This window comes from Pelodiscus sinensis, chromosome 27, assembly GCF_052426305.1.
Source record: "Pelodiscus sinensis isolate ZL-2025 chromosome 27, ASM5242630v1, whole genome shotgun sequence".
Taxonomy (NCBI): domain Eukaryota; kingdom Metazoa; phylum Chordata; order Testudines; family Trionychidae; genus Pelodiscus; species Pelodiscus sinensis.
Window position 1 is genome coordinate 17,092,813 of NC_143078.1, and position 288,358 is coordinate 17,381,170.

The 288,358-nt window shown below is 45.8% G+C and overlaps 6 protein-coding genes and 1 long non-coding RNA gene across 14 annotated transcripts; 2 read left to right on the forward strand and 5 right to left on the reverse strand.

Moving 5' to 3' along the window:
- Positions 1-2,118: 2,118 nt before the first annotated feature.
- KDM5B (lysine demethylase 5B) lies at positions 2,119-147,285 on the reverse strand. Of its 7 annotated transcripts, none has more exons than XM_075909913.2 (28): positions 147,014-147,284; positions 126,280-126,357; positions 119,701-119,823; positions 115,210-115,380; positions 113,595-113,651; positions 97,105-97,239; positions 88,632-88,719; positions 82,942-83,048; positions 81,421-81,579; positions 79,771-79,890; positions 78,978-79,136; positions 72,002-72,183; positions 63,276-63,438; positions 60,130-60,249; positions 58,830-59,024; positions 58,325-58,506; positions 54,855-54,979; positions 54,309-54,459; positions 41,512-41,626; positions 40,540-40,895; positions 33,778-33,916; positions 24,465-24,644; positions 23,055-23,213; positions 21,713-22,198; positions 12,852-12,963; positions 7,496-7,650; positions 6,643-6,969; positions 2,119-2,987 (listed from the first exon to the last, which is right to left on the reverse strand). In XM_075909913.2, exons 1-28 carry the CDS (start codon positions 147,134-147,136, stop codon positions 2,856-2,858), a joined length of 4,599 nt encoding a protein of 1,532 aa, XP_075766028.1. In that variant the 5' UTR covers positions 147,137-147,284; the 3' UTR covers positions 2,119-2,855. The 7 variants fall into 7 exon arrangements, with proteins under 7 accessions (XP_075766028.1, XP_075766027.1, XP_075766032.1 ...); XM_075909912.2 differs by having other exon boundaries at positions 146,999-147,239; XM_075909917.2 differs by lacking the exon at positions 147,014-147,284 and adding an exon at positions 146,469-146,609.
- A 6,997-nt stretch (positions 147,286-154,282) lies between these two features.
- Positions 154,283-170,689, reverse strand: LOC102450295 (tubulin alpha-1C chain). Its single transcript, XM_075910544.2, has 5 exons — positions 170,535-170,689; positions 163,396-163,618; positions 157,785-157,933; positions 154,926-155,606; positions 154,283-154,716 (listed from the first exon to the last, which is right to left on the reverse strand). Exons 1-5 carry the CDS (start codon positions 170,535-170,537, stop codon positions 154,423-154,425), a joined length of 1,350 nt encoding a protein of 449 aa, XP_075766659.1. The 5' UTR covers positions 170,538-170,689; the 3' UTR covers positions 154,283-154,422.
- Positions 170,690-175,445: 4,756 nt separating this feature from the next.
- RABIF (RAB interacting factor) lies at positions 175,446-181,641 on the reverse strand. The gene is made up of 2 exons (XM_075910545.2): positions 181,453-181,641; positions 175,446-177,362 (listed from the first exon to the last, which is right to left on the reverse strand). Exons 1-2 carry the CDS (start codon positions 181,603-181,605, stop codon positions 177,117-177,119), a joined length of 399 nt encoding a protein of 132 aa, XP_075766660.1. The 5' UTR covers positions 181,606-181,641; the 3' UTR covers positions 175,446-177,116.
- A 262-nt stretch (positions 181,642-181,903) lies between these two features.
- On the forward strand, positions 181,904-194,918 carry LOC142820884 (uncharacterized). The gene is made up of 3 exons (XR_012897840.2): positions 181,904-182,635; positions 185,135-185,224; positions 193,786-194,918. It is a non-coding gene; the product is annotated as an uncharacterized LOC142820884 (long non-coding RNA).
- Positions 194,919-199,626: 4,708 nt separating this feature from the next.
- On the reverse strand, positions 199,627-240,495 carry KLHL12 (kelch like family member 12). Of its 2 annotated transcripts, XM_006135730.3 has the most exons (12): positions 240,179-240,495; positions 234,465-234,618; positions 233,010-233,227; positions 226,681-226,743; positions 225,255-225,404; positions 224,584-224,698; positions 217,720-217,826; positions 209,653-209,848; positions 207,952-208,110; positions 204,096-204,194; positions 201,554-201,740; positions 199,627-201,009 (listed from the first exon to the last, which is right to left on the reverse strand). In XM_006135730.3, the coding sequence occupies exons 1-12, from the start codon at positions 240,359-240,361 to the stop codon at positions 200,883-200,885; spliced, it is 1,758 nt and encodes a 585-aa protein (XP_006135792.3). In that variant the 5' UTR covers positions 240,362-240,495; the 3' UTR covers positions 199,627-200,882. The 2 variants fall into 2 exon arrangements, with proteins under 2 accessions (XP_006135792.3, XP_006135793.3); XM_006135731.3 differs by lacking the exon at positions 226,681-226,743.
- An 850-nt stretch (positions 240,496-241,345) lies between these two features.
- On the forward strand, positions 241,346-257,837 carry ADIPOR1 (adiponectin receptor 1). Its single transcript, XM_075910301.2, has 8 exons — positions 241,346-241,501; positions 249,118-249,307; positions 250,254-250,373; positions 252,486-252,657; positions 253,824-254,010; positions 254,569-254,756; positions 255,459-255,652; positions 257,015-257,837. The coding sequence occupies exons 2-8, from the start codon at positions 249,122-249,124 to the stop codon at positions 257,141-257,143; spliced, it is 1,176 nt and encodes a 391-aa protein (XP_075766416.1). The 5' UTR covers positions 241,346-241,501; positions 249,118-249,121; the 3' UTR covers positions 257,144-257,837.
- Positions 257,838-264,971: 7,134 nt separating this feature from the next.
- On the reverse strand, positions 264,972-283,577 carry TIMM17A (translocase of inner mitochondrial membrane 17A). The gene is made up of 6 exons (XM_075910302.2): positions 283,422-283,577; positions 281,497-281,596; positions 274,669-274,732; positions 271,031-271,159; positions 267,576-267,686; positions 264,972-266,397 (listed from the first exon to the last, which is right to left on the reverse strand). Exons 1-6 carry the CDS (start codon positions 283,517-283,519, stop codon positions 266,327-266,329), a joined length of 573 nt encoding a protein of 190 aa, XP_075766417.1. The 5' UTR covers positions 283,520-283,577; the 3' UTR covers positions 264,972-266,326.
- Positions 283,578-288,358: the final 4,781 nt, after the last annotated feature.

The window sequence follows — 288,358 nt, forward strand, 5'->3', positions numbered from 1 at the left end:
TTGGCTTTTATAGCCGGGACTGTGGACAGCGAGGGGTGTCAGCTCATCGAGGTACTGGTGGCATACTACACTACACATCAACATTCCGGTGTTCAATGGAGTCATAACAGAGCTCCAGTGTTGGGGCAAGAGCCAACTCCATAAGGATAGCTCGCAGATTAACATCTTGCTCCTTTGATCCGCGGTTTAAAAAATTTGCAAATTTTGCACTTTTCACTGATGTGGTCATCGCCCAGACAATGTAAACAGCTCCTCAGAGGGTTGCTTAGGCTGTCTGGAACTCTCAATTCTTGAAGCACAAGGAATGAAACATGCTCTTATCCAGGACAGAATTTCTGGAGGGAAACAGATTGTCTGTTCTTCAATGTTATTACTTCTAGGGTGTGTCTAAACTACTTGGTTCCGTCGATGGAGCCATGTAGATTAGGCTGATCGGCAGAGGGAAATGAAGCCGTGATTTAAATAATCGCGGCTTCATTTAAACTTAAATGGCTGTCGCGCTCTGCCGACCAGCTGATGATCAGCTGTTTGTCAGCAGATCGGGGCAGTCTGGACGCGCCGCTGTCGACAAGGAAGCCGTTGTCGACTGGCACAGGTAAACCTCGTTTAAATGAAGCTGCGATTATTTAAATCGCGGCTTCATTTCCCTCTGCCCATCAGCCTAATTTACATGGCTCCATCGATGGAGCCATGTAGTTTAGACACACCCCTAATGGGGAAACTATCTGAAAATGAAAAGTTCTGAAGGAACCGCATATAGCATTTCAGCAGCATCACTGATGGCAAGAAGGAACTGACGCTGGGTGGGGACTGGAGTGTGCAGCTCCCCTTATACTGTGCCGTGGAGGGGATACTCAAGGTCACTAGAGGCACTTCTCTCTGGATACTGCTAAAGGAAATCTTTTGGCATTGGTGCATGTGGTGAGCCTACTGTTGGGAATAGACATGAGCAAGCATTCAAAGAAGGACATAGTTGGCCAGCCTTTAAACTGGCACAACAGAAAGTGCCATGAGTGAATGACATGTGAATGTATCCTGCATGCTAGCTAGCACCACTGATCGCTCAGTTCAGTTAATATTCCTTATGCAGATGGAATATATGAACAAAATCATGTGTGCAGCTGATACAAAATGTGTTGACACGCTAGATGTGGGCCTCAGAAGGCCTGTTCTATAGCTAATAATGTAGCTAATAATAATCCTTCATAGCTATATATGTAATTGGCTTCGTTGTTAATACAGTACAGTATGAGTATTCCTGGCAGCAGGAGAATTTTGTATAGTGTAAGTACTGCAAACCACATTATTGCAGCGAAAAAAGCTGCCATGTGCTATAGAACCACACAGCTGAACACTCACTGCCATTCTAAAATGCTACATAGATGCCTTCTTTGAAAAGTATACCGATGTGTCTGGAATCATTTGCCAATGAGTACAGGACTCATCAAACCAGTTTTACACAACATACGTTCTGTTCTCAATGACCTATTGCACATGATGGAGAGTTCATAGAACAGATCAAGCAATTTGACAAGGCTGAATCTGCAACAAAATCAACTTTCACACTGCTGCAGTGATATATGATGGTTGAGAGTCTTTGCTGGTCTTTATTATGTCTGTCAGGTCTGCAATGTACAGCTTGCAGCACTGGAAGATCATATTTTTTACTTTACATTAACCCAATTCTGTGATGACTTACTGGTACCTTGCTCAAATAAGTGGAGTAGAATACTCTGACCCTAACATGGGAGAAATTTTGAAAAGAAAATTGGGCTGTTAAAAATGCTGCCAGTTTCCCTCTGCAGACAAGGTACATACAGCTGAAGGCCTACCACATGAAAACACAGCAATGAACGTCATTGAAGGGACAGCATCCGAATGCTCTTTCCCAGAATGCCATCAAATTCTGAATTAAACATTAAGTATGGTTGGGATAACTTCTCCAAGAGCAACCAAGCACATCTAGATATTAGGTGCTATAAAATGACAAGAAGGGAGGATTTTAAAGCTACAGGATGAACTTATGCACACTGTGGACCAGTGCTCATTAATATCATGATGAAAATAGTACAAGATAGCTACACAAAATACCTAAGTGACAGTCAAATGGACACGAGCTCTCTAAAAACACCACCATTTAATTTTATAACATAACCAGGGGTTTATTCCACAATAGAAACAGCAACATTTGATACACGCTACCCAAAAAAAGGAGAGAGCCAAAATACAGCAGTGGCAATTGCTTTACAGAGCTCGTTTGGTCTTCTACATGGCTAGTCCATCAGTGACACTAGGACCTAAACATTTGCTTTCTGTACATCAACCAATGCTAAAAGCACCAACACGTTGTTCAGAATTGTAATTCCAGTCACTGCAATCAGAATTTATTGCTCAGATAAATAAACCTAGTCTACAAAAAAAAATACAAAGTGAAAAAAACTATAAAGTTTCAAAAGAGTTAAACAGAGTAAACAGCTATATCCTCAAAAGAGGATTTATTAGAATTCATGGTGCAGGTTTTTTGCACCTAAACCAAGTTGAATTACATATGCTGGTATATCCTAGAGAGAGGTAATTTAATGCTGTACAATAAAAGGTGCATGTTTCAAATGCTTTCCAAATTGGAGGAAACCCCTACTAAACAGTCAGCATTTCAAACCTCAACAACCAAGAACAGCTCAAGGGAAAAATACAAAAAAGTGTCAAAAATTGTTTGAGTTCTGAAAAATGATCCCATGAGGATAGAATTAGCACCATTTGGAGTCTGGCTGTTAAACCAGCCCCTGTGACTTTATGGAAAAACTCTGATAACCTTCCTTAAAGGAGTCCTGACTGATTTCTGGCAAGTTGTCCTTTCAATATTGAGAGTCCTTTCCAGTACAGCTGATGCAGATGTAATCTTCCTTCTCTGCCATCTCTGGAGAGATGCCCACACACACCTGATGGAACCACTGGTTGCAGCTGCCATCACACTGGACCCAATCCACCTAATTGCAAAGAGCAGAGAGATTAATGTTCAAAGAAAGGCAGCAGAAAGTGCAAACCTCCTCTGCTAAGTTATTTTCAAGCTCTTAGCAATCTATTTGCACCAGCTAATACGCTACTCCAAAGGACTGGCTTTGTGACTGCTAGGGGCTCAGTCAGCTTGCACTGGGATCAGTTTCACAAGTACACCTAATTGAAGATGTTTGGTAACAAGCAGTGTCCTCCTACCCTACCACTCAGACACAAGTTAACACTTTTAGGAGAGGGCTTGAATTTGGGGAAGGGGGTGTTTTTTGAAGTTTTTCTCCTGTTACTGTGCACAACCCTCACAAACAGCAGGGGAGCTAACACACATGCACCAGGGGGCATGAATATACAACTCAAGTCCCTACTGTGCATCTACAATCCCGGGACAGCGCATGTAATTTGCCTGTTACCATATGGTGTGTCTGTGCTCAATGAATGTGATAGCAAAATTCATTTTCCCTTGGGTTCCTGGTACTCTCCCAGACAGTGAGAAGGCAGTGGGGGTGGAATACTATTTACCGTTAAATTCAGGGATTGCAGCCCATGCCCAGTGTTGGAATAGTGCCAAATTGGTGTAACCATACCAAATAAAGCAAATGTGGCCTTAACTTAAATATGGCCAAATATTTGGGAGCAGATCTTCTTTAAGCAGAAGTAAACTGAAGTAAACTTGAGTCCAATTAGCAAGGATTGCAAACTAAACTGCGTGTACCATCAATACTGGAATAACTGATCAGTAAATCTGGGCAGATGCAAAAGTAAATATCATATGAGTAAAGTTCCAGCGTGGAGCACAAGCTAACTTGGTCATCATAACCTAACAGCAAAAGGCCACACATAAGTCAAAGTAAATAGCTGGTAATTATATAAAAGTAGGGTGAGTTTGGGTACCACACCTCATAGTCCCTACCTAATATACTAATAAGGTAAAAATTAGTAATAATACGACCACTGGGCAGGGTTTTAAAACATGTGACTCCTTTGGGGAAAAAGTATAAAAATCAAGGCATCTAAATTACTGAAAGTTGCAGTTCCATTAATTTGAGCCCCTAAAAAAGTTGCTCTGCTGTGAGAATTATGGGATTTTCAAGGCAACCAAGGCCTTGCTTCAGAGGAACAGAAACCCAGGTGAGAAGGGAACAAATGAAAAAAGGAGCTGTCTAGAGGTTGGTAACCACTTTCCCTGCTGGCAAACAGGCATTGTGTGGGGCCAGCACAAGAACTGCCTGTGTATGTTTGTAAAAAAGAGGCTCATTAAAGGAAAGGTCCAGTTTTTCATGTATTACTATGTCTAACATAAAAGTTAAACTCTTAATGGAACCTGCCTACTGCTGGTAGGATTCCTTCTCAACAAATCTGCCACGCAGGCATGGGTACATTCTCTGGTTTGACCTTTATTGCGGACAGCAAAGAGTAACCTGCTCTGCTCGGAGCCATTACAAATCCAGAAGGAACACGTGAGGAGGATAAAGAAAGGGGCAGGAACAGGCCGCAAGCCCCCACACTGTCCAACAGTTAGTAGCAGAAAATGGTTCTGTTGGGTACTGGCATTGGAACGAGGGTTTGGTAGGAAATTTGGTAACTGGAGCCAGGGTGGTTGTCCACTCACTAGTTTGGGCTCATTTTTACTGGTTGATCATGTAGGGCCACCATGAGACACAATATGAATGAGAGGGACATATGCTGATGATCAGGATTGTACTGGCCTCTCTCAGAGTCAATGATGTTTCACAAATGCAGGCAGGGAAGGGTTATAGAACGGGACAAAGAGGGAAACCCCAAAGTTCCCGGGTATAGCTGCGGAATGTCTGTTAAGATGCACTTTTTAAAACCCTTTTTTTGATCCATGTCTGGCTAATGCAGTCACTACTATGGATGTTAAAATGCATTTATTTAGGTAAATGTGTAACTGAAGAATTCAGTGATTACACATTTACACATGGGGGGAGGCAGCTCCCCATGTATGCCAGCTCCTGCCTGTTCCCCTTCCCTGTGCTGCTGCCTTTGTATCAGGGTGGGGGGGGGGGGGGGAAGGGGCTGGAGGAAGGCAGCTCCTTGGGAGCCCGTGTTAGCAGGGAGTCAGTTTAAAAGCCAGCTTCCTGCAAGCAATGGCTCCCACCTGCTCCCCCATGCCACCACTGATACTTCTATCTGGCTCAGTGGAGACTCTCCTGGAATCTCCTCCACTCTCCTGCCAAGTTCTGTGCAGGAGTTTGAAAAAACAGGAAGATATGATTCCAGTGACTGCTTAACTCTCTGCTCTGACTGTGGGAAGAGGGAACATCTTGGTTCCAAAGGCACTGTGGGGAAGCTGTACTGGTAATGCCCCGAGAGTGACTGAGAATGGGTGCATACTCCAGAAAAGCAAGAGACAGGGATGATGTCATTCAGGGAGTTAGGCAGTAGCTTCTGCATCTTTATGCCCTTGAACACTTTTAAAAATCTGGCCTAAATTACCAGAAGGAGGAGTTCTCTATCACGGTTAGTATCAGAAGCTGATGATGTCTTAGGTTGTAGCTAGTCAGTGTGGCCTCCTGCTGACTCAGAGAGGGAATCGCTCCATAAGACTCCTTGGTGAGCGGGGCCAGAGCCACCCAGCCCCACCCACAGGAAACCCCAAAGGTGTGGCCTTTGTAAAGTGCTGCTCCAGCTGCAGTCAGGTCTGAGCTCGATTGGTGCTACTGGGCACCTGACACCAGCCACATGCCCTGAATAAGGGTCTGGGCCTATAGACAGCACTTATACTGCAAACAGGCCTGGGCCTTAGAAGTGAAACCATTTCTAGACTACTTGCTGCTCTGCCCTGGTCAAGAGCTTAGCATCTCAGACTGTGGCTCAACCTGCCACCTGAGCCTCTGAACAGTTAGGGGCCTAGTGTAGTAAATCAATGTGGCTTCCCACTGACCCGGATGTTTACATGGCTGCTCATAGAATCATACCAATGTAACTAAATTGGGTTAGAAACTGATGCCCATTTCAAATCCCTTCATGAAAATAGCAGAATCCCTAGAAAATAAAGTGATCCAAGGCTCTGAGGGGGCAGTACCCAAGAAATTGGTATGACTTGCGTTTTTGGACTCTGTACCTTGGAAAAGGGATTTTTTTCGCTATGCCTGAACCATCCACCCAGTGGGGAAAGTGAGTCATGGGCCCGACTTGACAATGGGCAGGCCAGCTACACTCATAATATGATTAATATCGATTTACAAGCCAAACTGTATTAAATTGGCAAATATTTTTAAACTAATTATTCCTAGAGGCAGAATATGCCAGCTCAGAGAGGAGAGAACTCACCAGCTAATGGGAAAGAGATGCAGCAACAATCAGGTATCAAATGGCCTGCTTTAGATCTGCTCTTGTCTAGCTGAAAGAAGAGCTGTTGGAGACACTGGGAGAAGATCTAAAGAGTTCCAATAGTTGCCAGATACTTAAAAAAAATGCTTGTAAGGAAAAGACTAAAGCAAGGCATCTCTCTGAATGACTTCCTCAGGTTTTCCAGCTGCTCCGTGTCTGAAACAGCTCTTGTTGTCTTTGTCAGTAATGTTGGTCTAATATAAGCAGTAAGGAGCAGTTGTAAAGTCACCTGATCCCTGCATTCAGTGCCCCACAGCAGGCTTCCCATTCACTGACCTCATCTCCTTCAGGCTGAAGACAGTTCACAGCAGGACAGATTGCATCTTCATCGTCTGAATCCTCCTGCTCAGAGAATGACATATCCAAAGGAAGCAAGTAGCTTTCACTGGAGCGCTGTGTCTCAAAGAGCCGCTCTCGCTCTCTCTCCAGTTTGCTATTGGTGAGATCTTTGGAGGAATTCAGTTTCAATTTCTTCTTTTTGGGTGTTCTCAGTTTTTTTACTCTTGCTCTCTTCTCACCACAGAAACCCTCTCTTTCAAAGCGCCTTTTTAATTTTCTTTCCACATAACTAACTCCATCTCTCTTCCCCCGGCAGGACTCGTTCTAATGGAAAGGACATAAAGCAAAATCTTAAGGATGCTAATCCATTATTCATTGACCTGTCTTCCCCTCCAATGTATCACCCATCCCTTTCAACACTAAAAGGATGTGCACCGCCTATGGCACACAAAACACACTCAACCTGCAGCTATTCTTGAGGGTTTAAAATGGGTCAAATCAAGAATTGGGATGAACCAGTGACTCTCTCCATTCTCTCTCTCCTCTAAAGCATCTTTATAAGTTTCCACTTTCCAAGGAAAAGCCTCCTCTTCCCCACTGGACTCATTAGTATCTTGTTAATATTAGAATCAAAATGGTCATAATTAGGCCAAATGACCAGCAAATGCAGTTTCAGGATACAGAAGTGCATCTCAAATAATACTGACAAACTCCTGCAGAGAGTTGCACAAAGTTCCCAAATCCTCTTGAGGATACATGCACCCTTGTGAAGTTTACGGAGTCCAACCGGAACCTCTCTGCTTGGAAAGCAGCCCAAACAGAGGGATCTGTGTTGTTGCCAGATACCTGCCTTTTCACTTGTTGGTCCTATTGCTGACCTCTGTTCTGAATGCAGAACAGGGCTCTGCTTTGTGAATAAGATCTGGTAGAGCTCTTGTATTTCAGGCAGTGAAACCTGTAGCAAATGGGCTTCCATCATCAGCTCATCCAGCTCTGTGCTAATGACTACAACAACAAAACAAAGATTGTAATTTTCTATCATCAAGACTTTTGATTCAGAGATTTACAACATTCTTTCCCAGTAATACATACAAATCAATAAAATGGATTTTTTTCTACTTCATTATCTCTGAGAAAATCTGGTCAGATATTCCACATTTCATCTCTAATTAGAATATGACTAAAGGAGATGAAGGCCTGTGCAGTAATTTGTGGGCAGCTATATGGTGGCAGAGTCTTGTATTGGAATAGCGCCTGGGTCACCATCATAAAAACGACGGAGTGTCTGGGTTGTGATTCTATCTGTACGTTTTTATCAGATGACAGGCTTAGACACAAGCATCTCCTCACCAATTTGAAGCAACTGAGGGAGAGAGTTAAATAATGGTCCCTTGAATTAAGGGAGAAAGATTTTTCAGACTGACAAAGGGAAAAGGTGAATCAGATTTAAAAAAAAAAAAAAAAAAAAAACACGGAGCACATCCTCAGTAAAGCCAAGGATAGGAGAGGGAAGTTAGTAATACTTTTGTAAATCTATAAATGAAACTAAAGGCTGATACCTGAAACTGTTTCTCACTGAACAGTTGTGGTTAAACTTTAACACCAGTCTTTTGCATTGAGCTTTTAAGGCAGTATTGGAGCATAACTCAAAATGTTTAAACATATTAACATTTTTGTACAGAGAGTCCGTGCATACCCATACTATCCATACCCCACTGGAGTTTTAGAGAGTTACCTTGTTTAAATTTATACCATAACATTCTCAAGATACTGGTCTGCCTTGGACTTGAGAAATACACTTACAATCATCACTACAGTCAAGTTCCATATTAACAGCACTAAAAAGTAAAGACCAACTGTAAGACCAGACCTTGGCATCCAAGGCAGTAGATGTCTGGAGAGAAAGGCAAAAAGCAAGAAAAGTGGCTTTTGAGGAAGGTAGAAAGATGCCATTGCTACTAGGCCCTATGCTGACTGGTCTACATTAGGCCATCTATGCTAGGAAACAAATCTGTAAAATAATGGGGAAGTATCATCCAGTATGTAAAAATCTACAGAATCTTAACTTCAATTATACCACTCTCTGCAGAATGGCATGGAGCACTCACTGTCCAGCCCTCCAATTGGGGGAATTTTTGATAATATACCACTGTGGTTGGAAATGGGTTTAATAGGGTATCATTTGAAAGACCTTTCTTCCTTCAATTGTTCTAGGCTTCTTCCATGGATCACTGGTATCAAACATGAAAAGCCCAGAACAATTATGTAGATACATATTTGAGAAAATGTTTAGAAATCAACTTTTTAAAAGTATACTTTAAAACGGGGATGCATTGCTTTACACAATGAGAGAAAACAGATATTTTTGGTAAACCTAGGGAAGTCAACCTGGTCATACAAGACTAAAAACATTTACTTAAAGTCATCATCACTATTGCCTGTGACTAAGGAATCACTGCTAATCATGTAATCACATTCATCCATGCTTCTCTTGCATATCTCCATACAAGGCAGGTTGCTGGCCTAACATTTGCAGTGTAGTTATCATCTGGTCTTTACACAAGATTCTGATTAGCTGAAGGACAGATTCAGAAGCACATTATATTCACATGTAACATATATGATTAGTTCATCTCCAAGACCCTGTTGGAAAGGTAGTTTTGGATGCACTAAATCATCGCAGAGCCATTCCAATGCTTGATAATTGTCCCTCTTGATAATACGTACAACAGCACCCTGTGTTAGTGGCAATTTTTGGAAAACATTCCCCCACATATTTCTGCAGGTGGCATAATGATGGTCTTCAAATGGTATACCAGGCATATGAATAGCTCGAATGCATTTATTTCCTCACAAGTGGCTCTCAGCATTCCAAGAACTTTCAGAGAAAGGAGAATATCTCTGGCAGCTGAATCAAATGCTGTCCAGGATAATTTGATCTATCCAATCAACCTTCCAGTAATGTCACACCCTGAGAGGTCACGGAAACCTGGCACAGCAGCAACTTTTAATAGTCCAAGTAATAGGAACACATCTAAGAGACATACAGCAATTCTGTTCCCCATCAACAAGCACAAGAACAGAATCTTGTGGAAGTCTTGAATAATGCCTTGCAAAGAGCACTAGAACACGTGTGTCTTGGGCAAAAGGATGGAGTTAAAGAGGACCTCTCTCTGCAATACTGATGCCATGCAACATCATTTTAATGTCAGCCTCCTGATAGAAGCTCTGAAGAAACGTCACTGAATAGTGAGAGAAACATGCTTAGTAACATTATGCAATGATGCATTTTTCCTGTAAAGTATACAGGAACTTGTTAACTTGTCCTTCACAAGAGAATGTGACAATAGCTTCTTCATTGTGACACTGAAGATGTTAGTGGAGGATATGATTTTGCATTGGACAAGGGCAATATCATGAAGCCTTTTCTTTCTGGTCATATTTTTAATTAATTTTGTCATAAGTTTAGAATTTTCTCTTTATCCTCATAATAAAGCATTCAGTCAACTCTTGGCAGGTATTAACAGTTTCTGATTTCCTGAGAGCTTGTACCTCAGCCATGCCATCTGATTGCTATGCTGAGAGGCCTCTGCTGCTATAAGGTACAAGTTACATTGTCAGGAAGTGCTGGCTTAGAAAGACCATGTAAGAAATGCATTTGCTTCTACTTTTGATACTGCCACCTTTTGGAGCTTTTAAGGATAAGCCATGTGCTTCATTTTTACAGATAGGATTACTAAAATCCTGTCCACATCCCATAATTCATCTTCAATAAATGCTTTAAAAGCCTTTCTACTAAGCATTTTTCTTCAATCCTATTTAAAGCACATATCAATTTATCAATTCCAGTTGACTCCCACAGTTTGCTGTAAAAAATAAGTATTACTTTCTATTTTTTAAACATACCATATTACACACATTCTTGGTGTAACATTCCATGTGAAAAGCAATGTCATATGAAGGGGCTGTCTTGTGTAAATTTGCCCAGTTATTTTCCATGCAAAAGTGACTTTCAGTTTCTCACTCATCTCATGTGTTGAAACTATGCTTAATGGATGCCTTCCAGATTCCCACAGAAGTAAGGGTATGTCTACACTACCCCGCTAGTTCGAACTAGCGGGGTAATGTAGGCATACCGCACTTGCAAATGAAGCCCGGGATTTGAATTTCCCGGGCTTCATTTGCATAAGCGGGGCACCGCCATTTTTAAAACACCGCTGGTTCGAACCCCGTGCAGCGCGGCTACACGGGGCACGAACTAGGTAGTTTGAACTAGGCTTCCTAGTTCGAACTAGGAAGACTACTTCGAACTACCTACTTCGTGCCCCGTGTAGCCGCGCTGCACGGGGTTCGAACCAGCGGGGTTTTAAAAATGGCGGCGCCCCGCTTATGCAAATGAAGCCCGGGAAATTCAAATCTCTGGCTTCATTTGCAAGTGCGGTATGCCTACATTACCCTCCTAGTTCGAACTAGTGGGGTAGTGTAGACATACCCTAAATGTTTTTGAAACACATGCCTTGGGGCCTGGTATAAGGTGAACCTTGGCCAGAGACAGTGCTTTGTCCCAATATCTTCAACTTCAACTCTAACCTTATCACAGGTAAGATGCCACCAAATATTGTTTTAACCAGATCCTCCATTGTGGTATTCTCCAAAGATTCAGCTACTAGTTGGTATGCTTCATCTTCCCTTTGATGTCTAAAACTATCAAGACCAAACTAAAAACAAGGATTTTATAATAAATTATATTGGGATTGCAACTAATTATGTAATGTAATGTAATGATGTGCGTAACATTTGCATATGGATTCCAGTAGCATTTGGAGGGATGCTGATGTTTTAACTAGTGCCCAACTATGATTCTTTTTATTTAAAAGTTGATAATGAATACCACTCAATCTTCTGTTCTGCTGACTATGGCAAAAGATGACACGTCTGAAGAAGTGGGCTGTGCCCACGAGAGCTCATGATACCATTTACATATTTTGTTAGTCTTAAGTGCTACCAGACTATTTGTCGTTTTTAAATATTGGGCAGGTATGTTCTGGACATTAACTAGCAGCACAGTGCTGTCAGTAGAGAGCCACAACTTAAGTTTGTGAGGACCCTGTGTTAAAACAGAATGAAAAAAATGGATTTTTAAAATTGTAATGAATATATATCTCCTTCAATTCATCTAGGTTTGTCATATCTGGTACCATTGAATTCATGCGAGAAAGTGCTCTCCAACTCCAGCCATTTCTGAAAACTTTGCACAATCAAAATTTCAGTCAACAGAAGGATGTGGCTGTTAGAGCGAGGGGACAACACTGAGACATCCCTTATCCCACTTCCCCCCACCATGCCACAGAAGATGGCACCACTGAAATTATGATTCTGTAGATATTTACCAATAAAATGACACATCCCTTACCTTTCTATTATTAACTTGCCCATGGAATTACTAGGGATGATATCAGTTATTTTAGTAATTGTGTTGCTGCAAGAATCTTTAGTGGTTACATGGTTACTAAAATGCTCCTGCCCCTCATCCCAGGCAGGCACCTGCTACCCTGTGCTGCTGGCTCTGATATAGAGGCAGCAGCCCCTGTCTGGGGGGACCTACAGGTTTCTGGGTCAGAGACTGCTCCAGAGGCCTGAGCTCCTAGTGGACAGAGGTTGCTCTAGCTTCCCACCTGTTCCTGCCCACCCCACCTCCCATGCTGCTGCCTCTAGGTTGGGGGTAGGCAGTTCTGTGAACTGGTGCTTGTGGGGAGCCAGCTTTTAAGCCTTCTGGGAGGCAACAAGAGAGGAGCAGGCTGCTCTGTGGGAACTGGCATGCATGGGGACCCGACTTAAAAGCCAGCTCTCCAAGGACACCAGCTCACACCTCCCTGCCTCCCTTGCTGCCTCTGATACAGAGGCAGTTGGGGTATGTGTGTGTACATGTAATCATCTGGATTAACTAGTAAGCCAGGCTTATCGGTTAATCGTTTAAATGACTATACACTAACATCCCTAGAATTACTCATGCTCCTAGCTTATAAAGTCTGCCTTGGAAAGATGAAGCTCATTGATCTGGCTTCCAGTCCAAACTGGACTTTATGAACAAATCCCTCTGCTCTCCGTGACTTAAAAGCAAAAACTGGAGAATAAGGCAGGATTTTGATTTCTACACTTCAGATATCTCAGTCACACACTGAAAAATTCAAGTGACGCATACAAACCATGAAAGGGAATGCAGTTCTGTCCTGAAGAAAATGGAGAATGTAAATACATGATTCTGTTATCCCAGTCATGAGGCAGAGAAAAAGACTTTGCACCAACTGTCTGAGATACCTAAGGGAAGGGAAAACATTTCATAAACACACCTTTTTGGATGATAAATTGTTAGTTAAATGTCAGACATTGCAACAAAAGTTTCTATTTGAACAAGCATTTTGGCATTTTAATATTGCAACTCATTAATTTGAATCAAATTTCTTGCATCCTCCTGCACCTTAAATGTGGAACTTTATCAAAAGCAATGTTACGGCCGTAGATTTATATGAACAGTATGAATTATGGATTCTCAAGAGACCATATAATGTGGCCTCACTGCATTGAATTAGCTTTTTCTATCACTTTATATATAATCTGTAATGAAACAATGAAAGCAGGTACACTGGAGCCAAGTTATGGTTACCTGGGAATAAAAGACTTCCTTGACTTTGGTGTCTATAAAAATCTGAGTGACGATGTAGCTAATTTCTTTTGCTTCTTAAAAATTAGAAGGGAATTCTTGCGCTGAGATTCTGTACTAGTCATGGGATTAATGGCAAGCAAGGACAGTTGAAAGTGTTACGTTACCATGCACCAAGTGCACAGATTAGGGAAGTAAAAGGGAGTTACTCACCTCATGCAGTAACGAGTGTTCTTCGAGATGTGTGTCCCCGTGGGTGCTCCACTCTAGGTGAAGGGTCACCCTGAGCCACAAATCGGAGCCTTGCAAAACAGTTTCCCCCGTTGAGCCGAGCATGCACAGGAGGCATCTCGAGCCTTTCCCGCCTCCTCCAGTGCGAGGCTCTACCCCCTCCCTTTCAGTTCCTCGTCTCCGCCCAAGTAACTAAGACTTTGAGCAGAGGGAGGAAGGGAGGGTAGTGGAGCACCCACGGGGACACACATCTCGAAGAACACTCGTTACTGCACGAGGTGAGTAACTCCCTTTTCTTCTTCGACTAGTGTCCCCGTGGGTGCTCCACTCTAGGTAACTACAAAGCAGTATTCAATATATGGCTGGAGTCAGTGTTTAGCAGTGGTGGAGAGCACCACTGTAGCAACTGCTGAGTCATCTTTAAGTTGTGGCAGGATAGCATAGTGTTTGGCAAATGTATGGTCTGAAGATCATGTTGCTGCCCGGTAAATGTCTCTTAAGGGCACATTGTTCAAGAAGGCTGTACAAGCACTGTAGCTCGAGTGGAATGTGCTTGTGGTGGGCATTGTAGTAGTTTATTGCCCAAAATGTGACACTGGATTATGCATGTCGATATCCACTTCGAGATTCGTTGTGATGATATGGGTGGTCCTTTGGATTGTTCGGCAATGGAGATAAAAAGATTTACGGATTTACGAAATGTCCAGAGTATGCAAAGCTGGCATCCTTCTGTGAAGTGTGTGGTCTTGGGAAAAAGGTAGGCAGTTCATTGACATGAAATTCTGTACAGACCTTCGGCAAGAATGTCGGGTGGGATCTAAGTATGACCCTGTCCTTCATGAAAACTATGTAAGGGGGTTCTGCCATTAATGCCCCAAGCTCACTCACCCTCCTGACCGAGGTGATAGCTAACAGAAAACAGACTTTCATAAAAAGAAAGGGGAGTGGTACGGTAGCCAGTGGTTCGAAAGGAGGTCTGGTGAGGTGGTCCAAAACAAGATTTAGGTCCCATAAGGAAGGTGGGACTTTGTATGGTGGGTACACATTGTGGAGTCCCTTAAGGAATCTCTTCGTGATAGGTGGTTGAATATGGAGAAGCCATCCACAGAGCTGTGGAATGCTGCAATGGCAGAGAGTAGACTCTTAAAGAAGATGCTGACAATTCTGATGTTTTAAGGTCTAGAATGTAGTCCAGGATGGTATTGAGCGGGGACGCACAGGGTTCTACTTCAGCCCGTTGGCACCAGTGAGAGAATCGCGTCCATTTCTGCAAGTAAGTTTTGCGAGTGGATTGTCTTCTACTATGGAGAAGCCATGCTTGAAGATGCAGGGTGTGGAGCTGTGGGTGCAGTATTCTGCCGTTTTCCTGAGATAGCAGTTCTGCTCTGTGTGGTAGCAGGTGGGTAGGCTGAACCGCTAGTCTGTAGAGGTATGGGTACCAAGTCTGGCAGGACCATGATGGAGCAATCAGGATGACTTAAGGCTTCGTTCTTGCAGATTCTGCGTAGGACTCTTGGGATGAGGGGTATGGGGGGAAGGCGTAGTATAGGGGGGCTGTCCATTTGATTAGGAAGGCATCCCCCAGAGAATGTTTGCCAAGGCGCGCCCGTGAGCAGAATTGGGGGCACTTGGTATTGTGGGTAGAAGCAAAGAGATCTATAGATGGCCATCCCCATTGGTGGAAAATTGAATTCGTGACCTCTGTGTGTAGTTCCCACTCATGGTCCAAAGTGAAGTTGCGACTGAGGGAATCCGCTCTGGTGTTGTTCACCCCGGGCAGGTAGGACTTGGTTGCGAATGCATGAGTTCCACAGGCAGATAGCTTCCGCGCAGAAGGAGTGGGAGTGGGCTCTGCCCTGTCTGTTTATGTAGAACATTGTGCAGATGTTGTCCGTTAGGATGCAGACTGTATGATTGGCGATGTCGGAGTGCACAGGCATTCCTTACTGCCCTTAACTCAAGGAGGTTGATGTGTAGTAGCGTCTATCTTGGGGACCACCTGCCCTGCACTTCGTGACCGTCCATACATGCCCCCCAGCTGAGCAGGGAAGCGTCCGTGGTAATCTGAATAGTGGGTTCGGTTTGTTGGAATGGAGCACCCACCAGGAGATTGTTCGGTATTGTCTACCATCATAGGATGTCAGAACGTTTGGTGGAATGGTAACCCTCTTGTTTCAAAGATGTCGTGACGGGATATAAACGGTTGCTAACCAGAGTTGAAAGCACTGAAAGTGTAGGTGAGCATGATGAACTACATATGTGGTGGAAGCCATGTGTCCTCTTAGTTGGAGACAGGTAAGTACCTGTAGTGGTGGGAGTTGTGAGCATCACACTATACTTTCTTGTATAGTTATGAAATGTTGTTGAGGCAGGTATGCTCGAGCTGTAATTTGAGTCCAGGCGTGCGCCAATAAACTCTATATCTTGAACTAGGTGCAACATTGATTTGTGTTTGTTGATTAGAAGGCTTAGACGATTGAGGAGGACTGTGGTCGTATTTATCATAGCGGTGGTTTCGTCCCATGATGACCCCTTTATCAGGCAGTCGTCTAGGTAGGGAAATATGATGACATTCTGTCGTCTGAGGTATGCGGCTACAACTGCTAGTACCTTCGAAAATACCCTTGGAGCTGATGAAAGACCGAAAGGGAGAACTTTGTACTGAAAGTGTTCTGAGCCGAGCGTAAAGAGTAGATAGTGTGGGCTGAGGTGGATGGTTACATGAAAGTAGGCATCTTGCAGGTCAAGGGCTGCGAACCAGTTCCCTTGATCTAGCGCAGGAATGATCGTTTTGAGCGTGACCATCTTAAAACGTTGTCTCTTGAGAAACTTGTTCAGTTTGCGGAGGTCTGATATAGGCCTCCAATCCCGTTTTTTTCTCGGTTAAGAAATATTTGGAGTAAAACCCTTTCTATGACTCCAATTGCGAGGAGTCGATCGATCTCTTGTTTTAGTAGGGTTTCGTGAGAGTGGTCCCTGAAGAGGGACGGGGTAAGGGAAAGGGTAGGTGGGATACAAGTAAAAGGGATGGTATTAGCCTACTCGAATTATCTCTAGAACCCAACGGTCCAATGTTATAGATTCCCATTGTGGGAGGAAAGGCCGTAAACGGTGGGTAAAAAGATGGCCATGTTGTGCTGGTGGCAGATCGTAGGGGAGGTCTTGCAGACCCTCGACCACATCTTCAAATCTGCTGCTTGGAGGATTGAGTAGTTGGTGGGTGGCCCTAGTTGGGGCGTCTTCTCTGAGATCATTGTCTTGGCCTGGTATCCTCGTAGGGTCTCTGTGGCCGATTGTATTGCCTGTATCAGTATCAGTTGTATGTGTTACATGGAGTGTACCGTCTTCATTTGTAAGGCGGCGTGTAAATGCCCAATATGCGAAGTGTGGTTTTTGAATTTTTTCTGTTATAGAGCATTTCCTCTGTAGTAGCTGCAAATCATTTTTGTTTGTTGAATGGCAAGTCTTCTACCTTGGAATGGAGTTCCTGAGTATCCCCAGGCAACTGTAGCCAAAAAGTTCTTCGCATCACTACCACCATGCTGTCACTCTGGCTGCGGTTTCAGCAACATCCATTGCAGTCTGAAGAGAGGTGTGAGCGATCATATGTCCTTCATGGACTATTGCTTTTAAGACAGATATTTTGGAGTTAGGGAGGTGTGGTATCAGTTCTCTTAATTTTGAATAATTGTCGAAATCATGATTTGCTAGTAGAGTGGAATAGTTTGATACTCTGAGTTGTTGGGTGGACGAAGAGTAAATTCTCTTGCCAAACAAGTCTAGTTTTTTGTGCTCTTTGTCCACGCTGCCCACCCTGTATTGCAGCAGCTTCGCTCGTTGTTATGCTGAGTCCACAACTAATGAGTTTGGTTGTGGATGTGTAAACAGAAAATCGTTATCTTTTGATGAATCATAGAATCATAGAGCTGGAAGAGACCTCAGAAGGTCATCAAGTCCAGCCCCCTGCTCTAGGCAGGACCAATCCCAACTAAATCAACCCGGCCAGGGCTTTGTCAAGCCGAGACTTAAACACCTCTAGGGATGGAGACTTGACTACTTCCCTAGGTAACCCATTCCTGTGCTTCACCACCCTCCTAGTGAAATAGTTTTTCCTAATATCCAACCTGGACCTCTCCCACCACAACTTGAGACCATTGCTCCTTGTTCTGCCATCTGTCACTACTGAGAACAGCCTGTCTCCATTCTCTTTGGAACCTCCCTTCCTTCAGGAAGTTGCAGGCTGCTACAAAATCTCCCCTCACTCTTTGCTTCTTCAGATTAAACAGACCCAACTCCCTCAGCCTCTCCTCATAGGTCATATGCTCCAGCCCCCTAATCATTTTGGTTGCCTTCCGCTGGACCCTCTCCAATGCGTCCACATCCTTTTTGTAGTGGGGGGCTCAGAACTAGACACAATACTCCAGATGTGGCCTCACCAAAGCCGAATAAAGGGGAATAATGACATCTCTGGATCTGCTGGCAATGTTCCTCTTAATGCAACCTATATACCATTAGCCTTCTTGGCTACAATGGCACACTATTGACTTATATCCAGCTTTTCATCCACTGTAACCCCCAGGTCCTTTTCTGCAGAACTACTACTTAACTGGTTGGCCCCCAGCTTGTAACTATACTTGGGATTCTTCCGTCCCAAGTGCACGACTCTGCACTTGTCCTTGTTGAACCTCATCAGATTTCTTGTGGCCCAATCCTCCAATTTGTCTAAGTCACTCTGGACCATATCCCTGCCCTCCAGCTTATCTACCTCTCCCCCTAGCTTAGTGTCATCCGCAAACTTGCTGAGGGTGCAATCCATCCCCTCATCCAGGTCATTAATAAAGATATTGAACAAAACCGGTCCTAGAACCGAACCTTGGGGCACTCTGCTCGAAAACTACCGCCATCCTGATATCGAGCTGTTGATCACTACCCGTTGGACCCGGCCCTCTAGCCATCTTTCTATCCACCTTACCGTCCATTTATCCAATCCACATTCCCTTAACTTGCTGGCAAGAATATTGTGGGAGACCGTATCAAAAGCCTTGCTAAAGTCAAGGTATATACATCCACTGACTTTCCCACGTCCACAGAGCCAGAAACAAAGTACTTCCTGTCATTTTTTTTGTTAGTTGGTTGAATGGATGCAGGTGTCTTCCACAACTCCTCCCAAGTTTCCATGATTGCCTCGTCTATTGGTAGGGCAATCTTGCTGTGTAATGTAGGGTGTAGGTTCTTTAGCAGTTGGTATTGTTTCTTTTGCACTTCTTGCAGGGAGGCGTGTTGGCTGGTCACTACTCTTTTAAATAATTCTTGAAACTGTTTAAGGTCATCAATCGCTACCGTGTCTGATGGTACAACTGTGTCATCTGGTTGCACACTGAGGTTATCAGAGTGTTTGATGTCAATTGAGTGGATATCAGATTCATTGTCCAAAATTCGTTCCTTCTCCTCCTCTGGATGTCTTGCAGGAGGTGGGGGCTGTGGCTGAGACAAGCTTCTTTGTGATGGCGTGGAGTGGACTGAGAACTGTCATCTGTATGGGTCCCAGTGATCCCAGGGCCCACACTGTGGTGGATAAGGCCAGTACGGGTGCCATGGACTTGGCTGTGGTCCAGCTCTGTAGTGGTAAGTGTGGGACCTCCTGGGTGATGAGTGCCGCGAGGAGTATATCATGTGCCGGTCACCATCGGGCAGGGGAGCATCCTGAAGAGACATTGGTGAAATAGACCTGGGAGGGGACTGCCTTGATGGAGACCTCCCTGGTGAGTAATCAGCAGAAGACAGGCATGGGAGCTGCTGCCTGCTGTGTATGAGATGGTTCCTGGGGCTGCTCTATTGCAGCCTCGTTTGGCTGTTTATCCGTGCCTGCTGCTGGTGTCAGTGCCGCATTTGGGTGGATGGCTGTAGCCAGTGCCGGCTTGGAGGTTTTTTTCTGGTGGGGTGCAGGTTTAAGTGGTACAGTGGCTCCCCTAAGAGATGTCTCTGTCCGATTCATGTGCTCCTCTGCACCTGTTGGCTTTCCACTAGCCCCTAGTTTAAAAATTGCTCTACAACCTTTTTAACTTTAAGTGACAGCTGATTGGTTCCATTTGATTTAGGTGGAGCCCATTCTTCCTGTAAAGTTTCCCCAGTTCCTAATAAATCTAAACCCCTTCTCCAGATTAGTCGTAACCCCTCCCAGCTTGGTATCATCTGCAAATGTAATAAGTGTACTTTCTATGCCAATATCTAAATCATTGATGAAGGTATTGAAGCGAGCCGGTCCCAAACCAGACCCCTGCGGAACCCCACTTGTTATACCTGTCCAGCAGGATTGTGAACCATTAATAACTACTGAGTATGATTATCCAACCGGTTATGCACCCACCTTATAGTAGCCCAATCTAAGTTGTATTTCCATAGTTTATTGATAAGAATATCATGCGAGACCATATCAAATGCCTTACTAAAGTCTAAGTATACCACATCCATGGCTTCTCCCTTATCCACAAGACTCGTTATCCTATCAAAGAAAGCTGTCAGATTGGTTTGACACGATTTGTTCTTTACAAACCCATGCTGGCCATCTTTTTCATGAAAGGCAGTACCTAAAACATTCATACTTGGGCAGTTAAAGTTACATATTTAAATACTTTTGTTATGGGCTTGACAAACCACGGCAAAAACTGCTCGCCAATCCCATACTGCGCATGCGCAAGACCCTCACTGTGAATATGCACTGCCAGGGAACGGGGCGCGCAGCTGAAATCTACTTGCCATGGGCAAGTAGATTCTATAGTTTGTCGAGCCCTGCATATGTTATCTGATTAACTTCAATGGGAGATGTGGTTGTTCAATGAGAGTAAACAATTTAGTCAATTTAATTTATGCACCTAAATCAGGACTTGGGTGCTTAATTTTAGGTTCCCTATTTTTAAATTTTAATCTAGATTTACCAAGTATGGCAATCTGAGTTACACAATTAATCAAAAGAGTTGGAATATTTTTTTAATCATGATCAGGGAGGTCAAGAGAAACCAAATAGACAAGGTTAGGCAAACAGGAGTAACAAGTTTCAGCCAGTAGAGAGATTTATTTTAAGTTATAGGTACCTTAAAAGTGATCTACAAAGGAAGTTTTTGGTTTGTCTGTTTCTTGATGCACAAAGACCTGATACTTATCTTTTAAAGAATTTGGGGGGTTTGTTTTGTTGTCTTAGAAAAATTAGAAAAATCAAATCTAGTTTTGCCAAAGGAATTCTTACTGCTAGGGGTCCCAGAACATGTTACAGGCAGTCCCCGGGTTACATGGATCCGACTTACATCGGATCCCTACTTACAAACGGGGTGAGGCAACCCGGCACTAGCTGCGCCCCCCCCCCCCCCCAGCAGACCGCCGAGACGCACCGCGGTCCCGCCGCCTGCGTCCTCCGCGGCGAGAAAAGCCGCTCCGCGTCTCCCTGGTCTGCAGGACTGAGGGAAGTGAGGTGTGGGAAAATAAAACTGAGCTCTGGAGAAATGTTTGGCTAAAGCTTCCCCTACAATATGTACCAGTTCCAACTTACATACAAATTCAACTTAAGAACAAACCTACAGTCCCTATCTTGTACGTAACCCAGGGACTTCCTGTACTGTGATTGCTGACACCCAAATACAGCAATTCTGCACTTCTGAAAACTGACTACCCCTCCTTTGGGAAAATGAAACCCAACACAGGCCTTGCCAGCTCCACGCAGTATTCTCAAAAGCCATATGCATCTTAGCATGTGCATTTCCTACACCCCTTCAACTCGTCATCCACCCTCCCCCATGCATTCACACATATATGAAATGGTTCTTCAGGTTAGGCAGGAGTACTGACTCTTCAACAGAGACTTATTCCAAAAGGACAGTCATGGAGAAGGATACAGCTTTCTCACTTCCAGGGGAGGAATGAAGCATTCCAGGTTGCTAGACAACATGGTGAATAATGCACTCAAACTTTCCAACTAAAAAGGTAAACTTGCACTTGCTCAAAGTTGTAAAGGAATCAAGATTTGAGAACTAGCCAGCAATTCAATAATAATCTGACATGGTAATCCTTGTTTGAAGACGCTGGATGAATATATAATTAACCCATCACAAGCAGAATCCATAAAATGCAGAGGAATTTAACTCACATCACCCCCTCTACTTTTAGAAGAAAATTCAATCTCACCTTGTTCGTCTCTGACGACTGGCGTGATGTGGCTTGCCATCTATTGTACAATAATCCTGAGCCAATTTTGTCTTGTATAAGTTTTAGATTCCCTGAATATAATATTTGTTGTGCTCTGTGTTGCCAGTTCACAGTTCTCTCTATCATGTACCGTAACGCATCTCCCTCAGGAAGCCTCACACGGATACGCTGCAGGGAAGCCAGTAAAGGGAGGATTTTTTCTAAGGGTGGCTTTTCTGATCTATAGCAGTGAGGACAGAGCCAAACACGAGGTCTCTGCAAAACACTGGGCATTGAAACACAGCTGGTATGAAAGACCTCTCTGCAGAGTTCACATTGTATCATTGGTGCTGCTGGCTCTTTCTGGCAAAGGCAAACTTTCATCTCTACATCATCTTCATTAGACAGCACCTTCCCTTCATTTGCTGCTCTCAAAGAACGCAGAGCCTCCATCTCCTTTAAACGGGCTTCTCCGAGTGTGGCCATCTGCAAGGAAGTTAAAACAAATGCATTTAATTCCAGGATCAGCAGAAAGAGAATTCTGTCTCTAACTGTAGGCTAGTCACTGGAGTTCTTGGAGTGACTTCTGAATAGTCACTCTTGAGATGTGCCAATGATGCCGATTATACCTTCCAGTAATACGGTCAGGTGGAATACACACCAATTCCTCTTCCAAACCTGAAACAAAGCTTCACAAAAGACACATCCTTGAGTTCAGAGAGCACCTCTGTAGATGTGAAATAATATGGGAATCCTTTCTGGACGAAACTTGACTGAGCTTTTCCATGGTGGAAGGAGGTATCATAAGTCATGTTGCTCTGTCTCAGACCTTCATACCCTGGCAAAGGGAAGGTCACCTGGCTAGAAGTAGCTAGAGCAGAAATTGCCCTCACAAGCTTCTGAAAGGTAACCTCCCAAAACTAGCACCTCTTGGACTTTGCTAGGAATATGCAAAGCAACTCTGCATAAGTATGTGCTGGGTGAGGGAAGAGAGGGAAGACAAGGCTCAGTAGAGAAATGTTGCCCCAGTAGGCTGGAGTCTAAGTACTCTCAAATCACCAGTCCCAGGCTCAAAAGAGGACACACAGGTGAGATTGTATTCCTTTATCTTGGCAATAGCAATCTAAAAACACATAAAAACAAACTGGTGAAAAATAGCCAAACTAAGAACTTTCATTGCCACAGGCAGAACTGAAGAGAGAGGCAAGACTTAGCAACACCAAAGGACTCTTCAGAATTCTTCCTCTGGACAGTTGGGAGAGAAGCTGGACAGCAGAGAGACACAAGGGATTGAAGTGTGATAAGCCTGAAAGGAGCCGACATTTCAAAACTCAATACATACCGCAGAGGCAGTCTCCTTACTCTCACACAAAGCTCTTTCCAGATCACAAAGGCTCTCTAGCCTGGTCCCTCTCTTCTTTCCATTGGGCACAGGCTCTTTTAATTTCTTCTGTTTCCTTTTAAGACCCACTGTTCCAATATCACATCGGGGAGACAATATCTATGAAACAACCGAAGCACAACTGTCTGCAGCATTTTTCAATCCATTTATCCTAGCATAATGCACTGTCATATACTAACTAGACCATTTAGAACAGAGGTAACTAAACCTTTATTAATTAGGTTATTTTGGGAAGGAGGAGAGAATGAGAACCAGCAGACTGAATCACAAACGAAATGGAGAGACTGCATCCAAATTCATCTCTAATATGAAGCCAAGACCAATGGGATACTAGGGATGTTAAAATGTGGTTATTTGTGGAAACATGTAACCACTGAATTTTTCAGCAGTTACACATTTACATGCGTGGGGAAAGGCAGTATCAGAAACAGCAGTGCAGGGGGCAAATGACTTGGCAAGCCAGCTTCCCGCATGTACTAGTTCCTACCTGTATGGGGAGGGAGGCAGGCATCCATCTTGGCAGGAGCTGGTACAAATGTGGAGCTGGCTTGAAACCCAGCTTCCTGCATGTACCAGTTTCTGCCCCTTGCCCCCGTGTTCCTGCCTCTGTATCAGAGGCAGCAGCATGTGGGGGCAGGGGAAAGTTGGCTTGGCAGGAGGTGGTTTGCACAGGGAGCTGGCTTGAAACCCAACTCTGGACATGTACTGGCTCCCACTTGCCCCCCTCCTCCATGCTGCTGCCTCTGTGTTAGGCAGCAATGGAGGGGGAAGGGAGAGAGGCAGGAGTCTGCACGCAGCAGGAACCAACTCTCCACATGCACCAGCATAGCTGGCACCACCAGCTCGCCTCTCCCCCACCGCTACTGCCTTTGATACAGAGGCAGCTGTAGGCGGATGTCACCAAGAGGGTTAATCGATGACCCCAGGCTCATCTGTTAACCATGTACTTAGATACAAGTTCGCATCTCTAATGGACACTGCAGGCAGCTCCTGACCACACTATGAGACTAAGCCTTCTCTCGAGACACCTCCAGGTTATAAACTAGGTTCTGGAGAAATATTTAGCCCAAGTTTGGAATGGTTCCAGTTGCTATCACAATTTAGATGCATGTCCAGGCTAACGAGCAGTATCACAAGCTCCTCTCTGTTCAACTGTACCAAAGAATTTGATGTGGGAAGTTTGTCTTAGTCTTTGTTTTCAGTTTGCTTAAACAGTTAATGAAAATATAAAACAAGACACCTCCAGGCTGAAATGCAGCATGTAATAAACTAACAACATGCACAATGCTTCTAATGCCTTTTGCAACAACACATAACAAAATATAAATGATAATTTCAGTATGTTCTCACCTCTAGAAGAGAGTAAGGGGAGTTCTCTGTCAGAAACGTATTGGCTGCACACTTTTTCCAAGCTTGAACATCTGCCACTAAAGACTCTAGCCGTGGCAGGTAGTCCAAATGTACTGGGATAGATCGACCTCTTGTCACAAATTCCATAAGTGTGTCTAGAATGGGCACACGTCCTCCAACCTAATGATTAGAAAATAAGAGATGCTTGATTTGTACAAGAAAAATAAAAGACCTATGAATAAACTGGAGTAAGATTCTGTAAAACAGAATCTATCTTCTAGACACTTTATTCAGCTACTGAAAACTGTGTCTAGTTCTATTTATGATTTTGGCAGCAGTTAGTTATCTGGGTTCTTTAAATGCCCTGATAATTAAGTACATGTGCAAACTGAAAGCATTAAAAAAGGAGAATAACAAAATGACTCCAGGCCAAAAATGTTGCCCCAGCTAAAACCTCCCAGCGCCCATCTCTGGTGGAAAGCAAATTAATTGTATAGGGTGCCCTGAAGGTGACTCAAATCCAGTCAAATAGAACAGTAAATGAATGCTGCTTAGAAGGGAAACACAGCTTTCACCTGTTACTCTGCTTTAATAAGACATCTATAGATCAAGTGGCTTCATTAATTAGAGGCATTGCACCTTTTATTTATTTGAAAACAAAAGGTTACTCACTTTTTTAATCGTTGTTCACGATGTGTTGCTCACATCTATTCCATTTAGCTGTGCCCCTGCCACATGCATGATTGTTCAAAATCTTTTTACACTAGGGTTAGCTGTGGAGCCCCCCCGGAGCAGCACTGATGTAGCACTCTATGACCCGACCACCCCTCTATTCCTTCTTGCCAGCTATTCCAACAGGAAGAGGAAGGTGGGTATGGACAAAGAGTTACAAAAGGTAAGTGACCATTTTTATTACTTTGAATGCTTACTCATATCAATTCCATTCAAATTATTTACAAGCCTTACCCAGATGGAATGCTTGGCATCAACAAGTTGCCAACTGGGGTGCTGCCGTGCCAAATGTTGCATCCTGTCTTGACTGGTGCCTGACAGCATAGTTTCAGGAGAGGGTATGGACAGAAAACCATGTTGCTGCCCTGCAGATCTCCTGGAGAGGGAAATCTGCCAAAAGAGCAGTCGAGGAGACTTGAACCTACACTGAGTTCGCTGTGAGAGGCAGCAGAGGACGCTTGGCCATGTCATACCAAGAAGAAACGTGCTGTGATGACACAGATAAGCCCTTTCATTGACTCCATCACTGCCCCGAAGAACTGTGAAGACTTCCAAAAGGGCTTGGTGCAAATCACTGTAGAAAGTGAGGGGCCTTCTGACTTCAAGGGAGTGTGAGTCTTGCTCCTGAAAACTCTTATGAGGTTCTGGATGGAAGACCGGTAGGAAAATATCCTCATTGGTATGGAAGCTGGATGCTATCTTTGGGAGAAAGGCAAGGTGGGATCTGAGCTGGATCTTGTCTTTTTGAAATACAATGTATGGAGGTTCAGACATCAGGGCCTGGAGCTCTGAAACAAGCCAGGATATGCAGCAGAAAGGCCATCTTCCAGGAGAGATACAGGAGGGAGCAGTTGGCCAACAGCTTAAAGAGTGGTCACATCAGGACTGACAGGATCAAGTTGAGGTCCCACATTGGAAACATCACTAGTAGTAAGAAGGAACTGAGGAGTCAGCAGAGTCATCTCTCCAGGGAGCACCATAGCTGACCCAATGGGTAGCAGCTAAGGTAAAAAGCTTTCTGATTATCATGCAGGTGGTGTACACATATCTAAATGGAATTGATATGAAAAAGCACTCGAAGAATACGCAGAAATCTGACCACTTAGGATCTACAGGTTACAAGCACGTTAAATTTCAAGCAGACGTCAATTGACGAAAGATTGCATAGTAAAGACACTATGTTCTCTATATAAGAGCACAATATTTGTTGTACAGGTTGAACTTCTCTAGTCCAGCACCCTCGGGTCCAGACCGGTGCCAAACCAGAGAAGGTCAGTATTGTCTAGAAGCATTGCCAACACTTCCATTGCTTCCTGGGCCCTTAGAAGATGTTTAGGGGTAAGTTAGAGCTAAATAAGAGCACAGAACTCTGAAAACCAGAACTCATGCTGAGAACCAGGATACTGGTGGCTGTAAACAAATTTTATGGGATTGCGGGAAACTTGGCTATACCCATGATAAGTGGACATCTGGCTAACTAAAATAATTCCAGACCACATATGTTGCTGGACCAAAGTGTGCTGGACTAGAGAGGTTCAACCTGTAAGTGAATTCAATCAAATACATTTTTAAAAATGGGCAAGTTGAGTGCTGCCACACAACAGGACTTTCCACACATTTAAGAATATGAAGGGACATCAAAATGCCTAACTTTCCCTAACAGGAAATGGTCAGTTAAGGTCTCCCCACATGAGAGCTCCAAAAGTTTTATGTTATAAGAATAGACAAACCACAGACTTACAAAACCCAGGAAAAACAGAATTTCTTCATAGATAAGGTTGCAACCAAGTTTCTGCTAAGTACATTTTGCAGCCTTGTTAAAATCCCTAAGAAACCTATACTGTACTGAAAATGAGTGGTGAGGTCAGGGTTAAGAAAATCTGAAGTCATCAGAAAAAGAAGTTCCTAACACAAAACATACTAAAAATTTAGTTATTTTGAACAATTGCTAAAGGCCTCTATGACTTTTTTTGCACATGCATACCACTTGCACCATCCTACCACCAAGTTCTAGCATATGGTGCCAAGAAAGTGGTCCATAATTTATAATCATTAAAAGTGGAATGAAGCATCATTCTTATTTTGCTAACAAAATACCACAAAATTCAAAGGTGTATTTGGTCAGGAATCTGAAGTAGTCAACAGTCTGTTATTCCAGTCTGTAATTCTAAAACACGAGTTTTAATCACATTTTATTTCACTCATAAGATGTTTTCAGTATCATGTACTAAGATCAGCAAGGGGTATTCAGTGCTGTAAGTTTCATGTGCTTCCAATATCTGTTTTTATCCTATATGCAAAAGAATATTAGAAATATTTTTTTGGTTTCCTGCATCCTGGATTACTACTTGATCAGATTTGATCAAATTTTCCCCCAACTCAAGCTCTCCTTCCAAGTTTCAAGCTAATGTGACTTTAGATGTAAAATTATATGGACAATGCAAAATTTGGCACTTAGAAGTTTTGCCATAATTTTAATTATGAAATCTAGCTACTGGGTATATATCAAGCCGTCATTACTGTAAATAGAGCTTCTCACAATTGTTAATATAATTATCCTGGCCCTCCCAACCCACACAACACCTTTTGAGGTTGTTTTTTTCCCAAAAGAACTGCATCTAGACTGTGGTTTCACTTTCGAAATACCCTTTTTTGAAACAGTGATCAGACGCGAATATGCAAATGAAGTGCAGGATATTTAAATACGCACTTCATTTTCCCTTTTGATTAGGCTCATTTGCATCCCTCTTTCAACAGAGGGATGTAGTCTGGAGACAGCCTAAGAAACTAAGGCTGAAATATTCAAAGGGAGCTAAGAAAGAGGCTCATCAACTCCCACAGGAAGTCAAGAGGATTTGGGCATCTAGATCTCTTATGCCCTTACAAAAAGTTGCCTTAGAAACCAGAAGGCGATCTCAAACCTATAATTTAATGGGCTAGCATTCCTGCTGTCTGCATTCCACTGCTTGTAGACCTTTACTCCTACTTGGCAGGGCTTTGTCATGGGTAAGGCTGCAAGTCTCAGAGGTCACCTCCATGACTTCTGCACAGGCTGGTGCACCTCACCTAGGGCTCACCTGAGCAACTCAGGCACCCCTGGGTCAGCCACATCAACCACTGTTGGGGAAGTCTCTGGCCACTGTACCCCCTCCCCCAGCACTAGGAGGAAATTGGGGCATGGGAGGAGGTGAAGGCTCTTGGAAACACTTATCTCAAGGGGCTTTCCCCAGAAGTAGCTTTGTATACTGCTCATAGGCACTGCCCCTGCAGATGTCACCATCCAGGATCATGGCTAATGGGAGCTACCGAGCAAGCACTTGGGGTGCTGTACACAGGGCCCCCCTAGCCACAGCTCTGCCTAGGAGATGAAGGAAAGTTCGCTGGGCAGAATCACATAATGATCCTGCCAGCCCTCCTAAAGACACACCTCCGTAGCACTGGCAGGGATCCTGTGCTGCATCCTTCCAAGCACCCAGAGTGCACCCTGCCACAGAGAATCTACCCACAGTGCTCCGGCTGCCTCCTGCACCACAGCACTCAAGACTGAGTCAGGGGTATATAGTACATATCATAAACAGGTCATGGGCAGCCCCTGACCTGTCCGTAACTTTTACTAAAAATACTCTTGACTAAAACAGTCTTAATCATTGATTCTGCGTGACTCTTCATGCTTGCAATCAGAGGCCATAGTGGGGAAATCCAACTCTGTTTGGTGCACCGACGGTAAGGCCTATATGTCCTTCTGGGCTCTAATTGGTTGGTTGGATGTGGAACATTCCTGCTCAGTATTATCTCCAAAAGCATTAGAACAATTTAGCAAGGGTTGTGGAGGATTATCCATCACTGGCAATTTTTAAATCAAAATTGGATTTTTTTTTCCCTACAGGATATGCTCTAATTCAAACAAGAAATAATTCAGGGACGTTCTATGGCTTGTGTCATGTAGAAGGTTAGATGAGATTATCAGAATGGTCCTTTTAGACCACGCAATCTAGGTGTATGCCAGCTGTTTGACACCAAAATGAGGGACCACTCAATACAAACTGTGCAGATATAGGATTCCCCCTCTCTTTTCCAACAAGATTCATACCAAGAATGAATGCAGCTGAATATCCACTTTAAAAGTCCTTCATTGGAGACTACAGCCTCTTTTGATCTATCTTCCAGGGCTCTCCTGACAATAAAGGTGTGCAGCAGTGCCTCTTCTATCTAGATGAAGTGTATGGTGGTAGACTGCCAGGTGAACAGATTGATCCCATGCTCTCATCGCAGAGCCAAGCAACATTTAGAGGATTCCTGACAGGTATTTGTCTGAATCACTCTTAAAAATCTCCAATGATGGAGAATCCATCCTCCCAAGGCAATTTATTCCTGTGTTTAACCACCCTGACAGGAAGTTTTTCCTAACGTCCAACCTAAACCTCCCATGGTGCAATTTAAGCAAATTCATGCTGACAGCAACGTATCATCTAGCTGTTTGCAAACTGATTGCTTAATTATTTGCTCCATTATCTTTCTGTATACAGAAGTTCCCTTTTTATAGTGGGGTACTATATTTGCTCCTTTTCCCACATTCTTGAATGTCTCCTGCCTTCTATGACTTTTCAAAGATAATTGCTAATAACTCAGATATATCCTCAGATTGAATATTAAAGGATGGATTTCATCAGGCCAACATGATGTCGGGGAAGGATGTGAAAACAATATTCCTGTGTACACACTGTGGTGGTCTTTCCACCAATTGAGGGAATGTTTAATGCAGATGGGTATAGAAAAAAGCATGTTTAAACTGTGTCTGTTAAGTGAATAAACAGTTGTGACAAACCCATGTAACAATGCATTCCGAGTCTTACATGGTCTGTGACTACAGATTCTGGATGCCATGTGCCCCACCAACTGAACACAGTTCTGGACCAGAATCTTTGGGCAGAGATTGGGTGTATTCACTATGTTGGAGGGGCCATAAGCTTGTGCTAAGAAAGGTAGACTTTTTCTGTTACTAGATCGAGATGAACACCAACGAAGTATACATTTTCCAAAGACATCAAATTGGATTTTTTAATGTTTAGCTGCAGGTCCAATTTAATGAAGATATGCATAGCTTCAAGTTTCCCATGACATCAGTTCCAAGGAATGAGTTTTCAGCAAGCATTTGTCCAGGTAAGGAAACACTCAAAAGCTTTTCCTGAGAAGCTGAGACATGACTATCAAAACAAACACTCAGGGCAGATGAAAGGGCAAAGGGAAGCACTCCGTACAGAAAGTAGTCCTTGCCAACAATGAAATGTAGAAATTATTGGCGAAATGAGTATATGACAACATGTATCCTGAAGGTCGAGGGCTGAAAATCATTCCCCCCTTCGTGTAGCAACAGAATTATCACTAAAGTGTCACCATTTTGAATTTTTGTGCCTTTATGTAGTTGTTGAATAGCCTCTAATCTAAGATGGATCTCTAATCTCCACTCTGTTTTGGTACCAGGAAAGGTATAAAATAAAACCAGTTTCCTCTGGATGCACTGAGATTTGGTTCTATAGTTCCCATGTATAAGAGAGTCTATTTCTTGATGAAGCAAATTCTCCACAGGAAAGAAGAGTTTCTTGATGGAAATATAGTAAACTGGATGGCATACCCTATGGAGTTGATTTCCAAAGCCCACCTGTCTGTTGTGATAGACTCCCAAGCCTGCCTGAAGTAGTAAAGGTAGTCACTGAAGGAAGGCAGGTGAACCGGTGTAGCTTATAACGATGAAGATGGTATTTTAGGCCCTTGAGCAGCCCATCAAAATTGCTGCTTAGGGATGGGAGGGTGCAAGGTGGAAGACTAAATCAGTTTCATGTCAGTCTGCTTTTCCTAGGGAAGGCGAGACCAGGAGAAATCATGACTGGTCTTTTAAGATGTTTTCCTTGCTACTGCTAATAGGGAACAGCTCCTCCTTTTAATCCATTTAATAAGTCAGGTAAATTTTATAATCAAATCGTCATGCAGTATGAAGTCAAATGCCTTAAGAAGTCCAAGTCCATTACATCAATACTACTACCTTATTAACCGAACTTGTAATCAGAGACTGTAATTGATCTTGATCAGTAAGTACCTGAAAAGGTTAAAGATTTACGATAACAGAGGACTCTTTAATTTAGTAAAAGACCTAGTAAGATCCAATGGTTGGAATCAAAACTAGACAAATTCAGACTAAAAATAAGGCATAGATTTTTAACAGTGATGCTACGTAACCACTGGAGCATTGTGGTAAGTTCCCCATCACTTTAAGTCTTTAGAGCTAGAGTGGATGTTCTTCTAAGATTTGCTCTAAATCCACCAGAATTGTGGGTCTCGTGCAGCAAAATGTGGTGAGGTTCTGTGATTTCAGTTATGTAGGAGGTCATAAAGGTCCCTTATGGACTTTAATTGTTCCAATGCCAGGCAGATTTGAAAATGTAAAGAGACTATTTTCTCTAATCTCAGTTGATTTTAAATGAGAGTAGATATTCTGGAGCAAAAGTTGGCAGTTGAAGTCATGGCAATATTGTGTACTGCAACACTGTGGTTCAGAACAAATGTTTCTCTTGTATGAAGCAATTTTTGCCTATTATGATAAATTATGATACAGTAGGCTACCAGCTAAGGCAAAAAGCCCAAGATGGTGGTCTATCAGAACACTGAATACTTTAAATTGTTTTGGAAATCTCATTATCTAGTATTCTGCAATTCAACTCATAATCAATTCCTTTAAATACAAGACAACATATAAAGAAATGAAAGCCAACAAGTATTCACAAAAAACCCACCGATGTAAAACATTACTTCTTGTAGAACAGAAGCTTCGGCCAATTTCTGTCATGACTCCAACAGTTAATCAAAGTAAAATGTACAAGAGGAAAGCCATTCATCCACCATTTCTACACTAGAGACATTTACAAAAAATGCTCCAGTGCAGGCAAGACTCTTGAAAGCCAAACACATTTCTACAATTGGATCCATCAGACTTGCTTTCAGAATGCTTGTGACAGGGCGGCTGCCCTGCAATGGCCCTTTAAGAGCAAAACCCCAGCCCAGAGTAAGGGCTGAGAGTGAAGTCCCAGCTGAGGCAGCTCTACCAATGAGAGCCCTGCTGGGGACTATATAAAGAGGAACTGACTGCTACTGGGGGGAGAGAGGGCAGTAGGGACCGGATTGCCAGGAAAGCAGGAGGCTTTCTAAGAGGTAGAGCAATGGTGGGGGAAGAAAGGCAGGGCTGGAAGAAGCTCTGGCTAAGCAAGCTCCCAGGTTGCAGGGTCTGGAGCAAGGCCCGAGGCTACTAAGGTGGTAGAGAGGCAGCCCTGGTAGGTAGGGACAGCAGGTCCACACCACTTTGCCAGTGATTAGTGTCCATTACAGTCTGCAATTTGCCCCTGAAGCAGGGGCTAGATGAAGACTGGCAGGGGGTCACTGATGCACAGTGGGTACAGGCGCACTGGGTGTTCCCTGGGGGAAGTGGGGGCCCCTGGGGAGAGGAGGACCCAGGAGGGCAGTGCCTAGAAGAGGATGCCAGAGTCAAAGGGAACAGGGGAGACACCCCCTTGAAGGCGGTGTCCAGCAAAACAACTAGCGAATTTCCAAAGCAGCCAGTTGGAGGCACCCTATAGATGAGTTGGCCCTGTGACAATGCTTAATAAATGTCCAGTCACAGAAGCCTTCTCTATACAAATAGGAATACTGAGTGTGTTAGAAACAGGCAAAGGACGGTAACATTTAACACAAATGGAGTTTTTCTAACCTCATTTTTTATCTAACATGATCAGCTGTTCACAGTAATTCCAAAGTTAGTTCATGTTAGAATTCTGATGTCACTTGTCATACAACACATTATATAATTAGAACTAGGATGTTATCTTAAAAGTGACAGAGCTACTTAGAAAAAAACCCGACAGATACCATATAAATATGCTGTATTAAATAGTCATCAGGCAATCTCTGAAAATAATAGGCAAACCCTAACATTAAAATAATGCCTAGAGTAGAAATAAAATAGTCTTAGCAAGGTAGCTTTTACCAGCAAGGCTTTTTTGTGATACAAGAGTGTTCTAGCAGTGGTAAAGCAGTGTTAAAATATAGCGTCATAACTGTTAACTGGTGGCATTAAGGAATGTTTTGCACTATTTATCTACCAACAGATCATCCCATAAATGCATTGCAGTAAGTCAATTCCAGATTCAAGTAATATACATAAACAGGGCTTGACGAACAGCAGCGAGAACCGCTCGCCAGCCCCATACAGTGCATGTGCAAGAGCCGCATTGCGCATGCGTGCACTGCAAATTAATGGGGCACGCGGCTGAAATCTACTCGCCACAGGACAGTAGATTGTATTATTTGTCGAGCCCTGTACATAAGGTCCACAAAACTGTCTGAGATGAGTAAAAACTAAAGCATTCATCAATCCATAATTCCACCAGCTCTATTTTAAGGCAATAACTGTTACAAAGCCAGCATACTTAATTTGAAAGACTGAAATACATACTTCTAGCATATGCAAAAGTCAGTGAAGTGACACATTGACATAAGTCTATGAATAACCTCAATTAAAAAACATTTTACCTACCTGCAGAGCCTCCACTTCCTGTAACCAATCTTTGGCCTTCTGTACAGCATCTTTCAGAGCAATGCCATTTGGGAGATAGGCAGGAATCTCCTCTATTTCCTTGACTGCTGCCACAAGACTGCTTAATGACTGTCGTGGTCTATGTAAATGATACATACAAGCCTACTCAAATAGTGATACAAAGTAGTGCATTTTAGCTACGATAGTCAAAGGCTGGTGAGAAATTTCAAACCACAAAACAAATACTGAACTGAATTAGGAAAGAATCCGACACACACAATTCTAAGAATAAGACTACAGTACATTCTTATTACTAATAAATTATGCTGTTCCAACACTACAGTTCAATATATGTGTCAGTAATCTGACTAGGATTTTAATAATGATAATATATGGCACAATACCTTACTATTGGCTATCAAGCAAGACATTATTGCAATGACATTTGGGAGTGCTAACATTTTGCTGGTATTTTTGTAATAGTTAACAAAATAGCTAATACAAAACACAATGTAAGAAAAGGACTATTTCTCAATCCTCCCCCTAAATCCATGTTCCCCACCCAAATATTACATACTAATAAGTAAAAACAGGCAATTGCACTTATTCTTCTCATTTAAAAAATAAAGCTTTTTCATGCCTGAAACAAGCAATATGGATCTCAGTCTAGTGAAAGCGGTAAAAGACCACTAGCCAGAGAGTCAAATGCAAGTAAGAGATGAAAGACTCAAAATTACTCAGAGTACTGTAAATTAATTTCTGTCCCAGAGTTGGCTCTTATTTTTTTATTTTTTATTTTTTTTAAAGAACTGAGCAGAGATAGTAGTTCAGTACACCCACTAAACTTGAGAGATGCATCAGGTTTTTGCGCAAAAACACCCATTTTTGAGCAAAAACCTTGTAATGTAGACGTAGCTGCTATGTCTTTCTTCATATTAATTCTCCTATACTGAAGGTGACATGCCCAGCAGCATCTTTTTGAGACTGCTAAGAGGTATTTCATCTCAATTCCTCCTCTCCATTTTTAGGCATTACTGCATGGAAGAGTTTAATTGTATATATCAGTGTTTCTTACACACCAAACCATTTTTTTTATGGGGAACACCAAGAATTTTTGTTGAGCAAATTTTTGTTGTTTAAGGACGGCCATTTGAACTCTGTTCTCTCCGCGTATGGTGACCATATTTTCTGAAGAAGAAGTTACTCACCTTTGTGCAGTAACTATTTTTCTTTGAGATGTGTCCCCATGGGTGCTCCACTCATGGTGTTGGACCCGTCCCAGCGCCATGGATCAGAGACTTGCATAGCCATGCTCTGCCAGACCGCATATGTGCGAGCAGCAGCTCGCACCTATTGCCTTTGATCTGTTGCGCGCGGTCCGGCCCCGCTCAGTTCCTCCATCCGCCCGAGTTTCTGAAACGATAAAAAGTCAATTCCTAAGTGGGGAGCAGGGCGGGTCGTGGAGTACTCACGGGGACACATGTCGAAGAACAATCGTTACTGCACGAAAGTGAACAACTTCTTCTTCGAGTGGTCCCCGTGGGTGCTCCACTTGTGGTGACTTAGGAGCAGTACCCCAGCAAGAAATGCAGTTCGGAATTATGGTTTCTTAACAGAGGGAAGTACTGATGTTGCCACCGATGAGTCTGAAGCCCAGTGATGCAGAATTGTATAATGTCTCATGAAAGTTTCATTGGAGGACCACGTTGCTGCACGGCAAATATCCCAAAACGGTACACCTCTTAAAAAAGCTGTAGACTACTGCTCTCGTGGAGTGGGCTTTAGGTTGAGCCAAGAGTGGTTTATTACATAAAGAATAGCAAGTCACTATTAAATTTGCAATGCGTTGGGATGAGAGTGGTTGCCCCTTGGACTCGGCCGCCAGTGACACAATGAGACAGTCCATCCTGCAGAAATCCTGTGTTCTGTCAATATAAAAGGCTAGTGCCCTACAGACATCCAGAGTATGCAGTATGGCCTCACTTGATGAAGTATGCGGTTTGGGGCAGAAACAGGGAAGCACAATGGGCTCATTGATATGAAAGTCCGAGCATATTTTAGGAAAGAACGCCGGGTGAGATCTTAAGGTGACCAAATCTTTTGTAAATATGGTATAAGGCAGTGATGACATGAGGGCTGCAAGCTCGCTCACTCTATGTGCCGAAGTCAACGCTAGTAAAAAGAGAGATTTAATTGTAAGCAGGTGCAGAGAAGCTGTAGCCATCGGTTCGAATGGTGGGTGCGTCAATGTCTCTAGCACCATATCGAGATTCCAGGAAGGTGGTGGAGGCCTTCATGGTGGGTGGAGATTCGTAAGACCCCTCAGGAACCATTTTGTTATGGGGTGCGAGAACAGGGAAACTCCATCTATCATGTGACGAAAGGCTGTAATCACTGCCCGGTGTACTCATAAGGAGGCTATAGATAAATCCCCTTGTTGCAGGTGTAATATATAGTCGAGTATTTTATGCAACGGTGAAAAATTGTGATCAATATCATTTTTGACACACCAGGCCTCAAACCTAGTCCACTTCGCAGAGTATGCAGCCTGTGTGGAGCTCTTTCTGCTAGACATTAGTGCATGCTTAACTGGGTCGGAGCAGGAGTTCTCAAATGTCATGAACCACTTAGCATCCAAGCTGTCAAATGTAAGATTTCGGGTCTTGGGTGCCAAAGGGAGACATTCCATTGCGTTAGCAGGTTTGGGAAAATGGGAAGACGGTATGGGGTTTTGATCAACAGCTGATGAAGTATCGAATACCATGGTTGGCGAGCCCACACTGGTGCTATGAGGATCACATGAGCCGCATCCATGGTGATTTTCTCTATAATCTTGGGTATGAGTACCGTTTTTCTGGAATGGCATTTCAATACTGTGGCACCTTTGATCTATGTTGCATTGCATCGACCACCAATGAATTAGGTTGAGGGTGGTTAAACAGAAAGTACAAACCCTTGGAAGGGACAAAATACTTCCTATCCGCTTTTTTTTTTTTTTTTTAACTCGTTGGGGGAGCGGATACTGGAGTCTGCCAAATTTCCTCCGCAACCTCCATGATCGCCTCATCAATGGGAAGTGCAATTCTATTGAATTGCTTCAGGCGTAGATTTTCTAAGAGACGGTGTTGTTTCGTAGCAACATCCTCTAACCTCACCTCTTGACTCTCTGCAACGTGTTTGAACAAATCCTGAAATTGTTTCAGGTTATCTGCTGAGGAGACATCAGCTGGGATCACCGCCTCATCCAGAGATGATGATGAGTGGTCAATTGGTGAAGGACCCTGCTGAGGATCCTCTGGGTCCGACAGCTGACCCTCTTGGGGCTCAGAATGTTCCAACTGAATTGTTGGACTCTTCAGAGGAGGAGGTGATGACTGATTGCGTTGAGGCACTGGAGGTAAGTGAGAATCGGTAGATGAACAGCAGCATGTCTCTCTCTTGTAGCATTGGGAGATCCGGTAATGATGAATAGGGTCATAGTATCCCCTGTGGTAATGACTGTAGTACCGCTCTGAGTGTGCTGGTAAAGAATGCCTGGAAGAGAACACACTGCTATATCTTGTATAGTAGTGCCGTTTCAGTGACCAGATGGGCGACCGTGTATAATGTAGTGAGTGTCTTGGAGATGAGGACCCTGAAAGAGAGCCTCCTCTCCCTATATCTTGGCTCTCTGTAGCAGGAATAGCTATTAGAAGAAGCTGGGCTGCCTGCCCTATTGTAATGCTGATGATGTGCTGGCAGGGAAGGGGATGGCACAGGTGAGAAAGCCAGGGAATTAAGCCCTGGATGCTCCATTGTCTGTTCGTAGGCTTCCCCCCGTGCTGCTGTGTTACTAGCCTGAAGTGGTGCCGGGTTATGTGATGCTAAAGGAGCTTGCTCCGGTGCTGACAAGCTCCCTTGTTGAATCAAAGCTGCCGGTGCCGGAGGCATCGCAGCTGCTCTTGATGCCGCTGCCGGCACCGCCGGCTTCACAGCTGTTCCCGCTGCCGGCACCGCAGGTTTCACAGCTGTTCCCGCTGCCGGTGCTGAAGGCCCTGGTGCCAGCGGTGCGGCTGTCAGTTTACATGGCTCTGAGGGAGCCGGTGCAGATTGTGCTCTCGGTGCCAGCTGTGGCGGTATTTTTCCGTTTGTGTCCAGCAGCTGCTGCGATCCCACTCTGGCTGCTCCTGACACGCCCAAGCCCCATTTTAAGCCCCGTCCGGTACTAAACGTCGTAGGCAGAGACCAGGCTGAGGATTTTTTCAGGCAGACGTCTCACTACCCACAATGGGGCACTTGTGCCTCACAGAGGTAGATGGCTCAGCAGGCTGCAACACCTTATCTATAGACAGCATCTTCAAGCGCCTGTCTCGATCCTTGCGGGCTCTGGCTGTCAGTTTACAGCAATGCTGACAGCTCCGAGGTATATGTACCTCTCCCAAACAGCCGATGCAGTCCTCATGCCCATCTGACACCGGCATGGGCTCTCTGCAGACTGCACATTTCTTAAAGCCCAGAGACCCAGGCATCTCTCACAGGGAGAGTTCCCCCGCTGTGAGAAAAACAGGGTTTTTTTTGTTTGAAAGAACACTGAACCAGAACAGAAGCTGTGAAGGGTAAAAGAAACTTGGTTTGGTAAACTAATATACAGATCTGAGGAAAGGAGAACTCTGAGGGAGAGACTGAAGCTCCATCCGTGACCGAGGGCGGCTGGAAGGAACTGAGCGGGGCCAGACCCAAAGACAGATCAAAGACAACTGGCGTGAGCTGCTGCTCGCACATGCGCGGTCCGGCAGAGCACGGCTGTGCAAGTCTCCGATCCATGGCGGCGGGATGAGCCTGACACCATGAGCGGAGCACCCACGGGGACCACTCGAAGAACCACCAAAATTAGGGACACATTATCTACACCACAAATCTCTATTTACTATGCCCCTGACTCTTGGGGTCAAGATGGACACATGACCAGAAGTAAAAGTAACCCCCCTCTAAGAACTTTTCCCATCATCCTCGTATCCATAGGGGATGAGTTTGGTCCCCACCGAACCCTCTCTCCTCTGGTGTCTGCCCTTCTGCTTCAGCCCCAGAATCCCCCGACACCTGCACTTTCCCTTACTCCTGTAACCCTCCTGGTGCTTCCTCCTTCCCTCACTGCCCTGCCCCCTTTCTCTCTTTCTCCTTGATGCCCATCCCCTCACCACCCACTGTCCCAGTTCCTCTTATGCCCCTCTGTGCCCTCACACGACTTACTCCATCCCAGCCCTTCTCATGCCTATCCCTCCTTTCAACTCTTCTCCCAGCACCTCCCTCCTCTTGCTTCCTCTTGCCCCCAATGCCCTTCTCCTCTCCTTTCCCAGCATCACCCTGTCCCCTCCACCCTCTGCCCTCCACCACTGACACCTCCCCTTCCACCTTCTGACCTTTTCCTCATTATCTCCACTTGGCCGTCTGGCATTTGTCTCTCCTCCACCCTGTCCCTTGGTGCCTTCCCCTTTCTTCTTCTGCCCTGCCCCCTCCCCTCTGCACAAGCCCCTTCCTCTCCCACCTTCCTTCCCCCAAGTTCTCTCCGAGCCCTTCCCCCACCTTTTGCCTTCCAGGTTGCAGAGCTGGAGTCTTGTGGTTGGGACTTAGAAGTCCCCACAGCCTTGACCCCAGCTGCTTCCAAGACAGGACCACTTGCCGGGCCTGGAGCTGGGCCGCCCGTGGTGCTAATGTTAGTGCCGCATTCCAGTCCCCGCACCAGCTTTGGCTCCCATTAGGAGGAGCGCAGGGGGGAGGAGCCCCCACCCTCCCAGATCTGGCTTACGGAGCGTGGCAGAGCAAGTGGGTCCATGCAATACCACTCCACCAGCAGAGTGGGAAGGAGTGGAGGGAGAAAGGACCATGCACAGAGCGCATGGGCAGAGTCCGAACATCCCTCCTGCTGCAGAGCGGGGAAAGGGCCACGTGGTGGGGGGAGGGGCTTGCTGGACAGTGGCACATGCTGAATGGGAGCTCAGAGTGCTGGACGCTGCACGCCACTGGCAGTGGCCCTGGCTGCCCGCACAAAGCACCAAGAGAGCCGCTTACGTGCTGGGTGGAGGCGGGGAGTTGCTGCTGCGGCCCGCTAGCACTGGGTGTCTTTAAATCCAGGAATGTCCAGGAAAAAAAGGGACGTATGGTCACCATATCTCCATGGCACACGTCTGACTGCCTCATGGCATACCAGTGTGCCGCGGAACACAGTTTAAGAAATGCTGGTGTATATAGATATAATTACAATTATAATATACTTGGATATGCTTGATAAAAGTATGTGCGCATGGTTTTGGCTCTTTTCTTAAGTTACATAAGCTAAATCAAAAAAGCCTCATTATGATAGAAGGGCTACATGAGGGCTGAAATCAGTAGAACTGCACTGATTTACATTTATATCTTTGCACAATAAAGCTATACCACTAAGGTTTGAAACACTGTTGGAGGAGTAAACAATTGAATTGATCTAAACTTTCAACTCTTTTTACTGGTCCTTTCTATCCTTCCCTGCTTCATCTGTTCAAGTAAGCAAAATGTAAGAGCATGGAACTGTCTGTCCACAGATGATCCAATATTACAAAGTTTCATGCAATACCCAATACAAACTAAGTAGTGATACATTGGTATATTCAGGCACCCATAAAAATGCAGAGCAAAACTAAGGCAAGAATGTCAGAACCACATGTGAACTGCCTGATTTTTGATTTACCAAGTGAACTATGCAACACTAATTGCACCTATTCCCAAAATCTAAGATTCAGCATCTACCTGGCCTTTAACAGATTTCTGGCCTTGTCATCCCAGTGTTCAGACACAGTAAGAAGTTCTTGAAGTTTAGCCATTGCCTTCTCAACTGCTGAATGAGGAGTCAGTCCAACGCCTGAGTCTATGAGTCTTCTCATATCATCCAGAGTAAGGGAACTTTGATCCAGACAAGCCTGCTGTACATCTTCCAGCCAGCGTGCCTGCTCCAGACGGATCCGCAGTTCTACTAGCTGTGGAAGATCAACGTCAAACTCAAAGCTGACATTCAGTAGCTCCTGAAGATCTGCAGCACTGGGCATTTCTTCAGAGAGAAGTGTTTGGCTATGCTGTTGGAAAGCTTCCACACGATTAAGAAGATCCTGAAACACACAACAACAACTATTAAAACAGAAAGAGAAAACTACTGTCAAAGCTCCTATACCAAACAGCATTGCAATACTGGCTGTTCTGTTAGTTAAAGGATTGCTAGTAGAACGTACTGGCAAACATCTCTTAAAAACCAACTATACTTAGGAAGCTGCAGAATTGCAGCACCTGTAGTAAAGACACTATACCAACAGGCACTCTCCAATCAACATAAAAAAAAAATCTACCCCCATGAGCAGAAGCTATATTGGCAACATAGTGCTGTGCATACAGGTGCTTGTGCCAATGTAATTAATTTCAGGGGGTAGTATATTTATACCCCTGAAAACATAAATTATGCTGACAAACTGTAGTCTAGGCATAGGAATACATGAGACAAGTTTACCTTAAAACACAAAACCTGTTCTTAATAGCTTGAGATTTAGAATGCTTTCATAAATAGCATCAGCAACACTAAACAGAACCATCTGCATAGTCATCCCACCTGTGAATTCCTATTCTAGGCTAGCTGTTTGACTGTATTCAATCTTAAGAAAACGTTATTGCTTTGTTTTTATTATCTACAGTGTTTTAAGTTCCTTCTCCTTCTCTTCAGAGGTCTCAAATTACCTTCAGCAATGGAGTCTGACTGAGGACACAGGGTAGAGCATGCAGTTGTCTTACAAACAACCGAAGCTCATTCACACTCAGCTGATTTGGGGATTTTCCTCCACCAGAACGATATCTGCAATTACATATAGGCATTTCCAGATTGTCATGTCATTAAAATAGATCCTAATATTTAAAGCATCTATGTGTAAAACTGACCAGAATAGCTATTGCAGAAAAAACAATCCAGCACGTGGATCTAGTATTCTACTCTTCATGTGGCTATATTATTTCAGAATAAATATGATGTTTTCTCTGTTTTGGAAGCATGCAAATTATTCAGAAATAAAGTGACTTCTATTCTTCAATACAATGTTCACACAAGGAAGTACTACAGACTAGCCATAGAGAAACAACTCACCCCACAATGGCTACTCTGGTTTGTGGTCCTCTGGTCTTGCCTACATCAATTTCCACGAGGAGGACCATAAATCCTTAATAGACCCTATACTCCTAAATCACTTAGTCACTTTTGAAACTTTCAAGACTCCTGTTTTGAAATCTCCACATTTTAATTTACACTTTAAAAGATGACATTCAATCAGCCGTTTGTAGGTATCTTTATACAACATTTCTGACAGCATTTCTGCATTCCAGCAGACATTAACTAGGTCTGATTGTGCTTAAGAGACTATGAAAGAAAGCTTACATGTTGCCAATTTGATGCTACTTCAGAACATGCCAGCTAATATTACTTATGTTCCACTTTCATCAGCATACCCTGCTGAGATTTCCTATTTCTCTGTTATTAAATTATTCATTGGTTTAAATGGGAGACTAATTCCCTAAAAATTGCATAGCAAATGGAGTAAGTTTAAAACTTGACAATGTAAGTGGCTTTTAAGTGGCTTTTAAGTTTGAGTTTAAGGTGCTTTAACCCTCCCCTCCCCCTGCTTAAATCCAATCTACCTCCTCTCTTCTCCGAGCCAGGCACTTCCAGCCCCCACTCCCACCCCCTGCTCTAACCTAATGCCTAGGTCCTGGAGCTGCCGCCACGCCCTTCTCTCTCCAGGACCTTGGGCGTGTGCACAGAGCAGCTGGCTCTGAGCAGTTCAGGAGTGCAGCTCAGAATCAGCAGGAGCCGCATTTCTTTAATCAAAGAGCCGCATGCGGCTCAAGAGCCGCAGGTTGACCACCCCTGTTATAAACAATGTAACCAGGCAGGCCGCACTTAGATAATTTATAAAGATGTAGTCGTGGGCCGCAAAAATATCTGATCGGGCTGCATGCTTGACATGACTGATCTAGATGCTGAAGGAGCACTCAAAGATGATAAGGTTGTTGTGGAGAGACTAAATAAATCCTTTGCTTTGGTCTTCACAGCTGAGGATATTATGGAGATTCCCAAACCTGTGCCATTCTTTTTAGGTGGCAAACTGAGAAATTGTCCCAGATTGAGGTGTCATAAGAGGATCTTTTGGAACTAATTGATGAACTTAATAGTAACAAGCCCTGGGATGCTAACATGAAGGGGAAAAGAGTCCAGGAGAGCTGGCAGCATTTTAAAGAAGACATATTAAAGACATAGGAAGATTTTATCCCGATGCGCATTAAGAAAAGCAAATATGGTAGGCGACCAGATTGTCTTACTGAGGAAATCCTTGGTGAGCTTAAACACAAAAAGGAAGCTTACAAGAAGTGGAAACTTGGACAGATGACAAGGGAGGAGTGTATATATATATATATATATATATATATATATATATCTCGAGAATGCAGAGGAGTTATCAGGAAGGTGAAAGCACAATTGAAATTACAGCTAGCAACGGATGTGAAGGGTAACAAGAAAGGTTTCTACAGGCATGTTAGCAATAAGAGGGTGATCGGAGAGGGTGTGGGGCCCTTAGTGGATGAGGGAAATAACCTAGTGACAGATGATGTGGGAAAAGCTGAAGTACTCAATGCTTTCTTTGCCTCTGTCTTCACAGACAAGGTCAGCTCCCAGACTACTGCACTTGGCAACGCAGTACGGGAAGGAGGTGGACAGCCCTGGGTGGAGACAGAGCAGGTTAGGAACTATTTTGAAAAGCTAAACATACACAAATTCATGGGTCTGGATTTAATGCATCAGAGAGTACTGAGGGAGTTCGCAAATGTGATTACAGAGCCTTTGGCCATTATCTTTGAAAACTCGTGGACATCAGAAGAGATCCCAGATGATTGGAAAAAGGCAAATGTAGTTCCCATCTTTTAAAAGGGGAAGAAGGATCATCCAGGGAACTACAGACCAATCAGCCTTACCTCAGTGCCCGGAAAAATCATGGAAAGGATCCTCAAGGAATCCATTTTGAAGCACTTGGAAGAGGGGAAAGTGATCAGGAACAGTCAACATGCATTCAACAAGGGCAAGTCATGCCTGACCAATCTGATTAGCTTCTATGATGATATTACTAGCTCTGTGGATATGGGAATGTCCGTGGATGTGATATACCTTGACGTTAGCAAAGCTTTTGATATGGTCTCCCACAATATTCTTGCCAGCAAGTTAAGGGAATGTGGATTGGATAAATGGACAGTAAGATGGATAGAAAGATGGCTAGAGGGTCGGGCCCAGCGGCTCGATATCAGGTTGGCAGACGGTTTCTAGTGGAGTACCCCAAGGATCGGTTTTAGGAGCAGTTTTGTTCAACATCTTTGTTAATGACCTGGATGAGGGGATGGATTGAACCCTCAGCAAGTCTGCAGATGACACTAAGCTAGAAGGAGAGGTAGAGAAGCTGGAGGGCAGGGACAGGGTCCAGAGTGACCTAGAAAGATTAGAGAATTGGGCCAAAAGAAATCTGATGAGGTTCAACAAGGACAAGTGCAGAGTCCTGCACTTGGGACAGAAGAATCCCAAGCATTGTTACAGGATGGGGACCGACTGGCTAAGTAGCAGTTCTGCAGAAAAGGACCTGGGGATTACAGTGGACGAGAAGCTGGATATGAGTCAACAGTGTGGCCACGTAGCCATGAAGGCTAATGGCACATTAGGTTGCATTACGAGGAGCATTGCCAGCAGATCTAGAGAAGAGGAGATTACTCACCTCCTGTAACTGATGTTCTTTGAGATGAACATCCCTGGGGGTGCTCCACATCATATTGACTACAAGCAGTATATCTTATGGAGGTAGGGACTTCGGATCCGGTAAGCATGCCGTCTGCCGGACAACCTTAGCTAACTTAGTGTGGCGTAGAAGACCCGAGGCAAGTGAGTAGTGTTTTGCAAAAGTGTGATCCGTGGACCACGTTGCTGCTGCACAGATGTCCTCCAGTGGAACTTGCCTGAGGTATGCGATTGATGTTGCAACTGCCCTGGTACAGTGTGCTTGGATTGGAGCGGGAGAGGTAAGTTATTGAGTAGCAGGTATTAATACACTCCGATATCCAATAGGATAGTTTTTGAGATGATATTTTCTCTCCCATGTTATGGATAGTGATGGAAACAGGTGAGGAGAGGACCTGAATGACTTCGTTCTGTCAACGTAGGAAAAAAAGAGCTCTTTTGACGTCGAGCGTGTGCATCTGTGCTTCAAAGGCTTTGGGGAAAACACAGGTAGGTGTATTGTACGATTGATGTGAAAGGCCGTGCGGGCCTTGGGTAAAAATTCTGGGTGTGGCCGCATGGCCATGCTATCTTTGAGAAAAATAGTAAAAGGTGGACCTGACATGAGAGCGGCCAATTCGCTTACTCTACATGCTGATGTGATAGCCACTAGGAATGTTGTTTTAAGCATTATGTAGAGTAAGGAGCATGTGGCCACAGGTTCAAAGAGCAGTTTTCTTAAGGTTGCCGGAACCAGGTGGAGGTCCCATGGTTCTTGTGAGGGTGAAACGTCAGGGTAAAGAGCTTGCAGGCCCTTCAGAAACCGTTTTGTCGTGGGGTGTGCAAACAAAGTGGTGTCATCCAGTGGTACGTGGAATGTTGTTATAGCTGCTAAGTACACTCTGACTGAGCCTACTGAGAGATTAGATTGCTTCAGGTGTATTAAGTATTCCAATATTGTCGGGAGTGGGGCTGTTTGCAGCGATATATTGCGCTCGCAGGCCCAGTGGCTACGTGTAGACTACATCCCTTTTTCGTAAAAGGGATGTAAATCAGACGTATTGCAATTGCTAATGAAGCGGGGATTTAAATCTCCCCCGCTTCATTAGCATAAAAATGGCTGCCGCTTTTTTTCCGCACGGAGCTTTGACGGAAAAAAGCACCAGTCTAGACGCTGATCTTGCAGAAAATAAAGCCTTTTCCGAAAGATCCCTTTTTCAAAGAGGGATAAGGGATCTTTCGGAAAAAGCTTTATTTTCCGCAAGATCAGCGTCTAGACTGGCGCTTTTTCCGTCAAAGCTCCGTGCCAAAAAACAGCGGCAGCCATTTTTATGCTAATGAAGCAGGGGAGATTTAAATCCCCGCTTCATTAGCAATTGCAATGCGTCTAATTTACATCCCTTTTACGAAAAAGGGATGTAGTCTAGATGTAGCCAGTCTGTAAATCGTGTCCATTTGGTGATATATGTTTTTCTTGTCGCAGGAGCTCTGCTGTGCAGAAGAACTTCCTGGACTTGTTGGGAGCACTGGAGCTTTATGCCAGTGAACCATTGAGGTGCCATGCTTTTAAATGGAGTATTGCGAGTTGAGGGTGAGGCGTGCTGATTTGCGGGTGATAGAGAAGGTAAGGAACTTGTGGTAATGTGATTGGATGGCATTGTGTCATCCAGAGTAACAGAGGGAACCAAGCAAAATGCAGGACAATGTAGCACTTTAAAGACTAACAAGATGGTTTATTAGATGATGAGCTTTCGTGGGCCAGACCCACTTCCTCAGATCAAATAGTGGAAGAAAGTAGTCACAACCATATATACCAAAGGATACAATTAAAAAAAATGAACAAATATGAAAAGGACAAAGAACAGAAGGGGGATGCGGGGGGGGGGGGGGGGGGGGAGAGGGAGGAAGGAAGGTAAGTGTCTGTGAATTGATGATATTAAAGGTAGGGAGAGTGGGATGTTTGTGAGTTAATGGTATTACAGGTGATAATTGGGGAAACTGTCTTGGTAATGGGTGAGATAGTTCAAATTCTTGTTAAGTCCTTGTTGGCAAGTGTCGAATTTTAACATGAATGACAGTTCAGAGGATTCCCTTTCAAGTGCAGATGTAAAAGGTCTTTGTAGCAGAATGCAGGTGGCTAAGTCATTTAGAGAGTGTCCTTTCTGGTTAAAGTGGCAAGAAACTGTTTTCTCTTTGTGATCTTGTCTGATATCTGTTTTGTGGGCATTAATCCTTTGGCGAAGTGTCTGAGATGTTTGTCCAATGTACATAGCAGACGGACACTTTCAGCACATGATAGCATAGATTATATTTCTGGATGCGCAGGAATATGTGTTCTTGATCTTATAACTCACTTGGTTAGGTCCAATAATGGTATCAGCAGAATGAATATGTGGACAAAGCTGGCAACGGGGTTTGTTGCAAGGGAAGGTACCAGGGTTGGTATTAGTGTGGTATGTCCTGTGGTGGTTGGTAAGAATCATCTTGAGGTTAGGTGGTTGTCTATAGGAGACTATGGGTCTGTCTCCCAGAGCCTCTTTGAGTATGGTATCCTGTTCCAATATAGGCTGTAGTTTATTGATAATGTGTTGGACAGGTTTAAGTTGGGGGTTGTAGGTGATGACAAGTGGTGTTCTATTGTTGGTTTTCTTGGGTCTGTCTTGAAGTAGATGGTTTCTAGGTATTCGTCTGGCTCTTTCAATTTGCTTTTTTATTTCTCTGGGTGGGTAGTTGAGATTTATAAATGCTTGGTAGAGATCCTGAAGCTTCTGGTCTCTGTCAGTGGGATTAGAGCAGATGCGGTTGTATCGAAGGGCTTGGCTATAGACGATGGATCGTGTGGTGTGTTCTGGATGGGAGCTGGATGCATGTAGGTAACTGTATGAGTCGGTGGGTTTTCTGTAGAGAGTGGTGTCTAATTTTCCATTGTTGATTTGTACGGTGGTGTCCAGGAAGTGGATCTCTCGTGTAGAATGGTCCAGGCTGAGGTTGATGGTGGGGTGTAGGTTGTTGAAATCTCTGTGGAATATCTCCAGTGTTTCTTGGCCATGCATCCAGATCATAAAGATGTCATCGATGTACCGTAGGTAGAGGAGGGGCGAAAGGGGACGGGAGTTGAGGAAACGTTGTTCTAGGTCAGCCATAAAGATGTTAGCATACTGTGGGGCCATGCGTGTACCCATGGCTGTGCCGCTGATCTGGAGGTATAAGTTGTTCTCAAACTGGAAATAATTGTGGGTGAGAACAAAGTTACATAGGTCTGCTATCAGGTTGGCAGTAGTGTCCTCTGGGATAGTGTTTCTAATTGCTTGTAATCCGTCTTCATGTGGGATGTTGGTATATAGAGCTTCTACATCCATGGTGGCAAGGATGGTATTATTGGGGAGGTTATCGATGTTTTGTAGTTTCCTTAGGAAGTCAGTAGTGTCTCGGAGATAGCTGGGGGTATTGGTTACGAAGGGTTTGAGAAGAGTGTCTACATAGCTGGATAGACCAGTAGTGAGCGAACCAAGGCTCTCGAGGCCAGAACGGGGCTATGAGGATGATCTTCGCTTTGTCCCTCCTTATCTTTATGATGACTCTGTTCAGGAGGGGAAATAGAGGGAATGCGTATAGTAGGTGTGCATTCCATGAGAGTCAGAACATCTCCTAGGGTGTGTTTGCCCATGCCCGCTCTGGAGCAATACATCTTGCATTTTCTGTTGGATCTGGTGGCCTATGCAAGGGTGGCCCCATTGGCTGAATATTTCTCGCAAGATTGTATGGTCCATCCACCATTTGTGCTCCTGGAGAAGGGCGCTGCTTAGCACGTCTGCTCTTGTGTTGAGAGCCCCAGGTATATGGCATGCGGATAACTGGATATCCCGTGCTATTGCCCAGTTCCAAAGTGCTATGGCTTCTCTGCACAGGGGCTGTGACCGTGCTCCGCCTTGACGGTTTACATAAAACATGCACGCCGTGTTGTCCGTGAAGACATGGACATGTATACCTGTCGCCTGAGGGAGCAGCTTTTGACACGCTAGTCGAACAGCCTTGAGCTCCAAGATATTTATGTGCAGGGCACGTTCTGTAGGGGACCACAGTCCTTGAACTGTTCTCCCTTCTATGTGAGCGCCCCAGCCTGTGAGCGAGGTGACCGTGGTGATGATCACTGAGGGCTCCATGGATTGGAAGGGTGTGCCTGTAGTTAGATTGGATACCTCTGTCCACCATTTCAGTGATGCTTTGACTGATGAGGGCATAGTTAGCCTCTTTGTCAGTGAATGAATGTTTGGTCTGTGCTGCATTAGGAGCCAGCCTTGGAGACACCTCATAAATAGCCTCGCATTGGGAACCACAGGGTTGCAGGAAGCCATATGGCCTAACAATCGGAGGCAGTCAAAAGCGGTGACTATAGGCACGTCCTGGAGGGATAATGCCAAGTGCCCAATGTGCGAAGCGCTGTCGGGAGGGAGGGAAGCTCTGGCTGTAACAGAATTGAAGTGTGCCCCAATAAACTGGATGGTCTGTGAGGGAGAAAACATCGATTTGGGGTGGTTCACTATGAGCTCTAAAGAGTGGAAGCAGTCTAGCACCATGTGAGTATGCTGGTGGCACTCCCGTCTGGACCTTGCTTTTACTAGGCAGTCGTCCAGGTAGGGATATATAGTAATCCTTTGTCTCCTTAGGTGGGCAGTGACTGCCACTAGGATCTTGGAGAAAACTCTCAGAGCTATAGAGAGTTCAAAGGGCAGGATTGTGTACTGAAAATGGTGTGCACCTAAAGTAAAACGGAGAAAACATCTATGAGAAGGTGTGACAAACATGAAAAGAGGCATCTTACGAGTCAAGAGAGGAAAACCAATCACCCAGCTCCAGAGCTGGGATGATTGTATTTAGAGTAACCATCTTAAACCGTTGTTTCTTTATGAAGCTATTTTGGTATCTGAGGTCCAGGATAGGTCTCCACCCACCAGACCTCTTTAGGATTAGAAAATAGTGAGAATAGAACCCTGTTCTGTGGAATTGAGATAGGACAGGTTCTATGGCTCCTATATGTAACAGGTGACCTATCTCTTGTCGTATGATGATCTCATGAGATGGGTCCCTAAAGAGGGACGGGGCTGGAGGGTGAGGGGGAAGAAAGGGGATGGTGTATCCCTGGGAGATAGTTTGAAGTATCCATTTATCTGAGGTAATAAATTACAATTAGTGGAGGAAGGGGAGTAAATGAAACTAGAAGAGGGTTTTGATTTGCTAGAAATGGCGATCTGGTTTTCGATCTCTTAACTATATTCTCAAATATGCTTATTGGATTGTCCCTGGAGGTTGGGGATATTGGATTGAGACCATCTCCTCTCCTGCCTGTTCCAACCCCGCTGTTGTTAAGGGTGTTGTTCCTGTCTGTGGTACTGGAAGGGGGGCTGCTGGTATCTTGGCCTGTGGTACGGCTGATACCTATATTGTCTGGATCTCGTTGTAGGGGCCTGAATACCCAAAGATCGATGGATGGCCCTGGAGTCTTTCATGGCCTGAAGAAGCTCATTGGTCTTTGAGGAGAAGAGACTGTTATCCTCAAAAGGCAGATCTTCTACAGCTGTCTGAATTGGCCTCAGGAAGGCCGAGGAGTTGTACCAAGCAGCTCTGTGCATAGTAACCGCTGTAGCCAATGCTCTACTGGCTGTGTATGCTGCATCAAGAGCCGCCTGGAACGCTGTCCACGAAATTGCCTGGCCCTCAGAGACAATGGCCTAAAAGTGCCCTTTTTTACTGTCTGGCAAATCATCAATAAATGAATTCATTTGTATATAATTGTTGTAGTCACATTTACTGAGAAGGGCTGAATAGTTTACCACCCTCAGTTGGATTGTAGCAGACGCATACACTCTCTTGCCAAAGGCATCTAAGCCTTTTGTTCTCCTTAGCGGATGGGGTTGAGCGATTTTGTTGCTTGTTTCTCTGTTGTGCAGCGTCCACCACCAGAGAGTTAGGGGCGGGATGTGTGAAGAGAAACTCTGAGTCTTTGGGTGGCACAAAGTATTTTCGATCCACCTTTCTACTAGTAGGGGGAATTGAGGCAGGTGTTTGCCATAAATTTTTTGCAGGTTGGAGAATGGCTGGATTGATAGGAGAGCAATTTTTGAAAATGAGCTGGACTGTAGGATGTTAGTGAGGTTGTGAGGAGCATCTTATACCTCTTCCACTGGTATGTCGAGGTCTTGCGCTACAAGTTTAAATAAATCTTGGAAAGAGGTTACGTCTTCTGAAGTACTCCCAGTGGGAGGTAGCATCACTTCTCCCATGTCTGCTAATGATGACCTGTGAGCCAGAGACCCTGTGGCCCATCTGGGAGAGTATTGGCTGTCATTATCACTCCTCATGTCTCTGTGAGGAGATTCAATGAAGCGCAGGAGTGGCTTCTGTATGTGTTTAGTTTTACACAATCTCTTTTTGCACTGATGTGGATGATAGTTCCACATTTGCCACTGTGGGGGGTATGCCACTGGAGGGGCCATCCAAACATATGAGCCCACAGGGCCATATGCGCTCTGAGGAGGTCTGATGGCATGTAACTGTGCGTCCCCAGTGCCCCTTGAGGTTGGGGGAAGGGGCGCTCCGGTGAGAACACTTCACATTCCTCCTTCTCTTCTTGTGAGAGGGTGGATTGAGGATCTGAGTCATCAGAGAGAAGTGACTGAATGTATCTATGTTCACTCAACATAGGAGAGTAAAGGGTTGAATTGATGCACAAGCCTTTACTCTCCTCGTAGATGACAAGAGGAGTTTGTGACATGGAGTTCTGCGCTAACTGAGAAGAACCCATATTTACCTCAGAGGTGAGAGGGAAAGCTGTAGCCCCTAACTGTTGAGGACAGGGGCCAGCGTTCAGAGAGTGCTCTATCCCTTCACTGGGTGCCATCGTGAGTGGCTCAGGTACCGGTGTAGCTGTCATTAGGGTCAGCATTACCGGGTTTACTGAGGCTGGCACAGAGAGGCACTTTTCCTCAATTGGTGCACAGTTTGAAGTGCTTTCAGGGAATTTGATAGCAGCGTTCAACTTCCTGAAGGGAGATTCCAAAGAGGATGGAGAGAGGCTGTTCTCAGTAGTGACAGATAGCAGAAAAAGGAGCAATGGTCTCAAGTTACAGTGGGGGAGGTCTAGGTTGGATATTAGGAAAAACTATTTTACTGGGAGGGTGATGAAGCACTGGGATGGATTCCCTAGGGAGGTGGTGGAATCTCCATCCCTAGAGGTTTTTAAGTCTTGGCTTGACAAAGCCCTGGCTCAATTGATTTAGTTGGGATCGGTCTTGCTTTGGGTAGGGGGCTGAACTTGATGACCTCCTACGGTCTCCTAGCTTTGTGATTCTATGTTTCTAACACTAGAATAACTAGAGAGAAAGAACCTCTTTTTCATTTTTAAGCTAACACTAATGGGGGTGGGGGGAAAAACGTGAATAGATTACTTAAATTCTACTGCTAAGAACTAACACTTCTCTAATTCAAACATGGAGCACTGCTGTGTTCTAACCAAGCTGGGAGCGGAGGAATAGGAACTGAGGGGACGGTTGATGGCGCTCATGCATCAGCACACTTGCTGCGTCACAGGCATTGCCATGTGTGTGCACCCGCACTCCGGGGGGAGGGAGGGTACTGCTGCTAAAATGTTCCATTTGTAAGTGCAGGGGCACCTAGACACCTACAGTCTTCCTGGAAGATGCATAGTTTCCTTGAGGTAGGCTGTAAATGCACTGTGATGATATAGGACCTCATGGAGGTATCCAAAATTGGTTGTATCAAGATGGTGGTAATGGGCACTGTTCCCTCTAATTTTTGCCACGCATCTGTAGAATGCATTTTGTTATGTGCGCCAATATGGAGGGGATGTGTGACATATCACCTCTGTATTAGTGCACATATCACAATTCATGTGGCATGTGGGGCTTGGGTTCAGAGTGAGGAGTGGAGGTCAAGGATGGGGCAGGGGTTTGAAGTGCAACGGGTGTTTGGGGTGCAGGTTGTTCCAGGGCTATACCAGGGAGAGAGGACTCCCCCACAGCTCTCTCTTCCTACATCAGCACCAGAACTTGGGGGATGGGATGGAGAGAAGGCATCTTTTCCTGCCACAGCAAGTCTGGGGCTACGAAATAGGTGCCTCTCCTCTGGCTGGGCTGGGGGAGGGGTGCCTCTCCAATGGCCTCAGCCAGTCGAACACTGGGAAAGAGGCATCTCTTCCTGCCACAGCTCTGAGTGCCTGTGCAACACTTAAAAGGCACCTGTGTGGCCACGCAGCTTAAAGGAAAATTAGGTAGTGGGTCCATATGGAGCTTGGGAGGAACATTGTGAAACTTGTGCTGGTTCACTTGACAGTGGAAGGGAATGGTACAATTGTTGGGAAATACCTCATGGTTGGTTCTTGCTTAGCACTGTCAGTGCCAAGAGACAGAGAATCAGGTACCCATAACACATCTAGGTCACAGTTTGGATGGAATTGCTCCAGTACCAAGAATCCAAGCACTGGAGGTGGTACTGGCCAACACATGGACTTCGCCCGTTCCAGTCTCTCCAGTGTTAGATATGCCAATTGCTGGTGGTACTGATGTCGACTCTCATACTGGGAGTAGCTTAGAACATTTGCCCTGATCTCTCAGTAACGAAGATTTAGTGCCTGTGCCCAAAGTGTCTGGTACTACTAACAGTAGTACCAGATATAGACCTCAGTGTTCGTGGTGCCAGGGATCCCAAGCAAGATGGTGATTGCTTTCAATTATCCCTGGACTCACTGAAGAGACCTCCTGCTCTATTCTTCAATTTATCAGAGGAGTCTCCAGACTGTTTCTCTGACCATAGTCTTTCAAAGTTCAAGGTTGAGAGCAAAATTAAGGCCCACTAGTGGACTGGAGTCAGATAGCTGTGTCCGGAGAGATTACTTTCTGACAGAGCTCTCTGACCTTGCAGAATCTTAGTCAGTGCTGTTTGCAGAGGAAACTTGCATCAAAGCAGCAGATGCACTCAGAGTACTTTTCCGTAAGTGGGGTCGCCTCATTGCAAGTGCGACACTTCTGGAAGCTTAGAGAGCTAGGCATACCCTTGTCCAGAGGGCTCCCCCACTTGGGGTCAACACGAGAAAAATCAATGTTTTTCCATTTTCATTCTCTCTTAGGCAGTGGCCAAATAAACAGAAGAAAGCTAAAAAGTTTCCAAAGAAGCTACAATTTAAGAAATGAAAAAGAATTAATGATCCACTAAAGGTCAGCTAAAGTCTGTAACCAATGGTGGTTGAGAAGAAAACAACAGTTAGCTCACGTGCAAGCACAAATTTCAAGGCACAGCATAAAGAATCCCTGTATTTGCAGACCCAACAGACAAAGATACCAAAGGTATCAGATCAGCAGTGCAGGGATGTAGGCACACCTATCATACAGCACTCATAGGGAAACTACACAAAGATTAAACAACTTTCTTCTCAGGAAAATAAAAAACACTTTAAGTCCAATGGATTACCCAAAACAGAAAGGAGAGTACTATTTTATATAACATCTTACTTAATGATGTCTCAAATTGGAACAGGTGGCCTTTAGAAACTAAAAAGTGCAGGGTATTTGATAGATCACAAGCATGGAAATAACAGACCCCAAAAATAGATCATCTTCTTAGGAAACCAAAGGAATTGCTATAATTCGGAAATCCAAAAGAAAACAAGTGCCTTTTCCAAATTTTCCCCTCAATAATTTGAAATAAGTGCAACACATACCTTGTTTGCCTTTTGCCATTAAGAAGTTGCTGTGCAACTGACGCACATTTGTCTGCATCTTGAGTAACTAATCGGAGGTGTCGCAGTAGATCGTTATCTGGAAATTTTTTCATTTCTGATTCTTCTATCAAAGCCTTAAAACTGATGAGGCCTTTTACAAGAGAAAGTGTTCTTTAATTAGTTTTTTTATGATTGATTTTATGTAGTAAAGAATATTGCAATGCAATAATTACATGGAACGATTTCTAATAAAAAGCCCATGAAGTTGGTACAGAATTTTTTAAAAATTGCTCTCAGACATACAACGTTCCCTACCTGCCAAACGGATATAATACAACCTCTGACAAGCTAGCTTCTCTTTGAGGACTCAGTTGTGACATGGGAGTCATGGAAAAATTTATAAATATACAAATATGTCTCTATGATTCATGAACAAGCTTCAAAGACAAAGTTGTTGAGTTTCAGATGTTAGAGGGACACAAAATATACTGGAAATCTGACAATATTTTGCATCTGCAGCAAATAGACAATAAGGAAAATACGTACTTCTTTTATTGTTAATTTTTGCCTCCAAAGCTTCGTTTACTTTAGAAGCCCATTCATTATAGGATTCTGCACGAAACTTCAATGCATTCATCATTGGATAGAGATCATCTAGTTTATATCGATACCTGGAAGGGGGACAGAATTCAAAACCCTTTAGAGTAAGGCACGAATGAACATCAAAATAAGATTGTCTAGTATCCGTGAGCTATTATTGCTTTATCTATCAAAAAACTATGAGCAGTTATGTCTCACCTTAGAGACTAATACATTTATTAGGTCATGAGCTTATGTGGGTAAAATCTACTTCATCAGATGAGTTGGAGTGGAAATTACAGAATCCAGGATTTATATAACAACAAAATAAGTTACCAGTCAATTTTAAAACCAGTGTTAATGGAGCTAATTAAGTCAGGCTGGATGTGTCTCATTCATAGCACGTGATGAGGAAATGCGAATATCAAAGGCAGGAAATTGCCTTTGTAGTGCATTAACTAGTTAAGATCATTATTCAAGCCTAAGTTGATCATTTTGAACTTGTAAATGAACTCTAGTTCAGATGTCTCCCTCTATAATCGGGCGATAAAATTCTTTTGTAGAAGGCTGGTTACTTTTAAATCCATCATTGAATGTTCAGGGAGGTTAAAATGTTCCCCTACAGGTTTGTGTGTGTTACAAACCCAATGTCTGATTTGTGTCCATTTATTCTTTGGCCCAGAGACTGTCCAGTCTGGCCAATATACATGGCAGAGGGGCATTGCTGGCACTTGATGGCATATCACATTAGTGGATGTGCAGGTGGATGAGCCTCTGATGTTGTGGCTTATGTGATTAGGTCCTCTGATGGTGTCACTTGTATGCATATGTGGACAGAGTTGGCAACGGGGTTTGTTGCAGGGGTAATTTCCTGGGAAAATGTATCTATGGTGTGGTGTGTGTCTGTTAGTAAGTATTTGCTTCAGGTAGGCGAGACCTCGTCTGTGAGAGCGAGGGATTGTTTTCCAGGACAGGTAGCAGACTGTCAATGATGGGGTTTAAGATGAGGCTCTAGGTGATAACAGTGGTGTTCTGTTATTTTCCTTGTTGGGCATGTCTTGAAATATGTGACTTCTGGCCCCACAATATGCCAACATTTTTATGGATGACCTAGAACGTTTCCTCAGTGCCCATTCCATGGCTTCTTCTACTTACACTACACTGATAAGATCTTCATCATATGGACCCATGGAAAGGGGGACTTCACCATTTCTACTCCACTATCAATCTCAATCTAGACCAGTACACACAAGAGATCCACTTCCTGGACACGTCAGTATAAATAAATGATGATAACAAACACCCCCCTATATCAGAAACCTACTCATTGCTGTTCTTACCTACATGCCTCTAGCTTCGATCCAGGACACATTACACGACCCAGTGTCCACAGCCAAGCCCTACGATACAAACGGATTTCCTCCAAACCCACCCAGAAATAAAACATCCATAAGTTCTTTATCAAACATTCTTAAAACTTAAATATCCACCTGGAGAAATAAGAAAACAGATTGACAGACCAGATGAGTACCGAGAAATCACCTACTGCAAGACAGGCCCAACAAGGATAACAACAGAAAAACTCCCTGGACATTAGACGATGAATTTAAAAATAGCCTCTCTCCTACAAAAGGTCTTAACTGGTTAATGCACTACAAAGGCAATTTCTCTCATGCTATGAATGAAACACAGCCAGACTTAGCTTCATTAACATTGGTCCTACAATTGACAGGTATCTGCTTTTGCTCTTATATATACCCTGGATTCTGTAATTTCCACTCCACTCATCTGAATAAGTGGGTTTTACCCACAAAAGCCCATGACGTAATACATTTGCTAGTCTCTAAGATGGCACAGGACTGCTCGTCAATTTTATAGTTACATAAAATAGATCTAACATAGATCCGTCTAAGACTTTTTAATCTATCGAAGTTGCACTTACTGTTATTCATGATATTGTTCAGTGCCCACAAGCACCTGACAAGTCTAGACAAGATTCCTACTCTGACGCTCTCAATCCAAATGAACATATACCAATTAGAAGAAAACAAGACAGCTGAGAGAAGCAAAGGGTGAGGAAGGACAACTCAGGAAACCAATCTGATTACTCAGTTACTCGGCAAAGACTAGAATTACTATAGCAAGATGAAATTTTTAGTATAAATAAAAAATGAGTACACTAATTTCTTTTAGCTGTTACATGCAGTTTAGCTGTAAACATGTACTTGTAGCCTTGTCGGTCCTAGGATATTAAAGAGACAAGATGGGTGAGGTTATATTTTTAATGGACCAATTTCAGTTGGTGGGAGAGACAAGCTTTCCAGACAGAGCTCTTCCTCAGGTCTGGAAAAGGTAGCACAAGTATCACAGATAAATGCAAGTTAGAACAGATTATTTAGCATAAAGAGTTAGCACATGTGTATGAAACCACTTACTCCACTCTCAAATGAACTCACACTGGAAAATCATAAAAGAGAAATGCACCTGACACATACAGAATGGGAAGTGACTGTCTAGGAAGGACTAGGGCTGTTAAATATCAGTTAAGTGAATAGTCAAGTAACCTCATGAATTCTTATCAGTCAACTATTCTATAGTCCCTGGGGGTGGGGCCAGCAGCAGCACGGCGTGCCCGACAGGAGTTAGTTCACGAGGGGAGCCAGTTTAAAAACCCGCTCCTCTTACAGACCAGCTGCTTGTTTCCCTGTGCTGCTGCCTCTGATAAAGAGGCAGCAGTGCACAGTGGCAGCAGCCCCTGACTGCGTGGGGGTGGGGTCTGAGCTCCCAGACCTGGCGTGAACCAGAACTGAGCTAGGCTGCCTGCCCGCCTGCCTAGTTCCTAAGACACTTTAAATGCAGTCACAGCGGGTGTAGGTTCCACACCCAGCGTGAACCAGAACTGAGCCGGGTTGCTGGCCAGCCTGATGATAAATTTACTGGTTGTGGGAGAGGGAGGGAAATGCGTGTAGTCTATAGCATTAACCTATAAGCCTTTGTTTATCGGTTAATCAGTCGACTATATTATTACATCCCTAGTAAGGAGTACTGAAGAAAGGGATCTAGGGATCATAGTGGATCACAAGCTAAATAAGAGTGAATTGTGACACTGTTGCAAAAAAAGTAAACATGATTCTGGGATACATTAACAGGAATGCTGTGAGCAAGACACAAGTAGTCATTCTTTCGCTCTGCTCTGCACTTATTTGAAAAAGAAAAGTGAACAGCATTACACTCTCTCCCCAAAAGGACTCTTGGGGCACTATGGACATGAGCTTGAATATGGCAGGGGAGGGGGGCAGGAAGGAATAAATGGCATCATTAGCAAAGCAGAAAACTGACCTGGTCCACAGCAGATTATGCAAAAAAATAAACTGAAAAAAAGCACATTCTAGTCCCCATACACCCCCCAATAATACTTTTTTCTAGCCAAAACATACCCCAATGTATATTTATATGTCGGACAGGAGCAGAGATCTTCTACATGATAGAGGCATACCAGTAAGCCAGGTTTACATGAGCAATAGACAGCTGACATGAAGCATGTGGTTTTACACTTTATGCACTGGCGCTCATCATCTGGCAACATTTCAAAAGAGATCTTCTTGGAATCAGTCACTCCCTACAACAGAATCCACTCAAGTTATTTCACAGTATAACAGAGAACAGATTAGTTCAGAAGTTGAAAAAAGACATGAGTTTGCATTAAGATATTGGACATAGTAAAATAAACACATTTTGGTTAATGAGGACTTTTCTACAAATTTTAAAAAGACATTAGTAGGTTTTTTAAGGGCCAGAGTCTAATAGCCAATTCATATCATGTAGTTCTTCCCTCAAATAATCCCACTGAAATCAAAATGTTAGGACAAAACACCATGGGTAAACTTCAAATCATGACTTTCAGTTACTCCAGTTAGAATAATTTCACTCTCTAAAACTCACCAGTTTAAGCACAGCTTCTCGTAAAGCCTTTTCATCATCAAGCATGAGAGCCATGTCTTTCTGGACAGTAGAAGCTACCACAACATCAAGGACATCTGCTTTGGAAGCCATTTTACATATCATCTCATCATGAGAAAACACACAGTACCGGTTTAACAGGCGATAATGTTCCACACACTGGCGACCCAAAGGAAGCTGTAGGGAGAAGAAGTGGAGGGTGAGGAGTGACAGCAAGATTTAAAAAACAAAAGTTCTGAAATCCTTAGAGGCATAAGTGTGGAGCACAGACCGTCTGTGCTGTTAACTAATTACTATCTATCCAACCACATGAAAGCCAACAACAGCACATTCTAGGAACAACATGCATTCATTTTAATAAAAAAAATACATCGCATGTTAAAGAGTAAACAAAACCATGAGTGAGTTCCTGTAACTTAGGATACTGAATACTACATTTGGACTTTGAAATCTGTTACACTCAGGGCCCGATTAAGAAATTCATAGACTCATAGAATCATAGAATACTAGGACTGGACGGGACCTCAAGAGGTCATCGAGTCCAGTCCCCTGCCCTCATGGCAGGACCAAATACTGTCTAGACCATCCCTGATAGACATTTATCTAACCTACTCTTCAATATCTCCAGAGATGGAGATTCCACAACCTCCCTGGGCAATTTATTCCAGTGTTTGACCACCCTGACAGTTAGGAACTTTTTCCTAATGTCCAACCTAAACCTCCCTTGCTGCAGTTTAAGCCCATTGCTTCTTGTTCTATCTCCAGAGGCCAAGATGAACAAGTTTTCTCCCTCCTCCTTATGACACCCTTTTTAGATATCTGAAATCTGCTATCATGTCCCGGTAGTTCGAATTAGAGATCCTAATTTGAACTACCTACTCCGTGCCGCGTGTAGCCGCGGGCACGGACTTCAGACCAAGGGAGATTTAAAAATGGCAGCGCCCGGGAACATGCAAATGAATCCCGGGATATTTTAATCCCAGGCTTCATTTGCAACCCCGGTTGCCCTCATTTGCCTACCTAGCTCAAACTAACGAGCTAGTGTAGACATACCCTAAGATATGTACATCTAAAGTGTTTTCATTAACTACTTAGAAGTATTGCACAAAGCACCATTATCCACATGGCATTCTCCTGAGCCATTATGCACTAGAAAAATTCTTCTTTATGCCTCACATTCAGTTTATTCAAAGGAGAATGTGCATGCACAATACAATTACCACCACATTATTTAATAAGCATATACATTTACTAAAAATTCATGCATATCCTTAAAACATACCCAATCAACTGTACAGAAGTTCACAGCTTCAGCAAAATTGAAACCTTGGTTAAAGCCACTGTGATAGGCTCTTGGAAATGTAATCACAAATTCTCCAGCACACTGGTTGGTTCGGTAAACCTAATAAAAACAAGAGACAAACCAAGCTAATTTCTAACAATGGATGGGAACTCCACAGATGTAGAGGTTGACATTTTCAAAGCCACCAAGGGATGTAGGTGCTGACTAGGCCATTCAATTAACAACAAATCTCAAACAGTTACAATATGTTTTAAAGCTCCAGGGGATAGCCGAGATAGTCTGTAAAGGATAAACCTAAAAAACAAAAACTGGTGTGGTAGCACTATACAGACTAACAAAACATGTAGATGGCATCATGAGCTTCCGGTCATCTGAAGAAGTGGGCTGTGCCCACAAAAGCTCATGATACCATATATAGGTTTTGTTAGTCTATAAAGTGCTACCAGACCAATTTTTGTTTTTAAGTTTAATATGTTTTAAGTTATTTCTAGAGCACTGTTCTGAAAGCACAGGTACTACCCTTGCACTTCAACAGACTGCAGGTGAACTCCCTGTAACAACAGTTAGGTTGGAAAACACTGACAAAACAATTGGCAATACAATTTCTAGTGCAGAGTGTTACTCAACCTTATTGGCAAATGGACTTACCGCTCAGCCACTATATGTACCATAAGATGGCAGGTATTTCTCTAAAATTGTAAGAGCTCTTAAAAAAAATAAGACACAGCAGCTTTAGTTTTAAAAGAATAAACAAATGGTCCAGTTCTTAGTGGCTGATGGGTATTTTGTTTGGCTCTGAATATACACCTTTTTTTAAAGGTGGCAAACCCGAGAGTCATTTAGGGCTACATCAAGTTTTCTTTCATCTCTTAGTAAAGGGCAGTTTGAAGATGGGCTTCTACAGGAAGAGCAAGTAAGACTGAATTTACATAGCACAGAGGGAAGTATTGCTACACTGACTCAGTACAGCAAATGCTCTCTGCCATGTGTTCAGCCAGTCCTGGTGGGTAGCCTATGAACCCTATCCAATCAACTGGCTTGGAGAAGGGTACTGGGAGTCTCTCTCTCTCTGCTGGTCTACCCAACCATGGACTCAGCTGTAAGTGGGTTCAATGTGGCCAAAGAGCAGAGTTCGCCTAAAAAGCCTCTCCAACCAATGCAGTCCTAAGCACTAAGTCACAGTCTAGCCTTTAAATAGGAAATTTACAACTGTCAACTTAAGCGACCTCACTGATTGTCTTCAATCAGGCAAAGATAAACCCACATATTCCACACATTTCTGTGGACTCTGCATTTGACTTCAGATATCATTGCAATTTAGAGAATATTTAAAATGAGAGGCTTACGTCTAATTTCATGAGTGACATATGAAAGTCACTAGGCTTTAAGAGAAATTAGGTTTAAAAAATTATGCAACCTGCTGAAATATACACAGAGATGGAAATGTTTTAAAATGCGGAGCTGGGAAAAGGAAGAAAGTTGAAAGCTACCCATAATTTGTTTTTTTCTGAAACCATGAGCCCAAGCTAGAATCCCAACGGCTTAACACGTTTGAGTCTCTAAAAATCACTCTTTAGGTCAGGGGTTGGGGAACCTTTTACGGGTCAGAAGCCACTGACCCAAAGAAAAATCAGTCAGGGGCCACACAAAAAGGTGACAAGGAAAAAACCCTCACTGATGTGACCAACTGAGAAGCAAAAAAAAAAAAAAAAAAAAAAACCACTCCCCACATTCCCCTTTCATACCAAAGCGAGGGGGGCCTGGGCTAGTAGATTTAGTGCCCCCCCCCCCAGGCTCTGGGGTGGGGCCAAAAATGAGGAGGGGTTCAGTGTGTGGGAGAGAACAATTAGGAAGTGTGTTTGGAGTGTGGGGTCTGGGCGGGAGGAAGGGAACAGGAGTGGGTTAAGATTGGTGGGTCAGAGAATGATAGGGAGCAGGAAGAGGGGTAGGAGAGTTGGGCAGGAGGAGTTGCAGGAGTGGGGTGGTGATGTGAGGTCTGTGCGATTGGGAGGGGGCACTTACCTGGTGCAACTCCTTCAGGACACAGGACTGGGAATATCAGTGCTGGCTCCCTGATGCTGGGGGGCAGCCCTGGGCCTCAGGGGATGGATCTAGGCAAGCCAGGGGCTGGATCCAGCCCCTGAGCCAGAGATTCCCCACCCCTGCTTTAGGTACCTTAATCTGCCTCATTCCCTCTATAATGCTACTAGGATCCAAGGTCAACTCCTTTCAAAGTCAGTTAAGTATATGGGAAGTTCACCCTTTCAAAGACAGAAAGGGAAGGAGGATTGTGAGTGGTAAACAATGGCCCAGAATTACAGGAAATACGAGAGAGGAAGGATGTAGATGGGCACTGCCAAAGTAATCAGCATTGCTGGGAAGATCTACACAGTAGTCATGGTTCCTCACTTCCCCTGCTGGCAAGTTGTGTTCCAAACACTATGAAAAAGGAAATAAGCTTAGGAGACAGCCAAGAGCTCCAGTGACCAACTAAAGCAGGGGTGGGGAACCTTTTTATGGCCAGGGGCCCAAAGAAACCTTATTCAGGGGCCACACACCAGTGAGAAACAAACAGCAGCACCACCACCACACCCCACTGGCCCCTGCCTGCAGGAAAAACAAAACACAAACAAACCTTACTAGCCTGGACTCTGAGAAACAAAACAAAAACAAGCAAAAAAGAAACAGACACACTCAGGGTGCCAGGACCCCCTTGTACTCCAGCCCTGTGGTGCCAGATCCAGCCCCCACCTTCCCTGGACCCGGCCCGTGACGAGGCTTTGCGCTTCTGTTCCCCCACAGCAGGGCAATCCAGCACTAGAGTTCCAGCCCCACAGGGGTTCACTGGAGAATGGAAATCCACTGAGACAGGTGTCGCCTGGGAAAGGCATGTGAAATAACCATCTTAAGTAATTGTAAAAAACAAGGACTACATTTGTCCATCCTTTCATAACAACACAATATACCAACTCATTTAATTGGTCTAATACGTTATTTGTATAGTGCACAATGCATACATAAACTACTGTGTTAACACAGATGGTTTAAATTGTCAACCTTGCAAAAGAAGCCAACATAAAAGAAAGGAAATAAATGACAATGAACACAGGACTCCAAAGACATACGGGCACTCCGTGAGCCATCAGCGTATTTGGGTTCATAATGGTGACAAGCTGATGCAAAAGATCAGGTTGAGACACAAATAACTCAGGAGCTAGCTTCTTCATTACATCTTCCAGCTGCTCAGCTGCATATCCTGGAGCTCCATACCATGTTTTCGGTTCCCCCCTGCAAGTAAGTTTTTAAAAAGAGCTAAATATATACAAGGTTGTAAGTTCACATTTACAGGCTCTTGCTTCTTAACAACATAAGACACTTAATAAGCACAATTCAGGAGTACACTAAAAGTTCTCTAGATGGTGGGGCAATGTGCTCGGAGTGTGATTTCTACAGCTCACTAACATGCTGTGCATTAATTCATCCACATAGACCTTTAAGGCAGCATTGTTTTAAAACAACACTTTTCAAGTATATTAGGGAACTTGCGTCTACACGCACCAATTTCTACACACCTCGTTAGTGCACGTTAGAAATCACACCCACAGAGAAAGCATTACCTCAACACATAGATAAGCCTTCAATTCAATGCCCTGCCCTAACTCTTAACATTATACAGGCTCTTCCTTCAGAGTTAACTCTTAATTAGCTATATTTCAGAATGTGTAAATTAATATTCTGAAATTCCCTATAAAAATGTATGGTAGAATTCCACTTTTATTGACACTTGGCTCAACAAAAATTTGCTCAGATCACTGCTAATGAAACAAATTCCATCTGGGGTCTGACAGCCTCTGGCTGAGGCATAATCACCATAGAAGCAATCTATAACAAATAGAAAAGGAGAAAATAAATAGCAGGATATCAAGTCTCAGAGCGGTAGCCATGTAAAAACAACGAGCAGTCTTGGGGCACCTTAGAGAAAACAAAAATATATATTGTATGAGCTAAAACCCTAAGCTAAAACCACGAAAGCTTATGATACTATATATATTTTTTGTTAGTCTCTACACAGCAGCATTATTATTCCAAAATAACAAAGAGCGTGTCTACACAGCAAGCCATTATTTTGAAATAATGTTGAGCTGGAAGACTTCTTACTCCGACTACTGTAACCCTCATTTAACAAGGAAAAAGGGAAGTCGAAGAAAAAGTGTTCTTCCTTTGACTTCCTGCTGTGAAAATAGCACCTAAAGCCAAATTAAGCTATTTTGACTTCAGTTACGCAATTGACGTAGCTGAAGTTGTGTAGCTTAATTCGAGTTTTGCCCTGCTGTGTATATTTTTAATGGATATAAAATTACCATTAGGAAAAATCCAGTCCTGGAAGAATTTTCATAAAAAGCCCTATAGGAACAAAAGAAATCCTAGCAAGAATATAGGACCTATACTAGATAGCCATGATAAAATTGTTATTAATGATGCAGAACACGGTCAAGAGTTCAGTAAGTATTCATACTCTGAATTTGGGAAGAAGCAAGATGATGTACTCATATTACATGATGATGATGAATTATTTTCCAGTCCATTAGTAATGAAGACAGATGCTATATGCCATCTACTAGAGACAAACATTTTTAATGTTGGCAGGCCCAAATGACTTGCACCCAAAAATCCTAAGAGTTGATGATGAAAGCTCTGGCTCATTGATGTTAATTTTTAAGAAATTTTGCACAATAGGGGAAAATTCCAGGGAATTGAACTAGTACTCATTCCAATATTCAAAATGTGCAAGGAGGATAATCTGGGGTAACTATAGGCCCATTAGACTGACATCAGTCCTCAGCAAAGAAACTGATAAGTGGAAAATGTCAGTTAGCATGTTTTTCTGGAAAAAAGTGTTAATGAAACAATTAATTTGGGTTTATTGAAGATTACATGTTTGGTCAAGAAAGATACCTACATAAAAATCAAACTTGTGTAAGACCCAAGGCCAGGTTTTCCTGAGAAAACTAATGTCAAGACAGAGAAGTCAAAGTGTGTTTACACTTGCTTAATCTGTTGACAGATTGTGTCCACATCTTTAACTTCCCCATCAACAATGGGAGCAATGCACTGTGAGTACATATCCCACAGTGCCTGGCAACACTGTCTGTCACTAGATGTCATCGGACCTCAGAAAAAAGTGTGGGGCATTTTGGGATCATACAAAATGTCCCATCACACACCGCTTTTTCAGGGGCTTCTGGTGTCCTCTCATGCCTTTTTTCCAACTGCCATTCTCTGCTGTGCAATCTGGCTTCTGCAGCGAGAAAGTATGGATGCCACACTTCTTTCATATGCTCTTGTTAACAGTCGTGAGGAGAACACGCATGGCAGTGGAGACCATCTGGAAAGTACTCACGGAGGAAGAAGACATTTGCAGATGATACAAAGCTGGGAGGGATTGCAACTGCTTTGGAGGATAGGGTCATAATTCAAAATGATCTGGACAAACTTGAGAAATGGTCTGAGGTAAATAGGATGAAGTTTAATAAGGACAAATTCAAAGTGCTCCACTTAGGAAGGAACAATCAGTCTCACACATAGGGTGTGTCTAGACTACATGCCTCCATCGACGGAGTCATGTAGATGAGTTTACTAGACATAGCAAAATGAAGCGGTGATTTAAATAATCGCTGCTTCATTTACATCAAAATGGCCGCCACGCTGTGCCGATCGGTTGATTATCGGCACAGCGCCGTAGTCTAGACGGGGATCAGCCAACCCCAGAACCCTTTGTCGTCAGATTCTGTAAGCCTCGTTTCATGAGGCATAAAGGATCTGACGACAAAGGGTTCTGGGGTCGGCTGATCCCCGTCTAGACTACCGCGCTGTGCCGACAATCAGCTGATCGGCACAGCACGGCGGCCATTTTGATGTGAATGAAGTGGCGATTATTAAAATCGCTGCTTCATTTTGCTATATCTAGTAAACTCATCTACATGGCTCCGTCGATGGAGCCATGTTGTCTAGACACACCCATACAGAATGGGAAGTGACTGTCTAGGAAGGAGTACAGCAGAAAGGGATCTAGGGGTCATAGTGGACCACAAGCTAAATATGAGTCAACAATGTGATGCTGTTGCAAAAAAAGCAAACATGATTCTGGGATGCATTAACAGAAGTCTTGTGAGCAAGACACGAGAAGTCATTCTTCCGCTCTACTCTGCACTGATTAGGACTCAGTTGGAGAATTGTGTCCAGTTCTGGGTACCAGATTTCAAGAAAGATGTGGAGAAATTGGAGAAGGTCCAGAGAAGAGCAACAAGAAAGATTAAAGGTCCAGAGAACATGACCTATGACGGAAGACTGAACGAATTCGGTTTGTTTAGTTTGGAAAGGAGAAGACAGAGGGGACATGATAGTGGTTTTTAGGTATCTAAAAGGGTCATATAAAAGGAGGAGGGAGAAATCCCCTTCACCTCTGAGGATAGGACAAGAAGCAATGGGCTTAAACTGCAGCAAGGGAGGTTTAGATTGGAGATTAGGAAAAACTTCCTAACTGTCAGGGTGCTTAAACACTGGCATAAGTTGCCTAGGGAGATTGTAGAATCTCCATCACTGGGGATATTTAAGAGCAGGTTAGATAGACATCTATCAGGGATGGTCTAGACAGTACTGCGTCCTGCCATGAAGGCAGGGAACTGGACTCAACCTCTTGAAGTCCTTTCCAGTTCTAGTGTTCTATGATTCTATGAAGACTCAGAGGAGCCTGACACTGTGCCTTATATGGACAACGGCAACCTGACATTGTATTTCACAGTCACCAAGTAGCTGTATAGGTGCTTCTGGACTATGGATCACATCATATGCAGGTATGGGATGAAGAACAATGCTTGCAGAACTTTAAGGTGCATAAAGCAACCTTCCTTGAGCTGTGTGTTGAGTTGGCTCCTTGACTCCCACGCAAGGACACCAGAATGACGGCTGCGCTTTTGGTCGACAAGAGTGTGGCAATTGCTATTTGGAAGCTGGTGACTCCCAAATGCAACTAGTCAGTTGCAAATCACTTTGGTGTGGGGACGTCTATCACTGATACTGTACACCTGCAAGTGTGCAGGGCAACAAATTGTATTCTGCTATGAAGGACACTGGAAGTGTGTATAACAGTGGCTGGCTTTGCAAGCATGGGATTTTTCCAACTTGGTGGAAGGGGAAATAGATGGCACACATTTTCCAATTTTAGCGCCCGCCCACTAAGTACATTAAGAGGAAGGCATAGTTCTCAATGGTGCTGCCAGCTCTTGTGGATCAACGTGGGCATTTCACTGATATCAAAGTAAACTGGTCTAGACAGGTACATGGCATCTTCAGGAACACTGGCCTATACAGAAACCTGCAATTGGGGACTTTTTTCTTCTCCAGACACAAGATTACCACAGGAGATGTTGAAATGCCCATTTTGATCCTGGGAGACCAGGCTTAATCCTTACAGCCCTGGCTTGTGCAACCAATACATGGACTACATGGACAGCTATAAGGAGCATTTTAACAACAGTCTGAGAAAACACTGCATGGTGGATGAATGCACTGTTGGGAAAAGATGAGATGGAGGTGTCTCAATGGCAGGATAGACCTAACTGAAACCAATATTCCCATGGTTATCACTGCTTATTGCATTTTGCATAATTTGTATGAAAATAAGAATTGTTTGCACTAGCCCATATACTCCTTCCAGAACAATGTACACATGATAGTCATGGAGATCTTGAGTCTCAGTATAAATAAGAATACCATCTAAGGAGAGCATCACAAATTGATTGAGGATATATCTGAAGAAGTCAGTCATAAAACACTGGAAGGCAGCTAGAATGTTATATAGATCAAGTATTCAAATTGATCACATGTAGTTCAAAATGCCATCTTTATTAATCTTCCCATTCGATGCTGACAAGACTGTATACTCTTCAAAGATCTAGCTCTGTGAAAATCTGTGACAAAAGGAGTCTTTCCAGGAGTTCCTTTATGAATGCAAGAGGGTATTGATTGCATATGGTGATCTTGTTTAGTGAGCAATAATCATCACAATGTTGAAGAGAGCAATCCTTTTTACTCACAAAGAAGATAACTGCCCCAACTAGGTAGGGGAAGTGCAGATTTTCCTCAAAATACACCAAGAGGAGCTGCAGCACAGGCTCAGATACATCATAAATGCATCCAAAAGGAAAAGACAGTTACTTGTTTCTGTAACAGGTGTACTTTGAAATGTGTTGCTCATGTCGATTCAACGTAACTGTGTATGCTCACCACATGCACCAGTTCTGGTAGTACCTGTAGGTCAACCACCGGAGGCACCCCCTGGAGTTGCACACATATGCTGCGCTATATAGGGTACCTCTAACTCCCTCCATCCTCTGTTCCTTCTTGCCGGACAACTCCAAACAGATGGAACGGAGAGCAAGATGTTGAATGGACATGAGCAAGACATCTCAAACAACACCAGTTACAGAAACAAGTAACTGTCTTTTCTTCTTAGAGTGACTGCTCATATCCATTCAACACAGGTGATTACAAGCCGTATATGTGAAGGTGAAAGTCCACTGGCATGCTGAATGCAACACAATTCTTCCAAAGCCTTGGGCTTATTGCAGCAGGGCATAGGGCATGACAAAGGTGTGCACTAACAACCATGTTGCAGCCTTACAAATCTTCAGAATAGGAACACTGGCAAGGAGGCTTGCGCTCTCACGGAACACACCCTGACTAGTCTCTGCTCAAAGCCTCAAAGAAATCTAGCCATTGTGTCATGGGAAAACAGTGACCAGCCCAGCATTGGCAGGTGGAAAGCCAAGATCACTGCCAAGAAGTCTGGACAGGAGTCTCAGTAGGGGAGAGGTCTCACTGCAGAGCTCACACCAAAAACCGAGTTCAACTGGCAATGTAAGTCTGCCTGGTCAACCCAGAAAAAGCTAGCTTTACCATGAGAGTTGCCACCCTGAGATCCACTGTTACATCACTGAGTATTCAATATTCTAGTCCCAACCAGGCCATGCCAGAGCAAGGGGCCTAAGTGACATCCCCACTATCACTGGCTTTGGCTGAATACTGACCACCACCTGTGATGTCAAATGTTGTCCCCTCCACCACACCATTTATGTTCTCCTCTTTCTCCATCCTACTTCTTTTCTCTCCTATTCCTCTCTTTTCCCTCCTTCTAATAAAGAGTCTGGCTTTGCCAGCCAAAACTGTTTATTTTGCAGCAGTGACAAAAACCTGTGACCAAAGAGGCAGTTGAAAGCTATACCCGAAACTACCCAATGCTGGTACTAACTTGCCAGTTATTGGAATGATTGATAAAACTATGCTGAGCCTGTGTTTTTCCAGAAGCAAGGATGCAAATGAAAGTCAACACTAGACATAAAAGCTGCATTTTGTAACTTTGCTATTCTCTTCTTTCCTCTTTTGCATGACTTTGTCTTGCTTTGTCTTCCAGGAAATGGGACAGGACTTTACAGCAGCAGCATTTCTAGCCCATCTAACTTTTTTGCAGTTTCCCAAAAAGAATAGCTGTTACCACTGGTGATACCATTTAAATGGTCAAATGAGGGGGGTTTCCTAAGAAAAGGGAATGGGATTATGGTTAAAATAAAAGCCTTATTTAATACTTTATATCTGAAATACTTCTAACTTTTCCCCTTTTGTATTGTGAATAAAATGTCAAGAGAATGTTTAATTGTGTGTTTGCCATGGAAAATAAATAGGCTAGGTTAAAAAAACAAGAAGAGCTCTATGTAAACTCAAAAGCTCTCTCTCACCAACAGAAGCTAATCCCATAAAAGATATTACCTCACTATGCATGTCTGTCTAACCTTGTTAGCGTTATACCAACCTTAGACCAACCTAGTTATAACGCTACATACATTTCATATCAGGCAGTTTCAGGTCACACTGACACCTTTCTTTGGAACCTATATTCATCAATATTAACACAAGAAATCTCCACCCTCTTAGGTACGGTAGGTGAAATAGATGACATAGGTCAGATGTCTCTCACTGGGTTGATGAGTCCATTACTTAGAGGGGGAGTGATCTTGTCTTTGGGGTGTATATTTCCTCTTTCCAGAAGCAAGGTGCTTCTGAACAGCCCCTGAAACTGCAGAAATTTGTTCAGAAGACAAGCCACCACGAAAGCCTCTATTTTTATCCCACAAAGCAGCTTCAGTGATAATATCTCTGATAGGTATATCCCTTGATCAATGGAGATGAGACTTCAGGGTATGAGGAAAAGACTCATAATGAACTGTGCACAAGGATGAAGGACAAATTCTGGTGCTGGAATTGGGGCTGGGTCATGACATGTAGCAAAGGGATTATCCCCAAGTCTAAATTACTCTAAAATGGACTACACACAGCTATACACATCAATTATTTAAAATAAAAGCTAGAAAAATGTCTACAGGTGCACACAGGGCACAGAGTGGTTCTAATGTTCTCGATGGCAAAGCATAAGGAAGTGAGGTTAGCTGGATACTACATACCTTAATATGATTTCGGGCAGCAAGCACTAATGGCAGGGTGAGGAACTATTATGGAAAACGGAGATTCTCTGAAAAAGGACTTGATGATGATTAATGAAACTAAAATGAACTTATGAAAATCTGTGGCTAGGAAGGGCTGATATGTTTCTTGGACATATCAACAGAGGAATACTGAGTAGAGTTGGGGTATTACCTCTGCATGCAGAACTGTTAAGATCATTACTGGAAATCTATTTCCAGTTCAGTCCACATATTTTTAAAAACTGGAAAGGATTTAGGAAAGAGCCAGGCAAACCAGTTGAGGTGTAGAAAATGTGCCTTAGTAAGAGACTTAAGACATTCATCTATTTTGTGGTTAAGAATAATCAAACAAGTGAGACACTTGCAAAAAAAAAGCAAACATGATTCTGGGGTGCATCAACAGGAGTGTTATGAGCAAGACACAAGAAGTCTTTCTTCTGTTCTACTCTGCACTAATTAGGCCTCCACTGGAGTATTGTGTCCAGTTCTGGGCATCATATTTCAAGAAAGATGTGGAGAAATTAGAGAAGGTCCAGAGAAGAGCAACACAAAAGATTAAAGGTCTAGAAAACATGAGCTATGAGGGAAGACTAAAAGAACTAGGCTTGTTTAGTTTAGGAAAGAGAAGACTGAGAGGGGACAGAATAGCAGTTTTCAAGTACCGAAAGGGTGTTTGTTACAAGGAGGGAGAAAAAAAATGTTCTTCTTGGCCTCTGAGGATAGGACAAGAAGCAATGGGCTTAAACTGCAGCAAGGGAATTTCAGGTTGCACATTAGAAAAAGCTTCATCAGGGGGTTTGAACACTGGAATAAATTGTCTGGGCGGATTGTGGAGATTTCAAGAGCAGGTTTGACAAACACCTGTCAGGGATGATCTAGAGGACGGTGCTTGGTCCTGCCTTGAGGGCAGGGGACTGGACTTGATGACCTCTTCAGGTCCCTTCCAGTTCTAGGATTCTATGATGAATGTTGACAGGAGCTAAAGAGCTGACTTGACCATAATCAACAACTATTTACATGGAGAGAAGATTTCTGATGGCACAAAACCCAAAGAATATCAGGCAAAAGAATACAAGATCCAACGGCTGCAAGTTATAGCTAGACAAATTTAGACTGGAAATTTGTACAAGTTTTAACTTGGAGGATAACTTTTGGAAAACTTAGCAAAGGATGTGATCAATTTTCTATCAATTGAAAACATTACATCAACTTTGGATTGTCTTTTTAAAAATACATGGTTTTATGACTGGAACTCAGTCCCTACAAATCAGTGGAGGCTTTTGATTTATTTCCCGCTCCTCCCCAAAACTCACCAGTGCAGATAGTTAATGGAATAGCTCCAGTGGTCCTCAATATGCCAGCAAAATGAAGAAAAGCACATTCCTACATACAGCCATGGCAATTTCATCCCACATATATCTGCAGTGATGTGAGCAAGTACAGACTGCTCCATCACAGGCATGTTGTTCAAATTCCAGCCACTATCAAGATATTCCTAAAAGTGGAACAGAAAAAAAAGTCACTAGTCTAAACCACATGAAGTAAACAAAAATAGAAGTAACTTACCTGTTCAGTAACTGAAGTTCTTCGAGATGTGTTGTCTATGTGAGTTCCATGTATGACACACATGCACTGGTGATTAGGATAACTTTTTTTAAAATCATGGCTGAAGGGGCCTCCGCCTGAGACTAAAGGCATGGCTCTCTCAGAAAATGCTGAGGCAACTATTTCCAGGAAAAATGGACTTTTTTTGTAACAATTAGCAACTAAGTAGTAAATAACAACTGTGAACTTTAAAACAACTAATTCTAGGAATCGCAGGGAAGGAGAGGAGTCAAGCTCCATTTGCAACCAAGGGCAATAACGAAGGAACTGAGGGCAAATGGGCCAAGTACACAAACTGCAAGGCATGAACAGCACGTGCCCCGTCACACATGTGCGGCCCGGCCAAACACTACTAGAAAAATCCCCAATCTACAGCACTGGGACAAGCCCGACACCCACAGGGACATTACTCGAAGAAGAACAAACAGTTAACTGGTTACTCGGTAAGAATTAGCTTTACTGGCATGCTTACCAGGTAACCGGTTAACCAGAGGTTCTGGCTGGCAGGAACATCACCTCCTCCAACCCCCGCATTAGCAGGTTGGCCAGCAAGACCAGTCCCCACTGCCTGCAGCATAGCTAGGCCGGAGCAGTGTGGAACAGACCAGCCTGAGCAGATCTGGGCCAAAGCAGGCCCCACCCACGGCCGGTGTTTAACCTAACTCTTTTAATGGTTTTTTTCATCCCTACTGAAGATTGGAAGGCTTTGTCTAGGAGTGTTCATTGATTGAATCTGCTCCCTGCACAACCTCAAGATCTCTCATGCTTGAGAATATTAAGCAGGGGTGGGGAACCTTTTCTGGGCCAGAGACCACTGACCCACAGGAAATGTCAGTCAGTCAGTCATCACATGCAAGTGAGAAGCAAAAAACACATCTCACATGGCCTCCAACTGATAAGCAGGGGAAAAAACCCAAAGAGGAACACACCTCACTCCTAGCACCACGGTTCCGCTCTCAGTCTAGCACCATGGTGGGGGGAGGGGGAACAAGGCTTAAGGGCTTCCCCCCAGGGCCAAATGATCTCTTCTCAGGGTTCAAGGACAGTGGCTTTTATGGGATTACCTTAGGTTCTGGGATAGGGCCAAAAATGAGGGGCTCAATGTGTGGGAGGATGCTGCTGAGGAGCAGAGGATGTGGGTCCTGGGTAGGTATTTAGTGAAGGAACAGGGTGAGGGTGAAAGATCTGGCCAGGGAATAGAGAAGCAGACTGACAGTGCAGGGTCTGACTGGTGGGTGGGTACAGGAGGATACAGGGGATTGTGAAGGATACTTGGTGCAGCATGGCAGGGACAATTGCTCGATGTTACCCTGCACTGCTCCAGCTGGCTGGGATTACTAGCTAGTGCAGGGGACAGAGCTTCCCCCTACCAGGTAGAGCTCGCTGGCCAGATGCATGATCCAGGCCACAAGGCTCAAGACTCCCCCACCCCCAGAAGAAGGGAGCCCCAAGCCTCGCAGACCAAATCAAGGCAAACTGTCAGCCAGATCCAGCCAGTGGACCATAGGTTCCCAATCACCAGTATAAAAGTGTGGAGCAACCAACAATCCTTCTCAACTACCCAAGAAAAGTATTAGACTCGGGAATTGTTTGGAAATGAGGGTGTGTTGTGAAATACAGACACACGTGCAAAAGTGTACAATTACTGAACAGGTAGCTGACTTCCATCTCTTCTTTGAATGCCTGTCTGTGTGTGCTCCATGTTTGCTGTCTCCCAAGCAGTATCCATAAAAGTAGGGGGAGGATGGAATACTCTATTGAAGAGGGAGTTTAATACAGCATTGTCAAAATTGAGCATCTAGACATGACACCTCCAAAACAGAGTTATGTTTTGTAAAGGTATGTACATTACCTCAGTCGGCAGTTCAACAAATAGCACTTATAGGAACATCTCTAAACAAGGCTACTTGTGCCTTGGTTGAATGTGGTCTAATAATGTTCCTAGGGAGTCATAAATTGCCCAGATCATAGCTTTATATAATCTTACACCCATCTAGAAATTCCCTGGATTGAAACTCCTCAAGATCCTTAGATCTTTCAATAACAGAAAAAAAACAGCCTTGGAATGATGGAAATAATGTTAGACTTTCAAATGAAACAACAAGGTCTGTAAGGGCATTTGTTAGGCAAAACAAGTCTATCACACTGGTGGCTCATAACCATCCTGTGATTGACACAGGTGTTTCAACTCCTTTCTTCCAACTCATATTTCCCCATCTTAGAGCAACAATTCTTGTTGTTAATCCTCAAGTGTATAACCTTACACCTTGCACCATAAATTTCATCCCGTTTCTATTACTCCCGCTTTCAAGGTCAATCAAAAATCATCTTGTGTGATATTCCAGTTTTCTTCTGCTTTGGCAATATTTCCCTACTTGGTTTTGTTCACAGATTTTATTACCACACTCCTACTTCTTATGCCAATGTCACAAATGAAAATGTGAAAAAGATTGGTCCCAAGACCAAACCTTTAGGAACTCCACTCATAATCATGCTAAAAGTCCATTGTTTGGCATGTCTTTTTACCGTCTCCCCTTTCACTGGTTCCTTATTCACCTTTTAATTCTCCTACTAATGCCCTTTTTATCCAATTTCACTAATAAAACCCTATGTGGAACTCTATCAAATGCTTTGCTGAAATCCTGGTCGATTAGATCTACTTCATTTCCTTTGTCTAGAAAATTCATTACCTATTCAAAGATAGACAAGGCTGGTCTTCAACAATCTACATTTTGCAAAGCCATGTTGCATTTTATCCCAATTACTGCTCTGTGCTTAATGGTGTGCTCTTTCAAAAAATTTTCTAAGACCATATGCACAACTGAGGCTTTTAGCTTCCCAGATCATACATTTCCTTCATTAAATATAGGCATAATATTTGCAACTTAAAGAATCCCGCACAAGTACACATTAATTTATTTATTCAATGCTAAAAATTCCGTGCACCAGCTCTTGGATGAAGATTATCCAGGTTCCCAATTTAATCCCATTAAACTGTTCCAGTTTGGGTTCTACCTCTATATGGTAATTTCTACTTCCAAAACATTGACCCTATTAGGTACCCTGTTGCTGCTCCAAAGCTCTGCATTACCCTTATGGAAAACTGAGGCAAAGTATTTGTTTTGGCATTAGGCTCATACTGAGGATTTTTTTTTAATCTCCACTCTATCTTCACTGTTTGTAACTCCCCCTTCCTCTTTTGTTGTTTTCTTGTTGTTTAGTTGACTAAATAATCTTTTGACTACTGGCTTTAATTTCCAACTGGGCTTGGCCATTGGCCAAATGTGCACATCTAGACCCATTTTTGTTTCTCTTTCCATTTAATTTAAACTGAATTAACTCATGGTCACTCAAAATAAGGCATCTTGTACAATCAGTTTATCAGGATGGGTAAGAAATGGTGTCCCTGGCCTCTGTCTGTCAGAGGGTGGAGATGGATGGCAGGAGAGAGATCATTTGATCAGTACCTTGGTTCACTCCTTCTGGGGCACCTGGCATTGGCCACTGTCGGCAGACGGGATAAAGGGCTGGAGGGATGTTTGGTCTGACCCAGTATGGCCATTCTTATGTTCTATGAGGTACTCACCACCAACCAATACTAAATCTATAAATGAAATCACTTCTTGTTGTTTCAGCAACTATTTAGTGTAAGAAATCTGTCTGCTAATACATACAGAATTATCTGAGCCCTAGCATTATTAATTGTACTTGTCCTCTAATGCACTGGTCCCCAACCTTTTGGGGCTGCCAGACTGCCAGGCGCCTGGGGGCGGGGCTGCACAGGCACCACACACAGGGCCGAATTAAGGGGGGGGACTAGCTGGGCAGCTGTCCAGGGCGCCAACATATAGGGGGCACCTGATGGCAGCTATAAGGGGCACTGCGTGCCCGTACTGCCATCAGGCGCCGCGTGCCTGGGGGCCGCACGGCGCCCCTTACAGCTGCCATCAGGCGCCGCGCGCTGATAGCAGCTGTAAGGTGCACGGTGCGCTGGGGAGCAGGGCTGAGTATGCGCCATGTGTCCGGGGGTGGAGTCGTGCAGGCATCACGCGCCTGCTGTCTGGTGCCCAGGGTGCAAGAATGGCTTGAGCCAGCCCTGGCTACGCTCCCGGGCCTCGGGGCACAAGAATGGCTTGAGCCAGCCCTGGTCACTCAGCGGGCACATAAATGCCCCAGCGGGCGCCATGGTGCCTATGGGCACCACGTTGGGGACCACTGCAATACAGGCATAATCACACAATTACCAGTAATATTTATTTTATTAAAAATATTAACTAGGTCTCTAGCCAATGTCCAAAATGGGGGTCTGTAGCAAACTCCAAGTGCTTTACCACTCTAGCTTGTTACCTTTCTTCCCCTACAGTAATTTTGACCCAAACATATAGGAGCCATCTCCTCCTTGGAAACTATGGGAAAAATATGGGGGCTGCCAGTGGGTGCTCTGCACCCATCAATCAGCTTCCGCCCTCCCCGGTCCCCATGTGCAGGCCAGCCACACAGATCAGCACATCCTTCTTTTTCCCTGCTCCTGGTGCCCACCACGATCAGCTGTTTTTCAGCATTCAGAACGGAAAGAGGGAGAAGCATAGTAGGGATTGGGCCAGGAGTTATACCATAGTATTTGGCAAACATGTGCTCCAGCAACCAAGCTGCTGCCTCTGCAAATGTCAGTAAGTGGAACATTATTGACGAATGTTGTGGTTGATACTACAGCTCTGGTGGAATGAGCTGTAATAGTTGGTGGCGATTGTTTACTGTGAATGCTGTAGAAGGTACGGATGCAAGAGGAGATTCATTTTGATAACTGCTGAGAGGAAACAGGCTTCCTGCAATAAAAATGAAGAGCCTCGTGGACTTCCTCCAGGGTTTCATCCTGTCAAGACAGAAGGCGATAACTCGTCGTACGTCAAGAATGGGCAAGGACATTTGGAGAGCATTTTCATGCAGCTTTGGAAAGAAGGCAGTTAAGTGGATCGGTTCATTAATACAAAAAGGAGTGGAAACCTTGGGAAGAAACTTGGGGTGGGGGTCTTAATGTCACCTTGTTCTTGCTGAAAACTGTGTAGGGAGTGTCTGCCATCAGAGCTGCTATTTCTCCAAAACATCTATTCGATGTGACTGCTACGAGAAAAGCTACCTTCATAAATGTGTAGAAGCATATGGCCAATTGGTCAAAGGGAAGTCTCACGAAGCTTTTTAGGATGTGATTATGATCCCACAAGGAAGGAGGAAATCTAATTGTAGGGAAAGTGTTTTGAAGACCGGTTAGAAAATGTTTGATTAATCTGGTGTGAAAAGATGGAAATCCCATCTAGGGGTTCATGAAACATTGCAATCACAGCTACATGAACTTCTGTTGAACTAAGCCACAATCCTGATTATTTTAGTTCAAGGAAGTAATCCAGTATGACTGATTACTGGAGGGTGAGTTAGTGTGTGTCTGTTGCACCCATAAAGAGAATCTCTTCCACTTACAGATGTAAATCCTCCTGGTGGAAGGTCATCAACTATTTATTAGTATCTGTTACACTTCGTCTGAACAGGAAGTTTCGGCATCATGGAGCCACGAAGGAGCCAAGCCTTGAGGTGGAGAGTTGTTAGATCAGGGTGGAGTGTGCAGCTGTAGTACTGAGAGAGGAGATTGTAGCACTGTGGGAATGTATGAGGGTTGCAGACAAGCTAGTTGGTTGAGGTACGGGTACCAAGTTTGTCTCAACAACGAGGGCACTATCAATCTGACTCATGCTTGGATCACCTGGGAAATGAGGGTAATGGTGGAGAAACATACAGAAGTGGTGCTTTCCATGTCATAAGGAAGGCACTGCTAGGGTAAGGGTGGAGAACCTTTTTTGGGTCAGGGCTGCTGACCCACACAAAAATCAGTCGAGTACAAGGTAGTAGAGACTAGCGTGCCAGCAGGGGGTTCCCCAATGCTGGACGGGGAGTAGCCCTGAGCCTCAGGGACCAGATCCAGGCAAGCCAGGGACCACATCTGGTCCCTGCGCCTTAGGTTCCCCATGTCCTTTTTTGGCCTGCTCTGGAGCAAAAAAGGTGACACTTGCGGTTACGCCGGGTTGCAAAGAGGGGATGACCGCTCTCGCGGAACACCTCACGGAGGGCTTCTGTGTCTAATTCCCTGTTCTGTTCTATAGTTTGATTGCTTCAATACACAGGAAATTGGATCGTGCTTCCCCCAATGACTAATAGAATACATGCAGGTTGTACTGTCCGCTAAAATACATATAGTCTGAGTCAGAGTGGTTCAAAGTGCTGTGTTTGCACTACTGTAAAGTCAACCACGCAAGGTCAAATTTAGCATTACTTCTTGTGAAAAGCAGGAGTACAGAAATAGACTTTAACGGCCCTTAAAGTCAATGGATCGAGTTTGGTGTGTAGACTCACCATTTAGAAAAATCAAACTAAGGCAGCTAAGTTTAACCTAAATTCCCAGTGCAGACTAAGCCTCAAATGCATATGTCATTATAAAATTATATATAACTAGACTTTTATATCTCCAAGACTACAATACCATTTCCTTTAGTCAAAACCAAGCCAGTCATGCATATAGCAGGAATATAGAATTAGATTAAGTCTCTTTAAACTGAAAAATCATTCAACACAAGACTTGTATTTTGGAAAACCATGAAATGCAAGTATGCACTTAGAAAAGATACTGAGACTTACCTCTTCTTCCGGCCTAAGTTTAATTTTCCTATCCCTAACTGGAAAGCCACTGCCAAACTCCTTTGAAGCAATATCAGCTCCATATTCCACTGTGACATCCTCTTCAATTGTGCTCACGAGTCGCCAAAATTCTTTTTCAACCAGCTCCGTGGGAACCATCTGGGTATGAAATGAGACACACAATATCAGACCACACAGAAGGTTGCATTTCCTATGGTACTGTACATCCATAAGCAACAAAATGTAACAAACATGTGATACATGTAGAAGAGGCAAACCGAAGAAGGAAGTTTAGAAAGCTTCAAATATTTTCCTATCATGTCACAAGGACTTTAGCAAGCACCACAAACTTATCTGATCACCAGTGATCACATCGAGTGTGCACTCTCTCTCTAGCCTGCTACCTCACACCCTCAGTTAACAGTTACTTTGTCAGCCTCATACTAAAAGTTATTTATTAGTGCAATTATGTAAAATTAAACCAATACAGCAAAATGTTGGTATTATAATGCTCACAAAACTGCATCAAATGTTCCATCTGGCAATCTGTAATGAGTGTCATTTGGAGCAGGAATTTAAGGAAGAATCTACTTTTGGAAGTGGCGGAAACCAGAAATGTGTGGACAGAAACCAAATACTAACAAAGAATACAAACCTTTAAAAACTAACGTAATATTTAAATAAGAGATTTCTCATCTGGATTTGTTCACATTAAAAACTCAGGATTCTTAATCAACCCAATCACAAAAACCAAAAGCTGTATTGTAACATTACAGTAATCACATGAACGTACATGAACTGGCATATTAAAATAGTCTGACTTGAATGCATCGGCCATTTCTCCAAATGTGCGTAGTGTGTAGTCTCTTGCTGCTTGTTCAAAACCAAATGCTTCCTGTGGTTTATTACACTCCTGAAATTGAAATATAGTTATTTCTACCAATGAGTTAAAAATAGGACGTTTTGCACTTTAATGCTTTGCAAACAGACTTCATAGTACTTTACAAAGATGGATCAGTATTATCTCCATTTAACAAACAGGGGAAAATGTGTTTTCCCCCCTCCCTCCACTCAAACTCATCTGAAGTGGGTTTTGCCCATGAAAGCTCATGATACTATATATAGTTTTGTTAGTCTCTAAGGTGACACTGGATTACTCTTTGCTTTTTTGGGGGGAAACCGTGACAGTTCATTAAAATGACTCACCCAGGATCACGAAAGCGACCAGTGAAAGAGTCAGAAATAGAATCCATAATGCCTATCACTTCAGACCACATTTTTTTTTTTTTTGCAAATCAGAATCAATCACTGATGAGATCTACATAGTTAGACTACAGCAAACAGCAGAAAACACCACAAACAAGGTAACACTGAAAACATCAATGACATAATGGTAAAAGTCCATTATGTAAAAAGTAGGGCTGTCAAGAGATTAAAAAAAAATGCATTGCGATTAATCATGATTTTAAATAATAAGACTCCAGCTGACCCGGGACTCCGTGTTGCGCTGCCCCCTTTGAAATGCCGATGCAGCGTTTCAAAGGGGTAGTGTCGTGGGAGCCCAGCATCAGCTGGAGTCCCCAGCTGACGTGCAGCGCTGCCCCTTTGAAACGCAACAGTAGCTTTCACAGGGGTAGTGCGAGACTCCTCTGCAGACACTGGGCAATGTGCAGCGCTGCTCCTTGAAACGCCACAGCAGCTTTCAAAGGGGCAGCGTGAGCAGAGCCCAGGGTCAGCTATGCAGCGCTGCTGGTGTTTCATAGGGACAGTGCTGCGAGAACCCGGGATCAGCTGGAATCCCCAGCTGACGCCAGGCTCCATGCAGCACTGTCCCCTTTGAAACATCGCTGTGGCATTTCAAAGGGGCAATGCTGAGTGGAGCCCCTTTGCAATGCTGCGGCGGCGTTTCAAAGGGGCAGTGCCACACAGCTAATCCCAGGCTCCATGCAGCGCTGCCCCTTTGAAAAGCGGCAGTGGTATTTCAAAGGGGTAGTGTTGCATGGAGCCAGGGAGAGATGGGGACTCCAGCTGATCCCAGCTCAGCTTTGCACTGCCCCTTTGAAATGCCAGGGCAGCATTTCAACAGGGCAGCACAGCGGAAACACCTGTGATTAACACACATTAAAAAAAATTAACGCGTTAATTCTGCCCTGCATTAATCGCAGGCGTTAACACACGTTAATTGACAGCCCTGGTAAAAAGCTATCTAAAATCCACAGCATTCTTTTTCTGTAGATTTAATACTAAAGTATATCAAATTTGGGACCCAACCTATTTTGCAATATCTAACAATGTGAAATGTACCCAGTCTTTGTTTCAGTGTCATCTTCTACTACCCATTTTACACAATTATTTTCATTATAATAACCTGCTGTTCTGAACTTCTGATCATTAGAAGCCAGATGAGAACAGAAACATTTCAGCCTAATATGTCTCAGTTTACCTGAGCCAAACACTGGGGACACCTCCAGTCCCCTTTGGGAACATCATGAAGGGGTGGAATTAAACAAAAAGTATGGTAACTGTCATCACAGCCATCACACAACAGGAGACGGTCTTCATCATTACCACTGCCACATAAGAGACATACATACAAATCCACCTGTAACAAGAAATGACCAAAGTGGGAATTTAAGTGCTTTAAGCAGTTCATGCCAAGAGATAATTTTGGTAACTAAGTCATTTGTCACATTTACCAGTATTTATTTTTCTGTAAAAGAACAGACAGCGAACATTCACTTTGTTCTCCTTTGCAGTAGAATTTAACTGAAATCCCTTTGAAATTAAGGAAATATCACCAAAAGCGTTGAAGCCTTGCCAATCTGTTTTGCTAAATAAAGGGACACAATTTGATTCTTAATACTGGAGGGATCCCCTGCTCTTTACATTCAGACTACTCTGTTCACTGACATTTCAACATCATGAGGCCAATCGCCTGGAGCACCAGAAAATGGGAACTCTGGTTATGAGAGCATCCGCCTTCTTCCTCAGTTAATGGATTGGACCTGAGCCCTTCACCAAGAAGGTACTAGGTTTGTAAGCATAGCCATTTGTTTTTGATGGGGCAGGACTTCAATGAGTTGCCATGAGAACTCCACCCCATCAGCTAGGAGATCCACAGAAGAAGAAGCAGGTATGCTGAAGATTCACAGGAGCACCTGAAGGAGAATAGGGGGAGAGGTTTTTGGAGGTAAAGGAGAAGGTAAATGGAGTCTGGTGAACAGAAGCAGGAATTTAGCTTGAGGTAGGAGAAAAAAAAGTCACTGGTTAAATAGGATATAACAGCAATACTATTGCACGACAAAAGAGAACAGACTATGACTCCCAGTGCCCTTTATTTTATGCCAATGGGGTCTGATGCAATCCTGCCTCCCAGTACCTGTGCATTCTTCCCCTCCTGCCTAATATGAAGGTACAGGTATGAGAACGATTCTGGCATTGAGGAGGACTCAAAGGGCCGGTATAGTGTCTTCTCCACAGGCAAGTTTCCCTTTCCTTTGCTTTTTAGAAGTATCTGTTACATTGAACCAGGAAGAGGATCCGGGTTATAGTTCAAACAAAGCAATAATGGGACCACTGGAAAGCTGAGTGCCAAAACTCTTATAACACTTTCCTTCTATCTGGTAGGCATACCAAGGGAAAGGATCGGCAGATCAACCAACCCACATCCAAAGGAAGGAAACCCTGAGAAAAACTGTGTTTCTATTGACTGTTCTACCATAGTTGCTATATTAAGGCAGTAGTATAGGGAAGGATAGAAATTATTTCTGATAAAACAGTGAAAGTTACTTAAATATTTTCCTTCTTATGACATGATGTCCTGATGTTCCAACAGGCACAGACACTATTCCTACGACTTGGATGAGTAATTCAGGAAACTCCCATTCCCACTATCTATACTACACCACGAACCCAGGATGATCTGCAATCAGAATGAACTGCCAGAAGGGCAGGGAGTACTCACTGCATTTGTGCTTTTTTTAGAGCGCCTTTTTGACTTCTCTTTCTCAAAGTCTCGTTGTTCTCTTTTCTCAGCAGGCTCTCGTTTCACTGTGCCAGGCATTTCCTTCTCTGATACAGTACAAAAAAATAGACTATTACAAATTGAGTTTAAAAGTATTTTGCAGTCTATGTAGCATGCATCACCATATTGCTATGTGTATTTAGAGGGGCTCTTTTTAGGAGTTCATCTGTTGCTATTGAGATATGGCTATTACAGTGGCTATGCTACTGCCAAGAATGCTGCAGACAAATCCATAAAATTCTATGAGCAACTTTACCATGAAATACAGCAACTCATCTTTAGATGTCTGCACAGAGACTGCCACTGGGGGTCAGGTTTTGTGAAGGTTGTGCAATATGAACTATTAAATAACCTCATGAATTCTTATCAGTTAGTTGACTATTCTATAGTCCCTGGGGGTGGGGCCAGCAGCAGCACGGGGTGCCCGGCAGGAGCTAGTCCGCGAGGGGAGCCAGTTTAAAGATCAGCTCCTCTTGCAGACCAGCTGCTTGTTGCCCTAGGCTGCTGCCCACCTGGCTCATAATATACTTTAAATGCGGTCACAGCAGGGGTAGGTCCCACATCTGGTGTGAGCCAGAACTGAGCCAGCCTGCTGGCCAACCTGCTAAAAAATTTACTAGTTATGGGAGGGGTAGGGAAATGTGTGTAATCTATAGCATTAACCTATAAGCTTTTGCTTATCAGGGAGCTTAGAGATTGCTAAAGGAGATTAGAGAAGCTATCAAAATAAAACACTCAATAATAGTAGGGGGATTTCAGTTATCCCCATATTGACTGGGCACATGTCACCTCAGGACGAAATGCAGACAACATTTCTCTACCTTAAATAACTACTTCTTGGAGCAGCTGGTACAGGAACCCACAAGGGGGGTTTAAATAGAAGATGGTTTAAATAGAAGATGGTTGCCACATTGTCTGACATCTGGCAGCAATGAACTGCAGGGTAGGCAGACTGCCCTTACCTCTTAACTCTCATCTACATCAGGATCTCCTAAGTTGATGTGCCTTGCAATATCTGACTGTCCATATAGGCATCCCCCTCCTATAAGGGATGCATCAGTGATTATACTTGCATAGGGTGTGGACAGAAGGAAAAGATCTATTGAGCATATTTGTTTTTCATACATACTGTAAGAAAGCAGCAGTGACTTTGGTTGGAACTGGTATTATAGTATTAATTTTTTTGTCTAGTGAGTAAACAGCTCAAAGGCAACCCTGTATTCAAAGGGAATGAAGTCTGGAAAATGGTTTACATAGGTACATGAGGTCATGTGGCCTATGAGGGAGAAACAGACCTTCTGTGGTTCAAGATCTTATTTACTGCATGCAAGACAGGGATTTGTGAATGGCAAAAGTCCTTGGTTTATTTATATACCTGTTTTCAGTAAGCCTCATTTTAGTGTATTTACAAGCTTGAGTTGTTAGGATGATAAAATACATGGACTCCAAGTGTACTGTTTAGTTAACATGAAATCAAATAAAAATAAAATTAACATCTTAAACATTGCTCCTTGCTAATGTTTTAATATTTTATTCTTCTTCCATGTCTGTGATCTGTTTAAAATATACATTTATATCTAGGTTTTTTGTTTTTGTTTGCACATCCACATACAACCTCAATATTGGTGTTGCACATAAGAAAATTGTACCTGCACAAGGACTGAAAGTATTCAAGGAACACTGTTTGCAAGAGATCTCTGGTCTTAGGCACATTATCTCTGAAGGAATTCTGTGCCACTGCATAATGCTGAATTTTGCAGAAATTAATGTTCTGTGCACATAATTGCCTTCTTCCTCCACAGAAATGGGCTCAAGAGAAGTTGACTACAGCAGAGGCTACTCAATCGGGCACAACCCAGCTCAAAACACAAGACAAGATCTGAGGAATGGAAGGCGGAGCTGGGGGACTCCCAGCAGCTGCAGTCCCCAGCATGCCTAAAGGAAGAAAAACTCCATCCAAGTCTAAGATCAAGTTGCTTCTCCCTCTGGGTCCTTGGGCTCTAGGGCTGTGTCCAGACTCAGGGGTTTTTTCGGGAAAAGTAGCCTTTTCCCGAAAAAACTTCCCCTGCGTCCAGACTCAAGCCGCGTTCTTTCAAAATTATTTCGAAAGAACGCGGCTTTTCTTTTGATGGCGGTAAACCTCATTTCACGAGGAAGAACGCCTTCTTTCGAAAGTTCCTCTTTTGAAAGAAGGCGTTCTTCAATGTAAATAGGGCTTCCTCGAAAGAGAGCATCCAGACTCGCTGGGTGCTCTCTTTCGAAAAAGCAGATTGCTCTTTCGAAAGATCCGCCTGCAGTCTAGACGCGATCTTTCGAAAGAGCCTCTTTCGAAAGAAGCCTGCAGTCTAGACATAGCCTAAGAGGGTAGAGTATGTGACTATCTGGGTGATGGGATGAAGAGACGCAGCTGGACTTTGAGTTGAAGGGGTGTAAATATCTGGTCTTAAGAGGTGGACATGGCTAGGCTCAGGTGGAAAGGGGATGTAAATGCCTGGCTTCCTGACAGGGCTTTGGGGGGGGGGGGGGGGGGCAGTGGGGAGAGGGAGAAACCAAACTGGGCTGTTCTAGGAAGGCTTTTAACTCTATAATCCTTGGGAAGTTTGTGTATGTCTGTATTGTAACTTGCTGACAAGTGTTTTGAAATAAGTTACCAAAATAATTATTATTATTTTGGTAAATAAAAAAAATGCAGAATTTAAAATAGTGCGTTCCCTGTAAGTAGAGCCCTGCAAATCCACAGATAGCCACTTTCTAGCCACAGATATCTGCATCCGTCATGTAAACATGTGCAGCTCATTTTTGCAAATATGGATGCTGATGCAGATACAAATTGTGTATCTAGAACACTGTAGATTTGGGGTATGGCTACACTGCCTCTTTTTTTTTAATCTTTCTGTTGGAAGAAATTTTTCCAACATTTGGCCCGTTTTGACTAGGCCAAATGTCAGAAAACCCCCCTTCTTTTGGAAGCCCCCTCATTCCTTGTGGAACGAGGAATACAGGGGCTGCCTAAAGAGCGCGTTTGCCAGAAAAACTCCTGCAGTCTAGCTGTACCCTCACTGGGTTGAGACAGGAGGTGCGGGCTCTGGGGTGTCAATGAGGGATTTAGATGTGGGAAAGGGTGAGAGGTGCAACCTCTGGGAGGGAATCTGGATGCAGGAGGATGTGGAGAAGAGGATGCTGGCTCAGGGAGGGGGCTCCAGGCTGGGGAGTGTTGGACTCAGGTGGAGGGTTGGGGTACTGAGCAAGCCACAGGCTTGTGGATATGAGGGTGCAGTAGTTTGGGTTGGGGTGCGTGAGGGGCTCAGGGCAGGGAGGTTGGGTGTATGATGGGCTCACGACACAGATTTGCAGAGCATGAATGGTGGAGGAGTGTTGTGGCAGAAGACTGAGGATGTGGGAGTGCAGGAGTTTGGGGATGTGAGAGGCTCAGGACAGGGGGTCCAGTTCCAGGACATAGGCTCAGATTTGAGGTTGGCGTGGGAAGTACAAGACTGTTATGATGCTGTGGCCAGATGAGAGCTTAGCCCCAACTGGGGACTTGTTGTCCAGGCTTCATTTTTAAATAAAGTATTATGTCAAATACAAAAGATTTCAGTATTGTCTTTATGAGAGGGGCAGGGAACCTGTTTTGAATCAGGGGTCACTGACCCACAGAAAAATCAGTCGTGGCTACAGAAATGAGATACTAAACCACAACCCCTCCAAACCTCACTAATGTGGCCCCAACTGTGCTGCTGGGAGCAGGGGACAGGGTGCTGGGACAGAGTGCCAATGGGGGCAGGGGCAGGGGAAGGGGGGAGGAGAAAGAGAGGAGGAGTCCTAGACCGTGCCAGCCCCAACAGCTCGGGCAGCACACACCTTGCTCCTCCGCTCCCAATGGCAGCACACGCCACCTGAGCAGCTGGAGCCGGCACAGTCCCAGACCCCCAGCCCCTCCCCAGCGTGCAGGAAGGCAGCATGGGAACAAACTCCCCAGTGCACGATGGACTGGTGTTTTAGGTTCCGCGCCAGCTGTTGGGGGGTAGGAGGGAGGGAGGGGAGAGCAGCCCGCACACTTCCGGGACCTGGTGCACAGCTGCAGAATTCCCCCCCTCCCTGCAGGAAGCCTGCGCTACCTCTGTAGTCCCTGGAGGTAGTATCAGTACAGCGTTAATCTTGGGGGTGGGGGGCAGTGATCGACGGGTTGGTGACCACAGGTATACAGAATGAAGAACAGCTCTTCCAAAGCAGGAACTGCGCTGAACTATGGGATACCAAAAACAGAGAAGCATTGCCTGATGAGAAATCTCTGCTCCAGATGCTAATGAACCCAGGCTGCTCATACACAAATTAGTCATTATCAGACTAATTCTAGTAATGGAGCCTATTGCTATCCAAAATACTGAAACTGCCTAGCTGCACTGTGAGCTCTTTCAAGGAACATCACCCATACTCAGTCTCTACTGTCTAGCCTCTGTTTATCCTTAAACAAATCCACTGTTCTCCTTGAACTATTGTCTTCTCCCTACAAAAACGCATGCCTTCTCCACCAAAACAAATAAACACCGTGAAACACTGATGAAGGTAAGAACAGCCATACTGGTTGGACAATTGATCCATCTAGCCCAGCATCCTGTTTTCCGACAGTGGCCGATGCCAGAGATTCTTCAAATGGAATGAACAGAACAAGGTAATTATCAATTGATCCCAATATCCAGTGAGGTGGCAAACTTTGCAGATGGTTTTCCAGATAATTTATGAATAAGTTCAGCAGCAATGGCCCCAGTACACATCTCTGTGGGACCCTGCTATTTACCGCTCTCCATTCTGAAAATTGACTATTTATTCCTATCCTTTCTTTCCAGTCTTTTAACCAGTTACTGATTCACAAGAGAACTTTTCCTCTTAGTTAATGATCACTGATTTGCTCAAGAGTCTTTAGATAAGGACCTTGCCAAAGGCTTTCTGAAAGTCCAAGTAGAGGGTTTAAAAAGTTTTAATTTTTATAAAAAGATTATTTCTAGGAGTCTAAAATAATTATAAAAAAAATCCGTTTTTTACAATGCTGAATTTGGGGGGGGAAAAAATCATTCTGAAAATACTTTCTCCAGCTCCATTTGCAACACTGTTTTACACTTGCTTAACACCTACTACATATCTGAGTCTCTCTGTTTCCTTCCACCCCTCAGGAAGCCCCCCGATTCATATATGGGGACATTGGTTGCTGTTGCCCTTCATCTGGGAGGAAAGGACAGTACAGAGTTTACTGCATTCCTTACTGTGGCTGGGGAGTGCAGGGAAACAGACGAACCTGGAACTGCCCCAGCTGGGGGGCATGCACTCCTCCCCCAGCTGTGCCCACTGGAGCTGCAGTGGCCATGGACAGGCTCTTCTCACCTGGCCCCAAGCTGCTGTAGTGAGAGGGGAATGGGACATTCCTCTGTCCCTGGGCAGAGGGCATCCTGAACCCCTCATCTCCAGCCCACCCCAGAACAATGATTGAAAATGTACAAGCTTCATTTGATTTTATTTCCCAAAAACACAAAAATTGAGTTAAGGACCCAGGCAATGCTGGGTAAATCTTCTAATCTGTCGTAAAAAGCAGCTTCACATTCACAATTTGTTTTAGCCCACATATACACACTTACCATTTGCAGATATACATCCCATCCGGCGCCTCAAATTATGAGTTTTGGCTTCTGTGGTTTCATCTGACTCCATTTTAATATTAGTAGCCTTAAAAAATAAATTGTCACATTCAGTAATTGAACCTCTTACTCAAACCTCAACTCTCTGGTTCTGAATGTTATATCTGTAGCCCAGATACTGTTCATTACAAGTTAAGTTGATCAGAAGAGTTAGTTACCTGTTTAAAAAGATCATAGGACAGACCCACATTTAAAACAAGACCAGAATCTTCTGAAAAGCTGACTCTTGTCGACTATGTTGCCTCTGCCTCAAGCTATGTTATGCTATCACCTGAATCAACAACATATTGGACACACTCACACTATAAGTAATACTCCTTAACCCTGCAGATCTCCACTCTCAGGAGGATCAAGGTGGCTAACATCTGAAAGACTACAGGACTGCTCTACTGAAACAGGCCTCCAACCTCATACCACATGGAGCAAGCAAAGCTGCATGGAAAGATGGACTGAGATTCAAGTAAAAGCTCCTCACGTCTCCATAATGAATGCATATCTATGGCAGGCCTTGGAGGTGGCATTGGACCTGGAAAGAAAGCACTAACAGCCTGGGGAATAATGACACTAATAAATCCAAAACCCGCTTTTGGATAGAAAATCTCAATCCACTTAAATGAACAACAAGAGAACAAGGCTAATGGCATTGGGCTTAGAGGACAAGCTACAGTTTATCTGGGAGGCATTCAGTAACTATGTCCTATTAAGAGAAGAAGTGTTTTAGTAATCTGAAGCTTGTAATCTGACTTCCCTTAGACAAGAAAACGTGGGCTGGGGGAAAAGATATACAAATGTATTGTGTGAATAAGATGATAGACAAGACTCAAGGATAAAAGTTTAACATGGGGGTGCTGTACTTCCAACAGGAGACCAGTCACAACAAGCTATCCAACAGTGTTGCTTTTGCATGCATTTCATGAACACTCTCAGTGCCATGGAGTCCAAAGGCCAGAAGCCTGTACTGATCATTATTGAGCATCACTGTGAATCTGAGGTATTTCCTGCAGGAGGTGGCTACTATAGATATATGGATGTATAAGGCTAGAGACATGAGCAAATCTTAGGCGCAAAGAGAATAATGGAAGCAAGAATCAGAGGAGTAGCCGTGTTAGTCTGAATCTGAAAGAACAATGAGAAAAATGTGGGCTTGGTGGACCTACCATTAGGTGGATACGTAAGTAATTCAACAACTGCAAACAACTAACTTTTAACAGAATGACTTAGAGGGGTAGTCGTGTTAGCCTGTAGCTTTAAAAACAATGAGCAGACTTGCAGTACCTTAGGGTATGTCTACACTTGCAGCCTAATTCGAACTAGGGCTGCAAATGTCGGCATTTGGAATTGCAAATCAAGCCCAGGATTTAAATATTCCGTGCTTGATTTGCATCTTCCCGGTTGGGCGCCATTTTTTGAAATTTACAAGCCCGAAGTAACTGCCCGCGTCTACACGCGGCAGTGAAATGGGCGTTCGAAATAAAGCCCTAGTTCGAACTACCTGTTAAACCTCATTGCAGGAGGAACAAGAGGTAGTTCAAACTAGAGCTTTATTTCGAACGCCCGTTTCACTGCCGCGTATAGACGTGGGCAGTTACTTCAGGCTTGTAAATTTCAAAAAATGGCGCCCAACCGGGAAGATGCAAATCAAGCGCGGAATATTTAAATCCTGGGCTTGATTTGCAATTCCGAATGCTGACATTTGCAGCCCTAGTTCGAATTAGGCTGCAAGTGTAGACATACCCTTAGACCAGTGGTCTCCAACCTTTTTACACCCAAGATCACGTTTTAAGTCTCAGAACAGGCAAAGATCTACCGCCCCGCCCCTTCCTTGAAGCCCCGCCCTCTCTATTCTCCCGTCCATCACTTGCTATCTCCAGCCCTTATACACTCTGTTAAACAGTTTATTTTTAAATTATGCAATATATAAAATTAAAATCACGTTTATAGTTATGAAATAAATGGTCTATTTTTAATTCATGCTATTTAAATGTCAAATGAAGCATTTACAATTATACATTTTGTTCTCTGCTATTTTGTAAATCTAAAATCAAGTATTGATAAGTATATATGTTTTCTTCCAATAACAAAGTCTCAGTGTGACACCTGTGACTGAACAGTATCTGCCAATGTCTTGAAGTCTGGGTTGTAGTCTGAGATTGCTAGTCGTATACAGTCCATCAGAGTGATCCTGCACTCAGCCTGGGAAGCTTGCTCCAGCACAGCTAGAGCTAGACGCAGCCTCCCTGGGCTGAGTGCAGAGCAGCCGGGCTGGAGGGAAGAGAAGTAGCTGCCCGGCCAGCTGGCCATGGCGCTCAGCCAGGGTGCACCAAGCTCCACGTGGGCAGGAGCAGAAGAGAAGCCGCCGATCAGCTGGAGCGCGGGGCAGCCTCTTTCAGCTGAAAGCCACAGTCAGCTGGCTGGGGTGTTTCAGCCCTCCCGACCTCCCAGCTCCCACCATTCCTCGCAGCTACTCACCTGTGTTGTTGCTTGGTGAGTAGCAGCTCCTCAAATGAGGAAATCTAATGTAAATGTACTGCGCAGGCGCGCAGTTCAGAGAGGGCTCAAGAGCTACTCTTAGAGCCCCTGAGATCTACCGGTGTGCAGGGTGTGGGAGGAAAAAGAGGTGGGGACGCTGATGTCAGGGTGTCCCTCCTCCCCCCACTTCTGTACCCTATCTCCATGAGTAAAGGTGATGGAGAGAGCCTGGCAATGCAAATCTGTCTGTCTCACACACTGGGTGTGTATCTCTGTCATTCTCACAAACACACATCATCCTATACTCTCATCTCCTGACCCAACACATACATGGGGGATTGCTGTTACTTCTTTTACTGCTTGCCCCTGCAGCCCCTGAGAGAGGCAGAGCAAATGCTGTCCTTGCCTGCAGACACCACTCTTGCAGCTCTCATTGATCAATAATGGGCAACTGTAGCCAGTAGAAGCTGCAGGGTCAGTGCCTGTAGATGAGGGGCAGCACATGGAGCCATAGTTGTACATGCCAGCTGCTTTCAGGAGTGGACCTGGACCAGGGCCAGGGCAGGAGTAAGCCTGCCTTAACCCTACTACTCCAGCACGTAGAAGCCATCTCAGTTAAATGGTGCCCTGCCAGACCCTGCTTCCTGAACCCGTCCCAGCCCTGAATCTCCTCCTACACCCAACCTCGTGCACCAGACATGAATCCCCCTGCACGCAAACTCCTTCCCAGAGTTAGCCCTCTGCCTTGGGTTAAGTCCAGAGCCCCTCCCACACTCCAAAGCCCTTGGCCCACACCAGAGCCTGCACCCCAACCACCTACCCCAGCCTGGTGAGAGTGAGTGAGACTACATCTACATTACAGGGTTTTTTCAGCAACCACATTTTTGAAAATGATTATACCATTTTTGCACAAACTTAAAAGAAAATCCTGAGACTGATACCAACTACAGGACCTGAGCTGTAGCAGGAAGTTTGAGCAGTTGCAGTTTCTTTTGGTAGTCCACAGTGGGATCAGAGGCAGGAAGCCTGTAGAATGTGATGTTGGTAAGTTCTGACCTATTCATGAGGACTTCAGCACCCCCCCCTTTGTTAGCCTCTTTTATTATAGCATCAGAGTTGTTTTTAAGGCTGCGGATAGCATTGCATTCTGCATGGTTGAGGTTGTCACACGTGATGTTTTTTGTTCACAATGTCAGCCTGTGTACATTTGTGGAAGCAATCAATGTAGAAGTCCAGACTATCATCTCGACCCTCAGGAGGAATCTACAATTCTTCTTGTAGCATTGGTAGGAATTCTACATGGACTCCGCCTTATGGACAAAATAACAAATCTGGAGTTCTACACTGACTGCTCCGACCCCCACCAGTTAACCGTAACCAATCAGCCTCACCCATCAAGGTGAACTATTACCATACCTAGTTAGTATCAGTCTCAGGATTTTCTTTAAGTTTGTGCAAAAATGGTATAGTCATTTTCAAAAATGTGGTTGCTGAAAAAATAGGCATCTCTCCAAAGATTTTTAAAAAGTTGGACATCTAAATTAATTCTCATGTACCCATGGGCAAAAGTCTGGATCTAGATGGTAGTGTCGAAGCAAGATTTAGAGCAATTATAAGAGCCAGGTTCAGTAAGCAAGAGTTGGAGTCAGAATCAGGCCAGGTTCACAGACAGTACCAGCCCAAATCCAGGAGGCAGAAATGAGGGTTAGAGTCAGGCTTAGAATGGAAATCAGAGACTAGGAGACAAGGTGACAAATGGAGTCACAAATATGGAGACCAAACTCTGGAGCCTATGCACTAGTCAATGTCCTGAGCAACCTCCAGAGAAAAACAGGACATCTAGCCAATCAGAGAGCTGCCAGGTACTAGCACTTTGGCTACCTTGGGTGGTATTTCCTGTTGCACCTACTCACCCCAGTGCATTCTGGCTGTAGTTTGTGACTGCCTTCTGATGGCACTGTGGGAACACCAGCATCTCCAGACTCTGCAGACCTAACTCCTAGTTCAGACCCCCACACCCAGAGAACTGGAAAACCCAAATATCAAAGCTTGCCTCTCTCAGCAGCAGAAGTTTGTCCAATAAAAGACATTATTCATCGACTATGTCTCTCTAATTATCAATCAAGATATTTTAAAATATGCCAGACAAAAAAAAGTTTGAGAATAGCCATTCGTCTAGGAAAATGGAAACCTAGGTAATATTTCACTGCTCTAATTTCTAGGGCTTACTCCCTGAGAGTTGTGTTTAAATAACAATTGGTTTCTAATTATTAAAAAAAAAATCTTTTACATCTTATAAGAGCTATTTAGTACAGCCAACTTGCTTTTTTTCTTTATTGGGTCTCCTGACACTGAGATCAAAGATTAGTTAAAGCCAGTAATTCAAACTCTCGACAAGCTTACAATGTAATCAGATAACAGGCTACTATTTTCTCTGCTATTTACTTTATTTTTGCCAGGTGCTTTTGCCCTAGACTAGGGGAAGTAAAAGGCAGGCCATGGGCCAAATTCAGACAGCCAGATGCTTCAAAATGGACTGCAACATCTCTTTATTTTCATTACTGTTATCGTTTTTGTATTATTTTTTCTGGAGTCTGGACCTTGACAATACCTTAACCAAGAAAGTGGGACATTACCAAGAATACAAAGGATGAATATAGGCAAACAACAAAGAAATGCAGGGGCAAGATTAGAAAGGCAAAGGCACAAAATGAGCTCAAACTAGCTACAGGAATAAAGGGAAACAAGAAGACTTTTTATAAATACATTAGAAGCAAGAGGACGACCAAGGACAGGGTAGGCCCACTGCTCAGCGAGGAGGGTGAAACAGTAAAACGAAACTTGGAAATGGCAGAGATGCTTAATGACATCTGTGTTTCGGTCTTCACCAACAAGTCTGAAGGAATGCCTAACATAGCGAATGCTAGTGGGAAGGGGGTAGGTTTAGAACAGTGGTCCCCAAACTGTTGGGGCTGCCGGGCGCCTGGGGATAGGGCCGCGCATGTGCCACACGCCGGGGGGGGAGGGGAAGGGCGGCACCGAGCATGCACCATGCACCCGGGGCCACACATGCACCGGGCACCTGGGGCGCAAGAATAGCTCACATCGCCCCTGGTCACTAGGCGGGCGCACATAAAAGCCCCAGCGGGAGCCATGACTCCCCCGGGCACTGAATTGGGGACCACTGGTTTAGAAGATAAAATTTTAAAAAGTGCATATTAAAAATTACTTAGAAAAGTTAGATGCCTGCAAGTCACCAGGGCCTGATGAAATGCACCTAGAACACTCAAGGAGATGATAGCTAAAGGCTCAGATACCTTCTCTATCATCTTTGGAAAATCATGGAAGACAGGAGAGATTCCAGGAGACTGGAAATGGGCAAATATAGTGCCCATCTATGAAGAGGGAAACAAGAACAACCCAGGAAACTACAGACCAGTTAGTTAGGAAGATAATGGAGCAAGTAATTAAGGAAATCATCTGCAAACACTTGGAAGGTAGTAAGGTGATAGGGAACAGCCAGCATGGATTTGTAAAGAACAAATCATGTCAAACCAATCTGATAGCTTTCTTTGATAGGATAACAAGTTTTGTGGATAAGAGAGAAGCAGTGGATGTGGTATACCTAGACTTCAGTAAGGCATTTGATACAGTCTCGCATGATATTCTTATCAATAAATGAGGCAAATACAAGTTAGATCGGGCTACTATAAGGTGGGTGCATAACTGGCTGGATAACCATACTCAGAGAGTAGTTATTAATGGTTCTCAATTCTGCTGGACAGGTATAACAAGTGGGGTTCCGCAGGGGTCTGTTTTGGGACTGGCTATGTCCAGTATCTTCATCAACAATTTAGATATTGGTTTAGAAAGTATGCTTATTAAGTTTGCCGATGATACCAAGCTGGGAGGGGTTGCGACTGCTCTGGAGGATAGGGTCATCATTCAAAATGACCTGGACAAATTAGAGAAATGGTCTGAGGTAAACAGGATGAAGGGAGGTTTTAAGTTGGACATTAGGAAAAAGTTCTTAACTGTCAGGGTGGTCAAACACCAGAATAAATTGCCCAGGGAGGTTGTGGAATCTCCATCTCTGGAGATATTTAAGAGTAGGTTAGATAAAGTCCATCAGGGATGGTCCAGTCAGTACTTGGTCCTGACACAAGGGCAGGGGACTGGACTCGATGACCTCTCGAGGTCCCTTCCAGTCCTAGTATTCTTTATATCAATGAATAATTAATTACTCTTGTTATAGACATTCAACTCATGTTAATTCCCCTGTAATTAATTCTTCCTACAATCTTTAGGTAGATCTTTTTTCACCCAATTTCCCAATTTGACAGTGTAAAAGGAAGGGCCTAAAGTAGTTACCACAGTTTTCTTAGCTCTTAATTTTTTCTTTCAATATGTTTTATTTACTGAGATTTAGTGCTACATATACTATAATTACATTAAAAAATTACATTCAAACATTACGCTTGCAAAATCAAGCACTCGGAAATTGGAATCCCTGCTTGATTAAATGCATAGGATAGACAGGGTCCAAGGAGAGTGGCACTGGTTTAATGCTCATTTAACTCTTACTGAATTTTTAATGTTAGGAATAATTAAGAAAGGGATAGAGAATAAGACAGACTATCTTACAGTCTCCGTATAAATGCATGGTACACCCACCTCTTGAATACTATGTGCAGATGTGGTCACCTCAACTCAAAAAAAGATCTCTGCATTGGAAAAGGTTCAGAAAAGGGTAATAAAAATTAGAGGAATGATTAACAAGACTTGGGCTTTTCAGTTTGGAAAGAAAGACTAGGGGGGGGACGACACGTTAGAGGTCTATAAAATCATGGTAGGTGTGGAGAAAGTAAATAAGGAAAAATAATTTACTTGATTTCATAACACAAGAACTAGAAGTCACCAAATGAAATGAATAGGCAGCAGGTTTAAAACAAACAAAAAGTATTTCTTCACACAACACAAAGTCGACCTGTGGAACTTCCTGCCAGAAGATGTTGTGAAGACTAGAACTTTAACAGGGTTCAAAAAGGAATTAGATAAATTCATGGAGGTTAGGTCCATCAATGGTCACTACCTATGATGGGCAGGAATGGTGTCCCTAGTTTCTGTAGGTCAGACATGGGAATGGGGGACACAGGATGGACCACTTGATTACCATTTCTGTTCATTCTGTCTGGAGCACCTGGCATTGGCCACTGCCAGAAGACAGGATACTCAGCGAGATGGACACTTCATATGACCCAGTATGGCCATTCTTATGTTGGTTTACCTTTCATTATTTAATTACCAAATTAAGACGCATCAAGGTAAGCAAGAATCAAACCAGTTTAACCAGGCAATGGGCAACCTCGATTAGCGAGTAGACCACAAGACTGTCATAACAAAGACGGTCTCCTGGCATAGGATAGTTTTGTTATCTGCGCTACTGAACTGAGAAATTGCAGGGTATGCCAATCAAATCACAGCAGCACTAGGATTAGATTCAGAGGGTTCTCATAGTCAGCACTGTGTGCAATCAGCATGCACCTCACTTCATGTGCCCTTGCTTTACATGCATATCACTTTAGCAATACTGGCAGAAAAAAACCTACATGGATGGAAACTAGTGCAATCTGGAAATCCTGTGGCATTGGCAATGGTAAACAAAGTATTTCGTGGGCCACACACCTGTTAGGTTGCTCTCCACTGGTTTAACTTAATTCAAAGTAATGCACTGTGATTGTATAATAAGTGTTGAAACTTTGAGTATCAAATAACTCTCCATGAACAGAAGCACTCAACCTGTTATATTACGGTGAATAAAAAGCTAAATTAGATCCCTCAAGTTAATGGTTTATACCATCCTGACTAGTCAACTACAATTAGACTATGGTTTTCAAATCAAGATAATGCCCAAAATGTATCCATTATTTATATATTCTCTCACCTCCGCTCTCATGCGTTTTGCTCGACGTGCAGGGGGACAAGTTTCAGAAGGCTGAACAGACTGTCTCTGAGGAATATCGTGGGGTTTGTATTCCTTGTCCTTTGTATCATTGGTGAGATCTGGCTTCTGCAAACACTAAAACACAGGCACAGTTGTGATTACTTAATTTTCTCCACACCACTAACAGAATTGCACCTCACACAAAATTATGTACAGACTTTTCCAAGCCACAAGTGAAAAGAGTACACTATTTTCACTGTGCTGTAGAAACAAAATGAACAACTGTTAGCAGTTATCACAAGAGTATCTGCTTAAACATGTAAATCACAGTATGATTTGTTATTTTATCCAATACAATGTGGGAAATGGAATTAAGAAAAACTTTCATAATCTTACAAAATGAAATCAGATTAATCTGTTAATGTTCGTATGACCCCAAGTTTACAAATTCATTCAAAATTCTTGCTGTTGAGCTGGCAATTTCATATACCAGTCCATCAAATATTCATGGCTGGAGAATATCCAGGCCCTCCAATCTAATCTCTTTAAGCTGTTGGAGTTTGGCTTTCTCCACAGAAGTGGTAATTTCCACTGTTTTAAGTCAGGGAGCCCCAGGCTTTTCCTTTTGCAGAGAATATTGAAATTTTGGTTTCTTCATTCCAAACTAGAATGACACCAAATTTCAAAGTACTGTCCACAAAACAGAAATACTTTTCCCTGCACAGTTCTAATGTTTTTGAGATCCCTATGGCATTTCCATACTTTGCAATGAGTAAACAACAATAATTATTGAAGTAGACTATGTACATCATATAAAAACTGGCTTCTGTAGTGCAGAGAAATTGGTTGCAGGTTCATAATATAAAAGTGAAAAGTGAGAGAAAAGCAAAAGCAACTTACAACATTTTGTGTGTTCCGGTTAGGATGATTAAAATTTTAATTTGGAGAATGTTTCAAAACATTTGAAAACATTCCACGCCAAGTGTAAGCTGTTCATAGAATTTGAAGAGAAACTACCACAAAATTAACTGAGGGGATATATACAGGGGTAAGGTACCAAGCATGAGCTCTATTGACATTGGATTATTTTATGCAGTCGAACATGTGTTATTGATTACAGAAAAATGTGTATATATTTTGACAGGAAAACTGATGATTGCTGACAGATTCAAAGTCTGTCAGCTAGACAACGCACAATACCACATGACTTTTTCTTGGAAGGGATTGATAACCATGCAGAATCTTGGTTTGGAAATCAAACAGTTGGGGCACTGGAGATCCAAGATCAGTCTCAGTCCTCCTTTCTGTTTCAGCGCTAAGAACCAATTTGAAAAGAACCCTGTACCCTGAAAGGGTAGAGCGGTTGGTGCCATGGCTCCTTTTCACAAGGAGACAACATACTCACATCCTCCAACTAGGAGTGGACATCAATGTGGTCCATACATGTGGGTTATAATGGGGGGAGGGAATAACTGCTGTGAATTCTGTGACACAGCCACTCTGAATAACATCTAAGACTCACTTGTCCATTGTTATAGCTTTCCAGGCAGGTCATAGGATACCACAGCATATCCTATGCAGGAAACTGACAGCTGGTTAGGAGAACTTGCAGGAGGTCTACAATCATCAGAATCCACACTAAGTCTGGACCATGAAAGCTATATGCTAGTCTTAACAAGCTTTTTAAAAAGTTTAACTTGCTTTACTTTCAAAATAATTTTACATGCAACAACAGTGAAATTCACTTTGTAACCCTAGTTCTCTTACACTGGCTCACTGAGACATCTTCAGACAAGCTCCATGGCTCTTTGCTATTAAGCGTAAGATACTGCTGATTAACCAACCAATTTGGCCTTTATGGTTGCAGAAAAAAGACTGACACAAGCAAGGTAAAGCAAAAGAATCCCTTTTCCCCGCCAAGATTTGTGGAGGGAGAGGGGCTGATACATAATTTTGAACAGCTGTGATGATTAGCTATGGTGATGTGTAACCTGAACATTCCTAGTACTGTTCATGTAACCAACGAGCAAATGATTTGGGACAAGTTGGGGAAAATAGGGATGCTACTTTGGTCAATTTTTAGTTTGCATCTCATATCATAGAATACCAGGACTGGAAGGTACCTCGAGAGGTCATCGAGTCCAGCCCCTGCCCCCATGGCAGGACCAAAAACCATCTAGACCATCCCTGATAGACAATTCTCTAACCTACTCAAATATCTCCAGAGATGGAGATTCCACAACCTCCCTGGGCAATTTATTCTACCCAAACAGTTAGGAAAAAGTTCTTAATGTCCAATCTAAACCTCCCTTGCTGCAGTTTAAGCCCACTGCTTCTTGCTCTAACCTCAGAGGCCAAGATAAATAAGTTTTCTCCCGCCTCCTTATGACATCCTTTTACATACCTGAAAACGGCTATCATGTCCCCCCTCAATCTTCTCTTTTCTAAACTAAAACCCAATTCTTATAGCCTTCCTTCATAGGTCATGTTCTCTAGACATTTACTCATTCTTGTTGCTCTTCTCTGGACCCTCTCTAATTACTCCATGTGTTTCTTGAAATGCGGTGCCCAGAACTGGACACAATACTTCAACTGAGGCCTAACCAGCACAGAGTAGAGCGGAAGAATGACTTATCGTGTCTTGTTCACAACACACCTGTTAATGCATCCCAGAATCATGTCTGCTTTTTTTGCAACAGCATCACACTGTTGACTCATTCAGCTTCTGGTCCACTATGACCCCTAGAACCCTTTCTGCTGTACTCCTTCCTAGACAGTCACTTCCCATTCTGTATGTGTGAAACTGATTGTTCCTTCCTAAGTGGAGCACTTTGCATTTGTCTTTATTAAACTTCATCCTGTTTACCTCAGACCATTTCTCCAATGTGTTCCGACATTTTGAATGATGACCCTATCCTCCAGAGCAGTCGCAACCCCTCCCAGCTTGATATCATCTGCAAACTTAATAAGCATACTTTCTATGCCAATATCTAAATGGTTGAAGAAGATATTGAACAGACCCAGTCCCAAAACAGACCCCTGCGGAAGACCACTTGTTATACCTTTCCAGCAGGATTGTGAACCATTAATAACTACTCTGAGTACGGTTATCAAGCCAGCTAGGAACCCACCTTATACAGGAAGTCCCCGACTTACGCGGATCCGACTTATGTCGGATCCGCACTTACGAACGGGGCTCTCTCGCCCCGGAGCTCGCAGGCAGCGATCCGCCACCTCGACCTCCGGGGCGAGAAAAGCTGCTCCCGGTGCCCCTGGTCTGCTGGAGACCGTCTCCAGCAGACCAGGGGCACCGGGAGTGAAGCCACAGCCGCGGCGGGTTCCCGCGCTTCTGAGGCTTTGCCAGAGCAAAACCTCAGAGGTGCGGCACCCCGCTGCTGCTGCGGCTTTGCTCCCCGTGTCCCTGGTCTGCTGGGGGAGGGAGAGGTGCGCAGCTAGTGTGCCCCCCCCCCTCCCCAGCAGACCAGGCTTTTGTTGTGGACCCTGGGGCAGAGCCGCTGGGGTGCTGCCGGTTGGTCCTGCAGCGCCGCTCTGGGCACTACTGGACCAACCCGGCAGCACCCCAGCTGCTCTGCCCCAGGCAGATTCAGCCGCTGCTGGTCAGTTTCAGCAGCAGCTGACTTGGGGACGCTTGGGGTTCTTAAGTTGAATCTGTATGTAAGTCAGAACTGGCGGTCAGTTTCAGCAGCGGCTGAATCTGGACGCCAGTTCCGACTTACATACAGATACAACTTAAGAACAAACCTACAGTCCCTATCTTGTACGTAACCCAGGGACTGCCTGTAGTAGCCCCATCTAACTTGCATTTGCCTCGTTTATTGATAAGAATATCACACGAGACTGTATCAAATGCCTTACTAAAATCTAGGTATACCACATCCACTGCTTCTCTCTTATCCACAAGACTTGTTATCCTATTAAAGAAAGCTATCAGATTGGTTTGACATGATTTATTCTCTAAAAATCCATGATGGCTGTTTCCTATCACCTTGCCACTTTCCAAGTTTTTACAGAAGATTTCCTTAATTACTTGCTCCATTATCTTCCCTAGCACAGAAGTGAAACTAACTGGTCTGTAGTTTCCTGGGTTGTTCTTATTTCCCTTTTTATAGATGGGCACTATATTGCCCTTTTCCAGTGTTCTGGAATCTCTCCTGTCTCCCATGATTTTCCAAAGAAGATAGCTAGAGGCTCAGATATCTCTTCTATCAGCTCCTTGAGTATTCTAGGATGCATTTCATCAGGCCCTGGTGACTTGCAGGCATCTAACTTTTCTAGGTGATTTTTAACTTGTTCTTTTTTTATTTTATCTTCTAAACCTACCCCCTTCCCACTAGCATTCCCTATGTTAGGCATTCCTTCAGACTTCTCGGTGAAGACCGAAACAAAGAGGTCATTGAGCATCTCTGCCATTTCCAAGTTTCCTGTTACTGTTTCTCCCTCCTCACTGACCAGTGGGCCTACCCTGGTCTTTAAGGGTATGGTAAAGATATTCAGTTGAGGATGAACATTCTTTTATGATAATTTGTACAAGCCTGATCTAATTAAATGCATCAAACATATAAGATGTATGGGTGAGTGAGAATTCTCCATCAGGATGGGAAATATCTTTTAAGCTAAAGCGACGAGCAGTCCTGCGGTATCTTATAGACTAACAGATTTATTGGAGCATAAGCTTTCGTGGTCAAAGACCCACTTCATCAGATGCATACATCTGCAAAAGCGACAAAGAGTCCTGTGGCACCTTATAGACTAACACAGCTACCCCTCTGATACTTTTAAGCTAAGTAGTTGAACTGACAAGCAAGTAATTTACCCTTCCATAACATTACAGTTGTTCTGAAATCATCATTCCTGAAGAATAGGTAATTTGAAAGATGTCTCAAAATAAGGAGTATAACGATGAACACTTCCAAGCACTGTGACAGCAGAGAAGAGGCAATTCCTGTTGGTCCATTCCAGTGTCACCCCCAAAACCAAAACAAAATACATGAGGGGCCAGGGCCAAAACTGTATGGCTCATACTTTAGGAACATGCACAGTAAGACAGAGAAAAGAGGTTTCTTCACAAAAGGAGAGAGGAAAGCAATCTTGTAGACAGGAAGTGTCTGACTGAAAGTATTCTGCCGACAGCAGATGCAAGTTTCCTAACCCTGTGAGAACAAAACCTTAAAAAGACAGTTACCTATTTCCCTTATTGGTCTTCTTCAAGATGTGTTGCCCATGTCCATTCAACGTAGGTGTGCACACTCACCACGTGTACTGGTGCCAGAAGATTTTCCCTTAGCAGTATTCGTAGGAACAGGCTCAGTTCTCCCCCCCTCAGAATGGCACACACATGCCACACTATATATGGTGTCACCATACCCCCTTCCCCCTCAGTTCCTTCTTGTGGAAAAAACTCTGACAATGGAGGAGGGTGGGATGCTGAATGGACATGAGCAACATTTCAAACAACAGTTACGGAAACTGGTAACTGTCTTTTCTTTTTCAACTGCTCATGTCCATTAACCATAGGTGACTGTATGCAGTAACCCTGGTGGTGGGAGGAGTTTATGGACGTGCCAACAGCAACACTGCTCTTCCAAAAGGCACATCTTCTCAGGCTTGTTGCATTAGAGCATAGTGAATAGCAAAAGTGTGCACTGAGGACCATGTTGCAACCCTGCAAATATCCTGGATAGGAACACTGGTGAGGAAGACTGCAGGAGGCGGCCTGCAATCTGGTTGAATGGGCCCTGACAGGTGATGATGGCTTTGCACCCACCAACTAGTAACACTGCAAGAATTTATTGAGATCCTGAGAGCAGATCCCAGGAAAATATCTTGACCCATGAGGAAGGCTGAGAACACCTTGAGTAGAAAAGCAGGGTGTGGTCGCAACTGGACCTTGTCTTTAAAGAAGACAGTGTATGGGGGCTCTGAAGTCAAAGCATGCAACTATCCTAGCTATTGTGATCGCCACCAGGAAGGACACCTCCAGGTGTAGAAGGACATCTCCATAGTTCAAAAGGCAGTCCAGTAAGACTGGAGAGGACCATATTAAGGTTCCAATGGGGAAAGTGAAGCTGTACACACGTGAAGAACCTCTCAAGACCCCTTAGCATGACGGTCAGAATCCTATGAGAAAATACAGACTGGCCTTCTACTGGTAGATGGAAAGCAGAAATCACTGCCAGGTACACTCTGAAGAATGCCAGTGCCAGGCCTTCCTCATTCAAATGGAGAAGATAATCAAGGATGGTCTGAATAGGAGTCTCTAACAGGGAGAGAACTCTCTGCTCAGCCAACACCAAGAACCTAATCCACTTGGCCACATATATTTGCCTGGTTGAGGTTTTGTGGTTTCCCAAGAGAACCTGCTGAATTGCCGCAGAGCTTGATTGTTCCATGGCTGAGCATGGAGGATCAACTGTGCCGTGAAGTTAAGCAACAACACATCTGGGTGGAGTAGATGGCTGAGTCCTGAAAGAGCAGGGAAAAGAGGCAAAGGCCATGGAGGAAGCATCGCAATGCTCATTACAGTAGCAAACCACTGCTGGCAGATTCACAGCAGTACGATGAGCATGACCTTGGGTATGTCCTGCTTGAACCATAGAACTGGAAGAGACCTCAGAAGGTCATCAAGTCCAGCCCCTTGCTCTAGGCAGGACCAATCCCAACTAGATCAACCCAGCCAGGGCTTTTTCAAGCTGAGATTTAAACACCTCTAGGGATGGAGACTCCACTACTTCCCTAGGTAACTCATTCCAGGGCTTCACCACTCTCCTAGTGAAATACTTTTTCCTAATATCCAACCTGGACCTCTCCCACCACAACTTGAGACCATTGCTCCTTGCTCTGCCATCTGTCACTACTGAGAACAGCCTCTCTCCATCCTCTTTGGAACCTCCCTTCAGGAAGTTGAAGGCTGCTATCAAATCCCCCCTCACTCTTCGCTTCTGCAGACTAAAAAGACCCAAGTCCCACAGCCTCTCCTCGTAGGTCATATGCTTCAGCCCCCTCATCATTTTGGTTGCCCTCCGCTGGACCCTCTCCAATGTGTCCACATCCTTTTTGAAGTGGGGGGCCCAGAACTGGACACAATACTCCAGATGTGTCCTCACCAAAGCCGAATAAAGGGGAATAATGACATCTCTTGATCTGCTGGCAATGTTCCTCTTAATGCAACCTAATATGCCATTAGCCTTCTTGGCTACAAGGGCACACTGTTGACTCATATCCAGCTTCTCATCCACTGTAACCCCCAGGTCCTTTTCTGCAGAACTACTAAACTGGTTGGTCCCCAGCTTGTAACAATGCTTGGGATTCTTCCGTCCCAAGTGTAGGACTCTACACTTGTCCTTATTGAACCTCGTCAGATTTCTTGTGGCCCAATTTGTCTAAGTCACTCTGGACCCTATCTCTGCCCTCCAGCTTATCTACCTCTCCCCCTAGCTTAGTGTCATCTGCAAACTTGCTGAGGGTGCAATCCATCCCCTCATCCAGGTCATTAATAAAGATATTGAACAAAACCGGTCCTAGAACCGAACTTTGGGGCACTCCGCTAGAAACCAACCACCATCTTGACATCGAGCTGTTGATCACTACCCGCTGGGCCCGGCCTTCTAGCCATCTTTCTATCCACCTTACCGTCCATTTATCCAATCCACATTCCCTTAACTTGCTGGCAAGTATATTGTGGGAGACCTAATCAAAAGCCTTGCTAAAGTCAAGATATATCACATCCACTGACTTTCCCATATCCACCGAGCCAGTTACCTCATCATAGAAGCTAATCAGATTGGTCAGGCACGACTTGCCCTTTGTGAATTCATGTTGACTATTCCTAATCACTTTCCTCTCTTCCAAGTGCCTCAAAATGGATTCCTTAAGGATCCCTTCCATGATTTTTCCAGGAACCAAGGTAAGACTGACCGGCGTATAGTTCCCTGGATCATCCTTCTTCCCTTTTTTGAAGATGGGCACTACATTTGCATTTTTCCAATCATCCGGGATTTCTCCCAATCTCCATGACTTTTCAAAGATAATGGCCAAAGGCTCCTCAATGACATTTGCCAACTCCCTCGATACCCTCGGATGCAGTAAGTCCGGACCCATACATTTGGGTACGTTTAGCTTTTCTAAATAGTTCCTAACCTGGATAGCCTGTTCTTTACCCACCACAGGCTGTCCATCTTCATCCCATCTTGTGTCACTTAGCGCAGAAGTCCAGGAGCCGACCTTATCCGTGAATACAGAGGCAAGAAAGCATTGAGTACTTCAGCTTTCCCCACATCATCTGTCACTAGGTTACCTCCTTCATCCAGTATGTGCCACACACCCTCTCTGATCACCTTCTTCTTGTTAACATGCCTGTAGAAACCTTTCTTGTTATCCTTCACATCCTTAGCCAGTCGCAATTCCATTTGCGCTTTCGCCTTCCTGATAACCCCCCAGAATTCTCGAGCTATACATTTAAGCTCCTCCCTGGTCATTTGTCCAAGTTTCCACTTTTTGTAAGCTTCCTTTTTGAGCTTAAGTTCACCAAGGATTTCCCCTGTAAGCCAATCCGGTCTCCTACCAGGTTTGCCTCTCTTGCTACGCGTCGGGATGGTTTCTTTCTGTGCCTTCAATAGGGCTTCTTTAAACTACTGCCAGCTGTCCTGGACTCCTTTCCCCTTCATGTTAGCATCCCATGGGATTCTGCCCATCAGATCTCTGAGGGAGTCAAAATCTGCTTTTTTGAAGTCCAAGGTGTGTATTTTACTACTCTCTTTTCTTCCTTTGGTCAGGATCCTGAAATCTACCATCTCATGATCACTGCTTCCCAGGTTGTCACCCACCTCCACTTCCCCTATTAGTTCCTCCCTGTTTGTGAGCAGAAGGTCAAGCTGCGCACGGCCCCTGGTCGGATCCTTCAGCACTTGTGTCAAGAAGTTATCCCCAACATTCTCCAAAAACTTCCTGGATTGCCTGTGTACTGCCGTATAGGTTTCCCAACAGATGTCAGGGGGAGAGGAGAGGAGGAAGAGAAACCTTTTCTGGACTTAGGAAGTCAGAAGTCTGGGCCACTAACTCTTGATGTACCTGGAGGTGGCAGCCCTCAAGATGTCTTTACCAAAAGGCATTTAGCAGAGGAGGCCAATGGTGCCATCAATGCACCAGCTACCAAATATGGTACTTGGGATGGCACTGACCTCTGTATTTCCTGGTGTTCAGCAGCATAAGTATCAATGCATTTCACATTCTGGAAAGGCAAAAGACACTGTCAATCAACCTTTAATTTGTGTTTCTGAAGTCCTGGAGAAGTGAATTAGAATATGCTTCTTTAGCTGTATAACCAAACAAAGGACAATGAAATCTGAAGAGCAAAACAACGCAACAGATAGACCCATCTAAGAGAAGCAGGTAACATGCCCTAACAAGGACAACTCCTACAGAAGAGACGGTCTCAGACAGGAGTTCTCGAAGACTAGGTCTTAATATAATCTAATAAAATGTTGATGTTCAAGAAGCTAGGAGGCATGAAGCCAAAGAAGAGCCATGATGTGGCTTTCAGATCACTTTCGAAAGTGCACAAGTTCATTAGGAACCAAGGTGCCATTTTCAAAAGTGACAAATTTAAGTCCATGTCACCCTTAAATGGAACAATGACAACTGTGAGTATATGTCTCCCATTGAGACTGCTGTGGCTGCAAACTCTGCTTCTAATGTACCTTACTAGGATTTATCTTTAGCAAGCTGATGATCTCAAGCAAGCAATGGAACAGTATTGTGAAGGAGAGACACAGCATAGGGGTTAGAACAATTAGGCAGCACCTCCCTCACTGACCACTCTCAGCAAGGTCCTGTTTGGAACATTCAGGTGCTTCAAAGGTATATGAGGAAGGAGTAAGTTCAGTACAGCAGAGCCACCGAGAAAATCTACAGGTATCTCAAAGGACCAAAAATCTGAACAAGAGGAATTTCATGCTGAGGCAGCAGCTAAAAGAACCATGACTGCATTAGTAAATACCAAGTTAGAAGTAAATATATGAGTGTTCAGAAAACATTACAATTCTGATACAAACCCAAGGCAATTTGATGTTAAAGATGACAGCGTCCTTAACTTATACAGGGTCCTAATTCACACTACAAAATTTGTCTAAAGTTTACCACCACAATTTGTTTGCATGTATCCAAACTCAAATATGAATCCTGACAGCAAAACCCAGGCATTCTGTTGCCAAAATAAAATCACCTCCCTGAATGACTAAAGTCCTCACCCAACAAACATCTGCAAGTAGGAATACCAGTGTGGGTACTGCCTGTGGCAGTAAGACCATTCCTGCAATGGCTGTGTCCCTATGACAATGACTGCTTCGCTCACAATTCTGACCTCTGCAGTGGGCGGGGAGGAGGGAGGAGTCCACAGTTATGAGAAACCCACCCCAACCTTTAAGACTTCTTGGCATCTTAGACATTCCACTTTTGCTGTTATTCCCATTTGCAAGAGCATCTAGCGCACTAGATCAGCACAGTTCAGCAGAAAGTGATGTCATGAAGTTAAGAGGGGGAAAACTCAGTAGTAGCCAATAAGGACTTGCTTAGAGGAGTGATTCAAATCCCATAGAAAACTAGCTCTTTGAAACATAGCTGAACCTGATCAAGACAAGCCCAAAGAGGAAGAAGGCAACATAGGGAGGTGTACTGCAGCATGATTAAGTCCATTGTTTTCACAGTGCCCAAAACCTCCCCCACCAGTACACATCCCCGCATTCCAAATGGCATTCATTTATGTAATTAGAGAACAAAGGAATTCACCTTGAAAGTAGCCAGTTTTTAAAATAAACTTGTACTAGTGATAAAATAAGAGTCTAAGTCAGCATGTTTGGCATCATGGTAGAATTTCAGCATTACAAAACACTAACATACTAGAAAAACCAATTATTACAATCTCACCATAACAATGAAGTTCACAGGAAATTAAAAATCTCTTATAAGCAACCCAGTGATTGTCCAACCATAATACCTGATTTTTAAGAATCAGCATGTAATGCAGACACCAAAAAACAGTACTCTGAGTTACAAGTCCATTTTCCCCAGATCAAAAGAAATCCCTCTCATGTGCTGCTTGAACAGAGGTAGAGATTAGGTCACTGGCTCCAGGATTCTTGTCTTTGACTTCTGGTATTATGCATTGGGAAAAAACCTTCACCCTTGAGGAATATTTTACTGAAGTTTATACAATCTTCATAAATCTAGGAGACATACTCAGGTCCTTATCCAGACATTTCTAGGAAGGCTGAGCTTGCATCTCCCTCGATAGGAGACCTTGCTATACTATGAGATGATTCCAATTAGCATGACCACTGAACAGGGCAGGGCAGCCCTGAGTCACATTATTTTGACCTTTGTCACTCCTACGAGTGAGTGGTATCAGCCACAGTCACTTCTTCCTCTAACAATTTTAGCTACTCTTACTACGAGGTTCATATGCCTATGCTAGGACAACCAGTAGCCCCCAACCTTCATGACTATGGACTTACAAAGAGAACCTCATGTTACTCACCATGCCAGGAGCTACAGAGCAGTTGCAAAGAAAACTGAACCAAAACTAATCTGACTACCACATACTTTATAAAGATCTTTTTAGGGCATTTTGAAACTTCTCTCTTCCTTTCTACTCCCATTGTAAGTCTACAATCTCTACGTTTTTGTACATCACACTCCTTGGCTTCAGTGTCCTTGACAGCCACCCACTCACATTTGATAGAAGACTGGCACAGATCAAAAGAAGTGGGAAAGTGAAGATGTGTCTTCAGCAGGGTTGGGCAATAATTTTTGCCCAGGGACCACTTTAAAAATGTTTGAAATAGCCCTGGGCGAGGCCTAAACAGGAAGGGACGGAGCTACTCATCCTCCTCCAAGGGCCGGGGCAGGGCAAAGGAAGATTTACACAGCTCCCCCGCCCCAGGTCCTGATTGGCCTGGGGGCAGGGGAGCATGCAAAGCCTCCTCCACTCTCCCCCCCAAGACCACACACTCCAACATCACCCACACACAAGGTACTAGCACAATCTGCAGGCTTTTCCCAACAATTTTTTGATGGCAGAAAACATGCATACACTGACCTGTGAATAATTCAAGGTCAAGCCAACACCAAGCAGTTTACTTAGTTAACACTAGTAATATAGGTATAAAGTTTAATATGGTTAAAGTTTAATATGTTGCTAATAAGTTTGTTAATTGTTAATTTGCACACAACTGGTTTTCTGGAAAAAATCTTTATTGGGTGTCAAACAAATGTTAAGACCAAGCCATCACTTACTCTCACCAAAAACATAACAGATATTTATAAATAATTTATAATACATATTTAAGGCGAAACACAAAGTAATGCACCATAATAATGATGTACTGTTAAAGCAATCTTTTAAGGCCTGCCTCCGCCACATAGTTCTTTTATGGGCTCTGGTTATTGCCCTGTGTGTCTGTTCAATATCAGCAGCCTTTCTATATCCCATTTACACCATGACAGTAAAGTTCTCCCTTCCCTTTGCTTCATAAATATTATGCAATGCATAACATGTCACAACAAGAATAGCTGCCTCAGTGAGATCCAGCCTTTCCATAAGACATTGCCAGAGACTTTTCAACCTAGCAAAAGCAAATTTAACAGTTATCCTGCACCACATCAGACATTAAATTAACTTTCCTTACTAATGCAGGCATCCACTACAGGCAGTCCCTGGGTTACGTACAAGATAGGGACTGTAGGTTTGTTCTTAAGTTGAATTTGTATATAAGTCGGAACTGGTACATATTGTAGGGGAAACTCTAGCCAAACATTTCTCCAGAGCTCAGTTTTATTCTCCCACACCTCACTTCCCTCAGTCCTTTATTCTCAAGCTGAGGTGTCTGCTGAGAAAAGCCGCTCCGCGTCTCCCTGGTCTGCTGGGGGGGGGGCGCTAGCTTCGTGTCTCCCTGGTCTGCTGGGGGGAAGCAGCTAGAGCGGGGTTACCTCACCCCGTTTGTAAGTAGGGATCCGATGTAAGTCGGATCCATGTAACCCGGGGACTGCCTGTATATGGTTTAATAAACAAGAGAAGCAAAGGATAGGTTTCAATGCCCAGAATCACTACCAGCATTTCAACCCCACCTTATACGACTGTCTGGAAAGTATGTCCATGTTTGTATCTTTTGGAAAAATCCAGTCTACCTAAAATGCATTTGCTACACCTCTCTGTCTATCCAAGAGTGATGTCAGTAAAATGTACCCAATGATACACCAGTATTTGCACAGCTATGGCAAGGCTGCATAGCCCAGAACTAGAATTTGCATCTCCTTTATAGCTTTACACACACAGCCTCTTTCTCAGGACCACCACAACAAATCCTTCTGCTATTTCTTGCACTTTGCCCAGAGTCACAATATTGTGTGACACAAAAGGCTTCAGGGCCATGCACACCAGCATGACAACTGTCCCCACAGTAGATTTTACAAAATCTAAATGGACTGCCCACAGTCTAGTAGTATGTGGCTGAAAGTTTCCAGAGAATGATTGCTAGATGCTTTTCCACCGTCAAAGCAGCTCTCATTCTGGTGTCACTCTACTGGATGGCTTGGATACAATTTTATAGCCACTGCTGACTGGCACAGATGCGTATCACAATGTGATGTGTTCCACTACTCAGCACTTGTTTCTTGGTCCCAGAAATGCTGACCCACTGTGTGGAGCTGATTAACAAATGTCAGAAGCCTCAAAATGCTTCAATGCACCGTCCACATCCATTTGCTCATCCTCCTTAGTATGTCCCGTCTCACCTTCAAAGTGCCACTGGTCGGTTTTACAGTAACTGAAGTTCTGCAAATACAAAATAACCACATCCTGTCTCTACAAGACAAGAACTCCATTTAACTGTCCTGGACGCATGATTCTAATTAGTGAGATGGCAAAGAGAACAAAAGCAGTACAATGAACAGTGGGAATTATTAGAGGCATGAAAATGATCATCTAGAAGAAGCTTTATGGGATGGAAGAAAAGGGATTAGTGGGAACCTGGGTGTTCCACAAAGCACTGCACTGGACAGTGGTGCTGGGACATTGAGATGCCTATCCACAATGCACCATAGCATCTGCCAATACAACCTCTTATGATGAGATGCCAGCAAGAAGAGTCAAGAGTACATGCACTCTTGACACCATATAAGCAACTGTAAACTAGCAAAACGTCTGGTGATAAGAACATAAGAATAGCCATACTGGTCAAAGGTCCATCCAGCCCCAGAAGGAGTGAACCAAACAGGTAACAATCAAGCGATCCTTCTCCTGCCATCCATCTCCACCCTCTGACAAACAGAGGCTAGGGACACCATTCCTTACCCACCCTGGCTTAACCTCCATGAATGTATCTAGCTCTCTTTTAAACCCTGTTATATTCCTAGCCTTCACAACCTCCTCAGGCAAGGAGTTGCACAGGTTGACTGTGCGCTGTGAGAAGAAGAACTTCCTTTTATTAGTTTTAAACCTGCTCCCCATTAATTTCACTTGGTGGCCCCTAGTTCTTATATTATGGGAACAAGTAAATAACTTTTCCTTATTCACTTTCTCCACTCATGATTTTACAGACCCATATCATATTTCCCTCCCCCCCTTAGTCTCCTCTTTTCCAAGCTGAAAAATCATAGCTTCTTTAATCTCTCCTCAAATGGGACCTGTTCCAAACCCCTAAAATCATTTGAGTTGCCCTCCTCTGAACATTTTCTAATGCCGGTATATCTTTTTAGAGATGAGACCATATCCGTATGCAGTATTCGAGATGTGGCCGTACCATGGATTTATACAAGGGCAATAAGATATTCTCCGTCTTATTCTCTATTCTTTTTTAATGATTCCTAACATCTTGTTTGTTTTTTTGACTGCTGCTGCACACGGCATGGACATCTTCAGAGAACTATCCACGATGACTCCAAGATCTTTCCTGATTAGTTGTAGCTAAATTAGTCCCCAATCATATTGTACATATAGTTGGGGTTATTTTTTCAAATGTGCATTACTTTACATTTATCCACATGAAATTTCATTTGCCATTTTGTTGCCTAATCACTTAGTTTGAGAAGATCTTTTTGAAGTTCTTCACAGTCTGCTTTGGTCTTAACTACCTTGAACAGTTTGGTAATCATCTGCAAACTTTGCCACCTCACTGTTTACCCCTTTCTCAATACGTTGAATAGGATGGATCCTAGGATGAATCATTCTAGTGTATAGACAGCCTGAGCTGAGTTTTTAAATAGAAAACAAAAGAACAAGAACTGGTATATTTATAATACTTTGGCTGCTTGAATTAGAAAAATCTTAGGAAAAAGTGTGCAGATTTATTTAAGAGTCTTTAGAGTAAGTTGTAAAGATTTTTCACTACATAAATAGTTTGAAGAATGATAAGCATGCTTCATATCAGCTATCCCTTACATATAAAGCAACTGATACTTATCCATCTACTTATACACAATTATTATGGGCAATACAACTGAGATGCATCTAGCTGTGTTAAACAGGTAAAGATGAACAAATTACTTCTTTGAGGAGCTTCCTTAAGTACCTACTAATTTAAAGATTATAAAGTTAGCTTCACCAGTCTTGATCAGTTTAGATTTTTGGATTTACTGAAACACTGATGCTAATGTTTCAATGAAAAACTATTGGTTAAACATCAAATTTCCTGTTTTACTGCTATATTATGTATTCAGACAGTAAAATGGAAGAAGTTCCTCAAATAGGATACTTTCAGAAAAGACTACTGAAAAAACATATTTAAGGCATAAAACTCATAATAAATTCAAGTTGTGCATATGATTGAACACATTTGAAGCTGAGTGAACAATACTCTTGCTCATCCTGGCTTTCACAACATCAATGCAATATAGAGTAAGTGCCATCTTACAAATTACAAAATTTTACAGACTGCATGTACCACCCTTTTATAGATGATATGATATTGGATGATATGATAAGAGCATCTTTAAAAGATTTATTGAAATATCAAAGGGAAAAACATGTTTGAAACTGACCAATTTAAAATCCAGTAAATGTACCTTCTCTAAGAATGAAATCACAGAGACCTAGATACTCAGGAAAGAATTGAATAGATAATAAAGATGACAGCAGTACAAGCAACACCTGGAAAACTACTGCCTACTGAGAATACATGGCTGAATGTAAAAAAAAGTTACCTTTGGCCAGAGATATCAAATATAAATGCAGTAGAGAAATAATTCATTGTCAAATGAATTCACTAGTTAATAGAATGCATGTCAGCAAAAAATAAAACCTAAGCAAGGTGAAAACTGAGCCCACAGAAACATTTCTATGGATTCTCTCAACTTTTCATACAATTCATAAAAAGTATACATTAATACCATATACAGAACACAGTAACAAATTAAAATCAGCAATAGCTCTCTTTTTCTTGGGGGGGGGGGAGGAAGTTAAAAAATGAAGATAAACATACCTTTTCCAGAACTGCATGATCCACTAAACACATCAGTTTGGAACAAATGTCAGGTGCCTAATGCAAGAGAGAGCTTGGAAAGTTATATTTAAAAAGAAGTGTGACCTCATTAAATGAGATCACAAGCAGCCACCTGCGAATCTTTGCCCTCTTAAAATGGCCCATTACTTAGAAATCATGAGTTTAACACGAGCTCTGAGACACACCATTTCAAAATGATTATCAGAGCATGTATGGTCATTTAGCCAACTCTATTTTAGAAAATTAAATTTTTATTTTTTTTTTGAAGTGGGAATATATAAAAGAGAGAGATAAGAGAACAAGATCAGATGTGACAGAGCAAAATATCTTCTCAAAAGAAAACAAACACACAACTGCTTTAGACTTCAGAGTGAACAAAAAAGGAAAGATTCTAATTACATTTCTTATTGGAATTGTGTTTATTTCCACCATGCCATAAGAATTATTTCAGAAGAAATGTGAAGAGTTGTCGGCAAAAAATTTTTTAGTGTATGGGATGAAAAACCTTAATTCAAGGAAAACTATCTACATCAGCACTTATATCTAAAGCCCGGTGATCAAAATTTCAATTGTTTTTAGAGCCTACAGATTTTTTTTAAACTATTCTTCAATGAGATAATCTCAAACTATGTAAGGATTCCAGCCTCTTGATTTTCTCATGTCAGTCTCCATTCTCATTTTAGCAGTTCCAACACACAGGCACTAATCTTGCTCTTTACTGTAGACTCAGATAATCTTCAAGTTTTTTTTTTTATGATGAAATCCACCTACTTTGAAAATGGGAATGGTAATAAGAGATCAAATGGATTTTTAGCAAGTAATACCTATGTTGGTTTCAAAATAAAGCAACTCTGATCGGACAGAAGGCTTGTATTAGTTTCCACCCCATTCTATCCTTGGTCCCACTTATTAATGGACAAAAACTAAACATGAAGATTTTAAGTTAGAAAACATATAATGTAGACTGCCAGTGTTTTTTATGACTTCTATGGGGTGATCAAAACACCATTCCCATGTTACCCTCACTCTCTCTTCATAGTGAGGTCTTTCACCACATTATGTACTTGAAAAATACAAAAGCAAGTTAACAAATGGCTATAAGGTTACCAATATATTCCATCCATTATCTTTGGACCTCTATTGCTAGAAATATTATTCATTTATTCTTTGTCAGATGGATAGACAAGTAAATGGCATGTGAATATTTTAAAAGTCTGCAATGCACAAAACAGCAACAAAGACGACATTCCAGAAAGCCTAAATAACTGCTCTAAAATGAGCCTTTCAGAAACTGTAGAAAGGAGGAAATACAAACTGGCAGTGTCCAAATAGGTTCTATGTCTTCAGCTAAGAGGCTACCTTGAAGAATCCTTCACAAAATTATAGTACTTTCCTTTTCATTTGAAAAAGTTCTGTCTGTAGATTACTAATGTACTCATCTTACTTAGTATCTAAGTAAAAAGATGAAGCCTATGAAACAAATATAAATGCAATCTTTAGCTCCCCTAAAAGGAAAGAATCTACTAGTTGGTAAATTTATCCAAGTTTTAGCTAGCCAGGAAGGAAAAAACAAAACAAAAAACCACCAACTTACCAATAGACTAGCTCCAGACTGGAATAAGTTGTAGGGATAAAGAATACGTTCATAATGAGCACGGATGTGTGAACCCACTGCCTTGCCTGGAGCAAAACCCATTCTGATGGCTATTTTAGTCCATTTTCTCTCCTTGCAGACTAAGTCAAATCCACCTTCTTCTGCGACTAGCTATGAAGGAAAAATACAATGGTCACATACACAAAAATAAAGACAGTAGTGTATAGAGATCTACTGCTAGTAAAAATAATAGGTTACAAAGGGAAGAGAGTTACTCATCTTGTACAGTAACGGTAGTTCTTCGAGATGTGTGTTCCCATGGGTGCTCCACTCTGGATACTGGTGCTTCCTCACGCTGGCGACCATAGACTTTTCTAGCAGTGTCTGCTGTGCACGCGCTATGGCGCCCCCTCATGCCATTAGTGTCCATTAGGCGCGCGCATGGCGCAGCCCCTCCATTCCTTCTCTACCTGTGCTAGTAGAGCATGGGGCTCCAAAGCAGGGGAAGGAGGGAGGGTAAGGGAGTACCCATGGGGACACGCATCTCAAAGAACCACCGTTACTGCACAAGGTAAATAACTTTCTTTTTCGAGTAGTGTCTTCGTGGGTGCTCTACTATAAAGCATTGTCAGCTCGTGGAGGCAGGTTTGAAGCCCTGTTGTTATCACTGAGAATAATACTGCTTGTCCCACAGCCATGGATGATGTGGTGGAGGATGCCAGAGCGTTATGTTGTGTGAATGTGTGGTCTGATGACCAAGTGGCTGTGGTGCAAATGTCCTGGAGAGGTACATTCTTGAGGAAGGCAGTTGTAGAAGACATGGCCCTGGTGGAATGGGCAGTGATGGTGCCAGGTGGTTCTTTGTTGTGGATGTGTGGGTGCATGAAGAGATCCACTTGGAGATGCTCAAAGAAGAGAGAGCGTGTCCTTTGGATCGTTCCGTGAAGGATAGGAAGAGTCTAGGAGATATTTGCCAGACTCTCATACGATCAATGTAGAACGCAAGCGCTCTACAGACATCGAGGGTGTGCCATGACGCATGTGACGGATCAGTGTGCATTTGGGGGAAAAACGCAGGTAAGTGTATCAGTTTGGTGATGTGGGCGGGATGGATTGTTATGTGTAAATATGCATCTTGAAGGTCTACAGACAAAAGCCAATCTCCTTGATCTAATGCTAGAATTATTGTTGCTAGGGTCACCATCTTGAATTATTGGTAAGCAACATATTTGTTGAGCTTCCTTAAATCCAGAATGGGCCTCCATCCTCCATTTTTTTTCTGTGTTAGAAAATAAGTTGAGTAGAACCCTCGGCCATGGAACTCTGTTAGTACCGGTTCTATGGTGCTTAATCACAGGTGGTGAAGCACCTCTTGCTCAAGGAAGGTCTTGTAAGAGGGGTCCCTGAAGAGGGATGGTGTGGGAGGATGGGTAGGGGAACGAGAAATGAAAGGGATGGAGTAAACCATGGTGCAGGAGCTCTAGGACCCATTTGTTGAAAAGAGGGGCAGAGGCAGTGGCTGAACTGCGGATAATTGGTCAACGGTGTGACCACAAGGAAAGTGTCTTTCTAGCTCCCAATCGAACCTTTAAAGTTGCTGCTTGGATGTGGAAGGTTGGGCTGCTGCTGTTTGATGTTGTTGCTGGCATTGAGGCCTACATTATTGGGGCCTTTGTTTCTGTAGGAAACTGTCTGTATGGCTCTCTGGGTCTCTAGTAGTTGGTGTATCTGTCTCAAGTAGGGGGCGTGTACATCCCCAGGATTCTTAGGGGAGCACAGGAGTCCTTCGTCGAATGAAGTACTTCATCGGTTTTCGCAGCAAAAAGATTGGTTTTATCAAAAGGTAGGTCTTTGACCTTCTGCTGCAAATCCCAGGGAACTCCTGATGCTTGGTGCCAAGATATTCTCCACATCACAACAGTTGAGGCTGTGACACGTACAGCTGTCTGCGCTACACCATTGTGGACTGTCGTGCAGTGTGAGAAATTGTATGGCCCTCCTGCATAACACTGAGGAGGATAGGCCTCTTGTGTTCAGGTAAGTATTGTATAAGCTCTTGAAGCTGGGAGTAATTAGAATAGTCATAATCTGCTAGCATGGCAGTATAATTCGCTGTTCTAAGGAGCAGAGTGGCCAAAGAGTACACTTTACGACCCATAATGTCCTTTTTTTTTTTTGTGGTCCTTGTCCTGTGGTGTTGATCTAATATTGGGTTGTCTGGTTTTGTGTCTAATGGAATCGACTACCAGGGACTTTGATGGAGGGTGAGTGAAAAGGAAGTCCATTCCCTTTGGTGTGATACAGTATTTTCGGTCCATTCTTTTATTGTTTGGAGTGATGGTGCTGGGGTCTTCCAAATGTCTGCTGGGTCCATAAAAGCTTTGTCCGTGGAGAAGGCGATCCTGGAGGAGATAGGAGGTTGCAAGGTTTGAAAGAGGCGATACAGTTTTTCCTGAACCTCCTGTAAATCTCGCTCTTTTGCTAACACTACCCTTTAAAAAGTTCTTGGAACTTCTTTGAGTAATCAGTTGGTGGTGGATATAATCACCTCATCTGGCGAGGACAAAGAATTATGCCAGGGGACCTTATCTTCGTCCTCAGACAAAAAGTCCTCTGAGTCTGGGTTGGGGAGTTAGGCGCTGTTACAGTTGTCATGGGTTGGGGGGAATGAGGTGGTTCTCTAGATGTTGTGAAAGGTGCGGTATGATGGCTCTTCCTATGAGGACGTGACTCCCATGATTGCCATTGCCCGGGGTAAGGGGGAGGCAGATACGTGTAATGATGCGCATACCAGGGTGGTAATGATGGTGGATATGCATATGTAATAGTCCCAGTGTCCCAGGATGGCGCTCTCTGTGCTGGGCTGGAATGCCGAGAAGAAAAGAGGCTGCATGGCTCAGTGCCGGCTTCGCTTGGGGAACGAGACAGGATTAGTGATCTGCATGAGTGCACCGACTGTATGGAGGAACCTGGAGATAACAGTGCCAGTGAAGGATGGCTCCTGATAGGAGACGTATGTCGTCGATGCTCCTGAGATGATACCAGGGTACGCGTGTTACTTGGTGCCGTTGGTGCAGGAAGCATTAATTGGTGAGGAGGTGGCATCTCAGTACAGGTTCTATTACGTGCCAAGGCTGGTGCCAACTGAGTTAGCGGCTTTCGTGTCAAGTAGTACTTATGTTGGCCTGGCGGTGCAGCTTGTTTTTGTTTGGGCTCCAAGTGCGCCCTCTTATGCAATGCTGGCATCTTGAGCAGTGCCATGCCCGATATGCCAGGCCTGTCCGCAATGCTGACCCTTCAAGGTTGTCGGTGCCAAGGGTAAGGATCAGGCTGGAAACAGTCTTGTTTTCAAGAGATATGCCAGGAGAGGTAGAGGGATGTGTTTTGTCCCTACCTTTCGGCTCAGAAGTTGGCTTTGAGGCAGGTGGTGTGCCCTCAGAAGGTGGCTGGAGCGATCTTTCGTAGAGGGAGGTTTTTAAACCTGTTCTGGCCGTCAATTTAGACTTGAGCAATGGGGACACGTATGTCTGGTGAGATTCTCTGAGACACTTTATGCACGCAGAGTGCCCGTCGGAGACGAGCACAGCATCCCAGCACGACTCTCACCTCTTGAAGCCAGGAAATCCCATCATCAGGCACAGCAAAAAGTAGGGGGTCTTAAAACTTGGAAATATGAGGAAACTAAGGGGAAATAACCGTTTTGTTTTGGTTTTTTTGTCGTTTTTCTATAGAAAAAGCAGGAAGGAGAGAAACTCCATCAGCAGCCAAGGATGGTAGAGAAGAAACTGAGGGGCAACACCCTGCGCGCGCCTAACAAACACTAACGGCTCATGGTAAAACTACAGCACATGCGCGTCGCAGCAGACACTGCTAGAAAAATCTCCAGTCGCTGGCGCGAGGACACACGAGCACCCGGAGTGGAGCACCCACGGGGACACTATTCGAAGAAGAAAAAGCGTTCTTGCTGAAGCTGCTACTGTATGCAATACATACATTTCAACAAGAGTTTTCATGTTAAGAGAATTCTGTAGCTTAAATCCTTTACTTAGCTACTGTGAATAATTAGACCTCAAAAAGTTCAAAGATTCCAAGGCCTGAAGGAATCATTGTGATCAGATGAAGTGTTGTGTAACACAGGGCCAAAAACTTCCCCAAAGTAATGCATCACAATATTCATCAGAAGGGAAGATTAGGTGTGGGTTTATACTTCAGTCTACATGGAGGACTGTCTTAGGCTGCATTTCTGTGGTTTTACTACTGAATCAGCTTTCCGACACAACTTTTTAGTGTACTATTAATTGTTCTTGTCTAAAATGCATTTCACAGATTTGGTCACAGGGAGCTTAATCTTGCATTTAAAAAAAAAAAACTCTTCCAAACACAAAATTTCTATTGAAGTAGTTTACCGAAGACGACTTGACTTCAGTGTAGGAACAGAAGTAATACGCTATCTTTTCCAGTAAAACAAACAATTTTTTAAAATAGTCTTACCTTATTAAGTTGAAATAAATCCAAGATCTTCCTCTCTACATGTGGAATTTTCAGGGAACATCCTTGAAGCTCCCAAAACTTTGCGATCTGGTCCAGAAAATTCAGCTTCACACGGGTCTGAGCCTAACAAAAGACAGTCTGCTCTCAATATGCAGGTCAATTTAGCTTCCAACATTTTCATTAGAACAATTTCAAGTTCAGCTCTTTGGTTATGTTCCAAAATCCCTCTTTAAATGCATCTGCACTTAGTGGATAACAAAAAGCTAGATTTGACTGACTTTCTTTCATTTTTGTTTTATTTGGGAAAGACACTAGATTGACTACACTGAAACTGAATCTCTCCAGCTATCCATAAGCTTTATCTATAAAGATATCTATAAGCTATAACTTTGTCATAGTATACCTGAACTCTAACAGGTCAATCACATTTTGATCGGAAAGGAAACTTCTATCTACATTTGGTTTCTGACATCCCTGTTAATACCACCAATTGTAACTGGAAGACGTATGCACCATTTGAAGGCAATGGCTGGAATCAATTATTTTAAAAAGAGATTCACTATTCAATCTTTAGAGTCAGTGTCACCTCCTCTGTATTCCATGTGTTAGGCCTGATCCATTTTCAATAATGATGTTCACTGGCTCTGTTAGGAAACCTACCCATCCAAAATAACTTAGTCACAGAGGCAAGAAGTACAGAGGAAGATCTACAGATTGGCAAACCTTCCCTACTCACAGATGTGCACAGGCAATGCTGAGAGCAACTTTAGTACTTGTGTGTGAACGTTCAGGAGCAGCACCAGCCCCGCCAGTAGCAGTGTGGCATGCCCCTACTGGACAGTCTCCTACCCCCCAAATAAACCCTCAAAATACTGCAGATTCATTTCCCGTGCAGATTTGTAGATTTACCCAAGTGCAAATTAATGAGATTTGCTGCATAGACTAATTTCCTTGTATGGAGGGATTCATCTTTCAATTTACCTTCACAAATTGTTTTTAAAAGTTAATAAATCTCAACACACATGCTTTTGGTGAACATTTGAATGGGTCGAAGAAATAGAATCACTGGCTATCAAAAGTGTTTTCACCCTACCTCATAATGCGTTTACTACCAAAATAGCAATAAAAAAATTGCTTATCTTTTTTAAACCCTTCTTTGTCTGGAATTTTCTCTTTCAAATGTAGAATAAGTTATAATCTATTCCATCCAATAAAAAAAATATTCCAACCTCAAACAGAACTTTACGTTTCTGCAGACTTCAGTGTTTACTCAATACCACCACTAACAAAGAGTCCTGGTACAGAGTTAATTAATTAGTTCAGCAACATAGTAGTAAATGAATCTTGTAGTGTGGGCTTTTCTGGGAATGTAAAAATGGCCAAAGGTCAATTTAGACTAGTATCCTATCTTCTGATAGTGGCCAGTGCCAGATGCCCTAGATGGAATGAATACATAGCTCATTCCCAGCTTCTGTTTTTTGTTGTTGTTTTTTTTAAAAAAAAGGCTAGTACCTATCCTCCATGAACTTATCTAGCACTTTTTTTTAAGCCTAGTCATAGTCTTCGCCTTCACAACATCCTCTGGCAATGGGTTACATAGGTTGACTGTGCATTGGGTGAAGAAATACTTCTTTTTGTTTTAAACCTGCTGCCTTAGTTTCAGTTGGTGACCCCTACCTTCATGTATTATGAAAAGGAATAAATAGCATTTCCTTATCTACTTTGGCTACACCAATCATGATTTTATAGACCTCAATCCTATCTCCTGAAGCTGCCTTTTCCAACCTGAGAAGTCCCAGTCTTATTCATTTCTCCACATACAGAAGCCACTCCTTACACCTAATACTTTTTGTTGCCCTTCTCTAAACCTTTTCCAATTCCAAGATACCTTTTTTGAGATGGGGTGACCTCACCTACATGCAGCATTCAAGATGTGGGAATAACAGATTTATATATTTTCTGTCTAATCCCTTTCTTAATAATCACCAACATTCTGTTTGCTTTTTTGACTGCTGCCACTTACTGCCAATGTTTTCAGAGAACTATTCACAGTGAATTCTAGATCTTTCTTGAGTGGTAACATCTAATTTAGCCTGGATCATTTTATATGTATACATGGGATTATATTTTCCCATCTGCATTACTCTCTCTCCAGATCCAAATTAGATCCTGGTAGTCTATAGCATACCCCAAGCACTATCCCAGGGGTGGATCTAATAGTTTTCTTCCCCAATGTGATTTTTGCCCAGACAGACTGTCTTCTCCATTCCATCACTTTTTATTTCTTTACAATCTACTTCATCATTGATATACAACAACAACATAAGAACAGCCGTACTGGGTCAGACCAAAGGTCCATCTAGCCCAGTAGCCTGTCTGCCGACAGTGGCCACCACCAGGTGCCCCAGAGAGGGTGGACCGAAGACAATGATCAAGCGATTTGTCTCCTGCCATCCCTCTCCAGCCTCTGACAAACAGAGGCAGGGACACCATTTCTATCCCCTGGCTAATAGCCTTTTATGGACCTAACCTCCATGAAATTATCTAGCTTCTCTTTAAACTCTGTTACAGTCCTAGCCTTCACTGCTTCCTCTGGGAAGGTGTTCCACAGGTTGACTACACGCTGTGTGAAGAAGAACTTTCTTTTATTAGTTTTAAACCTACTACCCATTAATTTCATTTGGTGTCCTCTAGTTCTTCTATTTAGGGAACTAATAAGTAACTTTTCTTTATCAGCCTTCTCCACACCACTCGGCTACGTCTACATTGGCCCCTTTTCCGGAAGGGGCATGGTAATTTTTGAAATCGCAATAGGGAAATCCGCGGGGGATTTAAATATCCCCCGCGGCATTTAAATAAAAATGTCCGCCGCTTTTTTCCGGCTTTTCAGAGTGTCTACACTGGCCCCGATCCTCCGGAAAAAGCGCTCTTTTCCGGAGGATCTTATTCCTACTTTGAAGTAGGAATAAGATCCTCCGGAAAAGGGCGCTTTTTCTGGAGGATCGGGGCCAGTGTAGACGCTCTTTTCCGGCTTTTCTAAAAGCCGGAAAAAAGCGGCGGACATTTTTATTTAAATGCCGCGGGGGATATTTAAATCCCCCGCGGATTTCCCTATTGCGATCTCTGAAATTAACATGCCCCTTCCGGAAAAGGGGCCAGTGTAGACGTAGCCCTCATGATTTTATATACCTGTATCATATCCCCCCTCAGTCTCCTCTTTTCTAAACGGAAAAGTCCCAGTAGTTTTAACCTCTCTTCATATGGGACCCATTCCAAACCCCTAATCATTTTATTTGCCCTTTTCTGAACCCTTTCCAAGGCCAAAATAGCTTTTTTGAGGTGAGGAGACCACATCTGTACACGGTATTCAAGATGTGGACGTACCATAGTTTTATACAGGGGCAATAAGATATTATGTGTCTTATTTTCTATCCCTTTCTTAATAATTCATAGCATCCTATTTGCCTTTTTGACCGCCGCTGCACACTGTGTGCAAGTTTTCAGAGAACTATCCACGATAACTCCAAGATCTCTTTCCTGATTTGTCATAGCCAAATTAGCCTCCATCATACTGTACGTATAGTTGGGCTTATTTTTCCCCGATGTGCATTACTTTACACTTATCCACATTAAATTTCATTTGCCATTTTGTTGCCCAATCACTCAGTTTGGTGAGATCTTTTTGGAGTCTGCTTCTGTCTTGACTATCCTGAACAGTTTGGTATCATCCGCAAACTTTACCACCTCACTGCTTACCCCTTTCTCCAGATCATTTATGAATAAGTTCAACAGGATTGGTCCCAGGACTGACCCTTGGGGGACACCACTAGTTACCCCTCTCCATTTTGAAAGTTTACCATTTGTTCCTACCCTTTGTTTCTTGTCTTTTAACCAGTTCTCAATCCAAGAAAGGACCTTCCCTCTTATCCCATGGCCATGCAATTTACACAAGAGCCTTTGGTGAGGGACTTTGTCAAAGGCTTTCTGAAAATCTAAGTATACTATATCTACTGGATCCCCCTTGTCTGCATGTTTGTTAACCCCTTCAAAAAACTCTAATAGATTAGTAAGACAGGATTTCCCTTTACAGAAACCATGCTGACTTTTGTCCAACAAATTATGTTCTTGTACATGCCTCACAATTTTATTCTTTACTATTGTTTCGACTAATTTGCCCGGTACTGAAGTTAGACTTAGCTGTCTGTAATTGCCAGGATCACTTCTAGAGACCTTTTTAAATACTGGTGTCACGTTAGCTACCTTCCAGTCATTAGGTACGGAAGCCGATTTAAAGGATAGGTTACAAACCACGGATAATAGTTCAGCAATTTCCTATTTGAGTTCTTTTAGAACCCTTGGATGAATGCCATCCGGTCCCGGAGATTTGTTAACATTAAATTTTTCTATTTGTTCCAAAACCTCCTCTAATGATACTTCAATCAGGGACAGTTCCTCAGATTCATCACCCACAAAGGACAGTGCAGATTTGGGAATCTCTCTAATGTCCTCAGCCGTGAAGACTGAAGCAAAGAAATTATTTAGTTTATCTGTAATGGCTTTATTGTCCTTTATTGCTCCTTTTATATCTCGATCATTTAGGGGACCCACAGGTTTTTTAGAAGGCTTCCTGCTTCTAATGTACTTAAAAAACATTTTGTTATTTCTTTTTGAGTTTTTGGCTAGCTGTTCCTCAAAATCTTTTTTTGCTTCTCTCATTACATTTTTACACTTGATTTGACAGTGTTTATGTTCCTTTCTATTTATCTCACTAGGATTGGACTTCCACTTCTTAAAAGATGCCTTTTTGTCCCTCACTGCTTCTTTTACATGGTGGTTAAGCCACGTTGACTCTTTTTTAGGTCTCTTGCTATGTTTTTTAATTTGGGGTATACATTTAAGTTGGGTCTCTATTATGGTGTCTTTAAAAAGTTTCCATGCAGCTTGCAGGGATTTGGCTCTAGTCACTGTGCCTTTTAATTTCTGTTTAACTAACCTCCTCATTTTTGTATAATTCCCCTTTTTGAAATTAAATGGCAGAGTGCTGGACTGCTGAGGTGTTCTTCCCACCATAGGAATGTTAAAAGTTATTATATTTTGGTCACTATTCCCAAGCGGTCCTGTAACGGTTATCTCCTGGACCTGATCCTGCGCTCCACTCAGGACTAAATCAAGAATGCTACTCCAGCACCTTTACCTTTATTTCTGTCTTTCCTAAACAGCACATACCCTTTAATACCTGTACTCCAATCATGCCTGGTATTCCACCATGTTTCTGTTATTCCTATAATATCTGGTTTCACTTTCTGGACCAGTAGCTCTAGTTCCTCCATTTTGTTACCCCTGCATCTTGGGGCTTTAAACCATCATTTGAGTACTTCAATATCTGAGATATAGGTGAGAGGATTATTCCAGGAGTGGGTGGGTGAGATTCTGTGGCCTGCATTGTGCATGGGGTCAGACTATGATCATAATGGTCCCTTCTGACCTTGGAGTCTATGAGTCTATATATTTCATGTTACAGTAGTCTCGGAAGATAAGCCAGCACATGTTCATTTTAAGAACACTTTTCCCTGCAGAATTGACAAAAGGCTAAGATGACATTGTAAATAAAAGCAGGGACCATTATCTCCACCAAATGTAAACAAACTTGTTCAGCCAATCACTCAAACAAGAAGCAGGACTGAGCAGATGTGTAGGCTTCAGAGTTTTACATTTTACTTTAGAATGAAGGATTTTGTACATAATTCTACATTTGTTAGTTCAACTTTCATGATAAAAAGATTGCACCACAGTATTTGCATTAAGTGAATTGAAAAATACTATGTCTTTTTTTACTGTGCAACTATTTGGAATAAAAAATAAACAAAAGTAAGCAATATACACTTTGTATTCTATGACATCCATATGATTGAAAATGTAAAGCCTCCAAAAAATTGAAATAAATCTTACTGTAGTATTGCTTAAGCATGATTTTTCAAAAATTATTCCTTCTAATTTTTCCATCCATTTGCAAAATACATGTTGTTATGAACACCAACACATATTGTTGTCAACCACCAGTAGAATCCAAAAAAGCCATGAAGTTACCATATGGATAATTAGTCTAGTCAACAAGGGTTAGGAATTTTAGAACTTGCTACTCAAAAGAATTAAACTTGAGCAAGGAATTTTAGAACTTGCTACTCAAAAGAATTAAACTTGAGCAAGAAAAATAAAAATTATAAAATGCATAGACAGACTAGTAAAAACATAAATATGGCATACTTTGAAAGAATAAAATTTTAGAGAATATATGTACACAGAAGAAAATACCAAGTAGTAACAAACAATAATAGAATTATGTGTAGGGTGGTGAGTGTGAAGGAGAGAGAAAGAGAAAAGGTGTGCATGTGGGTTGCTCCTTTACAGCAGCATATGTGCGCAACTTATAGGGAACACTGCTTAACAGCCTTAATTCATTGTTCTATAAAATGCAGTTTAGAGCAAAAGCAACTTTCTGCTTTACTGCACTACTCTGAACATATTTATATTTACTTCTTCAAGTGGACTAACGTTAATTATGTCAGTTTCTGACACTACCTCCAATTCATTCAGCCTCTGGATCCGTGGAGTAAAATGAAGTTTATCAACATCACATGCAAATGGTGGCTGCCAGTCCTGGTGAAAGAGAAAAGCTTCAGTAAACAGAACAGGAAAATTCAATACATTCTTTGTGTTTACAAGGTACATACACCTAAAAATTAAAACAAAGTCAAACTCAAAGACAGCCTCACTCCTTCTCCATTTTAAAATGTAAAGAAATCTAGTAATTATCCTGAAACTATTTCACAATACCCAAACCCCTCACACACTGAATGTAAGAAAAAACAAAGCACTTTGCAATACTTTCTTCTAGAAATTACAATATTATTATGCAGATTTGACTATTTTTTGTTTTATTAAAAAATTGTTTGTTGAATCTCTAAATAGATCATTTTGACACACTGAAAATAAAGAAATGATTAGCCTTTAATCTCAGAGACAAACACAAATCAGTTGATCTTTATTCTATGTCTCTGTTTGGGAACAGAAGGTGAGAAGATATGTCCCAGAATTAGGATGTCCACTATAACTTCAAGCTCACATTCCAAACCAGCAATCATGTGTCAGCTGGAGATTTTGTCTGTCAAGTAGAGGTAGAAGATGTCCTTAACAGAGTCTAACATGCCATTTCCTTCATATGGTAAAAGGCCCTCGAGTGGAGAGATGAGTTACAACCTGTTCAAATGTTGCATATGCCACTTATTTGTTTTTGCCTGTTAGTAATTTTGGTTCTCAACATATAAAGTTTCATTTCCCACAAAACCAGCTGCAATTCACAGTACTAAGTGTATTCCTAAGAAAGCAATTAGCTTGAATCAGAGACTTTAAATGCTCAGGATGTACACAAATGCATCAGTTAAACGGTTTCTTTGCTTCTCATTCCGCACAGACTTTAAGGTCACAAGGAAACATGACCATCTAGCCTGAGGCTCCTGTACATTGCAGGCCACAGAACCTCACCCACCCGCTCCTGTAATAGACCCCTCATTTCCCATTGAGTTACTGATGTCCTCAAATCATGATTTAAAACAAAAAACAAAACAAAACAAAACAAAACCAACAACCTTCAAGTTACAGGGAATCCACCATTTATACCAATGTAAACCGGCAAGTGCCCCAGAGGAAGGCAAGAAAAAAAAAGAGTTACTCACCTGGTGCAGTAACGTCTGTTCTTCGAGATGTGTGTCCCCGTGGGTGCTCCACTCGAGGTGCTGGGCTCGTCCCGGCGCCGCAAACCGGAGGAATTTTCACTAGCAGTAGCCCCCCTGCCGGACCGCGCATGCGCGAGTCCCCCTTCGCGCCTTTCATCTGAGCGCGGTCCGGTCTCGTCAGTTTCCTCCCAACCGGAAGCATCTGAAAGACATAAATAGAGGCTCCGAAGCAGGGAGGAGGGTGGGACGTGGAGCACCCACGGGGACACACATCTCGAAGAACAGACGTTACTGCACCAGGTGAGTAACTCTCTTTTCTTCATCGAGTAGTGTCCCCGAGGGTGCTCCACTCGAGGTGAGTACACAGCAGTGGTCCAGCGTGACTTGCGTGCTTCGGACCTATCGCTTTCGGGCTGTAGACAAGACAGCCTGAGCTACCCTCGAATCGGAGTTAAGTATGTTCGCAAGGGCATAGTGCTTAGCGAATGTGAGGGTGGACGACCAGGTTGCTGCACGGCATATGTCCTGCAATGGTACTCCACGAAGATAGGCAATGGATGTAGCTATACCCCGGGTGGAATGAGCACGAAGACCGCTCGGAAGAGACTTGTTGCGCAAGGCATAACATTGCGTGATGCAAGCAACGACCAAACGGGAAATGCGCTGTGCAGAAAGCAGTTTGCCTTTGGAGCGTTCGGCTGTAGAAAGGAAAAGCCGTTGAGATTTTCTAAAGACTCGAGTTCTGTCGAGGTAAAAGGCCAGTGCTCGCCTGACATCTAGTGTGTGTAGACGTACTTCTTCCAATGAGGAGTGAGGCTTCGGGTAGAAAGTCGGTAGAATTATAGGCTCATTTATATGGAAAGCAGAGTTGACCTTTGGCAAAAACGCTGGTTGGACACGCAGGACTGCCGCATGACTGAAGAATTGCGTATACGGCGGATCGGAGGAAAGAGCTGCTAATTCGCTTACTCGACGCGCCGACGTAATGGCAAGCAGAAACACAGTTTTCATAGTGAGCATCCGTAGATCACACGTTGCGAGCGGCTCAAAGGGTGTGCGAGTCAGAGCGTCCAATACCAGAGGTAAGTCCCAAGGCTCTGGTGGGATCCTGTGGGCCGGATACAAGTTGCCTAGCCCCTTCAGGAATCTCTTGGTGATAGGGTGGGCGAACACTGAATAGCCGTCCACGGGAAGACGGAAGGCTGAAATTGCCGCTAGATGCACCCTCAGGGACGAAATAGTTAGCCCCGTCGTCTTTAGATGCATTACATAATCCATTATCTGTTGTATAGACAACAAGTGAGGGTTAAGATCCTTAGCCAAACACCACGAGTGGAAACGGCGCCATTTATAGAGGTAGGATTTACGTGTTGTACTGCGTCTACTGTTAACCAATACGCGTCTCACTTCTTGGGAACATAAAAGTTCCGAAGCTTGGAGCCAACTAGGAACCATGCTGTGAGGTGCAAACGGTCGATGGCTGGGTGAAGAACCGTGCCGTGTTTCTGGGATAGCAAGTTGGACAGTTGCGGTAGTCGTCGTGGGTAGGCCGCTGACATTCTTGACAGCTGCGTTAACCAAATCTGTCTGGGCCAGAAAGGTGCTATCAGAATCACTGTTGCACCATCCAGTGCTATCTTCTCCAAAACCCTTGGAATGAGTGGGAGAGGAGGAAAGGCGTACAGTAACTGGTGGTGATCCCAGTCCAGAAGGAAGGCATCGCCGAGGGAGTTCGTGCCGATGCCTGCTCGTGAGCAATACTGAGGACATTTCCTGTTGTGTCGAGTGGCGAACAAGTCCACTTTGGGAAAACCCCATTGCAAAAAGATGTCGCGGAGCACTTCGGGATGCAATTCCCACTCGTGCTGTGAGAGGAAATGCCTGCTCAGAGTATCGGCAATAACATTGTCCTTGCCAGGGAGGTATGCTGCAGTTATGGTGATACCTTGTTGAATAGCCCAATTCCACAGGCGCACAGCCTCCGCACATAGGGAGCGGGAGCGTGACCCCCCCCTGCTTGTTGATATAATACACCGTGCATATGTTGTCGGTGAGAATCTGTATGGAATGTCCTCGGATGATGGGCAGAAAGTGCTTGCAAGCCTCGAAGACTGCTCTTAGTTCGAGAAAATTTATATGCTGAAGCGATTCCTGGGACGTCCATAGACCCTGCGCACGGAGCTCCCGAAGGTGGGCGCCCCAGCCGAGTAGAGAGGCATCTGTAGTGATTTGTAGAGCTGGTTTCTGGGCATGAAAGGGGACCCCTATTAGCATGTTGACGGGGTTGTCCCACCATGCCAGGGAAGATCGCACCTGACTGGGCAGAGAAACCACCCTGTTCGTACTGCGCACCCGGGGCGTGTACACAGTGAACAGCCAATGTTGAAGACTTCGCATATGGAGTCTGGCATGCGGAACCACATACGTGGTGGCCGCCATGTGTCCCAGTAGTTGCAGACAGGTAAGTATTCGGGACTTTGGAGAAATTGATACTGATTGCACCAGGTCCTGTATGAGTTGAAACCTCTGTACCGGCAAGTATGCCCTCGCGGTTAGGGAGTTGAGTCTTGCGCCGATAAACTCCAGGTCGCGAGTAGGTGTTAGGAAGGACTTCTCGACATTGATTATGAGCCCTAGGGCTGTGAACAAAGCAGTAGTTGTAGACACTGCCCTTGTGGCCTCGTCGAGTGTGGGAGCCTTTAGCAGGCAATCGTCCAGGTATGGGAAGATTGTAATATCGAGACGTCGCAGGTAGGCCGCCACTACCGCCAGGGTCTTGGAGAAAACCCGTGGGGCTGCCGATAGTCCGAAAGGCAGCACGCGATATTGATAGTGGTCGGACCCCACTGTGAACCGCAGGAATCTTCTGTGCGCCGGGTGTATAGTTATGTGGAAGTAGGCGTCTTGAAGATCGAGGGACGCGAACCAATCCCCTTTGTCGAGAGCCGGGATAATTGAAGATAACGTGACCATCTTGAATTTTTGCTTTCTCAGATGTCGGTTGAGCCGACGTAGGTCCAGGATAGGCCTCCAACCCCCTGATTTCTTCTGGGTGAGGAAATAGCGAGAGTAGAACCCTCTCCCCAAAAAGGGTGTCGGCACCCTTTCCACTGCCCCTAATATGAGAAGGCGTGACACCTCTTGACGTAGCAGCGTCTCGTGAAAGGGGTCCCTGAAAAGGGACGGGGCAGGAGGGGAGGGAGGGGGAAGAGAGGTGAAGGGGATGACATATCCTGAAGTAATTATGTCGTGAACCCACCGGTCGGTGGATATGACAGCCCAACGATGCTGGTAAGGTCTGAGACGATGATGGAATACGCCTTTTGTGATATCCGGAGTCTCTGTTAACGGGGTGGTCCGAAGTCCCTCGATCAACCCATCAAACCTGCTGTCGGCCCTGCTGCTGGACAGGCGTCTTGTTGGGTTGCTGGCGACGCTTTTGGGGCCGTTGCCTAGGCCTCTGTTGCTCGTATGGCCTGGCGCGTGGTGCCGCATATGAGAATGGTCTTTGTCTATTGTAGGGTATGTATCTCTTACGTCTGTAGGGGGGAGTGTACATCCCCAGCGTCTTCAGAGTCGTACGTGTGTCCTTGCCCGAGTGGAAGACCTGATCTGTCGACTGAGCAAAAAGCGATTTGCGATCAAAGGGCAAATCCTCCACCTTGGCCTGCATCTCCTTCGGGACAGCGGCTTGGTGCAGCCAAAACGCCCGACGCATGACTATGGCCGAAGCTGCGGATCTAGCAGCTACATCAGCCGTGTCAAGGGCGATCTGCAGGGCTGTTCGGGCGACTGTGTAGCCCTCTTGTATCACTGCCTTAAGCAACTGACGTTTGGAATCCGGCAAGTGCTCAAATAGAGGGATCAGCTTCGAATAGTTATCGAAATCGTGGTTTGCCAGCTGTGCCGCAAAATTACACATCCTCAGGGCAGAAGTAGAGGAGGAATATACTTTCCTGCCCAAGATATCCAGTCGTTTGGCCTCCTTGTCATTTGAGGGATTCTTGGTCTGAGATGATCTTGTTCTCTGTCATCCACGACAAGGGAGTTAGGCTGAGGATGTGTAAAGAGAAACTCCATATCTTTCTGAGAGATGAAGTACTTCTTATCCGACCGCTTGTTAGTTGGTAGTGAAGTGGCCGGGGTCTGCCAGATGTCGTTGGCGATCTCAAGTATAGCTTCATCAAAGGGAAAAGCGAGCTTCGACTTTTGTGAAGGTTGTAAATTTTTGAGCAATCGATGTTGTTTCTGTTGCACGTCCGCGGTCTGAACGTCCTGGGATTGCGCAACTCTCTTAAAGAGCCCCTGGAACTGCTTGTGGTCCTCCGTAGTAGACAAGTCCGGAGGGACCACTGCATCATCCTGCGAGGATGAGGAACGCTGCGCCGGGGAATCAGGGCTCTGCTGCCCTTGAAGAGAAGTGTGTTCCTGCTTATCCTCGTGATATTGCGAATCCAGGTCCCCAGCCGAGGATGGTGGCGGTACATAAGGAGCAGACTCGTCCAGACCGTGTGAAGATTGATGCTGAGAAGAATGCGGTGATCGCGATCGCGAATACCTTCTGCGGCGAGATGAATGAGAAGAGTACTCATGATAATAGCGGTCCTCCCTCCGACTGCGACAGGGAGAGCGGCTGTATCTTCTCAATGTGCCATATCGCCGATGGTAGTCTGTACGGCGTGGGGATCTTGGTGAAAGGGACCTCCTATAGTAGTGTGAGGGCGACCCCGAATAGCGATCCCGATAGTATCGACGCGGCGATGAACGACGAGGTGACCTATAGTAGGGCTCCCTGGAGGTCGAGTAGCGGTGACTGTGACGATGGTAATCAGCATTGGACGAGGTAGGTGAGTCAGGTCCAGGTGAGAAGGCGACACTGTCCGGAGTTATTGATGGTGTCCGGACCCTGGCAGTCTTTTGCTGAGCTTTGGTTGGCACCGAGGCATCGCAGGCAGGCTGCAGAGGTGCCTGCGTGAGAACAGCTGACAGAGGAGAAGCCTCTGCCACTTGAACGTCTGCCACATGAACGGCAGAGTAAAGGCTCGGTGCAGCTTGATCCCCCGACAGGGTGAAAGCAGGAGGCTGGGCTGGCAGAGACTCCTGCGTGGGAGGTGCATCCGGTGCCGATATGCCCGGCACCGAGGAGCCCAGGGTGGCACCCAAGGAAGGCGCTGCGGGTGCCGGCATGGCTGGCTGCGGGCGCGCATGCGCCGGAACTCCCGGTGCCGGGGCTTCCCTTGCCGGTTCCGCAATCGCCGTTAGAGCCGTTGCCGGCACCGACTCTGCTCTCGATCCCTTCTTGAGCATCGGATCGGAGCTTTTGGGGCCGGCTGTAGTCAGGGCAGAAGAGCTACGGCCCTTGGCTGCCTTGCCCGCGGGGAGTCTCGGCGCATAGCCAGAGCTCCCCGGCTTGCCTGCATTGGCGCTTGGCGTCCCGTGGGTCCTGGGGGCTTGCCCGGGTTGCTGAGGAGATGCAGAGTGCGGCTCGGAGACCTCCGGAGCTTGGAGAGCCTTATTGAAGAGAAGGACTCTCAACCTAAGCTCCCGATCTTTTCTAGCGCGAGCTGTCATCTTCGCGCAGTGACAGCACTTGGTCGGGACATGAGTGTCCCCGAGACAGCGGACACAGCGGGAGTGTCCATCTGAGATGGGGATAGCCTCCTGGCACTGGAGGCACTTCTTGAAGCCGGGTGATCCTGGCATTCTTGAGTCCTTTCCTTTTCCCTTCTTTTTTTTTTTTTTTTTTTTTGTCAATTTCAGTCAGGGAAACCCTGACCGCCCGCTGAAGAAAAGCGGCTTTTCTTTTCTTCTTTCTCTTGTTTTTTTTTTTTTTTTAATAAAGGGGGAACTACAACTATAACAGATAACTACCTAACACTAACTAACAACAACTAGGATGGTTCTTCCCTCTCCCCTCAGAGAGGAGAAGGGAGCCTACACTAACTCCGTCTGCGGCTGCGGACGGTTGGAGAGAAACTGACGAGACCGGACCGCGCTCAGATGAAAGGCGCGAAGGGGGACTCGCGCATGCGCGGTCCGGCAGGGGGGCTACTGCTAGTGAAAATTCCTCCGGTTTGCGGCGCCGGGACGAGCCCAGCACCTCGAGTGGAGCACCCTCGGGGACACTACTCGATGAAGAACGTAGGTCTCTGCCTGATCTCCTAGCAAAGAAAACACACTCACCACCACTATTCTTACTTTGATAGAGAGCATCTAAAGTTTGCAGGTAGCATTTACGTCCTAAGATTACAAAGCAATACTATCTCCGGGTATGTCTAGACTACATGGCTCCATCGACGGAGCCATGTAGATTAGTTTACTAGACATAGGAAAATGAAGCAGTGATTTAAATAATCGCCGCTTCATTTACATCAAAATGGCTGCCTTGCTGTGCCTATCAGCTTCACTGTCATGGAAAAAACGGGATCGATCATCCTCAGTGCGTAGTATGCCACACAGTTCTCAGCAATGATGTCTTGAGCAACACTTGAAGAACCACCACAGTGCTTTAACAGACAAACCAAGAGAATTTTTTGCTGCTAAACTTCAAAATTTAAAACACATGAAGCTGGACACTACTGGAGCTTTTCATTAAGCATCGGTCAGAGTGGAAGAAGCATCTTATGAACTATCACTGCTCATCGCTAAAGCCAAGAAAGCGCACGTAATAGGAGAAACTCTTGTGAAGCCTTGATTATTGAAAGCAGATGATATTGTGCTTGGTGTCGAAAGCAAGAAAAAATTTTGCTTTCTGACAAGTCCGGGAAATGTCGCATCGACGACCTGGCAAAAGATCTTAAACTTCAAGTTGTGGAGGCAGTGTTGGCTTCTTTTTTCGCAATTCAGTGTGACGATAACACTGATGTACCACAACGCTGTCAGTTGCTCATCTACGTTCAATTCATTTACGATGGAACTGTGAAAAAACACCTGCTTTTTTCAAAAGAATTGATGACCACATCAAAGGCGTCTGATGTTATGAAAACAATTTCTGACTTTTTTGAAGAAAATAGACTTTCATGGGGAAAAACTGGTTGGCGTATGCACAGACGGTGCTCCAGCGATGCTTGGCTCTCGCTCTGGATTTGTGACATTGGTGAAAGAAAAAAAAATCCAGCTGTAACCATGACACACTCTGTCATACACAAACAAGCATAGGCTGCTAAAACCCTTCCAGATAATCTACGTGACTTGTAGAATTTGGCCATCAAAAGTTGTCAATTTTGTGAAGAACAGCGCTTTAAATACGAGACTTGGGAGTGAATCATAAAACTCTTGTTTCACATGGAATTATGATGTCTTTCCAAAGGTAACATGCTTTTGAGATTATTCAAACTGAAAGACGAAGTGGAAATTTCCCTCAAGCAACAGAAGAAAGAAGAAGAGTTATATCGTGCGTTTACGGACCAAATGTTTCAACTTTCACTGGCATACCTCATGGACATTTTTGAATCTCTGAACAACCTCAATTTGTCAAACAAAAGACACGTATGTTCTAAAATAGAAACTGGGTTTACTGAACAAAACTGGGGGGTGAATCTCTGGGGAGACTGGGAAAAGGAGGTGGGAGAGGAGCAGAGAGAGCGTGGGAAAGGGGAGGGGGAAACCTGGGAGGAGGGAGCTGAAAGGGGGAAGCAAGGGGAAGAAGGGGGAGGGGAAGCTCAGGGCCCAGGGTTGGGAGTCTCGCCGGACCAACTTGATTTTCATGCAAACCTACTCCTGGGTTTGCATGTGGCCTTTGGTGGCCAGGTTGGCAGCTATCCTGCCATAGACAGCCACGTTCCTCCATCTAGTGCAGAGATCATGGACTTTGGGGGCATCCCCCCCAAACCTGAATAAGGTCCATGATCTCCACCCTGGACCAGGAAGGCGCCCCCCTTCTCCAGCCCCTGTCAGGCTCCTGGGAGATGACAGACTGCTCCTGGGGAGCTGTGGAGGGCTGGCTGCCAGTGGCTTGCTGGCTCATGTTTTGGGGCCACTGGGTCAGGGGCCCCGGTGGCTACTGCTGGCTCTGGGCTGGCAGGCTTGGAGCTGGCACAGGCACTGTGGCCAGGGTCTATCCCTTTAATGGCTCCGGGGCTGGGGGAGAGGAGAGTAAGTTTTCCTGTTGTGCCCAGAGTGGCCACCAGGGCTCCCTGGGAAGGGCTGGAGGCCCCCTATTTCAAATTAAGTGTCTACACAGCACTTAATTCGAAAAAGCTATTTCGAATTTTGTGATACTCCTCGTAGAATGAGGTTTACCAAATTCAAATTGCAGTTTGCATGTATAGACACTATTAAAGTTAATTCGAAATAACGGCTGTTATTTCGAATTAACTTTACAGTGTAGACATACCCTATAACAATATCTAAATCATTACTGAAGATACTTAACAGAACCAGACCCAAAATAGTCCCCTGCAGAACCCTACTTGTTATGCCCTTCCAGCAGGATTGTGAACCATTAATAATTACTCTCTGAGAATGGTTATCCAGCCAGTTATTCACTCACCTTATAGTAGCCCCATCTAAGTTGAATTTGCCTAATTTATTGATAAGATCATGTTAGACCATATCAGATGTCTTATTAAAGTCTAGGTGTACCATGTCCACCGCTGTCTCCCTTAGCTTTCTTTGATAGTATAACGAATTTTGTGGCTATCAGATTGGTTTGACATGATTTGTTCTTTACAAATGCCTGCTGGCTGTTACCTATCACCCTGTTGTCTTCCAGGTGTCTGCAGATAATTTCTTAATTACTTGCCCCATTATCTTTCGAAGTTAAACTGACTGGTCTGTAGCTTCCTGTGTTGTTCTTATTTCCCTTTTTATAGATGGGCATTATATTTGCCCTTTTCTGGAATCTCTCCCGTCTTCCATGATTTTTCAAAGATGATAGCTAAAGGCGCAGATACCTCCTCTATCAGCTCCTTGAGCATTCTAGGATGCATTTCATCAGGCCCTGAAGTGAGAGAGTATCATTTAGCAGGGAAGCTCATATTTGCCTTTTCTTAATGATTCCCTGTGAACTAGGTAAATTCAAAATCAGTATCACAGGCAGTATGTTTGTTAGTTTAGCAGGAACATCTAACATGAAAACCGTTATAGTCTCAAACCCAGCCTCCATAGATTTTCAAGACTTTTTTGTTATTACAGTGATGTCACACACATTAGAGGTTTTTTGCTATATATCAAGTTCCTTTAATTTGGAACAATCATGCAGTAAGAGAAGAAGATCTTGTCCAATACCACATAGGAAAATTGGAGAGAGTTCAGAGAAGAGAGCCACAAGATGATTCACAATGAGAAAACAAGGAGCAGTCCTGTGGCACTTAGAGACTAACAAATATATTCGATTATGATCTTTCATGGGTAAAAACCACTTCATCAGATAAGTAGGAGTGGAAATTACCAAATCCAGGAATTACAGACTATGTGACAGCAAAAACAGTTACCTATCAACTGTAGAATGAAGCTAATTAAGTATCCTATTCATAGTATCTTATGTAGAAATGTGAATGTCAAAGGTGGAGGAAACTGCCTTTGTAGTGTATTAACCAGTTAATATCTTTATTCAAGTCCAAATTGATAGTGTCAAGTTTGTAAATGAAAGCACACTTATTGCTAGCGATGTAAAAGTGTAGGAAACACTTTTTTCCCTTGCAACTTTTTATTTTTACTGACAATCTCTCTCTATACACTAGTATCTTTATTTATGTATATGTGACCACTGCATTTTCCCTTTACACCTACCTGCAGAAGGTGGTGGAGTTGACAGTCTCTCAGGAGAGAAAATGGACAAAAAATAACTATCAGAATCAGTTTTGCTCCAGGCAAGGTAGTGGGTTCACACATCTGTGCCTATTATGAACGTATTTTTTTTCATTACAACTTCTCATTTCAGTATCAATGCTTGTTTTGATTTTTTGCCCTGTCTTGTGTTTGATCAATAAACTTTCTATAGAATGCTCTTAGCTATTTGGTAAGCAACCAAATAAACCATGACTTCTCTGGGAAAAATAACAAATGTTTTAAAAATAACAAATTAATTATTTAAGTGGACAGTGAAAGAGTTTAACACCTTCAACTCTTTGGCCCTTAAAACCAAGTTCCTCATCCTATAAGCATGATGGACCTTCTTTGTTCCTAGATGTATGGCCTTGCATGTATTCATTCTGAAATGCCTATTGTTTCAGCAAGCAATCCAAATGGCCATGTCCTCACCATTATTTACCATTCCACTTCTCCCTGAAAGTTTTAATCAATATTAAATTTTCTTTCAGACCTTTGATAAAAATATTAGATAATGCCCTGAAACCAGAGAGATTACCATTTTAAAAAAGAATATATGCATGGTTCCTCACTAACAATTACATTAATTTCTTAGCTAGTTTCTCATCCAATGTGCTATAATGATTTCGCATTTATTTTTCATTAAAATATTCTATATTAAGTCAAATGACTTATGTAAGTCAAAACGATTAACCCAATTACCTTTATCAAACTTGTAATCACTTCAAAAAAACATCATCAAGTCCATCTGATAGGCCCATTTTTATTCTATTATGTTTAATAGCTTCACTTACCAGCATTTAGGTCCTTACTGATTGAGAGTCCCTTGCTGGCCATTCCATTATTTTGTCCGAGAGAATGTCAAGCTAAATGGGCACATTAGTATTCTTTCAGTATTCTGAGGCTTTCCCTCCATTGGAAGGTTTATTGAAAGTCTAACACCAGCAATACAGAAAGCTCTAGTTCAAGTTATCTGGGCCAGCTTTAAAATGTTTTATCAGGGTGCAGTTAGGTTGTTTAGGTGCCAAATGTGTATTTCCATACCTTAAACATTTCAGTATTTATTTACTAGTGCTTTAACTACTGAGTTTTACTGCTTGATTTAGGGATGAATTACAAAATCCCTGCAATTTCTAGTCCATTGAGAAAATGGTTTTCAAGTAGGCACTGGAAAATTAATACTTTGGAATGCCAAACTGAACTGCTATACATGTTATTGTTTCTTATTTTTTACTATATATGTAGTGGAAAAAATGGTTCACTGTAGCCACCATATGTCCCCAGCGCAAAAACGGATCAGCAGAAAATATGCAAATGAGATCATGACTCATGTAAATGAGTCCCTCATTAGCATATTTTTGGTCAAGTTCGCAGTGTAGACATAGCCAGAGAGAAACAAATCCTGAGTAGTTCAGGACTATCTTATCTTATTCAATTCACTTCTTGTTTGTTATCCAGAGTGGGCTGAGGAGGAGAGGGCTGAGCTTACGCCGTAGCTGAGAGCAGTGAAGGAGGAACTGAGGGGAAGAGGGCTGCACACACTACCTCAAAGGTGGGAATGCTGCCCACCTGATCACTGCTTAAAGTCTCCAACCCATGATGCCGGAACGAGCCCGACACCAACAGCAGAGCACCCACAGGGACACCTCTCAAAGAAGAACTCTTGCAATATCCATAGTGCAAAAACAGATTGACTGTATCTACAGTGGTAGAATGCTATACAAAATGTGAGGTCCAAGAGGAAAAGCAAAAAGAGATTATCCATGGAGGTGAACTGGCACACAAACAAGGATTCAGACTTGGCCGAAAGAGTATAAAATGTAACTGGTTTCAGAGAGGTAGTCAGGTTAGTCTAGTTCATCAAAAGCAAGTGCCACTGGACTCCTTGTTGTTTTATAAAATACTAGGGGGCTGTGAACCCTGCTCACTACACTTGCCAACCCCACTCTGTCTGCCACAGCCAGATTGTGTCCTCTTCTCCTACCTGTGCCACAACAGGAGAGGCCTGCCGCCAGCCAGTACTTTCTGTGGCCAGATGGGGGCTGGACCATGGGGCCTGCCCCAGGATGGGGGATGGGGACAGGACACAGCAGCCAGATTGGGGGCTGGACCCTTACTGGGTCCTTGCTGACCAGGCTTCATTTCAAATCAAGTAAAATATTATGTCCAACATAAAAAGGTTTCAACATTGTCTTTATTTATGGCAGGGGTGATTAATCTTTTTTGGGTCAGGAGCCATTGACGCACAGAAAAAAATCAGTTAGGGACAACACAAGTGAGAAGGAACAATAAACCCCTCCAAAAACCCCCAACCCTCACTGATGTGGCCCCCAATTGAAACACCTCACTCCCCTGGTGCTCCAGCCCCATGTGGGGGGAGGACTGAGGTTCAAGGCCTTAAAGCAAATTACCTCTTCTGGGATTCCAGGGTTAGTGGATTTTGTGCGCCCCCTAGGCTCTAGGGTGGGGCCAAAAATGAAAGGTTCAGTGTATGGGACAGGGTGCTGGTCAGTGGGATAAAGATGGGGGTGCAGGATCTGGGCAGGAGATGGGGTACAGAAGGGGCTGAGGGTACAAGGTAGCATTCAAGAGCAGGCTGGGGGTAGGGTGTCTCGCTGAGGGGACAGGAGTAGGGTAGGGTACAGGAGTGGGCTGGGAACAGGGTATCTGGCCAAGAGGGAGGGGGCAAGAGCAGACTGGGGGCAGGGTGTCTGGCCAGGGAACAGGGGGCAAGAGCGGGCTGGGGGTGAGTGGTTTCCACAGGAGGTGTGAGTGAGGAAGCTGGGAGTGCAGGGTCTGCACACAAGGTGGTCTTTACTGGTCTTCAGGCCCCAGGCCAGTCTCAGGCTAGGCCTCCCACTGCTCCCATTAGCTGGAATCTGGCCAATGGAAGCAACAGGGAAAGCCTCCAGACAGCACGCTGGTGCTTCTTCCCCATGCAGTGAGGCTCAGGGCTTTCTCTCCTCCACCCCACGCCTCCCCCTGCAGGGGGAAGCAAGCACTGGTGCTCCAACCATGCAGGGGAGGAAGGAGGGAGATGCTGCAGTGCCAGGCAGAGGGGGCCTGGGCTGCTCAGGTCAATGCCGCTGGGCACCTCCTCACCCACCTCACAGAAGCGCCACTCACTGCTGTAGCCCTTGTAAAAAAATATATTGTCCCTACATACATATGTTCTAAGGCCAGAAAGAATCGTTGTGATCATCTAGTCTGATCTCCTACAAAACACAGGTCACAGAACCTCCCAAAAATAATTTCTAAAGATCATTTAGAAAAACATCCAACCTTGATTTTACAATTGCTACTGATGGAGAATCCATCACAACTTTTGGTAAACTATTCTAATGGTTAATTTCTTCTGCTGTTTAAAAACGTACACCATAATTCCAGTCTGAATTTGTCCAGTTTCAAATTCCAGCCACTGTACTGTGTTATACCTTTCATTATCAAATATATGTTCCTAATACAGGTACTTATACAACAATAGTTCTCGACAAGAGGTCCATGGACCTCTGCAAGACTGCAGCTTACACATAGGATTTCCTGATGAGTTCATATTTCCATTTCAAATATTTTAGGGGTTCATAAATGAAAACACACTGAAAACCACTATTCTCTCTTACCCTTCCTTTTCTTTGTTACATTAAATAGACTGAGTTCCTTGAGTCTAGCATGAGGCTTTCCACCTGCCACCCCACTCCCAGGGAGCTGGCTGCTGCCCCACGCTGCTACCTCTGAGGATAGGACAAGAAGCAACGGACTTAAACTGCAGCAAGGGAGGTTTAGGATGGACATAAGGAAAAACTTCCTGCCAGGGTGTTTTAACACTGGAATACATTGCCTAGAGAGGTTGTGGAATCTCCATCTCTGGAGATATTTAAGAGAAGGTTGGACAGACATCTACCAGGGATGATCTAGATCAGCAGTGCACAGCCCGTGGATCGGTCACGGCTGTCTTCTTGGGGGAGAAAGGGGGAGTTCGCAGAAGTCATCCGGCATTTTCTTTTCCTGACTCGGCACCCAACGTACACACAGGGGTGGGAGGGAGTGGCAGTGGAGCAGAATGGTGCTTCAAATTAAAGGGGCCACAACAAAATGTTTGGCGGGTTTTTATTGTTTGGTTTTGGGTTTTTTTTGTTTTTTTGCTTAACAAAAGTTGTCCCGGCTCTGGGGGTCACAAATGAAAAAAGGTTGAGCACCACTGATCTAGATCAGAGTTTCTCAACCAGTGGTACAAGTACCCCTAGGGGTACTCGAGAGAAGTCTTGAGGGTACGTCACCACAACTGAAATTTGGAGAAAACTGAATTTTTGGTTTAAGTTTTACTGCTTTTTATTATTTTTGTACTTTTTACACCCAAAAACTTCATCGTCTGCCCAGCTACGATTAAGTTGTTTAAACAAATGTGTTGCAATGGTTAAAAAATTGGGTCTGAAAACTGTAGGTACTGGTGGTACTAATAATTTGTTTTAAAGGGGGTACTTTCTTATTAAAAAAAAAAAAAAGGTTGAAAAACACTGATCTAGATGGCGCTTGGTCCTTCTGCGAGGGCAGGGGACTGGACTTGATGATCTCTCAAGGTCCCTTCCAGTTCTAGTGTTCTGTGATTCTGTCCCTACCAGAAACACACCACCTTCATGATTTCCCATTTACTGTTACATTTTAAGACCAAACAGCCAGTTTTTACTCCATTTTGTGCATGACAGGTTAATTTCACATTTAAATTTTTTAGTTTTTTTTAAATCAAAACATTGTGTGATACCAGCTCAAATGCCTTTCAAAAGTTTGTAAGTGTATTTCTGTCAATGCTATTAGCTTTATCCACTAAACTTGTAAGCTCATCACAAAAAGATCAAGTTAGTTTGACAGGACCCATTTTCAATAAACAATTTTGATTGCCCTTAATTACATTATTCTCCTTTAATTCTTTATAATCAAGTCCAATATGCACCAGTACATTATCTTGCCCAGGGCTGATGTCAAGCAGACAAACCTACCTGGCTAATACCATTTACCCTAGATAATGGCTAACATTAGCTTTCTTCCAGATCTACTTGGATCAGATCTACTTTCTTCCCTAGTGTGCCAAGCCTTATTGAAAATCAACATTAATGGTCCAGATTGCTCCTCAGCCTGTTTCTTCAAATTTCTTGGATACAAGTTACCTAGACTAGCTGATTTTAAAATGTCTAACTCTAGTAGCTTCTCTTTAACATTCTCCAGAGACACTCCCTTCTCTTGAACATGTTAAAAATGTAACATCAGAGCTCAACTGGTTATATAACAGGTTATACAGTAAAACTCCGATGGTCCGGCATCTGATGGCCCAGCACTCCTGATGGTCTGGGCAGCCGACCATTGGAGCTGCTCTGCCTCCAGCTTCCCCGATTCTGCCGCTGCTAAAACTGACCAGCAGCTGAATCAGGGAAGCTGGGGGCAGAGCAGCTGGAGTGCTGCCGGGTAGGTCCCCTAGCGCTGCCCCTCGGCGCTGCAGGACCAACCCGGCAGCACCCCAGCTGTCCCCGATTCAGCCGCTGCTGAAACTGACCAGCGGCTGACTCCAGGAAGCCAGAGGTAGAGCTGCTCTGCCCCGGCTTCCTGAAGTCAGCCGCTGGTCAGTTTCAGCAGCAGCTGACTTGGGTATATGTGGGACAGAGCAGCTGGGGTGCTGCCGAGTTGGTCCCACAGCGCCGAGGAGCGGCGCTACTGGACCAACCCAGCAGCACCCCAGCTGCTCTGCCCCAGACATCCCCAAGTCAGCCGCTGTTGAAACTGACCAGCGGCTGACTCCAGGAAGCCAGGGGCAGAGCAGCTCTGCCTCGGGCTTGCTGGGGTGCTGCTGGGTTGGTCCAGTAGCGCCGCTCCTCGGCGCTGTGGGACCAACCCGGCGTCCTGATTCAGCCGCTGCTGAAACTGACCAGTGGCTGACTCCAGGAAGCCCGGGGCAGAGCAGCTCTGCCTCGGGCTTCCTGGAGTCAGCCGCTGATCAGTTTCAGCAGTGGCTGACTTGGGGACACCTGGGGCAGAGCAACTGGGGTGCTGCCGGGTTGGTCCAGTAGCGCCGAGGAGCAGCGTTGCCGGACCAACCCAGCAGCACCACAGCTGCTCTGCCCCAGGCGTCCCCAAGAACAGCTGGGGTGCTGCCGGGTTGGTCTCGCCGCATCAAGAGTCGGCGCTACCGGACAAACCCAGCAGCACTCCAGCTGCTCTGCTGCAGGCATCCCGATTCAGCCACTGCTGAAACTGACCAGCAGCGGCTGAATCAGGGACGCCTGGGGCAGAGCCGGACTATCAGAAGGGGGGGCTATGAGGGGTCTGGCCCCAGACTCCTCATAGCCCCCCCTTCCGATAGTCCGGCATATCTGATAATCCGGTACCCCCTGGGTCCTAAAGGTGCCGGATTATTGGAAGTTTATATCCTGGTCTTCCCTTTGCAGCTCATATTTTTGCATCATTTCGTTATGGTTCTACAGGAATCAGACCTTACTCTTATTAATTTAAGATTTTTATTCTTTCATTCAATGACCCATATTTTTTACTCCTCCAACAAAGATTGATCCCTTGTTTGTGTTCCAGTGCACTTCCATAAATCTCTCTGCTTTTCCTCCTCTTGGAACCCACATTTGGTAGAGTATTGCACCACTATAGGTGGTCAATCTGTTCTGCAATGAAACTGTTTTTAAAACAGCAGTACACCATAAAGTACTGTTTCAAAAAAAAAAAAAAATCCATCAATAATATTCAGATAACCACACCACATGAATAAGCTACGCCTTAAATGTATTCACCATGTAAATAAAAAGTATGATAAAGCATACTTCAAATGTATAAAAAAGAAATCTCACCATTTCACAACATGATACCAATTCATATTATATCTGCTATTCTGTAGCCAATTTCCCCACCCTTAGTTTAAGAATATATTGACAACACATTTCTAATGTATGCAGTTCACCAATTACAAAGCTGATGCCAGTTTGCTTCCTCAACATGCCACTAGTCACAGAAGACTTCAACTTTGCTTTTCCATGTTATATAAAAACAGCAGACAAACATAACTGCTAAATTAATCACTGGAGGTCAATCATAGATGAAATAAAACAATTAACAGTCTTGCCAGTGAGTGCAGAGGCCAGGACTGCATGACCCACATGGTTCATTCCAGGCCTAAGTTTATCATCAATACTGGTGGAAGTGGAGAGAAGGAAGATAAGTCCCTTTCAACACTCAGAAAACCCAGAGCTCTGGGGAATTCTTCCTGTTGGTAGACTCAACCCATTGGAAGATGTAGTATAAAATATGCTCCTGAGATAAAATGGCTCTCGACTGCTTAATCCCACAACAATTTCAGACATGCTGGCCATCTTGATCACATTCCCTGCAAAGTAGTATATATTGTCCTCCAAACTTTCACCATGACAGTACATGCTAGGAATTTATCAATGACAAACTGGTGCCTAGAAGACCAGTAACTATCATGAGTGGAAAGTTTCCACCGAAATTAGCACAGGGAGGGAGCTCTCATCCTTATAATTGGCACTGAGTGTGTTAGTCTGCAGAAGACTTTCTAATCCTGCCAATACTGGTCATTCCAGATCACAACTACAACTAGGTTTCACCATTTATGATTTTATAGACTTCTATCATATCCCCCTTAGTCGCTCTTTTCCAAAATAAAGAGTCCCAGTCTTATTAATCTCTCCTGATACAGAAGCAGTTCCATACCCCTAACAGAAGCCGTTCCATACCCCTACTCATTTTAATTGCCCTGCTCTATATATTTTTTTCCATTTCTAATATAACTTTTTGAGATGGAACAACCAAAACTGCATTTAGTATTCAAGGTGTGGGCATACCATGGATGTATATAGAGGCATGATATTATTGTCTTATTATCCATCTCTTTCCTAGTGGTTCCTAACATTTAACTTGCTTTTTTGACTGTTGCTGAATACTGAGTAGATGTTTCCAGAGAACTATCCACAAATAAACTTAAGAAACAACAAATGGTCTGGTAGCACTTTATAGACTAACATGATACTAACATGTAAATGGTATCATGAGCTTTCATGGGCACAGCCCACTTCTTCAGATGACCCGTTTTATCCTTTACAGTTTATCCTGTGCAGACTAACTTGGCTACCCCCTGAAGCTATCCACAAATAGTCAGAGATCTCTTTCTTGAGTGGTAACAGCTAATTTTAGATTCCATCATTTTGTATGTACAGTTGGAATTATATTTTCCAGTATGCATTAAATCTGCATTTATCAATCTTGAACATCGCCTGTCATTTGCGGCCCAATTTTGTGAAATTCCTTTGTAACTCTAACAATCTGCTTACAACTTACTATCTTGAGTAATATTTTTTATCTGCAAATTTTGTTCTTTCAGTTTTCACACTTTTTTCCAGAACATTTATAAATATGTTGAACTCCAGCCACAGTACAGATTCCTGGGAGACCTCTCCTTCTCCTCCCTCCCTCCCTCCCTCCCCAGAAGAACTAAACATGTAACTCCTACCCTTTTTTCTGGACTTTTAACCAGTTGGTGATTCATAAGAGGAAAGACCCTCTCATCCCACAACAGCTTTGTTTGCTTAAAAGTCTTCAGTGAGGAACGTTGTCAAAGCTTTCTGAAAATCCAAGTACACTAGGCACTAAATCACCCTTATCCACCATTGCTTACCTGCTCAAAGAGCTCCCATGAAAAAGACAGCAAAGTATATGGTCATTCAGACAACCAGTTGGCTTTTGCTTTTGGGGGGATTGATTTTTGTTCCTGGTGGGAGGAGGGATTAGATAATTGAAAACATACATTTCCTTGGGAAGGGGGAAAAGATGCATTTGTTTAATTATTATAACCTATAGATGTCCCATCCACTTCTGAGTTCCCCATTAAGGAATAGTAAGAAACTGCACCTTTGAAAAAGGTGTAAAAGTCAGTTCTGCTCACAATTGTCAAGAACAAATAGTTGATCACATCCAGTGCAGAGAGAATTATTTCACATAAAACCTGAGTTCAAAATTGAAGGGATAATAAAGATGGTCTTATAACCTTAATTATAAACTTAAAAGTTAGTCTGTACAGGATAACCTTAAAAAACAACAAGTACTTTAAAGCACTTTAAAGACTAACAAAACATGTAGATGGCTTCATGAGCTTTCATGGGCACAGCCCACTTCTCCAAATGACCTTTAATTATGAAGATAGCACTTAGTATCACAACATACAGGTAATACCCATTTTTATTCTTTTTCACTAATTACCGTGTGCACAGGCACTTAAGTGCATGTTCTGCGACAGCATCCATAGACCTTTTAGCAGGATGTATCCTATGCTCCATCGTTTAGGAATATTTCTAATCTCGGTGTGTACGATACGGCGAGTGAATCAATTCATTGCAATTCAGCGTGTTTCCCTACGAATTCCAAGTGGGCGACCGGGGGGGGTGCGACACGACGGACACTTACAGGAGCAATTCTGAAGCGAGCCCACGAGAGTGACTCTCCCCTCGCTCCTCGAGCCGGGCCCGCGCCCCTCCCCCCGCCGGGCTCGGACCCGCACTTACCGGCCGCCCCCGCGCTCTAAGATGGTGGCCGGCTCTGCCCCGGAGCGCAGCGCGCCCAGCCCAGCCCCTAGGAGGCGCCGCCCAGGGCGCCCGGGCCAACAAAGGCGGCGGCCGCCGCGGCGCTGTCCGAGTCCTCCCCGGGCTCGCCCCACGCGGGGCTCGCCTCGCGCCCGGGCCCGCCCCCCCCAGGAGCCTCGCGCACAAAGGCCGCGGCGGGCCGGCACTCACCGGCGGCGGCCGCACCTTGCAGATGCCGGTCTGCTCGGCGATGGGCCGGATCTTGTGGATGAAGGCGAAGGGGTCGGCGAACTCCTCCCAGCTGGGCTCGAACACCGGGCACTCGGGCGGCGGCAGGAACTCGGCCATGGTCGGCAGCGCCTCAGCCCGGGCCGCCAACTCGCCTCCAACTGACGCTGGGCGCCGCGCGCCGCTGCAACGGCCGTGCGCCTCCGCCGGGCGCGAGAGAAAAGAGTCCGGCCGCCTGAGGGAGCGCGCGGGCCCCCAGGCCCCGGGGGGCGGCCATCAAGGCCCTTCTGTTCCCGGGAGTGGGGGGCTCTGCGGACCGCGTGCGAGTGCAGGTCACTGGGGGGGTGCCAGCTGCGGGGTTTTCAAACAGGCCGTACACACCCCTGCCACTGGGAGAAGGGCCCTACAGAATTACTCCTCTAGAACAGATGATAGAGCTGGGCAGGGAACCGCGGGGCCGGATGTGCCTGGGGCTCAGGCCTCCCCCCAGCACTGGGGAGCTGGCGCTGCCAGCCCCTCCGCAGCACTACGCAGGACTGGAGCACACAAAATCTGCTGTGCAAGGGGACTGTGAGGACTGACTTTCTCCTCAATCAGTGGCCACTCAGTGTGTGTGTAGGGGGGGGGGGGTTATTTTATTTTGTTTCTCACTTGTGTGTGGTCCCCTACAGGTTTTCAGTGGGTCAGTGGCCCCCTAACTCAAGAAACGTTCACCACTCCTGCTTTAGAGCCAGCACAAAGCAAAATGTAGTACTCGAATCACACAAAAAATACACTAAACTTGCAAAGTGTGGTGTCTGGCATGTGGTGTCAGCTCTGGGTAGTAAGTCAGCTCTGGGGAAGCTGTTTATTTGTCCATTGTGTAGTGTGAGACTCGGTCTTGTTCCCCCACTGCCAGATTATGTACAGTTTTTCTTCATATTTCAATAGAACCTCTTCTCCATGCTGATAATTTGAGGGGATTTGTTTTCTTGTTTTTTTGCACTCACTGTAGTCTGCATACCAGTGCCTCTCTGTTTCAAACTCATCCATCACACCGAATGCACACCTCCTCTCTGGGCTTGTACCGTACTTCATATATATTTTCATCCCTGATTCTGGTTTTGGTGTGGCATTTGTTCACTTAGGGCTTGTCTACACTTCCACTTTACAGCACTGTAACTTTCTCCTTCGGGGATATACCACCCAGCTCAGTGCAGCAAATTACAGCACTGTAAAGCACTATTGTAAAGAAGATCCCAGCACTGGGAGTGACTGCTCCTCTCATGAAAGTGGTATGCCTACGGTGCTTGGGAGCCTCTGCTCCCAAGGTTGGTGTCATGACCAAAACAACCTAGTAATGTAGAAAGCCTTAGTTTTAAATTACTATCATTGCAACAGACTGCTCCTAGAAGAGTTTGCAGAGGAAGCTCTACTACTGAGAAACACCCATCACCTTGATTTGTAATAACTGTGACAATTTTCTTCCACTATTTGATCTGAGGAAGTGGGTCTGGCCCACGAAAGCTCATCACCTATTAAACCATCTTGCTAGTCTTTAAAGTGCTACACAGTCCTGTTTTTTGTTTCAGCTACACCAGAGTAACACGGCTACATTTCTACCTGTATTCCTTAACGGCTGCATCTAGACTGGCATGATTTTGCGCAAATACTTATAACGGAAAAGTTTTTCCATTAAAAGTATTTGCGCAAGAGAGCATCTATACTGGCATGTGCCTTTGTGCAAAAGATTTGCTTTTGTGCAAAAGCATCCGTGCCAGTATAGATGCTGTCTTGTGCAAGAAAGCTCCGATGGCCATTTTAGCCATCAAGCTTTCTTGCACAAGAAATTAACGTTGCTGTCTACACTGGCCCTCTTGCGCAAGAATACTTTATCCCTGAGCGGGAGCGTCAGAGTATTTAAGCAAGAACCACTGATTTTGTACATTACAAAGTCAGTGTTCTTGCGCAAATATTCCCCGCCAGTGTAGACAGGCGGCATGATTTTGCACAAAATCATGCCAGTCTAGAAGCAGCCAATGAGTATGCATCTATCCCAGCACTGGTAGCATTTCTATTTGAATGAACAACAGTGGTTGATTTTGTTGGAGACCTTTCTTTTGTTTTGAGAGGCAATTACTTTAGGGACTGTTGCAATTACTGATTCCCTCTACTTCTCCTGCCAGAGGGGATCCCCAGGGGCCTCTTTGGATTAGCTCCATCCAGGCAACTACAGCCACATGGGTCTCCTCTCTCTTTATGATGCATGTTTACATGTGCGGAGAGATCTACCACAGCTGACAGCCAGCCCAGCACCGGCACTTGTTTTTTAAAGAGCCTCTCCGTTGTCTGGGATAGGCTGGGGCCGGGCAGCGTCACAGGGGAGCCCCGGCGGATTCATTGTCCTGTAGAGGCGCGTTTGCCGCACGCGCGCTGCATGGCACAAGGGCAGGCGCAGCGTTGCCGCTAAGCCGGCACCCACCCGCCTCCAGGAGACCCTGGCGCTACGCTGGGACTGTGCGGGCTGCTGCCCAGCTGAGGATGTAAAGCGTGTGAGCGCTCTACCGGGGAGAAGCCTTTGTGCTCTCCGCTGGGACTGGGAATTCAGTTAGGGGCCATGTCCTTGAGACAGAGCAAAGGGATCCCAGCACCCTGCCTCGTGGGCACAGAGCCCGCGCCTTCTCCCAAAGCAAGTGGGGAGTCCGCCCCCCAGCGAACTTTTATCTGCCCTTTGCCCTTCCCACGGCAGAGCCTGGGCTCGAAGGGCAGCACCCAAGTTGTGCACAGACTTCCCGCCCCGCATCGTAATGGCTGCTGGGTTCTGCCTTCCCCCTCTCCCGGCCGCTTCAGACCCAAGCCAGGAGCGGCCTCTGCCGTGCTGGGGGTCGGGGCTCCGGATCAGGGGACATGACCCAGGTCTTCAGGAAAGTCACTGGCGATGGAGCTCAGGCCACGTGCATGATGCCATAGAAAGGGGGGGAAGGCAGGGCCGCAGGGAACATTCCCACAACTCGCCTAGTCCCTTCAGCGGCCCGCGGGGCCCAGAAGCCGCCAGTGGCCGCTGAATCCCGCACGCCCATGGCCCGTTCTGCAGGGTGGGCTCCCCAAGGGCCGCGGAGAGACCCCCGGACAGGCCCAACTCTTGGGAGAAGCAGCAGCCTCCGGTCTCCCTCTAGGACCCCGGGGAGCAGCGGGCGCTGCACGTAGCACACGTGTGCGGCTTGGGTGGGGGGAGGGGCGCGCTCAGTTGGAGGCTACCGCAGGCCCTTCTGGCCCGACCCTCTTCTCGCCTGCTGGCCCGCACCCCCACCGCCCCCCCCATTGCCTGGGAAGAGCCTCGCCCCGCTGGCCCGCACCCCCACCGCCCCCCCCATTGCCTGGGAAGAGCCTCGCCCCGCTGGCCCGCACCCCCACAGCCCCCCCCCATTGCCTGGGAAGAGCCTCGCCCCGCTGGCCCGCACCCCCACCGCCCCCCCCCATTGCCTGGGAAGAGCCTCGCCCCGCTGGCCCGCACCCCCACAGCCCCCCTCCCCATTGCCTGGGAAGAGCCTCGCCCCGCTGGCCCGCACCCCCACAGCCCCCCTCCCCATTGCCTGGGAAGAGCCTCGCCCCGCTGGCCCGCACCCCCACAACCCCCCCCCATTGCCTGGGAAGAGCCTCGCCCCGCTGGCCCGCACCCCCACAACCCCCCCCCATTGCCTGGGAAGAGCCTCGCCCCGCTGGCCCGCACCCCCACAGCCCCCCTCCCCATTGCCTGGGAAGAGCCTCGCCCCGCTGGCCCGCACCCCCACAACCCCCCCCCCTCCCCATTGCCTGGGAAGAGCCTCGCCCCGCTGGCCCGCACCCCCCCTTCCCACCGCCCCCCCCTTGACTTCGCCTCGTCTGCTGGCGCACACCCCACAACCCCCCTTCCCACTGCCTGGCCTCTCCTCGCCTGCTGGCCCGCATCCCTGAGCCCCCGCTTCCCACTGCTCGGCCTCTCCCCTCCCCCCTTCCTTGCCCGCATCTGCCACAGCCTCCCCTCCTGCTGCGTGGCTTCCTTCTCCCCTCCTGACTACCCTGCAGCCCCTCTCTGCCTTCTCCCCCTTCCCAGGCCTGCCTGCCCTGAAAACTAGCCCCCCCCCCCCCTTCTCATTCACTGGACCCATTGTTGTTTCCTGACCCTTTTCTTTCTACCTGCCCCAATTCTGGTGCCTGCCCCCACTCCCCCACATTCCTGTTGCCTGCCCCCAGCCCTCCTTTCCAGTTGCCTGACTTTCCCACCACTTGCTTTCCTTCTCACTGCTGCTCCCCAGCCCTCTGCTTACCCCCTTTCTCCCATACCTGCTGTGAGCTTGCCCACATCCCCCTACTTTCCTGCTTCTTCTTGGGACTGAGATTTCACTATAGCCCTACTTATCTTGCCCAGGGGTATTAATTATGGGCCTGGGCTACATCTAATATTGTCCATTCAGCAACCACAGGAGGATGCTTGGTTGAAGAGTCCGGTCCCAGAATGTTGCTGTACAACATCGCTTTAGGGACACTTCGTTACATGTTCCTCACAGCTGTAGCTGACAAAAGAAATGGTAGGGTTGTGAATGGCTGTGTTAATACCTAGTCCAATCCCTTCAGTGTGCTTCAGACTTTACAAACTGGCCCTCGTGGATTTGCATTAGCCATTTTTGGGGTGGAATTGGGAGGCTGCTATTTAAGGCCTTATCTACTCAAAAGGGAAAAGCAATGTTACACCTAGAGCCACAAATATGGCTCAAGTGTTTTCCATGTGGCAATTGGAAGAAACCATCTACATGCAGTTTATGAATGTTTTGATAGGCTAACAGTGGTTAGTTTGTAATAAAAGAGGTGCTGTGGTTGGAGCCTTTTTTTTTTTTTTAAACTTTCATAACGGACACATCAATCCCAGAGCTGCCAACGCTATGAACTGCCAAGCCCAGTGGGGTCACGGCTCAGCCCAGGCACAAAATAAGTACTGTCCTGGGAGTCTACTTTGCAATTAGATACTCACAGCTGGCCCATGCACATTGACTTGGGCTTAGGAGCTATTTAATTGCAGTGCAAATGTTCAGGGTTAAGAAACCCAAGCTCTAGGATGCTTTCACCATATTGGAACCAGGACCCTAAGTTCTAACTCAACTCCACATATCTCCATTGGTCAGGCACTTAGCCTGAGCCCTGACAGCCTACAGCAGCTGATGCAGGCCAGACTCACATTTTTAACTGCATGGTAGATGTACCTGTGTATCTTTCACACTGCAGCTGCCATTGTGAACATGGGACTAGTTTTCCCTGTTATTTCCATATTGGATTTACATTTCAAGGTCCAATAGTTCACAGAAGCACCCTTGCACACCATCCAAACCACATCGGTTTTTGAAGCATGAACTTCTATGGGAGGAACAGGAGCTAAGCAGCAGATCACACATCAGAGGACATTTTAGAGAGTGGGTAAAGGGATCTAAAAGCTAAGTACTCAAGGGAGAGGGGTGAGAGGAAGGGAAGGCAAAAATCTTGGATTATTTACAATAAAAGACAAAGAATGCTCAAGAGTGGTGAAGAAACAGGTAGGGAGATATACAGATCTAAACAAAACAAAGCATTTGTGTATGTTATTTTCTTATGGATCCTTTGCAGAGTATTATGTGCATGTTCCTGAAGGGATGACCTAAGGCAGCTAGAGCAGGGGTGTCCAAACTTTTTTCAAAGAGGGCCAGATTTGATGAAGTGAGCATGCGTGAGGGCCGACCATTTTGCCTGACATTCTTTGAACCATTAAAATTAAATGCAAATTAACTATTTTATGCAAAGTTTATTGCAAACGGAATACTTTTCATTTCGTCACATGGATGACAAATCTAAACAGGTGTTAAATCACTGCCTTTCTTATCTGAAGGCCAGATGAAAAAAAAATCCAGGAAGCTGAAATATGTGTCAGGAACATTGTAAAGTACATTACATATTATTGGTAATAAAGGTTGTCTGTCAACTTTTAAGTTCAAAAAATATGAATAGGAACATAACACCAAGTATACATGTTGTGTCCAAATATATTTATAACTGATTTAGACCAACTGACATTAACTGAGATTTTACAATGTATTCATATCAATACATATGGATTAGTTGGGGGCCATAAAAGATAGATATTGCCAAATTACCTGGGGGCCGTATTAAACCGGAACACGGGCCGCAATTGGCCCAGGGGCCGGACTTTGGACATGCCTGAGCTAGAGTGTCCAAGGGTGGAGGCCTGAGAAGGGATGTGTTCAAACAAGGGGAGGGTCTGGGAGAAGGGGGTCAGAACTGGTCCCAGGGAGCAAAGGCACTGGACCCTGAGGTCTCATGTTCATAAAGGGGTAGCAATCTGATTGAAGCATGCCAGGGGCTGAAGCCCACAGACTGAAGGAAGCATCAAGTATAATGTTCAATGACTAGGAAACCAAACAAGTGGGAAGAGAAGAGGGGGGGGCATGCTGGAGAACAATGCAGCAAGCGGCAAACGTTCCGCTGCTTTGCAGGGTGGCGGGGGAAGCCCCACGCAGCTGCCGGCAACAGGCTGGCTGGGGAAATAGTGTTATTCCGGGGAAGGTTGTGTAATTCAAAAAACGTTCCCAAAAAAATCATGCTATCGCAAAAATGTGTTAAGTGGGCACGTGTTAAATGAGGCACGTGTATACTACATCCACCTCTTCTCCCTTATCCACAAGACTCATTACCTATCAAAGAAAGCTATAGGCACCTGGTGGCTGTTTCTGAAGCTGCATGGAACCTTGGCAGATAAACTTGCTTTAGCCCTAAACTGCAGGTGCCATGAGGCACTAGGACGGAGGAAGGGAGAGAACAGCTCATCAGCAGGGCAGGCAGACCCTTTGGATTTCCCTAAGGGACCAGTTTGAGAAATAATGGTACTGAGTAAAAGTACAAAAGATCAGATATCACAATCCGAGATGAGTTTCACGGTTGTGACTTTGTAGGGCACTGTTTATACTGTTTCATTAAGAGGCTATTCTATAAGCGATACAGTGCTGTGCTGTAATTTCACAGTGACATTTTATCTTTTATATTTCCATTCATAGATTCTTTAACAGGCAAATATGGAGTGTTTGTGCCTGAACTGGCAATATTTCTAATAAAGGAATAGAATAAAAGCTCTGGTAAATTGTATATAAGCACTTGGACAGTCCTTTTCATAATTAAAATTTGCTGGTCACTAACACAGATATTAGTATGTAGAATTTTTATCTGTTCATTTACGTAGGGTGGAGTGAGTCAAAGAATAGCAAATGGTACCAATTAAAAGGTTTATTCCATGCAGTTTGATATGGGATACTAAAACACAATAGATTTCTATTCATGATAGATTTCCCACTTACATTAGAGAAAAAGTAGTAAAATGGGAAAGACTTAGCATTTTGCTTCAGTAAAATTTAATATTCCTCTCCTTCATCCTCTCCATCAATGGAGTCTGTGCCCACTTCCTCATAATCCTTCTCAAGTGCAGCCAAGTCTTCCCGAGCCTCTGAGAATTCTCCTTCCTCCATCCCTTCTCCCACATACCAGTGAACAAAGGCACGTTTGGCATACATCAAGTCAAACTTGTGGTCCAGACGGGCCCATGCTTCAGCAATGGCTGTGGTGTTGCTGAGCATACAGACTGCACGCTGAACTTTGGCTAGGTCACCTCCAGGTACAACAGTTGGTGGCTGATAATTTATACCAACCTGGAAAAGAAGAGGAGAATACACTTAGTTTTCCTGTAGGGTTTGGTGACGGCTGTAATTAGTTTGTTACTGACCACAACAGTAAAAGCAAGATAAGCCCACTAGACACCTGCACTACAGCTTTAGGAATATATTTCAATAAGCCATTTATATAGAAAGAGGGAATGAAAAGCCATTGTATAATCATTTAGCAGCTGTAAGAGACTTGCCTTAAAACCAGTAGGACACCAGTCAACAAACTGGATCGTGCGCTTGGTTTTGATAGCAGCAATAGCAGCATTGACATCTTTGGGGACAACATCACCACGATACAACATACAACAGGCCATGTACTTGCCATGGCGAGGATCACACTTCACCATCTGATTGGATGGCTCAAAGCAAGCATTGGTGATCTCAGAAACAGAGAGTTGTTCATGGTAGGCTTTCTCTGCTGAAATAATTGGGGAATAGGTTACCAGTGGGAAGTGAATACGGGGGTAAGGCACCAGGTTAGTCTGAAATTCTGTCAGGTCCACATTTAAGGCACCATCAAATCTGAGGGAAGCCGTAATGGAAGACACTATCTGACCAATAAGGCGATTGAGGTTTGTGTAGGTAGGGCGTTCAATGTCCAGATTCCTGCGGCAAATGTCATAGATGGCCTCATTGTCAACCATAAAGGCACAGTCGGAATGCTCCAGAGTGGTGTGGGTAGTTAAAATGGAGTTATATGGCTCAACAACAGCTGTTGAGACCTGCGGTGCAGGGTAGATTGCAAATTCTAACTTGGATTTTTTTCCATAGTCGACAGAGAGGCGCTCCATCAGCAGAGAAGTAAAACCTGAGCCAGTGCCTCCACCAAAACTGTGGAAAATCAGGAAGCCTTGCAAACCAGTGCATTGATCAGCCTGAAAGAAAGAGAACATTTTACAGTGGGCAGGTCTGAACATTTTGAATTAAAAAAACCATCAAGCAAAACCTTCTAAGGCGCTCACATGTCTGCTTAGTTCTTATGAATACAAAAAGTTATTTATCTAGCAGAGGATTAGGCTAGCCCTTCTTCCCAGAAGCCAAAACGAGACATTCTTGGTCATCAATCTGCTATGAGTCTCCTTAGTATAGATCCACTTCAGTGACACCATGTATTTTACAAGACTCATTTATACCCTTTTGATCTCAGAGAGAGAGAGAAAGCTAGAATTGTCAGCTTTATGTCATTTAAGTAATAATTATTCACTCTACGTGGCAGCGTGTAGAATCAGCCAGAAACTTTTATATTTACAACATAAACAAATTGATTTGAGAGTCTAGACAGATCTAGAACTGCCTACTACTAGTCTATGTTCCAGTGTGATAAGTGGTATTTAAACTCTGCATATTCCCAAGGAATATCATGAGGTTGCTAAATTTAGTAAAGTGAATTGCAATATACAGTAAAACTCCAGTTGTCCGGCATCCAGTGGTCTGACACACCTGCTAGTCCGGCACCACCTGCAACCCGGAAGTGCTCCAGGCAGCCGGACAATTGGAGCTGCTCTGCCCTGGGCTTCCCCAAGTCAGCCGCTGGTCAGTTTCAGCAGCAGCTGACTTGGGGACACCCGGGGCAGAGCAGCTGGGGTGCTGCTGGGTTGGTCCTGCAATGCTGCCCCCTCATCCTCGCCACCCCACCCCAGACCCCTCATAGCTCCCCCCTTCCGATAGTCCGGCATATTTGATAATCAGGCACCCCCTGGGTCCTAAAGGTGCCAGATTATCGGAAGTTTACCGTTATTGGACTATTCAAGGAAGCTCTAGTTTGAATCCTGAAGCTGTTAAAAATTAACACTGCATTTTCTCTAGAGTGCAGGGTCACATTCTGGTCAGCAATAACTCCCAGAACCAATTGGCAAGTTGGGACAGTCTGAAAGAGACAAGGGAGCACGTCTACACTGGCATGTTCTCATGCAAAAACTCTTTCGCGGAAGAGTTCCTTCTGCAAAAACTCTTCCAGAAGAAAGCGTCTACACTGGCATGTGTTTTTGCACAAGAGCCTCCATGCCAGTGTAGACGCTCTCTTGTGCAAGAAAGCTCTGATGGCCATTTTAACCATAGGGCTTTCTTGCGCAAGAAATTCATGTTGCCTGTCTACACTGGCCTCTTCTGGAAGAGCTCTTGCACAAGAGGGCTTCTTCCTGAGCGGAAGCGTCAGAGTTCTCACACAATCAGCCCTGATTTTATACATTAGAACGTCAGTGTACTTGCGCAAGAACATGCAGCCAGTGTAGACAAGCAGCAAGTTTTTGCACAAGAGCAGCCACTTTTGTGCGAGATCGCGCCAGTGTAGAGACAGCCAGAATGTATTGTGTTAGTCTTTCTAAACAGGTCTGTGAGTGCATACAAGACTAACACGTACACCCTTAGTGTAAATAGAATGTTTAGTGCTCAAAGCGCATCTGGGAATACTGTTTAGACGACAGATTACCAAACCAGAGGGAAATTCTATACACTGGCTATTCTGTATCCATAATATCAGCTATGCAAAGTACATGCTAACTACCTCTAAAAGGAGCTGCTAAATATACAACAAATATTTGTAACTTGGACTTCACCTCAGCTAGTTCACCACATGGAGCACATGAAGGAGCCACAGACCTCTCCCACTTTGTATCTTTGATCTCAACACATTAAGTTAGAAAGAAATACATTTGAACATGAAGATCAGATTTCAGCTCACAAAAGCAAGTACTCAAGAGCGGAGGTGAAAATCCTGCTATGACTGCACCTAAGGTCTGGTCCCTTCCTATCTGTAACAATGCAAACTACGCTTTTTAGGCAAGCTGAGGAAGTGGTTCAATTACATTCCAAGAGGAGATCACAAGGTGTCTTAGATCTTCCTCTGATTGGAGTCATCCATTGACACAATTGAAGAGAATGGCACAATTTGACATTAGAATGCCACAGCTTTTACATCTATGGATCACCAATCCACTAGAGCTGAATGCTGAGCCCCACACATCTCAGAGCACTAAATTTGGCTCATTTCCAAACTTTACAAACCATGATGTAGAAAACTCTTCAGTGCAAAGGGGGAAAAAAATTGAACTTACCAGTTTCCTGATACGTTCCAGAACAAGGTCAATGATCTCTTTCCCAATAGTGTAATGACCTCGAGCATAATTATTAGCAGCATCCTCCTTGCCAGAGATCAGCTGTTCAGGATGGAAAAGTTGCTTGTATGTCCCATTCCGTACTTCATCTGGAAGTGTATTACACACGTGAGTTTACAGTTAATTTTGGTTTAGACAAAAGTTTAAGAAGCTCACATGCCTGAATCCACCCCTACCTCTAGACAACTCAAAAAGTATCTCAGAGTTGCATGCATAATGTTATGCACATACCACTCTGGCACAGGCCAAAATTAAACTATGAAAACAACTCATTTGATAGTGATAGAAATGTAGCTGTGTTCATTTGATAAACATTTTGATTTAAGCAGCAAAGCCAGAAGGTGTAACAATGCTCCAGGCTGACCTCCTGTATAACAGGTCAGAGATTTGCTCCCACAATTCCTGCAGTGGGGAAAGTCTTCTTTCCCTTTATATACAGTGCATAACTGGTTGGATAACTGTTCCCAAAGAGTCATTATCAGTGGTTCACAGTCATACTGGAAGGGCTCCACAGGGACCAGGTCTGTTCAATACTTTTAACAACAGTTTAGATAATGGCATAGAGTGTGACACTTAGTTGGGAGGAGCTGCAAGTGCTTTGGAGGATAGTATCCAGATCACTTTGAATTATAATAAACTGGAAAAATGATCTGCAGTAAACAGGATGGCATTTAATAAGGACAAATGCAAAGTACCCCAACTTGGAAGGAACAATCAGTTGCATGCATACAAAACGGGAAGTGAAGAAACATGAGCTATGAGGGAAGATTGAAATAATTAGGTTTGTTTAGTGTGCAGAAGACTCAGAGGGGGCATAACAGTTTTCAAATACCTCAAAAGTTGTTACAAGGAAGAAGAAAAATTGGTCTCCTTAACCTCTGAGGATAGGACAAGAAGCAGTGGGCTTAAATTGCAGCAAGGAAGGTTTAGGTTGGATATTAGGAGAGACTACTTGTCAGGGTGGTTAAGCCCTGTAATAAATTGCCTATGGAGGATGTGGAATCTCCATCATTGAAGATTAAGAGCAGGTTAGACAGACATCTGTCAGGGATGATGTAGATGGTGCTTGGTCTTGCCTGAAGGGCAGGGGACTGTACTTTATGACCTCTCGAAGTTCCTTTCAGTGCTATGATAAGGGCTACATCAAACGTGTAATTCAACTAGAAGTTACTGAGCTCTTACGTTAACCTTCCAATTTCTATTTAAGGAATAAACATATTTGTAAAGATTATTTAGGCACCTAAAGATGCAGAAACCACCCCCAAAAGTACCTAAACACACAGGCTACGTCTACATTGGCCCCTTCTCCGGAAGAGGCATGTTAATTTCCAACTTCGGAATAGGGAAATCTGCGTGGGATTTAAATATCCCCCGCAGGATTTAAATAAACATGGCCGCCACTTTTTTTCCGGCTTGGGGAAAAGCCGGAAAAAAGCGTTTAGACTGGCGCGATCCTCCAGAATAAAGCCCTTTTCCGGAGGATCTCTTATTCCTACTTCAAAGTATTCCTTATTCAAAGTAGGAATAAGAGATCCTCTGGAAAAGGGCTTTATTCTGGAAGATCGCGCCAGTCTAGACGCTTTTTTCCGGCTTTTCCCCAAGCCAGAAAAAAAAGTGGCGGCCATGTTTATTTAAATCCCGCGGGGGATATTTAAATCCCCCGCGGATTTCCCTATTCTGAAGTTGGAAATTAACATGCCTCTTCCGGAGAAGGGGCCAATGTAGACATAACCACAGTGAAACCAGAAGAGAATTAAGTATGTCCAGGCACTTTTGAAGATTGCTCCAGGTGCTATAATACCCTTATAATTTGGGGCTAGATTTTTAATTTACCACTTCCTAGGGCAATTCCTTCAGATGGCTGTTTAACAAAATGGCTATAAATCTACATCTTATTCTAATAGTTTTTTTCCTAGATTAACCTCAGCCATTTAATCCCATGCCTTTGTTTGCTAATTTGAATATCCACCAGGAGCAAGTAATTTCAACTGCTTCCCCCAGTGTTTTCTTAGTTCTGAGCTCTTTCCAATTTTTCTACATCATTCTGAAAATAGGAATCCCTAGAACTGGCAACACTATTTCAGTAATGGTTCCATCAATGCTATATTTCAATGTGTAACCACTTCTACTCAATATTCTCAATGTTTGGGATGCATTATTCAGTCTTTTACTAGATCTTGCTTTTGGTAGTGTGAAAAACCATGTCTGATTGCTTGGTAAAATGGGTGCAATTCAGATTGTTGTGTTAAGTCTTATCACACCAGTCTATACTTCACCTGGAAGAGGAGTTAGAAGAGGGCATACTTACCCACAGAGTAACTAGATGTGGAATATTCCACAGTCAGTGAGCACATCTAGTGTGCATAAGCCAGAGAATGTTCTAGTCAAGAGTATCTTTGGGTTGGTGCATGCATTCATCCTTCCTTGTGTACTTCACAAGGGCATGATAGGCAGAATCACCCTGACACCAGTTTTCACCACGAGAGCCAATCATAATTGAACTCCAAAGTAGCAGGGATGGCATGTGGGTCATGGAATATATGTACAGACCAAACATTTCATAGAACACCCTTTACTGTGCAGGTAAGTAAACTCTGCATGCTGAACATGATGTTCCATCATCTCTGGCTTTTTGCACCAACATGTGGACAACCATCTTGCTGCTTTTCAAATTTCTGGATTGGCAAGTTTGCTAGAGAATCTACAGAGGTGGAATGATCCCTGGTGGAGGGGGCATGTACTTAGGCTATCAAAATAGATAGCCCAGTGCAACCCAAGAAGGACCTGTGTAGATATAGCCCATCCTTTGATTCTCTTTGCATAAGCCAAAAACAACTTAAGAAACTTCTAGAAGGATTATGTCCTGTCAAGACAGAATATAGCTCTGTGCATGTTCAGTAGGTACAGCCTATGCACAGGTAGGTGCATGGCCTTCCTGGTGTGGATTCTGACATCTTAGGAAGACACCTAGCATACAGAGATTTTTAAGGCCAGAAAACTCGCAAAAATTTATATTTGGTATAATATTCCAATGATTAGTTACTGTCACGGTTAAAAGTTTATGACTTATTTCCATTCTAGTTTCAACTTCTCATCATTGGATTATAACTGTCTCTGCTGGATTAAAAAGGGCATTATTAAATACCTGTTCCCACTTAGAGATGTATAAGCTAATCAAGTCACCCCACAACCATCTTTGTTCAGCTGAATAGGTTGATCTTGAGTGTCTCACTTTAGTCATGTTTAAATCCTTAGCAGCTGTCAAATGCAGAACTAAAATAACATTTCTAATTCTGCTCCTGGAACACATTAGCTCTTCTTTTGACCACTGCATCACACTAAGAGCTCATGTTCAACTGACTGTCCACAACGACCCCTAAATCCTCTCAGTCAGTGCTTCCCAGAATTAAGTCCCCCCACATCCTGCAAGGATGGACTACATTCTTTGTTCGTAGACAGACAGTACAAAATGTGTGTGTATCAGTTAATTCTGAATGCAAAAAATCCACCTTGATTAAAAAATTGCAATTACTTACAATGTTAACAATAAAAGTATTTTTCAATTCACCTCAATCTCAATGCAATCTCTCATGTCAAAGTGTAACTTACTTCACCTTTTTGTTGGTTACCTAAATTAATTCAAACAAAACAATGCAAAAATGTACAGCCTACAAGTCCATTCAGTCCTACTTCTTGTTCTGCCAGCCACTAAGACAAACAAGTCGTTTAAGTTTGCAGGAGATATTGCTGCTTGCTTCTTTAGTTTTACCAAAATGTGAGAACAGGCATTTACATGGCACTTTTGTAGCTGTAGAGCAAGGTATTTACAAGTCAGATATGCTAAACATTCATATGCCGTACCCCTTCATTCTTCTGTCACCATTCCAGAGGATGTGCTTCTATGCTGATTATGCTTGTTAAAAAATGCAATAATTAAATCTGACTGAACTCGTCTCCTGCTCAGTTTTACCAGAATTCTGCCATATGTTTCATGTTATGACAGCCTTGGATGTTGACCCAGCACATGTTCATTTTAAGAATGATTTCACTGAAATTGGACAAAACTTAAAAAAGTACCAATGTGGTATTTCTAAGCTACAACACTCAATTCAAGGTTTAAGAATCTGAAGTACCATCCAAAATCTGAGACATATAAGGCATGGAGCAAGCTTTCAGAAGTCCTAGGAGCAACACTCATGCTGAAACTACATAACCCAAACCAGCCCCAAAAAAGAAAATTAACCTTCTACTTTGTGGCATGTGACTCAGATGATGAAAATGAACATAAGTCAGTAACCAAAACCCACTATCAGCATGGAAGCAGGTCCTCTGGAATAATGGTTGAAGCATGGGGGGTCATGAATCTTTAGTGCATGTGGCACCTAAAGATCTTGCAATGCCCGTTCTTACTTGCAGTGTCACTAGAAAACACGAAGTAGGCAGTATTATCCCCTGCAAATTGTAACCAAAGTTGAAGTGATTGGCTGAGTAAGAAGTAGGAGGAGGACGACGACCTGTAGGCCCTTAAAGTGATGCATTGTTTTGTTTGCGTGAAGTTTTTTAACCTATTTCTACATGTGTAAGTTCAGCTTTAATAATTGTACGTGTACTGTAGTGTATTGAAAAGTACGTCCTGTGCATTGCAAATATTTGTAATAATAAAGTTGAGTACTGTACACTGTGTTGTAATTGAAATCAATATACAGTATTTGAAAATGTAGAAGACATCCAAAAATCACAATTATTAATTTTTAATTGCTTGACAGCCGTAATACATATTAACACCACACTGTGTGCTTGAACCCACTTTACAAAGTGATCTAGATCATCTGAATGGATGATCTCTATTTACTATGCACCCAATTTCAGGGTTATCTGCAAATTTTGTCAGCAATGATTGTTTTCTCTTTCAGGTTATCTATACAGATGTTAAATAGCTTTCTCCCCCCCAGCTATTAACAGTGTTACAACTGCCAGCAAAGTTGCCACACAAGTCTGAACAAGCACATTTATTCTTGAGCAAAAATAGATTTAAGCACACTCTTTTTTAGCCACCCATCAATGTTAAGGAGCCTTACTTGGCTAGAGCCCTTTTAATCTTTCTGCAGAAAATGGGCCCCTCTTGGACAGAAGGTCCAGCGCTAAAAGGAGGATGCCGACTAGAAAAGGGGATTGAGAAAGAATTGCAGAAGTCAAATTCCAATAAGTATTATAAATAGTTGGCTCAATCCTGTTCATTTACACAAGTGTTTACAGTTAGAAGAAAATATGAAAAGCCCAGAAGTATATGCACAAAAGCAAGGTGGTTAGAGAATTCTCAAGATGTACAACATCCAGTAAATCTGGAAAGGCAGCTGGTGCCTGTCGATATTTTGGTGACATTTCAACACTAGCTGGGAGAGGGGGCAGGAAGCCACAAGGAACTCATCAGGCATTCTGCCAGGAGCCGCTGCAACTAATATTTGTGATTTCGCCATTCATAGTAGTGGCCAGGAACACATTCATTGCCAATGATGAAAGTTCACTGTACAACACTGCGTACTATATTTACCTATCACTGCGGGTTCCAGATCCACAAACACAGCACGGGGGACATGCTTTCCTGCACCAGTCTCACTGAAGAAGGTGTTAAAAGAATCATCACCACCACCAATTGTTTTGTCACTTGGCATAGTGCCGTTGGGCTGAATGCCATGCTCCAGGCAGTAGAGTTCCCAGCATGCATTGCCAATCTGCACACCAGCTTGGCCAACATGGACTGAGATGCACTCACGCTGTACAGAGAAAATAAGAAAATTAACGTTTCTTAGCAGGAACAGTGGCTTTGTCGCCTAGCAAAATAAATAGCACAGACTGCCTGGAACTACCATACTTCACAATTATTAAAACTACACCCAAAACATTGGCCTCATTTTGTAGTAGGGTTAGTGACAACTGGGACAGAGTCCAACTGTCACACAACCTTCCTTCAGTCATCTATTTTCACAGAGGAAAACCTTTTGGACATTGTCAAGTAACATTTTATAGGCTCATATTCTCTCAAACACCTGAAGGCAAAGTTTCACCTACTCCCACTTCTCCAACAGATTGTCCTCTCCCTATTTGAGCAATATTGATTTTTACATTTGGAAAGTATGTAAAGGTTAAAATCCCATTTAAACAGTCAGCACCAGCCCGTGGGTCATTGGTATAAGACAAGACATTCTCTCTCTCCTGGACACCATATCTGTGCCATCCCCAACTCCAGTTTATTTAATTATTAGATGCAGCACAGCCAACAAAGGGAGCACAACATTGGAAACTGAGGTAACTTCATTTTTTCCCCTTTTAAATTAGTACATATAAAGCCAGAAAACAATCCTTCTCTATCCTATTAGTCTTAAAAGTATATAAAATCTGAACCCAACCACCACCTTTTCACCATTTTGTTTAGGTTACACTGAACAAGTTAAGCTGTACATCCTTAGAGCCCTGCGCAGATACAAAATGTGTATCCACATCCATATCTGCAAATTTACAGGGTTCTAGATATAAAATGTTTATCTGCCTCCATGGATATAAAGCAGATATGCAGGGCTCTGTGTATCCTGTAAGGAAAATACTTGTTTGTAAAATGATTCCCCCTACTGTTGAATTTATATCACTATGGAACTTTAGTTTGGAAAAAGCGATTAAATCCTTCTTACACTGAGAAATACACAAAAAGCACAGCATGCATTATTGCTTTGTGTAAGGAATCTAGTCAGCACTGATAAATGTCCTAACACTGTCTGAGCAAAATTTTTCTGCAACCTCACCAGCCAGCTCAACTGCCAAGCTTAGCACAGACGGTCAGAAGACAGTATTGAAGCGTCAACACCAGTTTTAAACTCACAGAACACTGACTCTGCCCCACATTACCACTGAAGAAAAAAACTTCAGTGCCCTTTTTAATATATGAACGTATGGCCTGCCTCTACAAAATGGTCCTCACCACACCCCTGAAAGGTAGGCAGAGATTTAAATTTAATAGATGGGCAGGTTGAGGCAGACCTTAAGCAACCTGATTTCAGCTACACAAGTCAATAAAGCTATGATTGAAACACAAGAGTCTTTGTGTCCCCAGCTCTGTTCTCATTTCTGTAGTCCAGGGTTCAGCAACCTTTCCTAAGTGACATGCCAAAATTTAACCCTCCTGCCCTGGGCCATGCTACTCTTGCGAGAGTGGGAGAAAAGGGGCGAGAGGCTCTCTCCACCGTGCGCCCTGTGAACCATCTGGGTCAATGAAAACCTTTCCATGGACCACCAGTTGCTAATGGAAACTCACCATTAATTACATAATTATGCCCCAGCCATTTTGCTAGTGCTGCAGCTGGGGAGAACAGTTTAATTTAAATTATTAAACATATTAAGCATTTTAACTCATGTTCATTTATTAAACTTTATTTGTAATAAAAGTAAAATGTGTCAAACAACAGGTGTCAATGTGTTCTTTATTTATGGCAGGGGTCTGGAACCTTTTTGAAGTCAGGGGTCACTGACCCAAAGAAAAAAATCATTTGGGGACCATACAAGTGAAAAGCAAAAAAACCTCCTCCCAAAACCCCCAGCGCTCACTGATGTGGCCCCCAACTGAGACCACTCAATCTTTTGGCACTCCAGCCGCCACAGGGTGAGGGGAAAGGACAGGGAGGACTGAGGTTCAGGTCTTTCCATAGACCAGCATTATTTTTCTGGGGTTCCAGAGTTTGTGGATTTTGTGAATCCCCTTAGTCTCTCAGGTGGGAACAAAAATGAAGAGTTCAATGTGTGGGGCAGGGTTGCCAGCGAGTGGGAGAGGAATGTAAAATCTGGGCGGGAGGCGGGGTATAGGACAGGGTGAGGAGGGCAAGGCCCGGAAGGGAGTTTGGCAGCAGGAGAGGGTATGGGATGGGGGTATGAGAGGGAGTCTGGGGAGTAATACAGAAAAGGTGAGAGTAAGAGAATGCAGCCAAATAGCTTGATGGGGAGGGAGGCATAGAAGTGGGGAGTAAAGGAAAGTGCAGCTTCTACAAAGTAAACTTGTATCCCTTCTCCCATCTTCCCACTCCTCCAGCTTCACTCCCCTCAGCCCCATGATCCTCCCCTCATGATCCCCCCCAGCCTGACCCCTTGCATCGCTTCATGCCCCCCCAGTCCAACCTCTGCCCCCACAGCCTGATCCCCTGCATTGCCCCATGTCCCTCAGTGCAACCTCTGTTCCCTCCCATCTTGCCCCTGCGTCCTCCTTCATCCCCGCTCTTGCTCAGCGCATTCACTCCCAGCCCCCCAGGAGCAGCACTGGGGCAAGTAGAGACAGGGGACAGAGTCTCTTCCCTGGCCAGCCCTTTCCCTGCAGCTCCAGGGCTGCCTCCAGCTGTCCAGGGGCTGTGGGGCACTGGGAAAGGTGCCCATAGAGAGCAGTTCAGCGCAACCTGGGCTCCAGCACACGAGGGCTGTGTCTAGACTGGCCTGGTTTTCTGGAAAATCAGCCACTTTTCCGGAAAAACTTGCCAGCTGTCTACACTGGCCTCTTGAATTTCCGCAAAAGCACTGACGATCTCATGTAAGATTGTCAGTGTTCTTGCGGAAACACTATGCTGCTCCCGTTCGAGCAAAAGTCCTTTTGCGCAAAAGGGCCAGTGTAGACAGCTCAGATTTGTTTTCCGCAAAAAAAACCCAATCGCGAAAATGGCAATCAGGGCTTTTTTTCCAGAAAAGCGCATCTAGATTGGCACGGACGCTTTTCCGCATAAAGTGCTTTTGTGGAAAAGCATCCAGGCCAATCTAGACGCTCTGGTCCGAAAAGGCTTTTAACAGAAAACGTTTCCGTTAAAAGCATCTCTGGAAAATCATGCCAGTCTAGATGTAGCCCATGTGTGCTGGCCACCCAGCCCCGCCCCCTTCCAAAGCAGAAGGCAGAGTTAGGGATGCACCCGCACCTCCCCCACACATAGCCCCCAAGAGGAAGTCAGCACTGGTGCTGCACAAGGGGGCGGGGGCAGGGCTGAGTTTGTGCCAGTAAAAATCAGCTCATATGCTGCTTGTGACATGTGTCCCAGGGGTTGCCAACCGTGCTGTACTCTGTTAAAGTGCCTTCCATCCAAGGGCTAAAGCTCAAGAACAGGTGTCTGGATTTATGTTGCCAAGCCATACTTGAGTCTTGTCTACTAACTACTACAGTAGCAGTGTACACAACTACAGCCCAGCTGACATAGGGAGCAAATCTTTGTCTATAGGAAGGAGGCGGCTGTAGAATGCAGAATGTTTCTGTGATTCCTTAATAAGGAATCTCCCTGATACCAGAAACACAGCAGACAGGGCAGGATGGGAGAGAGAGTGGAGATGAGGTGGAACACACTGCTATGCCAGGGAGGGAGGAAGGCAGGGGCAGATATGAGGGTGTTGCCATCCCTCTGACTCAGTATTGGTTGCTTCCAGCTGCTATCTGAACTTAAGATAGCATTCCAAAACACTCACTCCCCCCAACATATACTCCCTTTCCACACTTCCAGAATACGTGGTCTATCTTCTCCTCCCCACACACATCAGTAGAAAAGCATCTGGAAACCTATTAGGACCCCTATTAGGATGGAGTAATGGGATTGAGAAACGTACATAGCGCGGTTCTGTACCACAAGTAAGAGCCTACCAAATTCACAGCCATGAAAAATGCATCATAGATCATGAAATATGGCAGGCATGTTCAAAGTCCGGCCCGCGGGCCAATTGCGGCCCGTGTTCCGATTTAATTCGGCTCCCGCTTCCTCCCCTTCTTCTGGCTCCCCGGCGCTCCCAGCTTCCGGCCGCGCCGCCACCGCCCATGGCCTCCGCGGTCCTAGAGCCTGCCCTGTAGGGCACGTCCGCAGCCCCGCTCCACCGCTTGGCTGCGGGTTCGCCCTGCCCCCAGGCCGCCGTGAGGCCGGCGTGCCCTGCGCTCTCCGCCCACCTCCGACCCTGCGGGCCCTCCGCCTTGGGGCTGAGAGTGTGGGGACGGCCCCCACGCATGTTCACTTCTTCAAATCTGGCCCTCTTTGAAAAAAGTTTGGACACCCCTGAAATATGGCCTTGTGTACTTTTACCTTATACTGGGGGGTTTCAATTTTCTTTCCTGAGGCACCCTGAACATGGTGTAGGAACTCCATGGCCCTGCCAACAATTGTTTATATGGTACATGCACACACTTATTAGAATGCACATGAGCAACCACCCAGAGATGATAAAGTACTATTATATTGAAAATCCACAAGAGGATTCATATTTTTCCATCCACAAAGACACTATAGAAAGGGGTCAGACTCACCCCCATTTTACAGATGGGCAACCATTGGCATAAAGTGAGGTGACTTTCCTAAGGTCACCCAAACTAGAAGCAGAGCTCAGAATAAAAACCAGAGTCTGAGTCCCAATCCAGTGCCCTGTCCACCAGACTACACTGCCACCTGTTGGCTGTGTGGAAAGTATTGCCAGAGGTGGTCCTAAAATCAGAAACTTAAGTGATTCCATGATTAACATTGGCAATTCTTACAACAACTGATACCTTTACTAGGTATGTGACAGCATACATGTTTAAACGGTCAATCGACGACCCTGGGTATGAATTTTCAAAATAGATCAAGTTCACAACAGCTCCCATTTGTGATGTTCATGACTAGAGTCTCGGAAGTGCTTAGTGCCCAAAGTAAAGAGGCCAGATTTTCAGGTGAGCTCATCATTAGGTACCCACATGGGAGGCAAGCATTTCTGAAAGCTCCAACCTAGATAAGTGCCAAGCAGTCCAGGACTCTAATATTTGTATGGGACCTCCTTAATCTGCATTGTCCTCAAACTTCTTGGCCAAATTTGCTTCATCCTTGTCCTTAAAATAGGATAGCAATTTTCCAGGCCCTGCTTCTGGGCATATGCCTTTTATAACCCAGAATATTAAACTGGAAAAGGTTTCTTCTTCCTAGGACTAGTCTAACATACTGACTCCTGAATGTACTAGTTATACTTGGAATGGTCTGCAGAAATACATACAGTGCTTAGACCAAGCAGAGAAAAAGCAGATTCACTGCTGTCCATTGCAATGAAATCAATGTAAAGCAGTGGTCACCAACCGGAAAATTGGGATCAACTTGCAGATCCATGGAACCTCTGGACAGGCAAGCCTGACTGGTTTAGACAGGAAGCTATCAAGTGTGGGCACTTCAACAGCTCCTCTCCTGCCCTCTGCCTTGAAGCTGCTCCCCACCCCCAGGAGCCTTCTGGCTTGCTGTGCAGAGTGGAGGAAAGCTAATGTCAGGGTTCTCCCCTCATCCCACCCTTGTACCTCATCTCCACGAGTGGAGACAGAATAAGCCAGCATGCAACTACTCCAATATCTGAACATGCTCAGCATACTTAAAGGGTCAATGCAAATCTGTAACTTTTACACACAGTGTCTATCGCTTAGTTTTCCCACTCACCTGAGTGTACTAATTAGTTGTACTAATTTTGTTATTTGTTTTACTTCTTTCAAAGTACATTATTTTAGATTTTTGACTGGCCTTTCATAACTGTTATTTCTCTTATGCTTAAAGTTAATTCTTTGAGTAGTAAGAAAGCCTAATCTGTTGTAGCTGGAGAAATTATCCCTACAATATTTTTACAATATATTTTATATCTAAGGATTTGGGGTTTTTTTGTTTTACAGGTGGTGCACAGCTGCACATAAACTCAATATTGATGCACATAACAAAATTCATTTCCTCCACATGTGAAACACTGGCCGGGAGTCTCCTGAAACCAAATCAGGAGATTGGCCAAAGGTCATTAGCCCTGATATCCTGCTGGATAGTTAAGGCACATCCCCCCTGCCCTAACCCTGAACCGTACCCGGAAGCAGCTGGCATGTCCCAGAAGCCCCTGGGTGGGGCCAGCTAGGGGTCTCTACAGGTTAGCCTTGCCTGCTGGCACGGGCCCTGCAGCTCCTATTGGCTGGGAACAGGACACCTCAGCCAAGGAAGTGGAAGGCAGTACCTGCAGAGGTGGGGAGCAGCCCATGAAGCCACCTGCCCCCTTACTTCCTTTCCCACATGCCAGCCACTTCTGGGAGTTGCATAGGGCCGGGAAAGGGATGAGTGAGCTTTGGCCCCAATGCTTCATCACCAAGGAGCCACCTGCAATAAGTGGTGCGGAGCCAGAGCGCACACCCTGAACCCCGCCCCCCGCCGGGCACCTCCCGCACCCGGACTGCGGGCACCCAGCTCAGGCCTCGTCTAGCAGCACCTCACAGCCCAGCAAAACACGTGGAGGGGCCTGAGCGCCGTGGGCACCGCCCGCTTCCTCCGATGCCAAGTGAAGAGGGGATGGGGCGGGGAGCAGGAAGAGGGCGCGCACGTTACCCCCTAGCGTGGCGGGAGGGGCCGGGCGCTGCAAGGAGACGCGACGCGGACGGAAGGAGCCGGGTTCGAGCCGCTGCTGAGGTGAAGAGCCGGGCGCGTGACTCGCACGGGCTGCGTCTTGTGGGACGCGGGCCTGGCGCCTCCGGACCTGCCGCCCCGCCCCCCAGGGAACGCGCTGCGAAGTGCGCCGGGCCCAGGCCGCGCCGCCATGTTCCCCGAGCAGCCACCATTTTGAGCGGCCCCGGGGCGCCGGCTCCGCCCGCCCGCGCGCGCCTCACACAAGCGTTGGGGTCGCGGTGCCTCAGCGCCCCTCGCGCCGCCTCCTCACCATGTCTCCGGCAGACGGGCACGGCCTCGGGTGACGACAGACGCGCGACGGGTCTGAACCGCACCGCTAAAAGCGGCCGTGGGGCGCCAGAGCCACTTTATATACGGCGCCCGCGTCTCCCTCGCTTCCCATTGGGCAGAGCCGGCCCCCACCACTCTCCTTCCGGCTACCCCATTGGACACTGCGGGCGGGGCGGACCCTCCCTCGCCTGCCATTGGCCAGCGAGTATGAATCTGTGCTGCGAGAACCAGCCACTGGGCTGTTCGTACCGGGGGCGGGGCTCCCGCCAAGAGACCTCCAGCCACAGACCGACAGCGCCTGGGACAAGGGGCGCAGCTCGTGGGTCCCTGCTGGGGGAACGCGCCCGGGAGCCCAGTCCCACTGCGGGCCGTGCAGGGTTCAGTTGTGCCCGGCTGGTAGATTGCAGGGGCGTCCCTCTGGCAGCGGCTCAGGGATCATCCCTGTGCTGGGTTTGTCTGTAGCCCCGTGCTCGGCTACACGATTTGTGTTTGCATCAGCTTTGCAACCCCCACCAATGATTCCCGAATATCTGCATCCCGTACGCGACAATAGCCCTGGAGTTGCAGAGCTCTCTAAACAGATTTCACATTCCTCTGGGGTGTAGGGTATGCATTAGGTGGGTATATCCAACCTAATTCATTCCCTGCCACGGGCGGGACCTGGAGCATCAGTGGCACCTTCGTTTCTCCTGGTCTCTACCTGTGATCGCAGTAAATCTGTAGCCTGAAACACTTTAGTCTAAGCCAGGGTTTCCCAAACTATGGGTCGCCATTACATTTCAAAAGGGTCACCAAATGTCTCCCCAGGTGGCTTTGCTCTCCAACCTCCCCCCATTTTTTAATTGCCTTAGGTCACCAAGCCTTCCTGAATTGTCAAAACGGGTCCCCATCTGGAAAAGGTTGGGAACCACTGGTCTAAGGTTAAGACATTGAGCTCAGTAAATGGGCAAAGTCTGAAATACAGGAAGTCAGACTAGATGACCTGGCCCTTTCACTGCTTAAAATCTAAGAACATGTCTTGTGATTTCAGTCTCTTGTGATCTTCTGATCCTTTGGACAGCAAGGGAGCTCCCAGTAGATAATAAATGAATTGCTAATTAATCCCCCCCCCCACACACACACACACACACAAAGTATAACTACCCTCCCATCCACCTGCCATAACTTTCCATCCCTTCCTCACACAAGAGTTAAAAATACCAATAGAGAGGTTAAAACAAAAAACAGAACAATGGAGCACTTTAAAGACTAACAAGATGGTTTAATAGGTGATGAGCTTTCGTGGGCCAGACCCACTTCCTCAGATCAAACAGTGGAAGAAAATTGTCACAACCATATATACCAAAGGATACAATTAAAAAAAATGAACACATATGAAAAGGACAAATCAAATTTCAGAACAGAAGAGGGATGGGGGGGGGGAAGTAAATGTCTGTGAGCTAATGATATTAGAGGTGATAACTGGGGAAGCTATCTTTGTAATGGGTAAGATAATTAGCATCTTTATTCAAACTTAGGTGTAAAGTGTCAAATTAAAGCATGAATGACAGTTCGACACTTTATTCAAACTTAGGTGTAAAGATGCTAATTATCTTACCCATTACAAAGATAGCTTCCCCAATTATCACCTCTAATATCATTAGCTCACAGACATTTACCTCCCACCCCCCTTCTGTTCTGAAATTTGATTTGTCCTTTTCATATGTGTTCGTTTATTTTAATTGTATCCTTTGGTATATATGGTTATGACAATTTTCTTCCACTATTTGATCTGAGGAAGTGGGTCTGGCCCACGAAAGCTCATCACCTAATAAACCATCTTGTTAGTCTTTAAAGTGCTACATAGACCTGTTTTTTGTTTCATGCCTGATATATGTCTGTTTTAACCTCTTAAATATCTCAAGTGATGGAAATTCTACAACCTCCTTTGGTGATTTATTCCTGTGCTTAACCACCTTTCCAAGGCCCCTTTTATCCCTTAGTCAATTCAACAGAGCCACTCTTGCATTGCCACTTGGGCAAAATCACAATGTAAATTCAGGGATGTTCTATGGCAGAAGCTAATCACTGGAGACACGGCAAGAGCTGGAACATGGAGAGAGAGAGAGAGAGAGAGAGATGCAGGGGAAACCACAGCTTGTTTGTTCTCTCTTTTTTTTGTTTTTTTGGGTGCAGTAACTTGCTGAATTCTTGATTTAATTATTAACCAGCCCAACAGGCCAAACGGGGTAGACTGGGAAATTACAGCACTCCCCAGCTCAGCTTAAAGCAGGGTTGTCATGGGGTAATAAGCCACCACCTCTCTCCCCCACAAGGCAGGGCGCAGAGCCTCTTAGGCCCAGTCTGGGTTGCTCCACCCCAAAATTGTTACTGTACCCGGCCAGTACCAGCCCCTGCTGGCGGGGCAACAGGGCTCCATGGCCAAGTCGCTAGCAGCTCCTGCCAGCAGGGCAACAGGGCCCCGTGGCCAAGTCCGTAGTCCAAGTGTAGTGTTCCCCTGGGGGGGAGGGAGACCTGGGCCCTCCCTCTCCACTGGGTCCCAGGTCTCCCTCCCCCCCAGGGCCCTGTCAGTACTGGGCGTGTCCCACCACTAGCTCAGCAGGAAGTCCGCCTGAAATGCACTGAGCTCTTGGGGATTCCAATTCCCCACCCTGAGCTACTTCCTACCCTGTCCAGGATGGACGGCATCTTCCCCACCTTTGTCCTCTGAGCTGGGCACATCCCCAGCTGGTCTCTGCTGTGGTGTCCATCTGCTGCTTCAGAGCTCTGGCCACAGCTCCTTCCCCTGTGGTGGTCAGCCTTGACTGAGCTGCTCTCCTGGTTTTTATACTGGTCCTCCAGTTGGAGCATGCCCAACAGGGCTGTGGGGTCTCGCGGCCATATAGGCCTGGTTAACTCCTCCCGGCTCAGTGGGGGGTTGGTATACCCCATCACAAGGGGACTTCGAACATTTCAGCATATATTAGGTATATATTATTCAGCATATATACCTAATATATATTTCAACAGGAAATACCAAAAAGCAATAACACAACAATAATACAAGTGTGTTGGGGATGAGCGTGTGTGTATTTGGGGAGTGGGAAGCCAGGTCTGCACTAGGGAGCAATGTCGAACTAAGATACAGCGTGGCTTAGTTCGACTTACCACAGTATCCCCATTGTGTGGGGTTGATGACAGAAATTCTCCTGTCGAGTTCCCTTACTCCTTGCAATCTGGTAGAGTACCAGAGTCAACAGGGGTCCTTACTAGATCTGCTAAATCAACTCCTTGAAGATTGATTTCCACAGCACTGATCTCCTCATAAGTAAGACAACGCCTTCGAGAGAGCACAGCATTGAAGAGAGAGCATCCAGACAGCAAGCATAGCACTGAAGGCTTGCTCAGTCCAGCAGAGGCAGCTCCCATGACCAGAGCAGCACAGAATCCTGTCTCTCCACCCCAGCTCAGCAGAAACCGGGTACCGGGGTAGGGGGTAGGATTGGGGACACCCCCATCAGTCCCCCCTCTGTAGAGCAAACAAGAGGATCCCAGGAGCAGCTTGGCCAGGGGCGGTTCTGCTTCAGCCAGAAACTGGAGCCAGGCACCAACGCTTACCCTGACCCCGTTCCACCCAGTACTGCAACCAGAGTGGTGTCAGGGCTTACCCCAGCCTACTCAGCCCAGCACTGCAGCTGGGGAGTGGGGTCAGGGCACTGAGGCTTAACCTGGCCTGCTCTACCCAGCACTGCAGACTAAGAGCAGTGTTAAGACACCAGGGCTTACCCTAGCCTGCTTAGCCAAGTGCTGCAGCCAGGAATCTGGGTCAGGGCGCTGAGAATTAAACCTGCCCCGCATCACTGCCCACCCACATGAAGTTGGGGCCCACGCAAGTGGGCTCTGCTGGCTACGCCACTTCTGTACATCAGACACTATAACATTCTCTCATTCACAAAGGAGGGTGATTCAGCGGGAGCAGCTGGCAGATCCCTTTCCCCAAGGGTGGCAAGGCAGTACAACCCCAGGCAGGGAGCCTATATGAAGGATCGGAAGCTTAAGGATTCACCATGCTAGGGGAAGACTGCACTCAACACAATGCAGTCCTCATTCTCACAGCACACAGCTCCATCAACAGCCGCTCATGCATCTCGAGTCTTAGCCCTTTTGTGAGAACCTGAGAATGGGGGACAGGGGATGGATTACATGATGATTACCTGTTCTGTTTATTCTCTCTGGGGCAACTGGCATTGGCCACTGTCAGCAAACAGGATACTGGGTCAGATCAGGGCTACTCAACATGTGGCCTGCATGTGGTCCATGGCCTGTTTATTTGCGGCCTGTGGTGTGGCTTGAGTTTATGTGGGGGCTCAACACGCAGCCCGTGGGTGGGATCCTTTGAACATGACCTCCACTGGGAACATGCTCCACAATGGCGAGGCATCTCCCAGGTGGGGTGAGCTATGAAAGTCGCAAGCGGACAGGCTGGCTGGAACAGACGGGTACAGAGTGTTGGCATTTCTAGCCCTCCCCTACTCAGGAGGAGGTGCCGGGAGCGCCTGGGCATTGTGTGAAAGAAGCTATTTGCATATATATTTGCATGTATATGCAACCTCACTTAAGTTGCAGCCTTTAACATGTGCTGTGACCATTACTGTGGCCCTCGGGGTTTCCACAGTTGAGCAGCCTTGGGTTAGATGGACCATTGATCTGACCCAGTGTGGCTGTTCTTATAGTACTTTAAAGCCAAATTCAAGGACCATTGAAAGTTATGTAGAACCACATAAGCCTGACACCGGAATATACGTCTCACATCTGGGTTCTTGCTGCCTAATGGAATCATCCTAATAGCAGAAACTACCTTCCCAGAAGGGGAGAGAGCAGACACTAGAGTTTCATTGTGAAGGAGAAGGGACACTGGAAAAATTACTTTTATTAGCAGGAGTAAACAAGGAAAAAACTTGAACAAAAGACTCCGTAAGCCAGAGTCCCTTCTGTACCAAATGATTCACAGTAAGTGTACTTATTTGAGAGGCAGATTTTAGATTAGCACAATCAAGAACTTTACAGCAAGCACCCACTGAATACCATCCATGCTTGCAGGTCAAACCCCTAAACCCATCTGTAGTGGACCTTTTGGAGAAATCACACACACACACCCATTTCCCAAGAGAAAGGGAGAACCAACACTGCCCCTAAAATAAAGATACAAACGGTTACATAACAAAACCAGACAAACAGAAACCCAGATAGCGCCTACAGCACATACCAAACACAGTGTCACCTTGGCAGCACTCACAAGTTCCAGTAAGAAAAACTCTACAGCACTCTTCCAGGATGTGGGAGACGTAGGATTCAGTCCTTCTGATCCAATGTCTCTTTCATTATCCACAGTGGAACAGCTTTAACAAGAGAGACTGAGGGACCCTTATGCTTGAATAGGGTGGACTGATTTAAATCACATTTAAATAAGCACAAAAAAAATCATTTATTTAAATGAGCTAATTTTGTAATTATCCGATCCACAGAGGACCGTATTTGCTGACATTGTTTCCACTTGTTTTCTGTGCAGTACATTAAGAACTTGACTTTTGTATTAAGGCAGAATGTTCTAACTTCAAGAAAGTTTCACAATCACAAGTCTGGAAAGTCTTTAATAAACTTCATGGCTGATTCCAAATCAAATGTTCTTGCAGCATGATCAGCCAGTCTACAGCAAGCAATACAAACTTGCAAAAATCTGTAAGTACTTTACCGTCCTCCTCCTTTCAAGTTTCTATAAAGGCAATACAAACTTTGCACTGAGAAACATCGAATATATTTAATAGAACATAAATATTGATTATAGCAGTGTGAGTACATTTAGTTCTTGCAGTTTTACTATGAATTTTCTCTTACACAGAAAACTTCCTTACACTTCCTGCAAAATTAATCCTACACATCAGTGCCAGCTCAGGCCATCTTTCACTGCCAGTTCATGAACAATTCAAACTGTAAATGAAAGCGGGAAAGCAATTTTTTCTGAAGGAGGGATAAAGTTGCCCTGGTTGTAAACGTTTACATATGGCAAACCCTGTAGTCCAAAACATAAGTGAAAACCCACTAAAATTGGGCAAAATGCCTGAGAAAGTGGGCAAGGTTCTATCTAGTTAGCTGTTCTCTCAAAGGTGCAGTTCCCAGTTAGCTTCCTCCAGAAGGGAGGAACATTTTCTTTGAAATACATCACAATGTTCCAGCTTCCAATCAAAATTTAAATTAAAAAACATTGTGGTGACAAGAGTTATACTCACATTTTACACTTCAGGAGCTGAGACTGCCCATGAGTGGGGACTAAAAATCAGAAATGAGAACACTGGAATTGCCACTCCCGTGTTACAATGGGAGGAAGCTGTAATGCACTGTATGTAACAATAATTGCCCATTGCTTGAAATGAGCTGTTAAGGTGAATCCATGAGATGTTCAAGTCCATGAGCAAGTGCCTCTGGCTTCATGTTGGTACATTACGAGTCATGGAATGATTGCACCAAAGAATCCTGGACACAAGCTGTGATGGCCTTGCAAAGAGTCTGAGCTTTACTCCGGATGCTACTCATGAGAAACACGGTCCAAGGCTATGTAGAAGCTCTTCTTATCATCGAGGCAGTGCCAGCCAATTGGCCCGATCTCACAGTCTGCACATATGAGGAACTTTACATTCCCAACATCCTTGGTGAATCCAATATTCTCAAAGGAAAACATGTCATCTACAAGCCAGTGTTCCTGGAGCATGTCCCCATCTGGAGAGCTGCTGGCAAGCAGAGCTGTCTTCTTCTTCATGGAGGGAAGGAAAAGCTGCCAAGGAACAAAACATGACGTAAGTCATTTACAAATACCACATAACTTCTCCAACTCCACACTCAGACCTGCAGAGCTGACATAGGCCGAAAGCAAGCACACAGTGATAGCAGTGGATTTACCATGGCACCAGTGGCTTTGTGTCCAAGCTCAGAAGGGCCCCATTTCATTTTCTTTCTCTTCTCTTACTGGGTATGTCTACGCTGCAAGTTTATTTTGGAATAAGCTATTCTGGAAGATATATTCCAAAATAGCTTATTTAAAAAAAAAGTATCCACACTACAGGAAGCCTTAAAATTAGTCTGAGCCAGGTGCCCCAATGTGGATGAACTATCTCAATTTAGAGCTCCAGGAGGCACTGGGGAGGAATAACTTAGAATGGCCCTGGTGAGTAGCTATTTTGAAATAGCAGCAATGGAAATGTCCACATTGCAGCTATTTCAAAATACCTATTTTAGAAGAGGAGTTATTCCTCGTGGAATGAGGTTTCTAGAAGTTGGAATAACCCACCTGTTATTTCGAAATAATGTCAAAATAATGGAATTGCTGTGTAGATGCTTGCATTGTTATTTTGGAATAACACTAGTTAGGACAGCTGGAGCCCAGGACTAGGCGCCCAGGACAGCTGGCAGTATTTTAAAGAAGCCTTATTGAAGGCACAGAAAGAAACCATCCTGTCGCGTAGCAAGAGAGGGAAACATGGTAGGAGACCGGATTGGCTTACAGGGGAAATCCTTGGTGAACTTAAGAACAAAAAGGAAGCTTACAAAAAGTGGAAACTTGGACAAATGACCAGGGAGGGGTTTAAATGTATAGCTCGAAGATGCCGGGGGGTTATCAGGAAGGCGAAAGCGCAGATGGAATTGCGACTGGCTAAGGATGTGAAGGATAACAAGAAAGGTTTCTACAGGCATGTTAACAAGAAGAATATGATCAAAGAGGGTGTGCGGCCCCTACTGAATGAAGGAGGTACCCTAGTGACAGATAATGTGGGGAAAGCTGAAGTACTCAATGCTTTCTTTGCCTCTGTCTTCACAGACAAGGTCAGCTCCCAGACTAATGCGCTAAGTGACGCAAGATGGGATGAAGATGGACAGCCCTTGGTGGGTAAAGAACAGGTTAGGAACTATTTAGAAAAGCTAAACGTACACAAATCCATGCATCCGAGGGTACTGAGGGAGTTGGCAAATGTAATTGAGGAGCCTTTGGCCATTATCTTTGAAAAGTCGTGGAGATCGGGAGAAATCCCGGATGATTGGAAAAAGGCAAATGTAGTGCCCATCTTCAAAAAAGGGAAGGACGATCCAGGGAACTATAGGCCGGTCAGTCTTACCTCGGTTCCTGGAAAAATCATGGAAGAGATCCTTAAGGAATCCATTTTGAGGCACTTGGAAGAGAGAAAAGTGATTAGGAATAGTGAGCATGGATTCAGAAAGGGTAAGCTGACCAATCTGATTAGCTTCTATGATGAGGCTCTGTGGACATGGGGAAGTCAGTGGATGTGATATACCTTGACTTTAGTAAGGCTTTTGATAAGGTCTCCCACAATATTCTTGCCAGCAAGTTTAGGGGATGAGGATTGGATAAATGGACGGTAAGATGGATAGAAAGATGGCTAGAAGGCCAGGCCCAGCGGGTAGTGATCAACGTCTCGATGTCAGGATGGCGGTCGGCTTCTAGCAGAGTGCCCCAAGATTCAGTTCTAGGACCGGTTTTGTTCAATATCTTTATTAATGACCTGGATGAGGGGATGGATTGCACCCGCAGCAAGTTTGTGGATGACACTAAGCTAGGGGGAGAGGTAGATACACTCGAGGGCAGAGATAGGGTCCAGATTGACTTAGACAAATTGGAGGATTTGGCCACAAGAAATCTGATGAGGTTCAACAAGAACAAGTGCAGAGTCCTGCACTTGGGACGGAAGAATCCCAAGCATAGTTACAGGCTGGGGACCAACCAGTTAAGTAGTAGTTCTGCAGAGAAGGTCCTGGGGGTTACAGTGGATGAGAGGCTGGATATAAGTCAACAGTGTGCCCTTGTAGCCAAGAAGGCTAATGGCATATTAGGTTGCATTAAGAGGAGCATGGCCAGCAGATCCAGAGATGTCATTATTACCCTTTGGTGAGGCCACATCTGGAGTATTGTGTCCAGGTCTAGGCCCCCCCCTACAAAAATGATGTGGACGCATTGGAGAGGGTCTAGCAGAGGGCAACCAAAATGATTAGGGGGCTGGAGCATATGACTTATGAGGAGAGGCTAAGGGAGTTGGGTCTATTTAGTCTGCAGAAGAGAAGAGTGAGGGGGGATTTGATAGCAGCCTTCAACTTCCTGAAGGGAGGTTCCAAAGAAGATGGAGAGAGGCTGTTCTCAGTAGTGACGGATGGCAAAACAAGGAGCAATGGTCTCAAGTTGTGGTAGGAGAGGTCTAGGTTGGCTATTAGGAAAAACTATTTCACTAGGAGGGTAGCGAAGCCCTGGAATGGGTTACCTAGGGAAGTAGTGGAGTCTCCATCCCTAGAGGTGTTTAAGTCTTGGCTTGACAAAGCCCTGGCCGGGTTGATTTAGTTGGGATTGGTCCTGCCTAGAGCAGGGGGCTGGACTTGATGACCTTCTGAAATCTCTTCCAGCTCTATGGCTGTGTCTAGACTGGCAAGTTTTTCCGAAAAATCACCCACTTTTCCTGAAAAACTTGCCAGCTGTCTTCACTGGCCTCTTGAATTTCCGCAAAAGCACTGACTTCCAACTGTAAGAAATCAGTGCTTCTTGCGGAAATACTATGCTGCTCCCGTTCAGGCAAAGTCCCTTTTGTGCAAAGCTTTTGCGCAAAAGGGCTAGTGTAGACAGCTCAGATTTGTTTTCTGCAAAAAAGCCCCCATCACAAAAATGGCAATCAGGGCTTTTTTGCGGAAAAGCGCATCTAGATTGGCACGGATGCTTTTCCACAAAAAGTGCTTTGCGGAAAAGCGTCCATGCCAATCTAGACGCTCTGTTCCGAAAATGCTTTTAACGGAAAAGTTTTCCGTTAAAAGCATTTACGGAAAATCATGCCAATCTAGACGCAGCCTAGGGTTCTATGGTTCTATGATCTGAGGGGTACAGTGGTGCCCACATTGCCTACACAGCAGAGGTTCCCCAGAAAAGTTTGTTAATGTGTCTGGAGACAGAGCGAGACTCCTCCCTGCACATCTCCATAAAGCTCTGATCGAGGAACTCTTTAATCCTTCTGAAAAGGATTCTGGAGAGGCCTGCTTTATTCCACCGTCCACAGTAGGACAGACACCTTTCCATGTCAAGCCAGCAAGTGATCTGGCATCATGGCAGCACAAAGCATTGCAGCACAAGGCCCAGGTTTCTGCCCACATTCAATCAGCATCTGCTCCCTAGCATGCTCAAAAGGCAGGATGGGTGCTGGTTGAGGGATCGGTCAGAACTGATCAATTACATGCTACAGCAGAACTTTGTTAAGCTGAGACCAGGACCACCTGCTTGTGAAATAGGGTGGTCCTAAAGACATGGCTCTAAAAGGTCTGGATGCAGGAGATCAATCTGTGGGGAGTGTCCCCTGATCATCGTGGAAACTGGAAAAACCTGCCTGGGTGCACATCTCCATGAAAAGCCTGGGGGCTGAGGAGCCTGTGCATGGCAGTGTATATAGCCAGTAGAGGTGTGTGAGCAAGAGAAGCAGGGAGCAGCAGTGCTGGGTGCACGCACAGCCGTGTCCAGCCCATAGCCACAGGCGGCTATCTGGCCAGTGGCGCATGGCTAGTTCGCCATGGCAGGGACTACTGCTTCACACCTGGCTAGACCCCACGGCTCTCGCACCGCCCCCCCAGGCCCCGCCCGGAAGAACGACAACGGGGGGGGGACCCACAAATACATCGGGGAGCAAGGCCCGCAGCGTGCGCATCCAGCCCTGCGCAGAGAGCGCTGGTTGTTGCCATGGCACCAGGGTGGGGCCGGCTCGGAGCAGAGGGGCGGGGCAGGAGGGACGGCGCTGAGGCGGGATGGGGCCCCGCTGGCAGGGCCGCGCACACCGGCGTGGGAGGGGCTGAGCGGGGGAGCCGTTGGGGGATGGGCGGGGCCCTACCTCTCTGCGCGCGAAGGTGGCGGCGCCGGGCAGCAGCACGCGCGAGCCGCAGCGCTGGCAGAGCACGGCCTTACGGTTGCGGCCCCGCGCGCAAACCAGCCCCGCCGCGCCCGGGCTCCGCGCCGCCTCCATCTCCGCGCAGGCCGCCGCCATGGCCGCGCAGGCGCAGGCGGAGCTTTCGGCGGGGCGGATCCCGCCATCGCCGCGAGCCCAACGCTCCCTGTGACGGAACGGCGGGGGAGGGGCGCTGCCGGCCGGCCCCGCGCGGCGCGGCGGGGGAGGGGACTGGCCTTAGACCCCCCCCCCTCCCCGCGCCCTGGAGTGCTGGAGGCCCAGGCCCGGCGGAGCCCCCCCCCCCCGAACCATCCCACCGACCATGGGAAACAGCTTCTCCACTTCCCCAGCTAGACCCCCCCCCCCGCAACCTGGCACCATCGCTCCTCTTCTGCCATCTGCCCCCCCCCCCCAGAACAGCCTCCTCCAGCCTCTGAACGCCCCTGCAGGCTGCTGTCAAACCCCCCTTCTGCAGACTAAATACAGCCAAGTCCCGCAGCTTCTCCTCCTCAGCCATACCCCCCCCTCTGCTGGACTCTGCAATGTGTCCACAGCCCTTCCTGGGGGGCGAACCGCACCGGGACATAGTACTGCAGAGGTGGCCTCACTAGTGTCAAATTGAGGGAAATAATCCTTTCCCTTAGTCTGCCGGCAGTGCTCCTACTAATGCAATTCAGTATACAGGCCGTCCCCGGGTTACGTACAAGATGGGGACTGTAGGTTCGTTCTTAAGTTGAATTTGTATGTAAGTCGGAATTTGAACATATTGGAGGGGAAACTCTAGCCAAACATTTCTCCAGAGCTCAGTTTTATTCTCCCACACCTCACTTCCCTCAGTCCTTTATTCTCAAGATGAGGTCTCTGCTGAGAAAAGTCTCCCTGGTCTGCTGGGGGGGGGGGGGCGGCGCTAGCTTCACGTCTCCCTGGTCTGCTGGGGGGAAGCAGCTAGTGCGGGGTTGCCTCACCCCGTTTGTAAGTAGGGATCCGATGTAAGTCGGATCCCTGTAACCCGGGGACTGCCTGTACTGCTAGGCTTGACAAAGCCCTGGCTGGGATGATTGAGGTGGAGTTGGTCCTGCTTCCAGATGACCTCCTGCCATCTCTTCCTACCCTAATCTTCTGTGATTCTGTAAGTATTGTAAGCAAAACACCAGGGCTACGTCTATATTGGCACCCTTTTCCGGAAATATTTAAAACGGAACAGTTTTCCGATATAAGTATTTCCGGAAAAAGCACGTCTACATTGGCAGGATACTTTTCCAGAAAAGCACTTTTTCCAAAAAAGCGTCGTGCCAATGTAGACGTGCTTTTCCGCAAAAAAGCCCTAATCGTCATTTTTGCGATCGGGGCTTTTTTGCGGAAAAGACTAGTGGGCTGTCTACACTGGCCCTTTTCCGGAACAGTTTTTCCGGAAAAGGACTTTTGCCCGAATGGAAGCAGCATAGTTTTTCCGGAAAAACAATGACGATTTTACATTAGATCGTCATTGCTTTTCCGGAAAAGCAAGTGGCCCATGTAGACACCGCCCAGAAGTAATTATTCCACTCTACTCTGTGCTGATTAGGCCTCTGCTGCAGTAGTGTGTCTAGTTCTGGGTGCTACTTACCAAGAAAACATGGACGAATTGGAGAAAGTGCAGAGAAGAGCAACACATATTGAAGGTCTAGAAAATATGGCCTATGAGGGAAGATTAAAAAAATGAGTTTAATTTGGAAACAAGAAGACAGACCAGGATAATCATTTTCAAGGATACAGAATGTTGTTACAAGGAGTGAGAATTGTTCTGAGGATAGGACAGGAAGCAATTATCTTAAATTGCAGCAAGGGAGGTTTAGGTTGGACATTAGGAAAAACTTCTTATCACGGTGATTAAGCACTGGAATAAATTGCCTGTGGAGGTTGTGGAATTCTCCATCATTGGACACATGTAAGCACAAGTTAGACAAACACTTGTCAGGAAAGGTCTAGATCGGGGTCAGCAACCTATGGCTCATGAGCCATATATGACTTTGGCGCTCAAGCTCAGCCCACCCGAGCTCCCACCACAGCAGGGAGCCGGTACTAGTGCTACAGCCTTACGGCTCCCTGCAATATTGGAATGCCAGTGCCGGTTTCCTGCAGGGTGAGAAAGCTCTAAGCCCCCCTGCTAGATCCAGCATGCGGAGAACAAGTAGAGCCAAAAATGGCTCCATGTGCTGCCATTTTCCTTTACCCAGCTGTGGGGGACCAGCCTCGCAGGGGTTCTCTTCCTGGAGGTTTTCCCTTTGCTCCCATTGTCCAGAATCCAGCGATTGGGAGCAGCGGGAGGCAGGGTTACATGGTGCCTGTGATGCAGTACAAAAGCAAGTAAGAAGAAGTTACCTTGTGCAGTAACGATGGTCCGTCGAGATACATCCCTGTGGGTGCTGCACGCTAGCTGTCAGGCTCATCCCACGCCGCAGACCAGAGATTTTTCAGCAGTAGTGGGGCCGGGCCATGCATGCACAGCAGGAGGCGTGCACCGCTCGTGCCGACTGAGTGTGCACAGCCTAGCTCCCGCCAGTTCCTCCTAAGTGGAGAATATCTGAAAAACAGAAAAAAAGAGACTCTGAAGAGGGGAGGAGGACAGGACGTGGAGCACCCACGGGGACACATCTCGAAGAACCATCGTTACTGCACAAGGTGAGTAACTTCTTCTTCAAGCGGTCCCTGTGGGTGCTCCACTCTAGTTGACTTCAGAGCAGTACTCTGGTCTATGGAAGGGGGTATTGGAGTTATGACCTCTGTGCCATGGATGAGACTGCCGAGGCTACTGCCTAGTCATGAATCAAAGCGTTGATAGCATAGTGTTTTGCGAACGTGTAATTGGATGACCATGTAGCCGCTCTGCAGATGTCTGGTAGGGAGACCCCTTTAATAAAGGCTGTCGAAGTTGCCATTGCTCTTGTTGAATGTGCGGTCAGTGAACAAGGGGGGGGGGCGTGTCTTATTTTGTAATGAGGAACAACGTGAGATGCAGGAGACAACAATTTTAGAAATATGTTGTGCTGAGAGGGGTTGGCCCATGGAGCGCTGGGCCGTGGATAATAGCAAACGTTGTGATTTACGGAAAGCTTGTGTTTTATCCAAGTAGATCGCAAGGGCATGGTGAACATCCAAGGTATGCAGCTGAGAATCCTGTGGAAACGAGTGCGGTTCAGGGTGAAAGATTGGGAGTACGATGGGTTCGTTAATATGGAACAACAAGTTCACCTTGGGAAGGAAGTTGGGGGGGTGAGGGCACAGTACCAGCTCCTGGTTAGTGAAAAGTGTATACAGTAGTGTGTCCAAGAGAGCAGCGAGCTCTCCCACTCTCCGGGCAGAGGTGATAGCCAGCAGGAAGGTGACCTTCATGGTGAGTGTTGGCAGGTCGGATAGTGCCATTGGCTCGAAGGGGGGACTCATTACGGCCTGTAAGACTAGCTGCAAGGCCCCCAATGTCTGCAGGTTCCCTGTGTGAGGGATATAAGTTTGCAAGTCCCTTAAAAAATCGTTTGGTCGTTGGATGGGAGAATAATGAGTAACCCTATATTAGAGGTCGAAGAGCTAAGATTGCTGCAATGTGTACTTTGATCGAAGGAAGCGATAAACCTGATCTTTGTAATTGCAGGACATAATCAAGGACGTGCTGGAGAGGAAGGGAATCGGGATTGAGGTTATTGGCATGGCACCAGGATTGGAAATGGCACCATTTATACAGGTAAGTGTGGTGTGTCGAGTCCTTTCTACTATGCATCAGTACATGTTTGACCTCCTGGGAGCATGCTATTTCTGTGTGTCAGAACCAGTTAGGAGCCATGCTGTGAGATGTAGGTTGTGGACATGTGGATGTACAATTCTCCCTTGTTGTTGTGTCAGAAGATTGTGTTGGGCCGGTAAATGGTACAGAGGACACACGGTCATCTGAAGGAGGAGCAGAAGCCATGTTCGGTGGGGCCAGAAGAGAGCTATAAAAATGACCTTGGTGTTGTCCCTGGCTATTTTCTCCACGACTTTGGGAATCAGAGGAATTGGAGGAAGCGCAAAGAGCAGTTGCTGGTTCCAGTCTATCAGGAAGGCATCCCCTAGAGAGTTCGGTCCGATGCCTGCTTTTGAACAGTAAAAGAGGCACTTCGCGTTGTGATATGTTGCAAATAAGTCTATGGTGGGATGTCCCCATCTTTGGAAGATTTGTTCTGTTATCTGTGGGTTCAGTTGCCATTCGTGTTGGTGGATGAGGTGCTTGCTGAGAGTATCGGCAATGACGTTGTCCTTGCCATGTAGGTAGAGTGCAGTGATAGAAATATTGTATCGAATGCATCAGTTACATAAGCGTGTCGCCTCCGTGCAAAGGGATTGTGAACGAGCACCAACCTGGCGGTTCATATAATATACTGTTGTCATGTTGTCTTAAAGGTCTTGAATAGCGCGGCCTTGAATGTTGGATAGGAAAGCTTTGCAGAAGTTGAATACTGCTCTCAACTCGAGAAAATTGATGTGCTGGAGAGACTTGTGAGCGGACCAACATCCTTGAACTTGAAAGTCCCTGAGATGGGCTCTCGAAGATCTAATATCGGTTATTTATATGGTGGGCCGTGGGTGCCGGAAGGGGATGCTGGTAAGCATATTTGTGGTGGTGTTCCACCATTTTAGGGATTCCCGTACAATGGGAGGGACAGAAACTGGTTTGTGAAGGTCGTGATTGCCCGGGCAGTAGATGGAAGTCAACCAATGTTGAAGACATCTGAGACGCAATCTTGCATGTTGTACTACGTATGTGGGGGCGGCCATATGGCCTAGGAGCCTCAAGCAGGTAAGTGCCGAGCTTTTGGGACTCAAGGAGAGTATTTGCACAAGTTCTTGGATTACTCGGAATCTGGAGAGGGGCAGGTAAGCTCTGGCCATGGTGGAATCTAGTCGAGCCCCAATGAACTCGAGAGATTGTGGAGTCGTGGATGACTTTGCAAAATTGATCACGAGACTGAGACTGTGGAATAGATCCTGTGTGAAGTTGATGGCCTGTGATGCCTCTTCCAGAGTAGGAGCCTTGATTAGGCAGTCGTCCAGATAGGGAAAAATTATGATGCCAAGGTGGCAGAGGTACGCTGCGGCTATCGCTAGTGTTTTTGTTAAAACTCGCAGCACCAATGAAAGTCCAAAGGGAAGAATTCTGTATTGGAAATACTCCTCGCCTATCAGGAATCTTAGGAAACATCTGTGGGCTGGATGTACGGTCACATGAAAATATGTGTCCTGTAAGTTGAGGGATGCGAACCAATATGATGGAAGCCAGTGTTACCATCTTGAACCATTGTTTTCGTAGGTATCGATTGAGTCCTCAAAGATCTAACATTGGTCTCCACCCTCCCGATTTCTTCTCAGTAAGAAAATAACGGGAATAGAATCCTTTGCCCTGGAATTTCTTGGGAACCCTCTCAGTGGTCCCAATCTCGAGGAGATGGAGGACATCTGCCTTTAAGAAAGGCTCGTGAGATGGGTCCCTGAAAAGGGACGGGGAGGGGGGAGAGGAAGAGGATAATGAGATGAAGGGGATTGCGTAGCCTGATGCAATTAGCTCGCGAACCCATCTGCCAGTGGTGATGGCAGTACAGTCTCAATCGATGATGGAATATTTTGTTTGGTTCCTGTGGATGGCATTCCAAAGGGATGTTCTGCAGACCCTCGATGAAACCATCAAACAGGCTGCTGGTTGTTTTGCTGGTTTGGCGCCTTGTTATTTTGAGGTTGTCACTTCTGTTGTCGCTGCCTAGGCCGTTGCTGGTCGTATTGCCTAAATCTAGAAGGGTCGTTGATGGTAGCAAGGTGTATATCGCTGGCGGCGATACAGTGGGGTATACATACCGAGCATCCTGAGGGTGGTTCTTGAGTCCTTGCCCAAGTGAAGCAGCTGGTCCGTCTTTTCAGCGAATAGGGCTTCCCTATCGAAGGGCAAGTCCTCCACTTTGGACTGTAGATCTTTTGGCACAGCCTACAGCTGCAGCCAGGACACCCTTCGCATAACTACCGCTGTGGCAGTTGTTAGCACTGCTGTGTCGGCGACATCCAGGTCTATCTGTAATGCCGTCCTCGAGGCGGTATAGCCTTCCTGTACCACAGACTTTAAGATCTCGCATTTAGTGCCAGAGAAGTCTTCAAGAAAAGGAATCATAGAATCACAGAACCATAGAGCTGGAAGAGATCTTAAAAGGCCATCAAGTCCAGCCCCCTACCCAAGGCAGCACCAATCCCAATTAAATCAACCCGGCCAGAGCTCTGTCAAGCCAAGACTTAAACACCTCTAGGGATGGAGACTTCACTACTTCCCTAGGTAACCCATTGCAGTGCTTCACCACCCTCCCAGTGAAATAGTTTTTCCCTAATATCCAATCTAGACCTCCCCCACCACAACTTGAGACCATTGTTCCTTGTTCTGCCATCCATCACTACCGTGAACAGCCTTTCTCCAGCCTCTTTGGAACCTCCCTTCAGGAAGTTGAAGGCTGCTATCAAATCCCCCCTCACTCTTCTCTTCTACAGACTAAACAGACCCAACTCCCTCAGCCTCTCCTCACAGGTCATATGCTCCAGCCCCCTAATCATTTTGGTTGCCCTCCGCTGGACCTTCTCCAATGCATCCAAATCCTTCCTGTAATTGGGGGCCTAGAACTGGACACAATACTCCAGATGTGGCCTCACCAGAGCCGAATAAAGAGGAATAATGGCATCTCTGGATCAACTGGCAATGCTCCTCTTAATACAACCTAATATGCCATTAGCCTTCTTGGCTACAAGGGCACACTGTTGACTCATATCCAGCTTCTCATCCACTGTACTCCCCAGGTCTTTTTCTACAAAACTGCTATTTGGCCAGTTGGTCCCCAGCCTGTAACAATGCTTGGGATTCTTCCATCCCAAGTGCAGGACTCTACACTTGTTCTTGTTGAACCTCATCAGATTTCTTATGGCCTAATCCTCCAATTTGTCTAAGTCACTCTGAACTCTATCCCTGCTCTCCAGCGTATCTACCTCTCCCCCTAGGTAAGTGTCATCCACAAACTTGCTGAGGGTGCAATCTATCCCCTCATCCAGTTCATTAGAGATGTTGAACAAAACCTTTCCCAGAACAGAACCTTGGGACACTCCGCTAGAAATTGATTGCCATCCTGACATCAAACCGTTGATCACTATCCGCTGGGCCCGACCTTCCAGCCAGCTTTCTATCCATCTTTCAGTCCATTTATCCAATCCACATTCGCTTAACTTGCTGACAAGAATATTGTGGAAGACCGTATCAAAAGCCTTGCTAAAGCCAAGGTATATCACATCCACTGACTTCCCCATGTCCACAGAGCCTCATCATAGAAGCGAATCAGATTTGTCAGGCACGACTTGCCCTTCATGAATCCATGCTGATTAGTCTTGATCACCTTCCCCTCTTCCAAGTGCTTTAAAATGGATGCATTGAGGATCCCCTCCATGATTTTTTACAGGGACTGAGGTAAGACTGACCGGCCTATAGTTCCCTGGATTGTCCTTCTTCCCTTTCTTAAAGAGGGGCAACACATTTGCCTTTTTCCAATCACCCGGGATCTCTCCCGATCTCCACGACTTTTCAAAGATAATGGCCAAAAGCTCCTCAATGATATTTGCCAACTCCTTCAATATCCTCGGATGTATTAAGTCTGGACCCATGGATTTATGTTTAGCTTTTCTAAATCGTTCCTAACCTGTTCTTTACCCACCAAGGGCTGTTCACCTTCCTCCCATATTGCGTCACTTAGCGCATTAGTCTGGGAGCTGACCTTGTCTGTGAAGACAGAGGCAAAGAAAGCATTGAGTACTTCAGCTTTCCCCACATCATCTGTCACTAGATTACTGCCCTCATCTAGTAGGGGCCCTACACCACCTCTAAGCATCTTCTCTCTGACATGCCTGGAGAAACCTTTCTTATTATCCTTCACATCCCTTGCGAGTTGCAATTCCAATTGCGCTTTCGCCTTCCTGATAACTCCCCTGCATTCTCGAGCTATACTTTTATATCCCTCCCTAGTCATCTGTCCAAGTTTCCACTTTTTGTAAGCTCCTTTTTTGTGCTTAAGTTCACCAAGGATTTCCCTGGTAAGCCAATCCGCTCTCCTATCAAATTTGCTTCTCTTGCTACGCAATGGAATGGTTTCTTTCTGTGCCTTCAATAAGGCTTCTTTAAAATACTGCCAGCTGTCCTGGGCTCCTTTCCCCTCCATGTTAGCATCCCAGGGGATTCTGCCCATCAGGTCTCTGAGGGAGTCCAAGTCTGCTTTTCTGAAGTCCAAGGTGTGTATTTTACTACTCTCTTTTCTTCCTTTGGTCAGGATCCTGAAATCTACCATCTCATGATCACTGCTTCCCATGTTGTCACCCACCTCTACTTCCCCTATTAGCTTCTCCCTGTTTGTGAGTAGCAGGTCAAGCTGTGCCCAGCCTCTGGTCAGATCCTGCAGCACTTGCACCAAGAAGTTATCCCCAACATTCTCCAAAAACTTCCTGGATTATCTGTGTACTGCCATGTTGGTCCCCCAACAGATGTCAGGATGATTCAAGTCTCCCATGAGAACAAGGGCCTGCGATCTGGAATAAGTCTGGTATAGTTATCGAAACTATGGTTTGAGAGGTGGGCAGCATAGTTTGCCATCGTCAACATTCGGGTAGCCGATGAGTAGACCTTTCTCCCGAATAGGTCTAGGCCAGTGGTCCCCAACCTTTTGAGGTTGTCGGGCGCCAGGGGGCGTGGCCGTTCGCCCGCTGGGCGCCAGGGGGCGGGGACACTTGCGCGCCCGGGGGCGCCCCCCCCCATAGCCGCATGCCCGGGGGCGGCCCCCCCCCCATAGCTGCATGCCCGGGGCCCCCCCATAGCCAAGCGCCCGGGGCCGGCGCTCCCCCCTCCCGCAAGCGCCGCGCGCCTGGGGCCGGCGCTTCCCCCCCTCCCCGCAAGCGCCGCGCGCCCGGGGCCGACGCTCCCCGCAAGTGCCACGCCAGGTGCAAATGCCCCCGCGGGTGCCATGGCGCTCGCGGGCACTGTGTTGGGGACCACGGGCCTAGGCGCTTGCCTTCCTTGTCCCCTGGAGTGTTTTTATGTTGGGGAGCTTTTGTCCTTTGCCGCGCTGCAATCATCACCAAAGAATTGTTTTGCAAGTGCGTAAATAAAAATTTGCTACCCTTAGGGGGACAAAGTACTTTGTCTGCCTTTTTGCTCATTGGAAGAACGGAGGCTACTGTCTGCCATACCTCGTGGGCTATCTCCAGTATTGCATCATCCAGAGGTAAGGCAATTCTCGACTTCTGAGACTGTTGTAAATTTTCAAGGAGCTTCTGTTGTTTTTGCTGCACCTGTGTTAACTGTATTTCCTGTGATTCTGCGACACGCTTGAAGAGGTCTTGGAATTGGCATGTGTCATCGGTGGGTGAACTGTCAGTTGGGAACACAGCCTCATCAGGGGATGAGGAGGATTGGTCAGTTGGGGATTCCCCTTGTGGTTGGTCTGGCTCTGTGGCTTGCACTGTGCCTGGATCAGATGGAGGTGTTGGGGGTACATCTCCAGTTGGAGTAGTGTAGCCAGACACGAACCCCATCTTGTTTTCCCCCCCCCCCAGAGAGAAAGAGAAAGGCAGTCAGCCTTTGATGCCCTGGGAACGCAGGTGTGATGCCTGTCCCTGACTCTACCATAAACAGAAACCAGACAGTAAATGGGCTAGCTGACGACTGGGAGGCCTCCCGTCGCCGTGATGGCTAGTATCAGTAATTGACACGCCTGCACTGTCTCAGGAGAGGAATCTTCGCCCATCACATACCAGAGGTGCCCATTGTCTGCATTTTCCCAGGTGTGAATTATGCTTTGCACCCTTCGCGGGAAACTTGGTGTTCAAAGCCATTTTTCCTAATTGGCCACTTGAGACCAGGAAGAAGCCCATGTGACCCAAGGGGTATAAAGAGGGTTTAGTTGCCCACCCCATTTGAGCTCCAATCACCTACACCTGCTGGCAGGTATTGATTGTCTCCCGAGGTCCGTGGGACGCCCAACCTCGCCCTACTTCTTCCTGAGGGATTGAGAGAAAGACGCTGGCCATACCAAGTCTGGAATGCAGGGGTGAGAATTGTACCTGCAATGTGTTTTCTTTATGTGTACACTTTAATTGTTACTCTGTTGTAAGTTTAGTTACTTTATTATAGTTTTCTTAAGTCAAGCTGCTTCATTTCTATTGTAAACTGCCTTTGGTAAGGTGATTTAGCTACAAACTTTGGGAATAAGTGGGGTGCCCTCATTCACTTATAAATATATATATACTGAACCAAGTTTCTTTATTTCTTTTCTCTTTCTTTCTCCTATAAATAAGCCAGTGCGGGTCAAGCTTCTGCCTTGAACCCGTGCTGCTGGACCCGAACCGAACACAAACAAAAGAACTTCAGCCGGTCAAAAGGGACAGGTATAGGAAGAGCTTGGGCGTTTTGGATCGTGTCGCTTCCAGAGGACAGATCCGTTGGGGCACCTCTCAGCCTCCCCAGGCTGCCCGCTGCGAAGGGATTTCTGTATCCTAGCAGCTAAAATCTGAGTTGTAATAAGCTCTTCCTATAAACTCGGGGCATCTGAGAGCCTGTTGGCTGCCCTCTGCGATGGGACCCCCGGTCCTAGCAGTAAAGTCACAGACGTTAAACTATTTTTCGGGGCGCCCTCCAGCCTCCTAGGCTGTCCACTGCAACGAGACTTTGCGTCTCAGCAGTTGAAGACTTGGGTGTAACACACACACACACACACACACACACACACACACACACACACACACTGCCCTAACCATTTCGGCTGACACACACACACACACACACACACACACACACACACACACACACACACACACACACACACACACTGCCCTAACCATTTCGGCTGACAAGTAAGTGGTCCTGTAAGGATTGATGGCACCTTACATCAATGACAGTGTTGCAGTGAACATGTGTATGGCGATAGTCAGGCAATCTTGAACATGTATGTCACGCCGAATAAGGGCAGTAGTAATCATAATGGCGGTGCGTATGGTAGCCTTTGTCCTGCTAATATGTTGGGGAATATGACCTTCTTGTCGAATGATGATACTCGGAGTACAATGAGCGGGCAAGTGATCTTGAACTGGACCTGCTCCTTCGCCTTCTTGGGGATAATGCCGGTGGTAACAGTGGAGGGATGGAGAATAATGTGGTAGGTGACGACGACGATGTGTGGTGTGGCTGTTGTGTATCCGAACGTGTGAACGCACTGAGTGTGATGAAGCATGAGAAGGTCCAGCAGAAAATGGCACTGATTCCAGACTAGTAGAAGGGGTAATGATCCTCCTAGATTTATGCAATGCCTTGGAAGGTGCTGGAGAAGGGTGATGACGTGACGACAGCTCTGGCTGTTGATGCAGTGCTAGTATCGGCGATGTCAATGCTGATGGAGTCACTCTGATGCTCGGTGTCGGTGTGCTCAGTGCCAGGGTGCTCGGTGCTGGCACGGCTGGTGCCAGTGTGCTCGGTTCCGGGACACATAGTGCGCTCAGTGCCAGTGGTGCTCTCAGCTCAGTGTGATTCTTTGGTGCCGAGGTAGCTTCGGTGCCGGCTTCGATGTCAGTGCCATGGATGTCTTCGGTGCCGGCAAGGTTGGAGTTCTGGAGGCTACTGCTGGTGCCAACTCTGCTCTGGGAGCTGATGTCGGTATCTGCACCTGACCCCCTGACGGGGCAGGGCTTGGCTCTGAAGTGCTGTGGGCAGCTTTGTGCTTGTCAGCACGATACACTAGGCCCGTTCTGGAGGTGCCTGGCTTCTCCATAACCTTACTCCGCTTTGAAATAAAATGGCGGGAGGGCGAAGATCTCCTCTCAGTCGGACTTAGAGCGGACCTCTTATGTGCTGCCGCTGTCTCCGGAGGCCCCGAGTCATGAGAGCTGGACGGTTGCAGGGCCCTATTAAAGAGGAGCATCTTGAGCCGTATATTGCGGTCTCTCTTGCTTGCACCGTAAGTTTGTCACAATGTTGGCATTTTTCGGGAATATGACCCTCTCCTAAACATTTGATACACCTGGAGCATCCATCTGAGGCGGGCATTGCATCATGGCAAGCCACACATTTCTTAAAGCCGGCAGATCCCGGCATGTTGTGAAGAAAAAAATATTTTTTTTTGTTTTAAATGTGAACTATGAAACAACTAAGACTAATAACAAGAACTATAATAAGTAGAACTACTAACTAAGTATATTTACAAATTTTTCTCTCAGAACTACAGGAGAGCAGTTAGACTCCGTCTGCAGCTGTAGATGGTTAGGAGGAACTGGCAAGAGTCAGGCTGCGAACGCTCAGATTTGGCATATGCTGCGCATGTGTGGCCTGGTTGGACCACTGTTGAAAAATCTCTGGTCTGCAGCGCGGGACAAGCCCAACACCTAGAGTGGAGCACTCGAAGTGGCCCCCTACCCTCTCATGCCCAGCTCCTGCACCCCTACTCCATCACTAACCTCCCTTGCTGAGCCCTGCACCCCACCCTGCTTCTACTCCCTCTCCCCTGGCCAAACACCCTGCCCCAGCCTGGTCCTCCACCGTACCTCCCCCCCAGACCTCACCCCCTTCTGCAGTTCACCTCCCACCCAGATCCTGCACCTCCATCCCTATCCCACTCACTGGCAGTCCTGTCCCTCACACTGAACCCCTCATTTTTGGAACCCCAGAAGAGTAAATCTGGCCTGAGGCCTTAAACCTCAGGCCTCCTGGCCCTCCCCCACCATGGGGCTGGAGCATCAGGATAGTGAACTGTTTCAGCTGAGGGCCACATCAGTGAGGGTTGGGCGGTTTTAGAGGGTTTTTCCCCCCCTTCTCACTTATGTGGTCCCTGATTTTTCTGTGAGTCAGTGGCCCCTGACCCCCCAAAAAGTTCCCCACTCTAGCCATAAATAAAGACAACGTTGAAACCTTTTGTGTTAGACAAAGTAAAATATTATTTAAAAATGAAGCCTGGCAAACAAGCCCTCTGTTGGGGCCCAGCCCCCATCTGGCCGCAGCATTTTAACACCCCCCAACCCTGAGCCCCTCGTACCCATCCCTGTCATAACACTCCTGCACCTCCACACTCCCCAACCTTGTGCCCCGAGTCCATTCACACAAACCCCCGGTCCGGAGACCCTCATACACCCCAACCCAGACTCCTGCACCTCCACATCCCCCGCTCCCTGCCATAAGATTGACAGAAGACAGCCTGAATACCTGCATGAAGTTGGATTTGACCAGTTATGATGTAAACGTCAAAGAAATGTGCAAAAAGATGCAGCAGCAGAAGTGCTATTAAATAAATGTTTCAGTGTTTCATTTATGCTATTATTATTCATGTCAGTTATCAATAATATGAAATTATATATTTTCAGTCATCCAAATGAGCATTCTTATATGGCTTTTTGTTGACCACTTGTTCTGAAATTCGATGTAGTTTGGCTCTTTGGTTTGAAAAGGTTGCCGACCTCTCGTCTAGATAATACTTTGTCCTGCCATGAGTGCAGGGGACTGGATTAGGTGACCTTTTGAGGTCCCTGCCAGTTCTATGATTCTGTAAACTGATGTAAGGGCTATGTGGGTGCCTCATAAAGCACATAAACCTCCCAGGCCTCCTAAAGTGGTGATATAGCACCAAATGGTGGGAGAGTCTCAGCAGGGGGGTGGGAAGAGGAGGAAAAGGAGAAATGCAGCAGATAAAATGGTTATGTATCTTTTCATAACTGGTTCTTCAGAATGTGTTGTTCATGTCCATTCCAATCAGGTGTGTACAGGTACAGTGCATAGTAGCCAGAATTTTTTTTTCCTCCTAGCAGCTAGCCAAAGTGTTGAACAACTAACTTTCCTGGATTTCTCAAACTGGAAAAGAGGAGGATTAATAAAATAATCAAATGAGGTTAAGGAACTGGTTAAAGGGGAATCTACAACAAGTTATGCTAAAAGGTGAACTGTCAGCCTGGAGGGAGATTGTGAAGTTCCTGAAAAACTGGTCTTGGGACCAATCTGATGTAACTAGCCAATTAGCCCATCATAAGACAGGATTTTCAGGTCTCTCCTCCAAGTCATCTTCTCTCCTGAGCCTCCGGTTGCTTGCTCCATCTCTTTCTCCCCTTCTCCTACTGCCTCCACCCCCTCAGCTCTCCTCCACCTCTCTCGGTCTCTCCCTTTCTCTTCTCCTCCCCCTCTTGCCTCTCACTCAGGGGACCGCAGAACTCAAACAGCCAGCATTTCAGTGTTACAGCACCAGACATTGGGCTGCTATTCTTATGTAATATTTTCATTAATGCGACAAGGTGTGTAAACTAACATCTTTATTGTTTCAGCTTCTGTTTGTGAAAGAAGCAAGCTTTTGAGTTGACATAGCTAATAAAATATACCTATTTCACAGGGTTGGGGAACCTTTTTAGGATTGGAGGCCGCTGACCCTCAGAAAAACCAATCAGGGACTATACACAAGAGAGAAGCAAAAAAAATAAAGGTAAAATTAAAAAAAAAACCCTGAAGTGGTCACCAACTGAGAAGGAGAAAGATACTCCCCACATTCCCCTCCCACCAGAGCCCAGGGGAGGCCCAGGCTAGTAGATTTTGTGTGCTCCAGCCCTGCCGTGGGGAAGCAGGGGGGCTGGATTACCAGCATGGGCTCCTCAATGCTGACGGGAGGCGGGGGGGGGGGGGAAAGAAGTAGTCCAAGCAAGTCGGGGGGGAATCCACGCCCTGGGCCTGCGGTTCCATACCCCTGACTTATTTGATGCCTTTTGACTGAAGAGCATGGAGAAGAATGAGGTTTTTCGGCAAAGGTCTCACCCCTAATCTGGAAATGGTGTTTCTGCTAACAGGATAGCAAAATGGATGGTAATAGCCCACTTGATCATTTTTTCAGAACTGTAACAGCCAGTTTGTCGGTGTTGATGTAACTATGGTGACCCAGGGCTTTAGAGAGACAAGAAATAGGTGAGGTAGTATCTTTTCTACCAACTACTATTGGCAGGGCTCGACAAATAATGTAATCTACTCGCCCGGGGTGAGTAGATTACAACCCAGAAGAGCCGGCACAGAGTGCAGAACCGCACGGCTGGCGAGTGGGGCTTGCCACTGCTTGGCGAGCCCTGACTATTGGTGAGAGACAAGCTTTCCGACTTGCACAGAACCAGTCTTCACCAAGAAGAGCGCTAAGCTCAAAAAGCTTGTTCTTCTCAACAAGCGAAGTTGATTTAACAAAAGGTATCACCTCACTCACCTTGTCCAGCAAGTTTTTAGTCCATTTAGTATGTGCTACTTTGATAGTGAGCTGTGCTATTTTTAAATCAAAATTCCATACAGTGGCCAATCAAAAACAGCAGTCTAAATATCATATTGTCTTTATCAACCACAATTTTAATTTCATATAAAAACAGCAAGTTTGCTTGGCAAGATCTGTATTCCACAAATCCACACTGAATGGCCTGATATTCTGCTGCCATTTTTTATTTTCTGACTGCATCCAACCTCAGCCTTTCTGTTATTTCACTAGAGATCAATGGTAGGCTAACCATGAAAGAATTACCTCGGTTGTCCCATTACCCTTTGTAAATCCAGATAATACACTGGGTATTTTATTTTAAGCCAGGGCTACTCAACTTTGGAAGACGCGGGGGGCCACAATGACACTCGCAGCACATGCCGAGGGCCACAACTTATATATTTGCAAATAGCTTCTTTCACACTGACGGGCATGAATACAAAGCACTTCCTGCAATGCCAGACACTCCTGGCACCTCCTTCCCTGGGGGCTAGAAACGATAACACCCTATACCCATCTGTTCCGGCCAGCCCATCCACTTGCATCTTTCAGTGCTTACCCTGCCTCGAAGATGCCTCGCAGTTGTGGAGCATGTTCCTAATGGAGGCCATGTTCAAAGGATCCTACCTGCAGGCCATGTGTTGAGCCCCATGTAAACCCAAATCACACCGTGGGCTGCCTGCAGCCCACAGACCATGTGTTAATAATGGAGATTGCCTATCTCCTAGAACTGGAAGGGACCTTGAAAGGTCATTGAGTCCAATCCCCTGCCTTCTCAGCAGAACCAAGAACCATTCCTGATGAATTTTTGCCCCAAATCCCTAAATGGCCTCCACAAAGATTGAACTCACAACCCTGGGTTTAGCAGGCCAATGCTCAAACCACTGAGCTATCCCTCCCCCCTAAGTTAGCCCTGTTTTAAGCAGTCCTCTGACACCTCTGGAATAGTCCAAGATTTTAAAAAATCCTCATCAATGGTTGAGAGAATTACTCAGCCAATTCTCTTACAACTCTTGGAAGCAAGGTATCCAGTTTGCTGGCTTAGGAATGCTTAACTTTAACAGTTGTGTAACATCGTCCCTAGCTGCTGTTGGAATAGAGTGTTTCTGTGAATGTCATCTAGCTTCTTTCAAAACTTAGGGGAAAAAAAAAATCAGTGCTTCTATTTTCTCAGTCAAGATGAACATTTTTACCATCTCCATCACAAATCAACCTAAACTATTGTTAGGATTTTTTTTTATTTGTGATACATTTAGCAATGCCATCCCTTACTAGCAAATACAACCTTTATAATACAGCTCTTCCTAGAAAGGTCCCATGGCTCTGTGGACAGGGCCAAGCCCTGCTATCATCTGGTTTAAGTCCCATTATTTCATGTCAGAAGAACCAAGCTTGGATAATCCTAACTCAGTGAGGGGGCAACCTAGGCTAGAAAGTGGGTGACACGAGTGGCCCTCCATCGCAGTAGGCCACAAGGTTGTCGGAACCAAGTTAGTCTCCCGGGATAGGATAGTTTTGCTAACTGTGCTTGTGGGGTGTGCCAGTTGAACCATAGCAACACTGAGTGGCTGTAGGAGGAGTGTGTGGCTCTCACAATGTTGTATGTAACCAGCACACACCTCATTTCACATACCCCTGCTTTAAGCGAGTGTCACTTTTGTAATATAGGTGGAGAAAAAACCACATGGACAAAAACCAGGAGAATCCGACAACCTTTTGTGTGGGCAACAGTAAAACAAAACATCTCATGGGCCACACATGGAATCCCAATAGGCTGCATGTGGCCCTCGAGCTGCAGATTGCCCACCACTGTCCTAACTGGCGGGTGGCTGGACAACAGGGGAAGTGGAAGCCTGGGGCCTGATGCTAGAAAACAGCACAAAAAGCCTCTGCATGGGTGCTGATCCCAGAAAGACCATAGGAGCTGCTGCCTGCTTTGAGTGTAGCTCCCCCAGCTGTGCTGTGTGGATAGCCTGGGGATGCTCAGGGGTCTCTCTCCTCCTTGCCAGTGACTCATGGTAGGCTCAGGTTATGCCATCTCCTATTGACTGCCTTGGGATCCTGCCTGCAGTTATGGAAATGGTTAGTGCTTCCTAGTGAGTCCTGGATAGGGCTCCCTACATGGGAGCTCACACTCATCAACAAGGGGCATGCCAGACATAACTTGGGGCTTAGGAAGAGGGCTAGGGAGAGGTCCATCCTGACCCTCCCTCTGATGAAACCTGCATGTTTAAAATCCAGAAAACATGAGAGAATGTTTACAAGGGGACTAAATCACAAGCTAGGGGACTGCAAGAGCACTCTCAACCCAGGGCCAGGATCACCAAAGGATTTGGGAAGAGTGGAGAAGAAAGGTATTTTGCAATTACGCCCTTAGCAGAAAGTAAATAGGGGCTGCTCTTTTCAGGCCCTTTGGGTAATAGGACACACGGTAAGCTGTGCCTCACTGCACTAGCTCGAAAGGAACACATTTAGCAATCTCATTTAGCATAGCCCTGGGTGTTCCATGAGCCACAAATATCCAACACTTTCCCGAATCCTGCCAAATTGTCCTCAAATCAATTTGGCAACAGTAGCCAGATCTCCTGTCCCTAAAAAGATGTTTGTTACACTGACCACAACGGACGGGACACATCTATTAAGAACCACCCACCCAAGCCTGTAAACTGCAGTTCAAAGTCACAGTTAAATAGAATTTTAACATAACTAATAGTCTAATGAGGATCTTTTAAGGCAGCCAGATAGGCGTACCTCCACCAAATCCCTTAAATGCATGATTAAAGGGCAGAGAACAAAGGCAAAACTCCTACAGATACTTTATTTTTGATACTTTCACTAAAAGATACACAGGAAATGATACACAATGTGCAACAGGAACAAACAAGAATTCAGTGTTGGGTGAAAGTGCACCACCCATAACTGAGACATGGGGGGAGGCTGGCAGGAGAGACTGAAGAGCGGAGAGACCAGTTGGAGATGAGGGTAGTCTAGCAAGCCTATGGATGAGGTTTGCACACAGGATTATGGATGTGAGGAGCCAAGGAAGTAAATAGCTAAGAGGAAAGACATGAAAGGGGTTTGAATTGCCTGTTCTAGCTGCCTTTTGTTCTCAAGGCAGTGAATCGTTCTTATTCAGTAGCATGTGTGTATTGTAAATAGAGTCCTACTTGTCCCCCACCTCGCCTCCAGTCACCAAGGGACCCATCAGATCCACTGTACTGCAAGATGACAACCACACACTGGATTGTGGTGAACAAGAGTGGTGTTTCTGCTGCCAGAAAAAAGCTCCCACTCCCAAGACAAGTCCATCAAGCTTCTTGAAGAAAATGTGACTGTTAGACACACTATTCTCCGCACCTCTTCCAGCCAGTGGTCATGGCTGCTGCAATGTTGCCAACACCCCAGTCAGTCTCCGCGTCTGCCACCTCCACTATTGGCTGGAGTGCTAGAACCTTCCTCTTCCTCTGCTGCATCTGGGTTTCGGTAGCTGAAAGCATGAATGTGGGATTTCCATCCTTTCGAAACAGGCCCATGCATAACCTGCAGATGCAGCGACAGCGTAGCGCATACTGGCAACCATCTGCACTGAAGTGCACTTGCTGCATGGAACTCTTTGAAACATTTTGTTTGTATGAGCAGCTGAAGCTGGCACATCAAGCACAGTTTGGAATCCACTCAAACACAGGCAGCTCAGAACTGCCAATGGCCCTGCATGGGCTGCAGGTGCAGAGGTAACGGTCAGATCAGTTGTAGGTATGAATTTCCTAAGCATTCATTAGGCTGGCTGACCAGCTAAAGCCACAGCTCCAGGCATATCTGCTGCGCTGATAAAGTTAAGTGTTGGGATGGCAAGTTGGCAGAAGATGCACATCTCTCCTGGTCCACTTTCTAGCTTCTCACGGAACCCTGGATTTCGAGTGGCCGCTGAGGTGATGTGTTTTTGTATTTCAAAGAATGCAGCTTCCCCAGATATCAGGAACAGTCCCTGCAAACCACGTGAGACTCTCCTCCTTCAGCCTGTCCTCAAGGAGTTTCTCTCACCTGGCTTCTCCAAAGTCACTTCTCCCGAAGGACACAAACACCAGCATCACAACGCTGCGTCCCCAGCGAGGTCACTACTTCCCAGCTGTCGATGATGGGATCATAGCACTCGATACTGCTCAGCAGCGAGTTGCCATCGTACCTGCAAGGGACAGAGGGTTACAAGTGAGCAATGATTGGGGGGGGGGGGGATGAGGAGGAAGTAATAGAGCACTGGGAAGGAGTTTGAGTTACCCATGGCATTCAAACCTGTGTTTACAAGCAAGAAGAGCTGAAATAAGATATCACAGCAGTTTTAGAGTCTCCCACCACCTCCCTGGCCAGCTCAGCAGCATCCCAGCACACAGCGTTCCTTGTTTAATTCATTATGGGAACGCTCTGGCCTGTCATTATTTAAGTGCACCAGAAGGGAAATGCAGAGCACCCTTCTTGTGAAGCTCTAACGAAGGATCTGCAGCCACCACAGTGAACTCACTTATACGCTGGCTTGTGTGCTTGGTGACACGCTATTGCACCCTTCCCCCAGCCTGGGTTGGACACTACTGCCACCGTGTTTTAAACACAGCGTCCTTGTCTATTTAGCACCATGTTGGAGGTTCCTTTCATACCACCAAGCAAGTTCCCAGTGTAGACAAGGCCCTCAAAGACTTTCCCCTCTCTAGAGCAGCAAAGCCCCCCTTTCTTACCCAGCTATTGCATACAGCCTTCCCCTCAGCACGGTGGCACCCACATAGCAGCGAGGTGTTGTCATACTCGTCACAGTCGTCCAGGAATCAGTACGAACGTTATATGCTTCCACAGAGGAGAGATGCGCTGTGCCATCAAACCCACCAACAACATAAATGTGGTCATTCAGCAAGGCTACTCCTGCTCCTGGAGGTGGAGGGAAGGGTATTACACTGAGCTTCAACCACCAGCACACGATTATCACTGCAACCAGGCTGGCTGGAGTACTCCCAAGAGTTGCAGCCCCATGGCAAGGATGCTGCTGCACTTATAGGGCATGTTTACACAGCAGGGCTGAAACCAAAATAAGCTAGACAACTTAAGCTACGCAACTGACGTAGCTCAAGTTGAAACAGCTTAACTTGGCTTTTGGTGCTGTCTGTCTACAAAGCAGGAAGTCCGAGAAAGAGCACTCTTCCTTCGACTTCTCTTACTCCTCGTAAAATCAGGGTTTATAAAATTATGTAGACATTATGTTGAAATAACTGCTTTAGTGTAGACACGGACTATGTTCTTTTGGAATAATATCAGTTATTCCAAAAAACACTGCTGTGTGGACGTACCCATAGGGACAGAAAGGACGTATCTGACTTGCTTCATTGCTGCAAAACAGCCTGTTAAGGCTAAAGAGTTTCCTGATCTTTCTTGCCCCAAAGGAGACACTTTGGTGAAAGTTGGGCAAACTTTGTAATTTTCATTCATCCAACCGAGAACACCTGGAATTTCCTACTGTTAGTGACAGTTTGGTTCATATGCACAGGGAGTAGGGAGGGACATTGGGCTCAAGCTATAAACATGCACCCTCAACTTAAGGGGGCAGAAAGGCCAAATGAACTGCCATGGTTCTCCTAAGTACATGTGGGAGGCCATACTGGGGACTCAGTACAGAGGAATAGTTTGGTGGCCGTACAAAGGAGTGGATCCATTACTACGCGCACATAGGCAATGCATTTCTGGCTGCTACACAGCTCATTAGCTCTAGCAGAGAGAATGCAGCTGCTCTGCGGGGTTAGAATTACTTTTCCCCATCCTTAGATCTTCCACACCCAGCCAGGGGAAAGCTGTCTTTAAGGGCATAAAGGCTGCATGAAAGAGGTATGGGGGGAGGGAGGGAGAGGACACAGGAATTTCCATGTGCCTGTGTGGAGGAGGGGGAATGTGCAGGCTTCCATAGGCAGGGGGAATCCCCAGACCCAGTAGCAGGGTGCAGTGTAATGCCCAGGCCCTGTAGCTGCAGGGAGGAGAGGAACCTTACCCGTAAAAGGTGGCCTAGCCAGCAACATGCAGAGCCCCGTTCCCTCTCACTTTTGTGCTGCTGTGGCTGTCCCTAGTGCTCACTCTGCAATATCCTATCTCCGCTCGCTGTCCCCCGTGGTGAGAGTGAAGATCACATCCCTCCTCTCTCTGCCCCCCTCCCTTTCCATGTTGTGGAAAACAGCCCCATTCCAGCCACTTCCCATGTTCTTAGCACAACTAAACCCTACCCTTGCTTTAAGTTAGGGCCGCGTTTCTTAAACCGTGGGTCCCAACCCCCTGGGGGGGGGGGGTCACGAGCAGCTTAGAGGGGGGTCGCGGGGTCACAAAGTTTGAGAAACCTTGAGTTAGGGTCAGAGAAAGCTGCTTACCAAATTTGGTGACACTAGCTGTTACTGTTTAGAAGGAGTACTTGCTCAAACAGATGGACAGATATTTCTAAAATATTATCTACAAATATATCTATTGTTTGCTGAAACAAAAGACAGGACTATGGAACACTTTAAAGACTAACAAGATGGTTTATTAGGTGATGAGCTTTCATGGGCCAGACCCACTTCCTCAGATCAATATGTGGAAGAAAATTGACATGATCATATATACCAAAGGGATACAATCAAAAAAAGTAAACACATAAAATTGACAAATCAGATTTTAGAACGGGAGGAGGGGTGGTAAGGGGCGGAGGTTAGTGTCTATGAGATAATGATATTAGAGGTGATAATTGGGGAAGCTATTTTTGTAATTGGTATGGTAATTAGCACCTTTGTTAAGGCCCATTCGTAAAGTGTCAAATTTAAGCATGAATGACAGTTCTGAGGTTTCCCTTTGAAGTCATCTAGGGGCTTTTTGGGTAACGATGGTGCACATCCATACACAACCTCAAGAATGCACGTAAGAAAATTCCACTCGCCCAAGAATTGAAAACGTTAAGAGGGAGCACTGGTACTGAGCGCCCAAGAGAGACAGGGGAACGCGGCTGACCAGGGCATATCCTTACTCATCATTTGGGAGCACTGTCCCTTTGGCACCAAGGCTACCCTGGAGAGAGCAGAAAAGCCCCCTTGTGGAGAGAAGGCAAAGACTCTCCTGAATGGTCACCCAGGGCTGAGTAAGGATTGCTGCGCATCTCCAACAGCTAAGCTCCACACGACAGCAGACGTGTGATGGCCTCCAGGATACGAAGGCAGGCCAGAAATCCCTGCTCTGTCCAATCTCGCATTGAATCCTGAATATCAGAGTTCTCACCTGAGCGCTTGGTGGCCATTGGGGTGACATTTGTCCAGTGTCCAGTATGAGGGTCGTACCTCTCCACGGAGTTTAAGATGTTCAGCCCATCATAGCCCCCTGCAATAACATGAGAGCAAACAGTAGGATCAACCCTGACCACTGGTTCTTCAAAGAGAGCATCGCAGTGCCTGTGTCTGCACCATCCCAGATGGCTCTGGCTTCATGACTCCTTGGAAGCGTTAGCAACACTACTAATAGCGCCTGACAGGCTGAACAGAAGTGAGCACAGTGTCTACTCTGCACCAGACAGAGGCTGAAGTCATGGAGGACACAGAAAACAAGGGCTGGGGATGACCTGAGATGGAAGGCACAGACGACTACTGCAACTTTTTCAGGAAATTGTACACAGAGTGGCCACATCACACTACATCAGCAGTGCAAAAACACTGTGCTACCAGCACATAAGGCAGGAAGAATAAGAGAGCCAAGGAAGGCTGGGGAACTAAGCATGGAGCAGCGAGTGACTATCTAGAGTAGAACATACGATTCCCCTAGAACAAGACCATGATGAGGGTAGTCAGAAAACAAAGCCATGGTGCTGCCTTGACTAAGGATCCTGGATACGCATTCAAAGAATGAGCTTGCTTAAGGCATTCTCCATTTGGCCCTCTCAACATCCAGTGTGGACTAGGGATGTTAAGGACTAGTCGACTATCCGATAAACAAGTAGTCAGTCAACTAGTGGACTAGTTGATTCCTCCCCCCACCCTTGCCACCTCTATCAGAGGCAGCAAAGTGGGGAGAGAAGAAGTGGTACTTCAAAGCAGCAGCACCACGCAACTGAGCCCGGGATCAGCTGTGCAGCGCTGCCGCTTTGAAACACTGAGGCGGCGTTCAAAGGGACAGTGCTGCACAGCTGAGTTTGTGGAGCCTGGGGTCAGCTGGGGACTCCCCAGCTGATCCAGGGCTCTAGCACAGAATTTCTGCAGACCCGAGGATCTGGGGAAATGCTGCACGAGCCGCAGTTAGCTGTGGAGTCCCCAACTGATCCTGGGTTCTGCTGAAATGCCGCACAGAGCCCGGGATCAGCTGAGGATTCCCCAGCTCCCCATGGCATTTCAAATCGGCAACGTAGCATGGAGCCCGGGATCAGCGGGGGACTCAGTCTCCCACTGACCCCAGGCTCCATGCTATGCTTCCGCTTTTAAATGCGCAAGAGCCCCCGTTGGGGACTCTCGTATGTTTCAACGCTGGCACGCCACTTGCAGTCCGGAGTCAGTGAGACTTCGGGCTGCATGCTGAGTTCAGCGTTCCTCCTTTGAAATGTACAAGAGCCCAAGTAGGGGCTTTCATACATTTCAAAGGAAGACTGTGCAAATGCCTATCGACTAGTCGAGCAACTGATGGAAATTCCATCGACTACTCAGCTAGTGAATTAACCGTTACTTAACATCTTTAGTGAGAGCAGTGGGAGCCTTTCGGCCTCCACAGTGAGAAGCTGGAACGCAAGTAGCTCAAGACAGGCATTTCCATGTTCCAGTGGCACCACAGCTAAAACTACTACCCAGATACTAGCTATCCCACAGCCTCCACACTCCAGCCAGCACACAGTCCCACATTATCCTAGAACTGGAAGGAACCTCGACAGACCATCAAGTCCAGTCCCCTGCTCTCACGGCAGGGCCAAGCACGGTCTAGATCATCCCTGCTAGACGTCTATCCAACCTGCTCTTAAATATCTCCAGTGATATTTATTTCAAGCAATTTATTCCAGTGTTCAATCACCCTGACAGGAAATATTTCCTAACGTCCAGCCTAAACCTCCCTTGCTGCAATTTAAAACCATTGCTTCTTATCCTATTCTCAGATGCTGTTATGCTCCCTCTTAGTTTTCTCTTTTCTAAACTAAACAAACCCAACTCTTTCAGTCTTCCCTCATAGGTCATGTTTTCTAGAACTTTAATCATTTTTGTTGCTCTTCTCTGGACCTTCTCCAAATTCTCCACGTCTTTCTTGAAATGTGGTGCCTAGAACTGGACCCAATACTCCAACTGAGGTCTAATCAGTGCAGATTAGAGCAGAAGAATTACTTGTGTCTTTCTCACAATACTCCGGTTAATGCATCTCAGAATCATGTTTGCTTTTTTTGCAACAGTGTCACACATATTTAGCTTGTGGTCCACTATGACCTCTAGATATGACCTTTCTGCAGTACTCCTTCACAGACAGTCATTTCTCACATTGTTTGTGTGCAACTAATTGTTCCTCCCTAAGTGGAGTACTTTGCATTTGTCCTTATTGAACTTCATCCCGTTTACTTCAGACTATTTCTCCAGTTTGTCAAGATCATTTTCAAGAATGACCCTATCCTCCAAAGCATTTGCAGTCCCTCCCAGCTTGGTATCATCTGTAAAGTGTACTCTCTATGCCATCAACTAAATAGCTGAAGATGCTGAACAGAACCGGTGCCAAAACTGATCCCTGTGGAACCCCACCTCTTATGCCTTCCAGCATGACTGTGAACCATTGATAATTTCTCTTTAAGAAGAGTTATCCAACCAGTTATGCAACTTTATAGTAGCCCCATTTAAGATTTATTTCTGTAGTTTGTTAATGAGGGTCATGCAAGACTGAATCAAATGCTTTACTAATGTCTAGGTATATCACATCTGCCGCTTCCCCCTTATCCACAAGGCTTGTTATCCAATCCAAGAAAGCTATCAGATTGGTTTGACATGATTTGTTCTTTATAAATCCATGCTGGCTGTTATCTATCACCTTATTATCTACCAGATGAATTCCTTAATAATTAGTTCCATTATTTTTCTTGCAACAGAAGTTAAGTTGACTGATCTGTCATTTCTTGGGTTGTCCTTATTTCCCTTTTTATAGATGGGCACTCCATTTGTCCTTTCCCAGTCTTTTGGAATCTCTCCCATATTACATGGCTTTTCAAAGATAATAGCTAATGGCTGAGATACTTCTCTCAATCAGCTCCTTGAGTATTCTAGGATGCATTTCATCAGGCCCTGATGACTTGGAGGCATCTAACTTTTCTAAGGAATTTTTAACTTGTTCTTTTCCTATTTTAACTACCCCATTTTCACTATGTTAGGCATTCAGTTACTACCAACCTTGTTGGTAAAAACTAAAAGAAAGAAGCAATTAAGCACCTCAGTTATTTCCATGTTTTCTGTTATTGTTTCTCCCTCTTCATTGAGCAAGTGGGCCTACCCTGTCCTTGGGCTTCCTCTTGCTTCAAATACATTTGTAGATTGTTTTCTTGTTAACCTTTTGTCTCTAGCTAGACTGAGCTTGGTTTGTACCTTTACCTTTCTAATCTTGCTGCCCTTGCACACTTGTGTTGTTTACATTCATCCTTTCTACTTTGTCCTAGTTTCTACTTTTTATAGGACTCCCTTTTGATTTTTAGATCCTGTAGGATCTCCTGGTTAAGACAGGGTGACTCCTTATCTTTTCTATACAGAGGAATAGTGTGCTCTGATGCCCTTAATAATGTCCCTTTGAAAAACTGCCAACTTCTACTGTTTTTCCTCTTAGTCTTACTTCCCCTGGGACTTTACCTACCAGCTCCCTGATTTTACTGAAGTCTGCCTTCTTGAAATCCAGTGTCCAAATCTCAGCTGCCATGTGGTCCAAAATGCCTCTTATAACTCCAGAACAAACCATCAAAAAGTCTCAGCAGTGACTCAAAGAAGTCTGTCTCCTGAACAGAGCTGCCCAATAATCTCAGGAGAGACAAGTTGGCAACATTCTGCACACCCCAGGAGCCTTTATAGATGGCATCTATATAGTGCACTCTGGGTAGGGCACTAACATTTGCAAAATGGTGATGGATCCTAAGGGTACCTACCAAGGCAGTAGATAACACCATTAGCTACAACAAGTCCTGCTCCCTCCCTAGCTGTCTGCATGTCTCCCAGCATACTCCATTGATCGATATTTGGATCATATCTTTCCATGCTGGTGTGACGCCGGCTTCCATCAAAACCACCAGAAACGTAGATCATGTCTGCAACATAATACAGAGAGCAGATTCAGAAAGAGATGAGCAGAAATATATGCCCTTCCCTCTCTCTCACATCCCACCCTATTTCATGCATACCATGTATGAGGGGTACGTCTAAACTACATAGCTCTGTCGACGGAGCCATGTAGATTTGTTTGTTCGGCAAAGGGAAATGAAGCCGCGATTTAAATAATTGCGGCTTTATTTAAATTTAAATGGCTGCCCCGCTCTGCCGATCAGCTGTTTGTCGGCAGATCAGGGCAGTCTGGATGCTCCCGTCGACATGAAAGCCCTTTATCGACCTCCCCGGTAAACCTCATCCTACGAGGCATAACTGGGAGGTCGATAAAGGGCTTTCAGGTCAGCGCGGGAGAGTCCAGACTAGTGCACTGAGCTGACAAACAGCTGATCAGCTGTTTGTCGGCTCAGTGCGGCAGCCTTTTAAATGTAAATGAAGCCGCGATTATTTAAATCGCAGCTTCATTTCCCTTTGCCGATCAGCCTAATCTACATGGCTCCGTCGATGGAGCCATTTAGTTTAGACACACCCCGAGTGTGTCTGTACATAAGAGACCTAGAGTCATTTGGACACAGCCATATATTGATGTTACATCAGCACTTCCTTAGAACGAATATTTAAATTATGTAAACACTATGTTTGAAACCTACTGCATAAATCGCAGCCCAAAGGCCTTCCTTAGCCATATTCCCTCATACAGCTCTATGGAACAAAAGATCTATTGATTATATTCACATTGTTTACTGCAAATGTAATTTAGCAGAATGTTTAGCAACATGTTAAACTGCAGCAAATAAATCAATACAGGCCCCTGAAGGTGCTCCCAGCCAAGAAAAGAGGAATGGGGCCCATCTGTTAGCAGAGGTCCCAGCAGTGACATCCAGCTGGGACACACAGGAGTTGGCCTCTGCCAAGTCTATACTACACCTGGAAGATCAGCTTCAGGTACACAACTCCAGTTACATAAATAATGTAGCTGGAGTCAGTGTACCTTAAGCTGAGCTTGGCACCATCTCCACAGCAGGAAGTTGACAGGAGCAAATGCTCCTGTCAACTTCACTTACTCCTCATGATTCAAGGAGTATCAGTGTTGACTGGGGGTGCCCTCAGTGTTCAATTTAGTGGGTCCTTACTAGATCCACAAAATCAAACACCAATAGATTGATCTCCAGCACGGTAATTATATACATGGCAAGTACAGACACCTGGGAGATGAATTCTAAACTTCAGGGTACAGAATGGAACATACTCACTCCCTGGAACTAGAAACACACAGGAGAATCCTAGGGTTGGAAGACACCTCAGGAGGTCATCAGTCCAATCCCTAATCCTCTTAGGTTGAAGAAGAGGAAAAGCTGCTCTTAGGGTTAATGGACGAGTAATTTTCTCAAACTCCAAATGCTGAGAGATACAATCTCCAGTCAGTTACTCCTCTCCCCTTATCAGCCATGCCAAAGGTGCTGACACTGCATTTCATGCTGATAATGCACCCATCTGGTCTCTGACAAGTGCTGATCAGTGTGTACCTCCTAGGGTAGTGGCCCCAGCCAGGCCTCGACGAACATTCATTGGAGCCACTGAGTACCAGATGCCATCCTCATCCGACGTATAATCCAAGCACTCCACAGAGCTGAGACGGGAGCGGCCGTCGTATCCCCCAATCACATAAATCCGATCATGCAGGGACACCGTGGCAACATAGCGCCTCTTACGGGTGATGCTCTAACACATTTGAAGAAGTGTCAAAGACAGGAAATGACACCAATACAGTGAGCACTCTCAGAGCCTCTCTAGGTTATTCCATCCCTTTCTGCTGTTGCACTCAAAGGGACCTATTTACATAGCCAAAGTCCTCAATTCTGTGTGGCATACTGGGTGAAAATTATATGTAGAAATCTTGGATCCGTGTGTATGGATCCCCTTCCCTATGGTCTCCTCCTCAGTACTTCTAACCTCCCAGTCCAGTATCCCCTTTATACTATTTATTTTGCAATTAAATTCAGTTTACTTTCCATTGCCCCCAAAATCTTCAACGTGCCCAACATATCTGCACTCCCATCATTTGTCTGTACTGTAGTAACTGTCAAGAGCGAACGTTGGAAGGTGCAGCCGATATATAGGGAGGCAGTTCACCCCAGAGCAGAATGGAATTTGGCAATTCTTGGCACCCAGGCTCTTCTAGGTTTATTGGTACTGGGAAGGAAATGAAGTTCCTCCATTCCTTCTCCGACCTGCTCCCACTTGGCAAATGGCTTTACATTTGGGGAATAGTGCTCCTTACTCTCCATCCCCAGAGCTCCCATGTTCCATCTCCACTACCTCCCATTACCTTCAGCAATCACAAATACGCACGTTAACAAGGGGTCTCTGCTAAAATATCAGTGGTGAAATAATGGCAACTGACAATTAAGCTTCACAGTGTTAATGCTCCTCTGAGGTGAACTGGGCAAGTCACACACTCATGGAGCTAGAGTTTTGGTGTCTCTGCAGACTCAGTTAATAACAGTAATAATTAGCCTCCATACAGTGCTGTCTAGCAGCAGATCACAAAGCGCTTTAAGAAGAAGGTATTGCTAACGCCATTTCAAACAGGCACAGAGAGGTGGCCAAAATCCACAGAGTTCTAGTAGCATGGCTGAGGACAGAACTCAGGTTGCCCAAGTCCTGGCACCTTTAAAACTTCAGTGTGGCTCACATCAAGTTTATATTTTCATTTTTCCCCCTGGGCCATATGAAACTTAACGGCGACCTGCAAAGGCAAGAATAGGGCTAGAGCATTTACATTTTTTTTAAACGATGGATAAAAGAAGAACTTCAATGTCTGTGTCTTAAGTTTCCCCCTTGTTTCTTTTCCTATATTAGAAATTCAGGTTCTGTCTAGGTTCAAGTCTCAAGTTACACAGCAAAGAAAAACTGTGGTTGGCCCAGGCCAGCTCACTCAGACTCATGAAGCTTGATCTTAGGGGACTGCTTCATTGCAATATAGAGGTCTAGGCTTAGGCAGAAACCCTGTGTCTGGGACTCAGCCAGCACACAGGCCCTAAGCCCAGACACCTGAGCCACTGGTGTCTAATTGCTGTGTAGACACATTGTGGTAAACGCAGATTTAGCAATAGGATGACATCATAAGAAAGCAAGAGTTATAGTAATCGAAAGAAGGGATTTTTAATCCCTTAAACATTTTTTAAAACACAGCTATTTAACTTACTAATATTTTGGAGAAAGGATATATTTGTTACAAATTCCCCAACTTCCTAGCTGCAATCAAGGTGAGAAAGCAGATAATGCACATGCTCCATGACATTCAGCAGAACAGTGCAGATCAAAGTTGAAACACCTGATAGATACTCCGGAGGTTAAAGAAATAGGAACCCAGAAACAAAAACAATTCTATTCCTAATGTGAGAAAATCCTTTGCAGATTTTAAGGGTGCAGAGCAGTGGTCCCCAACCTCTTGGGGCTGCTGGGTGCCCGGGGCAGGTACCGCACATGCACCGCACGTCTGGGGGTGGCATCTCGCATGCACTGGGCGCCCAGGGCACAAGAATGGCTTGGGCCAGCCCTGGTTACTAGGTGGGTGCACATAAATGCCCCGACGGGCGCCATGGCGCCCACGGGCACCACGTTGGGGACCACTGGTGTAGAGGGGTCTTCCAAAGCTATACAGCAACTTTAAAAATATCAGCAATGATTCAGCCATTTATACAGCCCTGTAATCACATTACAGAGGTCTTTGTTTTGATGTTGCAAGAGACAGCATAGTTCTACCACTCCTTCCTGGTCTAGATTCCCCTCTCCAGTCCCTCATGTCTCTTCTTTCATCTGTTTCTCTTCCTCATTCTCTCACTCCTTTCTCTTTTTTTGATCTTGGAGAAACTGGCTTTTCTACCCTAATTGGTTACTAACTCTATGGCTTCAATCCACTAGATTAGTATTCTCAGGGCTCGACAAATCCGTTTATCTACTCACCCGTGGTGAGTAGATTTCAGCTGGTCGCCCCGTTCACCAGTGGTGTGCGCATGCGCGGTGCGGGGCTGGCGAGTGGATTTTGCCGCGGTTTGTCGAGCCCCGAAGAGTCTTATATAATCCTTTCCTATGATTTAAAAAAAGCCCTATTCCCAAGTACATAAGGAGCTACAGCTGTGCATAAAATTGGGAATTTTGAAAATGTCCCACAATTGAGAATAAAAGCTGCAGCGGGGTAGCCAGGTCAGTCTGTAACAGGAAAAACTTTAAAAAAAAACAACAGTCTAGTAGCACTTTAAAAACTAACAAAACCTGTAGATGGTATCATGAGCTTTTGTGGGTACAACCCACTTCTTCAGTGACCAGCGTGTTGGAAGTCCAGATCCAAGGATAAATAAGGGGGGGGGGGAAGGGCGAAAAAACTGAAGGGGAGGAAGAAAAACAGTGAGTAGACAGACTCATTCAGCTATCCTTCTGAAGCTTAACCAACAACAGTCTAGTAGCATCTTAAAGACTTAGTAGTTATAAGAGGCTGATAAGAACCATTAGTTAGCACTTGGAAAGGAAGATGACCAACAGCAAGAAGGCACAAATAAGAGTCACTTGGGCTATGTCTACACTGGCGCAATCTTGCGCCAGAGATATGCAAATGAGGCTAAGCGTGGAATATCGCTGAACCTCATTTGCATATCGAATGAGCCGCCATTTCTGCAGAAGAGGCTCTTCCACCAGAAGGAGCTGTCTACACTGCTCCTTCTTGAGCAAGAAAAACCCTCTTGCGCAATGCCGCTACGCTGATTATTTTCAGGAATAACGGCATTGCGCAAGAGGGGTTTTCTTGCGCAAGAAGGGGCAGTGTAGACGCTCCTTCTGGCACAAGAGCCTCTTCCACAAAAATGGTGGCTCATTAGATATGCAAATGAGGCTCGGCGATATTCCACAGTTAGCCTCACTTGCATATCTCTGGCGCAAGATCACGCCAGTGTAGACACAGCCTTGGAGGAGAGCAGGGGAACCACATCAGAACACAGCCCAATCCAATTAGGCACCACACAAACATCTGAAGTACATTTTCCCAGATCACGGGAAAAAACTAAATAAAACACCTTTGCCTGCCCTATAATAAACATTCCTATTTACAAATAAATCAGTTGCTCCAATCAGAAACTAGAGAGAAGTTGGAGATAAGTCTAGATTTCCATTTGAGCCCTATCTTAAGTTCTGCAGAGGCAACACACACATTTCTAACAAAAAGAAGAGTGCTCTAGAGTACTGATATTGTGAGTTCTTAGTGTACAACCAGTCCCTAACTTACAGCCACCTCGACTTATGACCATCCGCACTTACAACCAAAGCGGTCGTAAATGCGGGCTCCGAGTTACGAACGCGACCGGCGCTTACGAACAGCGCGGTCGCAATGGAACTCAATGGGTTCTGAGTTATGGCCAAGCATTTGGTCCGTAATGCGTTTGTAACTCGGGGACCGGCTGTAATTCAATAAAGTACAATTTACATTCTAATTCTCTTACAGGTTTCTTCAGCTGGTCAACTCATAAGGAGTTTTCAGAAGTTGTGCATCACATACGGATTAAACCATGTTTCCATATAGAGATGTAATAGTGTAGTCAATTAACCAATAAGCAAAAGCTTATAGGTTAATGCTATAGACTACACACATTTCCCCTTCCCTCACCCTGCTAGTAAATATTATAGCAGGCTGGCCAGCAGCCCAGCATAGTCCTGGCTTGCGACAGGTCTGGGACCTACCCTGCGGTGGCTCTGCTTTTAAAGTGTATTAGCAGGCAGGCAGGCAGGCAGGCAGCCTAGCTCAGTTCTGGCTAGTGCCGGGTTCAGGAGCTCAGACTGCCCTCCCTCCCCCCTGGATGGGGCTGCTGCCACCCCATGCTGCGAGGGGAGCTGGTTTTCAAACTGGCTCCCCTCATAGAACAGCTCCTGCCTGGCACCCCATGCTGCTGCCTCTGGTACAGAGAGAGTAGTGCAAGTGGCAGGGGTCTCCTCGGGAGTGAGGTCAGAGAGCACTGGCTGCCAGCTCCACCCCCAGGGACTACAGAATAGTCAAGTAACCAATAAGAATTCATGAGGTTACTCAACTATTCAATTAACTGATATTAACATCCCTATTTCCCTATCTTTATTGCTTGAGGATATAGCTGGAAATAACTAAAGACCACTTTATAGATTCTCCAAAAGCCACATCCCTTAATCAACAAAAAAGGCCATATTATTTAAAAAAATTAAAGGGGAAAACTTGGAGGGGGAAAGTGAAGACAGCTACATAATATTAAAAATAATACATGGTATGATGGATTTGATCCCAGAAATCCCCTTAGGGTTGTCCTGTGGTGTGCTGATCAAGCCAGGATGCCAGGAGATCCACCCTCCCCCCCCCAAACTTATCGCCTAAGATGCCTGTTGGAAACACTGAACAGAGGGAAGGATCGGGCCAAAGCTAGAAGGCTGCTTAGCTTGTTAAAGGGAAGTTTGGATCAACTGCTTATGATAAGAATTTGCACTTAATACATTTCTGAGTGGATTAGGAGGCATTTTTTCTTTATTTTAATTTTGTAATTTACTTTGATCTGACTGACTGTTTTCACCTGCAACCATTTAAATCCTACTTAATACAACACTTGTTTACTCTCAAGCCCAGTGTAAATAATTGTTACCGGGCCAGGGGTGGAGGGAGCAAATCACTGTACATCTCTCTCTTTCACTGATAAAGGGAGCTGGCCTTATGAGCTTTCTCTGTGTAAATCTTTTACACAGAGTAAGAGATTTATTTGTTATAATGCAGAAAAGATATACATGTTCACAAAATATTTGTGTTCTGGTTTATACAAATATGGATTTATACAAAATAGATTCAATCAACTTAGCTTTGGTTTGACAGATAAAATTAATATATTTCTGTAAAGGTGTTTGACTTGGTACCACATGACATTTTGATGTTCTAAAAAGATGCAACAGTAACATGGCAGAGATTAAATGGATTAAAAGGTGGATAACTGATAGATTTCAAAATGTAACTAAATGGGGACTTCATCACTGAATGACAATAACAGCAGAGCTGCAGCGGGGCTTGTTCTCAGGACCTGGAATGAGCCAGGACTGAGCTGGGCTGCCTGCCTGCCCGGCTCCTAAATGACTTTTTCCTACAGATCTGCAGCGAGGGTAGCTGAGCCATAGTTGGGGTAGTTACCAAACCTAGCACAAGCTGGGATTGAGTGCTGTCCCTTATCGATTAATCATGTAGTCGAAAAAAAACACGCTTCTTAATATCCCTATCCTTCACAGTCATCTCCCAACACATACTTGTGTTATTATTGTGGTTACTTCTTGATACTTATTTCAAAGTATTATTTTAGTTTTTTGACTGGTTTGTGCATGTCAAAATTTTAATTTCACTCTTCTGCTTAAATTTAATTGAGGAGTGAGTTTTAAAATGCTTAATCTGTCCTGTAATTAATCCTATGGTGATTTTCTAAAAATATTCTAGTGGCACACATCTGCTGGTGGCATCCTTTCTCAATGTGCTGATTTTTGTGCTTCTTCCTCATTACTAGCAATGGAGAATGGCGCTGGGGGAGTTCTTTGCACCAATGCCAAAGTGCTTGGCACTGAATCAAAATGGCTCATCTCTGAGATAGGTCTGAGGGTAGCTTCCATGAGGACAGACTTTAGTTTGATGTCCTGGTCCTTTTTAACGAGGGGTCTGAAGTTCCAAAAGATTGTGTCCTTGTCGTTTACATGGAGTTTTCCACTTGACTACAGAGCACTCTCAGGCACAGGTTTGTCACAAGAGGCAAAAGGCTTAAAACATGGGAACTGGGGCATGCCTGGGCCCGGAGGCAAAAAGTCCTTCAAGTACAGGAGCTATATACACTATCACAACTTGGAAAAACTACATATACACTGTACACAAACAAAGAGTCAAACCAATGGAAAGTAACCTCGTCAGAGGAAGCAATGGTCATTCCAGCCACCATCATAGGCAGTAAAAAGGAAACGAGAGGGTGCAGGACTTTATATGGGCACAAGAATTGTCCAATGGATACCACTAAAAATCTCCGGGAACGCTGCATGCAGCATGCACCCACCAAGCATAGAATGGATGTGGGCAAGCACTTGAAGAAATATAAAAACTTCACTAATAAAGTTTGCAGCTGACAAGAACTGGGAGAGTGGTAAGTAACAAAGTCACTGTTTCAGAGGGATCTGGATTGGTTGGTAATATGGGTGCAAGCAAACAATATGCATTTTAATATGGCTAAATATAAACGTATCCATCTAGGAACAAAGAGTATGGGCCATATTTACATGGCTTTGCTGGGAAAAAAATGGGGGTGATGGAGGATCATCACTGGAACAAGAGCTCCTAGTATGATGCTGTAGCCACAAAAGAGTTAATGCATGAACAGGGGAATCCAGAGTAGAAGAGATTATTTTACCTTTATTTGACACTGGTATGACTGCTGCAGTTCTGGTGTCCAGAAGTCAACAAAGAGGTGGATAAATTGAAGAGGGTTCAGAAAAGGAATCACAAGAATGATCAGAGGAAGAGAAAACTTGCCTTAAAATGAGAAACTCAAAGACCTCTATTTAGCTTATCAAAGAGAAAGTGACTTGATTTCAGTCTGTAAGTACCTACATGGGGAACAAATATTTAATAATAGTCTCTTCAATCTAGTAGAGAAAGAAAACACACTCTAATGGCTGAGGGTTGAAGCTGGACAGATTTAGACTAAAAACAAGGTGTAAATGTTTAACTGTGAGAATAATTAATCAGTAGAAAACTTACTGAGTATTATGGTGGATTCTCTATCACTGATGTGTTTTCTAAAAGATCTGTTCTAGGAATTATTTTGGGGAAGATCTACCACCAGTGTTATGCAGGTGTTCCTTCTGGCTTTGGAATCTATCAATCTATGAAGTAATATATTTTTCGCAATGTGTATTTCCTGAGATAAATCCTGAAATGTCTGTTATCAATACTAAGACTAACAGTCATCAATTAGTGACATCTTTCCTCCACAGTTTTTACTTAAAACTTCACTCACTTATTACAAACTGTTTAAATAGTAGCATCATTTTCCCACTGCAATACAGCCTCTTCTAGCTAGAATGTGGTAGCTGTTTAACAGCTAGTAGTAACACTGCACAACACTTCCGTTCTGTATTCTCCATTTCTTCTTTTGCAGTGGTAATGTAAGGAGGTAGATTACAATTATCCAATTTGGAATCTGGCCAGAACACACACTGATACAAACCCTTGCAAAAAGTTTCAGGGGAATTTTTTTTACGGCCATAGGAATTTGGGATCCAATTTTAACACCTCATCTAAAAGACAGTCCCACTAGCAGCACTGGTGCACATCTCAGTCAAGTAGAGGAAGGATGCTCCTCAACACTTCTGACAACATCTAACCCTCAGCAGATAAATCTGCAAATAAATCTCCAATTCTAAGCAGAAGAGAAAGGGCAGTCCGCATGGGAAACACTAAGCAATTGGTACCTTATGAGGGTGTTCAGACCTATCAGTATTTTGATCCATTATATTTGCAGGACCCCTTGATGGTGAAATATGTGGCAAAGCAGATAATTCCTTACTGGCAAGAAACTCCACTCCTGAGTCTTTGGGTCATATTTCTCCACCACGTCAATAGGGGACTGCTGACTGCCAAAGCCTCCAATCACTAGCAGGACCTCGTTAGCACCTGAGAAAATTAAAAAAGATGAGAGTCAAGTTAATTCCTCTGCCATCAAGGGAATCCTCTAATGAAACCTTAGAATCCACCTTGGAAGGATGGTCTGTATCTGAAGTGAAAGGGCACAGGAGCCTCTAAATGAATATTGCTCCATCACTGTACCATACAGACAATATTCCATCTTTTCCACACCTGAAAGCAGCTGATGGAGGGTGCATGCTCCTCCTAGCTTAATCTCACAAAAATTGTTGTCTCAAAGGTACCCCTTCAGTGGCGGTCAGACAGAGTACACTCTCATTCACCATTTCACTGTGTGCATCAACCTCCTATGCCCTCCTCGTGCAACCAGGGTTGTTGCTGTACCTAACTACCCCAATGAAGCACAATGGGAGACCTATCTTGATGAAAGGAAGCAAGTCAACTATAGAACACTCCTATTTAAAGGTAGAATGGATGATATGGGGGAAGAACTATTTTCTGAAAATATTAATCTACTATATATTTGAGAGTTTGGGTCTGTTTGTTCAAGAACATCTCCTAAACAGTAAGGGCACGTCTACACTGCCGGTTTTGCTGGCAGTAAGGATGAAAATGAGGTGTGGATTAGCATATCACGGCCTCATTTGCATAATTTATGCACACCTTTTTTGGCAGAAAAAAGTAGCGTGGACGGGGGTTTTTTTGCACAAAAACCCCTTTTCCCACCAGATCCTTTTGCCCCAAAAAAGGAGGTTTACTGATCTGGCGGGAAAAGGGGTTTTGCACAAAAAGAAAATGTCTAAACTGCTTGTTTTTGTGTAACAACCCGTAGGCAAAAACGGATTGGCAGAAAATATGCAAATGAGATCACGTGTAGACGAAGCCTAGGAGCTAGGACCACCAAATTCAGCCTCCTCTTACAATCAAATCCTTACATTGCTTTAAGTTATGGTATCAGGAAAATAGGATGTGTCTGGAATAGGACTGCTTCTCATAAAACCACACAAGAAAGAGACCATCATTAGGCAGGTGAAAGGGGCCAGCAGTTTCCTCCCTCTTTGGAACTGCCTCAGCCCCAAGCCTCTGACCCCCCACCAATTCAAATGGGGACATACCTGGCTTTCCCCCTTCATTAGGAATCGAGGGGAAAGTACAAAGTTTGCTGCATGCCTCATTCTGGCTAGGAAGCGCAGAGGGTAGCTGTGAACTTTTTTCTCACTCCCTGACAGGGACAGGACGGAGAAGAGCAAGTAGCCCTGGTACAAATTTGAGCCCCCCCCCCCCCCCCCGGGGCATATACAGTCTCCTGTCCAGAGCTCCTCCTCACACCCAACCCTGACTCCTGCACCCCACACAATCCCAACACCAAGCTTCTCCCTAAGGACCTGACAAACACCAGGGAAATGTGGGAATATCCAAACAAAGACATTTTTCAGGTGACCATGAAGTTAACGGTGTTCAATAATTCTCCTATTAATGAAAGAACAGAGCTCTGTGCCGGTTATCATAACAACTAAGACAGGCCCAAGAGCGATTTTCCTGCCTATTCTGCTTAGCCTCAAAATATCAAGAATGTCATGTTTCCTCCTCTGTGTTTTCTGGAGGTCTCATTGGAGGCCTATATTACTGGAATGAGAGCTTGCCGAGCCGTGACCCAAAGGGGAGCAGTGCTGGAACTAACAAAAACTTATTTCCCCTCCAATGTTTGTCAGAAGTTTGAATATAAATAAGTAAATAAAAACCATCAAAGAATAGTGTAATCAATTTCAAAATCCCTTCCCCTACTCAGTTACCCAGTTTCACCTCCCTGTTACTTCTAACATTATCCTATTACTTTCCCCAGTTACCCACAATACTGCCAAGTAAATAAGGATAGCCAAGTCCTGAAAAGAAAATATCATCAATAGTTTGCCTAATTCTTCCTTTTACATCACAGAGAAGGAAAAAAAATCAAACTCTTTTTTTCCTTAAAACCACATCAACAAGAAACTGGTTTTCATGCATGTGTTTTATCCCAAACCTCCAGAGCTCTCCTCACTGTCTCTCTGATTTCTGACTGTTCCCTGAGGGTATATCTACACAGCACTTTAAACCCTGGTCTTAGCCAAGGCTCAAGTCAAACCCCTTTGCATCCACACTGCAAATGTGCTAACTTAGGCCCAGGGTCTCAGGATCCTGCAGGGCCAGAGAGTCTGAGTCCTACTGCTTTCCTGCATGCAAGTACGAAAGCAGCTGGTCTCTGGTCCTAAAAGTTCTCTGGATGCATCCCAGAATTCCTGGTGGGAGAAGAGCAGTGCTGCAGCTCTCAGAGTGGGCCTGCTATAGGACAGTGCTTTGTCTCTGCTCCAATGACTGTCCCTTGTTCCCCAAACACCGCCCCCCCAGCCCTACTTGTGACTCAACCTAGAAATGGAAAGCCTAATTCTTGGATTACATGGTAGTTCAATATAAAGCCTTCTTGAACTACAATCATTCTACTGAGACAGCCACCACAGAAGTTAATTGTGCTGCTTATGTACTTGTGTGTTTCTCTGGGCTTCTGCATCCCACCAAAAGTACTGCCACAGACAGGAAACAGGGTGGACAGTAGAGTTTTCCCCGCAGTTCATACATTCCTAGGTCTACAGTTGATATGCAGGGGACAAAAGTTCCAGGTACTGTGGGATACTGTGATGGGGTTGTTGTCTGTAGTATGTGCGTGTGGTGTGCTTGCTGCATGTCTGAAAGATACCGTGTGCTGAGCTTGTTTGTTTACAGGACCATGTGCTCAGGCTTGCAAGACTGTTAGGCAAGGCAGAGAGCTTCTTAACAAGGCTTTGATACCTAATCCCTTTCACATCCACCAAGACTTAACCAAGGGGCAGGACTCCTCAGGAGGCCAGGGTTTAAAAAGCCCACTCTGAAGTAATCAGAAGAGAGTTTTGCAAGGGAGTTTAGAGGGGGAGTTTAACGTTTTTTAAACAAAAACCACCCAATATTAAAAAAAGAAAAAAAAAAGAAAATCCAGAGAGGAATTGGCTTCACATCCCACAACAGAAATACTAACCCAGGAACCAATTCCTGCAATAAACCCCATTGCCAACTATCTAGCTTAGTGACATCATCACAGGACCTAACCACATCAGCTATACTATCAAAGGTTCATTCACATGCACATCAACTAATGTGATATGTCAGCATGTGCCAGCAATACCTCTCTGCCAGATTTTACCATCTACCACCTCCTCCGCCTCATTAGGACAGAAAATCTTCATTAACAGATCCTTCCCTAAGGGATACTTCTGTCCAAGCCACCTGTTGGCTTTCCTTCAGCTCTGAGTTTAAAAAACTGTGTACAACCTTTCCAATTTTATGAAATCGGCCATCTGAGTACGTTTTCATTTAGGTGGAGCCCATCTGTCCTGTATAGGCTTCCCCCCCCCCCCCCCCAAAAAAAGTTTGCCCGGTCTCAAATAAATTACTCCTCCCTACATCATAATTTCGTTCATGCACTGAGACCCTGCTATCTACCTGGTTCTTTGTATGAAACTGGAAGTATTTCCAAGAATGATACCATTGAGGTCTTGGACTTCAATTGCTTATCTAGCGGTCTAAATATGGTCTCCAGGACCTCTTTCCTATCCTTCCCGGTCATTGTTACCTACTTATACCATGACCACCGGCTCCTGCTTAGCACTACACACAAGGCTATCTAGATGTTTCAAGAGATCCACAACCTTTGCACCAGTCAGGGAAGTCACCATGTGGTTCTCGTTGTCATTGCAAATCTAACTATCTATGTTTGTAATGATTAAATCCCCATAACTATTACCTGTCTCATCCCAATAACTGGAGTCCCCTCCCCCAGAGATTATTCTCAGTGTGAGAAGATAACACAGCACATAATCATCTGGAAGGAGGACCAACTATGGAATCGTAGTCGGATGTTCTCTTTCCCATCCTCCTCAACCACACTATCCCAAAGTCAGTGCTTGTTTCTCAGGCCCAGAAGCAGCACTCCATCTTCAGCTGCTCTGTGAATGCCATGAACAACCACTGATTCTTTTTTGCTATGGCCCTCAGCTATCTCTCTAGTTGTTGCGATATTTCCTGTCTGCAAATACAGGCAGTCCCCGACTTACGCGGATCCGACTTATGTCGGATCCGCACTTACGAACGGAGCTTTCTCGCCCCGGAAGTCGGGGCGAGAAAGCCCCGTTCGTAAGCTGCTCCGGTGCCCCTGGTCTGTTGGAGACCGTCTCCAGCAGACCAGGGGCACCGGGCGGGTTCCCGCGCTTCTGAGGCTTTGCCAGAGCAAAGCCTCGGAAGCGCGGGAACCGCTGCTGCTGCCACTTGGGTGCCGGTGCCTGTGGTCTGCTGGGGACCGTCCCCAGCAGACCACAGGCACTGGGACCCAAGCGGCAGCAGCGGGCGGGTTCCTGCGCTTCTGAGGCTTTGCCAGAGCAAAGCCTCAGAAGCGCGGGAACCCCCGCTGCTGCCGCATGAGACCCGGTGCCTGTGGTCTGCTGGGGACGGTCCCCAGCAGACCACAGGCACCCGGACTGAAGCCGCAGCCGCGGGGGGGTCCCGCGCCTCTGAGGCTTTGCCAGAGCAAAGCCTCAGAGGCGCGGGGAACCGCCGCTGCTGCCGCTTCAGTCAAAGCGGCAGCAGCGGCGGTTCCCCGCGCCTCTGAGGCTTTGCTCTGGCAAAGCCTCAGAGGCGCGGGACCCCCCCGCGGCTGCGGCTTCAGTCCGGGTGCCTGTGGTCTGCTGGGGACCGTCCCCAGCAGACCACAGGCATCCAGACTGGAGCGGCAGCAGCGGCGGTTCCCCGCGCCTCTGAGGCTTTGCTCCGGCAAAGCCTCAGAGGCGCGGGACCCCCCCTCCCGCGGCTGCGGCTTCAGTCAGGGTGCCTGTGGTCTGCTGGGGACCGTCCCCAGCAGACCACAGGCACCCTGACTGAAGCCGCAGCCGCGGGGGGTCCCGCGCCTCAGAGGCTTTGCCAGAGCAAAGCCTCAGAGGCGCGGCACCCCGCTGCCGCTGCGGCTCTGCTCCCCGTGTCCCTGGTCTGCTGGGGGGGGGGGGGGTGCGCAGCTAGTGTGCTCCCCCACCCCCAGCAGACCAGGCTTTTGTTTTGGACTCTGGGGCAGAGCAGCTGGGGCGCTGCCGATTGGTCCTGCAGCGCCCGTGGGCACTACTGGACCAACCCGGCAGCACCCCAGCTGCTCTGCCCCAGGTCCTGATTCAGCCGCTGCTGGTCAGTTTCAGCAGCGGCTGAATCAGGACGTCTGGGGCAGAGCAGATGGGGTGCTGCTGGGTTGGTCCAGTAGCACCCCAGCTGCTCTGCCCCAGGCGTCCCCAAGTCAGCTTCTGCTGAAACTGACCAGCGCTGACTACAGGAAGCCCCAGGCAGAGTTGCTCTGCCCGGGGCTTCCTGGAATCAGCTGCTGATCAGTTTCAGCAGCAGCTGACTTGGGGACGCCTGGGGTTCTTAAGTTGATTCTGTATGTAAGTCAGAACTGGCGGTCAGTTTCAGCAGTGTCTGAATCTGGACGCCAGTTCTGACTTACATACAGATTCAACTTAAGAACAAACCTACAGTCCCTATCTTGTACGTAACCCGGGGACTGCCTGTATGAGAGAATTATGCACCCTGTATTTGCAATGCTCGTGAGAACAGCGCAGTACTCGGTGTATACCATGCTTCGGTTAGAGATGGCAGAGACCAAAAAGCGTCGGATGTGTTTAAGACTTTTTTGAAAATGGTGCAAAATTTATGCATATGGAAGACACTATGGGATAGATGGAGAAAGTTGCATGCTGGAACCCTAAGTCCCAGAGGTCCCTGGGTGAGTCATTTCTATCCCACGCTACACTGCAAACATTTCCCCAAAGACAATACACTGGACAGTAGCATGGGGTACACTGGGATAGCTTCCACTCTTGCAGTGCACTTTGCATCAATACAAGCATGCCTGGTCAATACATGCGGCACTGACACAAACAATCAAGTATGCATGTGTCCGTTCACATAATTAACCAGTGGAATAATTTACCTAAGGATGTGGTGGATTGTCCAGTGCTTAGAGTCTTTCTGAATACAGAGTTAACTAGGTGAAATTCTATGACCAGCATTATGCAGGAGGTCAGGTAGATTAGAATAGTCCCTGGGTGGGAGTTGGAGAGAGCATTATTCCTATGCAAAAGGACTGGTGTGCTGCTTCTGCAGGCCAAGAGTAACTGACCTCTAATTACATGGCAACTGTCTGAGCTCAACTCTGCAGTCCTGTCAGAAAGGCAGATCATGCCTTCAAGCTAGAAAGGGGCTTATGAACTGTGAGTCTAGGGGAGGCAAAGTTTATTTTTGCTCTTTAATACTGAAGTATCTCTTTCACCTCCTACCTCCATGATGTTAACGATCCTGTGAGAGGCGTAGAAAGAAACTGCCCCTCCACATTGCTCCCAAGGAAGCGCATGCTGCAATACATGTCTAGTAGCATGGACAACTCAAAGGGAAAAGATGATCTTTCCACTAAAGCACAGGACTGGGAGGTTAGGCAACCTGGTCTCTATTTCCAGCTCTGCCACATATTCACTGTGGGTTCTCTGTCAAATCACTTCCATTCTCAGTGTCTCAGTTTCTCTCTGAACAACGGTGATACTACTTGCTTCTCAAGGGGTTGAGTGTTAGCTCTGTAGTATCCGTGAAGCACTGAGATCAGCAGTCGGAAGGCACTAGGCAAACATCTAAATACAATACCTGGCGATTTCCCAAAGAACTCCTGTGTGTCCTTTCCTTTGTTGCTCACCTAGTCGTGCTCTAGTCCTGGGTCCCTGCATCTGACTCCGGAGCTCAGGCCTCAGGTGGAATTTCTTAGCTTCATCTACGAGGTCCCTGCACTGCAAACTGCACCGTATAAAAGGCTGGGGGAAAACATGCATATAGCGTATGTTTGATTTGTTTAAATCCCCTAGAAACAATCGTATTAGACCTAGTTCCCCTGAATTTAAGTGACATTAAAACTCTGACTTGCACAATGACCTATTGGCAACAGAGAATGGCTGCAAGTGCTACAGACAATAAAGGCTAAAAATGCCAGGTACTGCAGGGTTCCCTAACTGAGGGGAACATACAACATGGAGTAAATTGCCAAACTAAGATAAACCAATGTAAGTAACATTTAAACAAGCTCAACTACATCTGTGCTGGGAAACGGCAATACAAATTAGTTTTGGATCAATTTCATTATTCCATTGAAACCATTACAATGCAGATTGCAGCAGGACACACTGCCCTGCTTGTTGAGGGTAATGCATGTGGGCATCTCCAGCTGGGTAAGGACAGCGCTATGGATTATAGGCCATCACTGAAAGAAACAGCGGGGAAAGAGTCCCTAATGTGTTCTGCTGAGATACATGGGGACTAAACTACAGGAAGCAAAGGAACAAGGATATCAGAGGATCACTGTGCTGTTTATACCTCAGTGTCTATGACATCTGTGATATAGCGGGGGGTAAGAAGCGGCATGCGCACATATTGCAGCAACTCTGGCAAGGAATCCTCCCGTTCCTTTTTTGAGTGTTTCACCCAGTTTATAACTGCCTCAAAAACAGGCTCTTCAGAATCCACCTGAAAAGAAAAAGTAAATAGTCATCACACGGTCGGGGAGAGTGGTTCCAGTACTGGATTCGGGTTAAGCAATACATTTCCAACTTGTTGCCCCTGCTTCTCTTAGTAATGGCTGAATTATTAAACAACAGTTTATCATGAATGATATTTACAAATGATCACCAAGAAGTTCAATTTGATTTTCCCCATTTAAAAAGTGCCATCCAATGTTTTCATTTTCTGTCACCAACCTGTCCCAACGTATTTCCATAGCCTTTAGAATTTACTCATCGCACCCCTATTAGCGCTACCTGCAGCCCATGTCCAAACGCTCAAACATTAACCTCCTCACACCACAGGCCCTGGCTTTCTTTGTCCATTTCTCCCCCATGTGAGGAAACAACCTCCAAATACTCACCCCTTCCCAGAAATATGTACTGATTTGTGCCAATTAACATCTGCTGCAGACAGCCTAGAGCTCTCTGGCTCAGCTCTAAAAATGCAAACTGTCTGACTGAAGTGCAACCAGTGGAGAAGGCTTGTAAGTAGGAAGGGTTTCAGCAAATCACTAGGGTTATACTACCAGTAGAACTAGAGATTTCATTCCAGCCACATAGGAAAGTTAGCTCCACTGCCTATGCTTTCGATTCTGCATCTCCAATGGCTCTTATTTTAGAAGTAAGGGCAGGCCAGATGATGGGCAGAGAGATGAGGGGTCTGGTAAAACCCCAAGGGTTTCAGCCACAAGATGATAGAACGGTCAAGCCAAGCAAGCATATCAGCAAACCCTTGGGCTATGTCTGCACTTCTTGCGCAAGAACTCTTTTATGGAAGAGTTCTTGTGCAAAAAATCTTCCACGAGAGTGTGTCCACACTGCCATGTGCTTTTGGACAAGAGCATCCATGGCAGCGTGGACGCTGTCTTGCTCAAGAAAGCTCTGATGGCCATTTTAACCATAGGGCTTCTAGTGCAAGAAATTCATGTTGCCTGTTTACAGTGCCTTCTTGTGGAAGAACTCTTGCGCAAGAGGGCTTATTCCTTGTGGGGAAAGGAATAACTCTTCTGGAAGAAGCCCTGTTTTACAACGCTAGACTGTAAATTTACTTGCGCAAGAACGCATGTGCAGTGTAGACAGCCGGCAAGTTTTTGCGCAAGAATAACTGTTCTTGCGCAAGAAGCTGCCAGTGTAGACACAGCCTCAGAGAATGGCTGAAGATCAGACTGAACAAACAAGCTTTTCAAACAAGTTATTAACAAAAAGCAGAAAACTGACAAGGGATGAATAAGCAAAGCTACCTCGTGGATGTCAGGAAGCACAGGGATAAGGTGCGAACTGTCAAAAGCCAAGCAGAGCTGGATCTTGCAAAAGAAATTAAAACTAATTATAAAAGATTCTTCAGTCAAATAAAAACAACGACAAAAGAAGGGGGAATCTGGAGGAAAGATTGAAGATAATGTAGGAATAGCCCAAAACCTAAAGAAATACTTTGCCTCAGTTTTTAATAAGGTAAGTGGAGAACTTGAGGGAAGCAGCCCACTGACTATCGGGAACAAGGAGACAGAAGCACAAGAGGCTCCCAACTGGAGATGCGATTGCTTCTGGAGGAAGCGTTGCAAGTCAGGGGCGTCTTAACTTGAACCCGCATTTACGGTAGGCGTCGTTGTAAATGGCCGAGGATGTAAGTCGGGGGTTTCTGGCCCCTTCCACACTTACAAAAATGGGGGCCTCTCGTAGAAATTTCCTCGTGAGATGGAAGCCAAACTCGGACATTTTAACAGGACCAAACCAGGAGGTCAGGATAATCTCCATCCAAGAATATAAAAAGGAACTAACACATGAAAATGAAAGACCAGTAGCAAGGATTTTTAACAAATCCATAACTCAGAATTCATACCTAATGACTAGAGAAGTGGAACTAGTATTTGTCTTTAATATATATATATTAATTAACAGGGGTTGACAAATTCTGGAAAACCCTACTTGCCAGACAAAAAAGGGACCCTCCCCCACAAAAAGTGTTTTTTTATGGCATAAATTCCTAATAAGAATAAGAACAGTAATTACTAATAAGTTAATAAATATCACCCAGGTTATTAATAAAGATCTTATAAACCTCTACCTTTTCTCTCTGCTGCCATGTCTCCTCCCCTTGCTCCATCAGCTCCCCTGGTGCCTGCTGCCCCCTCAACTCCTCACCCTCCTCTGCTGTCCTGACTCCTGCCCTTCTCACTGCCCTCAGCCTTCCTGAAACCTGCCCCCCTCCACCAGCCCTTCTCTCCCCCCTGTGCCCACTCCTCCAAGAGCCCCACTCTAATCATGTGAGCTACCCCTCCTCATCCCCTCTCCTAACACCTCCCTCTACACACCTGCCCTGCCTCTCTCCTCTGGTGCTGGTCCCTCCCCTGCAGGTGTCTGCCCTTCTACTTCACCCCCAGAATCCCCTGGCACCTGCACCCTCCTGGTGACTCCCCCTTCCCTCACTGCCCCTGCCCCCTTTTTCCCTGATGCCCACACCCTTTGCCCCTATTCCCCTCATGCCCCTGTGCCCTCACAGATGCCTTGCTCCATCCCCACCTTTCTCATGCCCACCCCTTCTTTTAAGCCTTCTCCCAGCACCTCCCCCTCCTGCCCCCAGTGTCCTTACCCTCTCCTCTCCCACTGACACCTCCCCTCCTGCCCTTTTCCTCATTGTCTGCACTTGGCTCCCTGGCATTTCTCTCTCCTGCACCCCTGTCTCTTGGGCTATGTCTAGACTGCAGGCTTCTTTCGAAAGAGGCTCTTTCGAAAGCATCTTTCGAAAGAGCCTCTTTCGAAAGCATCTTTCGAAAGAGCCTCTTTCGAAAGATCGCGTCTAGACTGCAGGCGGATCTTTCGAAAGAGCAATCCGCTTTTTCGAAAGAGAGCACCCAGCGAGTCTGGATGCTCTCTTTCGAGGAAGCCCTATTTACATTGAAGAACGCCTTCTTTCGAAAGAGGAACTTTCGAAAGAAGGCGTTCTTCCTCGTGAAACGAGGTTTACCGCCATCGAAAGAAAAGCCGCGTTCTTTCGAAATTATTTCGAAAGAACGCGGCTTGAGTCTGGACGCAGGGGAAGTTTTTTTTCCCGAAAAAACCCCTGAGTCTGGACACAGCCTTGGTGCCTTCCCCTTTCTTCTTATTCTTTTCCCGACCTCCTCCCCTCAGCACAAGCCCTTCCCCATATTTTTCCCTTCCCCTCCCCACAGCCCAGCCCAGCCCCTTCCCCTCCCTCAGGGCCAGCTCTAGGTTTTTTGCTGCCCCAAGCAAAACATCTTTTGCCCCCTCCCCTTTGTTGTTGCCTTTTACACGTTTGCACTTTGCAATGGGTTTTTTTTTTTTGTTTTCTTTTTTGTCCCGGCATTTTAGCCCTATAAATAGCAAATAGCATTTTCATTTTTTTCCATAAAGGCAAAGGTGCTTCAAGTGAACTCCCCCTTTCACTTGCTGCTGGGTCACAGCAGCCTTTTCCCTGCCCTGTCCAGCCCCTCCCTATAGGCAAGCACGCTTCACTCCGACCCACAGGGGGAGCAGGGTGCAGGGACAGCACAGAGCCAGAGGGGTGCAGGGAACAGTGGGGGAGTACAGGGGTGGCGCGGGGAATGGGAGGCACAGAGCCAGAGGGATGCGGGGATTGGGGGGAGCAGGGTGCGGTGGAGGCACAGGGAATGGAATTTGGGGAGTGGGAGGGGCAGAGGGATCGGGGTCTAGGGGCAGTGCAGGGAATGGGCAGCACAGAGCTGGGGGGCAGAGATTGGGGGGAGCAGGGTGCAAGGGCAGCGCAGAGCCAAAGGGTCACAGGGAAGAGGGAGAGCAAGGGGTCCAGGGTGCAGGAGAGGCGTGTGGAACGGGTGGCGCGGAGACAAAGGGAGGCTGGGGCCGTGGTAGGACTGGAGCCGGCGGGGCGGGCCCTGGCTGTGCCGCACGCCGCAGCCAGCTCCCAGGGACTTGTGGCCAGAGCTAAGCCCTTTAAAATCAGCGGGGCCAGGTCACACCAGAGCCCTGGTGTCCTGCCCTGCCTCCTTGCACCGGAGCTGCACGCAGGCAGCCTGGTGGGAAGAATCTCCACACTTCCCCGTTCCCAGCGGCGCTCTGCTCCTCCGCCAGCCAGCGGATCAGATGTAGTGCGGGCTTCCGCCAGCTCTTCACAACGGCCCACTGGGCCAGTCTGCCCATGCACTCACCAGCTGGTAAAATCTACTCGCCGTGGGCGAGTGCATTTGTCGAGCCCTGTTAATTAATTTATACACTTATATACATACCCCCCACACATTTAAGAAAAAGAGAGGGGTGAGTAATCCAGGAAACTACAACCAAGTAATTTGACCTCAGTTGTATGCAAGATTTTAGAACAAACTCTGCAAGAGAGTAATTAAAGACCGGGGTAAATGTTAATTGGGAGAAATACAACATGGTTTTACAAAAGGAAGATTGTAAAGATTCCCCTCATGTCCCTGTGCCCTCACAGATGCCTTGCTCTCTTTTTTTTGAGATAAGACTTTCTAGACAAAGAAAAGTAAGTATATCTAACCTAACTGGATTTTAGTAAAGCCTTAGATACAGTTGCATATGGGTAATTATTAGGTAAACTGGAGAATTAAAAGAACAGAAAGGTGGGTAAAACTGGATAAAGGGGAAACTACAACAAATCACACTGAAAAGTGAACTATCAGGCTAAAGAGAGAGAATACAAACGGAGCTCCTCAAGGATTGGTCTTGGAATAAGGAGGCTAAGAGGCAGGTAACTGAGTAATCATGGAGTCGATACAATTTGCATTGACTACACAATTAGCCGATAAGGGAAGGTGCTCAGAAGGAGCTACCCCCGCTGCAGCTTTGCAGTTTAAATATAGTAAGAGCCAGACACGCAGGCAACCTGGCTCCTACTACATTTAAACTGCAGAGACGCAGTGGGGGTAGCTCCTAGACACAGTGTGAGCTGGGACTGAGCTGGGTTTGCTCTGTCCCAGCTCACACCAGGTCCAGCAGCCTCTGTTCGCAAGGGGTCCCAGCGGGAAGCATGGACCCGCTGTGGACAGGGGCTGCTTTGCTGCAGCAGCATGGGGGGAGGCACCACAGTTCCCCCGCAGTGCTGGCTCCTGCTTTCCCCTGCCCCTGCTGCCTCTGATAATCAACTACTCTTTTATATCCCTATCTTGGAACCAATCTTATTTAACATTTTCATTGATTAAATGGCACAAAGTAGGAATGTACTAATAAAATCTGCCGATGACAGAAGTTTTGCCTATACAGAGGACAGGAATATTATACGCGATTTGGACCACCTTGAAAGCGGAAAGAATAGAAATAGGATGATATTTAATAGTAGAGGTGCAAGATCATGCCTTTAGGGACTAACACAAGGGGGTTTGCTACCAGCTGGTGACCTCAGTCAGTTGCAAGGGACAAGCAGGAGAAAGAGCTGGGTGGAGTGGATCACAGGATGTCCATGAGCCACCAGTGAGATGCAAGCATGATAAAGGCTAATATAATCCTAGGATGCATCAGGTGACATATTTCCAGTAGAGATAGGGATGCATCAGTACCATGATACAAGGCACTGGGGGGATCCTCATCTGGATCACTATGTAATTCTGGCCTCTTACGTATAAGAAAGATGAACTCAGACTGCACGACATGCAGAGAAGGTTCTACGAGGATAACCAGAGAAAAAGGAAACCTTCCTTATGCGAGAAGACTTAAGGAGCTTGGCTTAAATAGCATAATGAAATGAAGACAGAGAGAAGACATAATTGCCATCAGACACACAAACACCAGAGAGGGAGAGGGGGTAAGGGCCAACGATGGTACAAAGGGATATACCCTGCCCGTCAACAAGTCTAGGCTTGAAACACAACAAAGGATTCTGACTATCAGATGAATAAAGGTCTGGATCAGGCTTCCAAGTAGTAGTGAGGACAAAACCTAACCTCTTTCAAGACTGAGCTTGATACATTTGTGGAGAGGGTGGTACGATGAGGTACCTACAATGGCATATCAACCATCTGCAACTGTTATTAACAAACATCTACAATGGCCAGAGATGGACACTAGACGGGGGAGGCTAAGCTGTTACAAAGTGTTCTTTTCTGGGCACTGGCTGGTGGAGCTCACCTACATGCTCAGGGTCTACCCTATTGCCATATTTGGGGTCAAGGAGGAATCCCCCTCATTCCAGGTCAAACAAAGTACCCTGGGATTTTTCCCCTTTCTCTGTAGTGTGGGACATAGGTCACTTGCTGATTTGAACTACAGTAAGCAGCGGATTCTCTCTAACAACATTTTTAAATCAAGATTTGAGGACTTTGGTACCTCAGCCAGAGGTGAGGGTCTGTGGCCTGTGATGTGCAGGAAGTCAGACTAGATGATCACAATGATCCCTTATGGCCTTAAAGCCTATGAGCAAAGGGAGAAAGGGGGAAGAATTCAGACTACATCCAGAGGACACTGACAAGCACAACTCCCAAATGCAGCTGGATTAAGAAGCATTCAATTAATTTATATCACCATTTTATTAGTGATGCCTAAAGAATAGCAATACAAATGACAGGGTGTTTTTAATTTGTTCTGAAGTTAATATAAACGAGCTCCATAAGTGTTGTCATGCTGGGGTACAGCATCATCCCTGGACATGAAAAAAAAAGGAGATGAAAGCTGAATCCACAATCACTATCCCATCAACACTCAGCAGTGGCCCACGCATAATCTGGCACCCAATAAATACATCCCACTGTACAGATTTCCGGTTTCACTCCAGCTGTTAACACAGCTGATCACTGACTGCCAAATCCAGGGCAGTGTTGGATATTTCTGTTTGGCATAGAACAGAAATCATGCCCATCGCTGTTGTATCTTAGCCTCTTTCCTTGATTGTAACTAATTTGGTTCTGGTTTGTAGTATTACAAACCAATGTTCCAATGAAAGCTACTTTGTTGTAGAGAGGAGGTTACACCTGTCACCTTCAGAACATGCAGCTGAGAGCATTCAGAGCCTGCCTGAGATAGCCACGCCAAGAGCATTATGAGCTAACCAATGTGGGGTGAAAGAGACTACCAATGTGTGGGGACTACAAGCCCTTAACCAGGACTTCATCGTCCGGCAACATCCGTGGTCTGGCATGGACCACAGAGCCCAGGAACATGGAGGTCTGGCGGCGGGGCAGGAGCACCATAGGGCACACTGGCAACCCAAGTGGCCAGGGAACTCCAACCCCAGAGGCAGCCAGGGAACTCTGGCCCCAACCCCAGATGCAGAGCTCTGGCTCTGGAGCTGTTCTGGCTCCAGCAGCAGCCAGGAGGCTCGGGCCCTGGTAGCAGAGCCAGATGGCTGCGAAGCTCCTGCCGTGATGTTCCAGCCTTGGCAGCAGCAGTGCCGGTGACATCTAGAGAGCCCTGGGGGGCTGGGGCAGCAGTGGGGACCAGGTGGAGGCCTAGCCAGGTGGCAGCACAGGCCATGACGGGAGGGATCTTCCCTGGTCCAACAAACCCTCTCGTTTGGGACCAGTCAAGTCCTGAGGGAGCCAGACCAGCACGGTCCAACTTGTACCATGATTTGCTTAAGCAGTATTTTGCTCCCATTGATTTGCACAGTGGCTCCTGCTACCTTTACCTGAATTTCATCACATTTGATGAGCTTTTCCACCTCTTCCTGATTTAAGAGGATGAACTCTTCATGCTGAACCACCTCTGAGAAGTGTTTCTGGCTGAAGACCTCTGCTGCCTGCATTAGATCAATGCAGTTGTGTGTCTCAGCAAAATCTCGGATGCCCAAACAGTTTGATGGATCCAGCTGGCTTTCCAAGAACTCACAACAAGCCTGCTTCACACCTATGAACATGAAATCAGTAAGTAACCTCACATACATCTGCTACCCAATCACTGCTTTGGAAAGTACTCTAGAAAACCAAGCTCTAGTCTATACTAAATGCCAACCCCAAAGCCTTTCTTAAAGGTAGGCACATGCAAAGAGGCGTAAAGGCAAATGTTTCTTCAGGGGTGAGGAAAAAGGCAGTATTTTAGGACACTGACTATTTATGTTAAAAATAATTGGCAGATACAGAAGACTGAAAAGGGAGCCTCACACAGCTCAAGAATTGTTTAGTTTGGAAAAGAGAAGACTGAGAGGGGACATGAGAGCCGTTTTCAGGTATCTAAAAGGGTGTCACAAGGAGGAGGGAGAAAACTTGTTTTTCCTGGCCTCTGAGGATAGAACAAGAAGCAACGGGCTTAAACTGCAGCAAGGGAGGTTTAGATTGGACATTAGGAAAAAGTTCCTAACCGTCAAGATGGTCAAACACTGGAATAAATTGCCCAGGGAGGTTGTGGAATCTCCATCTCTGGAGATATCTAAGAGTAGGTTAGATAAATGTCTATCAGGGATGGTCTAGACAGTACTGGGTCCTGCCATGAGGGCAAGGGACTGGACTCGATGACCTCTTGAGGTCCCTTCCAGTCCTAGTATTCTATGATTCTATGAATTTGTATGGCCTGAGAGTTGAAGATGCCCCAGGACAATTATTTGTTTTATCACTACATCTCCACAAAAGCACATGGGGCAGCATATTTGACAAATAGCTGTTATGTAGTTCTAAGACAAGAAGGCTACGTCTAGACTGCCCCCTCTTGTGCAAGAGAATATGCAAATGAGGCAAAGCAGCGAATATTGCCATGCCTCGTTTGCATATTAATGAGCCGCCATTTTGCATAAGGGGCTTTTGCACATAAAGGAGCCGTCTACACAGCTCCTTTTTGCAGAATACCCCAGAAAAAAAAGTGGCAGAACGGCTCTTGCGCAAGAGGGGGGTTTTGTGCAAAAAGGAGCTGTGCATATGGTTCCTTTTTGTGCAAAAGCCCCTTGCACAAAAATGGTGGCTCATTAAGTATGCAAATGAGGTGTGGCAGTATTCATCGCTTGCCTCATTTGCATATTCTCTTGCGTAAGAGGGGGGCGGTCTAGATGTAGCCAAAGACTTGGTTCTGAAAACAGCCCAGTAGCCTCTTCTGCCTTCTGCAATCTGAACAGCATCAACTGTGCAATCGAAATGGCGAATTGGTTTGCAATTACCTTTCAGCTGAAGCAAACATGCTGCCGGGAGCAATTCCTGAACATTTTCTACTGTCACATGAACAGTTTCTGTATACACAAAGTCCAGCAGGATTTCCATAGTAGAGGCTGTTAACCCTTGGATGTCCACATACGGTTTATCTTTCTCTGAAAGCTACAAATTAAAAGCAAGGGATATAATGGTTAATTTTTCAGAGGCCAGACCAAAAACCCCGTTTTCCTCATTTACCGTATATACTCGAGTATAAGCCGACCCGAATATAAGCCGAGGCACCTAATTTTACCAGAAAGAACTGGGGAAAAATATTGACTCGAGTATAAGCCTAGGGTAGGAAATGAGGCAGCTACTGGTAAATGTAAAAAATGAAGATAGATACCAATAAAATTACATGAATATTTATTTCAAAGAAAATAACCTAGCTCTGTAAGTGGAAAAGGGGGTCAACAAAAACAATATGGTATCAAAAATACCGTAACTTTAAAAGTACAACAACCTTAGCTCAATCAGCAACCAAGCTCAATCAGCTCCCCATAGCTCTTTTCCTCAGGTGTCCCGGCTTCCTAGCTGTTTTCGTGTTTTTAGCTGAGGGAAACTTGCAGATGGCAACTCCCTCTCCACATATACCATTCCCCCGACACAGAGGATAAAATATTTCCACAATCCCTGGGCAGATCCTGCTTTCCATAAGGATTTTATCCTTTCCATTCAGGCCTCTTACCTTATCTCTTCTCTTCAGCCTGCGCCGAGCCGCGCTTCTGCCTCCGGACCCGCCCCCTGCCCACAGCACAGTGACAAGCCAATCACTGGCAGTCACTGTGCAGCCAACAAGCCTATGTATGTGCGCTGTTCATCGCACATACATAGAGCTTTCAGACCTCAGAAATTGACACGAGATACTTTGATGATGAATTTACAGCGCAGTCCATAACAATAACACCTCCTGACAGATACAACAACCTGGATGCCTTAGAACCTGACCAGCGTACTCACTTTCCTCAGTTCTCGAGACGCTGACTCGAGTATAAGCCGAGGGGGCCATTTTTCAGCACAAAAAATGTGCTGAAAAACTCGGCTTATACTCGAGTATATACGGTAAATCATTACTCTGGGGTGGGGTTGGAGAGGGGGTCAGTATGCAGGCTTCCCTATGGAGAGAGGCCAACCCCAGCCCGTTCACCACCACATCTGCTTGGGGCCAGGTGAGAAGTGCCTCTCCGAGGCCACTGCAGCTCCAGCAGTCAGTCGGGGGAAGGGTGCACGTACCCTGGCTGGGGTAGGTCAAGGTTTGTCGGCATTATTTAAAAAGTGAAAGTTAAATCCTAGTGAGGAAAACAGAAAGGAGCATAAACTTTGTCAAATGAAATGTAAAAATATCCTTAGGAAGGCCAAAAAGGAATTTGAAGAACAGCTAGCCAAAAACTCAAAAAGTAATAGCAAAACTGTTTTTAAGTATCAGAAGCAGGACGGCTGCTAAACAACCAGTGGGCCATTGGATGATCAAGATGCTGAAGGAGCACTCAAGAATGGTAAGATCATTGCAGAGAAACTAAACAAATTCTTTGCTGAGAATGTTGGGGAGATTCCCAAACTGAGTCATTCTTTTTGGGTGACAAATCTGAAGAACTGTCCCAGTTTGGAACAAATTGATAAACTAAACAACAAGTCACTGGGACCAGATGGCATTCACCCAAGAGTTCTGAAAGAACTCAAATGTAGAAACTGCAGAACTATTAACTGTGGTTTGTAACCCATCCTTTAAAACATCTACGCTGGCAGCTTCTTGCACAAGAACAGTTTTGCAGAAGAGTTCTTACATAAAAAGTCTTCCACAAGAGCGCGTCTACACTGGCATGTGCTTTTGCACAAGAGCGTCTTTGACAGTGCGGACGCTCTCTTGCGCAAGAAAGCTCTGATGGCCATTTTAGCCATAGGGGTTTCTTGCGCAAGAAATTCATGTTGCCTGCCTACACTGCTCTCTTGCGCAAGAGGGCTTATTCCTCGTGGGGAGAGGAATAACTCTTCCGGAAGAAGACCTGTTTTCTGACGCTGTACTGTAAATTTACTTGCGCAAGAATGTACGTGCAGTGTAGACACCCAGCAAGTGTTTGCGCAAGTACAGCTGTTCTTGCACAAGAAGCTGCCAGTGTAGATGTAACCCTTCTGTACCAAATGACTGGAAGATAGCCAATATGATGCCAATCTTTAAAAAGGGCTGTAAAGGTGATCATGGCAATTACAGATTAGTAAGTCTAACATCAGTGCCAAGCAAATTAGTTGAAACGATAATAATTAATAGAATTGTCAGACATGTAGAAGAACATAATTTGTTGGAGAAAAATCATCATGGTTTCTGTTATGGGAAATCATGACTTACTAATCTACTAGTTTTTTGAGAGCATCAACAAGCATGTGGCCAAAGGGGAGCTAGTATATTTAGATTTTCAGAAAGCCTTTGACAAGGTCCCTCACCAAAGGCTCTTAAGTAAGCTGTCATGGAATAAGAGGGAAGGTCTTCTCATGGATTGATAATGGACTAAAAACATGAAACGTGGTAGGAATAAATAGTCAGTTTTCAGAATGGAAAGAAGAAATTAGTGGTGTCCCACAGGTTGTCCCACAGTGACTTAAAGCAAGGTAAGGATTTGGTAGTGCCAGGAAAATGGGATGTGCCTGGCACGGTTCTCATAAAATGGAAAGGATCTGTGATCTGTTATATAATGACCACAGGGGATATGGGATGGAAAGCAGAGACAGTTATACTGTATAATGACCACAGGGAGGCAGCAAGGGGTCAGAGATGGAGACTAGGACAGCTATAACCCCATTGGGGCAGCAGGGATGCAGAAAGGAACAGATATCTCTGACATATTTGAGAGTGTCTGTCTGTCCCCCTGGCTGAGTCTCCTGCAACAGCTATGGAGTGGCACTTCTCATTTCGCCCCAAGCTGCTGCAGTGACAGAGCTGAGATAGTCCTGTCTCCCCGGAGCAGCCTGCATACTGAATACCAGCCTCACCCCAGAACAATGAGTTAAATGAAGCATGTACATTTTCATTTTATTTTCCAAAAAACAAAAACTGAGTAAGGACTTGAGCAGGTAATTCTTCTAGTTGCTAAATAAGACAGAAATGGTGAGTGTGCCCAATAAGTCAGACAAGCAGATCTGTTCTTTTGTTAAGATCTGGGGAGAAATGGCATCTCCACAAAGGGCTACTAGTATTGTACAGAGTCCTAGGCTATGTCTAGACTGCAGGCTTCTTTCGGAAGAACCTTTTTTCGGAAGAGATCTTCTGAAACAGAGCGTCCACACTGCCAATGCGCATCGAAAAAGCCATCTCCTTTTCCAAAAGAGCTTCCACACTGAATGGACACTCTCTCGCATATTAGCTGTGATTACTACGAGCGGAGCGTCCACCAGGGCACCTGTGCTTTTCCTTCTTCTTTCGAAAGAACTCCCTCTTCCCTGTCCACACATGCCTTTTGCCAAGAGAGCTCTTTCAGAAAAGGCTTTTTTCTCATAGAAAGAGAATTACCAACGCCAGAAAAACCCCTCTGTTCTTTCGATTTACTTACTTTCGGAAGAACACAATTGTGGTGTGGACATACTCCCAGTTTGCTTCAGCCTGCTCTCTCCGTACCAACTAGGAAGCTACTAGGAAAAGAAAATTCTCTTCTTTGGCTGTGTCTAGACTACATCCCACTTTCAACAGAGGGATGTAAATTAGACACTCAAAATTGCAAATGAAGCGGGGATTTAAATATCCCGCGCTTCATTTTCGTAATCGCTTATGGCACTCTTTTGAACAAGTGCCATTTTGAAAGTAAATACAGGACTATGTAGCACTTTAAAGACTAACAAGATGGTTTATTAGATGATGAGCTGTCATGGGCCAGACCCACTTCCTCAGATCAAATAGTGGAAGAAAATAGTCACAACCATATATACCAAAGGATACAATTAAAAAAAATGAACAAATATGAAAAGGACAAATCACATTTCAGAACAGAAGGGGGATGCGGGGGGGGGGGGGGAGGAAGAAGGTAAATGCCTGTGAGCTTCCCCAATTATCACCTCTAATACCATTAACTCACAGATATCTACCCTTCCCCACCTCTAATATCATTAACTCACAGGCATTTACCTTCCTTCCCCCCCCCCCCCCGCATCCTCCTTCTGTTCTGTAATGTGATTTGTCCTTTTCATGTGTGTTCATTTTTTTTAATTGTATCCTTTGGAATATATAGTTGTGACTATTTTCTTCCACTATTTGATCTGAGGAAGTGGGTCTGGCCCATGAAAGCTCATCATCTAATAAACCATCTTGTTAGTCTTTAAAGTGCTACATAGTCCTGTATTTTGTTTCAGCTACACCAGACTAACACGGCTACATTTCTATCACTATTTTGAAAGTAAAACCGCAGTCTATACCAAGGAGTACAGGATCTTTCGAAAAAGCCTGCCGTTTTTGAAAGAACTGCAACTAGACTGTTTTACTTTCGAACAAGCGCCATTTCGGAAGAGTGCCATGACACAATTATGCAAATGAAGCACAGGATATTTAAATCCCTGCTTCATTTGCAATTTCACAGTGTCTAATTAACATCCCTCTGTCGAAAGAGGGATGTAGTAGACACAGCCTTTGTGTAAGAAGAGGCATTAGAAATGTAACTTTTACAACCCCAGTTCCATGATCCATAGAATCATAGAGCTGGAAGAGACCTCAGTAGGTCATCAAGTCCAGCGCCCCGCCCAAGGCAGGACCAACCCCTTTCTGCCTCCCCTCATTTTTTTCTATTTACCACTGCATTAAGCTTGAAGCAAAGCACAGAAAACGACTGCTAGTTAACAATCTGAACCAAACAGTGAATTGCAGCACAGCCAAACATTATCTCCTTTCAACATTTTGCAAAAGGATGTGCAATTAGTGTAAATCACTAGCAAGTAGTCAGAAGAAGAGCCTGGTTCATGGACAGGGCACTAGCCCTGGAGCTCAATGCTCTGTTCTATTCCTGGTTCTGCCACGGACCAGCTGGACAACTTTGAGCCAAGTCCACTCTCCCCTCCCCACATTTCTCAGTCTTCACTGTGACAGGCTGCAAGCTATTAAGGGCTAGAATGGCCTCTGGTGGTTAGCGATGTAAAAGTTCAACAGTTACAATTATATATTTTAACCCATTGACTTTTTAAATAGCTATTTACTGCCGGTAGGGATGTACTCAGGACAAGGGGGTCTAAGCACTCCTGTAGTATTGAACTGGCAGACAAAGGCTTGTTGGATGCCACCAGGAGCATAGGGGATGCTCTACCAGCCAGGTGTGAAAGGAATGCACAGAATAAAAGCACTTTCCCCTCACTCCCGTCCAGGGAACAGGATGAAAAGCAAGCCATGTCCCATAGGGTTGCCAGATTGTTTCAACAAAAATACCAGACACACTTGACATTCCATCACAATCTACATTACACCTGATTTAGAAAATACCAGATATTTCTATTTTCTCAATTTGTTTCCCGAACAGAAAGCTCAAATACTGGACTCTCCAGTTCAAAACCGGACACCTGGCAACCCTAGTCCCAGAGCGCATGGCAGCTGCTACCCCCCATGTGCCTGAAATGCGCCCTTGCCCAATACCATGTCAATGTGGCTGAGATGAGCCCCCTCCAGGACCGCACAAGAGTGTTCTACTGGATGTACAAGTGGCTCTCGAGAGCCTACCTCGCTGGTGAACATGGCACAGAAGTAGTCGCTGCAGGCTGCCAGCACAATGCGGTGTGCGGCAAAGTCTTTCTGTTCAACACGCAACGTCACGTCACAGAGCGTACTGCTCCTCCGCAGGGCGTTCATGGCGTTCAGGATGGACTTGGCGTGCGAGTTGGTCATGATGTCCTTGGGGGCCATGGCGGCCCTGTTCTCCCAGCACGGGATGGGGCAGGGGGACAGTCTCTGATCCCAGGCCCTGCTCCTCCAGAAGCGTGGGGGAGGGGGGAGGGTGTCACTGTGGCCCCGGGCCCCGCTCCCCCGGCACGGGGGGGGGGGGGTCACTGAGGCCCCGGGCCCCGCTCCCCCGGCACGGGGGGGGGGTCACTGAGGCCCCGGGCCCCGCTCCCCCGGCACGGGGGGGGGGTCACTGAGGCCCCGCTCCCCCGGCACGGGGGGGGTCACTGAGGCCCCGCTCCCCCGGCACGGGGGGGGTCACTGAGGCCCCGGGCCCCGCTCCCCCGGCACGGGGGGGTCACTGAGGCCCCGCTCCCCCGGCACGGGGGGGGTCACTGAGGCCCCGGGCCCCGCTCCCCCGGCACGGGGGGGTCACTGAGGCCCCGCTCCCCCGGCACGGGGGGGGTCACTGAGGCCCCGGGCCCCGCTCCCCCGGCACGGGGGGGGTCACTGAGGCCCCGGGCCCCGCTCCCCCGGCACGGGGGGGGGATCACTGAGGCCCCGGGCCCCGCTCCCCCGGCACGGGGGGGGGGGTCACTGAGGCCCCGGGCCCCGCTCCCCCGGCACGGGGGGGGTCACTGAGGCCCCGCTCCCCCGGCACGGGGGGGTCACTGAGGCCCCGCTCCCCCGGCACGGGGGGGGGGTCACTGAGGCCCCGGGCCCCGCTCCCCCGGCACGGGGGGGTCACTGAGGCCCCGGGCCCCGCTCGGGGGGGGGGTCACCGCGGGTGGCGGGACACGGGCCGGGATCTGGTGGCGGGTGAGCGAGGCCCCGAGACCAGGGAAGGGGCGGGGCTAGAACGCACCACGTGGGCAGCTGCCAGCTCTGCGCACGCGCCCAGCCGTGGGGAGGCCTAGGGCTCAAAGGGCGCAGGAAAAGCACTTTTAACTCACGCATCCAATCACGTCGGCCGGGGGGTACCAGCGACCAATCGCGGGGAAGGTCACCACAGCAGCCTGTCGCCCGCCCCCAGCGGAAATGCTTGTGCCCTGAATCACGTGGGACACAGCGGCGGTGCTGCCTTTGGCGGAAGTGGCGTCACACCCGAGGCTGTTTCCGGTGTTGCCAGCCGGAGCCGCTGCTGCCGCCCGGGATGTAGGGCCGGTGAGTGCGGGCGGGAAGGGGCAGGCGCGCGGCGCGGCTGCGGGCGGGGGGCCGGGTCCCCTCCCGGCGGGCTCGCTGGTGCTGCGGGCCCGGGGCCCGCCTAGGCGGCCCGCCGCGGGCAGAGTCAAGGCGGCCAAGGTGATGCCGGGGCAGCTGCTGCGGAGCCCGCCGGCCTGGCGCTGGGCTCCGTTCCCAGCGGCGCCTCGGCTCCCGCGGCTCTGGCCTGACCCCCGCTCAGCGGCCCTACGGCGGCCAGACATTGACAATACAGGGCACGAAAACAGCCGGAATCGCTCCGTCCGATTGTCCCTCTTGCCCAATATCCCGCCTCCGGATGACTAATGCAAGGTGCTTCCGAGGGTGTGAACGGCGCCGGCAATGATCAAGTGAGCGATCCCTGCTGGTCCACACCCAACATCTGGGAAACCGGCTAGTGCAGGGGTGTCCAAACTTTTTTCAAAGAGGGCCAGATTTGATGAAGTGAACATGCGTGAGGGCCGACCATTTTGCCTGACATTCTTTGAACCATTAAAATTAAATGCAAATTAACTATTTTACGCAAAGTTTATTGCACACGGCATACTTTTCATTTCGTCACATGGATGACAAATCTAAACAGGTGTTAAATCACTCTGCCTTTCATATCTGAAGGCCAGATGAAAAAAAAATCCAGGAAGCTGAAATATATGTCAGGAACATTGTAAAGTACATTACATATTATTGGTAATAAAGGTTGTCTGTCAACTTTTAAGTTCAAAAAATATGAACAGGAACATAACACCAAGTATACATGTTGTGTCCAAATATATTTTTAACTGATTTAGACCAACTGACATTAACTGAGATTTTACAATGTATTCATCTCAATTGGAAAAAAAACTTGCCTGCACTAATGTGAAGGGTGAAACTGAGATCTGGACTGCAGCACATAGGCTAGGTCTGGTTCAAAAGCAATGGTTTTGATGCGCAAAATGTCACGCAGGTGAGAGTCACTCAGTCTTGTCCTCACGCGGTTCTTGTTAAACTTCATAGCAGAGAATGTCTTCTCACACATATGTTGAGCCAAACAAGCTCAGCATTTTCTTAGCCAATGTTCGAATCTCTTGAACCCAGCTCTTATCCAGTTGGCGGTAAAAGTTCACAAGAGAGAGCTGTTTGTGATGACTGCGTAACTCGCTGTCACAATGCAGCTCAATGAGCTCGAGCTGCAGCTGATCTGGAGCATCATCGGGGTCAACCGAGAATGGAGAGGAGAAAAGGCTGATCTCCTTTTCAATAGCTGCAAAATCCTGAAAGCGCCGTTTAAACTCCCCAGCCAGAGATGCGATGTCTGCTGCATACCTGCTCGTTTGCGCACTGATATTGTCCTGTGGAAAACTGTTCATTATTTCCTGCAATGCTGAAAAATGTATGGTATTGGGCTGTGTTTGTGACAACTGCCTTATGAAAAGTTGCAGCTTTGTTCCAAAGGCTTTGAGGTGTGAATAAAGATGGTTCACCGCTGCATCTTTCCCCTGAAGACTCGTGTTCAGTACATTCAGATGCTTTGTTGTGTCAACTAGAAACCCCAAATCAGCCAGCCAAATAGGATCGGATAGTTCTCGCATTGATTGTCCCTTTGTTTCCAAGAATTCTCCGATTTCCTTTCTGAGAGAGTAGAAACGCTGCAGTGCAGACCCCCGACTGAGCCATCTTACATCGTTGTGATATAAAACATCTTCGTATTCAGCCTGGATGTCCAGTAGAAACTGTTTAAACTGGCGGTGGCACAGGGCTTTAGAGCGAATAAAATTAATAGTCTTTAGCACCGGTTTCATAACATGATCATATTTGAGATGTTTAGCACAGAGAACTTGTTGATGAATGATACAATGGAGTTTAATAGCTCTGCCTCCTTCTTCGATCACCTTGTTACAGATTAGGGTTGATAATCCACTTCGTTCACCAGCCATGGCAGGTGCCCTATCAGTAATAATCCCAGTAACTTTGTTCCAAGGCAGTTTCATGTCATCTATGGCGGAACTAACAAACAAATAAATCTTTTCCTCTTGTTTGGTCCGTAAGGCTCTGGAGGTCAAGTAGCTCTTCAGTCACATTCATTTCATCGTCCACCCCTCTCATAAAAATCAGCAACTGAGCTGTGTCAGATAGGTCCGTGCTTTCATCACAGGCTATTGAAAAGAAGTCAAAATCCACTCCTTTGGACGTCAACTGTCTCTTAATATCTGATGAAATCTCTTCAATTCTCCGTGCTACAGTGTTACGAGCCAGGCAAATGTTGGCAAACTCTTGCTTCTTCTCGGGACAGATATTCTCAACCATTTTCATAACGCATTCTTTGATAAAGTCACCCTCAGCAAAAGATTTGCAATTTTTAGCAATTAACGTTGCCACCTCATAGCTCGCCCTTGTGGCATTTTCATTTGACTCACGGGCTCTTGTGAAAAATCGCTGTTGTGACATTAAAACAGCTTTGAGTTGCTTCAACTTTTCACTGCGGTCGCGCCGTGTTAGCTTGTCGTATGTGCTATGTCTCGACTGGTAGTGTCTCTTGACATTAGATTCCTCATAAACAGCCACAGTCTCTTGGCATATCAGACAAACACAGTGATTCCGTATTTCAGTGAAGAAATATTCCACTTTCCACCTGTCCCTCACTGTCAACTTTCCTTCTCTTATTTACAGTCGCCATTTTTGAAATTGACCAGAAGGGGAAGGGATCATGTGAGCGCAGTGCCAGAGGTTTTGGTCTAAGTGTGTTCGTCCGAGCACTAATACACTGCCCAACAAGAATTCTCTTGCCTTTGTGGCTGTGTGTGGTGAAGAGTCTAAGGATGAGCTTGGGCGTGTTCGCAGCTCCACGTGCCTGAGCCCGCCAGGAAGCTGACAGCGCGCAGCGCCAATCACAGGTACTGAGACATTTCCCGATCTCTGCAGCTGCGGATCGGGAAAATGTCTCAGTACCTGTGATTAGCGCTGCGCGCTGTCAGCTTCCCGGCGGGTTCGGGTACGTGGAGCTGCGAACACGCCCGAGCTCATCCTTAGTCCTGAGCGGCGCTCGGGGATTCGTTGGGGGCCATAAAAGATAGATATTGCCAAATTACCTGTGGGGCCGTATTAAACCGGAACACGGGCCGCAATTGGCCCGCGGGCCGGACTTTGGACATGCCTGGACTAGAGGCACCCAGTACACGATTGCCTCCCTGCCCGTCCTGGCTAATAGGCATGAATGGCACTATCATCCATAGATGTAGCTAGGTTTTTTTTAATTCTGTCATCATTTTAGCCTTCTCGACATCCTCTGGCAAAGGGTTCCACAGGCTGACTGAATTGTGCAAAGGAATAATTCATTGTGTGATCCCTTGTTCCTGTATGATGTAGGGATGTAAAATCCCAGTTTAAGTTTACCATTTAAATGGTATGTTTAACTGGGATCAGTAGCAGGAAGCTGCTCTCACCTGGCTGGATCTGCTGCTCCTGCCAGGCTAGGCTGCCAGTTAACTGGTTACCCTGAGAAGCATGCCAGTAAGGGTAAGGCTAATGTTTATCAGGTAACCCCTTACATCGCTAGTGTTTTGTGAAGGGGTAAATAACATTTCCTTATTTGCTTTCCCCACACCAGTCAAGGATGTATCATATCCAGTTTTAGTATTCCCTTTTCCAAGTTGAAATATCCTAGACTTTTTAATCTTGTAGAAGTGTTTACACCAGTGTTTCTCAACCTTTTTTTAATAAAGTACCCCTTTAAAAAAAATTATAAGTACCTCCAGTACCTACTGATTTCAGACACAGATTTTTTTTCTACCATTGCACATTTGTTTAAACAACTTAATTGTAGCCAGATGGATGATGAAATTTTTGGGTGTAAAAAGTATAAAAATAATAAAATGCTATAAAACTTAAAACAAATATTCAGTTTTGTAAATGTACCCCTCCCCCCAGACTTCTCTCAAGTACCTTAAGGGTACTCGTAGTACCATTGAGAAACACTGTTTTAGACCCTTAATCCTGCTAAATCAAATGCTGAGGGCGCCTTCGTCGACACCAGTACTCCTCAAATCATGAGGAGCAAGGGAAGCTGATAGGAGCACTTGCTCCCATCTATCGCTTGTTGTCCAGATGGCACTGAAGTTCAGATTAAGGTAAGTCAACTCCAGCTATGCAATTAACGTCACTGGAGTTGTGTATCTTAATTTGAACTTCTATGTAAGTATAGATGTTGCTGAAGCAAAGAGGAGCAATTCCCTTGGTATGGCCTTGTGCAGGTGAGTCATCAAATTGTAACTCCCTTGCTGGAGATGTCCGTTCAACCACACCCACCTGGATTTTGGGTTCCTCCCTTGTCATTGTCTCCATAGACCTCCTTTGGGTGCCTCCCAAAGTCTTTTAGTGACAATCAGCCAGTGCAATTCATGTGTGTTGATGATACATGTTTACGGATAGGGAAGTGACGTTCCCAATACTGCACATGGCCAGCTGTATATGCAATATCACGGTTACATAGATGGAGAATGGGGTTTAGAGGATGCTTCCTCAATAGAGCATCACATCTACAGCTCTACCACTATGGCTGTTCCACTCAGGGCATCTGGGGAGGATGGCATGTGCTGACAGGAGAACTCTCCTGTAAGCATTAAAAACCCACCTCTGCAAACAGCAGAAACTGTCCGTGGGAGACATTCTCCTGCCAACATAGCGCTGTGCACACTGGCACTTAGGGCAGTATAATGTATGTTGCTCATGTGGGTGGAATATTCACACCCAGAGTAATGTGTCACCCATATAGGCAGGAGTGTAGACAGAGATTCCTAAGAGCAGGACGCTTTGTGTAAGTTGCAGATGGTGGCATGATACGTGTAAGCTTCCTGAAGAAGTATTTTGTCCTGGGGTTTGGAAGGGAGGGTGAATGCTTGTCAGCCTGAGGTAAGGAGGTAACGTGGGAATCTGATACCAATAGGTGGGATTAAGGTGGCTCTCGTGAGTGAGGACTGAATGGCAGAGACAGCTTCCCCTGTGTCTACATTGTGACTTGCAGTAGTGTGAGCCTTTGACCATCTTGCTCCTTGGTCATCTCCTGAGCCGGAATGACCTGGCAAGCTAAATGGCATGGGTGTTGTGATTAGGGATGTTAAGTTGCAGTTAATTAGCTAATCAAGTAGTTGATGGATTAGTCAATGGTGGTGGGGGGGGGGGAGACAGGGGGTGTGGGAGACTCACTACTTCCACTGCAACTCCGCAGTTTAAGTGTTGTAGGAGCCAGGCATGTAGGCAGCCCAGCTCTTACTACTTTAAAATGCAGAGCCACAGAGGGGTTAACTCCTGAGAGCAGCGTGAGCCAGGACTAAGCAGTCCCACCTCTTGCTAGCTCCGGGACTGCTGTGCCTCTGCATTTTAAATGTAGCAAGAGCCCCAGCAGGCTCTTACTACATTTAAAATTCAGAGCTGCAGCGATCCTGGAGCCACTGCAACACAGGACTGCTTAGTCCCAGCAGCTACCCCCACTACCTCTGGCGGGCTCTTAATACATTTAGAATGCAGCGCTGCAGCAGAGATGGTGCTGGGGGAAACCAGGTTTTAAGCCAGCTCCTGCTCCCCCCTCCCTTGCTGTCTGACGCAGACAGCAAAGAGGGGGAAGCGGGTAGCTGACTAAACTACCCAGTTAACATAGGCTTATTGAGTAGTCAACTACTCCCTTACGTCCCTAGTTGTAATGTGAGTGATCCCTGCTAGTGAATAGAATGAGACCAAAATCCCTTCATCCACAAAATGCTACTTAGCGCTGCTCCAGTCATATTGGCAGGCAAGGCACTGTATGAATGCTGCTCCTCAAATGGCTCATGAATTGAGCGTCTGTATTAGTATTGCCCGTGGCCTGCAGAGCGGGAAACTAAGGTTCAAAGAGATTAAGGGTTTGTCTCCACTAGAGACAGTCGAACCACTGGCTGCTGCTTAGAGGCGATAGATCAATCCCAAAACGCTCGCCCATTGATGCTGGTACTCCACTAGAGCTAGTGTTGACAGAAGAGCAGCCCCCTGGCCTTACCACACACAAGATGCTGCCATTGACCCAGCTGCGCTATTTGCATAGGTGAAGTCACGTAGATTAGATTGACAGCGGGGGTTAGAGTAGACAAGGCCTAAGACCGTGGTCACCAACAGGTCGATCGCGAGGTGTCATTTCCCTCCCACCCCCACTACCTACCTCCAGTGAAAATGGAGGTTAGTGTAGGCTTCCCGGACATGGACAGAAGTCCCGCAGCTTAGCGCCACTTGCGGCGATTCCAGAAGTAGCGCTAGTTGCTCTGCCGGGTGCACTGCGGGAGGGAGCATCGGCTCCCTGCACCGCACAGGAGGGGTGAGTCAGCCCCGGGGCAGGCACACGCTGGTTTCCCTCTGGGGGCGGGGGAATCCTGGGAGGAGGCAGATATAGGGGACTCTCTGCCTCCACTGGCACCCCACTCCCCAGCCACAGAACTGTCCCCACTCCCCTGTCCCCAGCCACAGAACTCTGTCCCTATTCCTGACCCCACTGGCACCCTGTCCCCAGCTGCAGAAACCTCTCCCCTGCCCCCAGCCACAGAACTCTGTCCCCACAAAATGTATAAGTATAAATGCTTCATTTTAGATTAATAGCATGAATAAAAAAGACCATTTATTTCATAACTATAAACACCTGATTTTAATTTTATACATCACATAATTTAAAAATAAACAGTGTTTATCAGAGTGTGTAGGTAAGGGCTGGGGATGGCAAATGATGGACAGGAGGAGAATAGAAGGGGCGGGGCTTCAAGGAAGGGGCGGGGCGGTAGATCTTAAAAGGTGATCTTGGGTGTAAAGAGGTTGGAGACCACTGGCCTAAGAGACTTGATAAAAGCCAGCAAGGGATCCTATGGCAGAGCTGGGATTCTGGTGGTCTCCTGCTGTAACTGCTAGGTCATGGGGCTTGCTCCCTCTCTCTGGAGGGGTAGCTGAGTCTTATGAGAAATCTATTTCCTTAATATTTCAATATTTGGTTGGGTGAACATTTCCCTTCTTACCTAACATCTCTGCCTTCTGATTTCCCATTGCCCATTGAAAGAGCACCCCCGAGCCCTCTCCTCTCCCCAGAGTATGGGAGGATCCTCATTTATGGTAGATTCCCAGTGAAATTGCTGCTTTTGTGCTAATCCAGTCACAGCATCGTGGTTGCATTTAGAAACTCCAGCCCAGCAGGTCTGTGTTCTGTGAACCATACGTACTTCCGAAGGTGCTGCTCTTCTAGTCCCTCCTTCCACGGCACCACTGAATGTTGGGGCTGTTCTCTTGGGCTGGCTTCCCCGGGCTCAAGGCAGGCTGGGTCTGGAGAAAGGGGCCTGAAGCCTGGGAGAAGGGAGCTCTGGTTTCCATGAAGTCTGAATGGGCCCGTGCCCCGAGTACGACTGTACATTGCAAGCGCCAGGGATGCTGCTGTGAGCACTAGGCTGAGAAGTTGACTCGTGCAGAGTCTCTCGTGGTGTGGGCCAAGGCAGAGTTGCAAAGTGCTGGGTTGCTTGGTGTGGCAAGTTGGAGCGGGGGTGGAAGGAGGATGGAGGGGGCAGGGGCCAGGCCTCAAATGCCGCTGTTTTTATTCCTAGTGTGATGCACAAGGACACAGACGCTCAAGAACTTTTGCACGTTGGCCAGATGTCATCCCGCAAAGGGTCAGCAACTAGCCAAGGAAATGGACTTTCCAGCAGCAGCCGAGACGGAGACGATTTGGAGCTGGCAGAGCTGGGGCCTCTGTTAGAGGGGAAGGGAGCCCAGGGAGCCTCTGGCTCAGCCAGCGTAAGCCACAATCCCCTGGAATACTCTCATGTTAAACCCGCTAGGTGCTGTGTTTTCCTCTGAGCAGGCCCTGTAGTCTCCAGACGTACAGACCGAACTGCTCTTGGGTATATAGGCTCTCAACACTGTCCTGGCCGATTAACCCAGAAATCAGTCTGCAATCCCATTAGCAGCTTTGTGGGGCTTGGTGCTCCCTCCGATACACCAGCACCCTTCTTGTCCCTTTACACCAATGCACAGTGGAGGTGAAACTGGACTGAATCTGAAAGGTAGAATTTACACCCCCGCTGTGGTATTCACTGTTGACTTGTCCGAAAATTTGTCCTGGAAATTTTTACTCTGTTGCATAGAAAGTATCCTGGCATGAGCAAGAACCCCGGCTTGCTCCTGGCTTCTGGGGCAGGAGGGGAATTGAGCTCTGGCAGCTGCCAGCAAACCCTCCCCGTGTAGCATGAGCCAAGGAAGGCCTGCTGCACCCTTGCCAACACTCCTGCCCACAGGTGACAGCGGGCGTCACAGGGGCTCTAAGGAACATTCTTGCTGGTTCACCTGCTTTTGTGGCCCTTCAACTTAGTTGTCTAATCCTTGTTAGTGATGGGGGGGGGGCAGAATGTCCCCAGCAGCCCGCGCCTGAGGCATGCAGTGCGAAGGGGCCACTCTGCTGCCAGGTGGCCTCTGTCCTGGGCTCCCTGTTGTGGCTGTGTCAGGCTGCATGCTGGGCAGTGAAGAAAGAAAATCTTCCACTCTAATCCTTGTTCTAAGCAAGACAATCTGGGATTAGCCCTTCTGTGTGAGGCTGAAGAGCACAATGGGGCGGCTCCCGCTTTTCCCCTCAGAAGGGCTGTAGCCTCTGTGTAGGCAAAGGGTTGGAATGTCCCTGCTGTTTCCTCAGTTCCTCACATCTTGATGTGCCAACTCGCTGGGGGGTTGTGCTTTGTCCCTGTAGGCCAAGGAGCAGCCATGCACAGCACCGCAGGAGGAGGAGGAGGAGGAGGTGGTTCGCGTGTTGACTCTGCCACTCCAGGCTCATCACGCGATGGAGAAGATGGAGGAATTTGTGTATAAGGTATCGTCTCATGGGCACTCTGAATCCTGGGCAATGAGAGATGGCTTCCAGGGCTCTGGGCTGCTGTGCCCCTCTGCTGTGCCTGAGTGAGGCATTGTGTGGGTCTGCTTCGGGTTGATCTTGCCTGGAGGACTGTAGCCCAGTGGGGCACAGAAACGGGGGTGGCCACTCTGACCCACGGCACAGCCCCCCGTCTACAGTCAAATATGCCCGCCCTTGTTCCGGGCGGGCCGCCAACATCCCTGAGAGCCGCCCTCTAGCCCCCCTGCGTCAAGGAGGGGAACAGGCAATATACCGTACAGGGTCAGGGAAGGGCTGCAATAAAGCAGTTTGTAAGAAGCTCAAGGCCTGTTTGCAACAGCTCCAGGTGGGGGTCCGGCCGATGCAGGCGGCTGAATGGGAACAGCCCGGGGGGGGACAGGCCCACCTAGTCCACAACGTCCCAGCTCAGGGCCCTAACAGCAGCAGAGTAGACGACTGCTGGGTCAGCCGGGATCTGTGCCGAAACTCACTGACCTTCTGCTGGTGGGTCAGCGGGGGTCCACACCACGACCCTCTGCTAGACCAAGGTCGGCTACCCCCGGGCCGTTTCCATTTCCCCCCTCGGGTTGTACCTGGCTCCGGGGCAGGTCCTCAGGGCAGCGTGGGCTGGAGTCCTCTGGCCATGTAAACAGACTCTCCGGGCAGTCCTCCAGGAGTGGGCCTGACAGCCCAGGCCAATCGTCAGCTTCCCCAGGGTCTAGCTCCTTCCTTGGTTGTGCTGGGGAGGCTTCTGGATTCCTTGCTGGCTGGGGCCTGACTGGCCTTTCTGGCAGGCCTTTTATATCCCTGGTCCCGCCTCCTGGCTTCTGTCCAGGTGAGCTGGTAGGGCCAGGTGCTGCCCACCAAGGCTCAGGGAGGGGCTCGTCCCGCTTGGGGTCAGTGGGTGGCCACTCTGACCCACTCCCAGGACACCATCAGTCTGGGTAACTAAATCCAGTGTGTTGCGGTTCTCATGGGCGGGAGCTAAGCCAAGAGCGTAATAGTGTCACCAGCAAGGCCAAGAGGCAGGTGACTGCCCTTAGCACCTTCCCACCCTGGCTCTCGGTGCCCCGAAGAAGCCCATTACAGCCAGCACTGACCCCAGGGGCATTTCGGAGGGTGCCAGGGGCCTGACAGGTGGAACAATCTGGGTGTATCTAGTGCATGTGGCAGCGAGGCCCCTCACATCTGGCAGCAGTAAACGTGGTGCAACCCCCTGCCCTAACCTAGCTCAGCAGAGCACTTCTGAGCCAGCTGGGTTTCAGCAAGCCCTGGGCACGGACACAAGCTCCTGAACTCTCTCACACACACCTGTAGCAAAATGCAGGACAATGTAGCACTTTAAAGACTAACAAGATGGTTTATTAGATGATGAGTTTTCGTGGGCCAGACCCACTTCCTCAGATCAAATAGTGGAAGAAAGTAGTCACAACCATATATACCAAAGGATACAATTAAAAAAATGAACAAATATGAAAAGGACAAATCACATTGCAGAACAGGAGGGGGATGCAGGGGGGGGAAGGAAGGAAGGTAAGTGTCTGTGAATTGCTGATATTAGAGGTAGGGAGAGTGGGATGTTTGTGAGTTAATGGTATTAGAGGTGATAATTGGGGAAACTGTCTTGGTAATGGGTGAGATAGTTCAAATGTTTGTTAAGTCCTTTTTGGAAATGGCGCTCTGGGAGGGAAGGGCTAAAAACGTCTCCGCCCACTGGGGGTTTTGTCACCATGTCCCATGACAGCTGTCATGGCGTCGGCTGGGGCTCAGCGGAGATGAAAGGCCAAATTCTGAGGGTGCTGGTCTCTGTCGGTCCCAGGATATCGAGTGTGGGGAATGCCCTATGTGGGCCTCTTTAGGGAGTTTGCAAAGCGTTACATTTTGTGGCAGCAGAACTTGCTCTTGAGTTAAGTCCTCTGAGGGGAGAAAGCGGGGCCAGCCCAGTCTTTACCTCCCAGAAGAGACTGGCTGGTTCTTTGTGGTTTTCAGCTTGACTTTCACAGCAGTGGGCAGCCTGGAAAGAGCAGCTCCTGTTGCCAGGCCGGGGGCTGCCAGTCACAGTAACCGCCTGTGTGGGTTGGTGTGCTGCAGGTGTGGGAAGGGCGCTGGCGGGTGATTCCCTACGATGTGCTCCCGGACTGGCTGAAGGACAACGATTACCTCCTGCATGGACACCGACCTCCCATGCCGTCCTTCCGAGCCTGCTTCAAGAGCATCTTCCGAATACACACCGAGACGGGCAACATCTGGACTCACTTACTAGGTGACTGAGGGGAGTTGTGATGCTTGGGGTGATCGGCGTGCTGCCACAAGCATGCCCTGCCCAGGACAGAGCCCTCGCAACGCAAGGGTCCTGACTCTCCAGACTCATAAGCCAACTCCAGTGGTTGGCTTTTTCCCAGGGGAAACGTTTCGCTCAGTCATCTCTCACAACGGGGGGGGGGGGGGGAGAAGAGGAGGAGAAGGAGGGGCCTGTTCTCTTCGCATCTTCCCTCTTCTTTTCCGGGCAAGAAGGGGAGAACTCCTGCTCAGCAAGGAGATGGTGGGAGCTTGGTACAGGCCCATCATGCCTGATCCCTCAATAACAGGGCAGAGGCTCAGTTTGCCTTCCCCAAAGGCTGGGTACACTGCTGGGGCAACAAACCTGTCTGTCTGGGACTCTCCGGCTGCTCACTTGGGTCTGAGCTCTCACCTGGCCCCGTTACACGCCAGCCACCTTCCAGCTCTGCAGGCCGAGGCCCCTCCAAATGAGCTCCTCCATCGACTCTCAGAAGCTGCGGGCGTGTGCCTTCCAGGGTGTGCTGAGACTCGCTGCCTCTGGGACCAGCTCATTTGTGCTTTTCTCTCCAAGCGGCCCCATCCTCTGCACAGGTTGGGACGTCACACGGCAGGACTCTCAATGCTCTTCAGGCAGGGAAAGCCTGTCCTGTCCGGAGCAGCTGGGACAGTGCGTCCACCGTGTGGTCTGGGACTGAGGGGTGTCAGTCTGTGGCCTGCCTGGCCCAAGCCAGTGGTGCTAAGGTCTCTCCCCTCCTCTCGGAGCAGAATGGATGCGTGGGGCAGGGAGCTGCCACGCCTCACTCCAGAGACAGCTGGGTCTTTGGGGAATAAGCCAGGCAGCCTGACCCTTGCCCCCACTGCTCTCCAAGACAGCAGAGTGGCATGCATGTTGCTCTGGGCAGTCACGTGCTGCTGCAGGCCCTGCCAGGGAGCCAGACTCCCACCCAGGCAGCTGTTCTTGGTTCCAAGGGAGCTACCAAGCTCTCCAACAGGGCTGATGCTTGGTGTGAGCCCCCTGCACTGTCTCCTGTGGGTGCAGCAGGGCATGCAAAGCCCCTGGGTTTGCTGTGGCCCTCACACAGGTGCTCCCATGGGTGGCTGGGGGACGAGGTTCCTGCTGGCTAGCTGACTCTGCTGTGTTTGCTGCAGGTTTTGTGTTGTTCCTCTTCTTGGGGATCCTGACCATGCTCAGGCCCAACATGTACTTCATGGCCCCGCTTCAGGAGAAGGTGGTGTTTGGGATGTTCTTCCTTGGAGCAGTGCTGTGCCTCAGTTTCTCCTGGCTTTTCCACACTGTCTACTGTCACTCGGAGAAGGTCTCACGGACGTTTTCCAAGTGAGTCGCTGGTAGCAAACAGGTAACTCCTGGCCCTGTCCATGCAGCCCACTGCCCCTGAGGAAACCAAGCCCAGCCGCAACCTCCCAGGCACTAAGCCACAGTGTGTGCAAGGCTTTGCCTGCCAGGTGCCGCGAGCAGCATGAAGATCCTGTGTGCTTCAGAGCAGGCTCAGACAGAACGGCCTTGTTGTTCCCTGGCGTGTTACTCAGCTGCTGCTCTTCACCCCAGCCCTGGCTGCATTTCGGTGGGGAAGTGATTCCCGTCTCAGCATTCCTGTGCAGACCAGCACTCTGAGCTGCCACTTCCCACGGTGCCTGGGCCCGTGCGTGCCCTGGCTGGGCTGTCACTGACCTGTCCAGAAAGCTGAAGACACACCTGATTCTGCTCATGCCCTGGCCCCTCCTATGCCTCTGCTCCACAAGCTCAGATGCACCCACAGTGCATTGCAGTGGGGCTTCCCAGTCGCGCTCTCCCCCGCTAGGGTTCCAGACGTAGGCGGCCAGTGCGAGGGGAGTGCGTGTCCAGTGACCCCCGCTCTCTGTGGCTCTGTTCCAGGTTGGATTACTCAGGAATCGCACTGCTGATTATGGGGAGCTTCGTCCCCTGGCTCTATTACTCCTTCTACTGTTCTCCGCAGCCTCGGCTCATCTACCTCTCCATCGTCTGTGTCCTGGGCATCTCCGCTATCATTGTTGCTCAGTGGGACCGGTTTGCGACCCCCAAGCACAGACAGACCAGGGCAGGTAGGCATGAGCATGGAACAGCCTGCAGGGGGGCTTAGGGGCTCATTTCCCATACAGCTGTGAGCCACGAGAGCTGGGGTGGCTCTCCCTCTTGCCTGCCATGGGTCTGTCGGGACCAAGGCCATGGGCCCCGTCAGCATGGCCCCAAGGCCGGAGACGAGAAGCCCGCGCTATAGAAAATACAAACCTGACATTGCTGGGCTGTTCTCAAGATGAGCAGAAAAGCCCCTTTTGTTTCCCAGACTGGGCCCCCAGGGGCTACAGCTCAAAAGCAGCTGCCAGGAGGCTGCTGAAACTGAGCCCCCCACAGCATGTCTCCATGGCGCTTGGGGCCCCACAGGAGGCCAGGGCAGAGCTCCAGCCAGCCAGTCTGAACGAACGCTGCTGGCTGCAGAATCAGTGCTGAGGGGGCTCTGGTGACTGCTAATAGGAGAGATGGTCTCGGGCTCCCCTGCAAGGCAGGCGTGGGGGTTGGCACTCCAGTTCCCATCTGGCGACACGCATCAGTCTGCTGCTACTCTCCCCCACCCTGGGTCCACGCAGGCCTCTCAAAGGCCAAGCAAGAGGGCCCAGGCTCTGGAGTCAGCCTGCTTGCATCGGTACCGCTGCTCTGACTCTCCTCCCTCCACAGGCAGCCTCTGGGCAGTGCATCCAGCCAGGCTGTTGTGAACAAAGGCTGAGGGCTCTCGTTCTCTCCCCCAGGGGTATTTTTGGGGCTGGGGCTGAGTGGCGTCGTGCCCACCATGCACTTTACCATCGCTGAGGGGTTTGTGAAAGCCACCACCGTGGGCCAGATGGGCTGGTTCTTCCTCATGGCTGTGATGTACATAACAGGCGCAGGGCTGTATGCCGCCCGCATCCCAGAGCGCTTCTTTCCTGGCAAGTTTGACATCTGGGTGAGTAAAGCCTGGGCCGGGCGGGCAGAGCTGCCTTCTCCGTGAGGGGCCCAGAAGACGGGCAGAGGCAGGAAACGCCAGCAGTGCAGAGGGTGGTAGAAGTGTTTGTCTAAGTCTAGGGTCTAGCTGGGACCAGTAAGCAAGAGCCCACGTGCGGGTCCCAGAAAGAAGAGATGGTGGCTGGGGCGTTAGGAGAACACCAGCCCCTCCAGGCTGTCTGTGGAAAGACTGTGGACAGGCTGTCGTCTGGGACAGCTCTGGGGAGTGGGGCTCTCTGGGTTATGAAGAGAGCAAGGGGGGGCTGTGGTTCCAGGAGTCATCGTATAGTGCAGCCTCACAGCTTTGATCAGCCAGAAGCAGTGCATGTTGGGAGTTGTAATCTCCATGAGTAAAGCTCCCCAGTCCCTGGCCTTCCATTGGCCTCTTCAAAATGGGCTCCTTTTCGATCAAGGTATGAGACCGAGGGTTCCTTCCTGCAGCTCTTGATTTGCTCCTGGGGGCAATTCCAGAGGGACTTGACCCTGCCATCTGGTGCAGCTCCTGTCCCCTCCAGTGAGCTTGGCTTCTGATTCCACACAGCCATGTGCAGAGGCGGCACCTCTGTCCCCAGGCAGTTTTAGCTCCAGTAGGGGGAGGTAAATGGCCCATTTCAAAGAGACTCTCCCTTTATCCCCAGTCACTGAGATGCAAATTGCCAATAGGCCAAGACGAGAGGCACTGGAAGTACCCTCCAGCAGTCAGCCTGGTTTGCGATGCTTGGACAGGATCCCCAGATGCAGCCTGGGCTGTCTCAGTGCTTTGCTAGTGACAAGCAGGAAATCCCCCCAGGCACTTAGTACAGACATGTGGAGCCCTACCCCCAGCTAGATTGCAGGAATGCTCCTAGAGCCTCTCTGCAACCACCAAGAAAGGCACCAGCCCCATCTCCCCGCTCAGTACATCAGGACTATGCTGACTTGCACTGCTCAAGAGTCTTTTTTGGGCGATGCACGTTTATTAATTGGTTATCACTTCACCAATGGAAAGTGGATGTACCACCCTTTTTAATCTGAGCTGGTGTCCGGGCACTTCCCAAACCCACAGCCACAACAGAATTCACACCTTTCCTCTGCACTGCTGCTATGCAAACTTAGGCAGAACAGTGGCTTTCAGACAGCCATGCCCTTTCCCCTGCTACCTCACCTGGCAGTATCACCGTTCTCTATACATGAGGACTATGGGGCTTACAGGGCACTCCCCCAAGGTGTAAAGTGTCTCAATACATGCAGCCCTGACAGTTCAATCAGGACAGGACTCACCTTTTGGGCTTGCTGGATTCTTGCTGGTCTGTCTTCTAAGGGCTTTATCTCGCCTTCCCCACAGTTCCAGTCGCATCAGATCTTCCACGTCCTGGTGGTGGCTGCAGCCTTTGTCCACTTCTACGGTGTCTCAAACTTGCAAGAATTTCGCTATGGACTCGAAGGGGGATGCACGGACGACTCTCTGCTCTGAGAACCTCTAATGACTCTAGTGCCGGCTTCCTAAGTGCTTTTTAAACTACTTCTTTGCTCAAATGAAAGGAAGACTTAACTCTTGGGGGGTTGGTTTTGTTTTTTTAGGGGACATTCTCCAGCAAAGTCCATAATGACCAAATCCTTGCCCTGCCTCAGAGCGATTTGCTGGGCATTGCCAATAGTAGCCAAGGGGAAGAAGCACTTTCAACTTAGCCCTTCATAGGAAATAAAAACCCTCCTCTTCCACAGTGTTCCAATCACAGCAGGATTTTCTGTCTGAAGCAGAAATTCTGTTTGAAAGCCAAGGGTGCAGATTGCCTGCTCTCCAGCACGGCAGGCTGGCCCCTGTTTTTAGCTTCAGTTCTGGAGAGACAGGAAACTCTTATTAGTTCATGGTCTGGGTCCCGTCTCTGTAGGAGCAACCTGCCACTTTCCTGAGGACTGGCCCTGTGCAGGGGCTCTTCACAGGTTCATGTAACTTACCTTTTAACTGTCTTTTTCTTGACCCAGTAATGTAAATGGAATGAGACTATTTAATATTTAATACTAAGCTTTAAAGAGAGACTTGGTGCCACTCCAGGGTGTCTGCCCGCAAGCTGTTTGTGGTAACGTGGGAGGGACAGGACAGGGCTTTAGAGGAATGTAGAGCTGCTGTAGCTGACTGAAATAAAACGGTCAATAGTTAAGTTGTGCTGGGAGCTTCAGTGTCCTGGTTTGTTGGCCCTAGTGCTGCTGGTGGTGAGAATGGAAAGATGGCTCCTGGCTAGGCTGGTGTGGGGCCAGCTCTAAGCCAGTGAGGGTCCAGACCAGGCCACGAGCACAGTGCTGAGAGCAGTGATTGCAAGTCTGGCAAAATGTTGAGAAGGGGGGACTTCTGCTAACCTGCTCGAACAGCACAGCAGGTCCAAATTACTCCATATGGTCGATGATGGCACCAGCAGGAGAGACGGACTTAGTAACATACAGGAGCTGGGCCAAGAATAAACAGTAATAGCAGCAGTAGGCCTCTTATCCAGGTCAGCACTGATCCCAGAATGCAGTGCAGGGCTGCTAACACATAGGAAAGGGAATTTCAGCACCAGGAGACTGCTCATCCCAAAGGCTCAGAAATAGTGAAATTTATCTGGTGCAGATGCTACATGAGGGAACAATCCAGCAGGCCACGCAAGCATGTGTGCTGTTGGACAGAGGGAAGCTGAAGAGCAAGAGGCTGCACGTTATCTGAGCCAACAGATCCTTGGCAATGTGGAAAGCTGGTCCCTGTGTGAAGCCATGAACTGCACCTGACAAAGGGAGTGAAATGAACAGGGCTAATCTAGAATTCAAAACCCAGCTTCATGGCGCAGCCCCAGAGCTAATGAGCTGTGCAGAACTCTCTGAAATCCACAAAGCTACGTGGGTCACGTCTGCGCTATGGCAGAGCAGCCTGCAGCATGTCTGGTGAAGTGCTACCGTGCCCAGGGGTAAGCACTCTCAGCGTTATCACTCCATGTCACGGGGGAGAACCACCGGGCCCTGCACTCCCATCTGCAGCCAGATGTGACTAAGTATATTAGGCAACAGGGGGACAGCGCAGAAGAGACTTGTCAGCACAGTAACCAGCAGCAGTCAGTCCAATCCGTCTTGGGGAAGGGGGCCCCAGAACGGTCCCTGGTCCTGTGCCCCAAGTCAGCACAGCCCCAGCCAGGCTTCCCTGGACCCTGTCCTGCTTCCCGAGCAAAAGTTGTCACCTGGTTGCCCCCCCCCCCCCCCATCCCAAGCTCAGGCTCTGAAGGGCATCGGCCATTGCATACATGCAGGAAGCTATCGCACCCGAAATTCTCATCACCATCTAGGCACTGGTGCAGTGCCCAGGGAAACTGAGGTACACACATGCGGTTCTTATAGGACAGTAGAACTCCCATGCAACAATACAGTGGGTAAAATTCCCAGTTCGTCACACTCCACCTCTGCACAAAACAAAGGCTACGTTGGGAGGAGAGCATCTCCCCCAACGAAAAACACACCAAGAGACCCAAAAAAGTGGCTTAACGACCAAGTAAAAGAAATAGAGATATAAAGGCATTATCTAAAAAGTGGAAGTTAAATCCTAGTGAGGAAAATGGAAAGGATAAACTCTGTCAAAGTGTAAAAATATAATTAGGAAGGCCAAAAGGGAATTTGAAGAACAGCTAATCAAAAATTCAAAAAGTAAATTTTAAGCACATGAGAAACAGAAAGCCTGTTAAAGAACCACTGGGGTCACTGGACAATTGAGATGCTAAAGGAGCACTCAAGGATGATAAGGTAATTGCAGAAATACTAAATGGATTCTTTGCATGGGTCCTCACAGCTGAGGATGTCAGGCAGATTCCTAAACCTGAGCCATTAGTTTTTAGGTGACAAAATCTGAAGAACTGTCCAAGATTAAGGTGCCATTAGAGGAGTTTCTGGAAAAAAGTGTTTAAACAGTAACAAGTCACCAGGACTAGATAGCATTCACCCACGAGTTCTGAAGGAACTAAGATTTGAAAGTGCCAAACTACTGACTGGAAGATAGCAAATGTGACCCAATTTTCAAAAAGGGCTCTAGAGGTGATCCCTCTAATTTTAACTTCAGTATTGGGCAAATTGGTTGAAACTACAGTAAAGAGGAGAATTGTCAGACACATAGGTTAACATAATTTGTTGGGGGAAAGTCAACATGGTTTCTGTAAAGGGAAATCATGCCTCACAATCTGCTAGAGTTCTTTGAGGGAGTAAGCAAGCATGTACAAGGGGTCTAGTGGATATAGTGTACTTAGATTTCCAGAAAGCCATTGACAACATCCCTCCCCAAACACTCTTAAGTAAAGTTGTCATGGGACAATAGGAAAGTCTTCTCATGGACTGATAACTGTTTAAAAGATAAGAAACAAAGGGTAGGAATAAAATGGTCAATTTTCAGAACAGAGAGGTAACTAGTGGTGTCCCACAGAGGTTCATACTAGGACAAATTTTATTCAACCGTATTCACAAATAATCTGGAGAATGGGGTAAACAGTGAAGTGGAAAAATCTGTAGATGATACTAAGCTACTCAAAATAGAACAAAGCAGACTAAAGAGTTTCAAAAGGATCTCATGAAACTAGGTGACTGGGTAACAAAATGGCAGCTGAATTTTAATTTAGAATCATAGAACTGGAAGAGACCTCAGAAGGTCATCAAGTCCAGCCCCCTGCTCTAGGCAGGACCAATTCCAACTACATCAACCCGGCCAGGGCTTTGTCAAGCCGAGATTTAAACACCTCTAGGGATGGAGACTCCACTACTTCCCTAGGTAACCCATTCCAGTGCTTCACCACCCTCCTAGTGAAATACTTTTTCCTAATATCCAACCTGGACCTCTCCCATCACAACTTGAGACCATTGCTCCTTGTTCTGCCATCTGTCACTACTGAGAACAGCCTCTCTCCAGCCTCTTTGGAACCTCCCTTCAGGAAGTTGAAGGCTGCTATCAAATCCCCCCTCACTCTTCGCTTCTCCAGACTAAACAGACCCAAGTCCCTCAGCCTCTCCTCATAGGTCATATGCTCCAGCCCCCTAATCATTTTGTTTGCCCTCTGCTGGACCCTCTCTAATGTGTCCACATCCTTTTTGTAGTGGGGGGCCCAGACCTGGACACAATACTCCAGATGTGGCCTCACCAGAGCCGAATAAAGGGGAATGATGACATCTCTGGATCTGCTGGCAATGCTCCTCTTAATGCAACCTAATATGCCATTAGCCTTCTTGGCTACAAGGGCGCCCTGTTGACTTATATCCAGCTTCTCATCCACTGTAACCCCCAGGTCCTTTTCTGCAGAACTACTACTTAAGTGGTTCCCAGCCTGTAACTATGCTTGGGATTCTTCCGTCCCAAGTGCAGGACTCTGTACTTGTCCTTGTTGAACCTCATCACATTTCTTGTGGCCCAATCCTCCAATTTGTCTAAGTCACTCTGGACCCTATCCCTGCCCTTAAACGTATCTACCTCTCCCCCCAGCTTAGTGTCATCTGCAAACTTGCTGAGGGTGCAATCCATCCCCTCATCCAGATCATTAATAAAGATATTGAACAAAACCGGTCCTAGAACCGAACCTTGGGGCACTCCGCTAGAAGCCGACCGCCATCCTGACATCGAGCCGTTGATCACTACCCGCGGGGCCCGGCCTTATAGCCATCTTTCTATCCATCTTACCGTCCATTTATCCAATCCACATTCCCTTAACTTGCTGGCAAGAATATTGTGGGAGACTATCAAAAGCCTTGCTAAAGTCAAGGTATATCACATCTACTGACTTTCCCATGTCCACCGAGCCAGTTACCTCATCATAAAAGCTAATCAGATCGGTCAGGTACAACTTGCCCTTTGTGAATCCATGCTGACTATTCCTGATCACTTTCCTCTCTTCCAAGTGCCTCAAAATGGATTCCTTAAGAATCACTTCCGTGTCCGTGAATACAGAAGCAAAGAAAGCATTGAGTACTTCAGCTTTCCCCACATCATCTGTCACTAGGTTACCTCCTTCATCCATTAGGGGCCGCACCCCCTCTCTGATCACCTTCTTGTTAACATGCCTGTAGAAACCTTTCTTGTTATCCTTCACATCCTTAGCCAGTCGCAATTCCATTTGCGCTTTCGCCTTCCTGATAACCCCCCGGCATTCTCAAGCTATACATTTAAACTCCTCCCTGGTCATTTGTCCAAGTTTCCACTTTTTGTAAGCTTCCTTTTTGTGCTTAAGTTCACCAAGGATTTCCCCTGTAAGCCAATCCGGTCTCCTACCATGTTTGCCTCTCTTGCTATGCGTTGGGATGGTTTCTTTCTGTGCCTTCAATAAGGCTTCTTTAAAATACTGCCAGCTGTCCTGGACTCCTTTCCCCTTCATGTTAGCATCCCAGGGAATTCTGCCCATCAGATCTCTGAGGGAGTCAAAATCTGCTTTTTTGAAGTCCAAGGTGTGTATTTTACTACTCTCTTTTCTTCCTTTGGTCAGGATCCTGAAATCTACCATCTCATGATCACTGCTTCCCAGGTTGTCACTCACCTCCACTTCCCCTATTAGTTCCTCCCTGTTTGTGAGCAGGTGGTCAAGCTGAGCACGGCCCCTGGTCGGATCCTTCAGCGCTTGTGTTAAGAAGTTATCCCCAACTTTCTGCAAAAACTTCCTGGATTGCCTGTGTACTGCCGTATTGGTTTCCCAACAGTTGTCAGGGTGATTAAAGTCCCCCACGAGAACCAGGGCCTGCGATCTGGAATTTTGATAAATGCAAAACTGTGTTTCTTAAACTGTGTTCCGCGGCCAAGTCGGAGGTGTGCCACAGAGAATAACAGAGTTCAAAATGGTGAATTTTTTTTTTTGCTTAATAACTTTCCTCCTGACCTTTTTTCCCCTCTCTTCCCCAAACAAAAAAATCCTTGGTGTTCCTCGGTCTTAAAAAGTTTAAGAAACACTGATGTGAAGTAATGCATATTGGAAAACATAATCCCAACTATACATACAAAATCATGGGGACTAAATTTGCTATTACCACTCAAAAAAGAGATCTTGGAAGTCATTGTGGATAGTTCTCTGAAAACATCCACATGGTGCAGCTGCAGTCAAAAGAGCAAATAGAATGTTAGAAATAAGTTTAAAAAAGGAATAGAGAATAAGATAGAATATCTTATTGCCGCTATATAAATCCATGGTACACCCACATCTTGAATACTGCATGCAGATGTGGTGGCCACATCTCAAAAAAGATATTTTGGGACTGGAAAAAGTTCAGAAAAGGGCAACAAAAATCATTGGGCATTTGGAATGGCTGCGATATGAGGAGAGATGACAAACTTGGACTTTTCAACTTAGGAAAGAGGAGTCTAAGGGAGGATAGGATAGAGATCTAGTGTGGAAAAAGTAGATAAGGAAAAATATTTACTTGCTCCCAGAACATAAGAACTAAATATCACCAAATGAAATTAATAGGTAGGAGGTTTAAAACAAAAGGAAATGTTCCTTCACGCAATGCACAATCAACTGTGGAACTCCTTGCCAGAGGATGTTGTAAAGACCAGGACTTTAACAGGGCTCAAAAAAGAACAAGATAAATTCATGTAGGATAGGTCCATCAATGGCTATTAGCCAGGATGGGCAGGGATTGTGTCCTTAGCCTCTGTCAAAAGCTGGGAATGGGTGACGGGATGGATCACTTGATGATTACTTGTTCTGTTCATTCCCTCTGGGATACCTGGCATTGGACACTGGTGGAAAATGGGATACTGGGCTGGATGGATCCTTAGTCTGACAGTCTGGCCATTCTAGGTCCTTATTATAGTGCTGTTGACAAAACAGGTTGCTCAGGAAGGGAAGTGGCTTTTACACACACACTTGAGCAACATATGGTAGATTGCCTAAGGCTGTAGCATAGCATGGGTGCCAGGTATTATAGGCAGGGGGAGACTGAGTATCCGCAAATAGCCTATTGTGGCCCCTCCCACAGGCCAGTGCACTTCCCACAGGGAGCTGGACGCATTGCCTGCCCAGTGCTCTGGGATCCAGAGTCCTGGGGCTGTGGGGTGGGTGCTGAAGCTGACACATACCAGGGCTGGGGCCTTGCCCCCCTACCTCCAGCCAAGTAGTGCTGAGATTCATAGGCAACATTCCCTCAAAGTGGCTCCCAGCCCCCCATCCTTTCTCCTGTCCCTTCCCCTAGCCAGCCCAACCCCTGTGTAGAGAGTGGTTGATACTGCCAGACACAGTCCTCACCACCACCACACGGGTGATGGGGCTCCACTGCTACTACTGTACCCTCTCCTGTCTCCTCTGGGGACACTTTTTTGGGAGTCTCCTGCTGTGATCTATAAGACCCCACAAGCTGTTTCACTCCTGCTGGAAACATCTAAGAGTGAACGGGGGGAGGACTGGTCCCAAGCTAAGAGGCTGCTTACTTTGTGAAAGAGAAGGTGGGCCTTATGAGTTTGTTCAGCGTAAGCCTTTTACATGGAGGAAGATGGATTTGTTTGGGGTTTTGGTCTCTTTGGGGGGTTGATTTCCTGGGGGCTGAGCCCTCCCAGAGCTGAGCTAGTACAGTGTCTGCGAGATCTGCGGGGGCCAGGAACCACAACTCTGCCTTGGCTGGGGGAGACCAGAGCTTCTGGCCCTGCAGGACAGGGCAGGAAGGTGGGCAGCAGTGGCATGATCAGCGCACTGAGGGATAACACGAAGGGGACTTCTGTGAGCTAACCCATCACACACAATTTCAGATCTTTAGAAACAGCAACCTTACATCAATTGTATAACATGTTACTTGTCAGAGCCTGCGTCATCTGGCTGCTTTTGATCATGCACCAGCAGTGCCTGGCTGCCATGCTCTCTCCATTTCCTCCTCACTCGTCCCCTTCCTGCTGAGTAGCTCTAGTCCAATGGACTTCCACATTGGTTGGGTTTATTCATGAACCGTTACTTAGTCATTCTTCACAGCTGGGAGCTTCTCCTTCAGCACAGGTGGGTACAAGAACTGCTCTCTAATGCTAGTGCTGAGGTCCTAAGCCGCCTATTGCCCACCATGGGCATGCTGCCTGAGAAAGGATGGGGGGACTCCCGCACCTACCATCAGCAGGGAGTGATGGGCACTGTGATGAGCAGGTACATGAAGCATTAACCATCTTTGCTATGCCCTCAGTCACAAAACTTCTCAGTACTGTGGGAATGAATTTGTAGTACGCTTTTCATTTCTTCCTTGCTTTAGCAAGATAAATCCTTTGTGTTTTGCACATGACACTGACAAAGCTCTGTTAAAGAGGAGGAAGATTTTAAAATTCAGACTACATCACACTGCACATATGTGGTATTTGCACTAATTATATTTATTATAAACTGACTTCCATTTTGTACATGAGCATCTTTAGATACATTGTAATGATCTGACACTCTTTTCCAGTTAAGCAAGCATGATCATTTACAAGTACCAATCCAGGAAGAAGATATGGCTGACTCAATACACTGCGCTTATTTGAGTATAGCATTGTTCCAATTCTTTTAAATGACCCATTTCAAGGCCCAGGTTCCCAAACAGGCAAGAAAATTTAAAATATGCATTATGGACACACTATTTCGTTTTCTTGTTCAAAATACAGCCACGCCTCACTAATTCCTATTAATGACAGGAAGAAACCCACCGTGCAAGCTACTACATTTTGAACATTAGAACTAGTTTCAAAACCAAAAATACTGAATCACCAAAAGTGTCAATTATTTATTATGCTACTGTATACGCTAGTGAAGTACTTGAGGTCTCACACTAGAACATGCACCATCGCATCTTAGAGCAATGGAGGAAAGCAAACATTTTTGTGCCTTATAAAGCTGCAAGTCACAAGTTCTGCTTCAATTAGTTCCTGGCCCATGTTTAAAAACAAGAAAAATATCTTCTTCCCAACTGAAGCTCAGGAATCAGCAACTTTTAGTTAATGCAAACAACCCTTATCTGCAGAGAACTTTTCTTCTAAAGTATTTTGAGCATTTAAACACTAAGGAAGGTTTCAGGTGGTCAGCAATCAAGGCACAGTAGCCTTGTAGGAAATAATCTGGAAAGGAACCTTTTATAAGCTAGATATTTTACTTACAATTGATTTGTGTGGAGAGAAATACTTTATGCAGCACAAAAGATAGTTCCAAAAACGTATTACTCTTCATTGGCTCAATACACAACATCCTCTCCAATGTTCACCTCAGGAGTGTTGACGAATGAATTTTCTTAAAATAAACCAAAATGCTCAGTATTGTGATCTAAATGTGATACTGACTGTGAAGAGAGAAGATCGTTTCTATTGTTAATGGAGGTAACAATAATGGTTAATACCACACTTCAAAGAAGTCCCTAAGGAAATTCATTTCATTCCATATCCAAAGTATTACGGCATTCTGTTTGGTCCTCAGCTTAAGCATTAATGTGTTATGTCAGACATATCAACTGTGTGACCATGGAACCCTATGATGAATAAATATAGGTATGATCTTCTAAAAGTTCTGTCTATGTTTACAGTGAAAAAGTGTGACATGTCCTCTTGCCATGGTTTGTACAAAAGAGGTCCAGCATCCATTTCCAATGTAAGGTTTTAAAACATACTGCATCTTGTTCTTCAGCATTTTATAAATGACAACTCTCACGTACAATGCGAAACAGCAGAATAATGTAATCATTGATATTGCCTGTAATCTCCAAATGGGGAGGGCTGCAACTGGGAGGGATCATCTGAAAATTGAGGGCCTGTAAAAAAAAAGAAGAAAATAATGAATACAGGCAAAAGAAAGCTCAGTAGGACAGTGATTTATGACAAAAAATATTAAGATACACTTTCAAAGTATTCTTTCCAATCCATCACAGAAGTGAGCCAACCCATCACTGCAGAATTAAAACCCCTGTCCCAATTTGTGCCCTCAAGAATGAATGCAGATTTGCCAAAGTTTTGCTAAAAGGCCTGCACAACAACTGTTATTCCCATCCATGAACATGTGAACTGGGTTAGGTATGCCACATAACTAAACGCAGTGATTGTTCTGAGGCATCACCACATCTTATTACTGCCAACAACATTAATGTGCATTTTTTGTATATTCAGTATCCTGGTGAAACTGACCAGCCACATCACAGAAGAGAGACTATTATATGGAGGTCAAAAACCATTCCCAGGTAAATTTAATTACAAATGTCCTTATGTAAAGAGTTCTGTTCTGCTGACCTGAGAATTTAGGTGGAATAATGTGATAAGTTTGGGGGGAGGAGTGTAATAACAGAAAATCACTCTTCCAGTATTTATGCAGCTTTTTTAAAATATACATGTAATAACTACACATTTGGAAACCAACTATAAAATGAAAAACAGAATCCTAAAGAGCTCAGAAAATGAACTTACCATGCCTGGTATTTCAATACTTGAAAAGGGAATTTTGCTGTTTCATTCCCCATAAACTGTTACACTTGGTTTTTACACACAAAAGCTCATGATTCTATATATATTTTTTAGTCTCCAAGGGTACATCTACATAGCAGCGTTATTTTGGAATAACTGGCATTATTTCAAAATAACGAAGTGTGTGTCTACACAGCAAGCCGTTATTTTGAAATAATTTCAAACTGGAGGACTTCTTTCTCTGACTCCTGTAACCCTCATTTCACAAGGAGTAAGGGAAGTAAAAGGAAGAGTGCTCTTCCTTCAACTTCCTGCTGCGTAGACAGTGCCAAAAGCTGAATTAAGCTATTTCAACTTCACCTGTGCAATTGACATAGTTGAAGTTACGTATCTTAATTTTACTTTTTTCCCCTATAGCGTAGACATGCTCTAAAGTGCCACAGGACTACTCATTTTTAATGTTACACTTGAGCACTTGTATTCTGAGAAAGTATTATAGGAAAAAGTACTGTAATCTGAAGAGCAGAACACCTACCATTCGGAAATTGTGTAGAGGCAAATCTTGTTAACAGGATACCAGCTCCTTCAATCAAAGCTAGCAGTATTCCTCCCATAGCAGCTGACCCAACCATGGCAACTGGTCCATCTAAAGAGGTCAGAATACAAAGCACATTGCTTTCCAAACCCCTGTTCTGCACAGGGCTGGCAATTTTATATATCACTTTTAATACAATTACCACCACTCCGGTGACGAAGTAGACTTGTCAGTCATTAATATTACAAATAGAAGTAGAAGTACCACACATACCTTTCCTTGGTGAAACAAGATGATACTGATGCTGTTTAAGGATACAGTCATTTTACTTGGCCTTTCTCTAGCACTTTTCACCTACAGACTTCTAAACACTTCACAATGCCTTAGTGAGTTGGGTACTATTTATTACTTGTATTGCAATAGTGCTAGGAGCCCTAGTCACGGGCCAGGACTCCATTGTGTAAGGTGCTGTAACTTTGTTATTCTCATTTTACAAAGGGAGAAATGAAGGCAAAGAGAGGATCTTCACTCCTACATCCATGCTCTAATCACTATTCAATGCCTCTTCATAGTACTGGCAGTGGCTAATCAAAAACTTCAAGCATGTGTAATTCCAACAGGCAGAACCAAACCTCAGACCTCTGGAGCTTAGTGCATGAGCCTCTATAGCTTGAGCTAAAAGCCAGCAGGCTCTCGGCTAAGGCTGTAAAGGAAACTCACTCTCATCTCTCTCTGTAAGTCATCTAAGTGCCACTACCTGGAACAGTGAACACCACCCAGCAGGTGAACCACACTGAGCAAAGTCCACCGCTTTTCATTAAAGTGTCAAGTCTCCAGATTCAGTGGTGCAATTAATAGATGGCAGTCCAAATTATCATCATGGACATTTAATTCAACATTTGGATTCAAGATAATTTTTACTATGAATATTAGACATGGTAGACTATATGTAAAATACTGCCCATGCTTAATTTGTCACCCACAAAATCAGATCTTCAAAATCCCTTTCAACTACACTGTGTTGCCAACATTAATACTCAACAAAACACTGTTCAAAAAGGTCTAACTGTACCCACGAAAGCTCATGATACCATCTACATGTTTTGTTAGTCTTTAAGGTGCTGCTAGACTATTCATTGTATCTAAGTTTTTGCTTTACTTCTGATTTTCACACATGGAACTATTCAGGAGAGCATTAACATGTTTAAATCCCATGGGTGGGACAGGATGGGTAGGAATAGTGTCCCTGGCCTCTGTCTGTCAGAGGCTGGAAATGAATGACAGGGGAGTCCAAATCACATGATGATTCCCTGTTCTGTTTATTCCCTCTGGGGCACCTGGCACTGGCCACTGTTAGAAGACAGGACACTGGGCTGGATGGATGTTAGGTCTGACCCAACATGGCTGTTCTTATGGACTTTTGAGAATACTTCCTGAATGGGGCCTAAATGGTGTATTGCGACTCAAAAAGTAAACCTTATTCCACTGCATTAAAAAGATCTTTAAATAACCATTTTGAATGTAAAAATGGAGGATTCTTGTGACACTTTAAAGACTAACAGATTTATTTGGGTATAAGCTTGCATGGGTAAAACCCACTTCTTCAGATGCACGGAGTGGAATCAGAGGTAAGGAGTATATCACATCACATAATGTTCAAGGACCCCTCCTAAACGGTAGGTGCAAGGCCCACCAAATTCAGAATACAGGAGGGATGTAACAGTGTAGTCGGTTAATCAATGAACTGGTAAGTGACTGACTATCAGTAACACACAGCTATCAGCTCCTCTCCCACCCCACGGCTTTGCCAGTAAATTTTTTTAATGGGCTGGCTGTTAGCCTGGCTCACACCAGGTCCCAGGAGCTACTACCGCTACGGCTCTACAGGAGCTGGTGGGCAGGCAGCCTGGCTCAGTCCCGGCTCATGCCAGGTCCCAGGAGCTACCCCCACTAAATGTTATTGCAGAGCTGCAGCAGGGGTAGCTCCCAGGATCCGATGCCTGCCAGCTCCTAAAATACTCTTAGTGAAGAGCTGCAGCTGGGGTAGTTGCTGGGACCTGGCCCTTGCCGGGACAGGTTGCACAGGTTGAAACTCCTTGCCAGAGGAGGCTGTGAAGGCTAGGACTATAACAGAGTTTAAAAAAGAGCTAGATAAATTCATGGAGGATAGGTCCATAAAAGGCTATTAGCCAGGGGGTAAGGAATGGTGCTCCCTGGCCTCTGTTTATCAAACGCTGGAGAAGGATGGCAGGAGACAAATTGCTTCGGTCCACCCCCTCTGGGGCACCTGGCACTGGCCACTGTCGGCAGACAGGGTACTGGGCTAGATGGACCTTTGGTCTGACCCAGTATGGCCATTCTTATGGGACTGAGTGCTTGCAGTGCTAACCCTTATCGATTAATTGTGCAGTCAACAAAAACGTTGTTGACTACATGATTAACCAATTACATGCTTATCATCCTGAGTATACAGCTTCCTCTGATCAGAACTTAAAGCAACATCAGGATTTGGTTCTGCCAGGAGCACAGGATGTGCCTGGAATGGGACTGCTTCTCATAAAACCAAACAGGAGACAGAGTCACCAAATCAATTGCTGGAAGTTAGCCCCATCCACTATGACTGAACTGGCCTTGTTAACACTGGTCCTACATTTGATAACTCACTCCTTTCTTTGGATCCCAGCCCCCATGATTTCCACTCCATGCTTCTGACAAAGTGGTTTTTACTCACAAAGCTAATGCCCAAATCAATCTGTTAGTCTCTGAGGTGCCACAAGACTCACACAGCTCTCTCTCAGGCTTGCTACATTTTGAATGTGTTATGCCACTATTGATAAAACAGTCAAAATAAATGCAACATTCTCGCTCTCACTCTCGTACATATATCCATCTAGTCAGCCAGCAGGACAACAGAGTGACATAACCAGGGCTCGACAAGACAGATCTGCGCATGCGCAGCTCGCAGAACCACACAGCTGGCGAGCGGGGCACACCACCGCTTGGCGAGCCCTGGACATAATTATATTGCTCTGTGTCCCGCCGCCCCCAGCTGCATGGCTTCCTCCCTCCCCGGTGCTGGGAGAGGGGAGAGAGCTGGGGCTGCTGCAGCCCGGCCATCCCCAGTGTCTGGTGGGGAGGGGAAGAGCTGGGGGCTCCCATGCTATGGCCAAGCCTGGCCCTCTCCAGCAGCCAGGGGAAGGGAGGGAGGGAGGAGAGAGCCGGGGCTGCCTACTGCCAGAGAGAGGCGGGTTGGCGAGCATGGTGAGCAGTGTGCGCAGCCCCCTAGTATTCTTGAAAACAGAAAACAAAAAGCTTTAATATTGCTTTTTAAGCAAATGGGGTTCCAAAGTTTCATAAAAGATGTCTGATTATCAGATTATCACTGAAGTGTCTGATCATTTGAGATTTATAATTTCAAATATAAATGCTGTTCAATGCAGAGTGCAGTTCCTTACTTCTAGAGGCTAATATGGCTCCAGTTAAGGCACCACTTGTGATTGAGTTCCATGGATCTTCTTTACCCCTCATTTTCACCATACTACAGTCAATCATGGAAAAGAGACCACCCCATACTGCAAAGCTACCTGTTTGGGGGAAAAAATTAAAGCACAGTGAGGAACACTAAAGATAACAGATAACATTGTGTGTTGTAATATTTTAGGAAGCTTACTTCTGAGCCTTAAAATACAACCAAATTCATAAAAATTAGATTAAAACATACAATTGCATTACGCTATGTATCCTAACTCACCCAATAAAGTAGATAATATTCATTATTTTGTGCTAGACAACAAAAAACCTCCCAAATATCAGTAATTGTAAATGAGTCTCCATCTTAATAATATGGTTTAATGTGATCAGAGGAACTTAAATATTTAACTACGAATTCATCAGTGTAAAAGTTTTTCTTCTTCTACCATTGGAACCATCATAGAACTGTAGGCCTGGAAGGTATCTCAAGAAGTCTTCTAGTCTAGTCCCCAGCACGCAAGGCAGGGCTAAATATTATCTAGACCAGTGGTCTCCAATCTTTTTATGCCCAAGATCACTTTTTAACGTCAGAACAATCCAAGATCTTCCCCATCCTTCCCCCAAGACCCCACCCCTTCCTTGAAGCCCCACCCCCTCTGTTCTCCTCCTTTCCATCACTTGCTATCCCCAACCCTTATACACTCTCAGGGGGTACAGCTACACTGCCATTTTTTTTTGGATTCTTCTGTAGGAAGAGGTTTTTCCAACGTGGACTGTCTAGACTGGGCCAAATGTCAGAAAAACCCCTTCTTTCGGAAGCCCCCTTATTCCTTGTGGAATGAGGAATACAGGGGTTGCCGAAAGATCATGTTTGCTCTTCCGCTAAAAAAGCGGAAGAACAAACACGTTCCTGGACGCAGAAGAGTTTTTCCCGAGATTCCTCTGGTATCCTGGAAAAAACTCTTGTAGTCTAGCTATACCCTCACTGGGTTGAAACAGGTTGTGGGGGCTCTAGGGTGGGAATGAGGGATTTGGGTGTGGGAAGAGATGAGAGGTGCAAGTTCTGGGAGGGAATCTGGATGCAAGAGAAGGTGGAGAAGGGGATGCTGGCTCAAGAGGGGGATCCAGGCTGGGGAGTTTTTGGGTCAGGTGGAGGGTTGGGGTGCTGAGCAAGCCACAGGCTTGTGGATGTGAGGGTGCAGGAGTTTGGGTTGGGGTGCGTGAGGAGCTCAGGGCAGGGTGGTTGGGAGTATGATGGGCTCAGGACACAGATTTGCAGTGTGTGGATGGTGCAGAAGTGTTTTAGCAGAAGACTGAGGATGTGGGGATGCAGGAGTTTGGGGATGTGAGAGGCTCAGGACAGGGGGTTACAGTGTATGACAGGCTCAGATTTGGGGTCGGTACAGGAGTGTTATGCTGCTGCAGCCAGATGGGTGCTTGGCCCCAGTTGGGGGTTTGTTGGCCAGGTTCCATTTTTAAATAAAATATTATGTCAAACACAAAGTTTCTGCATTGTCTTTATTTATGAGAAGGGCGGGGAACCTGTTTTGAATCAGGGGTCACTGACCCACAGAAAAGTCAGTTGGGGCCACATAAGTGAGATAAAAAAAAAAAAAAAAAAACCACCCACACTCCTCCAAAACCCCCCAAGTCTCACTAATGTGGCCCCAACTATGCTGGTGGGAGCAGGGGACAGGATACTGGGGAAGGGTGCTGGTGGGTGCTGGGGCAGGGAACAGGGAGTCCCCAGCACGTGCCTCCTCCAAGGACTCCTCCCCCCACCGGGGAAGGACATTCCTGGCATGCCACAGACCTGGCCTTTCAGGTACTGCGCTGGCTGTTTGGGGGAGGGGGAGCAGCCAGCGCACTTCCTGAAACCCCGGAAGTGGCGGGCATCTGCAGGACTTCTGTCTACCCCATGGGAAGCCGGCGCTACCTCCACTGTTGCTGGAGATAGGTACTGGGGCTTCTTGGTGGTGGTGGTGGTGGTGGTGGGGAATGGGTGGGCCCCGAACGCTTTGCAATGGACTCGTCAGGCCCTCCCTCAGGGGTCATCTAGTCCAGCCTACCAAACTGAAGCAGGGCCAAGTAAACCTAGATCATCCCTGACAGAGGTTTATCTAATCTGTTTTGAAAAACAGCCAATGATGGGGATTACACAATTTCCCTTGGAAGTCTGGTCCAATGCTTAGCTAGCCTTCTAGTTAGGAAGTTTTTCCTAATATTTAACCTAATTCTCCCTTGCTGTAGATTAAGATCTTCTTGTCCTACCTTCAGTGGTCATGAAGAATTGATCACTGCCCTTAACATATGTGAAGACTCAGTTTCCTTTCAGTCTTCTTTTCTCAAGACTAAACACACCTCAAGTCCAGTTTTCTAAGTTATTTATCATTTGTATGACTCTCCTTTAGACTCTCTCCAACTTATCCATATCTTTTATAAAGCGTGGTGGCCAGAACTAGCATTCCAGGTGACATCTCACAAGTGCTAAACAGAGCAGATCAATTTCCCCCCTATGTCTTACTTACAACACACCAGAATGATAACTTCACAACTGTGTCTCATTGTTTACTTATATTCAATTTATGATAAACTATAAGCCTCAGATCCTTTTTAGCAGTATGACCACTTAGTCACTTATTTTCCAATTTGTAGGATAGTACTTTTTTATCTGTTACTGAATTTCACCTCTTATTTCAGACCAGTTCTCCAATTAGTCAAGGAAATTTTGAATTCTAATCATGTTCTCCAAAGTGCTACCAGCCCCTCACAGCTTGGTGTTATATGCAAATTTTATAAGCATCCTTTCCAAGTCACTAACGAATGGCAAGAAAGGGTGTGGCAGAAGTCCTGCCGTTTAAAGGGACTTAGGTGCCTAACTGCAAAGCAGATGAAGGGATTCACAGCCATGAAACCTCTCTTGGAATTAGGCACCTAAACTAAGGCAGGCCTTTCTAGCAAAAAACAAGGAAAAGAAGGTGGCAGCAGCTATCCCCTCATTCTCTATAATTCTGCAGTAAGTGCATCCACCCCAAGATATGGTAGACCTAGGTTCAAATCCCAGCTCTGCTGGAGAGAAGGGACTTGAAGTTCAGTATCTCACTTCCCAAGTGAGTACCTTAATCATTGGACTGTGGGGTATCCTGGGACAGGTTGGTCCCTCTCATTCCTGTTAAAGCTGGTCAATCTAAATGATTAAGCATTCATTGGAATAGGGACTTGAACCTCACTCTCACATACCCTTGAGGAATACCCTCACCATCTCTCTGGCCAAGTCCAGTAGACTTGCTCTAAGGTGGCCTCCAAGCACTCCTACTGGATCAGGCCCAACAGGCACATAGATGGGCAAACACCTAGTCTGTAAATCTCACTGGGGCTTAGGTGTGAATTGGGTCTCAGGTGGACAGGCATATTACTGGAAGAAACATAGGCACCTGAAGGGTTGGACAGCAACTGAGTGGGAGTTTTACATTTTTGACTTAAGTGCCTCAAGTAGCAGTTAAATATTTCTGTAGATCTAGTCCTTAGAGGTGAAAAGTTCTGAATCCCTGAACTATTCATTTCCCTTGAAATCCTCTGGAGAAAAGGCTTAAGAATAATGAGCATACAGAACTGCAATTACCTCCTAATTGTGGTGCTCTTGTTTTAATAGCTGTCAAACTTCCCCGCAGCCGGTGATTTACACCCTAAAATAAACCAAAGAGGACAATCAGAATGAAACAAAACTAAACACAGTAAGTTTTACAGCTAATTAAACTGCACCCCTTCATATCCAATTATAGTTATTACTAAGCATCTGGAAGCTCTTTCATTATAAATCTGTCAGGAAATTATAAAAACCTGTCCATTTCAGACTATATTTTACATCAACCAATGAAGTGGAATTGTTTTTAATCCATACAGTTATCAATGCTTTCTAATATTTTTAATTTCAAATAGCATTTAGCATGTAATTATAACACCTGTAAACTATACAAATTAGTTCTATATCTTTTTTGGTATGGATGTGAAGTCTAATTGCTGGACCACTTATTTTTTTCTTTTCTTTTTTTAAAACTAAGGGTACGTCTAGACTACATGCCTCTGTCGCCAGAGGCATGTAGATTAGGTTACCAGCATAGGAAAATGAAGCGGCGATTTAAATAATCGCCGCTTCATTTAAATTTACATGGCTGCCGCGCTGAGCCGATCAGCTGTTTGTCGGCTCAGTGCGGTAGTCTGGACGCACGGGTGTCGACATCAAAGGCATTTGTTGACCACCCAGGTATGCCTCCTGGGATGAGATTTACCTGGGTGGTGGACAAATGCCTTTGATGTCAACACCCGTGCGTCCAGACTACCGCACTGAGCCGACAAACAGCTGATCGGCTCAGCGCGGCAGCCATGTAAATTTAAATGAAGCGGCGATTATTTAAATCGCCGCTTCATTTTCCTATGCTGGTAACCTAATCTACATGCCTCTGGTGACAGAGGCATGTAGTCTAGACGTACCCTAAGACACTAAGTAATGTTTCTACCACATACAAAATAAACATGACATGATAGTATCTTACATTTACATACAGCATAACCGCAGCATTACAAACAACCGAGTTACAAACTGATCATTTTACCACATACTTCATTTGAATTTAGAACAAAATGAGGCAGCAATAGTCAACAACAACAAAAGCAAACACTACAGTACTGTGCTAAATGGAAACTACTAAAAAAATAAAGAGAAAGCATTATTTTCCTCTGCACAGTGAAGTTTCAAAGCTCTATTAAGTCAACATCAGTTACAAACTTTTGAAAGAACAACCATATTGGGTTTGTTTTTTTTCAGAGCAACAAACAATCTCCATTTCCAAAGTGTTTGTAACCCTGTGGTTCTACTGCAGCTCCTCTTCTCCTGAATGATCCCAAATTGCTTCACAAAATATACATGCAGAGAACCAATGAAAGAGTGGAGGCTTGTCAACAGATAATCTCTAAAAAAACTTTTTTTCTCTTATATAATCAACCCGTTTTCCTCACTTTTGGGTATAATTCTCACGGCAACACTGTAGAAAAAATTTTTTTTTTAAATATGGTTTTATCCCCACAATTGATAGATCTCAAAAGGTGTTGCAAATGAAACTATGTTAAACTCTTTTTAAAAAAAATAGCTAGAGCACTGATGGGCAACCTGTGGCCTGAGCGATGGGCAACCCATTGGTGCTTTATGTGGAGCCGTTTTGTTAACTTACCCATGTGAAGAGTTGCTAGCTTCCACATAGGTTTCTTTCCCTAAAGTTAAATGCACTTAAAGCAAGGGCATGTGAAGTGAAATGCATGCTGATGGCACACAACACTGACTGCGAGCGCTGTACGCTCCCTCTGCACTAAATCAAATCACTGCTATGGTTCAATTGGCACACCCTGCAAATTGTCTGTACATATGTGCAGTTAGCAAAACTACCTTACTCTGGGAGGCCATCTTGGTTATGATAATCTTCCAGCTCAATGAGATGAAGAAGGGCCAGTCATGTGGCCCACTCACTAGCCTAGGTTGCCCATCACTAACCTAAAGCGCTTTTTTAGATAATAGGTTACTTGTGCACCCACACAGAAGAGAGAGGAACTCAACTTTAAAGATCAGTAACACTTCCAGAGTAGAGAGGGGCAAATAAATGATGTCTCCCAAGAGTCTGCGAAGCACTGTTCAACATATTCATGAATGATCTGGAAAAGGTTGTAAACAGTGAGGTGGCAAAACTTGCAGATGATACAGAATTACTCAGGAGAGTTAAGTCCAAAACAGACTGCGAAGAGCTACCTGTTGAGAGTCTATGGGTTAAGTTTAAAGGAGCAAACAACAGCAGTGATGTTGTGGTTGGTGTCTGCTACACGCCACCAAATCAGGTGGATGAGGTTTTCTTTGGACAACTGAGCGAAGCTGCCAGATCGCACGCCCTGGTTCTCGTGGGGGACTTTAATCACCCTGACATCTGCTGGGAAACCCTAAACGGCAGTACACAGGCAATCCAGGAAGTTTTTGGAGAATGTTGGGGATAACTTCTTGACACAAGTGCTGAAGGATCCGACCAGGGGCCGTGCGCAGCTTGACCTGCTGCTCACAAACAGGGAGGAACTAATAGGGGAAGTGGAGGTGGGTGACAACCTGGGAAGCAGTGATCATGAGATGGTAGATTTCAGGATCCTGACCAAAGGAAGAAAAGAGAGTAGTAAAATACACACCTTGGACTTCAGAAAAGCAGATTTTGACTCCCTCAGAGATCTGATGGGCAGAATCCCATGGGATGCTAACATGAAGGGGAAAGGAGTCCAGGACAGCTGGCAGTATTTTAAAGAAGCCTTAGTGAAGGCACAGAAAGAAACCATCCCGAAGCATAGCAAGAGAGGCAAACATGGTAGGAGACCGGATTGGCTTACAGGGGAAATCCTTGGTGAACTTAAGCACAAAAAGGAAGCTTACAAAAAGTGGAAACCTGGACAAATGACCAGGGAGGAGTTTAAAGGTATAGCTCGAGAATGCCGGGGGGTTATCAGGAAGGCAAAAGCGCAAATGGAATTCCGACTGGCTAAGGATGTGAAGGATAACAAGAAAGGTTTCTACAGGCATGTTAACAAGAAGAAAGTGATCAGAGAGGGTGTGCGGCCCCTACTGGATGAAGGAGGTAACCTAGTGACAGATGATGTGGGGAAAGCTGAAGTACTCAATGCTTTCTTTGCCTCTGTATTCATGGACAAGGTCAGCTCCTGGACTTCTGCGCTAAGTGACGCAAGATAGGATGAAGATGGACAGCCCTTGGTGGGTAAAGAACAGGTTAGGAACTATTTAGAAAACCTAAACGTACATAAATCCATGGGTCCGGACTTAGTGCATCCGAGGGTACGGAAGGAGTTGGAAAATGTCATTGAGGAGCCTTTGGCTATTATCTTTGAAAAGACGTGGAGATCGGGAGAAATCCCAGATGACTGGAAAAAGGCAAATATAGTGCCCATCTTCAAAAAAGGGAAGAAGGACGATCCAGGGAACTATAGGCCGGTCAGTCTTACCTCGGTTCCTGGAAAAATCATGGAAGGGATCCTTAAGGAATCCATTTTGAGGCACTTGGATGAGAGGAAAGTGATTAGGAATAGTCAGCATGGATTCACAAAGGGCAAGTCCTGCCTGACCAATCTGATTAGCTTCTATGATGAGGTAACTGGCTCGGTGGACATGGGGAAGTCAGTGGATGTTATATACCTTGACTTTAGCAAGGCTTTTGATACGGTCTCCCACAATATTCTTGCCAGCAAGTTAAGGGAATGTGGATTGGATAAATGGACGGTAAGATGGATAGAAAGATGGCCAGAAGGCCGGGCCCAGCAGATAGTGATCAATGGCTCCATGTCAGGATGGCGGTCGGTTTCTAGCAGAGCGCCCCAAGGTTCGGTTCTAGGACCGGTTTTGTTCAATATCTTTATTAATGATCTGGATGAGGGGGATGGATTGCACTCTCAGCAAGTTTGCGGATGACACTAAGCTGGGGGGAGAGGTCGATACGCTCAAGGGCAAAGATAGGATCCAGAGTGACTTAGACAAACTGGAGGATTGGGCCACAAGAAATCTGATGAGGTTCAACAAGGACAAGTGTAGAGTTCTGCACTTGGGACGGAAGAATCCCAAGCATAGCTACAAGCTGGGGACCAACCAGTTAAGTAGTAGTTCTGCAGAAAAGGACCTGAGGGTTACAGTGGATGAGAAGCTGGATATGAGTCAACAGTGTGCCCTTGTAGCCAAGAAGGCTAATGGCATATTAGGCTGCATTAAGAGGAGCATTGCCAGCAGATCCAGAGATGTCATTATTCCCCTTTATTCGGCTTTGGTGAGGCCACAGCTGGAGTATTGTGTCCAGTTCTGGGCCCCCCACTACAAAAAGGATGTGGACGCATTGGAGAGGGTCCAGCGGAGGGCAACCAAAATGATTAGGGGGCTGGAGCACATGACCTATGAAGAGAGGCTGAGGGAGTTGGGTCTGTTTAGTCTGGAGAAGCGAAGAGTGAGGGGGGATATGATAGCAGCCTTCAACTTCCTGAAGGGAGGTTCCAAAGAGGATGGAGAGAGGCTGTTCTCAGTAGTGACAGATGGCAGAACAAGGAGCAATGGTCTCAAGTTGTGGTGGGAGAGGTCCAGGTTGGATATTAGGAAAAAGTATTTCACTAGGAGGGTAGTGAAGCACTGGAATGGGTTACCTAGGGAAGTAGTGGAGTCTCCATCCCTAGAGGTGTTTAAGTCCCGGCTTGACAAAGCCCTGGCCGGGTTGATTTAGATGGGATTGGTCCTGCCTAGAGCAGGGGGCTGGACTTGATGACCTTCTGATGTCTCTTCCAGTTCTATGATAAGGGGATGGTTTGAGAACATGATCTTGGTAACTAATTGACCATTTATTATCAATGGGAAATAGGTCAATGGAGGGATGATAGGAGTTACTATAGAGAACTTTCTGGGTATCTGGCTGGTGAGTCTTGCCCACATGCTCGGGGTTTAGCTGATCGCCATATCTGGCGTCGGGAAGGAATTTTCCTCCAGGGTAGATTGGCAGAGACCCTGGAGGTTTTTCACCTTCCTCTGTAGCATGGGGCACAGATCACAGCTGGAGGATTCTCTGCATCATGGGGCCTTCAAGTATTTGAAGGCTTCAATATCTGAGACATAGGTGAGAGGATTATTCTAAGAGGGGTGGGTGAGATTCTGTGGCCTGCACTGTGCAGGGGGTCAGACTAGATGATCATAATGGTCCCTTTTGACCTTAAAGTCTATGAGTCACATCTTGGTGAAGATACGGATGCTTCATCTCAAAAAAGGAGAGATACAGATAGCAATGAGTAACAAATATGATTAGGGACGTGAAACAGCTCTCATAGGAGGGGGGGATTAAAAAGACTGGGATTTTTCATCTTGGTAAGAGATGACTGAAAGGGGATATGACAGAGGTCTATAGAATCTTGACTGGTGTAGAAAGTAAATACACCTTCTTACAACACAAGAACTAGGGGTCACCAAATGAAATTTGTAGGCAGGTTTAAAACTGACAAAAAAAATACTTCATGCAATATACGTACAACAGCATATGGAACTCACTGCCAGGGTATATTGTGAAGACCAAAATTATGACAGAATTAAAAGAAAAAATCCTAGAGAAGTTCTTGGTCCATCACTGGCTGTTAGCCGGGATGGTCAGGGATGCAACAGCTTGCTCTGGGTGCCCTTAGCCTGTGTTTGCCAGAAGCTGGGAGTGGACAACAGGGAATGGATCACTTAATGACTGAACAGAACAGACATTCCCTGTGAAGCATCTGGCATTGACCACTGTTGGAAAATAGTATACTGGGCTAGACAGACCATTGGCTTAACCAACTATGGCCACTACTATGTTTATAGCTTACCCTAAACAGAACGCTTATGGGTCAGAGTCACTCACAAAGAGAATTAGACACCTAACTCCCTAATTTAGGGGCAACTGATACTCAGAAATGCCCCTCTTAGCCGCATGCCTAAGCCCACATGGAATAGAAGATTTTGCAGTAAAAGTTCCTTAGATGCCTAAATTTCTATGTCAGGGTATGCAAACTACTACCTCACACTCTAAGCTCGAGTGCAAATCACAAACTAGGGGAACATAGGTGCTCCTCCGCCTAACTTGCATGCCTAACTCCTTACGAAATAGCTGGAAGGATTGAGGAGAACGGGCGCGAAGGGGAAGGAGGAGCTATCTCGTAACTTTGGGCCCAGTAGAGTACTCACCCAAGACAAGGAGGAAATCAAGGATACAACTCCCAACACTTGTTGAGAAGGAATATGAAGTGGGTTTTGCCCCCCTATTAGGTGAGTGTCCTAATCCAATGTTCCCAAATATGTGGGTCTTTTTGCAACCCTTCATTACATATATGCCTGGCATTGCAACCCTAATCCTGGCCCAGTGTGGAGAGGGGGCTTTGGGCCTGTCCCACCCTCACCCCTCAGCAAAAGCTCTGGTTCCACTAGGTTTGACCCTGCTTGTGACTTGGTGCCAGGGGTCACAGCACCACTTAATGTGGCTAATGAAGGATGGGGAGCTGAGCAAATTCTAAATGGCACTGCAACCCTAGGCAGGATACCCCAGCAGGAAGATGTCCCTTAAAAAGGTTTCCCTAGGGCTGCCACCGGTCATAGAAGCCATAGGGAGCATGCAGAAGGCAGCAAGGCTTCTATACAGATGGACCCATACTTTATGTGGATCATGGGAGATGGAGCAGGTTTATTCTCCTGGTCTGCAATCTCTCCTGCAGGGGATAAATACTGTCTCTCAATACGAAGACTGGGGACAAGTTATCATGAAGAGAACCTTATGGGTATTTCCTCTTCTTAGGTCACTCCTATATGTTTCACTATTGGAAGCAAAGCTACTATATTAGCTTATCTACAACAAATTATTTTACTCACCACTGGGGAATTTCTGAACCCTTTGATAGCTTGGAAGATGCCACCACCTATGACTCCCATTGTGAAGGCACCACCACAGTCATCCACTATCCGCCAGGGGCTAAAGAGGAAAAACAAACAGAAATATAAAGTGCTGAAATCAAGGATAAAGAATAAGAAAACTATCAGAACTTTCCAATTACTAGGGATGTAACAAGTGGTTTTAAAAGGTAACCACGTAACCGCTAAAAATCTTAGCGGTTACATGCACTGAAGACTCTTTATACTGCAGAGCTTGCAGCAAAACTTCCCTGGGAGCAGGGCGGGCAGGGGCAGGTGGCCCCACTTCTAGGGAGACTTTGTTGTGAGATCTGCAGGTAGCTCTGCAAGGTAGGGATCCATAGTGTGAACCTGTAGCAGAGAAGTCAGGCCCACTGCAAAGAGGGGCTGCTTTGACCAGCCAGAGAAACCCCTGCCTGCAGTGGGCCCAGTGGGGCTAGAGCAGCCCTCTGTCCAGAATGGGTGGGGAGCTGCTCCAGCCCCTACCGGCTTTCCTGTTAACCTTTTACACCCCTGTCGATTACACATTAACTTTATGTACCTACGCTCTCCCAAAATACTTACCAAGTTCTAAGGTTCTCTGCACAGTCACGCATTAAGTTATTATACATAATTTATGGTATTTGGGCTCAGTTACAATTTTTACTTCATTTGATTCTATGCTTTCTTATACATACAGTGCCACTCCCTACCAGCACAACCTGATAGTAATACCAGGGAACAAAATACAATGTCCCATTGACTGTCCTCATTCCATCAAGTTTCTGTGATGCCTATGATATCAATATCCTCATCTAATACAAAGCATCCATCTTATTATTTAGACTTCTAACAATTTTACATAATCACTTTAGGACACAGAGAAACTCCACTGATTGAGCATCATCCGAAGGGATGCCTCTGTCCTAATGTCAGAGAATGCTGCCACAGAGATACTAGACTTCAATCTCTTACCTAGTTGCCTAAATTCGGCCTTTACAACCTCTCTCCTATTTGTCCTTATGTCATTGGTATGTACCTGTACCACAATCAGGTCTTCCCCAGCACTACACAGAAGAGTAGAGAAGATCTGCAACCTTGGGGGGGAGGGATAGCTCAGTGGTTTGAGCCCTGGCCTGCTAAACCCAGGGTTGTGAGTTCAATCCTTGTGGAAGCAAAGGTTTGTCAGGGATGGTACTTGGTTCTGCTGTGAAGGCAGGGGCCTGGACTCAATGACCCTTCAAGGTCCCTTCCAGTTCTAGGAGACAGGCAATCTCCATTAATCTTATAAAACATTTTTTTTAATGTTAACCTTTGTGCCAGATAGGCAAGTCACCTGCACTTCTGCTAGTCACTGCAAACTCAGCTAAAGACCAACTACTACGGGTCCCTCCCTAATGACTCGACTTCCCTCCCCCAGAGAGGTGCCCTCAGTGCAGAAGGATGCCACCGCTTCGCCTGAAGGCCAGGGTTGGACCCTTCCCCATGGCTGCAGCTGGCTGTTCTTCCTGAAGCTGGCTCGCTGCTCGCTGGCCGGGGGGGGGGGTTCTGCAGAACCCGGGACAGTGGCACCGATTTACCTCTCCGCGTGGCCGGGAGCAGCACTGCAGCGGAGACCGGCCAGAGCAGCCCCCGTAACGCGCCTGTTCCCGCCCCCGCTGCTCTACGAGCCCCACGGCGGCCGAGCCCGTTTCCTCCACTCGCGATTCGCGCGTTTGTGTTCCCGTCCGCGCTGCGTGTCACGGGCTGCCCGCAGCGGCGGGTCCAGGGTTCGCGCCAGGCGGCCGGGTCACTGCGGGCCCCGCTCGAGGCTACCACCCGCCCAGGCAGGGAGCCAGCCCGGGCCCTCAGCGGGACTCCCCGGCTCGCGCCCCCCCCCCAACGGCCGCCGCGCGCCCCAGACTCACCAGGGCTCGCGCGCGTACTCCTCCATCTCGTGCACAACCGGCAAACTGAGCGCGTCACGTGACGGCAGGTCACGCTCCCGGACGCAAGGCCACCGCATTGGCTGCTGCCCGGCGCGCCGGCCAATGGCGTCCGGGCAGGGCGGGGCGCGCGGGACGCGCCCTTGACCCCAAGCCACCTGAACCCCTTCCCCATCCGCTCCGCGGCGGTTGGGCGTTACCGGCCTCGCCCCTCCCCCCGCTAGGGCCGGCCACGTGGCTCGCACGGGCGGGGCGGGGCGCGGGCTCCTGTCCTGCTGCAGCAGGGCCCCTCCCTGCGTTTCAAACGGGCGAGGGCGGCCCCCCCCCGGCCAGCGGGCTGCAAAGCGCCGGGGCGCTGGAGCCCCGCAGAGGCGAGTTTCCAGCACGAGCAAGGCAATCAGCTGCTCGGGGAAAGCAGCGTCGGGGATCGGCGCTCCCCGAATTAACTCAAAGTAAGGAATTGAAACACTAATTGCACCCTGCAAACGAGACGAATGGATCGGTGCTGCCCGGTGTGGGGGCCATTGATCTCTGTTACAATACAGCTACAAAGTTACATCACGTGATCTGGACCCATGGCCAAGCAACACTGGTGCATTCCACAGAGATTTCAACAACCTACAGCCACCATCAACCTCAGCCTGGACCGTTCCACACGAGAGATCCACTTCCTGGACACCACAGGCAAATCACCAGTGGTAAATTAGATACCACCCTCTACAGAAAACCCACTGACTCATACAGTTACCTACATGCATCCAGCTCCCATCCAGAACACACCACATGATCCATCGTCTATAGCCAAGCCCTTCAATACAACTGCATCTGCTCTAATCCCACAGACAGAGACCAGAAACTTCAGGATCTCTACCAAGCATTTATAAACCTCAACTACCCACCTGGGCTATGTCTAGACTGCAAGCCTCTTTCGAAAGAGAGCGTCTAGACTGCACGTTGAACTTTCGAAAAAGCGGCTTGCTTTTTCGAAAGAAAGCATCCAGTGAGTCTGGATGCTCTCTTTCGAAGAAGCCCTATTTACATTGAAGAACGCCTTCTTTCGAAAGAAGAACTTTCGAAAGAAGGTGTTCTTCCTCATGAAATGAGGTTTACCGCCATCGAAAGAAAAGCCGCGTTCTTTCGATTTAATTTCGAAAGAACGCGGCTTGAGTCTGGACGCAGGGGAAGTTTTTTCGGAAAAAGGCTACTTTTCCCGAAAAAACCCCTGAGTCTGGACACAGCCCTGGAGAAATAAAAAAACAAATGGAAAGAGCCAGACAAATACCCAGAAACCATCTATTTCAAGACAGACGTAAGAAAACCAATAATAGAACACCACTTGTCATCACCTATAGCCCCTAACTTAAACCCGTCCAACACATTATCAATAAACTACAACCTATACAGTTCCAACAGGATACTACCCTCCGAGAGGCTCTGGGAGACAGACACATAATCTCCTATAGACCACCACCTAACCTCAGGGTGATTCCTACCAACAACAGGACATATCACACTAATATCTGCTTCCCAAGATCCATAAACCTGGACACCCCCGACGCCCCATCATCTCTGGTATTGGCACACTCACTACTGGTCTACCCAGCTATGTAGACTCTCTCCTCAAACCCTACGCAACCAACAACCCCAGCTATCTCCGAGACACTACTGACTTCCTAAGGAAACTACAAAACATCGATAACCTCCCCAATAACACCATCCTTGCCACCATGGATGTAGAAGCACTATACACCAACATCCCACATGAATACTGATTACAAGCAATTAGAAACTCTATCCCAGAGGACACCACTGCCAGCCTGATAGCAGACCTATGTAACTTTGTTCTCACCCACAATTATTTCAAGTTTGAGAACAACTTATACCTCCAGATCAGCGGCACAGTCATGGGTACACACATGGCCCCACAGTATGCTAATATCTTTATGGCTGACCTAGAACAACGTTTCCTCAACTCCCATCCCCTTTTACCTCTTCTCTACTTACGCTACATCGATGACATCTTTATGATCTGGACGCATGGCCAAGAAACTCTGGAGACATTCCACAGAGATTTCAACAACCTACACCGCACCATTAACCTCAGCCTGGACCATTCTACACGAGAGATCCATTTCCTGGACACCACAGTACAAATCAACAATGGAAAATTAGACACCACCCTCTACAGAAAACCCACTGACTCATACAGTTACCTACATGCTTCCAGCTCCCATCCAGAACACACTATACGATCCATCATCTATAGCCAAGCCCTTCGATACAACCGCATCTGCTCTAATCCCACTGACAGAGACCAGAAACTTCAGGATCTCTACCAAGCATTTATAAACCTCAACTACCCACCCAGAGAAATAAAAAAGCAAATTGAAAGAGCCAGACGAATACCTAGAAACCATCTACTTCAAGACAGACCCAAGAAAACCAACAATAGAACACCACTTGTCATCACCTACAACCCCCAACTTAAACCTGTCCAACACATTATCAATAAACTACATCCTATACTGGAACAGGATACCATACTCAAAGAGGCTCTGGGAGACAGACCCATAGTCTCCTATAGACAACCACCTAACCTCAAGATGATTCTTACCAACCACCACAGGACATACCACACTAATACCAACCCTGGTACCTTCCCTTGCAACAAACCCCGTTGCCAGCTTTGTCCACATATTCACTCTGCTGACACCATTATTGGGCCTAACCAAGTGAGTTATAAGATCAAGAACACATATTCCTGCGCATCCAGAAATATAATCTATGCTATCATGTGCCGAAAGTGTCCGTCTGCTATGTACATTGGACAAACATCTCAGACACTTCGCCAAAGGATTAATGCCCACAAAACAGATATCAGACAAGATCACAAAGAAAAAACAGTTTCTTGCCATTTTAACCAGAAAGGACACTCTCTCAATGATTTAACCACCTGCATTCTGCTACAAAGACCTTTTACATCTGCACTTGAAAGGGAATCCTCTGAACTGTCATTCATGTTAAAATTCGACACTTTCCAAAAGGACTCAACAAACACTTGAACTATCTCACCCATTACCAAGATAGTTTCCCCAATTATCACCTCTAATACCATTAACTCACAAACATCCCACTCTCCCTACCTCTAATATCATCAATTCACAGACACTTACCTTCCTTCCTTCCCCCCCCTGCATCCCCCTCCTGTTCTGCAATGTGATTTGTCCTTTTCATATGTGTTCTTTTTTTTTTTTTATCCTTTGGTATATATGGTTGTGACTACTTTCTTCCACTATTTGATCTGAGGAAGTGGGTCTGGCCCACGAAAGCTCATCAGCTAATAAACCATCTTGTTAGTCTTTAAAGTGCTACATTGTCCTGCATTTTGCTTCAGCTACCCCAGACTAACACGGATACATTTCTATCACTAGGACTATGCAGCACTTTAAAGACTTTCAAGATCGTTTATTAGGTGATGAGCTTTTGTGGGCCAGACCCACTTCCTCAGATCAAATTGTGGAAGAAAATTGGCACGACCATATATACCAAAGGGATACAATAAAAAAAAGGGAACACACATAAAATTGACAAATCAGATTTTTTTTTTGGATTGTATCCTTTGGTATATATGGTCATGTCAATTTTCTTCCACTATTTGATCTGAGGAAGTGGGTCTGGCCCACGAAAGCTCATCACCTAATAAACCATCTTGTTAGTCTTTAAAGCGTTGCATAGTCCTGTCTTTTGTTTCAGCAAGACCAGACTAACACGGCTACATCTCTATTACTATTAATTTAGAAGAGGATAGTTGCTGTATGTCAAACGTATTATTGTAATGAAAGCTGCCAGAAGGTGGTGCTGTGGGTTTTATTTAGATAGGACTTGGGGGGCGGGGAGGAGAGGGGAAAGGCTAGAATGCGAATAGGAAAGGATTAATGCCCACAAAACAGATATCAGACAAGATCACAAAGAGAAAACAGTTTCTTGCCATTTTAACCAGAAAGGACACTCTCTCAATGACTTAAACACCTGCATTCTGCTACAAAGACCTTTTACATCTGCACTTGAAAGGGAATCCTCTGAACTGTCATTCATGTTAAAATTCAACACTTTCCAAAAAGGACTTAACAAACATTTGAACTATCTCACCCATTACCAAGACAGTTTCCCCAATTATCACCTCTAATACCATTAACTCACAAACATCCCACTCTCCCTACCTCTAATATCATCAATTCACAGACACTTACCTTCCTTCCTTCCCCCCCTCCCCCTCCCAGCCCTGCATCCTCCTCCTGTTCTGCAATGTGATTTGTCCTTCTCATATTTGTTTATTTTTTTTAATTGTATCCTTTGGTATATATGGTTGTGACTACTTTCTTCCACTATTTGATCTGAGGAGGTGGGTCTGGCCCACGAAAGCTCATCATGTAATAAACCATCTTGTTAGTCTTTAAAGTGCTACATTGTCCTGCATTTTGCTTCAGCTACCCCAGACTAACACGGCTACATCTCTATCACATTTTTATTTAAATACTGCAGCTTGGCTGTGGAGCCTCTACTCCTGTTAAAGCCTGAAAACATCTTTCCAACACAGAAAGATTGGTCCTGCCTAGAGCAGGGGCTGGACTTGATGCCTTCTGAGGTCTCTTCCAGCTCTATGGTTCTATGATAGCGTTCATCTCTCATGTTAATATACTTAGGTACATCGTGAGTTGATCCACTCAATGCCAGTCCCGTGGGAGCTATGAGAATCACCTGAAGAAGTGGGCTGTGCCCATGAGAGTTGGTGTTACTATATATCTAACATATGGGGAAGCCAGGAATGAAGAGGAATCAGGGCAGGACCAAGCACCCATGGGCGGCGAGTTCTATGGGCTCGTGGTGCCCAGGCTCCAGCAATATCCAGAGCTGGGGGC

What these genes read in the sequence shown, in the direction of transcription:
- KDM5B (XM_075909912.2), bottom strand. Translation starts at nt 147,136, where the DNA reads ATGGCCGAGTTCCTGCCGCCGCCCGAGTGCCCGGTGTTCGAGCCCAGC. An exon ending in TCCATTAACTATCTGCACTG is followed by an intron (nt 63,439 to 72,001) that starts GTGAGTTTTGGG and finishes ACTTACTTGCAG; the next exon opens with GGGGGAACCGAAAACATGGT. An exon ending in AAAAATTAACAATAAAAGAA is followed by an intron (nt 54,460 to 54,854) that starts GTACGTATTTTC and finishes CTCTTGTAAAAG; the next exon opens with GCCTCATCAGTTTTAAGGCT.
- LOC102450295 (XM_075910544.2), bottom strand. An exon ending in TCTGGAACCCGCAGTGATAG is followed by an intron (nt 157,934 to 163,395) that starts GTAAATATAGTA and finishes ATACACTTCCAG; the next exon opens with ATGAAGTACGGAATGGGACA. An exon ending in TGGAACGTATCAGGAAACTG is followed by an intron (nt 155,607 to 157,784) that starts GTAAGTTCAATT and finishes TCTTTCTTTCAG; the next exon opens with GCTGATCAATGCACTGGTTT.
- RABIF (XM_075910545.2), bottom strand. Translation starts at nt 181,605, where the DNA reads ATGGCGGCGGCCTGCGCGGAGATGGAGGCGGCGCGGAGCCCGGGCGCG. An exon ending in CCACCTTCGCGCGCAGAGAG is followed by an intron (nt 177,363 to 181,452) that starts GTAGGGCCCCGC and finishes GTTCCTTGGCAG; the next exon opens with CTTTTCCTTCCCTCCATGAA.
- KLHL12 (XM_006135730.3), bottom strand. Translation starts at nt 240,361, where the DNA reads ATGGCCCCCAAGGACATCATGACCAACTCGCACGCCAAGTCCATCCTG. An exon ending in TGGGGCCACTACCCTAGGAG is followed by an intron (nt 208,111 to 209,652) that starts GTACACACTGAT and finishes ATTATGTTGCAG; the next exon opens with ACATGATCTACGTTTCTGGT. An exon ending in AATGGCCACCAAGCGCTCAG is followed by an intron (nt 201,741 to 204,095) that starts GTGAGAACTCTG and finishes CTCCACCTCCAG; the next exon opens with GAGCAGGAGTAGCCTTGCTG.
- ADIPOR1 (XM_075910301.2), top strand. Translation starts at nt 249,122, where the DNA reads ATGCACAAGGACACAGACGCTCAAGAACTTTTGCACGTTGGCCAGATG. An exon ending in GAGCCTCTGGCTCAGCCAGC is followed by an intron (nt 249,308 to 250,253) that starts GTAAGCCACAAT and finishes TTGTCCCTGTAG; the next exon opens with GCCAAGGAGCAGCCATGCAC. An exon ending in TGGAGGAATTTGTGTATAAG is followed by an intron (nt 250,374 to 252,485) that starts GTATCGTCTCAT and finishes GGTGTGCTGCAG; the next exon opens with GTGTGGGAAGGGCGCTGGCG.
- TIMM17A (XM_075910302.2), bottom strand. Translation starts at nt 283,519, where the DNA reads ATGCGGTGGCCTTGCGTCCGGGAGCGTGACCTGCCGTCACGTGACGCG. An exon ending in GAGTACGCGCGCGAGCCCTG is followed by an intron (nt 281,597 to 283,421) that starts GTGAGTCTGGGG and finishes TTTCCTCTTTAG; the next exon opens with CCCCTGGCGGATAGTGGATG. An exon ending in AGCCATATTAGCCTCTAGAA is followed by an intron (nt 267,687 to 271,030) that starts GTAAGGAACTGC and finishes TGACCTCTTTAG; the next exon opens with ATGGACCAGTTGCCATGGTT.